General features: G+C 44.1%; 2 protein-coding genes across 4 annotated transcripts; both read left to right on the plus strand.

Moving 5' to 3' along the window:
- Positions 1-23,349: 23,349 nt before the first annotated feature.
- Positions 23,350-93,306, plus strand: ccpg1 (cell cycle progression 1). Its single transcript, XM_072278466.1, has 11 exons — positions 23,350-23,471; positions 29,307-29,382; positions 36,977-37,076; positions 38,779-38,861; positions 40,560-40,770; positions 51,978-52,241; positions 60,592-60,630; positions 64,944-65,065; positions 71,052-71,177; positions 88,914-90,352; positions 92,493-93,306. The coding sequence occupies exons 2-11, from the start codon at positions 29,323-29,325 to the stop codon at positions 92,689-92,691; spliced, it is 2,643 nt and encodes an 880-aa protein (XP_072134567.1). The 5' UTR covers positions 23,350-23,471; positions 29,307-29,322; the 3' UTR covers positions 92,692-93,306.
- A 15,405-nt stretch (positions 93,307-108,711) lies between these two features.
- LOC140209871 (protein PIGBOS1) lies at positions 108,712-191,645 on the plus strand. 3 transcript variants are annotated; one of them, XM_072278467.1, is made up of 2 exons: positions 108,712-108,968; positions 190,754-191,645. In XM_072278467.1, the coding sequence occupies exons 1-2, from the start codon at positions 108,724-108,726 to the stop codon at positions 190,845-190,847; spliced, it is 339 nt and encodes a 112-aa protein (XP_072134568.1). In that variant the 5' UTR covers positions 108,712-108,723; the 3' UTR covers positions 190,848-191,645. The 3 variants fall into 3 exon arrangements, with proteins under 3 accessions (XP_072134568.1, XP_072134569.1, XP_072134570.1); XM_072278468.1 differs by lacking the exon at positions 190,754-191,645 and adding an exon at positions 142,920-144,260; XM_072278469.1 differs by lacking the exon at positions 190,754-191,645 and adding an exon at positions 142,923-144,260.
- The last annotated feature ends 57,119 nt before the right edge of the window (positions 191,646-248,764 follow it).

A 248,764-nucleotide genomic window follows, 5' to 3' on the forward strand; every position in this document is an offset into this window, starting at 1 on the left:
TGTGCGCTTAAACCTATATCATTTCGTCTCCGCTACAAAAGGTTAACAGAGCCCAGATATAATTATTAATCTTGTTCACTGAAATGGGGGTTCCCAACTGGCACTCCACAGACCCCTTGCTTAATGGCATTAGTCCATGGCATAAAAAAGGTGGGAACCCCTGTTCTAGAATAATGTGTGAATCATTTCTTTATACAGGTGAAACTGCTGCTTAGAAATGCAAGTATAAAATGGGAAAAATACATAATACAGTCACAACTGACTTATCTTGAAAAAGTCTAAAATACACAGTCCTGATCTTGTTTCTCTGATGCACCTTTTGTATGCCAAATTCTGGCATATAACTGGGTGGGCGGGGGAATAATTGATTTAATAAATTGGCCTTGGTCCTGTGTGCATGTTCTGTGGTTTTCTGGTCACAATCTGGACAGGATGATTGCAAGTAAAATTTGATCGGGAGCTATTTTCATTAAGCAACCTTTTCCTGTCCTCTGTTTCATAAGTTGCAGGCCATGAGCGGCCTATGTATGCAAAAACTAAAACTTGTGTAGAGTAACAGTGTGTTCTAGATGCTTGGTTTAAAAGTCAATGTTTTACAGAGACAAGGTGGACAGAAAGCTACAATTTAATTTTGGCCCATCTAGATAAGCTAGATAACCTTTGCAATTATGATGGAACAGAATTGTGGAAATTTTTTTTAAAGAGAACAAGGAAATTGTTTCGCCAGGATTCTCCTTGATCCGTACGTGTGTGTTTTAAGAATCCATTTATAAATTTTCTATTAGAGTCGTAGAGGCATAGGAGGGTACAGCACAGAAACATGCCGAAACATTTAAACTGCCTATTCCCATTGACCTGCGTCGGTACTATAGCCGTCCATATCCATGTAGCTATGCAAACTTCTCACCACATGTTCCCCTTAAACTTTTCACCTTTCACCCTTAATTCATAATCTCTAGTTGTAGTCCCTCCCAACATCAGTAAATGCTTGCATTTACCCTATCTATGCCCCGTCATAGTTTTGTATATGTATATCAAATCTTCTTAATCTTCTATATTCCAAGGAATAAAGTCCTATCCCATTCAGTCTTTCCCTATAATCAGGTCCTCCAGACCAGGCAATATCCTCGTAAATTTTTTCAGTACTCTTTTAACTGTATTTTTATCTTTCCTGCAGGTAGGTGACCAAAATGGCACACAATACCCCAAATTAGGCCTCACCGATGTCTTATAAAACTTCAACATAACATTCCATCTTAATACTTTGACTTATAAAGGCCAATGTGCCAAAAGCTTTCTTTATGACCCTATCTACCTGTGGCACCACTTTCAATGGATTGTGGACCGATGGACCAATATTTCCAGAACTCTTTGTTCTTCTGCACTCCTTACTGCCCTAACATATGTTCACTGTGTAAGACCCACCTTGGTTGGTCCTATAGGGTAAGTAAGGAGTGGAAACATATGCGTAATTCACAACCACCACTATTGAGGCTGATATGATTGGTGACATAATGCCATGAAGTTTTTCACCACACTTTATGTTCTGTGTTTGAATTGAACTGAATTGACTTTATTACTTACATCCTTCATATACATGAGGAGTTTAATTTTTTTACATTATGTCTCCATTCAAATGTGCAATTATAGTCATTTATAACAAATATGTACAACAGGATAGTCAATATAACATAGAAATACATTGCATCAGCATGAATTAAGCAGTCTGATGGCCTAGTGCAAGAAGCTGTCCTGGAGCATGTTGGTCCTGGCTATTATGCTATGGTACTGTTTCCCAGTGGTAGCAGCTGGAACAGTTTGTGGTTGGGGCGACTCGGGTCCCCAATGAACCTTCGGGCCTCTTATACACACCTGTCTTTGTAAATGTCCTGAATAGTGGGAATACAGATGTGCTGGCTATCCCCACCACTCTCTGCAGAATCCTGCGATTGAGGGAAATACAGTTCCCATACCAGGTAGTGATGCAGCCATGCAGGATGCTCTCAATCGTGCCCTGATAGAAAGTTCTTAGAATTTTGGAGGGCCATACCAAACTTCTTCAACCGTCTGAGGTGAAAGAGGACAATAAAGTGAATTGTTATGTTTTTCCTTAAATGTACAATGCCTCTGCTGTTTTATTTATGAAAACCTACAAAGGTGACCCTGATACCTAGGACGTTACCAGATTTATTCAACATGTCGGCCAACATGGTCACTTTGAAACTGCTGGAGCTTTGGAAGCAAAATTCCGTCGCTTAGTTTGTACAAGCCGAGGCTCAATTCGCGCTGCGGGAAATCTCCAGATACTACTACATAATAGTGTTGCTCAGTATTTCCACAGCAGTGAGAGTGGTGAGCCCGCTTGAACACCCTCCCGAATGCAAAAAATACGACACAGTGAAGTCACACTTATTGCAGACTTTTGGACTATTGAAATCTGGGGGCACCAAACAGTTGCTCTCCTTGCCCGGCCTGGGGGATGCTAGGCCTTCAGAGCTAACAGACCACATGCTGTTTCTCCTGAGATATCACCATCCTTGTTTTTGTTTTTTAAAGAACTCTTCCTGTAGCAAATGCCTGATCAAGTTTGCATAGACTAATGCACCTATGAAGGACTATAGAGAGCTTGCTAAAATGGCTGACAGTCTGCACTCAGCCAGGCAAAGGTGCATAATTCCTCCTCCTTTCCCTGCCTCAATAAGCCCAGTAGCAGGGCCTCCAACACCAGTGAAAAAGACAACACTGGGTCTGTCTTTTTACCATGTTTGTTTTGGTACGAACACCAGTAAGTGTCAACCACCTTGCAAATTTGACAGTGCCAGTGTATTGAGACATCAAAGGTCTGTGAACACCATGGGTCTTCTACTGTTCATTATGGTCAACCTATGGGGCGGTGCTTCTTGTGCAACCCAGATCAGAAGGCAAAAAGCAGCGAATGCTGCCAACAACAGCAGATTCCAGATTTGCGGGACACAATGGGTGACATTCTGCTTTAGTGGGCAATGTTACACACGGGTCTTTGTCCATGGCTAAAATGGCTAGACCTCTGCTTGGCATAGATTTCCTATGTGCCCAAGCACTGTTGATTGATCTTAAGAACTGCTGGCTTGTGAATGCAAAGGACTTTGGGTCATACCCTGCTCCCCCAGCAATTTCCCCTCAATGACTCTGTCAAACGGATGCATCTCCACACTGCTGGTTGGTTTCCCAAACCTCACTAAGCCCACATTCTCCACTACAGTCGCAAAACATGGAGTTGAACACCACATTCCCACAACTGGCCTGCCGTTCCATGCCTATGCACGTAGACTGGACCCAGAAAAGCTGGCCACCGCGAAGGCTGAGTTTGCCAACATGGAAAGGTTTAGTATTGTACACAGGCTGAATAGCCCCTGGGCTTTTCACCTCCACGAGGTTCCTAAGCCCAATGGTAGTTGCTGCCCGTGTAGCAATTTCTGATGCATTAATGAGGTCACCACCCCTGATTGTTCCACACATCCAAGACTTTTCAGCCCATTTAGCAGGAAAGTTAATATTTTCCAAAGTTAACTTAGTTAGGGGCTACCATCATGTACCTGTGCGCTTGGAGGACATTCCCAAAATGGCTGTGATAACCTTGCTTGGCCTCTTTGAAAATCTGTGCATGCTGTTTCAGCTAAAAAATACAGCAAAGACTTTCCAACGGCTAATGGACTCTGTATTAAAAGACTTAGATTTTCTTTTTGTTTACCTGGATGACATACTTGACTACTAATCCTGCTAAATGCCAGTTTGGGTTGTCATCCATTGACTTTCTCAGCCATCACATCCCTACAGAAGGGGCAAAACCCCTCTCCTCAAAAGTCACTGCTATTATGGATTTCCCACCTCTATTCACAGCCTCTCATATCCTGGCCAGAGGGCCTCCCAGAAACTGGTTGCACTAAAGTTTGCGTGATACGGCCTTAGAAAGGACATGTGTGATTGGAGTACAGCCTGTGTTGAGCGCCATTATGTAGACATTATTGGCACTTTTTGAGATCCCTGAGCAACTGTTTGACCATGTCACTGTGGACCTGGTTGGATCTCTTTCCACCCTCCTGCAGTTTCTTGTCATGGTGTACAGGGATGGTCAAAAGTCATCCCTCTAGCATCAACAATGGCCTGATGTGGCTCGGGCATTCATCAGCACCTGGGTTGCTCAGTTTGGCACTCCATCTGACATTTTCTTTGACTGGCCCATCAAGAGTTGGAGGATTCTGTTGCCATGCCCCTCGCGTCACAACATGACCATGGGTGTGTCTGCACACCTCTGGACGAGCCAGGGGCACCTGATGTTACGTAGAACCTGAGTCATCCTGCATGGGGTGGGGATTTAAACTAGAGTTGCAGGGGGATGAGAACCAGAGCACCAGAGCAGATTAAGGTGTGGCTGTGGAAAAAGATGTTAGGAATTGAAAGGCTGAATCGAAAGGGACTAATGCTCTGAGTTGTGTAGATTTCAATGCAATTCAATTGTAGGAAAGGTGGATGAGCTTGTGGAATTATGGAATTGTAGCCATTAGTGAGACTTGGTTGCAGAAGGGGCAGGACTGACAGCTCAATATTTCAGGGTTCTGTTGTTTTAGATGTGATAGAGCAGGTGAGATTAAAGGGAGAGGGGTGGCATTACTGGTCAGGAAAAATCTCATGGCAGTACTCACACAGGCCATACTGGAGAGTTGTCTACTAAGGTATATAGGTACAACTGAAGAGTAAGAAAGGGATGACCATGTTAATGGGATTATATTATAGACGACAGAACAGTCTGTGGGATTTAGAGGAGCAAATTTGTGGAGATATCACAGACTGTTGCAAGACACGCAAGGTTGTGATAGTAGGTGATTTTAACTTGCCACATATTGACTGGGACTTCCATATTGTAAAAGACCTGGATGGAATTGAGTTTGTCAAATGTGTTCAGGAAAGTTTCCTTAATCAGTACATAGAAGCCCCAACAATACTTGATCTCTTATTAGAGAATGAGACAGGGTTGGTGACAGGAATTTGTGTAGGATCCTGTGTGTATATAGTGATCATAATGTCATTAGTTTCAAGATAATTATGGAGAAGGATAGGTCTGATCCTTGGGTTGAGAGTAAATTGGTAAAAGGCCAATTTTGATGTTATCAGAAAGGAGCTAGCAAGTGTGGATTGGGACAGATTGTTTTCTGGCAAAGGTGTAGGTGGTAAGTGGGAGGCCTTCAAAAGAGGAATTTTGAGAGTAGGGAGATCGTATGTTCCTGTAAGAAGAAAAGGCAAGGATAACGCATTCATGGAACCTTTGTTTTTGAGAGATTGTGAGGCCCTAGTTAAGAAAATAAGGAGGTGCATAGCAAGTATAGGCAGGAAGTAGTAAATGAGGTGCTTGAGGAGAATAATAAATGCAAGAGAACAATTAAGAAGGAAATCAGGAAGGCTAAAAGAAGGTTGCTCTAGCAGACAAGGTAAAGGAGAATCCTAGTGGCTTCTACAGGTTAAGTGCTAAAGGTTAGCAAGGGACAAAATTGGTCCTCTGGAAAATCAGAGTAATCAACTATGCATGAAGTCAAAAGAGATGGGGGTGTTCTTAAATTGAGTTTTGCATCTGTATTTACTCAGGAGATGGACACAGTATCTACAGAAATGAGACAAAGCAGCAGGGAGGTCATGGACCATATACAGATTACAGAGGTGGAAGTGTTTGCTGTTGAGACAAATCAGGGTGGATAGTGTGTACAGGTTCCCTTGGTCCCTGTGGGAGTGCAGAAATTGCAGAGACACAAATCAAAGTATTTAAATTATCCTTAGCCATGGGTGAGAAGCTGGAGGATTGGAGAATAGCTGATGTTCTATTGTTTAAGAAGGCTCCATGAATAAACTGGGAAATTATAGGCTGGTGAAATTGACATCGGTAGTGGGTAGGTTATAGGAACATTTTCTAAGGGACTGAATATATAAGTATTTGGATAGACAGGGACTGATTAGGGGTAGTCAACATGACTGTGCATGGTAGTCATGTCTAACCAATCTTGTAGGGTTTTTTGAGGAAGTTACCAGGAAAGTTAATGAAGGCAAGGCAGTGGATGTTGTCTACATGGACTTTAGCAAGGTCTTGGACAAGGTCCTGCATGGGAGGCTGGTATGAAGGTTCAGTCACTTGTCATTCAAGAGGAGGTAAAAATTGGATTAGACATTGGCTTCATATGAGATGCCAAAGAGTGGCAGTAGATCATTGCCTCCTTGACTGGAGGCATATGACCACAGTGATTGTGATGGTTGTTTTTGTCAATCTATGACAACGATCTGGATGATAATGTGGTAAACTGGATCAGCAAATTTGCGGATGACACCAAGGTTGGCAGTATAGTGGAAAGCAAAGAAGACTATCAAATCTTGTAGTAGCATCTGGACAGCTGGAAAAATGGTAGATGGGATTTAATCCAGACAAGCGTGTGGTGTTCAAACCACAAACAAGAGAATATTTGCAGATGCTGGAAATCCGAGCAACACACACAAAATGCTGGAGGAACTCAGCAGGCCAGGCAGCAGTTTGTGAGGACAAACCAGAGTAGGACTTACAGCGGTAGGGCATTGAAGAGTGTGGTAGAACAAAGAGATCTGGGAATACAGATCCATAATTCCTTAAAAGTGGCATTACAGGTTGATAGGGTTGCAAAGAAAGCTTTTGACATATTGGCCCTCATAAATCAAATACTGTACTAAGTACAGAAGTTGGGATGTTATGCTAAAGTTGTATAAGATGATAATGAAGACTAATTTGGAGTATTGTGTGCAGTTTTGGTCACCCACCTACAGGAAAGATGTAAGTAAGATTGAAAGAGTGCAGAGAAACTTACAAGGATGTTGTCAGGACTGGAGAACCTGAGTTATAGGGAGAGGTTGAATAGGTTCGGACTTTGTTCCCTGGAGTGTAGAAGAATGAGGGGAGATTTGATGGAGGTGTACAAAATTATAAGGGGTTATTTCTTCAGCAGTTTGATCAGGGCACGACTGATCATGGACATCAGCCAGTTAGAACAATGAGAAGATTTTAAAAGGAGACAGCTTTATAGAGCAGACAAGAGAGTAGAGGGAGACAGATAGGAAGGCTTTGGCTCAACAGGGCTTAGGTGATAAGGGGGTCGAGGTGAGGTATATTGCCTGTGTAGAATACAGACAGGAAGTATGTGTGTTAGGTCAGTGTTCTGTACTAGGTGTAAGATGTGGGAAGTCCAGGAGACTCCCAGCCTCCCGGCCGGCCACATCTGCGCCAGGTGCGTCGACCACGTTAGGGAACTGGAAATGCAGCTCAGTGACCTTCATCTGGTCAGGGAAAGTGAGGAGGTGATAGAGAGGAGCTATAGACAGGGAGTCACACTGGGGCCACGGGAGACAGGTAAGTAGGTAACAGTCAGGAGAGGGAAGGGCAGGAGTCAGATACTAGAGAGTACCCCTGTGTAATAATAACAGGGTTGTTGTGGTGGGAGATTTTAATGTGGCAAATGTTCAGTGGATATTTGTATGGAGTTCTGCATAGACAGGGAAAGGATGATAGGGTACAGGAACCGTGGTGTACAAAGGCTATTGTAAAGCTAGTCAAGAAGAAAAGAAGAGCTTATGAAAGGTTCAAAAAACTAGGTAATGATTAAGATCTAGAAGATTATAAGGCTAGCAGGAAGGAGCTTAAGAATAAAATTCGGAGAACCAGAAGGGGCCATGAAAAGGTCTTGGCCAACAGGATTAAGGAAAACCCCAAGGCATTCTACAAGTATATGAAGAGCAAGAGGATAAGACGTGAGAGAATAGGACCAATCAAGTGTGACAGTGGAAGACCGTGTATGGAACCAGAGGAGAAAGCAGAAGTACTTAATGAATACTTTGCTTCAGTATTTACCATGGAAAAGGATCTTGCCAATTGTAGGATGACTTGCAGTGGACTGAAAAGCTTGAGCATGTAGATATTAAGGAAGAGGATGTGCTGGAGCTTTTGGAAAGCATCAAGTTGGATAAGTCACCGGGACCAGACAGGATGTACCCCAGGCTACTGTGGGAGGCAAGGGAGGAAATTGTTGAGCCTCCGGAGATGATGGGAGAAGTTCCAGAGGATTGGAGGGTTGCGGATGTTGTTCCCTTATTCAATAAAGGGAGTAGAGATAGCCCAGGAAATTATAGGCCAGTGAATCTTACTTCAGTGGTTGGTAAGTTGATGGAGAAGATCCTGAGAGGCAGGATTTATGAATATTTGGAGAGGCATAATATAATTAAGAATAGTGAGCTTGGCTTTGTCAAAGGCATGTCGAGCCATACGAGCCTGACTGAATTTTTTGAGGATGTGACTAAACACATTGATGAAGGTAGAGCAGTAGATGTCGTGTATATGGATTTCAGCAAGGCATTTGATAAGGTACCCCATGCAAGGTTTATTCAGAAAGTAAGGAGGCATGGGATCCAAAGGGACATTACTGTGTGGATCCAGAATTGGCTTGCCCATGGAAGGCAAAGTGTGGTTGTAGATGGGTCATATTCTACATGGAAGTCGGTGAACAGTGGTGTGCCTCAGGGATCTGTTCTGGGACCCCATCTCTTTGTGATTTTTATAAATGAACTGGATGAGGTAGTGGAGGGATGGGTTAGTAAATTTCCTGATGACACGAAGGTTGGGGGTGTTGTGGATAGAGTGGAGGGCTGTCAGAGGTTACAGCGGGACATTGATAGGATGCAAAACTAGGCTGAGAAGTGGCAGACGGAGTTCAACCCAGATAAGTGTAAAGTAGTTCATTTTGGTAGGTCAAATATGATGGCAGAATAAAGTATTAATATTAAGACTCTTGGCAGTGTGGAGGATCAGAGGGATCTTGGGGTCTGAAGTCCATAGAACAGGGGTCTCCAACATTTTTTGCACCGTGGACCGGTTTAATATTGACAATATTCTTGTGAACCGGCCGACCGGGTGGGTTGGTGTTCAAGTAGGGTTAAACTCACCTCAACATGTCTTTTACAGTTAGGGTTGCTAACTTTCTCACTCCCAAATAAGGGACAAAAGTAGCAGTCAAATCCTGGGACACTTTACCCCAGGAAAGACTACCATGACCATGAAGCCTTGCGCGGGCACCTGTGTGTGCATGCGTGACGTGTGCATGTGCTGTCCGCATGCGTGTACGTGCTGATTTTTTCCCCCACAAATCGGTTTTGCCTTCATCTTCCCGACTATACTGTACATACGTTATTTCTACTTTATATCGGCTGTGTATCTATCATATCATTGCTGCTTTTACTATATATCAGCGTTATTTATTTTCGGTTTTATGTGTTATTTGGTATGATTTGTTAGGTTATATTTTGGATCTGGGAACGCTCAAAAATTTTTCCCATATAAATTAATGGTAATTGCTTCTTCGCTTCACGCCATTTCGGCACGAAAGGTTTCATAGGAACGCTGTACCTTAGCGGGGGAAATACGGGACAAACCAATTTATCCCGGCTAATACGGGACAGTTGGCAACCCTATGTTCAAGTTCAACAGTGCGTGACAGGGAATGAGGAAAGGTGCAGCTGACTCATATCGTTTCCTCACGACCTGGTAGCACATGCTCTGTGGCCCGGTACTGGTCCGCGGCCCGGTTGTTGGAGACCGCTGCCATAGGACACTCAAAGCTGCTGTGCAGGTTGACTCTGTGGTTAGGAAGGCATACGGTGCTTTGGCCTTCATCAATCGTGGGATTGAGTTTAAGAGCCTAGAGCTAATGTTGCAGCTCTATAAGAACCTGGTCAGACCCCACTTGGAGTACTGTGGTCAGTTCTGGTTGCTTCACTACAGGAAGGATATGGAAACCATAGAAAGTGTGCAGAGGAGATTTACAAGGATGTTGCCTGGATTAGGGAGCATTCCTTATGAGTATAGATTGAGTGTACTCAGCCTTTTCTTCTTGGAGCGACGGAGGATGAGAGGTGACCTGATAGAGGTGTCCAAGATGGTGATAGTCAGAGGCTTTTTCCCAGGGCTAAAATGGCTAGCACGAGAGGGCATTGTTTTAAAGTGCTTGGAAGTAGGTACAGAGGAGATGTCGGGTTAGTTTTTTACGCAGAGAGTGGTGAGTACATGGAGTGGGCTGCTGGCGACGGTGGTGGAGGCGGAAATGATAGGGTCTTTTCAGAGACTCCTGGACAGGTACATGGAGCTCAGAAAAATAGGGGGCTACGGGTAACCATGCAACTTCCAAGGTAAGGACATGTTTGGCACAGCTTTGTGGGCCCAAGAGCCTGTATCGTGCTGTAGGTTTTCTGTGTTTCTAAATAGCATACATCCTACCTCCCCCTGAAGTTCTGGGAATCTCCCTCATATTGACAGTGGCTCCCTGAAGCCCACAAATTATATACAATATCTCAGAAATGATTTTTTTCGAGAGGGAGAGGGAGAGGAAGACGAAGAGCGGGAGTGAGAGGGAGCATCCTGATTGGTCTCTCTTCGTACTAAGTAGACCTATCAATTTTCTCTGTGGGTGGGTTTTACAGTCGACTTCAAAAATAATGATAGTGTTGCTCGCTGCACTGTTTGCAACAGTGATTTTTCAATTGCCCACGGTGGGTTAAAATGTAAAAGGCATGTTGAGGTGAGTTTAACAGGTGTCATTTGCTCATTAGCATAGCTAACGTTATTTAAACTAGCTGGCTAGCTGCTAAGGAGCTACACTATTGATGTCCTATATGATGAGGCCAAACTCCCTGTAGACTTGCTTAAAGCTGTAATAGAATAAAAAAAAACTCCATGATAATATAAGTACATACTTTAATGTCACATTTTCTGCATATACCCAACTTGGTTTACAGATTAAACAAAATCACTAAACAAAGTATTACATACACCCTTGGAGGTTGATGGGGGAGGGGTGGGGGGGGGATATGGGGTTGTGGGGGGGCGGGGGTGCTACCTCCCTGAAATGAGTTTTTGCAGGGTGGGATGTCTGGAAGAGGGTAAATGAAGGTTGGCTTTTATCCACTGAGGTTGGGTGCTACTACAACTAGAGGTCATGGGTTAAGAGTGAAAGGTGAAAAGTTGAAGGGGAACATGAGGAGGAACTTCTTCACTCAGAGGGTGGTGAGAGTGTGGAATGAGCTGCCAATGGAAGTGGTGAATGTGGGTTCGATTTCTACACTTTAGAAAAATTTGGATAGGTGCATGGATAGGGGAGAGTTGTATGGGAACTGAGAGGTACAAAAACGTATAGAATATGCTGCGTCCCTATGTTAGTAAAGCAATATTAAGTTCTATCTGATCATGTGTAATGAATAAGGTCAAAGTTCAATTTATTGTCCTGTGCACAAGTGCATGTATGCACAGGTGCAATGAATACTGATATACTGTATGTTGTTTGTAAAAGTTGGGTGTGTTCCATGTTGCCTATTTCAGGAGTAAACATCTGTTCATATACTATTACTGTATACTTTCAGTACCTCATGTAAGACAAAATGAATGGAAGCTGTTTTTTCATTTGTAGCAGACATTTTGGATACATTGTTTTAATCACCTGCTTTAAACCAAGAAATATAAAGTAACAAACAAGGCCTTAAAATACAAACCAAACACCATTTTTTCAAAACCTCTTGGTGCTTACAACATCAAAAAAGAGCCAGTTCTTAAATAGAACAGAAAATGCTGTCTTATTGCAGAAGATGTGATTCCATTCTATCCCCTTTGGTTCAGTCCCTTCCCATCTACATCCCCGACATTTTTCTTGCTCTCAATCTCCTCCGTAACTTTCAGTTCCCTGGCACAGACCACCTCACCTTCACCATGGATCTTCAATCCCTATACACTTCTATCCCCCATCAAGAAGGCCTCGAAGCTCTCTGCTTCTTTCTTAACTAAAGAACCAACCATTACCACCCTCCTCCATCTGGCAGAACCGGTCCTCACCCTCAACAATATTTTCCTTCAGCTCTTCCCACTTTCTCCAGACTCGAAGGGTAGCCATGGGCACCCGCATGGGCCCCAGCTATGCCTGCCTCTTTGTTGGCTACGTAGAACAGTCCACATTTGTAGCCTTCCCCAGTAATACTCCGCAACTCTTCCTCCACTATATTGATGACTGCATTGGCACTGCTTCTTGCACCCATGCTGAGCCAGTCAATTTTATCGACTCCGCTCCTAACTTCCACCCTAATCTGAAGTTCACTTGCTCCATTTCAGACACCTCCCAGCCTCTTCTCGGTTTCTCTGTCTGCATCTCTGGAGTCAAACTGTCAACTGACATCTTTTATAAACCTACCGGTTCCCAAGGTTATCTTGACTATACCTTTTTTCACCCTATCTCCAGTAAAAATACTATTCACTTTTCTCAGTTCCTTCACCTCTGCTGCATCTGTTCCCAGGATGTGGCCTTTCTTCCCAGGACATCAGAGATGTCCTCCTTCTTCAAAGAATGGGGTTTCTCTTCATCCACCATTGATGCAACCCTCACCGACATCTCCTCCATTTCCATGCAACACACAAAAACTGCTGGTGAACGCAGCAGGCCATAGGAAGAAGCACAGTCGACGTTTCGGGCCGAGACCCTTCGTCAGGACTAACTGAAAGAAGAGATGGTAAGAGATTTGAAAGTGGGAGGGGGAGGGGGAGATCCGAAATGATAGGAGAAGACAGGAGGAGGAGGAGGGATGGAGCTAAGAGATGGAAAGTTGATTGGCAAAAGGGATGCAAGACTGGAGAAGGGAGAGGATCATGAGATGGGAGGACTAGGAAGAAAGAAAGGAGGAGGGGAGCACCAGAGGAAGATGGAGAGCAGGCAAGGAGTTATTGTGAGAGGGACAGAGGGAGAAAAAAAGAGAGAGAAAATAAATAAATAAGGGATGGGGTAAGAACAGGAGGAGAGGCATTAACGGAAGTTAGAGAAGTCGGTATTCATGCCATCAGGTTGGAGCCTACCCAGATGGAATATAAGGTGTTGTTCCTCCAACCTGAGTGTGGCTTCATCTTGACAGTAGAGGAGGCCATGGATTGACATATCAGAATGGGAATGGGACGTGGAATTAAAATGTGTGGCCACTGGGAGATCTTGATTTCTCTGGCGGACAGAGCGTAGGTGTTCAGCAAAACGGTCTCCCAGTCTGCGTTCGGTCTCACCAATATATAGAAGGCCACATCGGGAGCACTGGACGCAGTATATCACACAAGCCGACTCACAGGTGAAGTGTCGCCTCACCTGGAAGGACTGTCTGGGGCCCTGAATGGTAGTGAGGGAGGAAGTGTAAGGGCATGTGTAACACTTGTTCCGCTTACAAGGAAAAGTGCCGGGAGGGAGATTGGTGGGAAGGGATGGGGGACAAATGGTCAAGGGAGTCACGTAGGGAGCGATCCCTGCGGAAAGCAGAAGTGGGGGGAGGGAAAGATGTGCTTGGTGGTGGGATCCCGTTGGAAGTGGCAGAAGTTACGGAGGATTATATGTTGGACCCAGAGGCTGGTGGGGTTGCAGGTGAGGACAAGGGGAATTCTATCCCTAGTGGGGTGGCGGGAGGATGGGGTGAGAGCAGATGTGCGTGAAATGGGAGAGATGGATTTGAGGGCAGAGTTGATGGTGGAGGAAGGGAAGCCCCTTTCTTTAAAAAAGAAGGACATCTTCTTAGTCCTGGAATGAAAAGCCTCATCCTGAGAACAGATGCAGCGGAGATGGAGGAATTGAGAGAAGGGTTGGCATTTTTGCAAGAGACAGGGTGGGAAGAGGAATACTTGGTCCATTTCTGACACCTCCTTCCCTTGATCTTCCTGTTTCTATCTCTGGAGACAGCTTATCTACTGATGTCTACTTTAAGCCTATGGACTCTCACAGCTACGTGGACTATTCCTCTTCCCACCCTGTCTCTTGCAAAAATGCCATCCCCATCTCGCAATTCCCCCATCTCCGCTGCATCTGCTCTCAGGGTGAGGCTTTTCATCCAGGACGAAGGAGATGTCTTCCTTTTTTAAAGAAAGGGGCTTCCCTTTCTCCACCATCAACTCTGCCCTCAAACGCATCTCTCCCATTTCACGCACATTTGCTCTCACCCCATCCTCCCGCCACCCCACTAGGGATAGGGTTCCCCTTGTCCTCACCTACCGACCCACCAGCCTCCGGGTCCAACATATAATTCTACGTAACTTCTGCCACCTCCAACAGGATCCCACCACCAAGCACATCTTTCCCTCCCCCCTTTTTCTGCTTTCCGCAGGGATCGCTCCCTACGCGACTCCCTTGTCCATTCGTTCCCCCCATCCTTTCCCACTGATCTCCCTCCTGGCACTTATCCTTGTAAGTGGAACAAGTGCTACACCTGCCCTTACACTTCCTCCCTCACCACCATTCAGGGCCCCAGACAGTCCTTCCAGGTGAGGTGACACTTCACCTGTGAGTCGGCTTGTGTGATATACTGCGTCCAGTGCTCCCAGTGCGGCCTTCTATATATTGGTGAGACCCGACCCAGACCGGGAGACCGTTTCGCTGAACACCTACACTCTGTCCGCCAGAGAAAGCAGGATCTCCCAGTGGCCACTCATTTTAATTCCACGTCCCATTCCCATTCTGATATGTCAATCCATGGTCTCCTCTACTGTCAAGATGAAGCCACACTCAGGTTGGAGGAACAACACCTTATATTCCATCTGGGTAGCGTCCAACCCGATGGCATGAATACTGACTTCTCTAACTTCTGTTAATGCCTCTCCTCCTGTTCTTACCCCATCCCTTATTTATTATTATTATTTTTCTTCTCTCCCTGTCCTTCTCACAATAACACCTTGCCTGCTCTCCATCCTCCTCTGGCGCTCCCCTTCCCCTTCCTTTCTCCCTTGGCCTCCCGTCCCATGATCCTCTCCCTTCTCCAGTCTTGTATCCCTTTTGCCAATCAACTTCCCAGCTCTTGGCTCCATCCCTCCTCCTCCTGTCTTCTCCTATCATTTCGGATCTCCCCCTCCCCCTCCTACTTTCAAATCTCTTACTATCTCTTCTTTCAGTTAGTCCTGACGAAGGGTCTCGGCCTGAAGTGTCGACTGTGCTTCTTCCTATGGATGCTGTCTGGCCTGCTGCGTTCCTCCAGCATTTTGTGTGTGTTGCTTGAGTTTCCAGCATCTGCAGATTTCTTCGTGTCCTCCATTTCCATGATCACCCCATCTTCCTGCTGCCTTAACAGTGATAAGAGTTCCTATTTTTCTTACCTACCACTCCATGAGCCTCTGCATCTGACACATCATCCTTTGCAATATCTGCCATCTCCAAAGGGATCCTACCACTAAACATGACTTTACCTCTCTCCCTCTCTTGCTTTCTGCAGGGATCACTCCCTCCATGATTCCCATGTTCATCCCTCCCAGCACTAATCCTTGCAAGCAGCCTAGGTGTTACATCTGCCCATTCACCTTCTCCCTCACCTCTATTCAGGCACCAAACAGTCTTTCCAGATGAGGCAACACCTCACCTGCAAATCTGCTGGGATCGTCTATCATGTCCGGTGTTCCCAAAGCCACATCAAGTACATTGGCGAGACCACTTCATCGAGCACCTCCACTCAATCCGTCAAAAGTGGAACTTTGCAGTGGACAAACAATTTAATTCTGGGTCCCATTCTGACATGTTGGTCTATGGCCTCCTCTTGTGACAAGATGAGGCCACCCTTAGGGTGGAGGAAGCACACCTTATATTCCGTCTGGGTAGCCTCCAACGTGAATATCAATTCCTCCTTTCAGTAAATGTTTTTTTCTTTCCCCCTACCCTCTTCTTCTATTCTGTCTTCTCACCTGCCTGTCACTTCCCCCGGGTCCTCTCCTCCTTCCCTTTCTCCTGTGGTCCACTCTCCTCTCCTATCAGATTCCTTCTTCTCCAGCCCTTTACCTTTCCCACCCACTTGGCTTCACCTATCACCCTCAGGCTAGTCTCCTTCCCTTCCCCCCACCTTTGTATTTTGGTTTCTTCCATCTCCTTTTCAGTCCTGAAGAAGGGTCTTGGCCCAAAAGCTCGACTGTTTATTCATTCCCATTGACGCTGTCTGACCTGCTGAGTTGCACCAGCATTTTGTGAGTGTCAGCACCTACAGACTTTCTTGAGTTTATGAATGTCTAATAACAGAGGGCATGTATTAAAGGCGAGAGGGGGTAGGTTCAAGGGAGATGTGAGGGATAAGTTTTTTTTACTCAGAGAGTCATGGATACCCGGAATACACTACCTGGTAAGGTGGTAGAGGCAAATACATTAGTGGCTTTTAGGAGATATTTGGATAGGCACAAGGATGTAAGGAAGGTGGAGAGATATGGATATGGTGTAGGTAGGTGGTACTAGTGTTTGGGTGTTTATTTGCTTTTCAGCTGGTTCGGCAGAACATTGTAGGCTGAATGGCCTGTTTTTGTGTTGTACTATTCTGTGTTCGATGAAATGCTGGAAATAGTAAGTTAGACCTCACTTGTGGAAAAAAGAAATAGAGTTAACATTTCAGATCAAAGATGCTGCATCAGAACTGATACCTACGGTGACCCACTCAGGCAATCTCCTGATCAGTTTGCTCCTGGGCCTGGCCAAGCTGGCCACTCATATTGAGGGCTCAGTTCGAGCTGACAGTCTGCCCCTCTTTCGGGGTTATGTCTGTGCCGGGGTGTCCTTGGAGAAGGAGCACACAGTATCAATGGGCACAATGGGGGATTTGCAGGAACGGTGGTCCCCATAGGAGTTCATATCTGTTGTAGATAATAACAATAATCATACTTTAATGTGAATGCACAGGTTCAAATCCCATCCTTGTCATGCGCTGTTGTATTGGGGGACAGCAATAATGAGTTAGCATGGAATATTCTTTCAGACAGCATTTTCTATGGGATGGTATAGTGGCTAGTATAACGCTTTACAGTACCAATAAACTGGGTTCAATTCCTGCCGTTATCTGTACGTTCTCCCCGTGACCACATGGGTTTGCTCCGGGTGCTCTGGTTTCCTCCCACAGTCCAATAGGTTAATTGGTCATTGTAAACCGTCCCGTGATTAGGTCAGGGTTAAATCGGGGGCATCTCTATAAGTAAATTAAATTGACAAGCCCTGATTATTACACAGTGTTTCACTATTTGAATAAGCATGTTAAAAAGGAACTTGTAAATTTGCTAGGGGTGTGGGTGAGGGGCACGAGGAGGACGGAGGGTAAAAACCATGGGGATGAGCTATAAACAAGATCATCAGGTCAATGAGTGAATGGGAATAGTTTGACAGAGAGAGGTGGGAGGTGTGAAGTCATGTCTTGGTCTCATTCATGGAACACTTTTTGCTGATGTGGCAAAGTTCTTTGTTTTTTGACGCTTGCAGAAGGTAGTTACCAGTCTGAAACAAGAAACTGTAAACCAGACACTGTTGCTGGTTTTTAGCTCAAAGTAAATTTGTAATTAAATATTTCTAATCTTTGGAGAATGCTTGGCAAAATGTGCATCTGCCTAAAACATGAAATTCACATGAGTTCTGCTTGGCTGTTTGTACAACTAACTTTGAACCTACAGCTGTGTAGTCTAGAGGTTTAGAAGCCAAGTACTGGAAATGTGGTCTGGATTTGAACCCTAATTTAGGTTAGGTTACACTTTCAAAACTGATTTTAATACACTGAAACTGTAAACAGATTGTACTCTGATCAAACCACATTACATTATCGGGAACTGTAGGGTGGCATTTGATTTTCTTTTAGAATAAACTCTAGGATTATACACAGAAAAAGCAACAGATTGATATACTGCAGGGTTGCTGCATCCCCACCTATTCTTATGAGGATGCTGGCAGAACTGAAAAATCGAGGTTTGTGGAGAGCTTAGCTAGGCTGAAGCTGATGTTGGGTTGATTCTGTGGCTCAGAGAAAAGCTGACTGCACTTGCTGGCAAATGGCAACTCCTAATTGAGTAAAATGGTAGGGATTAGCTTCACACAGGAGATCACAGGCAGTGGAAGAGTGGCAGGGAGAGTAGAGAGCGGGTAGTGGGAGTAGAAGAGGGAAAATGGTGGGCTAAGGGTGGGATAAAGGATAAGGCAGCAAAATGGCAGTAGTCCAGGAAGTATAGGAGGAAAATGGAAAGTTATTTATTTTGAAAACTAGGGCTAGTCTTTATACTAATGCCATTGATTTCTGCTTGGTATTTTGCCAAGTGAAAGATAGGTGCAAATTGGAGGGGCAAGAACTAAACAAATGGCTGGCAAACAATGAGGCAGAAGAGCAATACATTGTTGAAGAGTCAAGAATTGGGGTTCATAAAATGATAGTGATTGACAGAAGACCCAAGAATCTGGAATATGAGGGGTAGTAGCAGATTCAGTTCCAATTGTGACACATAAAGAAAGTTGGATGAGTACTTGAGAAAAATTAGAATAATTACAAGAAGTGGTGGCAGAGTTAGAGTACACTTATCACAAACAAGAGAAAATTTGCAGATGCTGGAAATCCAAGCAACACACACAAAATGCTGGAAGAAATCAGCAGGCCAGGCAGCACCTATGGGAAAAAAGGACCATCGACTTTTCGGCCTGAAATGTCAACTGCACTTTTTCCATAGATGCTACCTAGCCTGCTGATGTGCCGCGGGGGGCATTCTGACAGGCTGCATCACTTTCTGGTATGGGGGTGGGGGCTACTGCACAGGACAGAAAGAAGCTGCAGAGGGTTGTAGATTTAGTCAGCTCCATCTTGGGTACTAGCCTACAAAGTATCCAGGACATCTTTAGGGAGCAGTGTATCAGAAAGCAGTGTCCATTATTAAAGACATCCAGCACCCAAGGCATGCCCTTTTCTCACTGTTACCATCAGATAGGAGGTACAGAATCCTGAAGGCAAATACACTCAGTGATTCAGGAACAGCTTCTTCCCCTCTGCCATCTGATTCCTAAATGGACATTGAACTCTAGGGCAATACTTCACTTTTTTAAATATATAATATTTCTGTTTTTGCACGATTTTTACTGTAATAGATTTATTTATTTATTATTATATTTTTTTCCTTCTATTATCATCTTTTTTTCAATGTATTGCATTGAACTGCTGCTGCTAAGTTAACAAATTTCATGTCACATGCTGGTGATAATAAACCTGATTCTGAGTTCTAACAGCATTTTGTGTGTGTGTATGATTTGACCAGCTGAAGGGCTTCCTGCTGTACAGAGAAAGAAAGAATCAGGATATGTTATGAAACTTGTTTTGTGGCACGAGTTCTGTGCAAGGCATAAAATGACTGTACGTGACAATGATAACATATAAATAGTGTAAATGAGGAATAGTGAAGAAGTGTTCCTGGACCATTCAGAAGACTGATGCCAGAGAAGGAAAAGCTGCTGCTGAAATGCTGAGTGTAGGACATCTCTGCAGTTCTGGAGTGAGACAACAGATTGTGATGCTGACTGAAAATGGAAGTGTGAATTATAAAGTGGATAGGACACTGGCTGAAACAAGGTTTAGTTCTGACATGCTCAATGCAGAAAGGGAACATCAGACAGCTAAGGGATAGTTTGCTTAAGCAGTCAGACAGGAGCAGCATGGACTACAGCTGGAGCATGAATGAAGCCTCTGCACTAAAGTGACTGACTCATCAAAGGAACACGAAGATTTAAAAGAAATGATACATAGCTGGGAAGCTTTTAAAGTTCACCAGCATGTAAGTTAGCACTCTTTTACAGTTAATAATCCAGAATCCATGGGACTATAGTCTGTCTTTTGATTTTGGTTATACTGTATATATTTATAATTTAGACTTAAATCCAAGATACATGATAGAGGTTTACCGATTGCAGTATTGGATAGTGAGAATGAAAGTTTAAGAATGCAGAAATATAACAATGATCTAGTCATTTGGATAGAAGAGTGGCAAATGGAATTCAATCCAAAGAAATGTGCAATATTTGGGGAAGTTCATCAAGACAAGGGACACAATAAATGGGCCTCAGATACTGATCAATGGATCTTGGAGTATATATACCTAGATTTTTGTAGCAGGACACTTCAATAAAGAGGCTAAAATGTGCCCTGTGTAATTCCCTTTATGAGCTGATGCGTAGACTATAAGGACAAGGAGAACAAGGCATTTTGACCATGTTTATAATCACCCCAGAGAGATATGATTGGACTGAAGGGAGTGCGGACAGTTTTCAAACACATTGCCAGGACTAGAAGATTTTAGCAATGTAGAAATATTGAATAGGGTTGGTTGCTTTGACAAAGGACACCTGCACTCCACGCTCGAAGTGACAAAGGACCTCAGCAATCTAGGTCTCCACTCTGCGATCGAAGGCCAGAGATGGTGGGTCTGGGATCGGATGTCTATGTGAGCCAGAGGCATGAGGACTGGTGAGTTTGAGCCCAGAGTTCAAGGTCCCATCATCAGCTAGTCCAAGGGTTCATTGGTAGTTTGGAAGTCAAAGCCCGATGGCCACAGCCTGAAGGCTGGCAGCTGGGAGGACTGTCCTCGTGTGTGCATGGGAGGGTGGGAGAGAGGAATGGAGCTTGCTTTGCTGTTGTTGCCTTGTTGCTTGTTGTCTTTTGTCTTGGTCTGCCAAGCACTGTAGGCATGCTATGCTGGTGCTGGAATGTGACACTTATGGGCTGTCCTCAGCACATCCTTGGGTGTGTTGGTTGTTAAAGCAAATGACATATTTCACCAGAAGTTATCGTGTACACTTGAACCTGTAGAGCATAGGAGACTGAGATGAAGTTTAATTGAGCTTATAAAGTAATGAAGGGCTGAGACAGAATAAATAGGAAAGAGCTGTTCCCCCTAGACAGAGGATTTTAAAAAGTACATAACTGGTACTGGGACAAGTGAGGAAGTTTTTGTCCTCAAAGATTGATCCTAGTACTGGAAAAGGCAAGAACTTTTATATTTAAATGTCCTTGGATATGTATTTGAAGATTCATGATCTGCGGGGCAAGCTACTAAATGCTATGTAGTGGTACAGGTTGAATCTGAAATTCCAAACTCTCAAATTTTTTGAGCACTAACAAGATGTCTCAAATGGAAAATTCCACAAGGTATTGGGAATGTTCCCAGGCAAAGGTCCCTGTGCACCACAGACGGTTCTGAGAAGTGACCTCATGTATGTAATAAATTGAAATTAATGAAAAATAGAAAAACTCTGCATAAAGTAAAAAATGGAGATCTTAATCATATTGAAAGAGTGAATTCGTCAGTGTTGGAGTGAACATATGCTATTTAATGGTGTGCTGACCATGAAATGTGCAAAAATTCATCACAACAAACTAAAAATTGAAGGTAATTGAGAATATTCAGTGGGCTGATTGCAGAAATATAAAAGAAATACGGCATTAATTTTTTAAAGATTCTAAAAAATTTTAAGTGTCTGCTGATCACAAAGCAACAGAGAAATTAATTGATGAGTGTGAAGATCTTTGCTGATGAAAATCTAACTCCAGAACAAGTCTAGGATGCTGATTGTTCTTTTAATCTTATAAAACCTGAAAGAAGTAAAATGCAAATACAGTGCACTGTAACCCTTCATCTAAACAAGGCATCGTGGCTGGAGTCTGAAAGCCTGCCATTGTTGTTAACAACTGATTCAGATATTCTCCTGAAGCTGTTGTGCTGCCTTTGTTACTCTGCATACATTATATTAACAGTATGTAATTATTTTTACTGTTAAGTCCGTATGTGTGATGAACAAGTGCAAGACAAAGACTGTTTAACGATAGCACATAAATCAAGAATTGGAAATGATGGCGACCTCAAGCTATCTCATTATATATTCCAAAATTTTAAAACTCCAAAATCTGAAACACTTCCAGCCGCAGGAGGACTCAAAATCGGTATTAGGATGAAGAGACGCTGAGTTGAATAGTCTCTTGCATTCTATTCCTTTGCATTTGTGGATGTCAAGTTCAGAGAGAATGCACATGGAAACTAGATGACATGTAGTGCAAGTCTGAACCATTTATATTAAAGGCCGGTATACTGTATATAAACATAGAAAATGACTAAATCATTTGCAAACTACACGCAGGAATTACACACACTTAAACACACGCCATTACAATGTCTGGTAAAATTGATCAAGATGAGCACTTGTCTTCACTATCAAAATATTTTCAAAACATAATTACAAAGTATTTTTTCCGACAGGCCTCAAAATCACATTTGTAGTAAGTCGTGAACTCTCTTCTTATCTAGCCCAGTATTCAGGGAGCGGTTACGATACATCCCAGTAGTGCAGAGCACTTCCGAGAAGGACTGTGACAACGGCTTGAAGACGGAAGGTGCAATGTCACAGGTCGGTTCGTTGGATCCATAGTCGGCAGACGTGGTTCTGTAGAGCGGATTCTGGGGTTTCACGAATGGAGTCGGGGAATGTGGCGACGTCGGGATTTTTTCCATGCAGGAAAACACAGGGTTTCCAGGATTCGCACAGGGAAAACTCTTTCCATCCGCTGCCTTCCGAGTGTTTGCAGGAATGGGATTATCACCTCCCATTTCCCTTTTTCCCTCAATTTTTGGAGCAACGGACTGCGTGTGGCCGTCACTTGTGCTTCGGCATTCGGAGGTTAAATTTAGCTCACGATATATCGAATTCTTAGAATCGAGTGACAAAGCACGAGAAGGGTTGAAATCATCACGTAACTCAGCATCCAAACGAGCCGCTGGAGTAAAACAGCGGTTATCACAGATGTCAGCCACTGGAGCGGGATCGGCACACAGTGAGTTTTTAGTGAGGGATGCATTCATGTTATCACACACGGAACTTCTGGAGCCCGGCTTTGGAGCGATAGATGTAGTGTTAGCATCGCAGCCCGCGCACTTAACTTTAAGATCGGGACTGAAGAGTGAGCCGGGATTCACACCGCATGTGTCTGTAGGCTCTGCCTTTGGAGCGAAAGACCAGACGGGACGGTCAGACCCGGCGTCTCTGAACCGAACCGGGGTTGAATGGCGACTACAGAGTGAGTCAGCGCCAGACCTGGCAACACAGGCTTCACCCTGCGGATCTTCAAACTGGACTCTGCGGGCAGACGGCGGGACATGGTGGTCAGCCATGGTGCCCCTCACCCCCGGAGCACCTGGTGGGCTCTCTGTGATCCTTCTTCAACAAGGCACAGAGCGACGGCTCTCAGAAACCTCGCCCCGGCTCTCAGCCCACCCCTACCACAGACCCTCTTTGCTCCGCTCTTGCTCGTCTCGCCTTGGTTTGTTATGGTAGCGGTGCCTTGGTAACCGTGTCTGATTGGTTAGTTTGTAAGTGACGTCTCCCAATGAGGGCGCAGCTGGCTCGTGTCACGATGCGTTCTGGGGAATGTAGTCCATCTCAGTAGGCATAGAACCTATTTCCAGACCTGGGACTACAACTCCCGCAATGCCGCGCGGCTCCGCTCACGCCCTCGTGGGCTTGTATTTACGCTTCGCTTCGCGGCGTCATCGATCGTCAGTCAAAACATCACAAGGGCCTGGGTGGATGGTGCTTTCAGAGCGGTGGTCATCTCTGGCTGGTGGTAGGCAGGTGAGGCTAGCTGTGGCCGGCTCTGACCCACTGCGATCGGTGGTGGATCGGAGCTGGCGACCGGACTGCAAGGCCGCTGGAGAGCGCTGGGTCGAGCGGGCGAAAGCTGCACCGAGGAGAACAGGGCAGGACGGGTGGGTGAGGGTGGGTAGGAAGCGGTGGGGAGGGCCGAGCGAGGAAGTCCAGGAGCGGCCGGCGGACGGGCGGCTGTTGGTGGTAGGCGCATTGTCCCTGTCTGTCTTCGATATGTGCTTTGCTTCTGTCCTTTCCCAACTCTCCTCCGAGCCCCAGGGAAGGGTGCTTCCTATCGTCCGCCTCGTGTCTCCTCGGTAAAGCTCGCCGCGTTTGCCTGCCGACGTGGGGAGGTGATCGGCACTGGCGGGGACTTGTAAGCCACCGCACTCTCTGTTGACAGAGCGTTTGGCTTTCAACCAATAACGGGGCTTTCGTTGCGCAGATTGAAAAAGGACAAATGTTGATGGATCCAAGGAGATAGGAGGATACTGGCAGAAATCAGGGAATATGAGCAGTATATTACTATACCCGGAGTGTTCCTGTGACACAGCAAGCTATTTACAAATATTGGGCATCTTGTTTTAAATGTAAAGTGCACATAGGAACAATTACCGTATTTCATCACAAACGTAAGACTCTTTATTCTTGTCCATAGATGTTGCTTGACTTGCTGAATTCCTCTTGCACGGCAGTTCATCATCCTTAAAGCTCGGGTTATTAGAACTAAGCTGATCAAGTAGTCTTTCTGTAATCTTCAGCTCTGCAGCCAGTGAAACTCTTTCATTAACTCTTCCACCAGTAGTCTATCAGTAATATTTTCCGTAGTAGCGCAACTGAAATTAATAATTAATAGTGTCAAAGGTTAACTGTGGGAAAATACTCCATGGTGGCGAGGTATTACCTCACTATTTTGGATTTTTTTACTTAGGTTATTTAGATTAGCTCATTTAGCTTGGCAGACCTTCCATTTTCATTGCCTTCAATGCTGCCCACAGATCAGGTTATTTATCCAGAGTAACGCATAGGAAATGCGTGAGGAACTCAGTAGGTCATGTAGCATCTATGAAAAAGAGTTTCGGGACTGAAATGGAAGGGGGGAAACGCCAGAATAAGTGATGGGAGGAGGGGAAGGAATGCAAGCTAGAAGGTGATGGGTGAAGCCAGTTGGATGAGAGAGGGGGCGGATGAAGTGAGAAGCTGAGAGGTGACAGATGGAAAAGTTAAAGGTCTGAAAAAGAAGGAATCTTAAGAGGCGAGTGGACCAGGGAAGAAAGGGAAAGAGGAGGAGGGGGTGTGATAGGTGAAGAGAAGAGGTAAGGGAGAAGCCAGAGTGCAGAAATGAAGAGGGCAAGGGAAATTATTCATATTATTTATCCATATTCGATTTTCTTTTAAACCTATTGTGGACATTTCAATGTTCAAACTAATTAGGCTGATTTAACTGCATGTTTGCAAAGTCCTCATTTTACACCTGCAAAGTGAGAATAAGTTAACAATGCTTAGTTGTTGATTGTGTATATATGCAGGACTAAGACCAGTAGATATTTGGAAACAAGGAAGTGGATTGTGAGGATCAGGCAAAAAAATTGGATGAAGTGGGTCAGGATTTTATTTGTTTATTCAATCATCTCCACACGTATTGCAACATTATAGACTAGTTATCATGGTCTGACTCCGGATTGCGTAAACATCAAGTGACAGATAGCTGTCAAAGCCAATATTGCTTTGTTTATGAATGTTCCCTTTTAGAACACAGAACGGTACAATATTGGACAGGCAATTCAGCCCATGGTGCTATGCAGATTTCAAGGTCAATTTATATTAAATATCCTCTTCTTGCGTATCATCCATATCCCTCCATTCCCTTCAATTTCAACAGTAAAAATGTTTTCTTAGGCTATTTTTGGCTAATATATTTCTCACTTCATAAAAATACAGGGATTAAGGATATAAATGTGTCTGGATCTTTGACTCAAATACTTGCTTTTATTTTCTGTATTCTGTTTTTATTTAAAAAGCAAGGGTTCTCATTGGTGGAATTGGGCTTTAAAAATGGGGTTTGTAACCAGTGAAAAACCAGAAGAATGCTGATTGCTTCATGGATGTGTTAAAATGAAGCCATTTAAAACAGGAAATGAAACTAACATTTAAAATGTAGTCTTAAACAACTTCTTCTTAAAATGTTGACTACTTTGCACTTTCATTAATACGAATTTACTTAGAGATACAGCATAGTAACAGGCCCTTCCGGCCTAACAAGCCAGCCCTTATTGTAACTTGTTTTTTGAATTTGATTTTATTCCATTTTTCCACTTTTTGTGTCATCTTACCTTTTGTAAGTGTGACTACAGGTCTATTTTTTTGAGTCCCAATAGATTAGGAAAGTTAAGCATTTTTCAAATGAATATATTTTGAATCGGAGAAAATGCACATATGGCAAATATTGTGTAGTAAGCACAATTTATTGAATGGAGTGTAATTTCTCTGTCTTTCCCATTGTTGTTGTTTTTGTCTTTCCTATCAGATTGCCAGTCTTGCCTTTTAAAGTCAAATTTTAACCAGCATGTATTTTCACTGAGCTTTGACTCATTGTGCGAGCATAATTCAAGAATTATTTCCTTAAGATTTATAAGGCAAAACAGCTATTTTTCACTGTTTCTATAATGTACATTCCAATTTTGTAATCAGGAAAATAATTTGTAACTCTGCATATCACAACAATATGGCAAATTAATATTCTATTAAATTGTGTAAATGCATTTTGATCATTTGTTGCATTCTTCTGTCATGTACATCGTGACTCAAGAATTTTTCAGGTAGCTATATTGCAATGTGTTTGGCTAGCAGTGGTTCAAAGTAGATGGATTCCAAAGTATAAAGTGATGGCTTTCAAATGGCAACTATTAAAATGCCATTCATTTTTAGTTTAAGTGTTGTAGATTGAACTAGGGTAAACTAGTGAACTGATAAGGGCACATTTATCACGATGAAAGCTCTTAGGATCTTTCTGGAATTATGACATTATGAATAGCAAAATTATGGGTTAGCTAAACTAAGAAGCGGTGTTCAAGAAATTAGACCTGTACACAATTTAATAGGACCTCTGAGTATATTCTGTTGAAGCTACGTAGGGGAAGGCAATAGATAAATGTACCTGCTATTAGCACATTGTTAAAGGTGTATTCCTGTTACTTAAGGCACAGTTCAGGACAGATCTGTTTTGTCACTTAATCTTCTGGTTAGCTGGAATTTGTACTCTTAAGGCTTTTGGAACAGACACCAGTATTGAATATTCTATTCATTACAATGTGCTACAATTGTAAATGTGTAATTCTGCATATTTACTTGACTATATTCCAAAAGTTAAAGTAGGTGATTATAACTGTAGTTATTTATTATCTTTGTGTTGAAGAAGTGTCTGGAGAGTGAGTTTCTATTGGACACTCTCTCTGAAGGTTTGCTACGTGTGAGTAAAGATTTGTATTTCTCAGTTACAGTTTCCGTGTCACCCAGTTTTAGTTCAGTCACAACAGCTCCACCTTCATTTTAAACTGGCATTGTTTGTGAAGAACAGACAAGAGGCAGCTTGTGAAGATGGGTCATGTGGTTGCTAGAATAAAAGCAGCCTGCTTTTGTAGTATGATCTATAATTAAACTAAAGATTCCTGTACTGGAATTTAATTAATTCAAATGCATAAATAAGACAGTTTTAACCAAGGTTGTTTAAGCTTCATTTTTGCACTTGTGCTCAGTGGTTACTGTTATTATTTAAATTTGTCATTTATTTCATTGTAGAACTTAAGATGTTTTAATTGGTTAGAACCAAAGATATAGCAAGAGTAGGCAGGATGGTAGTTAAAGCAGAGGAATGCTCCTGTAAGATGTGGGATTGCAGGGTACCTAACGGTCTCTCTGATGACTACATCTGCAGGAAGTACACCATATTCAGCTCTTGAATGACAAGGTGCTGGAGGTGGATATCAGGGAGGCTGAAAACCTCATAGATGAGACTTTTACTGAGGTAGTCACTCCCAGAATGCAGGCTTCTGATAGTAGGTGGGTGACCACCAGGAGAAGTAAAGGGAGTAAGCAGTTAGTGCAGGATTCCCCTTTGACCATTCCTTTCAGCAACAGGAGAATGTCCTAGTAGAGCATAGCGACAGCAACCAGGCCAGTGGCACTGTAGCTGGTTCTGAGGCTCAGCAGGGAAGGGTAAAGTCAGGTAAAGTGATGGAGGGGGGCATGAAAAAGACATCATGATGGTGTGTTGCCTCGTAAGAGTGGCTGCAGAATATTCTCAGGAGCAAGAGTGAGTAGCCAGAGGCCTTGGTGCACATTGGCACCAATGATATAGGTAGAAAGGGGGAAGAAGCCCTGCTTTGTGAGTATAGGGAGTTAGCGAAGAGTCTCGGAAGAACAGGACCTGCAAGGATTACTCCTAATGCCATGGGCTAGTCGGGGCAGGAATAGGTTAATAATACTGATGAATGAGTGGCGTAGGAAATGGCCCAAGGGTTTTAGAGTTCTGGGTCATTGGAATCTCTTCTGGAGGAAGTACGACCTGTACAAAAAGGGTGGGTTACACCTGAATCCAAGGGCTACCAATATCCTTCCAGCAGGTTTGCTAGAGCTGTTGGAGAGGGTTTAAATAAATTTGGCAGGGGATGGGAACTGGAGTGATAGTGCTGAAGATTGGGTAATTGGTGTACAAATAGATGCAGTGTGTAGTGAGACTATGAAGAAGGACCCGCAGATGATGGGGCAAAATTGAAATTAGTGGGATGAGGTGAAGTGTAACATGGGGCCAAAATCAAAACAGGTGAAAAATACAGGACGGAAGGTGTTAAATTTGAATGTATGCAGTACATGGAATAAGTAGATGATCTGGTAGCGCAGTTAGAGGTTGGCAGGTATGATGTTGTGGGCATCACTGAATCATGGATGGAAGAAGATCATATTTGGGAGCTTAACATCCAAGTATACGTATTGTATCGAAAGGAGGTAGGTAGGCATCGGCATGGGGTTGCTCTGTCTGATTGCTTTTATGCATCAAGTTTCAGCTACATGATTGGCTGATTAGATATTTGCATTAATGAGCAGGTAAACCTAATAAAATGGCCATTGAATGTATTTGAGATTTAGCTACACATTGATAAAATCACCATTTTAGAGGTCCCAGGATTAGTGAAAGTCAGTATAAACATAAATGATAGTCATACCACTAAACTCTGGGTGGTATGATTATTATGCTCAAAGCTTTGCCACAAGTTAAATTTTGATCTCAAAAGTCATAGCACACAAACAAGTCCTTTAGCTCTTCTCATCCTTGTGTCTGTGATGCCCGTCTATGCTAAATCAGTTTGTCTGTTTTGGGCTTGTATTGCATACTTTCCTATCCAAGTACCTTTCCAAATGCCTTTTAAATGTTGCAATGGTATCTGCCACCATTTCCTCCCTTTTGCAGCTCATTCCAAAAAATTATCCCTTAGATCTCCTTTAAATTTCTCCTCTCAAACCAGAGGGGGAAGGGGAGATTCTGATTCTTATAACTTTAAAAACCTGTATAAGTCACTCTTCAGCCTCTGGTGTTCCATTGAGAATAGACCCAGCCTTTCCAATTTCACATTTTAACTACAGTCAACATACTGATGTATCTCTTCTGCACTCTCTCTCTTGTTACCACATCCTTCTTACAATGTGGCAACAAGATGGTATATGGTAGTTTATACGCTATCTGTATAACTGCAACACGATGACTCATCTCCTATTTCCAGTGCTTTTAATTGATCTGTTATTAATATTGAAATATCTGTTTTGCAGTTACCTGAGTTTGAAGATGTCGGAAAATTCCAGCGATAGTGAATCATCCTGTGGTTGGACCATAATTAATCATGAAGTAAACATGTTTTTCTTCTTTTTTTATTTCTTTAACTTTATAAATAGTACTAAAGCATGTGTCAGTTTGTAGAATTGAGTTTTTTTTTAATCAGAAAGTGCATGGATATAAAAAGCATAAAGTTCCCTTGTATACTGGTAATTGGATCATGATTTTGGTCGTTACTAAATAGACATACGTAAGACCATAAGATATAGGAACAGAATTAGGTCATTTGGCCCGTTGAGTTTGCTCCAACTTTTTATCATGGCTGATCCACTTTCCCTCTTAGCCCCAATCTCCTGCCTTGTCCCTATGTCCCTTCATGCATTGATTAAGCAAGAATGTGTCGACCTCTGCCTAGAATATACAAAGGTTTGGCTTCCATAGCCACCTGTGGCAACGAGTTCAACAGATTTGCCACTCTCTGGCTAAGGAAATTCCTTCTCATCTTTGTTCTAAAAAGATACCCTTCTGTTCTGAGATTGTCCTCTAGTCTTGCATACAATAGAAATGGAAAATTTTCAAACTGTCTTTTCTAGTTGTACACCTTTCATTGAATGAGTGCTGATATTATGAACAGGCCAGTATTTAATTGTCTAAACTTAATTGCTATTGAGAAAGAGATTACCTCCTTGGACCTCTGCAGTCAGTGTGAAAAAGGTAGTCCCACGGTGGTGGTAGATATGGATTTTAGAGGTTCTGACTGACAGTAATCAAAGAATGGCAGTATTCACAAGATAAGATGGTGTGGATCATGGTGGTTATTGTTCATATCCGTATCCTAGATGATAGCTTATACCTTGTACATCTTCCGCTCTTAATGTGTAGATTGTTGAGGTTATGAACATTTGACATGTTGCATGAGGTGCCATTACAGTGACTAGGATTTTGTTGAACTTCCAAAGTGTTGTTAGAGATGCAATTATCCAGGCTAGTTGAGAATATTTTGTATACTTTTCTTTTGTCTTGTGGACTATGGAAAGACTGGAGAAGATGATGCAATCATTGCACAACATACAGTCTCAGATATAACTTATAAAAGCCCTCCTTCAGTCACTCTTGCCTCACCTTTTGAATTTGAATACCTTGTCTGTGTTTGGGGCCAAGTGGTTGCTTCTGTCATAGCCAATAGATCTGGCATTCATTTACATATGATGAAATTCTGCCCAATGCCACTTTCAAAGTACCTCATCACAATATTGCTGTATATTTAATGCTAAAAATTGTTGGTTAACTCTCTTGAAATATAAATTCTTTGAAACAAGAATTAATGCTAGCCTGTGTTAATTTTAAGGTGAGCATTCATCTATAAATGCTTGTTAGGTTGAAAAGGAAAGTTAGAGATAATTGTCAATTGAATCATCTGTTTGGTGATCTTTATTTATGACTAACAAGACAAGCTATTCTGAAAATCAGAATTACAGTTGCTAGAAAGCTTACTACTTCTTTGCATCGATTAATATAATATAACCAGGACATAAGATTCCGTATATTGACTGCCCAGTAATAAAACCTAATATTGGGTAAAGCTAAACCTCCATGCTTTTTAGCTTTTTGAAGATGAACTTTATTTAATCGAGAAATTTTATTTTTCCATATATACGAAGTTATAATAGAATCCAAAGAATCAAAAAAGGATTTAGGAATAAAAACAGGTACAGCCTGAAATAAATATAAAAATTTAGGCAAAATATTAACTTTAATAGAATTAATTCAGCCAGTCAATGATAAAAAGAGGGGTGACCAATTTAATAGTGCCTTCTTAACATAATTCAGAAGTGTGAAAAAATTCTCTTCAAAAAGGAATTTATAATACCTAGTAATTGTTACGCCCAAATAAGTAAATTGATTTCTTAACATTTTAAAAGGAAGGTTAGTGTTAACTAATTCTAAATTATTCAAAGGATAAAGTTCACTCTTATGAAAGTTAAGTTTATATACTGAAAACTGACTAAAGCAGGAAAGTAAAGTAAGTATGGAAGGTAAAGAAAACTCCACATTAGAAATGTAGAGTAAAAGGTCATCAGCATAAAGCGACACTTTATGACTAATACCCCTCCTTAAAATACCAGTGATATCATTAGATTCCTGGAAAGCAATATCTACAGGTTCTAAGACCAAATCAAAAAGCAAAGGACTCAAAGGACAACCTTGTCTAGTTCCACGTTGAAGTTTAAATGGTTTAGAATTCGGAGAGTTAGTAAGAACCTGAGCAGAGGGAGACAGATAAATCAGGCCCAAAGTTAAATTTTTCTAAAGTTTTAAATAAATAATTCCATTCAACCCGATCAAAGGCTTTCTCAGCATCTAAGGATATAACACATTCCGATATCTCTTTAGAAGGAGAATAAATAACATTCAATAAACGATGAATATTAAAGTGGGAGTATTGATTTTTGATAAATCCAGTCTGATCATCAGAAATAATAGATGGCAAAATATTTTCAATCCTACGAACCAAAAGTTTAGTTAAAATTTTCGTATCAACATTAAGTAAGGAAATTGGTCTGTAAGAAGAACATTCAGTTGGATCCTCACTCTTTTTAAGAATAAGCGAAATAGAGGCTTCATAAAAAGATTGTGGCAACCTACCTAATTTAAAAGAGTCCAAAAGAACTGAGTATAAGTGAGGTATAAGCAAAGAGGCAAAAGCCTTATATAACTCTCCAGAAAATCCATCAGGACCCAGAGTCTTCCCGAGCGCAAAGGGTGAACAACCTCGGCAATTTTCTCATAAGAAATGGGTTGATCCAGCAATTTTTGATTATCATCAGAAAGTGTAGGAATGTTTAATCAATCTAAGAAATTATTCATTACAGTATTATCTTTAGGAGGATCAGAACTATAAAGTTTAGAATAGAACTCTCTAAAAGTATCATTTATTTCTAAATGATCAGATGTTTTATCACCATTAGCTTTACAAATTTCTTTAATTTGGCATTTAACTATAAAGTTCTTTAATTGGTTAGCCAATAGTTTACCTGTTTTATCTCTATGAACATAAAACTGACTTTTATCTTTTAAAAGTTGAGTTTCAATTGGATAAGTTAAAAGCAGATCGTATTTAGTTGTAATTTCAACACTTTTTTATGTAAAGCAGGATCTGGAGCCAAAGCATATTTTTGGTCTAATTGTTTCAACTGATTGGCTAATTCAATTCACTTCTTATTAGCTTTTTTTCTTAACACTCGCGGTAAAATAAATAATTTGTCCTCTAATGTAAGCCTTAAAAACATCCCATAAAATAAGACTAGAAATCTGTTCTAGCGTATTTTCTTCAAAAAAAAAGAGTAATTTGTCTCTCCAAAAATTTCTTTAAATCCTTATCAGATAACAGAGTTGGATTAAAACGCCAGAACCTGTTTATTCGGGAGACACTCGGAAGATAAAAACACAGGAGCATGATCTGAAACAGCAATTTCTTTATATTCACAGGATCAAACTAATGGAATCAATTGGCTATCAACAAAAAAAAATCAGTCCTGGAATACGTATGATGAACATGAGGAAAAAAATGTGTACTCTTTATCTGTTGGACACAAAAAGCGCCAAACATCAACAATATCACATTTCATTAGAAAAGATTGGATAAAGGAGGCAGATCTACTACATGTCAATCATTTAGAAGAAGAACGATCTAAAACAGGATCTAAACAACAGTTGAAGTCTCCTCCTAAAACCAAAGAGTATAAACTTAAATCAGGTAAAAGCGAAAAAACGCTTTCAAAAAGGCCTGGATCATCTATATTCGGGGAATACAAATTAGCAAAAACCATTGATTTATTATCTAATTTCCCTGAGACTATAACAAAACGCCCATTGGTATCAGACACTACATTATGTTGAACGAAAGAAACTGAATCGTCTATAAGAATCGAAACTTCTCTTGCCCTAGCCTGAAGGGAGGAATGGAAAGATAAACCCTTCCAACGGCTGAAAAGACGTAAATGATCACATTTACGAACATGTGTTTCTTGTAAAAAAAATTGAAACGTTCAATTTCTTAATATAATTAAATATCTTATTACGTTTCATAGGATGGTTTAACATTAAAACTAAGTAAATTAAAAGTATGGTCCATTTTAAATATTGCTTGAAAGAGACGTTTGAATAAAAACTGCTGGAATATATATTAAATCCAAACAATGAGCTTTAAGAAAAAGTAACCAAGCAACAAATGAAGCTAAGAGAACCAAACAGCTGATAGCAAAAAGGAAAACCACCCCCCACCCCTGCCCAAAGAGAGAAAATTGACCAAAGGGCAGTCGACAGCTAAACCTACCATCTCTCCCAAAACAATTTACTGGCTGAGCTCCAAAAAAAAAATTTCAGGGCAAAACTGCATTCCAACAAGACATACCAGAAAAACAGAGCAAAATTAAACATATTTAAAATAACCTCATAAATTATAGTATAAAAATATTAGAAAGAAATATGAAAGTTCAAAACATATTAACTTAGAAAATTTTAACTCAAAGAAAACTTACTAATATTAGTAAGTTTTCTAAACAAGGAAGTAAAAGTACATAAAAATTAGATATGAAAGTATGCCAAAAGTTTAAAAAAAACAATTGTTCACAAAAGAAAGAAATGAACAGTTAGACTGCTGATTCTAAAAAAAAGGATCCATCAGGCAGACGCAACATAAATTTGTGTAAAGAATTATTGAACAGTTAAACTTCTGAAATTGATTCGGCACTCAAGAAATTTTGCACCTCTTCAGTCGAGCGAAACCATCTCTCAGAACCATTTTTCGAAATGATTCTAAGACGAGCGGGGTAAGGAAGAGAGGGTTTAAAACCTTTATTATACAGCTCAGAAATTACTTTTTTTTAAACTTGAAGCGTTCATTCAACACCTCGGGTGAAAATTCTTCCACAATTCTGAACTTCAGTCTTCATAATCAATCATACCTTTCCGACGAGATTCATGAATTAAAAGTTCCTTTGTTTGAAAGTCATGAAGACAAATTATCACTGAACGGGGTTGTCCTCTTGGAGAAGGTCTTGGTGCAGGCGATCTGTGAGCTTGATCTATTTTAGGTGGAGATTTTAAAATATTCGGAAATAAATTAGCCAAAAGGTTTGCACAAAATTCCAAAGGCTGATTGCCTTCCAATAACCCCTTAAAACCCAGAATATGTAGATTATTTTTTCTGTTTCTGTTTTCTAAGTCGATAATCTTCTGTCTTAATATTTCATTAACCTTTAACTGTTTATCACAGATCTGTTCCAGGTTGTCAATCTTTGCGTCAAAAGTCTTCGTTCTCTTTTATCCATTTATCGTGTTCACTTAAAGTTTTTTGAATAGAATCCAATTTTCCATCCATCCATTTAAATTCAGCACTGAGTTGCTGTAACTCCTCCAAAAGTTCATTTTTATGTTGCCGAAGTGTCAGCATAATAGATTCCAAAGTTACCGGAGGGCCCTCTTCTTTTTTAGTAGCTTTAGCACGATTCATCCTAAAGCAATATTGCATTTAAAAGTAAGTTTTCAAAACAAGTTGGAAGCAGTAAATTAAAAAGAGTAGGAGCACCTATAAAAGAGCTGCTACTCCATCAACAGCCAGTAGGATCTCCTCTCAGTATTATTTCTACTGGAGATACTGGATGAGTCACTTTGAAAGCAGCTGATACTGGACAGGAGTTTGATCAGTTCAACATATCAAGGTGTAATCAGTTCCGAGCTATTCTCTGTTTCTCTTTCCATAAATGCTGCCTGATTTGGGTTTTACCAGCATTTTTGTCTTAGAGTTTCAGCATCTGCAATTTTTTTTTGTTTTCGTATCAAAATATTTGTATGTTTTACTTGTTACAATGCAGAAGGAAGCCTTTTGGCCCATTAGGTTCATGCCAGCTCTCAGGAGATCAGTCTCGCTTCCTCTTTCCTATTATCACTGCTACTTGCTCTCTCTTCATTCTCATTGAATCTGTTACCAATGACCTACAGTAAGGGTAATTTGCAGTAGCCAATTGACCTGCTGCCACATCTTTAGAGTTTGGTAGCGAGCTGGGGTAAACCCTCCTGGCCACAAGCTGCACATGGATAGCATGGAGGGTCAGGATTGAGCCAGCTCCTTGGAGTTGTGAGACAGCAGTGCTAACTGTACCATTGCTGTACATTTTCAAAACACTGAAATATGAAAAATATTATCCCAGAGTTGGTAAATTTAAAACACTGGATGTAAATTTACATGGAATCAGAATAGTTTGCATGGCATGTTTTAGAGCTATGTTAATGAGCTAAATGCCAATTCAGAAGGGTGTGAACAATGGCAGTTCCAGTATAGAAATCTTAAACTTCATTAGAAATCTTTGTAGGGTTGTTCTTATGACAATATTGTACCAAGCATTAAATAATCCTGCCACTCTATGGCTATGCAAACTAAAATATTTTGCAGCACAAGTCGACAGGCTAGATGCAGGAAGATTGTTCCCAATGTTGGGGAAGTCCAGAACAAGGGGTCACAGTTTGAGGATAAAGGGGAAGCCTTTAAGGACCGAGATTAGGAAAAACTTCTTCATTCAGAGAGTGGTGAATCTGTGGAATTCTCTGCCACAGGAAGCAGTTGAGGCCAGTACATTGGCTATATTTAAGAGGGAGTTAGATATGGCCCATGTGGCTACGGGGATCAGGGGGTATGGAGGGAACGCTGGGGCGGGGTTCTGAGTTGGATGATCAGCCATGATCATAATAAGTGGCGGTGCAGGCTCGAAGGGCCTAATGACCTACTCCTGCACCTATTTTCTATGTTTCTATGTTTACGGGCACTAATTGGGGTGGTGGTATGCAATGTTGAAGTCTGACCAATCAGTGCTATCCAACATAGCGTGAAGCTGCCATTTTGTCCACAGCAATTACGTTGTATACAATGATTAACTATAACCGTTGCCGCGTGACTTTAATATTCATTGTAAGTCACAAATTGTTTTTGTTTCACTTGGCACATTGTCCTAAATTACTTGTAAGAAGTTGAGTCTGCATTTTGTTACGAATAAAGGTAAATTGTCGCAGAGTATTGATGGTGGGAAATGAGCATTGTTGAACTTTTTTCATTCTATTGATAAGCCCATGTAGGATACAGAAGAAAAGGGATGCACTGGTTTCATTTACACCTTTTTGATAGCTCTCCACTAACCATGGCTTTAATTTGGTCTCTCTAAAAGCATTGTTTGAAAGATTATCAAAAATACTGTCTATAATAATTTTGTTTTTCTTGCCAAATTATTTAAAGGCATATCAGGAGTGTGTCAAAGTATCTAGCATACAGTGGGTGGTAATGTATAGTCTCCTAGCAGAAAACTAGACTTTGTGCAAGTCATTATGAGAACTAAACTGATGTTTTTAATCTAATCATGAAAGAAGGCTCAGAAAGGCATTGTTACTGTTTTGATGTGTTGTTCATATCGAACAAATGTTTTAAAATGCTACTTTGTGCTAAATTCTTTGAGACTGGAGTTTATTGCTGGGCTGTTAGTACATGTATGGAGTGATGAGTATGAACTGTAACACTTCGCCATATAATATGTATACTACTGAGTTAAGAAACTGCAGCATATTTATAAAAAAAATTAAAATGATGCTTGTTAACTGCTGATCTCCTTTTGGTTAGGGATCTGATGTGGAGGTACTCAGTTCAGACAAAGGAGAGGCTAAATGCATTTCACAGACTTTAACAAATCAACCGGTTGATAAACCACTTGAGTCACAAGGTAAGCAAAATAGTCAATTGCTATGCTGTCTACATGGACTTTAGGAAGTCCCTCTTGGGATGATAGTCAAGAAGGTTCAGTCACTGGGCAGTCAGGATGAGGTAGTAAATTGAATTCAACATGACACTATTACAGCTCCTTCTGGACCAGCCTGCCATGTGGGATCTTGTCAAAGGCCTTGCTAAAGTCCATGCAAACAACATCCACTGCCTTTCCTTCAACTTTCCTGGTAACCTGTTTTCTTTTTAAAAAAATCTATAAGATTGGTTACATGTGACTTACCAAGCATAAAGCCATGTTGACTGTCCCTGATCAGGCGCTGTCTATCCAAATGCTTATATATCCTGTCCCTTAGGTTCCCTTCCTATTACTTATCCACTACTGACATCAGGATCACTAGCCTGTAATTCCCCATCTTATTCTGAGAGTCTTTCTTAAACAACAGAAAAACAGTAGTTATCCTCCAATCCTCTGTCACCTCACTCGTGGCTAAAAATGTTTTAAATGTCTTTGTAATTTCTGCACTACCCTTCCACGAGATCCAAGGGGACACCTTGTCAGGCCCTGGGGGTTTCGTGTTTCTGGCTGTTGACATCTCTGAGGATCTATCCTGGGCCCAACATATTGATGCAATTATGAAGAAGGCATGCCAGTGATATATTTCATTAGGAGTTTGAGGAGAATTGTTATGTCACCAAGGACTCTAGCAAATTTCTACAGGTGTTCTGTGGAGAACTTTCTAACTGGTTGCATCACCATCTGGTATGGAGAGATAACAGGATCCGAACAAGCTGCAGAGGTTTGCAAACTCACCTAGCTTCATCATGGGCACTAGCCTCTCCAGCATTGAGGACATCTTCAAAAAGTGGTGCTTCAAAAAAGGTGGTATCCATCATTAAGTGCCCCTGTCACATAGGACATGCTCTCTTCTTATTAGTACCATCAGAGAGGAGGTAGTGGAACCTGAATACCCACATTTTAGGAACAACTTCTTCCTCCTGCCATCAGATTTCTGAATGGACAATGAAACTATGAACACTACCTCACTATTTTTGCTCTCTGTATGCACTACTTATTAACTTAATGTATATATTACAAATTTTCTCTGCCATAATGTAATCTTTAATTTACTGATTCACTTCATATTGTTGCAATATTTTTTGTAAATAAAAATCATGATTTTGGTGTTATTGCATGATTAACTTCTGTGCCTTGTGGATCAGTAAATTAATTTCCTGATACCAGGTGGTCAGAAGTTACCTTTCTTCCCTTTCACTTTATTGCGATTTAGGAATGGGTTGAGAATCAGTGAGTTCCATCTGCAGCCTGTGGTGGAGGATCACCTGATCATTGCCAACAGCTTTGCTGTTTTTGTACTAAATTGCACACATATGCAAAAGGCATGTGTAGCAAGTCAATTGTAGGAGGTAATGCTGTAGGTGTCATTACCATATCAAAATTGAGCCCAGTCAGTTTGGTGCAGGTAGTTTTCATGGATTGTCATTAAATTGAAAAGCTGTTTTGCATTTGCTAGCTTCTATATAGCTCTACAATACTCTATTCCAGAGAAGAAATAAATATTATAGGATATGAAAGTTTACTGTTTCACTGACTTTAACTGTTCAATACGATATAATCTCTTGTGCTTTTTAAACATTTCAAATAGCTTGAAACATTTTAGTTAGTGTAATTTGTTTTGCAGCAAAGGGCACTGAGTGCACAGAGCCAAAAGTGGAAAATCTCGGTGCTTCGGTTATATCTGAGGATAAAGAATCATTGTCCAAGGTGAGATCATGGTGAAATTTCCTTCTATGAATTTGCATGTACATGTTCAAGTAACAGTTTAATACTCTTTTTAAACAATAAGGTTGTAATTGTTGCCAGTATGTAATGTATTGTCAAAGCTCTTAAATATTAAAAAAATGCATGAATGGAATAAAATACACTTGTGTTAGGATAGATATCGTTGTGGATTTGGGTAATTGGGAATCTTCCAGTTTTCTCCCTTGTACAAACTTTTTAAGTTTTTCTGTGTAGCTATGCAATTTTAGTGTAATGTTTCAAGGTATCTTCTTTGATGCTTTTTTTTGTTGTTGGTGTTGGCTTTCAAAATCAAAAGCATAATCAATACAAGTAGGTGTTGATTCTTTTCCTACCTGAACTGAAGGCTTACTTTTAGCTTGGGTGTGTTTTTGAGCACAGGATATTGTTGGAATTCACCTCTTTATGCATCACCTTGAACTATATAAAACGGCAGCCACTGAATGTAGTCTTGGAAATCCACTCACTTGAATTACCTCAGGAGTCTACATTTTCAATGCGATTAAGTTTAAAAGATGACTTTTTAACCAAAGGACAAGGGGATTAACTTACAGAGGTTTCTCTGTTCATGTAAGGTAATCTGTAGTTCTTCCAGTTCATAGAATTTCCATTACAAAATTCTACACTCAGTAGCCACTTTATTATCTGTATACCAGGTTAATACAAATATCTAATCAACCAATCATGTGGCAGCACCTTAATGCATAAAAGCATGCAGACATGGTCAAGAGGTTCAGGTGTTGTTGTTCAGACCAAACATCAAAATGGGGAAGAAATGTGATTAAGTGACGTTGACCATGGAATGAATGATTATTGGTGCCAGATGGGTGGTTTGAGTATCTCAAACTGCTGATCGCCTGGGATTTTCATGCTCAACAGTCTCTAGAGTTTACAGAGAATTGTGTGGAAAAACTAAAAAGAACCTGTAGGTGAAAACACCTTGCTAATGAGAGGGGTCAGAGGAGAATGGCCCGACTCATTCATGCTGACAGGAAGGTGACAGTAACCAGACATTACAACGGTGGGATACAGAAGAACATCTCTGAATGCACAACACATTGAACTTTGAAGTGAATGGGGTACGGCTGTAGAGGACTATGAACAAACACTCAGTGGCTATTTTATTAGGTACCTAATAAAGTGGCCACTGAGTGTATATTTATGACATGCCTTAGTTAACGCATTCAGATGATGTTCTACACTTTGGTCCTAGCTTTTCACTCGGATTGCTCAGTGAAATGTATAAATGGATTTTAATGATGGAAGTTGGAAATGTGGTCAAGATGTCCTGGTGCGTCCAGAGGAAATGAATTATTTCTGTACTCGGATGTAGGCTTGCTATTTGTGTGTCAGGATACCAACTATCTGCTAAGTTTGGGGGAGTCTAATGTGTAGAACAAATACTTGGTAGAGACTGAAGGGGGTTAATAAATATATAAATATATCAGCCAGGTAAATTTTAAGGATAGATAATAAAACCTTGTTGAAAGCCAAAATCTTTATATTAATCTATTTCAAACTTGTGTTGTATATTTCTATGAGAAGTAATTTGCCAGAAGTATGCATTTTAAACATGTGGGTGTAAGTTGCATGTTGTGAAGTTGGTTTACAACAATAAAATGTCACAAACTTACACTTCTGTTTACTTATTACTTTAATCAGTCACCAAATGAAGAATTGGCTGATGACAGTACTGTTGTTGGTGCAGCCAGCGATGATTCAGATATTGTTACCCTTGAGTCGCCGCCAATTGAAGATCTCCAGACTAATCAAGAAGCAACTGAAGAAGCAGAAGCAGAAAACATAAATGATGATGAATTGAACTTGGGTTCGTCCTCCAGCAGCCAGTATACCTTTGCCCCTCCCGAAACTGGTAAGAACAGATCATTTAGAATAGAGCAGTTTCTGTCTGCAGTAACTTAAATCTGTTTGAGTATGTGGATTTTGCGATTTAACATTAGCTCAAGTATGTCAACTATTGGAATGTTATCCTCATCTGCTGAAATTGAAAGATAATTGCCTTATTATAATACAAGATGCTTGTTTTTCAGGCTAATGGTACTTCTGCTTGTGCACATTGAAGACTTTTATGTATTTAATAATTACTTTGCTGGATCGTTGATAAAAACTGAACCTAAGTTTAACAAATGTTTAATTCAAGATTGTTTAATGTTATTTCCAGTACACAAGTGTTAAGGAGAATGAAATAATTGTGACTACGGATGCGATGCAGCACAAAAACAAAACACTAAGATAAAGAACACAATAAATATAACTACATAAGATAGCTTATGTACATTGTATATACTTAAAGTGACACTAGGTACAGGAGAGTCTATAAATGGGATGACTGAATGATAAAATAGTGGTGGTGGGGTGGGTTAGTGGGTGGAATGTTCATCTGCCTTACTGCTCGAGGAAAGTAATTGTTTGAGTTTGGTGGCCCTGGTGTGGATGCTACATAGCCTCCTCCCTGATGGAAGTGGGACAGAGAGTCCATGAGCAGGATGGGTGAGATCTTTCATGATATTTGCTGGACTTGTGGCACCTTTCTGTATATGTCTTTGATGGCGGGTAGGCTGGTGCCAGTGATGTGTTGGGAAGTTTAGACCACCTATTGTAGAGTTTTCCTGTTCGCTGCAGTGTGGTTCCGGTATGCAGTAATGTTATGATGTTCTTCACTATGCATCTACGGAAGATGTAAGTATTGATGTGCATAGTCCAGCTAACTTCAGTCTTGTAGTCATTGATGAAAAGGTTATTTGCCTGGCACCAGGACTTGAGCTTTTCCACCTCCTCTCTGTAGACTGTCTCATCATTGTTGGTGATGAGACCCACTATTGGGGAAGGTGGGTGGTGGGGTAGAGAAAGTTTCAAATCTCTTACTAGCTGTTCTTTCAATTAGTCCTGACGAAGGGTCTCGGCCCGAAATGTCGACTATACCTCTTCCAATAGATGCTGCCTGGCCTGCTGCGTTCACCAGCAACTTTGATGTGTGTTGCTGGGAATGAAAGGGTTAGAATGAGGATCATTTGATGGCTCTGGGCTTGTACATCTTGGAATTTAGAAGAATGAGGGAGTGGGATCTCATTGAACCCTACCAAATATTGAAAGGCCTAGATAAACATGGAGAGGATGTTTTCAATAGCGGGTGAGTCTAGGACCAATGGGCACAGCCTTAGAATAAAAGGACGCCCCTTTATAACAGATGAGGAGGAATTTATTTAGCCAGAGGGTGGTGAATCTGTGGAATTCATTGCCACAGATGGCTGTGTGTCAGCTCATTTGGGTATATTTAAAGTGGTGGTTGATGGTTTCTTGATTGGATGTCAAAGATTACGTTGAGAAGCAGGAGTATGGGATTGAGAGGAAAAATAAATCGCCCATAATGGTGGAGCAGACTCAATGGCCCAGATGGCCTCATTCTGCTCTTGTGTCTTGTGGTCTTGTATTTTCATCAACATACATTTTCTTGCCATTTCTGAGTGCTTATAGAACATTTTCTGAAGAAAACGACATGACCTCTGTCACAGTGCACTCCATAAATGTGAAGTGTAGATGGTGTAACATCAGGACCACTGTCTCAGTGGTTCCCATTCTGAGTTCTTGGCATAAGGATTCCAGTAAGTGATGTTAATATTTCGTATTTCATTGTAACCCAGTAGGAGTCCATTCAGACCATCTTCAATGCTGGCCCATGGAATAATCTAAAAACATTTCAGTCCACAGTATTTTTTTCCCTGCAACTTATTCTAATTACGATCCACAGTTGGAACAATACAGTGCCTCATAACATAACAGCTAGCACATCTGTAGGATGTGGATCTGAAATGAAGTATCCGGGCTAATGATATGATTTCCTAGGAGAATATGCAAGATCTATACAAACAACACCAGAGGTTAGAGCACATAAATCATAGAAGCTGTGAGTAGCTGCACTATATCCAGCACCAGTCTTACCTCAGTTAGAAAGTCCACAGGAAATAAAAGGTACAGAACATGTTGGCTATCCAACTTCTTGGCTACAAGCAGGCCCTGGAAATCCAGCTCCTTAATGAGTGGCCTATGACACCTTTGGATATATTTTTCTGAGTTTAAACAGGTGTGATTTTTTTTATTCAATAGGCTGATTCACTACCGTAAAACCTGCTTTTTTGCCCTTCGGTTCCTTCCATAGAATCTTCATCTTCTTCCTCACCCTACAGGCAAGTGGTAAAGTTTCCTGTTCCTTTGTGTAGTCAAGCACATCAAATAGAGTGACAAGGTACTGGCAGATACAGACATATTCTGTGAGTTTCCTTCCACCCTCAGTGCTTTTACAATCAGCCTTGGTCTTTAAAGCAACAACATACATTTTAAAAATGTTTTAAATGGTGTAGCGGTTTTAGTTTTAAGTAATACAAATATATTATGATGAGCCCATTTCCAACACTATAGAGCACGATTTCTGTTACAAGTATCAGAGTGTGTGTGCTTTGCATTTTAAACGCAGAGCATAAGATCTCAAGGTATTACACAGTATAATAGTGGCAAAGTGCACCTCAGTCATTGTACATTTGCAGAGGTGGTACCAAATGCTTTTCTTACTAAAATGGAGGAAGCTGAAACAAATTGTATTTGTGTGATGTAAATACTCAGCAGGTCAGCAGCATCGATGGATAAAACCAATCATATTTTTGTGCATTTTTTGATGGAAAATCTATAATTGCTGAGCAAGTCTATGAAAGTCACTTTCTTACCTGCAGCTTTTGACAGAATTAACAGAAATTTTTGATTTGTTCAATAGTTCCATTTAATATCAGAGAATATATACAATATACATCCTGAAATTCTCGCTCTTTGCAGACACCCATGAAAACAGCTGAGTGCCCCAAAGAATGAGTGACAGTTAAAATGTTGGTGCAAACGTAACTTTGCTAGATCAAATAACGACAGCACAAAAAGATCGTTACTTATCTTTCCACCCCTTTATTTCTTCGAGCTCAGCTGGCAAGTGAACTTGGACCCGACATCAGGAAAAGAATCTTTCTCATCTCCCCAGCGGTTCTACAAGTTCACTGCCCGGTCAGAATTGTCAGAAGTTATAAGGCCACCAATACAAAAGAACAATCAGTTTGATAACCATTCCGGTCAAGTCAATGGATTATTGATACAGAGAACAATCAGTTTGATAACTATTCCAGTCAAGACAATGGATTATTGATACAAAAGTACAATCAATTTGTTAGACACTCCGGCCACCTTAATTAAAGAAGAGAATGTCCTACCTGGTTTGCTGGAGCCACAACTTAATTACAAAGATAGGAACATCCGTCAAATTTGTGCTTTAATTAAGAAAGGAATGTTCTGTCTAATTTCCATCAGGTACTGCTTTTTGTCAAAATCAAAAGGTGTGAAGAGCCCAGAGACATCTGATGTGGATCTGGGCAAACCTTAATTATCTTGCTCCAAAGAAAGCAGCTGTGAGACATTATTCAAACACACTGCAGTCACAGACATAGTCAGTACTGTATCCATTGTTTACAGGAATCTTGAGAATCCCCCTTTCCCTTAAACTTTATCATGAGTACCCAAAGACCCCCTGTCCCACTGGCCCTTCCCACACATAATCAGCAGCAAAGCAACAACCCTCCCCCACCCACCTGCAAAAAAGCATCAGCATCCTCCACCCACCAAGCAAGCAATAGCAAAGTCCCTAAGGAAGACCAGGATCTGCAGTCGCTCTCTCTTGCGCTCTCTCGGATCCTCAGAATCAAGTTCAATATCTCTGGCATATGTTGTTTTGCCATATTACATAATAATAAACCCTATATTACATTAAGTATATATAAAAATGTAAATTAAATAAGTGGTATTTATTAATAAATAATGAGTCTCAAAAAGAGAGGGGGTAAATACTGAGGTAGTGTTCATGGGTTCATTGTCCATTCAGAAATCTGATGGCAGAGGGGAAGAAGCTGTTCCTGAAACGTTGAGTGTGTGTCTTCAGGCTCCTCTACCATCTCCTTGATGGTGGCAATGAAAAGAGGGCATGTCCTGGGTGATGGATGCCAACTTTTTGAGGTATCACGTTTTGAAGGTGTCCTGAATGCCAGGTAGTCTAGTGCCAATGATGGAACTGACTGAGTTTACAACTTTTCTGCAGCTTTTCCCAATCCTGTGCAGTGGCCCCTCCATACCAGATGGTGATACAACCAGTTAGGATGCTCTCCATGGTACAGCTGTGGAAGTTTGCAAGAAAATACCAATTCTACTCATATTTCCACTGTTGTGCTGCATTTGTAATTGCATCAATATCTTGGACCCAGGATAGATTCTGAGATGTTGACGCCCAGGAATTTGAAATTACTCACCCTTTCCACTTCTGATCTCTCGATGAAGACTGATGTGTGTTTGCACACCTTACCCTTTCTGAGGTCCCCACTCAATTACTTGGCCTTTCTGATGTTGACCGCAAGGTTGTTGCTACAGTACTACTCAACCGGCTGATCTGTCCTCCGCAGCATCTGAAATTCTGCCAACAATAGTTGTCATCAGCAAATTTATAAATGGCATTTGAGCCGTGCCTAACCACAGAGTCATGGTATAGAGAGAATAAGACAGAGGGCTAGGCACACATCTCTGAGGTGCACCAATGTTGATAGTGAGGTGGAGATGTTATTTCTGATCCGCACAGATTATGGTCTTCCGGTTAGGAAGTCGAGGGTCCAGTTGTAGCGGGAGGTACGGAGGCTCAGGGTTTGGAGCTGATATCAGATAGGTGGATTTTATGGATTATTGGATTTTTTTTATTAACATGCAGCATACATATTTTTTTAATGTGTTACATGCTATTTCAGAGGCAATTTGGAAATCAGGAACCTGGTGAGTTTTAGGCATGTATGGGAGTTTGGGAGTTGGTTAGTTTCATGGAGCAGTTGGATTATCTTAGTTCAGATGATACAAACTTGGTTGACTCCATTCCGACATTTGGACACAGAATATGTTGGCTGTTGCTTCGGGTGAATGCCACTGCGTAGCTTGGCTAGAGACATAGCAAGCTGTGGAGTGTCAGTCGTCAGCACTATCTGCAAGGTGTCTCTGTTCCATCCTTTGCTATTTCTGCATATCAAACTGAATCGATTAAAATTTAGTTGGAGAGAATATTGGGAGGGATCTGAAATGGATCAGATTTTTTTTTTATTTTTCACCTGGGCTGAATGTGTGTCAAAGGGGCAGTCACCATAATGCCACATAGATTCTTGGAGCTTTCTAGTATTGGATTTATTGTTCACCTTTCAGAAATAGCAGTGGTATTTTACTACAAAATTGGTATTTAGAGTCATTGGGTCATAAGAGTTGTACAGTGCAGTAACAGGCTCTTTGGCCAACCACAATCGTGCTGACCTTTTTTTTTGCCCATTTACACTAATCCTACTTGTTCATCATATGCTCTGTGTGCCTTTTAAATGTAGTGAGAGTATCAGACTTCAGCACCTCCTCTAGAGAGTGTTCCAGTTAACAACCACTCTTAAGTCCCCTTTAAAACTGCTTCCTCAGACTTGTGCCCTCCAGTTTATTTTTATGCCTCTACTGTGGTAAGAGGTTGGATTGCTGAAATACAGGTTAGTGCCATGCTCTATGTAAAGGAAGATGATTGTTGGAGGCCACTTATCAAAACCTGCAGAACATCTGTGGCCTCTGTGGAAGATTTCCTGGTTCCAGCAATTCTCCATCATCAATAAGCACTTCATCGATAATTTTCACACCGCCATCAGGTGAGAAAGATGTTACAGATTGCATTGTGCAGTTCCACTTGCATTTCTTCAGCTAACAAAGTAATGCATTTTTGTGAAGCAAGATTGGACAATGTTCAAGTGTGAACTTCTGTGCCACATAAGTGTCAGGCAATAACCATTTCTTCACATTCAGCAGCATGACCATCAACGTTCTATGGGTTGCCATTAGCTAGAAAAGATGATAGCCACATTAATACTGTAGCCACACAAGATATTGAGACAGGGTATTATGTATCAAGTGACTTATCTTGAGCCTAAATACACTTCCATTATCTATAACAAATATGTTTGAAATATGTTTGAACACTTTATGCAAAATATTTTTCACAATAACAGTAGCAGTGTAAGAAACTGGCTTATGGTTATCTTATTGATTGAGTGATTGACTGAGCATCTGTCTTGGCTGTCTGATTTTCCAAGGTGGCATGATCAGACTGAACCAGTTGGCTTTGCTTGGCCAGATGAATAGAGATTCTTAAGAGTGATGTTCATGCTTTTAAACTTGGCTAAATACAGCTAATTATTAAGTTCCATCTCCCAACTCATAGCAAACTGAACCACCTAATTGCAAAATCTGTATTCTCAATCCTGAGCTGAGTTTAATAAGACCATAAGACAAAGGAGCAGAATTAGGCCCCTTCCTTTAAATGCTTAATGCTCATTATTAAACTACATCCCCTCCCCCTCCCCCAAACTCCTGTATGTGACTTTGATCCCCAGAATACCTTAGGTTCTATCCAACATAACGTCTAACTTAAGATACCACAATTAGTGTAGGGGGCAGGGTTTCAGATTTCAGGATCATTGGGACCTCTTCTGGGGCAGGTGGGACCTGTACAAGAGAGACGGGTTACACTGAACTACGAGGGGACCAATATCCTTGCAGGGAGGTTTGTTAGTGCTGTTGGGGAGGGTTTTAACTAGATTTGCAGGGGGATGGGAACCAGAGTGCCAGAGCAGATAGTGGAGCGGGGGTGAAAATAAATGATGTTAAAAGTTCATGTAAAGTCACAAGTAGAAGGGTGTGTGTGGTGGTAATAATCTCCTGAGGTGTGTCTATTTCAATGCAAGGAATATTGTGGGGAAGGCTGATGAGCTGAGGGTGTGGATTGACACGTGGAATTACGACATTGTAGCCATTAGTGAAACTTGGCTACAGGAGGGGCAGGACTGACAGCTTAATGTTCCAGGGTTCCGATGTTTCAGACGTGATAGAGGCAGAGGAATGAAGGGCGGGGGGGTGGGGTGGTGGCATTGATAGTCAGGGAAAATGTTACAGCAGTGCTCAGACAGGACAGATTAGAGGGCTTGTCTACCGAGGCCATCTGGTTGGAGCTGAGAAACAGGAAAGGTATGACCACGTTAATGGGGTTGTATTATAGACCACCCAATAGTCAACAAGAATTGGAGGAGCAAATCTGCAGAGAGATAGCAGACAACTGCAAGAAACATAAAGTTGTGATAGTAGGAGATTTTAATTTTCCACATATTGATTGGGACTCCCATACTGTTAAAGGTTTAGGCGGGTTAGAGTTTGTAAAATGTGTTCAGGGAAGTTTTCTAAATCAATATATAGAGGTACCAACTAGAGAGGATGCAATATTAGATCTCCTATTAGGAAACGAGTTAGGACAGGTGACAGAAGTGTGTAGGGGAACACTTTGGTTCCAGTGATCATAACACCATTAGTTTCAACTTGATCATGGATAAAGATAGATCTGGTCCTCAGGTTGAGGTTCTAAACTGGAAAAAGGCCAAATTTGAAGAAACGAGAAACAATCTAAAAAGCGTGGATTGGGACAGGTTGTTCTCTGGCAAGGATGTGATTGGTAAGTGGGAGGCCTTCAAAGGAGAAACTTTGAGAGTGCAGAGTTTGTATGTTCCTGTCAGGATTAAAGGCAAAGTGAATAAGAATAAGGAACCGTGATTCTCAAGGGATATTGGAACTCTGATAAAGAAGAAAAGAGAGATGTATGACAAGTATAGGAAACGGAGCAAATATGCTGCTTGAGGAGTATAAAAAGTGCAAAAAAATACTTAAGAAAGAAATCAAGAGGGCTAAAAGAAGACATGAGGTTGCTTTGGCAGACAAGGTGAAGGATAATCCAAAGAGCTTCTACAGGTATATTAAACGCAAAAGGATAGTAAGGGATAAAATTGGTCCTCTTGAAGATCAGAGTGGTTGGCTATGTATGGAACCAAAGGAAATTGGGGAGATCTTAAATGGGTTGTTTTGCTTCTGTATTTACTAAGGAAACTGGCATGGAGTTGATGGAAATAAGACAAACAAGTAGTGAGGTCATGGAACCTAAACAAATTGAAGAGGAGGAGGTGCTTGCTATCTTGAGGCAAATCAGAGTAGATAAATCCCTAGGACCTGACAGGGTATTCCCTCAGACCTTGAAGGAGACTAGCGTTGAAATTGCAGGAGCCCTGGCAGGTATATTTAAAATGTTGGTATCTACGGGTGAGGTGCCGGAGGATTGGAGGATAGCTCATGTTGTTCTGTTGTTTAAAAAAAGGCTCTAAAAGTAATCCGGGAAATTATAGGCCAGTAAGTTTGACGTCGGTAGTAGGTACATTATTGGAAGGAGTACCAAGAGGTAGGACCTACAAGTATTTGGATAGGGATTTATTAGGGAGAGTCAACATGGCTTTGTGCATGGTAGGTTATGTTTAACCAATCTATTAGAGTTTTTCGAGGAAATTAGCAGGAAAGTGGATGAAGGGAAGGCAGTAGATGTTGTCTACATGAACTTCAGTAAGGCCTTTGACAAGGTCCTGCATGGAAGGTTAGTTAGGAAGATTCAGTCGCTAGGTATACATGGAGAGGTAGTAAATTGTATTAGACATTGGCTCAATGGAAGAAGCCAGAGAGTGGTAGTGGAGGATTGCTTCTCTGAGTGGAGGCCTGTGACTAGTGGTGTGCCACAGGGATCAGTGCTGGGTCCATTGTTATTTGTCATCTATATCAATGATCTGGATAATAATGTGGTAGATTGGATCAGCAAATTTGCTGATGATAGAAAGATTGGAGGTGTAGTGGACAGTGAGGAAGGTTTTCAAAGCTTGCAGAGGGATTTGGACCAGCTGGAAAAATGGGCTGAGAAATGGCAGATGGAGTTTAGTACAGACAAGTGTGAGGTATTGCACTTTGGAAGGACAAACCAAGGTAGAATCATACAAGGTAAATGGTAGGGCACTGAGGAGTGCAGTAGAACAGAGGGATCTGGGAATACAGATACAAAATTCCCTAAAAGTGGCATCACAGGTAGATAGGGTCGTAAAGAGAGCTTTTGGTACATTGGCCTTTATAAATCAAAGTATTGAGTATAAGAGTTGGAATATTATGGTGAGGTTGTATAAGGCATGGGTGAGGCTGAATTTGGAGTATTGTGTGCAGTTTTGGTCACCAAATTACAGGAAGGATATAAATAAGGTTGAAAGAGTGCAGGCAAGGTTTACAAGGATGTTGCTGCGACTTAAGAAACTGAGTTACAGAGAAAGGTTGAATAGGTTAGGACTTTATTCCCTGGAGTGTAGAAGAATGAGGGGAGATTAGATCGAGGTGTATAAAGTTATGATGGGTATAGATAGAGTGAATGCAAGCTGGCTTTTTCCACTGAGGCTAGGGGAGAAAAAAGCCAGAGGACATGGGTTAAGAGTGAAGGGGGAAAAGTTTAAAGGGAACATTAAGGGGGGCTTCTTCACACAGAGAGTGGTGGGAGTGTGGAATGAGCTGCCAGATGAAGTGGTAAATGCGGGCTCACTTTTAACATTTAAGGAAAACTTGGACAAGTACAGGGATGAAAGGTGTATGGAGGGATATGGTCCAGGTGCAGGTCAGTGGGACTAAGCAGAAAAATGGTTTGGCACAGCCAAGAAGGGCCAAAAGGCCTGTTTCTATGCTGTAATGTTCTGTGGTTCTATGGTTCTGACTGTTTGTGTGCTCTGTCCAGTGATGTACGATTTCAGTCTTGTGATTTTCCAACCTCATCTTGTTTTCATCTCTCTGATTCTTCACGCATTTAATTAAATTCCCAATCCTTGCCCTTGTTTACAAGCAGTCTTGATTCATTTGCAACATTATAACTATTGCGCAACACACAAAATGCTGGAGAAACTCAGCAAATCAGGGAGTGCTTAACGATTGACATTTCAGGCTGAACCCCTTCATCACGACTGGAAAGGAAGGAAGTAGAACTCAGAATAAGAAGGTGGGGGCATGCAACCTGATAGAAATTGATGTCCACTCTAATTTATAGATTTATAGTAATTTCTTTCCCTCCCTCCTTCACTTTTTTTCTCATTTCCCATTCTGGTTACATACTCACACCTTCTCTCTTCCCTTGTTCCACTCCTCCTTCCCTTTCTTCGATGGTCCTCTCTTGTTGTTAGATTCCTTCAGCCCTTTGTCTCCTCCATCTAGCTTCTTACTTCATTCTGCCTCGCATCCCCCTTCGCTCCCACTCACCTTCCCATCTTCCCTCCCACATAGTCTCAAGTATCACCTGCCCGCTTTTTTTTCTTTTTCTTCCCCCCCCCCCATCTTATTCAGGCTTCTACCTCCTTCCTTTCCAGTCCTGATGAAGTGTCTCGATTGTTTATTCCTTCTCCACGGATGCTGCCTGACTTGCTGAGTTCCTCCACCATATGTGTGTTGTTCAGGATTTCTGGCATCTGCAGAATCACTTATAGTTGTGATCATAACACTGTTTGATCTAGGATTGCAAAGCCTTTCTGCTGTCTTGTCTTAATCTGTAGAATTTGCTCCAACCTCTCACAGGACAAAGAAAACCACTGAGAGGAAGGAAGTTCCTTACCTCAACTAATGTGTTGCTTTAATAAGTTGCAAATTTGTAGTGCAAAATATAGTGTAAGTGTTATTGTTTGAAATGTTATTGCTCTTGCATTGAAAGGGAAATCAAGAGGTGCTGAATGCACATAATAAGTTAATTGATCTATTTTCTGCAAAGAACTTCAGAAGCAATTTGAAGAGCAATTCTCACTTATTGCAAAATAGATTTATCTTTCTCTGCCAGGCCACTACACTGGTATGCTGCATAGATAAAGTACCCAACGCTCTCTGTTTAATGATGGGCTTTCGTAAACTCTTTTCACAGTGGACTGGAGCAGCAACCTAGTACAACCAGTTTGATTAGGAACTTGAGTAACCTTTCAGGGAGAAGTGTAGGGTGAAGCCTTGTTTTACCTTTTTAGGTTGCTTTTCATGTTTTGTCAGCAGTAGGCATATAATGTTGTGCAAGGTCCTGTATAATATGTACAATCTCTTTTTTTTCAGTATCTGCAATTGAAGGAAGCATTGATGAATCAAGTAGTGATGATACCAGTGGCAAATCCAGCCCTAATCTGAAGAGACGACGTATTCGAAAAAGAACTCTATCTACTGAATCAGAAGAAAAACCAAAGGACGGTGTGACAGATGGTGAGCAGCAGCAGGAGCAGCAGCAGCAGCAGCAGCAACACCGGTTTAATACCACACTGAATAAGTGCATTTTACTTGCACTGGTTGTTGCTTTCAGCATGGGATTTGGGCATTTTTATGGTAAGTTGAGCTTGTCACCTTGTCGCTTTCTCAGAGCAAACATCTCAAGGTGGTTCACAGATAAGAAAATGGAACCAAAGGAAATGGTTTAGATCAAAAATTTGAGGAAACTTATGAAGACAATGAGCAATTGAGAGATGTTTAGAGCAAGCACGACCGAATGCTTTTGTATAGAGTGTGGAGTTGAGAGGGGAGAATGGTGTATTGCTCTGTAACTTTGGTTGGTGTAATCTTGTAGTTACACTACTTTTACTTTTTCTAAGTTCATAGAGTTGAAAACTGAAGTAAAGCAAATACAGGTGCAAGAAAAAAATTGTGAACCCTTTGCAATTACCTGGTTTTCTGCATTAATTACTCATAAAATGTGATCTGATCTTCATCCAAGTTACGATAATAGGCAAACACAATCTGCCTTAACTAATAACACACATAAAGTTGTACTTCTCATTAATAATGAGCACACCAGTTAAACAATCACAGTCTAGGTTCAAAAAAGTTGTGAACCTCTGGGGTAATGCCATCTGCAAAAACTATTTGGACTCAGGTGTTCCAGTCAATGAGATGAGATTGGAGGTATGGGTTGTGGAGGTGCCCTGTCCTATATATTAAAAAAAAGACACTCAAAGTCAGGATACTGACAGCCTGCTCTTCTCAAGAAAGATCAGAATCAGGTTTATTATTACCAGCATGTGTTGTGAAATTTGTTAACTTAGCAGCACCAGTTCAATGCAATGCATAATATAGAAAAAAACAGAATAATAATGTAAATCAATTACAGTGTGCATATATTGAATAGATAAAAAATCGTGCAAAAAACAGAAATAATATCAAAAAAGTGAGGTAGTGTCCAAGGGTTCAATGTCTATTTAGGAATTGGATGGCAGAGGGGAAGAAACTGTTCCTGAATCACTGAGTGTGTAACAGTGAGGTACCCTGATGGTAACAGTGAGGAAAAAGGTGCTGGAGGTCCGTAATAATGGACGCTGCCTTTCTGAGACACCGCTCCTTGAAGATGTCCTCATGTCCTGGGTACTTTGCAGGCTAGTACCCAAGACAGAGCCCCCCGCCCCCCACATACCAGACAGTGATTCAGCCTGGAAGTATAGTCACTGTTTATCTGTTTATGTGCACCATGGCTCAATCAAAACAACTTTCAGATGACCGTAGAAGAAGAAGAATTGTAGAGATTCATGAAAGTGGAAAAAGCTACAAAAGCATTTCTAAAGACCTGAGTGCTCATCAGTCTACAGTAAAAGAAATTGTCTACAAATGGAAGAAATTCAGTACTGTTGCTACTTTCCCTTGGAGAGGGTGTCCTGCAAAAATCACACGAAGTGCACAATGTGTAATAGTGAAGGGGGTGAAAAAGGACCTAAGGGTGACAGCAAAAAACATGCAGAAATTTCTAGAACTTGCTGAAGTCTCTGTTCATGTGTCCACTATAAGAAGAACACTGGACAAGAATGGTCCAGAAAGCTGAACTTTTTGGCAGAAATGTACACCACTATGTTTGGAGGTAAAAGGGCACTGCACACCAACACCAAAACCTCATCTCAACTATGGAGTATGGTGGAAGGAGCATCATGGTTTGGGGCTACTTTGCTACCTCAGGGCATGGACAGCTTTCAATCACTGATGGAACAATGAATTCAAAATTGTATCAAGACATTTTAGAGGAGAATGTCAGGGTGCGGTCCATTGCCTGAAGCTTAATAGAAGTTGGATGATGCAACAGGCTAATGATCCAATACACAAGAGTAAATCAACAACAGAATGGTTGAAGAAGAAAATTTGTGATTTGGAATGGCCAAGTCAGAGTTCAGACTGAGATATTGTGTCATGACCTGAAGAGACCCCAGAAACAGTAATAAACTGGAACAGTTTTGTATGGAGGAATGGTCTAAAATTCCTCCTCACCATTGTGCAAGTCTGATCAGCAGCTACAGGAGATGTTTTGTGGAGGTTCTACCAGTTATTAAATTCAAAATGCATATTTTCCAGCCTGGACTGTGAATGATAAACAACGTATTCAATAAAGACATGATAAGTACAACTATTTGCGCATCATTGGTTTATGTAGATTGTGTTTGTCTATTATTGTGACTTAGATGAAGATCAGACCATATTTTATGAGTAATTAATGCAGAAAACCAGGTAATTACAAAGGGTTCACAAACTTTTTCTTGCTACTGAATATAGTTAGTTTCATGGAAATCTCCCTCCAAGTCTGTCACCATCATGACTTGGAAACATCGCCGTTCCTTCATTGTTGCTGGGTCAAACTCATGGAATCTCCTCACTAACAGCACTGTGGGTGTACCTACACCTCGGACTGCAGCGGTTTTGAAGGCAGCTCATCACCACCTTCTCAAGGGCATCTAGGGATGGACAATAAATGCTGGCTTAGCTAGTGATGCCCACATCCCATAAATGAATAAATTAAAAATGTAGTTTATATTATGATATTGCTACACTGTGTTCAGAGACTGCCATATTCTTTCAGTCAACATAGGAAGCATGAGCTTTATATTGCAATATTAATTTAATAGAACACGAGGTAAAACAATATTGTGGTTTATAAAGGCATCTAGGTGGAGGAATTATTTTTGAATGACTTGTTGGTCAGAGAACAATACTGTATTGTGCTACAGCAGCAAACTACTCCTGTTTCCAGCAACTACAGTCTCCTGTCCATTCTACTGTATCTTTCTTGTTACTGGTTGCCAGAAGGTAGATGATGGAATACTATGTTGTAAGACAACAAATAGATGTAGTTTTAATGGAAATACCCATCTTGAGGATTTTGGAATAGAGGTGAAAATTGGACCTTAAGCTTGTATGCAGCAGATTTTTGTTGTGTTTTGCAATTGGGTTCTTGAAGCTGTTTATTAGTTTATCTTTGTTTTAATCCCTGTTGCAAGGTAAAAATAAAGAGAAGCAAAGCTTTTTATTATGAAAATGAATGGTATCGTCACTATTGCAAAGCATGCTTTCAAAACAAAATATAGCTTTAATTCCTAACACTAAGCAGTAAATTGAACTGCAGAAGGAAGGATAGTCACATGCTCTTTCTTGTGAGTTCGAGGAACTGAGCTTCCGTACTTTCCAGAAATGTGTCTCTTTAAATGTAATACATTGTGACATACAACTTTGTTTTGTATTGTGGCTTATGGTTAGTTTTTTATGTATTTTCAGGTGAATTTGAAGGTAAGGAAGGCAGTGAGTACAGCAACCAAGGCCATAAAGAATTGTGTGGGAATGTTTCAGCAAATTTACATGCAATGGCAACTAGAGACTTGAAACCTTCCTTGATGCTGAAAGTTTTATTGCTCTAAATGCTCTCAGATTAAGTGTGAAAATAGTGTTAGTCTTAAAGGAAAATTCTTTGTTTGCTTCTAACAAAATGAATGTCAATCCATTTCCAGCTATTTAACTGCATGCAGTTCAGAAATTTGTAATTCGATGTCATACAATCCACTAAATTTGCTGTGACCATCAACCTTCACCTGCACTAATCTCAGGCTACGTCCACACTAGACCGTATAAATCCGTAACTGAAGCTTTTTCTCTTCATTTTGACCCTCCGTCCACACTAAAATGGCATTTTCCTCCCCCAAAAATGGAGCTTTTCTAAAACACTCTCCGGAGTGTTTAAACCAGTTGAGCATTGTAGTGTAAACAATAGGAATTCTGCAGATGCTGGAAATTCAAGCAACACACATCAAAGTTGCTGGTGAACGCAGCAGGCCAGGCAGCATCTGTAGGAAGAGGTGCAGTCGACGTTTCAGGCCAAGACCCTTCGTCAGGACTAACTGAAGGAAGAGTGAGTAAGGGATTTGAAAGTTGGAGGGGGAGGGGGAGATCCAAAATGATAGGAGAAGACAGGAGGGGGAGGGATAGAGCCTAGAGCTGGACAGGTGATTGGCAAAAGGGGATACGAGAGGATCATGGGACAGGAGGTCCGGGAAGAAAGACAAGGGGGGGGGACCCAGAGGATGGGCAAGAGGTATATTCAGAGGGACAGAGGGAGAAAAAGGAGAGTGAGAGAAAGAATGTGTGCATAAAAATGAGTAACAGATGGGATACGAGGGGGAGGTGGGGCCTTAGCAGAAGTTAGAGAAGTCGATGTTCATGCCATCAGGTTGGAGGCTACCCAGACGGAATATAAGGTGTTGTTCCTCCAACCTGAGTGTGGCTTCATCTTTACAGTAGAGGAGGCCGTGGATGGACATGTCAGAATGGGAATGGGATGTGGAATTAAAATGTGTGGCCACTGGGAGATCCTGCTTTCTCTGGCGGACAGAGCGTAGATGTTCAGCAAAGCGGTCTCCCTAGATGTTCAGCAAAGCGGTCTCCCTAGATGTTCAGCAAAGCGGTCTCCCAGATGTTCAGCAAAGCGGTCTCCCGATGAGGCTTTTCATTCTAGGACGAGGGAGATGTCTTCCTTTTTTAAAGAAAGGGGCTTCCCTTCCTCCACTATCACCACTCTGCTCCGTCTAGCGGAATTAGTCCTTACTCTTAATAATTTCTCCTTTGGCTCCTCCCACTTCCTCCAAACTAAAGGTGTAGCTATGGGCACCGGTATGGGTCCTAGCTATGCCTGCCTTTTTGTTGAGTTTGTGGAACAATCTATGTTCCGTGCCTATTCTGGTATCTGTCCCCCACTTTTCCTTCGCTACATCGATGACTGCATTGGCGCTGCTTCCTGCACGCATGCAGAACTCGTTGACTTTATTAACTTTGCCTCCAACTTTCACCCTGCCCTCAAGTTTACCTGGTCCATTTCCGACACCTCCCTCCCCTTTCTAGATCTTTCTGTCTCTGTCTCTGGAGACAGCTTATCCACTGATGTCTACTATAAGCCTACTGACTCTCACAGCTACCTGGACTATTCCTCTTCTCACCCTGTCTCTTGCAAAAATGCCATCCCCTTCTCGCAATTCCTCCAGCTCCGCCGCATCTGCTCTCAGGATGAGGCTTTTCATTCTAGGACGAGGGAGATGTCTTCCTTTTTTAAAGAAAGGGGCTTCCCTTCCTCCACTATCAACTCTGCTCTTAGACGCATCTCCCCCATTTCACGTTCTCTCTCTCACTCCATCTTCTCGCCACCCCACTAGGAATAGGGTTCCCCTGGTCCTCACCTACCACCCCACCAGCCTCCGGGTCCAACATATTATTCTCCGTAACTTCCGCCACCTCCAACGGGATCCCACCACTAAGCACATCTTTCCCTCCCCCAGTCTCTCTGCATTCCGCAGGGATTGCTCCCTACACAACTCCCTTGTCCATTCGTCCCCCCCATCCCTCCCCACTGATCTCCCTCCTGGCACTTATCCGTGTAAGCGGAACAAGTGCTACACATGCCCTTACACTTCCTCCCTTACCACCATTCAGGGCCCCAAGCAGTCCTTCCAGGTGAGGCAACACTTCACCTATGAGTCGACTGGGGTGATATACTGCGTCCGGTGCTCCCGATGTGGCCTTTTATATATTGGCGAGACCCGACGCAGACTGGGAGACCGCTTTGCTGAACATCTACGCTCTGTCCGCCAGAGAAAGCAGGATCTCCCAGTGGCCACACATTTTAATTCCACATCCCATTCCCATTCTGACATGTCCATCCACGGCCTCCTCTACTGTAAAGATGAAGCCACACTCAGGTTGGAGGACCAACACCTTATATTCCGTCTGGGTAGCCTCCAACCTAATGGCATGAACATCGGCTTCTCTAACTTCCGCTAAGGCCCCACCTCCCCCTTGTATCCCATCTGTTACTCATTTTTATGCACACATTCTTTCTCTCACTCTCCTTTTTCTCCCTCTGTCCCTCTGAATATACCTCTTGCCCATCCTCTGGGTCCCCCCCCCCTTGTCTTTCTTCCCGGACCTCCTGTCCCATGATCCTCTCGTATCCCCTTTTGCCAATCACCTGTCCAGCTCTTGGCTCCATCCCTCCCCCTCCTGTCTTCTCCTATCATTTTGGATCTCCCCCTCCCCCTCCAACTTTCAAATCCCTTACTCACTCTTCCTTCAGTTAGTCCTGACGAAGGGTCTCGGCCTGAAACGTCGACTGCACCTCTTCCTACAGATGCTGCCTGGCCTGCTGCGTTCACCAGCAACTTTGATGTGTGGGGCATTGTAGTGTGTACGGGGTAACTGAAAGTTTTAAAAAAAACCTGTCCTCCCTTTCATCGGTGAAGAGACTATGGCTGTAGAAAATGTTTCCAGGGTGACTCCTGTGTGGGAGTGGGGAAGGTGTTGGTGGGGCCGGCCGGGGGTCTTTGTGTCCGTATATGTAGCTATTGTAGTGGCTGTGAGGCTGGTATTGTGGCAGTGAAAAGTACTTGGGGGGGGGGCAGGGGGGAGCCATCATATTCCTCATCATTGCAAATCCCTCTGCAACAGAGTTGGTCAGTTTTTCAATGTTTGTCGTCAGCCGGGTCATACTGTCCATGAACTCCCTGTCGATTGCCTCCATACGCTCCCGTATTTGTTATTTTAGTTTTAAGTCCTCCTGCACGAGAGCCAACAGCTGTCCATCGTTTGGCAATTTTCTTTTAAAAATTCTTCTAGTCTGTAACTGGACAAATGCACACCAAGTATACCATTTGCTCTTTGCTTGTTTTCTGTAGATGCATCCTGTGCATGCCCAGTAGGAGGAAATTTGCCCAAATACCCGTTTTAATGTGGATGGAGATATTTTTTAAAACGCCTGGTGTGGACGCCCATCGTTTTTACGCGAAACCAGCGTTTTCAAAATTATCCGGTCTATTGTGGACGTAACCTCACTTTATTCTCACGTTTCCATCAACAACTCTTTCTTTCCCCCCCCCCCCCCCCCCCCCGGATTGTACCACTCACCACAGTTGGTACCTGCTTTGTTTCTCTTGTATGTTTGTGCAAGTATAAGCATGCCAAAAATATTTTGCCCCCCTCCCCAGTTTTTTAGCTGTACCCTTTGCAAGATGGCAGTTTTGTCTTCTACATGGACCAAGTGAAATCAGGTCTGCATCCCGTCCCACCCCATCAGTTCAAAGCATCAGTGTGGTTCGTCAAGTGTATTATAACACCAGATAGTTGACCTTTGTTTCAAGGAATGGCATCTGAACTGGCAATACTGTGTGCAGTTGTAAACATCAGTTTTTCTCTTATAGTGAACAACAGGATTTGTATTGTCAACCTGGAAGCATTCAGAGCATGTAAAATTTTGTTTAATATTGGTTGGCTATTTAGAAAAAAAACCCTAACACTTTTTGTTTTCAAATTCCATTGCTTAAGCATGTACATATTTATTGAAATTAGTTGGTGTAATGTATGAAAAAACATCTTTGATTTCCTGTAGCATGCAAGAAAAGGAACTTTAGATTGCAAATTTGATTTATTTTAAATATGTGCATGAACTTGTGAAAGTGGCGTATAACTACAAAAGGACAATGCATTTGTTGCAATGTTTACAATTTCTATAAATTATTTTCATTCAGTGAAATCTGCACTTAAGCTTAGTGCATGCTCAAAAAGATGTAGGCCAAGAAAAAAATTTGAAGTGACAAAGTGGACCTTTAATATTACCATCTCAACTATTTGAACATATTGTTAGATTTGTCATGGCTTTGAGAATACAAGTCCTGCCCAGCTTAAGAAGCACAAACATAAATTCATATGCAGTCCATAGATATGAGCAACTGTTTGGGAAATCAGTGGGAGGAATTTTCTAGCTGCTGTGAGGCTGCAGATAACTTTTGTCCAGTGGGAACTCAATTTGCAGCTGCATTAACAACTTTGTATAATTAGTTCACAGAAACAGAACCCTGTCATAACTGGAAGATGACCTGTGCTTGCTCTATTTCTTGTATAACACATATCCTCCATGTAATGTATCCAAATACCCACTCACAAGACTAATTTTAAAACTAATAATTTGGTTCTTTTGTTGACAATTACAATTAGTGATGGGTTAAGGCATATTTTGGTATTTATTTTCATGATCAAATGTAGATGCTGTGAAATAGAATGCATGTAAATGAAAGAGCAACACATCCAAGAATAAAATGTTGCAAAAGTACGCAGCAGTAAAGGAATTCCAGTTGGTTTAACACTTTAGAACAATAGGCCATGTTTCACAATATTACACCATCTAGCATTTCTTGTTGCTCTTACATTTTCATTACGAAGGGTTAGAATGTGTGGTGTGATGGTAAATGATACAACACCACTACACTTTAATTTGTGTGCATGATTGATTGTAAACTTGGACAAGTATTTGGTCTTTTTGGTAATTGTATCATCTGTTGAAATATGTGTATATAGGGTTGAGACTAATCTGCAAATTTAATACTTGATCCCTGTTTAGGAGACTTTCAAGATGGCAGCCAGTTGCCTCTGAAGAGGGGTGAGACGAAGCTCATTTGAAATAATAGGGAGTATGAGAAGGCCAGCCTTGCTCTTGATAGCCCCCATTAAACTTCTTCTTTAAAAAAAATGCTTTAAAATGTATATTTTAAGTTTCTACTTGGAATTTTAAAAAGATAGCGTATATCTGGAGATTGTTTATTAGTTGATAGTACTAATTCGGTGCTCTTAAGTGTTTTTTAAGCTTAATATCTCTCTCTGGTGTAGCAATATTTATTTTCTGGTTCTACCCCAGTAATTTGCATTCAATCTCACATTTTTTATATATATTTGCAGACCAGATACTGGTTTGAAATTTGTAGGAGGGACTCTGTCTAGGATTAAAGCCTACATCTAATAAAACAGTCCTCTCCCTGTTTAACTAGATTTCTTTCTCTTTTTTGTAGTTTAATTTATTTGGTAAGAACAATAGTGATTTATTATTCCATTATCTTTGAGCTGTGTTGTTGAATTATTTCTGAGGAGAGGATACTTAAATTGTTTTTAAAAATTGAGACTTTTTAAAGAAAGAGTAGGTGTTAAGTCTGGTCTGAGGCCCCCGTCGGTCAGAGCTGACCATGGATTTTGTGTCCTAGCTGTCCAGATACACAAGTCTGGGCAGTACGATATGGAGGGCAAGCTGTTGGCCATGTAGCAAGGTCTCTGTCTTCACGCTTCTAATGAACCCAAAGGAACGGCAGAGACTGATACAGTTTGGTACCAGAAGTGTCACAAGAGTTGCGAGTCAACATTGAACTCTAGGGCTGCCTTAGGGACTCTAGCTCCGGATTCCTCCCTTGGGGTTTGCTCCTGAAGCCTTCCCCATGGGTGTGTATAGCCGCAAGGCAGCAGGGGGGGTTTGAGATCAGAGTTTTCCTTCCAGATGAGCTGCCAACCATGGCTGACGAGCCCCATTTGCCCGAAGCAACTGGTTTTAAGGTGCCAGTAACCTGCTTTTGCCCCTTTTTCTGTCAGTAGAAACGGTTCAGCTGGGCTTAGTAGCTAAGCCGCATGTGAAGGCCAGGAGCTGGACTTGGTTGTCAGAGGCTATTTGAGGCATACTCCACTGGGAACATCTAATAGGGAGTGGGAGCTTGTCCCCTTTACCACTCCCGGCTATAGCAACCTTAAGGAACCAGGAATTGAGTAAGAAACAAATAAGCCAACATGACCAAAATTCTTTTGTCTCCAATATTCCCAGTTTTTAATGTATATACGCTCAGACCCTGCATAGTACTGATTCGTTACAATGTAGTTATTCAGTTCTTTATTGACATCTTTTAAAATGAAAAATATTCATTCTAAGCAACGCTTAAAACTTCCTGAGCAGCCAGCATTTCAGTAAACATTTAATCAGCCGGTGAGATCTCTTTGCATGCACTCTGAGCCTCTCAAGCCAGTCACACATTAGTTCACGCTCTGCCTCCCCTGCGTGCATAAATGTTCTTGCTCCCTCACCAACTTATTCCATTTTTTTCACCCATAATGTGGAAAACTGCCTGCAACTTCCAGTGAGGAAGAAACATTAGCATGTCTAGGAAAAGCATTAGCATGGATGTGAAGATGCAAGTGGTATGGCGTTTGGAGGCTGATGAGTGTCAGGTTGATGTTGAAGAGTTACTGCATTCTCATGGAGAGAGCCTTAATAATGAGGAGTTCGAAAATTGGCCGAGCAGCGCATCCTGGGTGAATCCGATAACACAGATGGAGAAGAGAAAACACCAGCAAGAAACTTCACCACAAAATTCCTCAGCACTAGCATCACCATGATTACACAAATCATGGACTCTGACTGGGAGTAAAGCAATAAGGCAAAGAGAGGTGTTCTCAACATGATTTCCTGCTACCGAGAGCTGCTTCATGAGGGGAAACTTTAGAAAAGGCAGTCAAATTTCAATGCCTACTTGAAGAAGAGCCAAAGTTAGAGGAGGACCCGCAGCCTGGTCCCTCCCCTAAGATGTAACCACCATCCGCTCCCCTCTGCTGCTGCTGCAAGGTATCGCTGCTCCACTGATGTGCAGGTTAGGCCTATTGCGTGTTCATTACTCCACGTATTATTGATATATAAAATAATATATCATATTTTGGGTTTGATTTTTTTAAAAATCAGGCACACATGTCCTTTTACGTAATGTTATAATGACTGCTCATAGTGTGCCCATTTATGTAATGTTATAATGACCGTGCATAGGGCTGATTTACATAGTGCTCCACCTCTGAGGGACACATCCTCCGTGTTAAATGGGGTCTGAGTGTAATTTACAACTTCACATTTCCTCCTCTGTTTTTTTTTTCCCGTTGTTGTTCAGTGCCGTCAAGTCGTTATCGACTCATGGCGACCCTAGTTGTCCATGGGGTTTTTGTGGCAAGATTGCCAGGCCTTTCGTCCATGTAGCTGATGCCCAGGTTGGGACCTGGCCAGATTCGAACTTGGAACCATCCATCTCAAAAGTCCAGTGCTGATGCCATTACATCATCTACCTTCCAATAATTGTTGTCAGCTCCTTGGTACCTTGATATCTTTTCCAAATCTGACCCTCCCACTGGAATCCAACCTCTGAACTCCTGCTCTCTACAGTTTGTGCTTTATCCAAGCTATTCTTGTTGGTTTAGACAATCAAGATAACTGACCCTCAGTGTTTTGATCCTGAATTGCTAGAATTTAATTTGAATTCATGAATTATTTGTTTAAATTTGCTTGTGGGTTTAATATTTCACTGTTGCAGTTGATGTGCCATCTTTTTAAAAAAAAAAATCAGTTTCGAATTTCAGGATGCTATTTTGAGTTTCAAATGAGTCCTGCTTTTAACCATGTAAAAGTCAAATTAATGAAGCTAACCTGGGTGCCATTAAATGCACTGAAATCCCTACATCACTTTAGAAATGCTCTGCCACTACTCATTAACCATTGTGCATGTCCCCTGAAGCTCTCTTCCTCTACATGCCAAAGTGAGTGACAAATCTGAGGGAAACATAACATCAGTAATTAAATGGAACTGAGGAACTACACGTACACATTATAAAATCAATTGCTCATTAGTAATTCTGCATGTCAGGCCAATTTATTTGAAAATGTCAAGTGATTTAAAGGAAAATGGAGGTTGATGTACAAAGATTCTAATTGCGTTTTACAATGCTATGTTCACATTGCTTCTTAGTGTAAATTACTTCTGAAACTAACTGACTTATTTTCAAATCTTTGAATGTGAACCTCTTTCAATAAAACAGTACTTAAAGGCATAACTGGCTGCATTAATAATCAGAAGTATAATATAACAACAGTGCAAAGAATTAATGCTCAAAGATTTAAGAGCAGGGATGAGAGGTTTGCTCCTGGCTAATTATCACGTATAAAAGTGAGTAAAATAAGTCTAGTTGGTGACTGCCTGGATTGAGGTAGCAGAACCTAAATTCAGGTTGATAGTTCAAGGGAATGCATAATTTACATGGGAGAAATTGTGTAAAGTGTATCTTGTTTAAAACATCAATTGCAATGAATATTTAAAGATTAGGATAAAAAAAAAACAAAATCTTTGTATGGGGAAAAATCATTGGTTCAGGTTAAAATTTCAATTATAGAATAGGGAAGCTTGTGCTGGATGGATTTGACCTGTGCAGGTTAAGACATTATGTATTGTACATATATAGTGTTGTAGCCAACTTTTAAAATAAAAGAGCGAGTAGTCTCAAATGTAATTTTGTTGTACGCAAAATGTGGCAATTCATAGCAAAACAGAAAATGTTGGGAATATTGATTTTAAAATTAGGCCACATCTGTGGAGAGAGATAATTAACTTTTCATCTACTCTATAGATCTGTGCAACTTTGTGTTTGTAGTTCAATATCTGCCTGTTGTGTTTTTTATTGTGATTAATTTACACAGCTGTTATGATCTGGAAAAAGTCAAAAGTTGGAAAGAAATCCCTTTGTTACTGTAAAATCTCTAGTGAACAGTTCATGGAAATAATTATTTGGCAATGTGCAAATTCCAGTTTCCAAATATTTATTTATTTGAAGCTGAAGGGAATAAAGATGAATGTTTTTTGAAATATGAAGTTGTGATGACTGGGCAAGGTTTAGCTAATGAGATACCAACTATTATTTTTACATAAAGGAAATGTTAGCAACATTTATTTATATGTTTGAGATGCATCGCTGTAGTTCAGAAATCATTTCATTGTTTGCATGTGATGCACGTGAATGATATATTTTTCATATTTATCTCGTAACCATTCAGTAAGGCGTTGTAAAGGCAATAGCCAAAGGTCTGTTTTTGATAGTGTGATGGGTATGTTTTGTTTTGGCTAATTGCAGGAACAACTCAAATACAAGAACAGCAGAAGATGGTAAAAAAAATCCATGAGGATGAATTGAATGATGTAAAGGATGATCTCTTTCAGTGTCAAAAGGATCAAGAGGCAAATGCAGACAATAAGGTGAGTAGTAAGTGAATATCAGTATATGAAGCACAGCCATCAGACTCCTTTCTGTGTGATCTTAGCTAAAATGAAATCTTCAGTATAGTTAAAATCTCAATAAAATTGTAAAACATGCTGTTTTACTGGAATACTCAGTAGGTTAAAAATACTGAATACAGATACTTAGTGTACTGATATTGTGTAACTTCTGATACCAAGTCTCAGTGAAACTATAAAGTGAATACTTATTATGGTTTTCTCTAACGATGGTACCAGTGAACAGCACGACCAATGGTGATATCCTGCAGACAGTTCACAAAACGACTTACTACTATTTTCAAACATGATTCTACTAAGCTGTGTGCAATTGGAATCTGTGATTTACATTTTAGAAACATAAAAACATAGAAAACCTACAGCACAGTACAGGCCATTCGGCCCACAAAGTTGTGCCAAACATGTCCCTACCTTAGAAATTACTAGGCTTACCCGTAGCCCTCTATTTTTCTAAGCTTCATGTACCTATCCAAAAGTCTCTGAAAAGACCCTGTCGTATTTGCCTCCACCACTGTTGCCGGCAGCCCATTCCATGCACTCTGTGTGTATAAAAAAAACTTGGCCCTGACATCTCCTCTGTACCTACTCCCCAGCACCTTAAACCTGTGTCCTCTTGTGGCAACCATTTCAGCCCTGAGAAAAAGCCCCTGACTACCCAACATTTTAATTTTGATTGTGTATTTTTGTGCTGATTGAGTGATCTGGTGCAACTTGTCTTCCTCTCCCTCTTGCTAGCTGCTGTTGGAGGAAAGTCCAAGAGTCTTGGGTTCCATGTTGTAGGCGATTATTCGGCGAGGCTGTTGGCTGTGGACTCATTTTGGGGGATTTTGAAATTCACATTGCATGTGTTTCTGGATTATGATTACTCCTTTCTTGTTGTTTTTGAATGGTTTGATCAATGAGGCTTGGGGGTGATTTGGCAAAGACTGACTGTGGCCTGCAGTAAACTAGCAATGCAAAATGAATATTCCTGGTTGAATGTTGATATTCTATGTGTTGTTGGCTGGCTTTTTGCCATTTCTCCAGTTAGTTTTTTTTTGCAGGTTGGGTGTTTGATGTTTTTGTTGAATGGCTCCATGCTGTTTCTTTGTATTGTGGCAGCTTGCAGGAGGATGTATCTCGGTTGTATTCTGTATACACACTTCCATCATCAATGTAATGTACTTTGAATCTTTATAACTTTCAGAATGTCTGTATTTATTGAGGTATAATTGATAAGCAGTCCACCTGGAGAAACTTTAGCTTTTAAATTATCAGGATTCAGAAACATTTTTGCCTTTGGGCAGGTTATGCATTCTTTTCATTATTTTCATTCCCTGTGCATATAACCATATATAACCATATAACAATTACAGCACAGAAACAGGCCATCTCGGCCCTTCTAGTCCGTGCCAAACTCTTACTCTCACCTAGTCCCACTGACCTGCACTCAGCCCATAACCCTCCATTCCTTTCCTGTCCATATATCTATCCAATTTAACTTTAAACAACAACATCGAACCACTTCTGCTGGAAGCTCGTTCCACACAGCTACCACTCTCTGAGTAAAGAAGTTCCCCCTCATGTTACCCCTAAACTTTTGCCTAACTCTCAACTCATGTCCTCTTGTTTGAAACTCCCCCACTCTCAATGGAAAAAGCCTATCCACGTCAACTCTATCTATCCTCCTCATAATTTTAAATACCTCTATCAAGTCCCCCCTTAACCTTCTACGTTCCAAAGAATAAAGACCCAACTTGTTCAACCTTTCTCTGTAACTTAGGTGATGAAACCCAGCTAACATTCTAGTAAATCTTTTCTGTACTGTATCTATTTTGTTGACATCTTTCCTATAATTCGGTGACCAGAACAGTACACAATACTCCAAATTTGGCCTTACCAATGCCTTGTACAATTTTAACATTACATCCCCACTCCTATACTCAGATCTATGCACCATTATTCCTAGATCCCTCTGTTCTACTGTATTCTTCAGTGCCCTACCATTTACCATGTATGTCCTATTTTGAATAGTCCTACCAAAATGTAGCACCTCACGCATTAAACTCCCATTTGCCATCTTTCAGCCCACTCTTCTAACTGCCCTAAATCTCTCTGCAAGCTTTGAAAGCCTACTTCATTATCCACAACGCCACCTATCTTAGTATCATCTGCATACTTACTAATCCAATTTACCACCCCATCATCCAGATCATTAATGTATATGACAAATAACATTGGACCCAATACAGATCCCTGAGGCCCACCGCTACACACCCTCCTCCAATCTGATAACCAGTTATCCACCACTACTCTCTGGCATCTCCCATCCAGCCACTACTGAATCCATTTTACTACTTCAATATTAATACCTAACGATTGAACCTCCCTAACTAACCTTCCGTTTGGAACCTTGTCAAAGGCCTTACTGAAGTCCATATAGACAACATCCACTACTTTACCCTCGTCAACTTTCCTAGCAACCTCTTCAAAAAATTCAATAAGATTTGTCAAACATGACCTTCCACGCACAAATCCATGTTGACTGTTTCTAATCAGATGCTGTTTATCCAGATAATTATATATACAGTCTCTAAGAATACTTTCCATTAATTTACCCACCACTGACGTCAAACTTACAGGCCGATAATTGCTAGGTTTACTCTTAGACCCCTTTTAAAACAATGGAACAACATGAGCAATACTCCAATCCTCTGGCACCATCCCTATTTCTAATGACATTTGAACTATTTCTGTCAGAGCCCCTGCTATTTCGACACTAACCTCCCTCAAGGTCCTAGGGAATATCCTGTCAGGACCCGGAGACTTATCCACTTTTATATTCCTTAAAAGCACTAATACTTCCTCTTCTTTAATCATCATAGTTTCCATAACTTCCCCACCTGTTTCCCTTACCTTACACAATTCAATATCCTTCTCCTTAGTGAGTACCAAAGAAAAGAAATTGTTCAACATCTTCCCCCATCTCTTTTGGCTCCACACATAGCTGTCCACTCTGATTCTCTAAGGGACCAATTTTATCCTTCACTGTCCATTTGCTATTAATATAACTGTAGAAACCCTTTGGATTTATTTTCACCGTACTTGCCAAAGCAACCTCGTATCTTCTTTTAGCTTTTCTAAATTCTTTCTTAAGATTCTTTTTACATTCTTTATATTCCTTGAGCACCTCATGTACTCCATGCTGCCTATATTTATTGTAGATATCTCTCTTTTTCCGAACCAAGTTTCCAATATCCCTTGAAAACCATGGCTCTCTCAAACTTTTAACCTTTCCTTTCAACCTAACAGGAACATAAAGATTCTGTACCCTCAAAATTTCACCTTTAAATGACCTCCATTTCTCTATTACATCCTTTCCATAAAACAATTTGTCCCAATCCACTCCTTCTAAATCCTTTAGTGTCTCCTTAAAGTTAGCTTTTCTGCAATCAAAAATCTCAACCCTGGGTGCAGACCTATCCTTCTCCATAATTATATTGAAACTAATGGCATTATGATCACTGGACCCGAAGTGCTCCCCAACATATACCCCCGTCACCTGACCTATCTCATTCCCTGACAGGAGATCCAACACTGCCTCTTCTCTAGTTGGTACCTCTATGTATTGCTGCAAAAAACTATCCTGCACACATTTTACAAACTCCAAACCATCCAGCCCTTTTACAGTATGGGCTTCCCAGTCTATGTGTGGAAAATTAAAATCTCCCACAATGACAACCTCGTGCTTACTACAAATATCTGCTATCTCTTTACAAATTTAGTCCTCCAATTCTCGCTACCCATTAGGTGGTCTATAATACACCCCTATAAGTGTTACTACACCATTCCCATTCCTCAATTCCACCCAAATAGCCTCCCTAGATGAGCCCTCTAATCTATCTTGCCAGAGCACCGCTGTAATATTTCCTCTGACAAGCAATGCAAAACCTCCCACTCTTGTCCCTCTGATTCTATCACACCTGAAGCAACGAAATCCAGGAATATTTAGTTGCCAATCACATCTCTCCTGCAACCATGTTTCACTAATAGCTGCAGCATCATACTTCGAAGTATCAATCCATGCTCTAAGCTCATCCACCTTTCTTACAATGCTCCTAGCATTAAAATAAATGCATTTAAGAAATTTTCCACCTCTTACTCTCTGTTTATCACTAACGGTGCAAACAACTTTACTATCTCCTTTTTCTTCCTTCTCCCCTACATCTGTTCCTACACTCTGGTTCCCCTCCCCCCTTGTATCTAGTTTAAATCCACTGGAGCCTCTCTAGCAAACCTACCTGCAAGAATATTTGTGCCCCTCCAGTTCAGATGTAAACCGTCCCGCCGAAAGAGGTCCCACCTTCCCTGGAAAACTGCCCAATTATCTATAAATCTGAAGCCCTCCCTCCTGCACGAATTAAATTGTTTTACTGATCCACTTCCCTTCCTAACTTCATCATGCCCATCCACCAACAACTCTTTCATTCTTGTTTATCAAAATACTGTTGACCTTGGTTGACTCTACCGAGTTCTACAGCTATCTTACAAGAATAAAATGTTTTTTTCCATTTCAAGCAGAAAGTTACCTTGGTGCAAGTTTTCCGGTGGTCGCTTCAGGAAAGAGGACGGGAATACTGCAGGGTAGCTAATTTTGTTCCATTTCTCAAGAAGAGAGGCAAGGATAGACCAGACTGGTGAGCCTGACATCAGTAGGGAAGTTACTGGAGGGATTTCTGAGGGACAAAGTCTACCCTCATTTGGATAGGCAAGGTCTGATCAAAATAGTCAGGATGGTTTTGTACATGGGAGGTCATGTCTGACAAATCTTTTGTCTTTTCTAAAGACTTAACTTAGTGTATAGGTGACATTAGGGCAGTGGATGTTCTCTAAATGGGCATTAGTAAGGCCTGCATGGCAGGCTAATCTGGAAGGTTAGATCAAATGGGATTCAGGGGAGCTAAGGAGGTGGATCTAGATTGGCTTGATAATAGGAAGCCAAGGATGATGGTTGAAAGTAGTTTTTCCTACTGGAGGCCTGTGACTAGTGGGATGCCCAGAGGTCAGTGTTGGTCCTCTATTAGTTATGTAAATGATTTGAATATGAATGTCCATGGCACAATTGGCAAGTTTGCTGATGATGCTGAATTATGGGTCTTTTTAAGGTGAAGCAGATTGCACTGAATTGTAAAGAGATTTTAATCAGTTCAGGAGTTGAACTGAGGAAATGGATAAATGTGAGGTGACAGTCAAACCAGGGTATGACCTATACAGTGAATGACAGGATATTGTTGAGTGTTTTGGAACAGAGATCAGGGATTACAAGTGCACAGTTCACTGAAAGTGGCTCAGAAGCAGACAAGGGTAGGGAAAAAGGCATCTAGAATATTGGCTCCATGAGTAGGGACATTACGTTGCAGCTAAATAAGTCACTGTGAGGCAGCACCTGGAGTATTTTATTGTATTGCCCTGTTATAGGAAAAACATTGTCAAGCTGTAGAGGGTACAAGAGATTTACATGGATGTTGTCTGGACTAGAAGACCTGATTTACTGGGAGAGGTTGGCCACACAGGATCTTTATTTCTTGAAGCATAGGAGGACAAGAGGTGACCTTAGAAGTTTATAAAATCATAAGGGTATGGATAAGGCAGTTGACCATAGTCTTTTGTGCAGGGTTGGGGAGTCCAAAACTTAGGCAAAATACAAGAAAGAGGGAAGAATTTTAAGAGACCAGAGAGGTATCTTTTTTACATAGAGGGCAGTGAATATCTGGAATGAGCTGCCCTGGGGAAATGTCTAAGGCAGGTCCAGTTTAAGAGGAATTTTGGTAAGTACTTGGAGGGGAGGAGCTTGGAGGGTTATGGGCTGAGCACGGCAACTGGGACTAGCAGGGAGGATGCTGTGATAGGAATGGAACTGAACATTGTTAGCATTGTACTCATACTCAGCTATCCTGTTACAAATTAGGCTGGAACTGAGGAGCTTTTGGAAGATGAAAAGGAAGATCCTGACATGCTACTTGCACTGACAGAACAGATAGATAATATGAGAAAGGAGAATCAACAGCTGAGAGAAAAACAAGCAGAGCTTCAGGTACTGGCTGCTTTTGGATTCTTTCATTGCTATTTCTCATATGTAGGTAAAATGTTATCAAATACTGTGATTTAAGTACTGGATAGGCCAGTGTGTGTATGTATATACAGTGACATGCAAAAAGTTTTTGCACCCCTGGGCAAAATTTCCAATGCTGTGAGTAGCTAAGCGAGTAAAAGATGACCTGATTTCCAAAAGGTATAAAGTTAAAGATGACACATTTCTTTAATATTTTAAGCAAGATTACTTTTTTATTTCCATTTTTTACAGTTTCAAAATAACAAAAAAGGAAAAGGGCCAGAAGCAAAAGTTTGGACACTCTACATGGTCAGTACTTAGTAACACCCCTTTTGGCAAGTATCACAGCTTGTAAACACTTTCTTTAGCCAGCTAAGAGCCTTTCAATTCTTGTTTGGAGGATTTTGCCAATTCTTCCTTGCAAAAGGCTTCTAGTTCTGTGAGATTCTTGGGCCATCTTGCATGCACTGCTCTTTTGAGGTCTATCCACAGATTTTCGATGATGTTTAGGTCAGGGACTGTGAGGGCCATGGCAAAACCTTCAGCTTGCGCCTCTTGAGGTAGTCCATTGTGGACTTTGAGGTGCGTTTAGGATCATTATCCTGTTGAAGAAGCCATCCCCTTTTCATCTTCAGCTTTTTTTTACGACGGTGTGATGTCTGCTTCCAGAATTTGCTGGTATTTAATTGAATTCATTCTTCACTCTACCAGTTAAATGTTCCCCGTGTCACAGGCTACATCACAAACAAGCCCAAAGCTTGATCGATCCACTCCAGTGCTTAACAGTTGGACAGGTGTGCTTTCCATGAAATTCTGCACCCTTTTTTCTCCAAACATACCTTTGCTCATTGTGGCCAAAGTTCATATAACCATATAACAATTACTGCAGGGAAACAGGCCATCTCGGCCCTTCTAGTCCGTACCGAACGCTTACTCTCACCTAGTCCCACTGACCTGCACTCAGCCCATAACACTCCATTCCTTTCCTGTCCATATACCTATACAATTTTCCTTTAAATGACAATATTGAACCTGCCTCTACCACTTCTACTGGAAGCTCGTTCCACACAGCCACCACTCTGAGTAAAGAAGTTCCCCCTCGTGTTACCCCTAAACTTTTGCCCCCTAACTCTCAACTCATGTCCTCTTGTTTGAATCTCCCCAACTCTCAATGGAAAAAGCCTATCCACGTCAACTCTATCTATCCACCTCATAATTTTAAATACCTCTATCAAGTCCCCCTTCAACCTTCTACGCTCCAAAGAATAAAGACCCAACTTGTTCAACCTTTCTCTGTAATTTAGGTGCTGAAATCCAGGTAACATTCCAGTAAATCTTCTCTGTACTCTCTCTATTTTGTTGACATCTTTCCTATAATTCGGTGACAAGAACAGTGCACAATACTCCAAATTTGGCCTTACCAATGCCTTGTACAATTTTAACATTACATCCCAACTCTCATACTCAATGCTCTGATTTATAAAGGCCAGCATACCAAAAGCTTTCTTCACCACCCTATCCACATGAGATTCCACTTTCAGGGAACTATGCACCATTATTCCTAGATCCCTCTGTTCTACTGCATTCTTCAATGCCCTACCATTTACCATGTATGTCCTATTTTGATTAGTCCTACCAAAATGTAGCACCTCACACTTATCAGCATTAAACTCCATCTGCCGTCTTTCAGCCCACTCTTCTAACTGGCCTAAATCTGTCTGCAAGCTTTGAAAACCTGCTTCATTATCCACAACGCCACCTATCGGCTGTAACAAAACCAAATTTCCCTCGGGATTAATAAAGTATATCTATCTATCTATCTTGGTATCATCTGCATACTTACTACTCCAATCTACCACCCCATCATCCAGATCATTAATATATATGACAAACAACGTTGGACCCAGTACAGGTCCTTGAGGCACACCACTAGTCACCGGCCTCCAATTTGACAAACAGTTATCCACCACTACTCTCTGGCATCTTCCATCCAGCCACTGTTGAATCCAGTTTACTACTTCAATATTAATACCTAACGATTGAACCTTCAAAACTAACCTACCGTGTGGAACCTTGTCAAAAGCCTTACTGAAGTCCATTTAGACAACATCCACTGCTTTACCCTCGTCAACTTTCCTAGTAACCTCTTCAAAAAATTCAATAAGATTTGTCAAACATGACCTTCCACACACAAATCCATGTTGACTGTTCCTAATCAGACCCTGTCTATCCAGATAATTATATATAACATCTTAGTTAAAGATAGTTCTGTTAAAGATGGCGCCGGTAACTGGCGACTTTGTGCGTGCTCTCCCAAGCAAACTGCCCTCTCCACTATCCTATACCCGAGAAACCCTTCTAAACCTCCAATTTAGCAAGATCAAGATCAACAACACCCTACCGAAGCTACTGACCGAGCTGGAGACCACTGCGCCAGAACTGCTCCTTAAACTCCGGACCGCACCTGGACCCGACCAACGAGGTGCACCACGTTCCCGAAGACCTGCGGTCTGCTACGGTGCCGGAGCGCTTGGAGATACGGCCCATTCCAACCAGCAACTCTCCGGAGCAGACGACCACACAGAAGTGACAGCAGAGACCTCAAGGTGCTCCAGACACTTCTCTGGAGCGACCACCGTAAAGTCCCGTTGGTGGCCATACACAACCTCTGGAAGTGAGGCCTCCGCCGTCGACCTTGGAAATCGAGACCGAGGCTCGACTGGAGCGGAGGCCTCCGCAACCATGGCTCGGTTTAAGGACTTGTTTCAGCAAGGAGCCCGGCCATCCGGGATTAAGTGTCGGCTTTGGGGCCCGACCCAATCAACAGCCCGGGCCCCTGGCAGCTGGAAGTGGCAGCGGAGCCTCGCCCGTCACTTGGCCCGACCCGGAGCGCACGACAATGCGACCGGCCGATCGATTCCTGCGGGACGCGTCCACCAACATGAAAGAGCTGACAACAACACACTGTGTCGATGGAGACCTGGAAAGATGCACTACTTACTGAGGAAGCGTGGGAAAAGAGCTGGGCTGCTGGTCAGATTGAAGCTGAGGGGCTTCAGGGTCCCTATGCCCACCATCCTACTAGCTAATGTGCAAGCCATAGAAAACAAGGTGGATGATCTTAAAGGGAGACTCACCAATTGCAGGGAGATGCAGAGCTGCTGTATATTCTGTTTCACCGAGAGCTGGCTCTCCCCTGCCACCCCCGACCTTGCCATCCAACCGGAGGGATTTTCGATCCATCGGATGGACCGCACGGCGTCTTCGGGCAAGCTGAGGAAAGGTGGTGGCTGCCTACTGATCAACACTGGGTGGTGCTCGGACACAGTGGCACTGACAAGCTCCTGCAGCCTGGACCTGGAACACCTGTTGGCGAAGTGTCATCCCTACTATCTGCCACGGGAATTCACCTTGTAAATTAATAAATCCAAGGAAGGCTGCGGGCCCAGATGGCGTCCCGGGACGGGCCTGTGCAAGTGAGCTAGCTGGAGTGTTTGCTGACATCTTCAACTGCTCCTTGCTTCAGTCTAAGATCCCCTTGTGTTTTAAGAAGGCAACGATAATCCCAGCGCCGAAGAAGAACAAGGTGGCATGCCTGAATGACTATCGACCTGTAGCTCTGACACCAATTGCTATGAAGTGCTTTGAGAGATTGGTTATGGCACACATCAACCACAGCCTACCGGTCAACCCCGATGCTTTGCAATTCGCCTACCGGAGCAACAGGTCAATGGCAGATGCCATCTCTCTAGCCCTACATTCCTCTTTGGAACACCTGGAGAATAAAGACGCATACGTAAGGCTCCTTTTCATTGACTACAGCTCTGCCTTTAATACCATAATTCTAAATAAACTGATTCCTAAGCTCCGGAACTTGGGCTTTAGCACTCAGATCTGCAGCTGGATCTTCAACTTCCTCACAGACAGGACCCAGGCTGTAAAAATAGGGGACAAGCTCTCCTCTACAATCACTCTGAGCACCGGTGCCCCACAAGGCTGTGTACTCAGCCCCCTGCTGTACTCACTGTACGCCCATGATTGTGTAGCCAAGTTTCCATCAAACTCAATATATAAGTTTGCTGATGACACAACATTTGTAGACCATATCTCGGGTAATGATGAGTTTGAGTACAGAGAGGAAATTAAGAACCTGGTGGCATGGTGCGAAGACAATAACCTATCCCTCAACGTCAGCAAGACGAAGGAATTGGTTGTTGACTTCGGAAGGAGTAGCGGACCACACGACCCAATTTACTTCAGTGTGGAACAGGTCAAAAGCTTTAAGTTCCTCGGGGTCAATATCACAAATGACCTGACTTGGTCCAACCAAGCAGAGTTCAGTGCCAAGAAGGCCCACCAGCGCCTTTACTTCCTGAGAAAGCTAAAGAAATTTGGCCTGTCCCCTAAAACCCTCACTAATTTTTATAGATGCACCGTAGAAAGCATTCTTCTAGGGTGCATCACAACCTGGGCTGGAAGTTGTCCTGTCCAAGACCGAAAGAAGCTGCAGAAGATCGTGAACACGGCGCAGCACATCACACAAACCAGCCTTCCGTCCGTGGACTCACTTTACACCACACGCTGTCGGAGCAGTGCTGCCAGGATAATCAAGGACACGACCCACCCAGCCAACAGACTTTTCGTCCCTCTTCCCTCCAGGAGAAGGTTCCGGAGCTTGAAGACTCGTACGGCCAGATTTAGGAGCAGCTTCTTTCCAACTGTGATAAGACTGCTGAATGGATCCTGACCCGGATCTGGGCCGTACCCTCCAAATATCCGGACCTGCCTCTTGGTTTTTTTGCACTACCTTACTTCCCATTTTTTCTATTTTCTATTTATGATTTATAATTTAAATTTTTAATATTTACTAATTTTAACTATTTTTAATATTTAATATTTGTAATCCAGGGAGTGTGAAGTGCAGAATCAAGTATCACTGTGATAATTGTATGTTCTAGTACCAATTGTTTGGCGACAATAAAGTATAAAGTATAACATCTCTAAGAATACTTTCCATTAATTTACCCACCACCGATGTCAAACTTACCGGCCGATAATTGCTAGGTTTACTCTTAGAACCCTTTTAAAACAATGGAACAACATGAGCAATACACCAATCCTCTGGCTCCATCCCCGTTTCTAATGACATTTGAAATATGTCTGTCAGAGCCCCTGCTATTTCGACACTAACCTCCCTCAAGGGTCTAGGGAATATCCTGTCAGGACCCAGAGACTTATCCACTTTTATATTCCTTAAAAGCGCCAGTACTTCTTCTTTAATCATCGTAGTTTCCATAACTTCCCTACTTGTTTCCCTTACTGTACACAGTTCAATATCCTTCTCCTTAGTGAATACCGAAGAAAAGAAATTGTTCAAAATCTCCCCCATCTCTTTTGGATCTACACATAACTGTCCACTCTGATTCTCTAAGGGACCAATTTTATCCCTCACTATCCTTTTGCTATTAATATAACTGTAGAAACCCTTTGGATTTTACAAACTCCAAACCATCCAGCCCTTTTACAGTATGGGCTTCCTAGTCTATGTGTGGAAAATTAAAATCTCCCACAATGACAACCTTGTGCTTACTACAAATATCTGGTATCTCCTTACAAATTTGGTCCTCCAATTCTCGCTCATCCTTAGATGGTCTATAATACACTCCTATAAGTGTTACTACACCTTTCCAATTCCTCAATTCCACCCAAATATCCTCCCTAGACAAGCCCTCTAATCTATCCTGCCAGAGCACCGCCGTAGTATTTTCTCTGACAAGCAATGCAAAACCTCCCCCTCTTGTCCCTCCGATTCTATCACACCTGAAGCAACGAAATCCAGGAATATTTAGTTGCCAATCACACCCCTCCTGCAACCATGTTTCACTAATAGCTACAATATCATACTTCGAGGTATCAATCCATGCTCTAAGCTCATCTACCTTTCTTACAATGCTCCTAGCATTAAAATAAATGCATTTAAGAAATTTTCCACCTCTTACTCTCTGTTTTATCACTAACGGTACAAACAACTTTACTATCTCCTTTTTCTTCCTTCTCCTCTACATCTGTTCCTACACTCTGGTTCCCCTCTCCCCTCGTATCTAGTTTAAATCCACTGGAGCCTCTCTAGCAAACCTACCTGCAAGAATATTTGTCCCCCTCCAGTTCAGATGTCTCGCCGGAACAGGTCCCACCTTCCCTGGAAAACTGCCCAATTATCTATAAATCCAAAGCCCTCCTTCCTGTACCATGTATTCAGCCATGTGTTGATCTGCGCTATCTTGCTATTTCTAAACCCCTGCACCTGGCACTGGTAGCAATCCTGAGATTGCTATCCTGGAGGTCTTGTCCTTTAACTTGGCACCTAACTCCCTAAACTCACCTTTCAGGACCTCCTCACTCTTCCTACCCACATCATTGGTCCCTACATGGACCACGATTTTCAGCTGCTCACCCTCCCTCTTGAGAATACTGAGAACTCGATTTGAGATATTGCGGACCTTGGCACCAGGGAAGCAACAGACCATCTGGGATTCTCGATCTCTTCCACAGAACCTCTTATCTGTCTCCCTAACTATCGAATCCCCTATCACTACTGCTCTCCTCTTTTCCCTTCTTCCCCTCTGAGCTGAGGGTCCCGTCTCGGTGCCAGAGAGGCAACCACTGCAACTTGTCCCTGGTAGGTCATCCCCATCAACAGTATCCAAAATGATGTACTTATTATTGGTGGGAACGGCCACAGGGGTGCTCTGCTCATTCTGTCTATTCCCCTTCCCTGTCCTGACAGTCACCCAGCTACCTGTCTCCTGACTCTTAGGGGTGACTATCTCCCTGTAACTCCTGTTTATTTCTGCCTCTGCCTCACGAATGATCTGAAGTTCATCCAGCTCCAGCTCCAGTTCCCGAACTCAGTTTGTCACGAGCTACGGGTGTAGTCATCAGGGACAATTGTGCTTGCCCTGACTTCCCACATACTGCAAATGGAGCACTCAACTGCCCTAACTACTGCCTCCATTACCTACTCCTAAGGTAATTAAATTAATTAGAGGAACTTACCCGGCCTTACCTCACCGGGAGCAAGCTTGTCCTCAGCCTCTGCTCGCCAAAGCCCCTGGAGCCAAAGTCTTCCTACTCTGTCTTCCTCTACTCCGTCGCCTGCTCTGTCAATCTGCTCGCTTTTTAACTCTCCGGCTGCCTCACGGACCGACTTTCACGCGCTTGCGCAGTCGCGTCCCGCTCAACTGCCGAAGAAATGACTGACCCTTCTCAATCTGCACGCTTTTTAACTCTCCCACTGCCTCATGGTCGGACTTCCATGAGCTTATGCAGTCGTGCCCATTCAGCTGTCAGCGTCAGAAGTTTGCAAAGGAACATCTAAACAAGCCTGATGCATTTTGGAAACAAGTCCTGTGGACTGATGAAGTTAAAATAGAACTTTTTGGCCGCAATGAGCTAAGGTATGTTTGGAGAAAAAAGGTTGCAGAATTTCATGAAAAGAACACCTCTCCAACTGTGAAGCACAGGGGTGGATCATTCATGCTTTGGGCTTGTGTTGCAGCCAGTGGCATGGGGAATATTTCACTGGTAGAGGGAAGAATGAATTCAATTAAATACCAGCAAATTCTGGAAGAAGACATTACAGCATCTGTTAAAAAAAAAAGCTGAAGATGAAAAGAGGATAGCTTCTAAACAGGATAATGATCCTAAACACACCTCAAAATCCACAATGGACTACCTCAAGAGGCGCAAGCTAAAGGTTTTGCCATGGCCCTCACAGTCCTCCGACCTAAACATCATCGAGAATCTGTGGATAGACCTCAAAAGAGCAGTGCATTCAAGATGGCCCAAGAATCTCACAGAACTAGAAGCCTTTTGCAAGGAAGAATGGGCAAAATCCTCCAAACAAGAATTGAAAGACCCTTAGCTGGCTACAGAAAGCGTTTACAAGCTGTGATACTTGCCAGAGGGGGTGTTACTAAGTACTGACCATGCAGGGTGCCCGAACTTTTGCTTCTGGCCCTTTTCCTTTTTTGTTATTTTGAAACTGTAAAAAATGGAAATAAAAAAGTAATCTTGCTGAAAATATTAAAGAAATGTGTCATCTTTAACTTTATGCCTTTTGGAAATCAGATCATCTTTTACTCGCTTAGCTATTCACAATAATTGAAATTTTGACCAGGGGTGCCCAAACCTCTGCATGCCACTGTATATATAGGAAGATGGTGGTTGCGATTCAAAAATAAGAGTACTTAGCTTTGTATTGGCTTAGTAGTATTATTTGGTAATTGGAAAGACAACGTACAAAAGTCTTAGGTGTGTATTTATTTATATTAATAGACAAGAAAATATACCTAATGAGTGGACTGATTTTCCTAGACCTTGATTCCTCCAAGTTAGCCAGAATTCTGTTTTATTCTCCCTTTTGAAATTCTTAATTCATCTGTTAACTTTTTAAATAATTGGAGTTAATGCATTTTCACAACAACTTATTCATTCAAGTTAAAGTATTTAGTGTTCAAACTGTATTGAATAGCATTGCATATCTGTACAATGATTTCTTGTTTCGTTTTAGTGAAACGATGTTAACCATATTATTTTGCATTTAGCTTAACTCCTTTTTCATTGGGACTTTATACTGCAAACTTAAAACTTTTTACCCTCACTTTTGTTTTCCTTAACACAGGTTTGTTTCTGAGAGAATTTGAGCACAGGACATCACTAATTCCCAGAAGTGATTTTTCTTATCCATAGCTCACCAAAAGTGGTAACACAAGTGGACAGGATAGCAAAGGATGCATTTGGCATGCTTGCCTTCATAGGAGAAGAGATGTTAGAGCTGTACAAAACATTGGAGTATTGTGTGAAGTTCTGGTGATGGACTACAGTAAGGATGTGGTAGCAGTAGAGAGAGCACAGAAGAGATTTAGCAGGATGTTGTCTCGTATGGAGAACTGTAGTTATAAGGAGAGATGTGATAGTCTGGGTTTTTTCGCCATGGTGTGCAAGGCACTGAGAGGACACTTCCTAGTTTATAAAGAAATATTTATTCCAGGGCAGGGTTCTGGTAAGAATGCACAGTTTTAAGCAGAAGGAAGACATAAAAAGGCAATCTGAGAGGAGTGATGGTTGTTTGGAACCATGCTGGCAGCTAGAGGCAGAAGCAATTACAACATTTTAAAAGACACTTAGACAAATTCTTGAATAGGAAAAACATGGAGAGATCCAGGTCTAATGCAGGTCAATGGGTCTCTTAGTCAGTATAGATGAGGCAGGCTGAAAGAGCCAGTTTCTACCCTATACAAGTCTATAATTCTAGATGAGCACTCAGTTTCTACAAGGTCCACTCTAGATAAGGGTTTATTTATAAAGCTGATTATGCCTGATTGGAACCCGCAACAAGGAACGAAAGTTAGAGGTAAAGCAAAAGAAAATCAACATTTGGCCAAAAGTGCAGACAAAATGTCAGTTTTTTCCCTCACAATAAAATACAAAACAAAACCACCAGAAAGCATGAAAAGCCCCATTAGATAAAAGACCCCTTGCCTTCCAAAGAAAAGTACACACTTGTCCAAAAATAAAAAAATCTATAAGTTTTGGGTAAAGCACTGTCTCCCCACACCTCTTAAAATCTGAATGCCAGATGCTTGATGGCTGGTGAATGCATTTAGAAATCTTTATTGAGAATTTATTTCCACTTATTGTTTTCAATTTCAGTGACAAGGAAACTAGCAAATTTCATTTTAATATTCCTTTACTAGTTTACTACTTCAACTTAACGTAAAAATAAACATGAGTAGCTACATTTATTTGAACAATTTATCCCATTTCACGTGATCAGTAAGTGTTGTCGTTGAAACCTTTCAAGATACTTTCAATGAGATTATGTGGAAATGCTACTCTCTGGTGTCAATCATAATTGTGCAATAACTATCCTATTCGTTAAGATTGCTAATAATTTCTGTGTATAACTAGAGCATCTTGCAAAGTGAAATCAAGCGAAATAAGTGACAACAGGATTTTGCTTGTGGATAAGCTTAATACCTTCTATGCTGGAGGAACTCAGTAGGCCAGGCAGCATCTATGGAAAAGAGTACAGTCGACATTCCGGGCTGGGCTCCTTCATCAGGACCGGAAAGGAAGGGCAGAAGTCAGAATGTGGTTGGGGTGGGGAGGAAGAGGTACAAGGTGGCAGGTGATAGGTTAAACAGAGAGGGGGAGGGATGAAGTAAAGAACTGGGAACTTGATTGGTGAAAGAGATACAGTGGCATGCAAAAGTTTGGGCACCCCGGTCAAAATTTCTGTTACTGTGAATAGCTAAGCGAGTAAAAGATGAACTAATTTCCAAAAGGCATAAAGTTAAAGATGACACACTTCTTTAATATTTTAAGCAAGAAAACTTCTTTATTTCCATCTTTTACAGTTTCAAAATAACAAAAAAAGGAAAAAGGCCTGAAGCAAAAGTTCGGGCACCCTGTATGGTCAGTACTTAGTAACACCCCCTTTGACAAGTATTACAGCTTGTAAACGCTTTTTGTAGCCAGCTAAGAGTCTTTCAATTCTTGTTTGGGGGATTTTCGCCCATTCTTCCTTGCAAAGGGCTTCTAGTTCTGTGAGATTCTTGGGCCGTCTTGCATGCACTGCTCTTTTGAGGTCTATCCACAGATTTTCAATGATGTTTAGGTCAGGGGACTGTGAGGGCCATGGCAAAACCTTCAGCTTGCGCCTCTTAAGGTAGTCCATTGTGGATTTTGAGATGTGTTTAGGTTCATTATCCTGTTGTAGAAGCCATCCTCTTTTCATCTTCGGCTTTTTTACAGACAGTGTGATGTTTGCTTCTAGAATTCAGACATCCCACCTCTCCCGGAAGTTCTGGGAGTCTCCCACATATTAATAGTGGCTCCCTGATGCCCGCAAATTATATACAATATCCCGGAAATCAATTTTTTTTTGAGAGCGAGTAAGTGAGAGAGAGAGAGAGTGTGAGAGCGCGAGAGAGAGAGCAACCATGAGAGAGAGCAAGAGAGCGTGCGAGAGAGAGAGAGCACGACCACAGGAGAGAGAGAGACAGAGGGAGCGCACATGAGAGAGAAAGAGTGAGCGCGCGCCATGGGAGAGTGTTCCAAAAAAAGAAAATATAAAACGTACGTCACGCCAGACTACCCTAAAGTGTACCCCTGCCTAGGGGTCAAAAATAATGACAGTGTTGCTTGCTGCGCTGTTTGCAACAGTGACTTTTCTATTGCCCATGGTAGGTTAAGACTGTAAAAGACATGTTGAGGCGAATTTAACAGGTGTCATTCATTCATTAGCAGAGCTAATGTTATTTAAACTAGCTGGCTAGCTGCTAAGGAGCTACTCTATTGCAGACATCCCACCTCTCCTGGAAGTTCCGGGAGTCTCCCGCAAATTGATGGTGCTACCTCCCTGAAATTAGTTTTTGCAGGATGGGATGTCTGAGAATTTGCTGGTATTTAATTGAATTCATTCTTCCCTCTACCAGTAAATGTTCCCCGTGCCGCTGGCTGCAAAACAAGCCCAAAGCATGATTGATCCATCCCCGTGCTTAACAGTTAGAGAGAGGTTCTTTTCATGAATTTCTGCACCCTTTTTTCTCCAAACGTACCTTTACTCATTGCAGCTAAAAAGTTCTATTCAAAAGGTTCAAAGGAACATCTGAACAAGACTGATGCATTTTGCAAACAAGTTCTGTGAACTGATGAAGTTAAAATAGAACTTTTTGATTGCCATGAGGAAAGGTATGTTTGGAGAAAAGAAGTTGAAGTTGTTCTGAATGTTTGGGAGGCTTGAGCCCTTGATGGAGTTGGCTGAGTTTACAATTTTCTGCAGCTTTTTTTTCCCAATCCTGTGCAGCGACACTCCATATCAGATGGTGATGCAACCAACAGGAATTCTGCAGATGCTGGAAATTCAAGCAACACACATCAAAGTTGCTGGTGAACACAGCAGGCCAGGAGGCAAGGTCAGGACGAAGGGTCTCGGCCTGAAACGTCAACTGCACCTCTTCCTACAGATGCCTCCTGGCCTGCTGCGTTCACCAGCAACTTTGATGTGTGTTGGTGATGCAACCAGATAGAATGCTCTTCACGGTACATCTCTAGAAATTTGTGGGTGTCTTTGGTGATATACCAATTCTCTTCAAACTCCTCATTAAATATAGCTGCTATCATGCCTTCCAGAATCTGCCTCCTGATCTGTTTGTTACTCAGTGTCTCTGTTGCTATTGGGAGTGGGAGATGTCTCTAAAATACACCCAAAAGAGTGAGCACTCCCTTCCTGTTTCTGACTTTCACCCACTCAGACTCAGTAGACAGTCCCTCCACGACTTCCTCCTTTTCTACAGATGTGTTTAGCAATGCCACTCCTCACCTTTTTTTTTTTACTTCCCTCCCTATTCCTTTTGGAACATCTAAACCCTGGAAAAGCAGTCATTCCTGCCCTTATTTCAGTCAAGTTTCTGTAAAGGCCACATCAGTTCCATTTATTGACCCATGCTCCAAGTTCTTGTTTCCTGATACTTGCTTTAAAATACATACTTCAACCCATCCCACTAACTGCAATTTTGCCTTATCAACTTCCTATTCTATCTCAAGACTTTGCATGCTGCATCTACCTCTACACCAATTGCCATATCCTCTGACCTGTCAATCTGGTTCTTATCCACCTGCCAAGCTAATTTAACCTTTCCCAACAGGTCTATCAAATCTGCTTGCAAGGATATTGATTCCTCTCAAGTTCAGGTGTAACCCTGATCTTTTTGTACAGATTTAGCTTCCTTGGAAGGGATTCCAATGATCCAGAAATCTGAAACCCTACCTCACCAATTCCTCAGCCATGCACTCATCTGCCAAATCATCGTATTCTTGTCCTCACTGGAGTGTGACAGAGGCAGCAATCCAGAGACAACTACCCCTGAGGTCCTGCTTTTCAGCTGTCTACCTAGCACCTTGTATTCTCTCTGCAGGGCCTCATCCATTTTCCTACCTGTGTTGTTGGTACCAATATATGTACCACAACCTTAAGCTGTTCACAGACCCCTGTAGAATGCTGTGGACCTGATCCAGAACATCCCTGGACCCCGAACCTTGCACTTGGGAGGCAACATACCCTCTGAGGTTACATCCACACTAGACAGGATAATTTTGAAAATGCCGGTTTCGCGTAAAAACGATAGGCGTCCACACCAGGCGTTTTTGAAAATACCTCCATCCACATTGAAACAGATATTTGGGCGAATCACTTCCTACTGGGCATGTGCAGGACACATCTACAGAAAACAAACAAAGAGTCTTCACCCGCTTCGACGAGTACACGGCCCGACTCTGACAGTTTGGCCAGCAACAGGTGATGGCTGCGACATGTTTGGTGTCGAATCTCACCATGAAAGACTCAGTGCGCGTTTGTCCAGTTACAGTGGGTTTGTACATAACACAGCATCCACACAAACAAGATTACCCAGTTTGGTGGGGCCGAAGGCTGCTCTCCCTAGACAAGCTGAGCGGACCTGAGTGTTACACATGTCCCCTTATTAACCATTTCAGCCCTGGGATAAAGTCTCCGACTGTCAACTCAATCGGTGCCTCTTATCATCGTATACACCTCTAGTCTCTTCACCGATGAAAGGGACGACAGCTACAACTAAATTCAATAAGGCTTGTTACTGGACAAAAGTGAAATTTGCTGACCTCATTTGTTTGCCTTTACTTTTGCCATGTCTTTCTGTATTATTTTGCTGTATTTAACATGTGCAAGAAAATGAGTTATTGGGCAAAAGTGATTTTATTTTTACCTGAGTAAAAGTGAAACTTACAATTTTCCTTTTTTAGCGTTAACATTTTTACGTCTATGCCAAACATAAGCTACTACTTAAAAATGATATTTTGGAAGTAGTGACAATTGCATCTATTGAATGTTTGCACAAGTAATATATTAATAAAGCACCTTGTTAAATGTATAAAACATGTCTGCATCAGTGTTATCTTGTATTTCCATACAATGTTACATTAGGCTGTTTCACATCTATTGTCAGATATTGTTGTTGTGGTGTTGGAGGTTGCATTCAAGAAAACAAAGAAATGCCGCGGTGCCGCCACCATTTGTTCCGGCACATCATGACAGCGTTTACCTCCATTTACCCCGTACACACTACAACAGCCAACCGGCGTTTTCAGATTTAAACACTCTAGAGAGTGTTTTAGAAAAGCTCTGTTTAACGTTGTTTCAGTGTGGACGGAGGAAAACGAAGAGAAAAAGCTTTGGTTATGGATTTATCCGGTCTAGTGTGGACGTAGCCTTAGTATCTCTTCCACGTCCACAGAATCTCCTCTAACTATTGAATCCCCTGTTACCACAGCACTCTTCTCTTTCCCCCTTTCTTTCTGAATCTCAGAGCCAGACTCAATGCAGGAGACTGGCAGTGGCAGCTTTCTCCGGTAGGTTGTCTCCCTCAACAGTATCCAAAGCGATATACTTGTTATTGAGGGCAATGACCACAGAGGTGCTCTGCACTGTCTCCCTATTTCTTTTCACTCTTCTGACAGTCACCCAGCTACCTGCTTCCTGCAAGGTAGTGGTGACTATCTCGCAGCAAATCTCACCTATCTCTTCTTCCTTCTGCTGTACAAACGGTAGGTCATCCAGCTGTGGCTCCAGTTCTCTAGCACAGTCTGTATGGAACTGCAGCTGGATGTGGCTCATGTCAGGGAAACTGGAAGTCTCCCACAATTTCCATATCTGACATGTCCATAAGATATAGAAGTAGAATTAGGCCATTTGGCCCATCGACTATGCTCTTCCATTTTATCATAGCTGATCCATTTCCCTTTCAAACCCATTCTCCTGACTTCTTCCAATAACTTTTGACACCCTCTCTAACAAAGAACTCCACTTTAAATATGCCAGTGACCTGGCCTCCGAGCCATGAAGAACATACCCCTGACCCTGGTCCCAGTCTGACTGCACTAACTATGCACTAATAGACAAAGATATTTACATTAGCCTTCTCTTTTCACTTCTTGAGCTGAAGCCTCAAACACCCTTCCTGACACTGGTTTACTCGCACAATAGCCGCTCCCACATCAGCCACTCCACTTGAACCTAACTTCTTTTGACTGGTCTTTGCCAGTTGCCTTACAAATTGCAATGACTGAAGCCCGCTGAAAAGACCCGAAAGGCCACGCTCACTTTTTAAATATTGTGCTGGCTCAGCAAAACAAGTGACTGCTCAAAATGACTGAAGCCTGCTGAAAACCCTCTGATTCCTGAGGCGTCCACTAGTCACAGACCCCCAGTTTGTGAAAAAGGCGGTTCTTTCTTTAAAAAAAAGGTATTTGCCATGCTTGCCTTCATAGGCCAATAGTACAAGACTTGTTGCGGTGGTATTGCTTAGGCTGCCCGTGCAGTACTGTGTATAATTCTGGGCACAGAGTGCAGAAGAGACTCAATAGACTGTTGTCTGGAATTGAGGGCTGTTGTTATACTGTAGTTATAAGGAGAGATTGGAAAGGCTGGGTTTATTTTCACAGGAATGTATGAAGCTGAGGAGCAACCTTTGGACGGCATTGATGGTCAGAATCTTTTTCCCCATGGCAACTAAGTACTAGAGGGCAAATGTTCAAGATGAGGGGATTTGAGGGATAAGATTTTCTGCTCACATGGTGATGGGTACATGGAACAAGCTGCCAAAGGAAATGGTAAAGGCAGATGCGCATATAAATTTTAAAAGGCATTTGGACATCTACTTGAGATAGGAAAGGCATCAAAGGATATGGGCTTAGTGTAGATAGTGTCACTGTCAGCATGAACAAAGTGAACTGAAAGGGCCAGGTTCTATGCTGTACATTTCTATGATTCTATAGCCATTGAAGGTGTTATTTTATCCATTTGTTGTAACCTGTTCTTCAACCATTTCTCATCTCCATCAATGTCTGTAACATGTACCATGATAGAACCTATCAATCTACCAGTTCCTTTTCTTATAATAACTTGCGATCATCACCATCATCAAACTTTGTCTCTGGTCATGATTTCTTTCCTTTTTTAAATAATCTATCAGTTTGGCCTTGACTACTTTCCTCTTATTTTGGAATGCTTAGACCTATCAAGTCTAAGGGTGTGTGTGTGTGTGTGAGAGAGATTTCTGTATGTTCCAGTGTAGTGAGTGCAGAGAATATTTTAATTTTAAACCATTATTCTGATATGACGACAAGTGCTATTCAGGACAAAAGTCATTTTTATACAGATGTTGTATTGTAAGATTCTTTTGTTCATGCACTACGTAGCATTCTCTGGGTAAATAGATAACTACTTTTATTGTCCATTATACCATAATCCCCTGGTGAATTATTTTTCTCATAAGTCTCTAGAGTCCTGTGTGGTTGTAATTTGCTACCACATATTTTGTATTTTTTTTAATTTATGGGTAGACACTCTTCTTGAGTGCTTTTTCACAATGGATGAGTGTTGCCATGAAAAATGTAAGCAAGTGAAATTGAAATTTCCAGGCATCATATAATGTAAAGCTGCTGTACCTGGTTTGCTATTCTTTTAAAAGGAAATTAATAAAATAAAAGTGAGGTACAATTCCTCATCTGCTTCTGATTTTTATAAATGACTTGGATGAGAAAGCAGAAGGTTGGGTTAGTAAGTTTGCAGGTGACACGAAGGTTGCTAGTATTGTGGATGGTGTAGGAGATTGTTGTAGGTTACAATGGGACATAGACAAGATGCAGAGTTGGGCTGATAAGTGGTAAATGGAGTTCGATCCAGAGAAGTGTGAAGTGATACACTTTGGAAGGTTGAATTTAAAGACAATAGAAAGTTAATGGCAGAATTCATAATGTGTAGGAGGAGAGGAATCGGGGTGCAAGTCCATAGATCCCTCAAAATTGCAGGTGGTTAAGAAGTAGTATGGTGTTGACAGACTGAGTTCAAAAGCTGCGAGGTGATGTTGCAGCTCTGTTAAACAATATGTAGGGTATTGTGTTCAGTTCCGTGCACCTCATTATAGGAAGGATGTGGAAGCTTTGGAGAGGAGATTTACCAGCACGTTTCATGAGGACAGGTTGAACAAGTTAGGGCTTTTCTCTTTGGAGCAAAGGTGCATTGCTGGTGACAAGAGAAGTGTATAAGATTATAAGAGGCATAGATAGAGTGGACAGGCAGTGTTTTTTTTTTCCAAGGTTGGCAATGGCTGAAACCAGAGGACATCCTTTTTAGATGAGTAGAGGGAATTATAGAATTTTGGAAAGATGTCAGAGGTGGTGTGTTTTTTTTTAATGAGTTGTGACTGTCTGGAATGCATTGATTGGGGTGGAGGTAGAGACTGATACATTAGGGACATTAGATAGGTATATGGATGAAAGAAAATTGGAGGGTGATGGGCTGTGTAGATGGAAAGGTTAGATTGATGTTGATGTAGGTTAGCAGGTTAGCAGGTTAGCACAACATTGTGGGTTGAAAGGCCTATACTGTTCCATGTTCTGGGGAGTATGTGTTGTCTTTACTGAAGGGCTACCTGTTAACTTTTTAAACAAATTAGTTAACAGTTTAAAATGTAGCATGTAGTCTAGCTATCAAAAATGGAATTTGGCTCATTTCAGTTTCTTGCTATTTAATATAATTAATAAAGTGTAATTACAAGGCACATCGCCTTTACAACAGGACATTTAACAGTTTGTTTTATCTTTCTGATTATTTAGTCACATGGACAAAACTTGGAAACTCGTTTAAAGCAAACCGTGGATGAGAAACTTTCTGTTGAGTTACAGCAGCAAATGCTTGCCAAAGAAAACCAGCGTATGAAGGAATCTCTGGAACATGAAGAGAAAGCATTGTCTTTGCTGCAGAGTGAGCTTCGGAAGCTGAGGGAACAAATCCGGACATTAGAAGGAAAAGGAACGGATGCTGAAATAATCATCACAGAAAACCAGAAACTAAAGGATCATCTTGAGGAGGAAAAGCAACAGGTATACAGTTTTCTTCAACAGAAGGGGACCCTCGTGACTGAGGCTCAACTGCTGAGGAAGGAATTGGATAAAGAAAGAGAAATAACGGATGCATTGCGTAAGAAACTGGATTCTTTGAGCCACTTTCAAACCTCAGATAATACTGACCAAGATGGTAAAAGTACAGAAGGTTTACAAACAAGACTTGCAGAGCTCCAGAAGAAGCTGGATTTTGAACAGCAACGCTCTGATTTGTGGGAAAGACTTTATATTGAAGCAAAAGAAGAAAAGAAGGACCCTGAATTAAAGAAAACAGCAAAACAAGAGAGAAAAACAAATCAAGAAGTTTATGGAAATAAGAATAAGAAGCGTCAACCTAAAGGTAATTTTATTAGATCATTTAAGAATACTTTTGATGCTGTGAAAAACTCAACTAAAGAGTTTGTGCGTCATCATAAAGAAAAGATTAAACTGGCAAAAGAAGCAGTGAAAGAAAACCTGAGGCGATTCTCTGATTCTGTTAAATCCACATTCCGAACCTTCCAAAACTCTGCAAAAAATTTCTTTCACAAAAATAAGAAATGTGATGAAGCGGGGGATGCAAAAACTGGACATCACAATGAACACCCATACAAAATGAATAGACACAAAAAGCATGGTGCTCACAGAGGCAACGATTACAAACATCAATATAAAACCAGAGAAACAACCCATGAGCGGTTCTATTCTAGCAATTCAAGGAAGCCCCACAGAATGTACACTGAGGAGTCTCGCAAATTTGAGTCGGGTTCAAGTGAACATGATCACTTGGGAAAACATGCACACTACAAGAGCCCCAAGGGTTGCTCTGGTGTTTTTGAGTGTGCCCACCAAGAATCTTTGAGCCTATTTAATAAAGTTCTCGACCCTATCAAGGTAGAAGATTTTCATAAGCTTCTCCATAATTATCTTCAACAAGAGATGGTTGACTTCCAACGCTGGAGTGAACTGGAGAAATTTATCAACCGGTTCTTCCACAATGGACTTTTTATACATGACCAAATGTTATTCTCTGATTTTGTCAATGATGTTGAAGATTATCTTGAAGATATTGCAGAGCATCAAGAAGGAAACAATGACGGTTTTGATGACCTGGATGGATACATTTATCAACACTTATTTGGTGACAATTATCTTAATCATTTTGGACCAAGGTAAGTTTATTATATATTAAAATAGTGTGCCCTTTTGTCTAGTGAAGGATTTAGCAATTTTCTCTGAATTGATTTCAAGTTGGTTGTCATTCAACCATACCATCAAATGAAACAACATTCCTCTGGACCAAGGTAGATATGGTACATAAATAACTCTACAATTAGTGAGATTTATTTATGACACAAGTTAAATAGTAAACAGTAAAACCCTACTGGCGCTTCGTATGTGATGAGACCTGGGTGGTGGCAGGGAGTTCAGTAATTCCACAGCTAAATAATACAATAATATTCACTTGATATTTATAACTTTATTCACCAGGGGAAAGGGGCCAATATAGAACAGGATTCCACATATTACTCTTGAATTGCTTTCTGATTTACTTCAAGATGTGATTCAATTCTAGCCAGTAAGGATGTGAGAAACACAGATACTGAAAATTTTAAATAGAAACTGAAAATGCTGAAAATCCTCAGCAGGTTCTGTAACATCTTTGGAGAGAGAAACTTGAGAATTCAGCTTGATGACTGTTCTTTCCACAGTTCTCTGATGCATCATTCCAACAATGTCAAATCCCACTTCCTTCCTCAGCACCTTCCCACCTCAGCTGCTGGAGATGGAACATCTGCACTTTTAGCCTCTTCTCACATGTGCAGCAGTAATTCAGACATGCTTCTTCCAATTTGAGGCTATTTGTGGTCTCCCCTACATTGAAGAAACTAAATGTAGATTGGTTGACCACTTTGCAGATCACTTCTGTTCACTAACCTGTCAGTGTAATTCTCCATTTCACTCCACACTCTCCCTGGCCTCTACTTCCACAACAAAATTTGAAGAGAACAACATGCAAACTTGGCACATTATGTTTTTAAAAACATTTTTAAAATGATATACTGTGAACGTGATGGTCAACAATTCACCTTGGCTTCTCCACCAACAGCTCCTAAACTTGCAATCTTCATTAGTTTAAAAAAAGTGATTGGGAGTGTGAATATGTTGAATACTGTTTTCTGAATTGATTTAGTGGCCAAAATCTTGGAACTACTTGCGTTGCAAACACTTTGGGAATCCCATTTTCTATAATAGTTTAAGAAGGTTCTTCACCATAACCTCCCAAGGATGGTTGGAGATAAGCATTACATGCCAATTGGAATGCTTTCTGCTGGAGGAAACAAAGTGAACATTCAGCTGAACATCTCATTGTTGTGGCAGTGTGTATAGCCTAAATCATGCTGTACACTCACACATTGTGGACAATAATCGGATAGCACAATTTACTTCTGAAGTACAAATGTGCTCCAAATGCTAGAAATCTGAAATAACAAAAGTGCTGGAAAGGATAGAGTCACACTGGCAGTATCTTTGGAGAGAAAAAAATAATCAGATTAACATTTTAGTTTCACAACTTTTCATCCATTCATTAAACTTATATGGTCTGAATATTTTCAAGCTTTCCAGAGTTTTCTATTATAATTGGAATTCTGTAATATGTGTTTTTTGGGATGGGGAATAGAATAGGGAAAATTCTGAAATGTTAATTTAAAAAGCCTCAAGAAACACAATCTTGTATTTGGTAGACTGCAGGATTTGCAGCAGATTTTTGATTCTTGTCACATTCTGGTCTTCTCATGCTCTTCTGGATATGATTTGCATTTTTTATTCAATATGAAATGTATTAACAGTAGAAATCAAATCCCTTTCAGTTAATCAGGACCGGTCATTTGCACTGAGCACAGAACATCCCATTGCTAGTTTAGACCTGGGTATTTATGCTTTTTGCTTTAGGTGACCATTAACAGCAGGTAGATAAATCATTCCATCTCATTTAGGATCCCTCCTAAAGAATGATTGCACATAACCATGATTGTGCATAAACATTTAAGCATACTGTATGTATAATATTCACTGATATGCCTATAAAATACCTCTTAAAATGTGTCTGGCTATAATCCTTTCTACCCAAGTATCAAAAGAACTATTTTAAATAGAGTCATTTCTTCCTTTACATATATAGCATTATGCTGCTGCTTAAGATATTGTTATAATATTTCTAATTCTATTGCGCAAAAATAATGCAAGTTGGAAATTACAAATTAATTGATTATTTTATTGAAAAGCGATGAATAACTTTTATCTTTGCAGTCCACTATATGGTCCTGATAAGTACAGGAAACATGCATCTAAAAATGCATATGGGTCCAGACCGCAGAGGCCTGAACGGAAGCAGCAGGCTTGCCACCACAGGGAATGCAAATGGAACAAGCCAGGTCGTGGCAATGGAAGACATATGGCAAATGTTGAAATTGAGTTGGGGCCAATGCCTTTTGATCCAAAATATTAAATGGGTGTATTTGCATAAGTATGTGTTTTAAACGTGTTCAAAACACATCTGACTGCTGTTTATGGTACAGGTGTAAGACTAATGAAATATCTTTTCAAACAGTATGCATTTCATTTGACTTTGAATAACAAGACAGTAGATGTAGTTTTGCTAATCATTTTCCATCTGTATTTGAAAAGTGCGAAGTTGTGCAAGTATGTTGTGCTAAACAAAGTTCAGGATTAAGTAAAAGTTAAAAGTTGCTGGATCTCTAGTGTATTTACCAATAATTTGCATTTGCTGATGTATGTGCATGAACTGTGAGTCTCTTGCCTTAGCAAATTTGTAATTTGCTATCATGTGAACGTAAATTTCATACTGTATAAATTATTAAAGTTGATGTGCCGTATTTCTTAATTTTTTGAAGATTATTTTATTCCATGGCAAAAAAAATTGTTCCATTTTATCTTGCCCTGTGGTGAATGCTTTTGCACAGAAATATCTATCTTTATGATTTTGAGGCTGTATTGTTAATTTGAATTCAGTTACATTTCCATTTGACAGTAAACAATTGTAAGCAAACAAAAATGTTGAAACTAATCGATAATAAAAGTTCTGCTTAATTTTTTTATGAAACACCCTTGTGTTGCAAGTTTGTATGTGTCCCCAAGTATTATACATGTTTATAAATATGACTTACTGTGCACTTATGCAAATACAGTACTACAAAAAAAATCTGTAGTTTTTAAACAGATCTTTTCATTAGTTTTAACAACTTGGTTTTATAGCTATCATTTGAGTGACTTGATTCCACAGACCTTTTCAAAGTCAACCTAGTTCTAAAGAGGGAAATTCTTAGTAGCATTCTGTATTTTCCAATCAGTTTTTAAGAAGGTATTGATGGAATAAGGTCTTTCTGAATAGATTCCTTAAATAATATTGCCGTACACAAGCTATTAAAGGACATAGCCATGAAAATCAAGCAATGCACACAAAAGTTGCTGGTGAACGCAGCAGGCCAGGCAGCATCTCTAGGAAGAGGTACAGTCGACGTTTCGGGCCGAGACCCTTCATCAGACTTGAAGTTCCGGCATCTGCAGATTTCCTCGTGTTAGCCATGAAAATGTTATTTTTTGAATATGTTCAGATTTTGACCTAAATTAACTGCTCTTTATGAGTGTGTATGTTTGTGTACCAGTGGTAAAGGGCTTTCTGCTGAAAGAGACAATACTGTGCCATTAATTTTCCAAATGGAGGAGGGTGAGTTAATTCTGGTAAGTGTGTAGCCTGTGAATTGCAGGTCGTACCTCTGCCATGATAAACATTTATAAACTTCATGGTGCTTATGCTTAGGAGTAGGAAAATATTTAATTAGTTTAGATCTACAAAACATCAGTATTCAATTAGTTTGTATGCGCACAAATATCCTTTCTTGATAATAGAAAAAAAATTAGACTAAACTTATTCAACTCCAACACCACTGCTGTATTTCAGATACGCAACTGACGTGGAGCCTGCCCTCACTGGAATGCATGTTGAGCAAATGAGCCTGTGCTGCTTGATTGTTTTCTTGGATCCAATTGAAGGGAGTGAAACCTTCTCTACAATTCACCAACACCTATCGCAATTCCAATAGTAAATTAAGAGATATATAAGGAGATTTCCAGCTTGGGAATATAAATTGGGAGCAGTTGTTCTCGGGGAAATGCACAGCAGAAATGTGGAAAATGTTCAGGGAACAATTGGATGGCATTCTTCATAGGTAAGGAAAGGATGGTAGGGTAAAAGAACCATGATGTATAAAGGATGTAGAAAATCTAGTTAAGAAAAGCTTACGAACGATTCAAGAAACGAAGTACTGTTATAGCTCTAGAAAATTACAAGGGTGCCAGGAAAGAGCTCAAGGATGCAATTAGGAGAGCTAGAAGGGGCCATGAGAAAGCCTTGGTGAGCAGGATTAAGAAAAACCCCAAGGCATTCTACAAGTATGAAGAACAAGAGGATGAACCATGTGAGAATAGGACCAATCAGGTGTGATAGTGGAAACGTGCATGGAGCCGGATGAGGTAGCAGAGGTACTTATGAATACTTTGCTTCACCAGTGAAAAGGGCCTTGGTAATTGTGGGGATGACTTACAGCGGACTGAAACGCTTGAGTGTATAGACTTTAAGAAAGATGCTGTGCTAGAGCTTTTGAAAGGTATTACATAAGTTGCTGGGACTGGATGAAATATACTCCAGGCTACTGTGAGAAGCGAGGGAGGGGATTGCTGAGCCTCTGGCGATGGTCTTTGCACCATCGATAGGGACGGGAGAAGTACCAGAGGATTGAAAAGTTGCAAATGTTCCCTTGTTCAAGAAAGGGAGTAGAGATAACCCAGGAAATCACAGACCAGACGGTCTTACTTCAGTGGTGGGCAAAAGACTTTTTCCTAGGGCTGAAATGGTTAACATGATGGAGCATAGTTTTAAGGTGCCTGGCAGGAACTACAAGGTGGGTGTCAGAGGCAAGTTTTTCCACACTGAGAATGGTGGGTAAGTGGAATACACTGCGGGCTAAGTTAGTAGAGGCGGATACAATAGGGTCTTTTTAAGAGACTCTTAGGTAGGTAAATGGAGCTGGGAAAAATAGAGGACTATGTGCTAGGGAAATTCTAGGCAGTCTCAAGAACAGGTTACATGGTCGGCACAACATTGTGGGCCAAAGGGCCTGTAATGTGCTGTAAATTTCTATGTTCTATATAGAAACCACCTTTGCAAATTAACATTATTTTCTAATTTTAGATTGCAGTTCACATTTCTTAGGATGTATTAACTATTTTAACAGTTTGGGATTTTTTTCTACCCGCTCGTGGTGCTTAGTAGAAGCATTATTCAATATTATTACATCACTCTTTGAATAACTGACTAATACTTATTGGTGTTGTGTATTTGATGGTTTTCCTATGTTTATAAATTGAATAGTGTTGATAAGAGAACATGGTATATTTTCATTTCAGCTAATTTCTGTTTCTTGTATCATATTTTCTGCATATTTTGGTTTATTTGCAATGTTATACAGAAGTATTTGTCTTCTACTAACCACACAGATTTTTATCCAGAGGAGGGCAAGGAAGCCTGTTACTAAAATTTTAAGGAAGGCTAATTTTTGATTCAGAGTATTTAAACAAAAATCGGTGGGGGTGGGTGTGGACAGCAAACAGCAAAATTCTTACAACAGGTTAGAATTGTGGTCCTGATAAAGCACTGTCACATTCTAATACTAAATGCATGTACATTGATGGTTTCAAATTTGCTTGTTCAGGAAGTAGATCCAAGGACCTTCCATGTTACTTATGCATAAACACAAGGGATTCTGTAGACACTGGAAATCCTGAGTAACCTGGTTTCGAGCCTGATGAAGGGTTATAGCCCAAAACATTGACTCTTTATTCCTTTCCATAGATGCTGCCTGACCTGCTGAGTTCTTCCAGCATTTTGTGTATTTCTATATGTTATTTCTAGATATTGCTAAAAAAACACGTTTTGATGTGAAACTTGCATGTGGATATTTCTCCTGCATATATCACAGAAAACATTGTTTATTTTACTACAACATTTCCTGCATCCAGTGTGGGAGCACATAGAACACAGAAAACATACACCACAATACAGACCTTTCGGCCCACAAAGCTGTGCCAAACATGTCCCTACCTTAGAACTGCCTAGGCTTTACCCATAGCCCTCTATTTTTCTAAGCTCCATGTAGCCATCCAGGAGTCTCTTAAAAGACCCTATCGTTTCCGCCTCCACAACTGCCGGCAGCCTATTCCACCACTGCCAGCAGCCCATTCCACGCACGCACCACTCTCTGTGTTTTTAAAAATAAAAACCTTACCCCTGACTTCTTCTCTGTACCTCGTTCAAAGCACTGTAAAACTGTGTCCTCTCATGTTAGCCACTTCAGCCCTGGGAGAAAGCCTCTGACTATCCACACGATCAGTGCCTCTCATTATCTTGTACAACTTTATTAAGTCACCTCTCATCCTCTGATGCTCCAAGGAGAAAAGTCTGAGTTCATTCAACCTATTCTCATAAGGCATGCTCCCCAATCCAGGCAAGATCCTTGTAAGTCTCCTCTGCACCCTTTCCATAGTTTCCACGTCCTTCCTATAACGAGGCGACCTGAATTGAGGATAGTACTGCAAGTGGGGTCCGACCAGGGTCCTATATAGCTGCAACATTACTTCTCAGCTCTTAAACTCAATCCCACAATTGATGAAGGCCAATGCACCGTATGCCTTCTTAACCACAGGGTCAACCTGCGTAGCAGCTTTGAGTGTCCTATGGACTTGGACCCCAAGATCCCTCTGATCTTCCACACTGCCAAGAGTCTTACCATTAATACTATATTCTACCATCATATTTGACCTACCAGAATGAACCACCTCACAATTATCAGGGTTGGACTCCATCTGCCACTTCTCAGCCCAGTTTTGCATCTTATCAATGTCCCGTTGTAACCTCTGACAGCCCTTCACACTAACCATGACACCCCCAATCTTTGTGTCATCAGCAAATTTGCTAGCCCATTCCTCCACTTCTTCATCCAGGCCATTTATAAAAATCACAAAGAGTAGGGGCCCCAGAACAGATCCCTGAAGCGCACCACTTCACCTGCCTCCATGCAGAATATGACCGGACTACAACCACTCTGCCTTCTGTGGGCAAGCCAGTTCTGGATCCACAAAGCAATGTTCCCTTGGATCCTATGCCTCCTTACTTTCTCAATAAGCCTTGCATGGGGTACCTTATCAAATGCCTTGCTGAAATCCATATAGACTACATCTACTGCTCTACCATCATCAATGTGTTTAGTCACATTCTCAAAAAATTCAATCAGGCTCCTAAGGCACGACCTGCCTTTGACAAAGCCATTCTGACTACTGCTCATATTATGCCTCTCCAAATGTTCATAAGTCCTGCCTCTCAGGATCTTCTCCATCAACTTACTAACCACTGAAGTAAGACTCACTGGCCTATAATTTCCTGGGCTATCCCTACTCCCCTTGAATAAGAGAACAACATCCGCAACCCTCTACTCCTCCGGAACCTCTCCTGTCCCCATTGGTGATGCAAAGATCATTGCCAGAGGCTCAGCAATCTCCTCCCTTGCTTTCCACAGTAGCCTGGGATACATCCTGTCCGGTCCCGGTGACTTATCCAACTTGATGCTTTCCAAAAGCTACAGCACATCCTCTTTCTTAATATCTACATTCTGAAGCTTTTCAGTCCACTGCAAGTCATCCCTACAATCGCCAAGATCCTTTTCCGTAGTGAATACCGAAGCAGATTATCCATTAAGTACTTCTGCTATTTCCTCCGGTTCCATACACACTTTTCCACTGTCACAGTTGATTGGTCCTATTCTTTCACGTCTTATCCTCTTGCTCTTCACATACTTGTAGAATGTGTTGGGGTTTTCCTTAATCCTGTCTGCCAAGGCCTTCTCATGGCCCCTTCTGCCTCTCCTAATTTCATTCTTAAACTCCTTCCTGTCAGCCTTATTAATCTTCTAGATTCATATCATTACCTAGTTTTTTCTGAACCTTTCGTAAGCTCTTTTCTTCTTGACTAGATTTACAACAGCCTTTGTGCACCACAGATCTTGTACCCTATCATCCTTAATGTCTCATTGGAATGTAACTACTCAGAACCCTACACCAGTATCCCCTGAACATTTGCCACATTTCTTCCGTACATTTCCCTGAGAACATCTGTTTCCAATTTATGCTTCCAGGTTCCTGCCCAATAGCCTCATAGTTCCCCTTACTCCAATTAAACGTTTTCCTAACTTGTCTGTTCCTATTCCTCTGCAATGCTATGGTAAAGCAGATAGAATTGTGATCACTATCTCCAAAATGCTCTCCCGCTGAGAGACCTGACACCTGACCAGGTTCATTTCCCAATACCAGATCAAGTACAGCCTCTCCTCTTGTAGGCTTATCTACATATTGTGTCAGGAAACCTTCCTGAACACACCTAACAAACTCCATCCCATCAAAACCCCTCACTCTAGGGAGATGCCAATCAATATTTGGGAAATTAAAATCTCCCACCACAACAGCCCTGTTATTATTATTCCTTTCCAGAATCTGTCCCCCTATCTGCTGCTCGATGTCCCTGTTACTATTGGGTGGTCTATAAAAAGCACCCAGTAGAGTTATTGACCCTTTCCTATTCCTAACTTCCACTCACAGAGACGCCATAGACAATCCCTCTAAGGCATCCTCCTTTTCTGCAGCTGTGACACTATCTCTGATCAACAGTGCTGCACTCCTACCTCTTTTGCCTCCCTCCCTGTCCTTTCTGAAACCCCTAAAGCCTAGCACTTGAAGTAGCCATTCCAGTCTAGGGTACAGGGTGTGGAAAGAAGACAGATTCAACACAACCTCCTGGACTGGCTGGAAAAAAAACTTAGAGGCATAAATTTGACAGAAATATAAAGGATATGTATAAATAAATGATAGACTGTTGAAGAATAATAAATGTCTCCTATTGCACCCCTGTTAAACTGGAGCTGCAAGTGTAAAGTATTAAGAAATATTCCAATCTGAGTGTTGCTTGTTGAAGCAACACACACCAAATTTGCTGATGAATGCAGCAGGCCAGGCAGCATCTCTAGGAAGAGGTACAGTCGACGTTTCGGGCCGAGACCCTTTGTCAGGACTAAGGCAAGGTGTCTCCTGTGCCTTAGCGAACCTGTTCTTTTTATCCCCCTGCTGGGGTATCACTTGTCCATCAAACTTCAGACAGTTCAGGTTCAAAGTAACCGGTCTGTCAATAGCTGAATTGTGTTCCTTTTCCGTTAATCTCTCTCTCCTCTCTCATTAGCATTTTGAACGTTTCTCCATTGTCTCTCTTATAGAAACATACAAACAGAAAATAGGTGCAGGAGTAGGCCATTCAGCCCCTCAAGCCTGCACCGCCATTCAGTATGATCATGGCTGATCATCCAACTCAGAACTCTGTACCAGCCTTTCCCCCATACCCCCGATCCCTTTAGCCACAAGGGCCATATCTAACTCCCTCTTAAATATAGCCAATGAACTGGTCTCAACTGTTTCCTGTGGCAGAGAATTCTACAGATTCACCACTCTCTGTGTGAAGACGTTTTTCCTAATCTCGGTCCTAAAAGGCTTCCCCTTTATCCTCAAACTGTGACCCCTTGTTCTGGACTTCCCCAACATTGGGAACAATCTTCCTGCATCTAGCCTGTCCAATCCCTTCAGGATTTTATATGTTTCAATAAGATCCCCCCTCAATCTTCTAAACTCCAACGAGTATAAGCCTAGTCGATCCAGTCTTTCATCATATGAAAGTCCTGCCATCCCAGGAATCAATCTGGTGAACCTTCTTTGTACTCCCTCTATGGCAAGGATGTCTTTCCTCAGATTAGGGGACCAAAACTGCACACAATACTCCAGGTGTGGTCTCACCAAGGCCTTGTACAACTGCAGTAGTACCTCCCTGCTCCTGTACTCGAATCTTCTTGCTATGAATGCCAGCATACCAGTCGCCTTTTTCACTGCCTGCTGTACCTGCATGCCCACTTTCAATGACTGGTGTATAATGACACCCAGGTCTCATTGCACCTCCCCTTTTCCTAATCGGCCACCATTCAGATAATAATCCGTTTTCCTGTTTTTGCCACCAAAGTGGATAACCTCACATTTATCCACATTAAATTGCATCTACCATGAATTTGCCCACTCACCTAACCTATCCAAGTCACCCTGCATTCTCTTAGCATCCTCCTCACAGCTAACACTGCCGCCCAGCTTCGTGTCATCCGCAAACTTGGAGATGCTGCATTTAATTCCCTCATCTAAGTCATTAATATATATTGTAAACAACTGGAGTCCCAGCACTGAGCCTTGCGGTACCCCACTAGTCACTGCCTGCCATTCTGAAAAGGTCCCATTTATTCCAATTCTTTGCTTCCTGTCTGCCAACCAATTCTCTATCCACATCAATACCTTGCCCCCAATACCGTGTGCTTTAAGTTTGCACGCTAATCTCCTGTGTGGGACCTTGTCAAAAGCCTTTTGAAAATCCAAATATACCACATCCACTGGTTCTCCCCTATCCACTCTACTAGTTACATCCTCAAAAAATTCTATGAGGTTCGTCAGACTTGATTTTCCTTTCACAAATCCATGCTGACTTTGTCCGATGATTTCACCGCTTTCCAAATGTGCTGTTATCACACCTTTGATAACTGATTCTAGCATTTTCCCCACCACCGATGTCAGGCTAACTGGTCTATAATTCCCCGGTTTCTCTCCCTCCTTTTTTAAGCCACCCTCCAATCCTCAGGAACTAGTCCAGAATCTAAAGAGTTTTGAAAAATTATCACTCATGCATCCACTATTTCTTCGGCTACTTCCTTAAGCACTCTGGGATGCAGACCCTCTGGCCCTGAGGATTTATCTGCCTTGAATCCCTTCAATTTACCTAACACCACTTCCCTACTAACATGTATTTCCCTCAGTTCCTCCATCTCACTGGACCCTCTGTCCCCTACTATTTCCGGAAGATTATTTATGTCCTCCTTAGTGAAGACAGAACCAAAGTAGTTATTCAATTGGTCTGCCATATCCTTGCTCCCCATAATCAATTCACCTGTTTCTGTCTGTAGGGGACCTACATTTGTCTTAACCAATCTTTTTCTTTTCACATATCTATAAAAGCTTTTACAGTCTGTTTTTATGTTCCCTGCCAGTTTTCTCTCATAATCTTTTTTCCCCTTCCTAATTAAGCCCTTTGTCCTCCTCTGCTGGACTCTGAATTTCTTGCAGTCCTCAGGTGAGCCACTTTTTCTGGCTAATTGGTATGCTTCTTCTTTGGAATTGATACTATCCCTAATTTCCCTTGTCAGCCACGGGTGCGCTACCTTCCTTGATTTATTCTTTTGCCAAACTGGGATGAACAATTGTTGTAGTTCATCCATGTGAACTTTAAATGCTTGCCATTGCATATCCACCGTCAACCCTTTAAGTGTCATTTGCCAGTGTATCTTAGCTAATTCACGTCTCATACCTTCAAAGTGACCCTTCTTTAAGTTCAGAACCTTTGTTTCTGAATTAACTATGTCACTCTCCATCTTAATAAAGAATTCCACCATATGATGGTCACTCTTACCCAAGGGGCTTCTCACGACAAGATTGCTAATTAACCCTTCCTCATTGCTCAATACCCAGTCTAGAATAGCCTGCTCTCTAGTTGGTTCCTCGACATGTTGGTTCAAAAAACCATCCCGCATATATTCCAAGAAATCCTCTTCCTTAGTACCCTTACCAATTTGGTTCACCCAATCTATATGTAGATTGAAGTCACCCATTATAACTGCTGTTCTTTTATTGTACACATTTCTAATTTCCTGTTTAATACCATCCCCAACCTCACTACTACTGTTAGGTGGCCTGTACACAACTCCCATCAGCGTTTTCTGCCCCTTAGTGTTATGCAGCTCTACCCATATCGATTCCACATCCCCCCGGCTAATGTCCTTCCTTTCTATTGCGTTAATCTCCTTTCTAACCAGCAATGCTACCCCACCTCCTTTTCTTTCACGTCTATCCCTCCGGAATATTGAATATCCCTGAATGTTGAGCTCCCATCCCTGGTTACCCTGGAGCCATGTCTCTGTGATCCCAACTATATCATATTCATTAATAACAATCTGCACTTTTAATTCATCCACCTTGTTACGAATGCTCCTTGCATTGACACACAAAGCCTTCAGGCTCGTTTTTACAACACTCTTAGCCCTTATACAATTATGTTGAAAAGTGGCCCTTTTTGATTTTTGCCCTGGATTTGCCTGCCTGCCACTTTTACTTTTCACCTTACTACTTTTTGCTTCTACCCTCATTTTACACCCCTCTGTCTCTCTGCACTTGTTCCCATCCCCCTGTTGTGAACTAACCTCCTCTCTCCTAGTATCTTTAATTTGATTCCCACCCCCCAAACATTCTAGTTTAAAGTCTCCTCAGTAGCCCTCGCAAATCTCCCCGCCAGGATATTGGTCCCCTTAGGATTCAAGTGCAACCCGTCCTTTTTGAACAGGTCATACCTGCGCCAAAAGAGGTCCCAATGATCCAAAAACTTGAATCCCTGGCCCTGCTCCAATCCTTCAGCCACGCATTTATCCTCCACCTCATTGCATTCCTACTCTCACTGTCGCGTGGCACAGGCAGTAATCCCAAGATTACTACCTTTGCGGTCCTTTTTCTCAACTCCCTTCCTAACTCCCTATATTCTCCTTTCAGGTCCTCTCCCCTTTTCCTACCTATGTCATTGGTACCTATATGTACCACGACCTCTGGCTCCTCACCCTCCCACTTCAGGATATCTTGGACGTGATCAGAAATATCCCGGACCCTGGCACCAGGGAGGCAAACCGCCATCCGTGTCACTGGACTGCTTCCACAGAATCGCCTATCTGACCCCCTTGCTATCGAGTCCCTATTACAGTTGCCCTCCTCTTCCTTCCTCTACCCTTCTGAGCTACAGGGCCGGACTCTGTGCCGGAGGCACGGCCACTGTTGCTTCCTCAAGGTAAGCTGTCCCCCCAACAGTACTCAAACAGGAGTACTTATTGTCAAGGGGCACAGCCACCGGGGTGCTCTCTATTACCTGACTCTTCCTCTTTCCCCTCCTAACCGTGACCCACTTGTCTGCCTCCCGTGGCCCTGGTGTGACCACCTGCCTGTAACTCCTCTCTATCAACTCCTCACTCTCCCTGACCAGATGAAAGTCATCGAGCTACAGCTCCAGTTCCCTAATGCGGTCCCTTAGGAGCTGCATCTTGGCACACCTGGTGCAGATGTGGACGTCCGGGAGGCTTGGAGTCTCCAGGGCCTCCCACGTCCGACACCGAGAACAACAAACTGCCCTCACACTCATACTCTCCTCAAATAACAACATCATTAGCATCAATCGTCTGATTACTTGGTTTGGCGACACACCCCTACCCTTCAAAGGATTTTTACCGGGGTAAAAATCATGGGCATGAATGCACATTATTAGATACACACTAATATACAGGGCCATCAGCTATTCGGCTAATACAGAGAACTTTAACTTTCAACACCTTGACAGACAGTCAGCAATCACATTGCTGGACAAATATAACAAAGGTCGTCCCACACAAACTTTGCATTCTTTGGCAAGAGCTTAGTAAGAGGGAGGGTAATATCCGCAAAGTTTTTGCAAAACTTCCAATAGTACCCCACCATCCCCAAGAACCTTCTCAGGGCTCTCTTGTCTGTCGGGATGAGGACTTCAGAGATAACCTGCACCTTAGCCTGCATCGGTGCCAGCTGCCCCTGTCCTACCACAAATCCCAGGTAAGTGACCTTCGCGTGGCCGAGTTCACTTTTTGCGAGGTTCACTGTCAGGTTGGCTTCAGACAGCCATTTAAACAGCTCCTCTACTGCCACAATGTGCTCCTCCCACGTGTCACTCCAGAGCAATAAATCATCAATATACACTTCTGCGTTCTTTAGCCCTTTTGTCACTGAATTAATCATCCTATAGGGGTGTTGCTTACTAGTTACCTGGTGTGACAACAACACCATGTACCGGCTCTTTGCTTCACCTCAGGACATCCGGACATATGTCTGGGTGCCGGTTAATTAGCTTTCTCAGCTGCTTGCTCTGTTCGGGGGTTAAGGGAGAGACCTTATCAGCAAAGTTGGCCAGAACAATAGAGTTCTCCCATCTGGTCGGCACCATACTTATCTTTTCAAAATGGGTTTTCCCCTTATCAGGTGGCACCCTAGCCTCATTAATTTTCGTGATAACACTGACTAGGTGTGCTTGCTTATCGTGGCAAGGTGTTAACATATTAATGGGCTGTAACTGTGTCAGCTCACACCTACAATACTCAATAATATCCTTCCTCATGTTCGGCCAGTAAAACTCTTTCATGATTCTATCGACTGTTTCCCTCACCCCAAAATGTCCACCGAGGGGTACCTTGTGGGCCAAGTTAAAAGTCTCACCCCTATAAATTTTCGGCACTACCACCTGGTGCACCACCCCCCATTCCTCATCTGTGGGCACGGTACTTGGTCTCCATTTCCTCATTAGTACTCCCTCCTTCACATAATAGCCCACTGGCTCCCTTTTTAATTCTGCTTCGGAGAAAGCTGTCTCCGTCAAAACCATTAGCTCCTCGTTTCGTTCCTGTGCCTGTATAAATTCCTTCCTTGCTAATGATAAGTCTACCTCAACTCCCTCACTTCCTTCCGCTCCACTATGCTCCTTCTTCTCACTTTCTAACCCTTCTTGTTTCAAGGCTGGTAAAAATGTCTCAGCTAAATCTACATTCGCTTCGGCAGCCTTTCTGGACATGTGCCGAGTCACTGCGCAAGCGGGATAAACCTGTGAGTCTATGGGTGGGTCTTCAATCCTGGCAGGTTTGCTTGTCAGTTTTACTGCTGGGTACACCTCTCCGCTGGCGAGGTCATTACCGAGCAAGACATCCACGACTTCCATTGGTAGTTCGGGCCTCACCCCTATCGTGACCAGTCCGGAGACCAAGTCGCTTTTTAGGTGTATCTGGTGCAAAGGTACTGTTTCAGTCCCTTTCCCAATGCCTTTTATCACACTGACCTCCCAAGTCTCGGTCTCTGAACTAAAGTCTAAAACACTCCTTAAGATCAGTGACTGACAAGTTCCAGTGTCTCTCCAGATCCGTACTGGAACTGGGTTTGACCCCTCCTTCACCAACACCAATTCGGCCGAAATAAATTTCTCGCGCCCTTCCTGAACTTTATCAGACCTCTTCTCCCCTAGCGGTTTGTTTGCCGGCTCAATACAGCCAGTCGGAGTTGTCGTTTTTCCTTTCCCCGTCTCCTTCTTTGGGGCAAAGCACCTGGACGCAAAGTGACCGACTTTCCCACAATTATAGCATATGACCCCAGGAGACTTCCTACCAAACTGCTTCCTGTCTTCCTTATCCTCCTCACTAGTCCCCGGCTTACTTTTTGGCTTTTCTGGCGGACTCTCTCTGCCCTCTCGACTACCCTTGTGGTAGCTTTTACTCGGGGTAAACTTCGCTTTGTGTGTTAACGTGTACTCATCCGCTAACTTAGCAGTTGCGGCTAAGGTTTCTGCCTCCATCTCATCTAGATAGGGCCTCATACCTTCAGGGACACAATTTTTAAACTGCTCAATCAGTATTAGCTGTAGCAGTCTGTCATAATCCCCACTGACCCCTTTCGAGGCGCACCAAGGCTCACAATATATCTGCATCTCACGGGTAAACTCATGGGCTTCCTCACATTCCGGAACCTCTACCGGTATGCCCCCGGGACCAACTCATAAATCCTGAGTATCACCTCTTTCACCACATCATACCTCTGGGCATCTTCTGCAGACAATGCCGAGTAAGCTTGCTGAGCTTTCCCTTTAAGTACGCTCTGAAGCAAAACAGCCCACTTATTCCTCGGCCAGTCCTGACTTGCAGCGACTTTTTCAAAATGTAGAAAATACCAATCAACATCGGCCTCCTCAAATGGGGGAACCAGCCTAACCTCCTGGGTCGCCCTGAACCCTCCACCTTGGTTTGACATGGGGCCCTGCGCTAGCATCATCCTTAACTTCTCCAGCTCAAATTCCCTTTCCTTCTGCTTCTCTCCCTCTTGTTGCTCTAACTGCCTCTCTCTCTTTTGCTGTTCTAACTGCTTCTCTTCTTGTTCTAGCTGCCTTACCCGGAACTTGTGCTCGAGTCTCAATTTTTTCATCTGCAGCTGCACCGCCTCTCCACCAGGTTTGCCCATAGACACCACCTCCAGCTCCCCTTGGGGAAACACACCTTTTGATACATTATGCTCAATGATAGCTCTGTGCATCTCCGCTCTCCTCATTGTCAACTTCCCCTTAAAAAGATTCAACCGTTTGGCAACAGTCACCAATTCTGATTTCCTTGCATCCTCTAATGCCTCCAAGGTCGGCTCCTTTAGAAATTCCTCAATCTCCATTTCTGCTGTTTGCCTTTTCTTTCTTTCGGGAATTTTAACCCAATCAACTTACCCAGTCCCAAATTTGGCGTTCAAAATCGCGGATGAGATCCCCACTTATGTTATGTACCCCGTAACTGGGTTGCCAAACCAGCAGAAATGGACCACTCGTTGGAATCTGGATTACTAGGAACTAATAAAGTTTTATTAAAGAAATAAGTAACACAGTACTCTAATTGTAAGGATATAAATGCAACAGGTTAGCAATGATAATACACACATGTACACAGAACTAGGGTAATAGGAATCAAACCAAGCTCTATCGCAGTCTAGGGGTAAACTGATCAGTCTTAAGTGACGCAGAGTTCATTTCAGCTTAGTATAGTTTGCAGTAATCGCTGTTGTGCCGTTGGAGGCGGGGGGAATTGCAGTTTGTTTCAGGCAGGCCTTTGATGTCTTCTATCCCGCTGTGGTCATCGACTGTGACCCCTCCATTCTGGATACGCCCATTCTTCTGCGGTGAACCCAGCACCCAGGCAAGGGTGGACACACACACCAGATTCCCATTGATCGTACCCTTACACCCTGTAAGTCTATGGTCGGTTCCCGCGAACCGGACCTCCAAATGCCCACCAACTTGTGGGGGCACACCGCTCTTCCAGGGTCTCGTTATCTCATTATCTCATGGTGTCTCCCGTGCCTTAGCGAACCTGTTCTTTTTATCCCCCTGCTGGGGTATCACTTGTCCATCAAACTTCAGACACTTCAGGTTCAGGTCTGTCAATAGCTGAATTGTGTTTCTTTTCTGTTTATCTCTCTCTCCTCTCTCATTAGCATTTTGAACATTTCTCCATTGTCTCTCTTATCTCTCTCATTAGCATCAATCGTCTGATAGCTTGGTTTGGCGTCACATATTCAAGTTTGCCTTATTGTCGTAGACTGAATCAAATGTTGTGCGGAATCAGTACATAGGAAGGAGAATGAGAATCTGGGTGAGATATGTCATAACAACAACCTTTTACTCTATGTCAGCAAGACCAAGGAGCTGAATATAAGCTTCAGGAGAAGGGAATCAGAGGTCCATGAGCCAGTGCTTGTCAGAGGTAGAGAGGGTTTGCAACTTTAAATTCCTAGGTGTTATTATTCTGGAGGACCTGTCCTGGACCCAGCAAGTAAGTGCAAGTACAAATAAAGCATGGCAGTGCCTCTACTTCCTCAGGAGTTTGTGGAGATTTGGCATGACATCTAAAACTTATAGATGTGCAGTGGAGAGTAAATTTCCTGGCTGCATCACAGCCTGGTATGGAAACATAAATGCCCTTGAACAGTAATCCCTACGAAAGGTAGTGGATATGGCCCAGTTCATCACAGGAAAGGCCCTCTGAACCTTTGAGCACATCCACATGAACTGCTGTTGCAGAAAAGCAGCATCCAATCCATCATCAGTGATCCCCACCACCCAGCACACTCTGCCTTACTGCTGCCATCAGGAATAATGTACCACCAGGTTCACTCAACTTCACTTGCCCCACCATTGAAATGTTCCCACAACCAATGGACACTTTATCTCATGTCTCAATATTTATTGTCTAATTACTTATTTCTTCTTTTCGTATTTGCACTGTTTGTAGTCTCCAGCACTCTGGTTGCATGCCGTAGTTGGGCAGTCTTTTATTGATTGTGTTATGGTTATTATACTATACTTCTTATGCCCACAAGACAGTGAATTGCAGAGTTGTATATAGTGACAAATACTTGGATGATAAAATTATTTTGAATTTTAATGATCGTGAAAATTGCAGGAATTAAAAGCAGAGGAACATAAAAACTGCAGTAATGGAGACGAGCTTGGACTTGGTTGGTGGTTATCTGGCGACATCCTCGACGAAAGTTGGTATACCTATTGTAACAGGCAAGAGTGGGGCATATAAATATTATAGGAACTCTAATCGTAAAAATCCCACTGGATGAAGTCAGGACTGACAAGTTACCGAGTAAAGTTAGAGCGCAGCTGCTGGGCTCAGGGTCACGTGGTCTGCGCATGCGTTCTGGATCAGCTGCTATGGCGCGGGCCCGGTTAACTTTACCTCAGCTGGCGTTGACGGCCGCTCTGGGCATAGCAAGTGGGGTGTACATCTATAAACCCTGGTACGAGCAGCAACGTCATGAGAAGGCCAAGGTGCAGGATGACCCGGAGCGCCAGTGCCCCCACTGCGGCCCAGCACCTCATCCGGAGAGCAGCGCCATCGACCCACACGTCGCGACCACGGACAATCGGCAGCCACGGTAGAGCATCCGTCCCACCGCCGGGGTACAACCCCCCCAAACCGGTACAACATCTATCCCACCACCGGGCTACAACCCCCCCAAACCGGTACAACATCCGTCCCACCGCCGGGATACAACCCCCCCCCCCCCCAAACCGGTACAACATCCATCCCACCGCCGGGGTACAACCCCCCCCCCCAAACCGGTACAACATCCATCCCACCGCCGGGATACAACCCCCCCCCCAAACCGGTACAACATCCATCCCACCGCCGGGATACAACCCCCCCAAACCGGTACAACATCCGTCCCACCGCCGGGGTACAACCCCCCCCCCCCAAACCGGTACAACATCCGTCCCACCGCCGGGATACAACCCCCCCCCCCCAAACCGGTACAACATCCATCCCACCACCGGGGTACAACCCCCCCCCCCAAACCGGTACAACATCCGTCCCACCGCCGGGATACAACCCCCCCCCAAACCGGTACAACATCCATCCCACCGCCGGGGTACAACCCCCCCCCCCCCAAACCGGGACAACATCCATCCCACCGCCGGGATACAACCCCCCCCCCCCAAACCGGTACAACATCCGTCCCACCACCGGGATACAACCCCCCCCCCCCCAAACCGGTACAACATCCATCCCACCGCCGGGATACAACCCCCCCCCCCCCCAAACCGGTACAACATCCATCCCACCACCGGGCTACAACCCCCCCAAACCGGTACAACATCCGTCCCACCGCCGGGATACAACCCCCCCCCCCCCCAAACCGGTACAACATCCATCCCACCGCCGGGATACAACCCCCCCCCCCCCCAAACCGGTACAACATCCATCCCACCGCCGGGGTACAACCCCCCCCCCAAACCGGTACAACATCCATCCCACCGCCGGGGTACAACCCCCCCCCCCCAAACCGGTACAACATCCGTCCCACCGCCGGGATACAAACCCCCCCCCCCAAACCGGTACAACATCCATCCCACCGCCGGGATACAACCCCCCCCCCCCCCCAAACCGGTACAACATCCGTCCCACCGCCGGGGTACAACCCCCCCCCCAAACCGGTACAACATCCATCCCACCGCCGGGGTACAACCCCCCCAAACCGGTACAACATCCGTCCCACCGCCGGGGTACAACCCCCCCCCCCCAAACCGGTACAACATCCGTCCCACCGCCGGGATACAAACCCCCCCCCCCCCAAACCGGTACAACATCCATCCCACCGCCGGGATACAACCCCCCCAAACCGGTACAACATCCATCCCACCGCCGGGGTACAACCCCCCCCCAAACCGGTACAACATCCATCCCACCGCCGGGATACAACCCCCCCCCCCCCCAAACCGGTACAACATCCGTCCCACCGCCGGGATACAACCCCCCCCCCCCCCAAACCGGTACAACATCCATCCCACCGCCGGGGTACAACCCCCCCCCCCAAACCGGTACAACATCCATCCCACCGCCGGGGTACAACCCCCCCCCCCCAAACCGGTACAACATCCATCCCACCGCCGGGATACAACCCCCCCCCCCCAAACCGGTACAACATCCGTCCCACCGCCGGGATACAACCCCCCCCCCCCCAAACCGGTACAACATCCATCCCACCGCCGGGGTACAACCCCCCCCCCAAACCGGTACAACATCCGTCCCACCGCCGGGGTACAACCCCCCCCCCAAACCGGTACAACATCCGTCCCACCGCCGGGATACAACCCCCCCCCCCCGCCAAACCGGTACAACATCCATCCCACCGCCGGGATACAACCCCCCCCCCCCCCAAACCGGTACAACATCCATCCCACCGCCGGGATACAACCCCCCCCCCCAAACCGGTACAACATCCATCCCACCGCCGGGATACAACCCCCCCCCCCAAACCGGTACAACATCCGTCCCACCACCGGGGTACAACCCCCCCCCCCCAAACCGGTACAACATCCATCCCACCGCCGGGGTACAACCCCCCCAAACCGGTACAACATCCATCCCACCGCCGGGGTACAACCCCCCCCCCCCCCAAACCGGTACAACATCCGTCCCACCGCCGGGATACAAACCCCCCCCCCCCAAACCGGTACAACATCCATCCCACCGCCGGGATACAACCCCCCCCCCCCCCAAACCGGTACAACATCCGTCCCACCGCCGGGGTACAACCCCCCCCCCCCAAACCGGTACAACATCCGTCCCACCGCCGGGGTACAACCCCCCCCCCAAACCGGTACAACATCCATCCCACCGCCGGGGTACAACCCCCCCAAACCGGTACAACATCCGTCCCACCGCCGGGATACAACCCCCCCCCCCCAAACCGGTACAACATCCATCCCACCGCCGGGGTACAACCCCCCCCCCCCAAACCGGTACAACATCCATCCCACCGCCGGGATACAACCCCCCCAAACCGGTACAACATCCGTCCCACCGCCGGGATACAACCCCCCCCCCCAAACCGGTACAACATCCATCCCACCGCCGGGATACAACCCCCCCAAACCGGTACAACATCCGTCCCACCGCCGGGGTACAACCCCCCCCCCCCAAACCGGTACAACATCCATCCCACCGCCGGGATACAACCCCCCCCCCCAAACCGGTACAACATCCATCCCACCGCCGGGATACAACCCCCCCAAACCGGTACAACATCCGTCCCACCGCCGGGATACAAACCCCCCCCCCCCAAACCGGTACAACATCCATCCCACCGCCGGGATACAACCCCCCCCCCCCCAAACCGGTACAACATCCGTCCCACCACCGGGATACAACCCCCCCCCCCAAACCGGTACAACATCCATCCCACCGCCGGGATACAACCCCCCCCCCCCCCAAACCGGTACAACATCCATCCCACCGCCGGGATACAACCCCCCCCCCCCCAAACCGGTACAACATCCATCCCACCGCCGGGGTACAACCCCCCCCCAAACCGGTACAACATCCGTCCCACCGCCGGGGTACAACCCCCCCCCCAAACCGGTACAACATCCATCCCACCGCCGGGATACAACCCCCCCCCCCCCCAAACCGGTACAACATCCATCCCACCACCGGGATACAACCCCCCCCCCCCCCCCAAACCGGTACAACATCCGTCCCACCGCCGGGGTACAAACTCCCCCCCCCCCAAACCGGTACAACATCCATCCCACCGCCGGGGTACAACCCCCCCCCCCAAACCGGTACAACATCCATCCCACCGCCGGGGTACAACCCCCCAAACCGGTACAACATCCATCCCACCGCCGGGATACAACCCCCCCCCCCAAACCGGTACAACATCCATCCCACCGCCGGGGTACAACCCCCCCCCAAACCGGTACAACATCCATCCCACCGCCGGGATACAACCCCCCAAACCGGTACAACATCCATCCCACCGCCGGGATACAACCCCCCCAAACCGGTACAACATCCGTCCCACCGCCGGGATACAACCCCCCCCCCCCCCAAACCGGTACAACATCCATCCCACCGCCGGGGTACAACCCCCCCCCAAACCGGTACAACATCCATCCCACCGCCGGGATACAACCCCCCCCCCCCCAAACCGGTACAACATCCATCCCACCGCCGGGGTACAACCCCCCCCCAAACCGGTACAACATCCGTCCCACCACCGGGATACAACCCCCCCCCCCCAAACCGGTACAACATCCGTCCCACCGCCGGGATACAACCCCCCCCCCCCCAAACCGGTACAACATCCATCCCACCACCGGGGTACAACCCCCCCCCAAACCGGTACAACATCCATCCCACCGCCGGGATACAACCCCCCCCCCCCCCCCAAACCGGTACAACATCCATCCCACCGCCGGGATACAACCCCCCCCCCCCAAACCGGTACAACATCCATCCCACCGCCGGGATACAACCCCCCCCCCCAAACCGGTACAACATCCATCCCACCGCCGGGGTACAACCCCCCCCCCCAAACCGGTACAACATCCGTCCCACCGCCGGGATACAACCCCCCCCCCCAAACCGGTACAACATCCATCCCACCGCCGGGATACAACCCCCCCCCCCAAACCGGTACAACATCCATCCCACCGCCGGGATACAAACCCCCCCCCCAAACCGGTACAACATCCATCCCACCACCGGGATACAACCCCCCCCCCCCCAAACCGGTACAACATCCATCCCACCGCCGGGATACAACCCCCCCAAACCGGTACAACATCCGTCCCACCGCCGGGGTACAACCCCCCCCCAAACCGGTACAACATCCATCCCACCGCCGGGATACAACCCCCCCCCCCCAAACCGGTACAACATCCATCCCACCGCCGGGGTACAACCCCCCCCCCCAAACCGGTACAACATCCGTCCCACCGCCGGGGTACAACCCCCCCCCCCCCCAAACCGGTACAACATCCATCCCACCGCCGGGATACAACCCCCCCCAAACCGGTACAACATCCATCCCACCGCCGGGATACAACCCCCCCCCCCCCCAAACCGGTACAACATCCATCCCACCGCCGGGGTACAACCCCCCCCCCCAAACCGGTACAACATCCATCCCACCGCCGGGGTACAACCCCCCCCCCCCCAAACCGGTACAACATCCGTCCCACCGCCGGGGTACAACCCCCCCCCCAAACCGGTACAACATCCATCCCACCGCCGGGGTACAACCCCCCCCCCAAACCGGTACAACATCCGTCCCACCGCCGGGATACAACCCCCCCCCCCCCCAAACCGGTACAACATCCATCCCACCGCCGGGGTACAAACCCCCCCCAAACCGGTACAACATCCATCCCACCGCCGGGATACAACCCCCCCCCCCCAAACCGGTACAACATCCATCCCACCACCGGGATACAACCCCCCCCCCCCCAAACCGGTACAACATCCATCCCACCGCCGGGGTACAACCCCCCCCCCCCAAACCGGTACAACATCCATCCCACCGCCGGGATACAACCCCCCCCCAAACCGGTACAACATCCATCCCACCGCCGGGGTACAACCCCCCCCCCCCCAAACCGGTACAACATCCATCCCACCGCCGGGGTACAACCCCCCCCCCCCCCAAACCGGTACAACATCCATCCCACCGCCGGGGTACAACCCCCCCCCCCCAAACCGGTACAACATCCATCCCACCGCCGGGATACAACCCCCCCCCCAAACCGGTACAACATCCATCCCACCGCCGGGATACAACCCCCCCCCCCCCCCAAACCGGTACAACATCCATCCCACCGCCGGGGTACAACCCCCCCCCCCCCCAAACCGGTACAACATCCATCCCACCGCCGGGATACAACCCCCCCCCCCAAACCGGTACAACATCCATCCCACCGCCGGGGTACAACCCCCCCCCCCAAACCGGTACAACATCCATCCCACCGCCGGGATACAACCCCCCCCCCCAAACCGGTACAACATCCATCCCACCGCCGGGATACAACCCCCCCCCCCCCAAACCGGTACAACATCCATCCCACCGCCGGGATACAACCCCCCCCCCCCCCAAACCGGTACAACATCCGTCCCACCGCCGGGATACAACCCCCCCCCCCCCCAAACCGGTACAACATCCATCCCACCGCCGGGGTACAACCCCCCCCCCCAAACCGGTACAACATCCATCCCACCGCCGGGGTACAACCCCCCCCCCCAAACCGGTACAACATCCATCCCACCGCCGGGGTACAACCCCCCCCCAAACCGGTACAACATCCATCCCACCGCCGGGGTACAACCCCCCCAAACCGGTACAACATCCGTCCCACCGCCGGGATACAACCCCCCCCCCCAAACCGGTACAACATCCATCCCACCGCCGGGATACAACCCCCCCCCCCAAACCGGTACAACATCCATCCCACCGCCGGGATACAACCCCCCCCCCCCCCCAAACCGGTACAACATCCATCCCACCGCCGGGATACAACCCCCCCCCCCAAACCGGTACAACATCCATCCCACCGCCGGGATACAACCCCCCCCCCCCCCAAACCGGTACAACATCCATCCCACCGCCGGGATACAACCCCCCCCCCAAACCGGTACAACATCCATCCCACCGCCGGGGTACAACCCCCCCCCCCCCCAAACCGGTACAACATCCATCCCACCGCCGGGATACAACCCCCCCCAAACCGGTACAACATCCATCCCACCGCCGGGATACAACCCCCCCCCCCAAACCGGTACAACATCCATCCCACCACCGGGGTACAACCCCCCCCCCAAACCGGTACAACATCCATCCCACCGCCGGGGTACAAACCCCCCCAAACCGGTACAACATCCATCCCACCGCCGGGATACAACCCCCCCCCCCCCAAACCGGTACAACATCCATCCCACCGCCGGGATACAACCCCCCCCCCCCAAACCGGTACAACATCCATCCCACCGCCGGGGTACAACCCCCCCCCCCAAACCGGTACAACATCCATCCCACCGCCGGGATACAACCCCCCCCCCCAAACCGGTACAACATCCATCCCACCGCCGGGGTACAACCCCCCCCCCCAAACCGGTACAACATCCGTCCCACCGCCGGGGTACAACCCCCCCCCCCCAAACCGGTACAACATCCGTCCCACCGCCGGGGTGCGAACCCCCCCCCCCCCCAAACCGGTACAACATCCATCCCACCGCCGGGGTACAACCCCCCCCCCAAACCGGTACAACATCCATCCCACCGCCGGGGTACAACCCCCCCCCAAACCAGTACAACATCCGTCCCACCGCCGGGGTACAACCCCCCCCCCCAAACCGGTACAACATCCATCCCACCGCCGGGATACAACCCCCCCCCCCCCAAACCGGTACAACATCCATCCCACCGCCGGGGTACAACCCCCCCCCCCCCAAACCGGTACAACATCCATCCCACCGCCGGGATACAACCCCCCAAACCGGTACAACATCCGTCCCACCGCCGGGGTACAACCCCCCCAAACCGGTACAACATCCATCCCACCGCCGGGATACAACCCCCCCCCCCCCAAACCGGTACAACATCCGTCCCACCGCCGGGGTACAACCACCCCCCCCCCCAAACCGGTACAACATCCATCCCACCGCCGGGATACAACCCCCCCCCAAACCGGTACAACATCCGTCCCACCGCCGGGGTACAAACCCCCCCCCCCCCAAACCGGTACAACATCCATCCCACCGCCGGGATACAACCCCCCCCCCCCCAAACCGGTACAACATCCATCCCACCGCCGGGATACAACCCCCCCCCCCCCCAAACCGGTACAACATCCATCCCACCGCCGGGATACAACCCCCCCCCCCCAAACCGGTACAACATCCGTCCCACCGCCGGGGTACAAACCCCCCCCCCCAAACCGGTACAACATCCGTCCCACCGCCGGGATACAACCCCCCCCCCCAAACCGGTACAACATCCGTCCCACCGCCGGGATACAACCCCCCCCCCCAAACCGGTACAACATCCGTCCCACCGCCGGGGTACAACCCCCCCCCCCAAACCGGTACAACATCCGTCCCACCGCCGGGGTACAACCACCCCCCCCCCAAACCGGTACAACATCCATCCCACCGCCGGGATACAACCCCCCCCCAAACCGGTACAACATCCGTCCCACCGCCGGGGTACAAACCCCCCCCCCCCCAAACCGGTACAACATCCATCCCACCGCCGGGATACAACCCCCCCCCAAACCGGTACAACATCCGTCCCACCGCCGGGGTACAAACCCCCCCCCCCCAAACCGGTACAACATCCATCCCACCGCCGGGATACAACCCCCCCCCCCCCCAAACCGGTACAACATCCATCCCACCGCCGGGGTACAACCCCCCCCCCCAAACCGGTACAACATCCATCCCACCGCCGGGGTACAACCCCCCCCCCCAAACCGGTACAACATCCATCCCACCGCCGGGATACAACCCCCCCCCCCCCAAACCGGTACAACATCCATCCCACCGCCGGGGTACAACCCCCCCCCCCAAACCGGTACAACATCCATCCCACCGCCGGGATACAACCCCCCCCCAAACCGGTACAACATCCATCCCACCGCCGGGATACACCCCCCCCCCCCCAAACCGGTACAACATCCGTCCCACCGCCGGGGTACAACCCCCCCCCCCCAAACCGGTACAACATCCATCCCACCGCCGGGATACAACCCCCCCCCCAAACCGGTACAACATCCATCCCACCGCCGGGGTACAAACCCCCCCAAACCGGTACAACATCCGTCCCACCGCCGGGGTACAACCCCCCCCCAAACCGGTACAACATCCGTCCCACCGCCGGGATACAACCCCCCCCCCCCAAACCGGTACAACATCCGTCCCACCGCCGGGATACAACCCCCCCCCCAAACCGGTACAACATCCATCCCACCGCCGGGATACAACCCCCCCCCCCCCCCAAACCGGTACAACATCCGTCCCACCGCCGGGATACAACCCCCCCCCCCCCCCAAACCGGTACAACATCCGTCCCACCGCCGGGGTACAACCCCCCCCCCCAAACCGGTACAACATCCATCCCACCGCCGGGATACAACCCCCCCCCCCAAACCGGTACAACATCCATCCCACCGCCGGGATACAACCCCCCCCCCCAAACCGGTACAACATCCGTCCCACCGCCGGGATACAACCCCCCCCCCCAAACCGGTACAACATCCATCCCACCGCCGGGGTACAACCCCCCCCCCCAAACCGGTACAACATCCATCCCACCGCCGGGATACAACCCCCCCCCCCAAACCGGTACAACATCCATCCCACCGCCGGGATACAACCCCCCCAAACCGGTACAACATCCGTCCCACCGCCGGGGTACAACCCCCCCCCCCCCAAACCGGTACAACATCCATCCCACCACCGGGGAACAACCCCCCCAAACCGGTACAACATCCATCCCACCGCCGGGATACAACCCCCCCCCCCCAAACCGGTACAACATCCATCCCACCGCCGGGGTACAACCCCCCCCCCCAAACCGGTACAACATCCATCCCACCGCCGGGATACAACCCCCCCCCCCCCCAAACCGGTACAACATCCGTCCCACCGCCGGGATACAACCCCCCCCCCCAAACCGGTACAACATCCATCCCACCGCCGGGATACAACCCCCCCCCCCAAACCGGTACAACATCCATCCCACCGCCGGGATACAACCCCCCCCCCCAAACCGGTACAACATCCGTCCCACCGCCGGGGTACAACCCCCCCCCCCCAAACCGGTACAACATCCGTCCCACCGCCGGGGTACAACCCCCCCAAACCGGTACAACATCCGTCCCACCGCCGGGATACAACCCCCCCCCCCAAACCAGTACAACATCCATCCCACCACCGGGATACAACCCCCCCCCCCCCAAACCGGTACAACATCCGTCCCACCGCCGGGATACAACCCCCCCCCCCAAACCGGTACAACATCCATCCCACCGCCGGGATACAACCCCCCCCCCCCAAACCGGTACAACATCCGTCCCACCGCCGGGGTACAACCCCCCCCCCCCCCCAAACCGGTACAACATCCATCCCACCGCCGGGATACAACCCCCCCAAACCGGTACAACATCCATCCCACCGCCGGGATACAACCCCCCCCCCCAAACCGGTACAACATCCGTCCCACCGCCGGGATACAACCCCCCCCCCCCAAACCGGTACAACATCCATCCCACCGCCGGGATACAACCCCCCCCCCCAAACCAGTACAACATCCATCCCACCGCCGGGATACAACCCCCCAAACCGGTACAACATCCATCCCACCGCCGGGATACAACCCCCCCCCCCAAACCGGTACAACATCCGTCCCACCGCCGGGATACAACCCCCCCCCCCAAACCGGTACAACATCCATCCCACCGCCGGGATACAACCCCCCCCCCCCCCAAACCTGTACAACATCCATCCCACCGCCGGGATACAACCCCCCCCCCCCAAACCGGTACAACATCCGTCCCACCGCCGGGGTACAACCCCCCCCCCCCAAACCGGTACAACATCCATCCCACCGCCGGGATACAACCCCCCCCCCCCCAAACCGGTACAACATCCGTCCCACCGCCGGGATACAACCCCCCCCCCCCAAACCGGTACAACATCCATCCCACCGCTGGGATACAACCCCCCAAACCGGGACAACATCCGTCCCACCGCCGGGGTACAACCCCCCCCCCCAAACCGGTACAACATCCATCCCACCGCCGGGGTACAACCCCCCCAAACCGGTACAACATCCGTCCCACCGCCGGGATACAACCCCCCCCCCCCAAACCGGTACAACATCCGTCCCACCGCCGGGGTACAACCCCCCCCCCCCAAACCGGTACAACATCCATCCCACCGCCGGGATACAACCCCCCCCCCCCAAACCGGTACAACATCCATCCCACCGCCGGGATACAACCCCCCCCCCCCCCAAACCGGTACAACATCCATCCCACCGCCGGGGTACAACCCCCCCCCCCAAACCGGTACAACATCCGTCCCACCGCCGGGATACAACCCCCCCCCCCAAACCGGTACAACATCCATCCCACCGCCGGGGTACAACCCCCCCCCCCAAACCGGTACAACATCCATCCCACCGCCGGGGTACAACCCCCCCCCCCAAACCGGTACAACATCCGTCCCACCGCCGGGGTACAACCCCCCCCCCCCAAACCGGTACAACATCCGTCCCACCGCCGGGGTACAACCCCCCCCAAACCGGTACAACATCCATCCCACCGCCGGGGTACAACCCCCCCCCCCCAAACCGGTACAACATCCGTCCCACCGCCGGGGTACAACCCCCCCCCCCCAAACCGGTACAACATCCGTCCCACCGCCGGGGTACAACCCCCCCCCCCAAACCGGTACAACATCCATCCCACCGCCGGGATACAACCCCCCCCCAAACCGGTACAACATCCGTCCCACCGCCGGGGTACAACCCCCCCCCCCCCCCAAACCGGTACAACATCCATCCCACCGCCGGGATACAACCCCCCCCCCCAAACCGGTACAACATCCATCCCACCGCCGGGATACAACCCCCCCCCCCCCCAAACCGGTACAACATCCATCCCACCACCGGGATACAACCCCCCAAACCGGTACAACATCCGTCCCACCGCCGGGGTACAACCCCCCCCCCAAACCGGTACAACATCCATCCCACCGCCGGGGTACAACCCCCCCCCAAACCGGTACAACATCCATCCCACCGCCGGGATACAAACCCCCCCCCCCCAAACCGGTACAACATCCATCCCACCGCCGGGATACAACCCCCCCCCCCAAACCGGTACAACATCCATCCCACCGCCGGGGTACAACCCCCCCCCCCCAAACCGGTACAACATCCGTCCCACCGCCGGGATACAACCCCCCCCCCCAAACCGGTACAACATCCATCCCACCGCCGGGGTACAACCCCCCCCCCCAAACCGGTACAACATCCATCCCACCGCCGGGGTACAACCCCCCCAAACCGGTACAACATCCGTCCCACCGCCGGGATACAACCCCCCCCCCCCAAACCGGTACAACATCCGTCCCACCGCCGGGGTACAACCCCCCCCCCCCCCAAACCGGTACAACATCCATCCCACCGCCGGGGTACAACCCCCCCCCCCAAACCGGTACAACATCCATCCCACCGCCGGGATACAACCCCCCCCCCAAACCGGTACAACATCCATCCCACCGCCGGGATACAACCCCCCCCCCCAAACCGGTACAACATCCATCCCACCGCCGGGGTACAACCCCCCCCCCCCCCAAACCGGTACAACATCCATCCCACCGCCGGGATACAACCCCCCCCCAAACCGGTACAACATCCATCCCACCGCCGGGATACAACCCCCCCCCCCAAACCGGTACAACATCCATCCCACCGCCGGGGTACAACCCCCCCCCCCCCCCAAACCGGTACAACATCCATCCCACCGCCGGGATACAACCCCCCCCCCCAAACCGGTACAACATCCGTCCCACCGCCGGGGTACAACCCCCCCCCCCAAACCGGTACAACATCCGTCCCACCGCCGGGATACAACCCCCCCCCCCAAACCGGTACAACATCCATCCCACCGCCGGGGTACAACCCCCCCCCCCCAAACCGGTACAACATCCGTCCCACCGCCGGGATACAACCCCCCCCCCCCCCAAACCGGTACAACATCCGTCCCACCGCCGGGATACAACCCCCCCCCCCAAACCGGTACAACATCCATCCCACCGCCGGGGTACAACCCCCCCCCCCCCCAAACCGGTACAACATCGGTCCCACCGCCGGGGTACAACCCCCCCCCCCCCAAACCGGTACAACATCCATCCCACCGCCGGGATACAACCCCCCCCCCCCAAACCGGTACAACATCTGTCCCACCGCCGGGATACAACCCCCCCCCCCAAACCGGTACAACATCCGTCCCACCGCCGGGATACAACCCCCCCCCCCAAACCGGTACAACATCCATCCCACCGCCGGGGTACAACCCCCCCCCCCAAACCGGTACAACATCCATCCCACCGCCGGGGTACAACCCCCCCCCCCAAACCGGTACAACATCCGTCCCACCGCCGGGGTACAACCCCCCCAAACCGGTACAACATCCATCCCACCACCGGGATACAACCCCCCCCCCCCCAAACCGGTACAACATCCATCCCACCGCCGGGGTACAACCCCCCCCCCCCAAACCGGTACAACATCCATCCCACCGCCGGGATACAACCCCCCCCCCCCCAAACCGGTACAACATCCATCCCACCGCCGGGGTACAACCCCCCCCCCCCCAAACCGGTACAACATCCGTCCCACCGCCGGGATACAACCCCCCCCCCCCCCCAAACCGGTACAACATCCATCCCACCACCGGGATACAACCCCCCCCCCCCCAAACCAGTACAACATCCATCCCACCGCCGGGATACAACCCCCCCCCCCCCAAACCGGTACAACATCCATCCCACCGCCGGGATACAACCCCCCCCCCCCAAACCGGTACAACATCCATCCCACCGCCGGGGTACAACCCCCCCCCCCAAACCGGTACAACATCCATCCCACCACCGGGGTACAACCCCCCCCCCCAAACCGGTACAACATCCATCCCACCGCCGGGATACAACCCCCCCCCCCCCCAAACCGGTACAACATCCGTCCCACCGCCGGGGTACAACCCCCCCCCCAAACCGGTACAACATCCGTCCCACCGCCGGGATACAACCCCCCCCCCCAAACCGGTACAACATCCATCCCACCGCCGGGGTACAACCCCCCCCCCCAAACCGGTACAACATCCATCCCACCGCCGGGGTACAACCCCCCCCCCCAAACCGGTACAACATCCATCCCACCGCCGGGATACAACCCCCCCCCCCAAACCGGTACAACATCCGTCCCACCGCCGGGGTACAAACCCCCCCCCCCCCAAACCGGTACAACATCCGTCCCACCGCCGGGGTACAACCCCCCCCCCCAAACCGGTACAACATCCGTCCCACCGCCGGGATACAACCCCCCCCCCCCCAAACCGGTACAACATCCATCCCACCGCCGGGATACAACCCCCCCCCCCCAAACCGGTACAACATCCATCCCACCGCCGGGGTACAACCCCCCCCCCCCAAACCGGTACAACATCCGTCCCACCGCCGGGATACAACCCCCCCCCCCCCAAACCGGTACAACATCCATCCCACCGCCGGGATACAACCCCCCCCCCCAAACCGGTACAACATCCGTCCGACCGCCGGGGTACAACCCCCCCCCCCCAAACCGGTACAACATCCATCCCACCGCCGGGATACAACCCCCCCCCCCCCAAACCGGTACAACATCCATCCCACCGCCGGGATACAACCCCCCCCCCCCAAACCGGTACAACATCCGTCCCACCGCCGGGGTACAACCCCCCCCCCCCAAACCGGTACAACATCCGTCCCACCGCCGGGGTGCGAACCCCCCAAACCGGGACAATCTCCCCCAAACCGGTACAACATCTGTCCCACTGCTGGGGTACAACCCCCCCCCCCCAAACTGGTACAACATCCGTCCCAACACCAGGGTACAACCCCCCCCCCCCCAAACCGGTACAACATCCATCCCACCGCCGGGATACAACCCCCCCCCCCCAAACCGGTACAACATCCATCCCACCGCCGGGGTACAAACTCTCTCCCCTCCAACCTCCACAATCTGGTATAGGATCTGTCCCAGCACGTGGGAGACTACCAGAAGCTCCTGTTCCTAACTACGTAGCTCAATTTGTGAGGCAGCATCACGCCATTGCCTACAACATCCTCAGCAGGTGGGGTTGTGCTGGTTCAGGTCCCAGTTGTAAATAATATAGCTGACATACGAAAAGTAGCAAGCTTCTGCTGTCCTCACCAATATTTAGTACTTTTATATTTAATAGTAGTTTAATAACTCCTTAAGTAGAGTCTCAACATTGCTCCATACTCTTAAGGTCAAGCAAATAAAATAAAAGTAAAGTACATAGCTAAATGTTTGACAGAGGGTAGATAAAAAGGGGAAGAATTTGGAGAACAATTTCTCGTCTTTTGGTTGTAAGGAAATGAAAAGCAGGGACAATGAAAGGCCCGAATTAGAGGAATACGGATCTCTTAGATTGTTGAGCTGAAGAGATTTATGATTGAGTGTCTGACATTGCAGGATTTGAACATAAAGAGCAAAAGGGTATTGTTTAGTCAGGAAATAACATGGGTCACAGAACCCTTGGTACCTGGCAGCAAGACCTGATGCAGGTTACGATATAGGCAACAATTTTAAATGGTCTTAAGCAAAAACAAACTGCTGGATGAATTCAGCAGACTGGCAACAACTGTGGAGACAGAGAGATTGAGAATGTGCAACAGGAACTTAAGTTATTTTAAAATTTGGAGGAGTACAAGACTAATAAAAAGGTATGTTGGAATAATCAGGTGTGCAGGTAATCTAAGTATGAATGATGTTTTCATCAGCAGGTGAGTACATTAGCAAAGTCAAATGTTCTCTGTGAACGTAGAAATAGCCAATCTTTGTGATAGGCAGTTATGTTGTTGGCAGTTCATGTCAGGGTTACATTCAATTGCAATCTAGGACTACTCATTTGGGGTGTTTTAATAGGAGTGGAACATTTGGCCAGAAATTCAAAAACTCATGTGATAGAGTTGTACAGCACAGAAATGGCCCTTCAACCCATTGGGTGACCTTTTTGACCATCTATATTAATCCCACATGCCTGGAATAAAACCATACACTTCAATGTCTATTTAAGTGCCTGTTTAACGCATCTTAAATATAGTAATTGTTCTGACTCCACTATCTCTGGCATTGGAAATGTCAACCATTCTCTTTGGAAAGGAACAAAAACTTGTCATTGTCATAGTCATACTTTATTGAACCCGAGGGAAATTGGTCTCGTTACAGTTGCACCATAAATAATTAAATAGTAATAAAACCATAAGTAATTAAATAGTAATATGTAAATTATGCCAGGAAATAAGTCCAGGACCAGCCTATTGGCTCAGGGTGTCTAACCCTCCAACGGAGGAGTTGTAAAGTTTGATGGCCACAGGCAGGAATGACTTCCTATGATGCTCAGTGTTGCATCTTGGTGGAATGAGGCTCTGGCTGAATGTACTCCTGTGCCCAACCAGTCCATTATGTAGTGGATGGGAGACATTGTCCAAGATGGCATGCAACTTGGACAACATCATCTTTTCAGACACCACCATCTGTCCAGTTCCATCCCCACAACATCACTGGCCTTACAAATAAGTTTGTTGATTCTTTTGGTGTCTGCTATCCTCAGCCTGCTGCCCCAGCGCACAACAGCAAACATGATAGCACTGGCCACCACAGACTCATAGAACATCCCCAGCATCGTCCGACAGATGTTAAAGGACCTCAGTCTCCTCAGGAAATAAGAGATGGCTCTGACCCTTCTTGTAGACAGTTTGAGTGTTCTTTGACCAGTCCAGTTTATTGTCCATTCGTATCCCCAGGTATTTGTAATCCTCCACCATGTCCACACTGACCCCCTGGATGGAAACAGGGGGTTCCTCAGATTCTCTTTAAAACTTCTCATATTCTCCTTAAACCGAAGTTGGATGGGTGCCACCGTAGCATAGCAGTGAGTGCGATGCTATTACAGCTCAGTACTCCAGGGTTCAGAGTTCAATTTCGGCACCATTCTGTCAGGAGTCTCTGTACATCCTCCCTGTGGAATACGTGGGTGAGTTGCTCTGGTTTCCTCCCACAGTCCAAAAATGTACTGAGTAGGTTAATTTGGACATTGTAAATTGTCCCTTGATTACATTAGGGTTAGTCGGGGTTGTGGGGTTGCTGGTGCAGCGTGGCTCAAAGGGCCTACTCCTTAAGACCATAAAACCATAAGACATAGGAGCAGAATATCCAGCGGGCAGTGTTCAGAGTGGGTAGCAGAGTGATAGGGCTTTGGCTCAAACGGGCTTAGGCGGTAACGGGACGAGGCGAGTTAGGTTTACCGGTGTTATTTGCAGAAAGGAGGAAGTATGTGCATGAGGCCCGTGTTCTGTGCTTGGTGTCAGATGTGGGAGGTCCTGGAGTCTCCCAGCCTCCCAGACGGCCATATCTGCACCAGGTGTGTTGAGCTGCAGATCCTAAGGGACCGATTTAGGGAACTGGAGATGCAGCTCGATGACCTTCGCCCGGTCAGGGAGAGCGAGGAAGTGATAGAAAGGAGTTATAGGCTGGTGGTCACATCGGGGCCATGGGAGACAGACAAGTGGATCACAGTCAGGAAGGGGAAGAGTCAGGTACTAGAGAGTACCCCTTGACAATAAGTACTCCTGTTTGAGTACTGTTGGGGGGTACAGCCTACCTGGGGGAAGTGACAGTGTCTGGCCCTGTGGCTCAGAAGGGTAGGGAAAGGAAGAGGAAGGCAGTTGTGATAGGGGACTCTATAGTTAGGGGGTCAGACAAGCAATTCTGTGGATGCAGGAAAGAAACTCGGATGGTAGTTTGCCTCCCAGATACCAGGGTCCAGGATGTTTCTGATCGCGTCCAAGATATCCTGCAGTGGGAGGGAGAACAGCCATTGGTACATATTGGTACCAATGACATAGGTAGGAAAAGGGAAGAGGTCCTGAAAAAAGACTACAGGGAGTTAGGAAGGAAGTTGAGAAGCAGGACCACCAAGGTAGTAATCTCGGGATTACTGCCTTTACCACGCGACAGTGAGAATAGGAATGGAATGAGGTGGATGATAAATGCATTGCTGAGAGATTGGAGCAGGGGGCAGGGATTCAGATTTCTGCATCATTGGGACCTCTTTGGCGCAGGTATGACCTGTACAAAAAGGATGTGTTGCAGTTGAATCCCAGGGGGACCAATATCCTGGCAGGGAGGTTTGCTAAGGCTACTGGGGAGAGTTTAAACTAGAATTATTGGGGGGTGGGAACCGAACTGAAGAGACTGGGGAAGAGGAGGTTGGCTCACAAATAGAGAAAGCTTGTAGGTAGTGCGAGAGGGAGGATAGGCAGGTGATAGAGAAGGGACGCGCTCAGACTGAAGGTTTGAGATGCGTCTATTTTAATGCAAGGAGTGTTGTGACCAAAGCGGATGAGCTTAGAGTGTGGATCAGTACATGGAGATATGATATGGCCATTACAGAGACTTGAATGGCTCAGGGACAGGAATGGTTACTTCAAGTGCCAGGTTTTAGATATTTCAGAAAGGACAGGGAGGGTGGCAAAAGAGGTGGGGGCGTGGCACTGTTGATCAGAGTCACGGCTGCAGAAAAGGTGGACGTCTTGGAGGGATTGTCTACGGAGTCCCTGTGGGTGGAGGTTAGGAACAGGAAGGGGTCAATAACTTTACTGGGTGCTTTTTTACAGGCGGCCCAATAGTAACAGGGATATCGAGGAACAGGTAGGGAAACAGATCCTGGAAAGGTGTAATAATAACAGAGTTGTCGTGATGGGAGATTTTAATTTCCCAAATATTGATTGGCATTTCCCTAGAGCAATGGGTTTAGATGGGGTGGAGTTTGTCAGGTGTGTTCAGGAAGGTTTCCTAACACAATATGTAGATAAGCCTACAAGAGGAGAGGCTGTACTTGATTTGGTATTGGGAAATGAACCTGGTCAGGTGTCAGATCTCACAGTGGGAGAGCATTTTGGAGATAGTGATCATAATTCTATCTCCTTGACAATAGCATTGGAGAGACACACATCAAAGTTGCTGGTGAACGCAGCAGGCCAGGCAGCATCTCTAGGAAGAGGTACAGTCGACGTTTCAGGCCGAGACCCTTTGTCAGGATTAACTGAAGGAAGAGTTAGTAAGAGATTTGAAAGTGAGAGGGGGAGGGGGAGATCCAAAATGATAGGAGAAGACAGGAGGGGGAGGGATAGAGCCAAGAGCTGGACAGGTGATTGGCAAAGGGGATATGAGAGGATCATGGGACAGGAGGTCCGGGGAGAAAGACAAGCAGGGGGGGGGGGACCCAGAGGATGGGCAAGGGGTATAGTGAGAGGGACAGAGGGAGAAAAAGGAGAGTGAGAGAAAGAATGTGTGTATAAAAATAAATAACGGATGGGGTACGAGGGGGAGGTGGGGCATTAGCGGAAGTTAGAGAAGTCGATGTTCATGCCATCAGGTTGGAGGCTACCCAGGCGGAATATAAGGTGTTGTTCCTCCAACCTGAGTGTGGCTTCATCTTTACGGTAGAGGAGGCCGTGGATAGACATGTCAGAATGGGAATGGGATGTGGAATTAAAATGTGTGGCCACTGGGAGATCCTGCTTTCTCTGGCGGACAGAGTGTAGGTGTTCAGCAAAGCGGTCTCCCAGTCTGCGTCGGGTCTCGCCAATATATAGAAGGCCACATTGGGAGCACCGGACGCAGTACATCACCCCAGCCGACTCACAGGTGAAGTGTCGCCTCACCTGGAAGGACTGTCTCGGGCCCTGAATGGTAGTGAGGGAGGAAGTGTGTTCAGTGAAACGATCTTCCAGTCTGCGTCGGGTCTTGCAAGGCTTATACTTATAAGGGACCCCTTGCAAGGCTTATAGAGAAAGTAGGGAGGCATGGGATCCAAGGGGACATTCCTTTGTGGATCCAGAACTGGTTTGCCTACAGAAGGCAAAGAGTGGTTGTAGATGGGTTAGTAAGTTTGCTGATGATACAAAGGTTGGAGGTGTTGTGGAGGGCTGTCAGAGATTACAGTGGGACATTGATAGGATGCAAAACTGGGCTGAGAAGTGGCAGATGTAGTTCAACCCAGATAAGCGTGAAGTGGTTCATTTTGGTAGGTCAAATATAATGGCAGAATACAGTATTAATGGTAAGACTCTTGGCAGTGTGGAGGTTCAGAGGGATCTTGGGGTCTGAGTCCATAGGACGCTCAAAGCATCTGCACAGGTTGACTCTGGTTAAGAAGGTGTATGGTGTTTTGGCCTTCATCAATCATGGAATTGAATTTAGGAGCTGAGAGGTAATGTTGCAGCTAGGACCCTGGTCAGACCCCTCTTCGAGTACTGGGCTCAGTTCTGGTCACCTCACTGCAGGAAGGATATGGAAAGGGTGCAGAGAGATTTACAAGGATGTTGCTTGGATTGGGGAGCATGCTTTATGAGAACAGGTTTTCTCAGAGAGTTGTGAGTGCGTGGAATGGGCTGCCGGTAATGGTGGTGGAGGCGGATACAATAGGGTCTTTTAAGAGACTTTTGGATAGGTATATGGAGCTTAGAAAAACAGAGGGCTATAGGTAAGCCTAGTAATTTCTAAGGTAGGGACATGTTCGGCACAACTTCGTGGGCCGAAGGGCCTGTATTGTGCTGTAGGTTTTCTATGAAATTTGGCCATTTCTCCCATCGAGCCTGTTCTGCCATTTCATGATGGTTGATCCATTTCTCCTCTCAGCCCTAATGTCCTGCCTCCTTCCCCCCCCCCCCAGTATCCTTTCCTGCCCTGACCAATCAAGAATCTATCATCCCCTGCCTTAAATATACCCAATGACTTTGCCTCCATAGCTGCCTGTGGCAACAAATTCCACTGATTCATCACTCTTTGGCTGAAGGTATTTCTCCTCATCTCCATTCTAAAAGGACACCACGCTATTCTGAGGCTGTGACCTCTGGTCCTAGACTCTCCCACAAAGGAAACATTCTCTCCACATCCACTCTTATCAGGGCCTTTTAACATTGGATAAGTTCTAGTGAATACAGGCCCAGGGCCATTAAATGCTCTTCATATGACAAGCTGTTCAAACCTGGAATCATTTTTGTGAACCTCCTTTGAACTCTCTCCCGTTTCAGCACATCCTTTCTAAGATAAGGGGCCCAAAACTGCTCACAATACTCCAAGTGAGACCTCACCAGTGCTTTATAAAGTCTCAACATTGCATTCTAGTCATCTTGAAATCAATGCTAGCATTGCATTTGCTTTCGTCACCACAGACTCAACCTGCAAATTAACTTTTAGGGAATCCTGCACAGGGATTCCCAAGTCTCTTTGCGCCTCAGATTTTTTATATTTTCTCTCCATCTATAAAATAGTTAACCCTTTAATTTCTTCTACTAAAGTGCATGACCATATACTTCCCAACACTGTACTCCATTTGCCACTTCTTTGCCCATTCTCCTAATCTCTTGAGTCCTTCTGTAGGTTCTGTACTTCCTTAAAACTATCTGCCCCTTCACCTGTCTTAGTATCATCTGCAAACTTTGCAACAGAGCTATCAATTCCATCATCCAAATCATTGACATGTAATGTAAAAAAAATTGGGCCCAACACAGACCCCTGTGGAGCATCCCTAGTCACCGGCAACCAACCAGAAAAGGCTCCCTTTAATCCCGTTCTTTGCCTCCTGCCAATCAGCCACTGTGCTACCTATGCTAGAATCTTTTCTGTAATACCATGGGCTCGTAGCTTGTTAAGCAGCCTTATGTGTGGCACCTTGTCAAATGCCATCTGAAAATCCAAGTACACAACATCAGCTGATTCTCCTTTGTCTATCCTACTTGTTATTTCTTCAAAGATTTCCAACAGATTTGTCCTTTGAGGAAACCACGCTACATACAGCCTATTTTATTGTGTGCCTCCAAGTACACCTAGAGCTTCCACCATACTGCTAGTGTCTTTCACAGTGAAGACTGATGCAAAATACTATTCAGTTGATTTTCTTGTCCCCCACACCTACCTCTCCAGCATCGTTTTGCAGTGGTCCGATATCCACTCTTGCCCTTCTTTTACACTATATGTATCTGAAAAAATTTTTGGTATCCTCTTTAATATTATTTAAGCTTACTTTTGTATACCATCTGTACCTTAATGACTATTAGTTGTCTTCTGTTGGTTTTTAAAAGCATCCCAATCCTGTTAACTTCCAACTAATTTTTTGTTCTATTATACACCCTCTCTTTGGCTTTTATGCTGGCGTTGACTTCTCTCATCAGCCATGGTTGTGTCATCTTGCCTTTAGTATACTTCTTCCTCTTTGGGATGTATATACCCTGTGCTTTCTGAATTGCTTCCAGAAATTCCAGCCATTGCTGTTCTGCAGTCATTCCTGCCAGTGTTCTTTTTCAATCAATTCTGGCCGGCTCCTCTCTCATACCTCTGTAATTCCATTTACTCCACTGTAATACTAATACTTTAATACTTTAGCTTCTCCTTCTCAAATTTCAGGGTGAATGCAATCATACTATGATCACTTTCCCCAAGGGTTCTTTTACTTTAGCTCTCTAATCAATTCTGGTTCATTGCACAACACTGAATCCAGAATAGTTTATCTCCTGGTGGGCTCAAACACGAGCTGTTCTAAAAAGCCATCTCATAGGCATTCTAGAAATTCCCCCTCTTGGAATCTAGCAACAACCTGATTTTTCCAATCTACCTGCATATTGAAATCCCCAATTTTGTAACACGGTATTTTTGGTACGCTTTTTCTATTTCCTGATGTAATTTATAGACCACATCCTTACTACTGTTTGGGGGTCTGAATATAACTCCCATCATTGTCTTTTTACTCTTGCAGTCTTAGCTCTATCCACAATGATTCAACACTTTCTGACCCTATGTCCCCTCTTTCTAATGATTTGATTTCACATTTTACCAACAGAGCAACACCATCCCATCTGTCTTTCTGCCTGTCCTTTGGATACAATGTGTATCCTTGGATATTAAGCTCCCAGCTACAATCTCCATTCAGCCATGATAGAGTGATGCTTACAACATCAAACATGCCAATCTGTAACTTTGTTAGAATTCATCAACCTTATTTGTATTTTGCGTGCATTCAAATATAACACCTTCAGTCCTGTATTCACCCTTTTTGATTTTGTCCCCCTTTTACGTTGCAACTCATCCTGTTGACTGCAATTTTACCCTATCATCATAGCCTCTCCTTGCTAGGAGCCTCACCACACATTGCCTCCATTTGTAAACCAACTACCTCATCTTCAACACTACCACTTCAGTTCCCATCCCTCTGCCAAATTAGTTTAAGCCCACCAGACAAATCTAGCCAATCTGCCTGCAAGGATGTTGGACCCCATCGGGTTCAGGTGTAACCTGTCCCTTTTGTAGAGGTCATAGCTTCCCCAGAAGAGATCCCAATGATTCATAAATCTGAACCCCTGTCCCCTGCACCAGTTTTTCAGCCACACATTCACCTGCCAAATTATCCTATTCCCACCCTCGCTGGCGTGTGGCATGGGCAGCAATCCAGGGATTATGAACCTGGAAGTCCTGTTTCTCAGCTAAAATCTCTCCAGGACCTCTTCACTTAGTCTACCTATGTCATTGGTGCCAATATGTACCAAAACTTCTGGCTGCTCACACTCTCCCTTGAGAATGCCATAAACCCGATCCAAAACATTCTGAGATCCTGGCATCGGAGAGACAACATAAACAACAGGAATTCTGCAGATGCTGGAAATTCAAGCAACACACATCAAAGTTGCTGGTGAACGCAGCAGGCCAGGCAGCATCTGTAGGAAGCGGTGCAGTCGACGTTTCAGGCCGAGACCTGACGAAGGGTCTCGGCCTGAAACGTCGACTGCACCTCTTCCTACAGAGAGACAACATACCATCTTGGTGTCTCTTTTGTGCCCACAGAACCTACTCTGCACTGTATCACTAAATAAATAAATTGAGTAATAAGTGAGGAAACAAATTTGTGCAGAAGGGGTTGAGGTTAAACTGGGTTGTTCAGTGCATGTGCTTTGACTGATGTCACACAGGAACAAAGTGCTGTGACAAATAGGAAGAAGTGTGCTAATATTGTAGGAACAGAAACCCTGCAAAAGCAGTTGATTCTGTAGCTATAAGAGAATAAATAAAAGTGAAAATAGTTCTAACCAGCTGGACAATGATAAGAGTTTCTTGTCAGCATATTAGTGTGAAGAGAAATTGCCGTGCCTCAGTGTTTCCCATATAATAATGATAATTTAAAAAATATTTTCACTATTTTGGCTCCAATCTTCTTAGGAATGTCTTGAGGTTTGAAAATCATTTTAGATTCAATTTGTTATTTTTTAAAGGCCTCTGTAAGTGATAGATTGAGTTGTTGAATAAACTCTTCCCAGGCTTCCAGCCGGGTATGGGTATCAGTTATAACCAATGACAATCTATGCCATCTTCATCAGGGATGATTGATACCTGTATCTGGCTAGAAGCCCAAGAAGAGTTTATTCGTCATATATTCTGGGAAAGCACTAGATCCTTTTTCAGATTAAGTTCTGTTTTCCTTATGTCTACAGTGAGGCAATTCACCTTCCTTTGTGAGAATATTGAGGAAGGTTTATGTCAAGCATAAAGTCAGGGAGAGCCCTAGATTGATACAAATTTTCATCTAGCATCATTCAAACATGCATGGATGGTAATGAATATGTTTAGATATGACCAGCTAGAATAAAATTCATTTGGCCTTGCAATGACTGGCATAGGACCAATGTCTGAGGCAGGATATCCAATATACAGAGATTGATAGAAAAATTGCTAAACTTCAGGTTTAAGGTCTTTTTATTTATGTGCCCATATAAGGGAAGAGGAAGAGTGCGTGAAGTGAGTTATTGCCATCATTAAATCCAGAAAGCTGATGTAAGTTAATTACTAGGCAGTGTTCTTGAAGTTTTCAACATATCTCTTGCTATGGAATATTTGGATGTATTCATCTAATTAAGAAATATTAGGAATTCTACTTTGTGAGGAAAAGATTTTTTAAAATCTAGGATAAATTAGCTTCTATAGAATGCAGTTTTATTGATTTACTGCTTTTGTTAAATTAATGGAATATCAGTGGTGACCTCCATGCAGCTCTAAGGTTTGCTTCGTCATAGAGGCAGTCATGTTTGGATTTAGTGTGTTATCTAATATTAAGTGATTTAGGGAGAGATTAAGCCATCTGAGTTTAGAATGAGAGAAGATCTCATTAAAACAAAAAAAACAGAGCTTGATGGGATGGATGTGAAGTTGGCTCATTTGTGTAGAAATTGGGCTAGTTGTTGGCCATTTAGGACATATATTTCCTCGAATCATATAAAAATGCAGCATGGATAAAGGCCCTTTGGCCTTTGAAATGAACAGCAACCATGGTGCCCACTCAGCTAATCCCCATTTCCCTTTAAACCTTGCTCCTCCATGTGCTTTTTAAGGGATTTTATTGTACCTGCCTCAGCAAGACTTCACTTCCAAAAAGGCTTGGATTCTCAGATATATTGAAGAGAGTTATCAATAGATTTTTAAATAATAAGTGAATCGATGGATATGGAGTTAGACCAAGAAGGTGGTGCTGAAGTAAAAGATCAACTAAAATGTGGTTTAATGTTGGAATAGGCTTGACAGGCAGATTAGCCTACTGCTCATTCTCTATGTTAATTAATGCTAAAATTTGTTTTGTTTTAGAATTATATTCAATTAGTCTCTATAATTATTTAACTTTTCCACAAGTTTTATTGTACAGATTAGATTCTGGAGCAGTGGAAAACAAAATTGCTTCAGTGGCTTTGAGGAAGAGGATCGGTATGTTCTCAGGGCTGGGCTTTATCCTAAAAGGGAGAGTAAGCATCAGAACGCCTGCTCTTTACCTAATGAATCCTGCTCAAATATCTGATTTCTTTTTTGTTGCAGCTTCTATTTGCCCCAATGCCTTAATTACATGGGATGTGATAATTTGATTAGAGGAGCTATTGTAAGTTACCTCTTAAAATGTTGCTGCAAGTAAACAGTGATTTTGATTTTTGTGGCACTTATACTTTTCCCCAATTTTCCCCATTGAGAAACTGAATGCCATATTTCCTGTCATGATGACTCTAGGATAGGAAGGAATGTAAGTTGTGAAGAGGGTGTAAAGGGCCTGCTAAGGTTAACTGTAAGTGAAATATAGTGTGGCAAAATGTGCTCATCTCCAGAGCAGAGAATTGAATACAACAGTACAGAATTATTGGCTAGTTTTGACACTAGATTACGCAGTAAGGCATGCATTACTGGTGTCCTCCTATAAAGAAGGATGCTAGTATGATGGAAGTAGTTCAGAAAATGTTTACATGAGGAAATCTGCAGATGCTGGAATTTCAAGCAACACACACAAAAAATGCTGGTGAACGCAGCAGACGAGGCAGCATCTATAGGAAGAGGTACAGTCGATGGTATGGGCCGAGACCCTTCGTCAGGACTAACTCCAGTTAGTCCTGAGGAAGGGTCTTGGCCCAAAACGTTGACTGTACCTCTTCCTATAGATGCTGTCTGGCCTGCTGCATTCATCAGAAAATGTTTATTGAAGTAATATATGGAATGGTTGGTGTGTCTTCTGAGAAAAGGTTGGACAGGCTAGACTTGCATCCACTGGAGTTTACCAAAGCGAGAGGCTTAATTGAAATGTGTTAGATCCTCTGGAGCTATATGTAGAGGATGTTTCAGAATCAGTGTTAGGTTTAATATCACCAACATATGTTGTGAAATTTGTTAACTTGATAGCAGCACTACAATGCAATATATTATAAAATAAGGGGAAAAAACTGAATTACAGCAGATATATATGAAAGACAACAATTGGGCTGCAAGATGAAGACAGGAGGTGTATCTGGGATGCCAGGTAGCACTGTTGAGCCCCCTGGAGACGTTGTGGGCTTATCAATGAAACATGAAAGAGGGAGGGTGCCCACCTGATGACCCCGATGACGTACCTACCCTCCTTCCTTGCCACCACTTCAAGCCCACTGCCAACTTTGAGAGTGCCGACTTACCATAGGGATTTAAACATCAAGTCCTAGTAGCTCTACTACTATGTCAAATAGTTAAATTAAATAAGTAGTGCAAAAACAGAAATAAAATGTGATGAAGTAGTGTTCAGGGTTTCAATGTCCATTCAGAAGTCGGATGGCAGAGGGAATAAAGCTGTTCCTGAGTTGCAGAGTGTGTGCCTTCAGGCTTCTGTAGCTCATTCCTGATGGTAACCATCTGAGATTCTGCCAACAGTGGTTCCTTCCTTGGGAGAATCTAGAACTAGGGGTTTCTGTTCGTACTAAGTGTCGCTATTTTAGAAAGAATTTAGTTGGAAGTAGTTCTTTTGGAGGTTTTTTCGAAATCTCTTCCTCGAAGTATAGCGGAAAGAGTATAAATGTCAATTTTTGCAATGTTCCATTCTGTGATTACTGCTTCTGTGATGCTATTTTCTGCTTAACTATAATTAAGGATAACTGTCTTGGCAGCTCTTTCATTAAATTATGTTTAAATGGATTAGCATGTACAGATTAAGGTAGTGTACTTCAGAGATGATTATTTTAAATTGGTGCACTACATATTTGTCAGTCCCCCAGTTATAAAAGGGTTTTATAGACAATAGACAATAGGTGCAGGAGTAGGCCATTCGGCCCTTCGAGCCAGCACCGCCATTCACTGTGATCCTGGCTGATCATCCACAATCAGTATCCAGTTCCTGCCTTATCCCCATAACCTTTGATTCTGCTATCTTTAAGAGCTCTATCCATCTCTTTTTGAAAGCATACAGAGACTTGGCCTCCATAGCCTTCTGCGGCGGAGCATTCCATATATCCACCACTCTCTGGGTGAAAAAGTTTTTCCTCAACTCCGTTCTAAATGGCCTACCCCTAAATGTTAAACTGTGGCCTCTGGTCCTGGACTCACCCATCAGCAGGAACATGCTTCCTGCCTCCAGCGTGTCCAATCCCTTAATAATCTTATATGTTTCAATAAGATCCCCTCTCAGCCTTCTAAATTCCAGAGTATACAAGCCCAGTCGCTCCAATCTTTCAGCATATGACAGTCCCTCCATCCCGGGAATTAACCTTGTGAACCTACGCTGCACTCCCTCAATAGCAAGAATGTCCTTCCTCAAATTTGGAGACCAAAACTGCACACAGTACTCCAGGTGTGGTCTCACCAGGGCCCTGTACAGCTGCAGAAGGACCTCTTTGCTCTTATACTCAATTCCCCTTGTTATGAAGGCCAGCATGCCATTAGCTTTCTTCACTGCCTGCTGTACTTGCATGCTTGCTTTCAGTGACTGATGTACAAGAACTCCTAGATCTCGTTGTGCTTCCCCTTTTCCTAACTTGACTCCATTTAGATAATAATCTGCCTTCCCGTTCTTACCACCAAAGTGGATAACCTCACATTTATCCACATTAAATGCATCTGCCATGCATCTGCCCACTCACCCAGCCTGTCCAAGTCACCCTGCGTTCTCATAACATCCTCCTCACATTTCACACTGCCACCCAGCTTTGTGTCATCGGCAAATTTGCTAATGTTACTTTTAATTCCCTCATCTAAATCATTAATGTATATTGTAAACAGCTGCGGACCCAGCACTGAACCCTGCGGTACCCCACTGGTCACCGCCTGCCATTCCGAAAGGGACCCGTTAATCGCTACTCTTTGTTTTCTGTCAGCCAGCCAATTTTCAATCCATGTCAGTACTCTGCCCCCAATACCATGTGCCCTGATTTTCCCCACTAATCTCCTATTGGGACTTTATCAAAGGCTTTCTGGAAGTCCAGGTACACTACATCCACTGGCTCTCCCTTGTCCATTTTCATAGTTACATCCTCAAAAAATTCCAGAAGATTAGTCAAGCACTATTTCCCCTTCGTAAATCCATGCTGACTCGGACCAAACCTGTTAGTGCTATCCAGATGTGTCGTAATTTCATCTTTTATAATTGACTCCAGCATCTTTCCCACCACCGACGTCAGGCTAACTGGTCTATAATTCCCTATTTTCTCTCTTCATCCCTTCTTGAAGAGAGGAACAACATTAGCCACCCTCCAATCCACAGGAACTGATCCTGAATCTATAGAACATTGGAACTCAAACTGTTGATAAATCAAAAATGAACAATAACAGTAAGTGGGAGAAGTTTAAAGAAATGGCTGTGACAAGTGAGTGAGCAGTTGTGGGAAGAGCAGCTGTCAGTTGGCCTCATGGATTCAGAGTGAATGACCCTGCCACTTTCCCAAACACTTGTCCATATGTATGGGGTGTCCATAAAGTGAGGAGCTGGAGAAACAATCAGATCAGACATGATTCCATTTGACAGGATGAGTCAAAAAGTAGGACATAAACAGTATGGATTGGGATAATAACCAGTCCTGCTGAAGGGTCTTAGCCTGAAACATCGACTAAACTCTTCCACAGATGCTGCTTGGCCTGCTGAGTTTGTCCAGCATTTTCTGTGTGTTACTTGGATTTACAGCATCTGCATATTTCTCTTGTTGGTGATGGAATCATATTTTGTTCTTTTGAAGAAAAGCCCTTATTTGGTTCTTGATTGTTTGTTTTGTTTGTTTTCTGTTAAGTTTCTTTATCTGCATGATCTTTTTATAGTCTTTTCTGAAGGATCCTGAACAATCAGGATGTGCCCTTTTGTGCAAAAGCTGACCTTCAGCCTGTTAACTAGTCAAATATTGATGCTTCGTAGAGCAAGTGACTAAAGGAATTTATTATACCAGTTCACTTACAGAGCAATTTCAGAGTTCAAAAGAATGAATGTAGTTTTACGGATCTGTAAATCAAACTACTGGTGTGACAATGTTCAGGTTTTGACATACAAAGCTATAGGGTCTAAACTATTTCATTAAAATTGAGTATAATTTTCTTCGCTTTCAAAAAAGTTCATCTTTTAGTTTTGCTGAATTAGATGTTTCTAATGACCTGCTTAATGTTCTAGAACAAGGATTTTTTTTGTAATAGTAAGCAACTCTGAACCAAATACTGAGGCAGAGAAAAATGCCATTGAAATCTATGCAGAATGTTGGTTCTTCACTGATGATTTGGTTAGATGACACAAGATAATGAGGAATACCTCATTCTACACCCTAAAATGTGTAGAGCATTCTTCTGCTTATTAATTGATTCTGAGCTTGTGTCTAGGAATTTTCTGCCCTTCCATCTTTTTAATTTCCTTCAGCAGAAACTGGTTCACTTAGTAAAAAAATACAGCATGTCTTTAAACAAAATATTCTGCAGATGTTAGAAATCTTGAGGAACACACTCAAAAGTGTTGGAGCCACTTAGGAGGTTAGGCAGTATCTATGAAGAGGAACAAACAGTCAATGTTTAGGTCTGAGTCCCTTCATCAGGACTAGAGAGGAAAGGGAAAGACACCACAATAAGGGTGTGTGAGGAGGGGTAAGAGTACAAGCTGGAAGATAATACAGGAAATCAGGTGAGGGGGAAGTTGGGTGGGTGGGGGCAGGGGTGGAATGAAGTAGGAAGCTGGGAGATGATCGGTAACCAATTTCCCCTGGGATCAATAAAGTATGTCTATGACTATGACTATGAAGAGGTAAAGGGCTGAAGGAGAAATCTGATAAGAGAGGACAGTGGACCATGGATAATGGGAAGGAAGGGCACCAGTGATGGGCAGGTGAGGAGAAGAGGAAGGGGTAAGAGGGGAATCGGAATGGGGGATAGAAAAAAACAGAAGGGTGTGGGAGGAAATATTATTGGAAGTTAGAGAAATTGATGTTTTAAGACTGCTTTCAAACCTAATCTTCATTTTACTAAAGTAAATTTTAAAAGTATGTATAAAATAAGTAAAACTTTGATATTGAGGGGCGCTACCAATGTGGTATTTAGTAATTTTGATAGTTAATGGATGGAATTCATCCTCTACATAGTAAGCATAATAACGGTTTCTCCTGATGTAGCCTGATTTCCAATGTTTCTGGCACAAATTTCCTCCAGTTAAATAATTGGACAAATAGACATTTTGGGGGGTCCACATTAGAAACAAACAGGTTGATTTACCCAGTTAGTATTTGAGGCCGGAGCAGCACATTTATAGTTACTGTAAATGTTTTCCAATCCACGTCCACTAGCAAGATTGTTCAACTTTGCTTCATATAAATGCCCATCTGCTTCTGCTTTTTTGGGTTATTTTATGAAATCCGTCTTCATTTGTTATCCATAAACTGAGCTGTTTCACTACCTTGTATTTTTCAGTTGCATCTTGTACCTTCTGATAATCAAGCTCAAACAAAATTTTACAGTTTATATCCCAGGTCACAATGAGGCCCTGTTACTATAATCCTCTACTGGATACTCTTCAGTGATCTAGGATTTTCAGAATTGTGCCATTTTCTGTTAGCAGACACCTCTACCCTCCTCTGGTTCTGGCCTTTTATACATATTATTTTAGCAATCGGAGTTTAAATTCAGAAAGATTTTCCTTACATTGTTCCTGTTTTAAGACACTTTACATCATTCTCTTTGGATAATTTGGTAAGTTGCTTAGAGACAAATTTCATTTGATAATTATTTGATGATTTACTTTAATGCATCTACAATTGCAAGAAAAAGTCTGTGAACCCTTTGCAATTACCTGTTTTCTGCATTAATTATTCATAAAATGTAGTCTAATCTTCATCTAAGTCACAATAATTGTCAAACACAACCTACCTAAACTAATAACACACAAACAATTGTGCTTCTTCTTGTCAATATTGAACACACCATTTAAACAATCGCAGTCTAGGTTCAAAAAGTGTGTGAACTTCTGGAGTAATGCCTTCTACAAAAGCTATTTGGAGTCAGATGTTCCAATCAATGAGGTGAAATTGGAGGTGTGGGTTGTAGAGGTGTCCTGGCCTATAAAGACATAAAAAGTCGGGTTACTGACAGAGCCTGTTCTACTCAAGAAAATTTCTTTTTATGTGCATTATGCCTCAATCAAAACAACTTTCAGAGGACCTTAGAGAAAAATTGTAGACACGCATGAAACTGAAAAAGGCTACAAAAGCAATTCAGTACTGTTGCTACTCTTCCTAGGGGTGGGCATCCTGCAAAGATCACACCAAGAACACAGTGTGCAATGATGAAAAGGTGAAAAAGAACACAAAGGTAACAACAAAAGGCTTGTAGATACCTCTAGAACTTGCTAAAGTCCCTGTTCATGTGTCCGCCTCTTGTCAAGATGGCGCCAATGTACAACGCTGCCTCGGTCGACATCTTCCAGATAGCAAACGCAAATGGCTTTTTTCCTACTTTTACATCTGTTTTTCAGCTTAAATGTGTTTCTGGGACTGTTAGAGCCTGTGATTTACAGTTTAGAGATCATTTGATCCAGTGTTTGACTGACTCTGGAAGGTTTCGGCAAGCAAGTGTATACTTGGAAGGCCTAGATGCGAAGAAACTTCAAGACGGGGCAGAAGCAGATGTTTGACTCCATTTTGCTGCTTAAAGTATCCATTAATCACCAATTAAAGCATCCAGGAAGACAGACATCGATGTAAATGCAGAAGGTGAGCGGGAGTTTCAGTGCCAACTGCCTTCCTTTTGATCGCTACCGGAGAAGGGGTCTGAGTGGCCTGTCACTGCGTGGCTCACTGTAGCAGGTGGGTAGGCCTCTCTGTCTCATGTAGTGTCCCTCCCTATCAATGAATGTCAATGATATTTGTAAGATTGTATTGTGGTTCTACGTTGATGGACATGGTTTTTTTTATTGCCCGTTTTGCATTTTGTGCAAGTGGAGTGTGTTTGGGGGTTGATGTTCTGTTAGTTTTTTTTATGCAGGGGAGAGTTTTCTTTTTTTTAGATTATGAAGACACGTAGTCCTCTTTTGTTGTCATTTAGTAATGCATGCATTAAGAAGTGATACATTATTTCCTCTGGTGTGATATCACAAAACACAGGACAGACCAAGACTGAAAAAACTGACAAAACCACATAATTATAACATATAGTTACAACAGTGCAACAATACCATAACTTGATGAAGAAGTCCACGAGCACAGTAAAGTTCAAAGTCCCTCAAATGTCCCACATCTCACGCAGACGGGAGAAGGAAGAAAAACTCTCCCTGCCATGCCGACCACAATCCGACTCTGAGTTATCCGAAAACTTTGAGCTCTGATCAGCTCTCCGACACAGAGTACTGAGCGCCATCTCTGTCCGAACGATTCGACCTCCTTCTCGGTCGCCAAAAGCAGGCAAAGCTGGGGATTTTGAGGCCTACCCTCCGAAGGATTCCTGACCACGCAGTAACGACAGCAGCAAACGAGCATTTCAGAAATTTCTCCAGATGTTCCTCTGTGCTTTCACGTCCATTCTCCATCAAATCAGAATTGTCCACTACGATATAATTTTTCACCAGAGGGCTGCGCATGCACAGGCACGCCGCCATCTTCTCCTCCCGCCTTTTACAGTCGATGTTCCAGTTCTGTTCTGTGTGGAGGGAGGGGGATTTTGGGAGATTGATGATCGGGATGCTGTTCCTTTTGTATGGGGGGTGTATGTGATGTTTCTGTCTGAACAAATTTCATGTTCTTTGTTTTGTGGCTATCTGGAGAAATACAAATCTCAGAGTTGTATATGGATACATGCTTTGATAATGAATAAACCTTCTACTTTTGACCAATATAAGAAAAGCACTGAACATGGAAGGAAGGACACCATGGAAGAAACTACTGCTCTCCAAAAAAATCTTTGCTGCATTTCAAATTTGCAAAAGATCGCCTGGATGTTTTACAATACTTCTGGGACAATGTTCTATGGATAGATGAGACAATAGTGGAACTTTTGGCAGAAATGCACACTGCCATGTTTGAAGGAAAAAGGGCACAGCACAACAATGCCAAAACCTCATCCCGACTGTGAAGCATGGTGGAAGGAATATCATGGTTTGGGCTGATTTGCTGAGTCAGGGCTTGGACAGCTTGCAGTCACTGAGGGAACAATGAATTCAAATTTTCTCAAGGTATTTTACAGGAAGATGTCAGGGTAGCTGTCCGTTCACCTGAAGCTGAATAGAAGTTGGATGATGCAACAAGAATGACCTGAAACACAAGAGTAAATCAACAGCAAAATGGTTTGAAAAGAAGAAAATTTGTGTTTTGGAATGGCCAAGTCAGAGTCCAGACATTAACCCAACTGAGATGCTGTGGCATGACCTGAAGAGGCTGTTCATGAAAGGTATCCCAAAAATACTGATGAACTGAAACAGTTTTGTATGGAGGAATGGTTTAAAATTCCTCCTCACCGTTGTGCAAGCCTGCTCAGCAGCTACTGGAGATATTTTGTGGAGGTTATTGCTGCTAAAGGAGGTTCTACCATTTATTAAATACAAGGGTTCACATAGTTTTTCCCGCCTGTGAATAATTAAACGGTGTCTTCAATAAAACCATGAAAAGTACAATTGTTTGTGTTATTCGTTTGGCAGTGTTTGTCTATTATTGTGACTTAGATGAAGATCAGATCACATTTTATGAGTAATTAATGCAGGGAACCATGTAATTGCAAAGGGGTCACAAACTTTTTCTTGCAACTATATTTTGCTGTTGTTACAGGTGCCATATAAAAATATGTAAAAATGCACATTTCATAAAGGAAACACCTTGGGTAACTGTTATACCATAATTGGTGTTCAAGTAGTTACAACAGTATAAACTGAAGATTTACCAAGCACTGCTGGGTTCATTGAGAAGACTGTAAACTGTTTTTCCATTCCAGCAGAAGCTGAAGTCGCTGAATGATAAATGGATGATTACGGCCGGAGGACAACTTTGCACTGCTAAGCCATTGCTGAAGGAATTATTCTATAGTCCCAGAACACTGCAGCACAGAAACAGGCCCTTTGGCCCATCTAATCCATGCTGAACCATTATGCTGCCTACTCCCATCAACTTGCACCCAGAACGTAGCCTTCCAAAGCCCCCCCCACCCCATCCATGTACCTGTCAAAATTTCTCTTAAATGTTGAAATCGACCCCGTATCCACCGCTTGTGCTGGTGGCTTTTTCCACACTCTTACCACCCTCTGAGTGAAGAAGTTTCCTCTCATGTTCCTTTAAACATTTCACCTTTCACCCTTAACCCACAACCTCTGGTTGTAGCCTCATCCAACCCAATGGAAAAAGCCTGTTCTGTTTACTCTTATCTATACCCCACATAATTTTGTATATCTCTATCAAATCTCCCCTCAATCTTCTATGGTCTAGGGAATGAAGTCCGAACCTATTCAACCTCTCCCTATAACTCAGGTCTTCAAGTCCCAGCAACATCCTTGTAAGTTTTCTCTGCATCCTTTCAATCTTACTTTCATCTTTCCTGTAGGTAGGTGACCAAAATTGCACACAGAACTCCAAATTAGGCCCCACCACTGTCTTATTTAATTTCAACATAACATCTCATCTCCTGTACTCAATACATTGATTTATAAGACCAATGTGGGAAAAGCTTTCTTCATGATCCTATCTACTGTACCAGAGATGCCACTTCCAAGGAATTACGGATCTGAATCCCACATCCCTCTGTTCTACCACACTCATCAGTGCCCTACTGAAGCCTGTGCACTGTTGGACCTGCTGTAGTTGGTCCTCCCAAAGTGCAACACCTCATACTTGTCTGCATTAAATTCCATTTGCCATTTTTGTAGCTGGTCCAGATCCCACTGAAAATGTTGATAAGTGTTCCTCGCTGTCCACTACACCTCCCAATTTTGGTGTCATCGGCAAATTTTATAATCCTTGTTACGAAATTGTCATAGACTGTTGACATAGAAGACAAGCGACAACGTACGCAGCACCAATCCCTGCAGTACACCACAAATTGAGAGGCAATCATCTACTACCACTCTTGCTTCTCCCATGAAACCAATGTCTAATCCAGTGTACTACCTTGTCTTGAATGCTGAGCAACTGGACTTTCTTGACCAACCTCCCATAATTACTGTTCCAGGAGAAAGATGACCATTTTCTTAAAGCTTTTGTTTAAAGATAAACAAAATATTACTGTCACCCATACCATGAGACATGAGAACAAATAATAAAATATTGTCTTACAAAAATACAATTTTTTTGCATTATTACCCTTTATGTTTACATAATGTAAACTGGCCACTCTTAAATGAGTACTGTCTAGTTGTTAGGGTGGATGAAGTTGGGTGAAGATCAGACATTGAGTATTAAGGGGTTCAACGAAGTAGAAGTGAGAATAAGTTGTGCATTTGTCAGAATCATATTTATTATCAGCGGCATACGTCGTGAAATCTGTTAATTTTATGGCAGCAGTACAATGAAATACATAAATATAGGAACAATCTGAGTTACATTAAGTATATACATGTCTATTAAATAGTTATGTTAAAATAAGTAGTGTAAAAAATAACAAATAAGTAAATAGTGAACTAGTGTTCATGGGTTCAATGTCCATTTAGAAATCAGATGGCAGAGAGGAAGAAGCTGTTCCTGAATTGCTGATTGTGTGCCTTCAGGCTTCTTTACCTCCTTCCTGACAGTGACAGTGAGATCAGGGCAGGTCCTGGATGGTGGTGATCTTTAATGATGGACAAAGGCTCTGTTCCTTGAAGATGTCTTGAATACTAAAGAGGCTGGTACCAATGATAGAGCTGACTAAATTGTGTGGAGCAATATGTCTTTCATAATCCATTTTAGTTGATAGTTATTCAATTGATCTTTCTTCTCTTGGAGGGAAAGGGGGAGACCTGCTCAGCTTATTGTGTAGTCCATAGGTTCCCTCTCTGTACAAACTATGGTATTTTTATATATGTTTAAACACAAGGTAAAGCATCTCCATTGTTACAGGTATTCAGCTATCACTTGTTGACTAATTCAATATGACAAGGTATGAGATCACTTGCTTCTGACATCCCCTTTCCTGCTTGATCATCTGCTTACAGCCCCCTGGTGTTCTCATGCATCTGATATTCCTTTATTTGAGGTCCTGGTTATCTATTATCTCATTCTGCGCAAAGGCTGCTACAAAAGACCAGGTCAAACTTTGAATAGAATACACCTTGTCAAACACTGCTCTTATAATGTGCATATTAGCCCTTAAAACTCAGTACGTGTTTCTGCACTTTAAGCATGTGAACCTTTTCTGCTTTTCAATTAGCTCTTAGCCAACTCTGTGCTATTGGGTCACTTTCCCATTTGATTCAAATATTTCTTCATTCTCTTAGGTGGTAATATCTGGATTACTATCTGAGCCACGTGCAAATTGGCACAGGGTTAAGAAAATTAGAGAGTTAAATGTGTGGTTCAAGGATTGCTGTGGGAGAAGTGGTTTTGAATTCATGGGAAACTGGCACCATTATTGGGGAAAGAGGGAGATGTTCTATTGGAAAGGGATCCACCTGAACTGTGATGGGCAAACGCAAGGAATTCTGCAGATGCTGCTCCCCATCTGTAATTTCTTCGGCTGTTCAACTTTTCGACCACATTTTGACTCCGACTCGCTATCACAGCCATATATCCTTTCTTGGAACATGCCTCCATCGCCAACAGAGGGATGGGAACAAGTGCAGAGAGACAGAGGGGTGTAAAATGAGGGTAGAAGCAAAAAGTAGTAAGGTGAAAAGTAAAAGTGGCAGGCAGGCAAATCCAGGGCAAAAATCAAAAAGAGCCACTTTTCAACATAATTGTATAAGGGCTAAGAGTGTTGTAAAAGCGAGCCTGAAGGCCTTGTGGTGTCAATGCAAGGAGCATTTGTAACAAGGTGGATGAATTAAAAGTGCAGATTGTTATTAATGAATATGATATAGTTGGGATCACAGAGACATGGCTCCAGGGTGACCAGGGATGGGAGCTCAACGTTCAGGGATATTCAATATTCAGGAAGGATAGACATGAAAGAAAAGGAGGTGGGGTAGCATTGCTGGTTAGAGAGGAGATTAACGCAATAGAAAGGAAGGACATTAGCCGGGAGGATGTGGAATCGATATAGGTAGAGCTGCATAACACTAAGGGGCAGGAAACGCTGATGGGAGTTGTGTACAGGCCACCTAACAGTAGTAGTGAGGTTGGGGATGGTATTAAACAGGAAATTAGAAATGTGTGCAATAAAGGAACAGCAGTTATAATGGGTGACTTCAATCTACATACAGCTTGGGTGAACCAAGTTGATAAAGGTGCTGAGGAAGAGGATTTCTTGGAATGTATGCGGGATGGTTTTTTGAACCAACATGTCAAGGAACCAACTAGAGAGCAGGCTGTTCTAGACTGGGTATTGAGCAATGAGGAAGGGTTAATTAGCAATCTTGTCGTGAGAGGCCCCTTGGGTAAGAGTGACCATAATACGGTGGAATTCTTTATTAAGATGGAGAGTGACATAGTTAATTCAGAAACAAAGATTCTGAACTTAAAGAAGGGTAACTTTGAAGGTATGAGACGTGAATTAGCTAAGATGCACTGGCAAATGACACTTAAAGGGTTGACGGTGGATATGCAATGGCAAGCATTTAAAGATTGCGTGGATGAACTACAACAATTGTTCATCCCAGTCTGGCAAAAGAATAAATCAAGGAAGGTAGTGCACCCGTGGCTGACAAGGGAAATAAGGGATAGTATCAATTCCAAAGAAGGAGCATACAAATTAGCCAGAAAAAGTGGCTCACCTGAGGACTGGGAGAAATTCGGAGTCCAGCAGAGGAGGACAAAGGGCTTAATTAGGAAGGGGAAAAAAGATTATGAGAGAAAACTGGCAGGGAACATAAAAACTGACTGTAAAAGCTTTTATAGATATGTGAAAAGAAAAAGATTGGTTAAGACAAATGTAGGTCCCCTACAGACAGAAACAGGTGAATTGATTATGGGAAGCAAGGACATGGCAGACCAATTGAATAACTACTTTGGTTCTGTCTTCAGTTAGGAGGACATCGATAATCTTCCGGAAATAGTAGGGGACAGAGGGTCTAGTGAGATGGAGGAACTGAGGGAAATACGTGTTAGTAGGGAAGTGGTGTTAGGTAAGTGGAAGGGATTAAAGGCAGATAAATCCCCAGGGCCAGATAGTCTACATCCCAGAGTGCTTAAGGAAGTAGCCCAAGAAATAGTGGATGCATTAGTGATAATTTTTCAAAACTCCTTAGATTCAGGACTAGTTCCTGAGGATTGGAGGGTGGCTAATGTAACCCCACTTCTTATAAAAGGAGGGAGCGAGAAACTGGGGAATTATAGATCGGTAAGCCTGACATCGGTGGTGTGGAAAATGCTAGAATCAGTTATCAAAGGTGTGATAACAGCACATTTGGAAAGCGGTGAAATGATCGGACAAAGTCAGCATGGATTTGTGAAAGCAAAATCATGTCTTGACGAATCTCATAGAATTTTTTGAGGATGTAACTAGTAGAGTGGATAGGGGAGATCCAGTGGATGTGGTATATTTGGGTTTTCAAAAGGCTTTTGACAAGGTCCCACACAGGAGATTAGCGTGCAAACTTAAAGCACATGGTATTGGGGGTAAGGTATTGATGTGGATAGAGAACTGGTTGGCAGACAGGAAGCAAAGAGTGTGAATAAACGGGACCTTTTCAGAATGGCAGGCAGTGACTAGTGGGGTACCGCAAGGCTCAGTGCTGGGACCCTAGTCGTTTACAATATATATTAATGACTTGGATGAGGGAATTAAATGCAGCATCTCCAAGTTTGCGGATGACACGAAGCTGGGTGGCAGTGTTAGCTGTGAGGAGGATGCAGGGTGACTTGGATAGGTTGGGTGAGTGGGCAAATTCATGGCAGATGCAATTTAATGTGGATAAATGTGAGGTTATCCACTTTGGTGGCAAAAACGGGAAAACAGATTATTATCTGAATGGTGACCCGATGGAAAAGAGGAGGTGCAACGAGACCTGGGTGTCATCATACACCAGTCATTGAAAGTGGGCATGCAGGTACAGCAGGCAGTGAAAAAGGCAAATGGTATGCTGGCATTCATAGCAAGAGGATTTGAGTACAGGAGCAGGGAGGTACTACTGCAGTTGTACAAAGCCTTGGTGAGACTACGCCTGGAGTATTGTGTGCAGTTTTGGTCCCCTAATCTGAGGAAAGACATCCTTGCCATATAGGGAGTACAAAGGAAGTTCACCAGATTGATTCCTGGGATGGCAGGACTTTCATATGATGAAAGACTGGATCGACTAGGCTTATACTCGTTGGAATTTAGAAGATTGTGGGGGGATTTTATTGAAACATCAAAATCCTAAAAGGATTGGACAGGCTAGATGAGGGAAGATTGTTCCTGATGTTGGGGAAGTCCAGAACGAGGGGTCACAGTTTGAGGATAAAGGGGAAGCCTTTTAGGACTGAGATTAGGAAAAACTTCTTCATGCAGAGAGTGGTGAATCTGTGGAATTCTCTGCCACAGGAAACAGTTGAGGCCAGTTCATTGGCTATATTTAAGAGGGAGCTAGATATGGCCCTTGTGGCTAAAGGGATCGGGGTATTGGGGGAAGGCTGGTACAGGGTTCTGAGTTGGATGATCAGCCATGATCATACTGAATGGCGGTGCAGGCTCGAAGGGCCGAATGGCCTACTCCTGCACCTATTTTCTATGTTTCTATGTAACTTACTCCAGTTGGCTTTAGGATTCGTTTCCGAGCCTCTCAATTTGGACCTTCTGAGGATCCCAGGTACTCACATTTTATTGACTCTGCCTCTCGTCACTTCTCCCGTCAAGCTCTGAAGGCGACCCTCTCCGCCATGAGGAGGTATTTGGTGTCCCTATCCCAGACCCTTCCACACCTTTGTGACACTTTCTTCGCCGTCTGTAATGGTCCTACCCGTTATTTCATCCTCCGTCGGATCCATGCCTGCAATCGCCGTTTTTTTGACTTTGTCATGTTAGGCAAAGATCCCAAGATCCTACATCTGCAGAGCCCAGAGCCTGCTGGCCCGGAAGCTTGCAGGCATGAATTTCAGATTGCGGCTTCTGCCTTTGATTTCGCCGGCTCCAACACCCCAGGGCATATTCAAAACCTGGACTCCAGCAACGACCATGGACACCTTCAAAGCGATTGCGCAACCACCAACTACGACTCCAGCCTTGAACTCCAGGCCGGGTCTTCATATGCTGCTATTGTGACTTTCGTCTCCCCTATCCCCACCAATACTCTGCAACCCCGTCTCCCTCAGATCCCATCGTCAGCTCCTGGGCCCTCAGAAGCTCCATCTTCCTCTCACCCCAACCCTCCCATCTCCACTGACACCCCCAGCCTCCCCCCTCCCCCCTCTGATCCCAGCTGTCATCCGTGTCAGGTCTTTACCATCCTCTTCCGACCTTCAACTGTCTGAGGCAGAACGCTCTGTCCTCAGTAAGGGCCTCAACTTTGTCCCCCTTCGCCCACACCTCAGCGAGTTCCGCGTTCGCCATGACGCGGAACTGTTCTTCTGCCGTCTCCGAGCCTACTTCTTCGGCAAGGACTCTTCCACCCCCGCCGATGACCCCTTCTCCTGTCTTCAATCCTCCTCCTCTTCATGGACACCCCGCTCTGGTCTTCTGCTTGCCCTGCATCTCTTTATTGCTAACTGCCGACGGGACATCAACCGTCTCGACTTCACCGCACCTTGTTCCCATTCCAACCCCACTCCTTCCAAATGCTCTGCTCTCCACTCCCTCCACACTAATCCTAACCTATTAAACCCGCCGATAAGGGGGGTGCTGTTGTAGTCTAGCGCACTGACCTCTACCTTGCCGAGGCACAGCGACAACTTGCAGATACCTCTTATTTACACCTCGATCGTGACCCCACTAAGGAGCACCAGGCCATTGTCTCCCACACCATCACTGACTTTAGCCGCTCAGGGGATCTCCCATCCATTGCTACCAACCTTATAGTTCCCACACCTCGCACTTCCCGTTTCTACCTCCTACCCAAGATCCACAAACCTGCCTGTCCTGGCAGACCTATTGCCTCAGCTTGCTCCTGCCCCACCGAACTCGTTTCTGCATACCTCGACACGGTTTTATCCCCCCTTGTTCAATCCCTTCCTACCCATGTTCGTGACACTTTTCACGCTCTTAAACTTTTCAATGATTTTAAGTTCCCTGGCCCCCACCGCTTTATTTTCACCATGGATGTCCAGTCCCTATATACTTCCATCCCCCATCAGGAAGGTCTCAAAGCTCTCCGCTTCTTTTTGGATTCCAGACCTACTCAGTTCCCTTCTACCACCACTCTGCTCCATCTAACGGAATTAGTTCTTACTCTTAATAATTTCTTCTTTGGCTCCTCCCACTTCCTCCAAACTAAAGGTGTAGCTATGGATAGCTGCATGGGTCCGAGCTATGCCTGCCTTTTTGTTGGCTTTGTGGACCAATCTATGTTCTGTACCAATTCCGGTATCTGTCCCCTACTTTTCCTTTGCTACATCGACGACTGCATTGGCGCTGCTTCCTGCACGCATGCTGAGCTCGTTGACTTTATTAACTTTGCCTCCAACTTTCACCCTGCCCTCAAGTTTACCTGGTCCATTTCCGATACCTCCCTCCCCTTTCTAGATCTTTCTGTCTCTATCTCTGGAGACAGCTTATGTACTGATGTCTACTATAAGCCTACTGACTCTCACAGCTATCTGGACTATTCCTCTTCTCACCCTGCCTCTTGCAAAAATGCCATCCCCTTCTCGCAATTCCTCTGTCTCCGCCGCATCTGCTCTCAGGATGAGGCTTTTCATTCCAGGACGAGGGAGATGTCCTCTTTTTTTAAAGAAAGGGGCTTCCCCTCCTCCACCATCAACTCTACTCTCAAACGCATCTCCCCCATTTCACGCACATCTGCTCTCACTCCATCCTCCTGCCACCCCACTAGGAATAGGGTTCCCCTGGTTCTCGCCTACCACCCCACCAGCCTCCGGGTGCAACATATAATTCTCCGTAACTTCCGCCACCTCCAACGGGATCCCACCACTAAGCACATCTTTCCCTCCCCCCGTCTCTCTGCATTCCGCAGGGATTGCTCCCTACGCAACTCCCTTGTCCATTCATCCCCCCCATCTCTCCCCACTGATCTCCCTCCTGGCACTTATCCGTGTAAGCGGAATAAGTGCTACACATGCCCTTACACGTCCTCCCTTACCACCATTCAGGGCCCCAGACAGTCCTTCCAGGTGAGGTGACACTTCACCTGTGAGTCGGCTGGGGTGATATACTGCGTTTGGTGCTCCTGATGTGGCCTTTTATATATTGGTGAGACCCGATGCAGACTGGGAGATCGTTTTGCTGAACACCTACGCTCTGTCCGCCAGAGAAAGCAGGATCTCTCAGTGGCCACACATTTTAATTCCACATCCCATTCCCATTCTGACATGTCTATCCACGGCCTCCTCTACTGTAAAGATGAAGCCACACTCAGGTTGGAGGAACAACACCTTATATTCCGTCTGGGTAGCCTCCAACCTGATGGCATGAACATTGACTTCTCTGACACCCGCTATTGCCCCACCTCCCCCTCGTACCCCATCCGTTATTTATATACACACATTCTTTCTCTCACTCTCCTTTTTCTCCCTCTGTCCCCCTCACTATACCCCTTGCCCATCCTCTGGGCTTCCCCCCTCCCCCTTTCTTTCTCCCTAGGCCTCCTGTCCCATGATCCTCTCATATCCCTTTTGCCAATCAACTGTGCAGCTCTTAGCTCCATCCCTCCCCCTCCTTTCTTCTCCTATCATTTTGGATCTCCCCCTCCCCCTCCCACTTTCAAATCCCTTACTAACTCTTCCTTCAGTTAGTCCTGACGAAGGGTCTCGACCTGAAACGTCGACTGCACCTCTTCCTAGAGATGCTGCCTGGCCTGCTGCGTTCACCAGCAACTTTGAACTGTGATGGGACCTGGATCCTGGCGAAATGCGTAACTAGGGTTGTGGATAGGGCTTTAAACTAAATAGTATGAGGGAGGGGGCGGGTGTTCAACAGATTGCAGAAGTATGGATAAAGTAAAAGAGAAAAGTGGACTAAGATTAAAAAGTTAAAAAAGAGAAAAGTAAAGGTGGAGTGCAGAAAAGTCAAGTGCAAAAGAGACAAAGATGACTAGATTTTAAAGGCACAATGAGTGTAAGGGCACTTTATCTGAATGCCCGTGGTATTTATAACAAGGTCAATGAACTTGTGGCACAAATCAGTACAAAGGGGAATGATTTAGTGGTCATTACAGAAACGTGATTGCATGGTGGAGAGGATTGGGAATTAAATATCCAAAGACATCAGGTAATATAGAAGGATAGGCAGGAAGGTAAGGGAGGTGGGGTAGCTCTTTTAATTAAGGATGTGATAGAGATGAAATAAAATAGCAGAATATTGAATTTGGGTAGAGATTAGGGATAGTAAAGGCGGGAAAAAAAATCACTGGTGGGAGTTGTCCATTGGTCACTGACTAATTACATTACAGTGGCACAGACAATAAACCGAGAAATATTTGAGGCATGAAAGAATGGAATAGCAATTATGGGGAACTTTAACTTGCACGTAGATTGGATGAATCAAGTTGGTCAAGGCAGTCTTGAGACATCATAGAATGCATTTGTGATAACTTTCTTAAACAGCATGTTACTGAACCTGCAAGGAACATGCTACCTTGGATCTGGTCCTATGCAACCAGACAGGTAAAATTAATGATCTTGTAGTTGGGGATCCTCTTGGAAAGAGTGATCATGGTACGACTGAGTTTCTCATACAAATAGAGGGTGCAATAGCTTGATTTAAAACCAGTGTATTACGCATAAACAAGGGAAACTACAACGGGATGAGGGAGGGGTTGGATAGGGTAGACTGGGAACAATGGAAGACTTTAAAATAAATTTTTCACGGTGCTCAACAAAATTATATTCCACTTAAAATCAAGGATAGTAAGGGTGGGGAGAGCCAGCCATTGATAACTAAGGAAGTAAAGGAAGGCGTCAAATTAAAATCTTGTGCATACAAAGTTGCCAAGAGTAGTGGGAAACCGGAGGATTGGGAAAACTTTAAAAAGCAACAAACAACCACTAAGCAAGCAATAAAGAAAGGGAAGCTAGATTATGAAAATAAACTAGCACAAGGTATAAAAATGGATAGCCAAAATTTTTATAATTGTATAGAGTGGAAAGGATGGCCAAAGTGAACCTAGATTCCTTCGAGGATGAGAAGGGGGAATTGATAATGGGTAATGAGGAAATGGCAGATGCTTTGAATGACTTTTGTATCAGTCTTCATGGTGGAGGACATGTCTAACATGCCAAAGAGAGATTATATGGATACGATGGGAAGTGAGGACCTAGATAAAGTAGCTATCACTAAAGAGGTAATGCTGACTGAGCAAAATTGTGGGCCTAAAGATACACAAATCCCCTGGTCCCGACAGAGGTTATGGTTGAGGCTTTGGTGATAATTTACCAAAATTCTCTGGACTCTGGCGGATTGGAAGGTGGCGAATGTCATGCCACTGTTCAAAAAAAGGATGTAGGCAAAAGGCAGGTGACTATAGGTCAGTTATTTTAACATCTGTAGTTGGGAAAATGCTTGAAGCTATCATTAAAGAAGAAATACCGAGGCATCTGGAAAGAAATGGATCCATTGTGCAGATGCAGCGTGGATTCAGCAAAGGCAGGTCCTGTTTGACAAACTTACTGGAGTTCTTTGAGGACAGCAGGGAACAGCTGGGTGTTATTTACTTGGATTTCCAGAAGGCATTCAGTAAGGTGCTACATAAAAGACTTATCCACAAGATGAGGATGTATGGAGTTGAGGGTGATGTATTAGCATGGATAGGGGATTGGTTAACCAATAGAAAACAGTGAGTTGGGATTCATGGGTGTTTCTCTGGTTTGCAATCAGTGAGTGGTGTGCACAGAGGTTGGTGCTGGTCCTGCAACTATTCACAATATACATTGATGATCTGGTAGATGGACTGAGTGTAGTGTGTCTTTGTTTACTGATGACACTAAATTGAGTGGAAAAGTAAATTGTGCGGAGAGTCTGCAGAAAGATATATATAGATAGGTTAAGTGAGTGAGCAAGGGTCTGGCAGATGCAGTACAATGTCGGTAAGTGCAAGGTGATCCATTTTGGAAGGCAAAATGGAAGATCAGATTATTATTTAAATGGTAAAAGATTGCAACATGCTGCTGTGCAGAAGGACTTGGGAGTGCTTGTGCATGAATTGCAAAAGATTGGTTTGCAGATGCAGCAGGCTATCAAGAAGGCCTTCATTGCTAGAGGGATTGAATTTAAGAGCAGGGAGGTTATGCTGCAACTGTATAGTTGGACGGATAAGAGGTTCTGTGGGAGAGATCGAGAATCCCGGATGGTCTGTTGCCTCCCTGGTGCCAGGGTTGGCGATAACTTGGATCGAGTTCTCAGTATTCTCAGGAGAGAGGGTGAGCAGCCAGATGTCATGGTCCACGTGGGGACCAATGACATAGATAGGAGTAGGGATGAGGTCCTGAAGAATATAGGGAGTTAGGAAAGAAGTTAAAAAGCAGGACCTCAAGGGTGGTAATCTCAGGATTGCTGCCTGTGCCACAAGACAGAGAGGGTAGGAACGGGAAGTTATGGCAGATGAATGCGTGGCTGAAGAGTTGGTGCAGGGGGCAGGGGTTCAGATTTCTGGATCATTGGGATCTCTTCTGGGGAAGATCTGACCTGCACAAAAAGGACAGGCTGCACCTGAACTAGAAAGGGACCAATATCCTGGCAGGCAGGTTTGCTAGAGCTGTTGGGGAGGGTTTAAACTAGTTTGGCAGGGGGGTGGGAATCAGAATGCGAGTGCAGAGATTAGGGTAGAAGGACAAGAGCATGATGCTATGTGCTCTGAGTTGGTGAGGAAGGACAGGCAGGGGACAGAACATGAACGTAGCCAGTTAAAGGGGTTGAAATGTGTCTATTTCAATGCTAGGAGTATCAGGAATAAAGAGGATGAACTTAGAGCATGGATCAATACATGGAACTACGATGTTGTAGCCGTTACTGAAACTTGGCTGGAGGAAGGACAGGATTGGCTGATGCAGGTACCGGGGTTTAGGTGTTTTAAAAGGAATAGGATGGGAGGTAGAAAGCCGGGGGGGAGAAGTAGCATTACTGGTCAGGGACAGTATCATGGCTATAGAAAGGGAGGACGCTGCAGAGGGAGTGTCCACTGAGTTGGTGTGGGTGGGAGTCAGAAATAGGAAGGGATCAATCACTGTGCTGGGAGTAGTCCATAGGCCCCCAAATAGCCCTCAGGACACCAAGGAGCAGATAAGCAGGCAGATTTTAGAATGGTGCAGGAAATACATGGTTGTAGTTATGGGTGATTTCAACTTCCCTCATATTGACTGGCACCTCCTGATTGCAAGGGGGATAGATAGGGCTGAATTTGTCAGGTGTGTTCAAGAACGATTCCTGACACAGTATGTGGACTGGCTCTCGAGAGGAGAGACCATACTGGATCTAGTTCTGGATAATGAACCTGGACAGGTGGCAGACTTCTTGGTGGGGGAGCATTTTGGTGAGATTGACCACTACTGCCTTAGTTTCAGCATTGGTATGGAAAAGGATAAAAACAGACCAAATGGGAAAGTGCTTATCTGGGGAAGGGCTAACTATGAAGGGATGAGGCAGGAACTAGCAAGAGTAAATTGGAAACAGATGTTCGAGGGTGAAAGCACAGAAGTAATGTTGAGGAAGTGTAGGGACCACTTGTGCTGGGTTCAGGATAGGTTTGTCTTACTGAGACAAGGGAAAAATGGTAGGAAAGGGAACCGTGGCTGACGAAACGTGAGGCAATTCGTCAAGAGGAAGAAGGAAGCATATGTTAGATATAAGAAGCAGGAAGCAAGAGGGGCTCATGAGAAATATAGGGTAGCCAGGAAGGAGCTTAAGAAAGGATTTAGGAGAGCTCAAAGGGGGCATGTGAAGGCCTTAGCATGTAGGATTAAGGAGAACCCCAATGCGTTCTATGCGTATGTGAAGAACAGAAGGAAGAGAAGAATGAAAGTGAGGCTGCCAAAGGATAAAGAAGGCAACATGTGCCTGGAGGCAGAGGAGGTTGGAGAGGTCCTAAGTGAATACTTTGCTTCAGTATTCACAAGTGAAAAGGACCTTGATCAGGGTGGGATCAAAATAGAACAGGTCTGTGTGCTGCACAATGTGGAGATTAAGGAAGAAGAAGTGTTGAGTCTTCTTGAAAACATCAAGATTGATAAGTCCCCAGGACCGGATGTGATATACCCCAGGTTGCTGTGGGAAGTGAGGGAAGAGATCGCTGGAGCAGTAGCTATGATCTTTGAATCCTCTTTGGCTGCAGGGGAGGTGCCAGAGGATTGGAGAATGGCAAATGTAGTTCTCTTGTTTAAAAAAGGTAATGGGGAGAATCCTGGGAACTATAGACCAGTGAGTATTATGTCGGTGGTCTGCAAACTATTGGAAAGGATTCTTAAGAATAGGATCTACGAGCACTTGGAGTCTATTCAAGGATAATCAACATGGCTTTGTGAAGAGAAGGTCGTGCTTCACGAGCCTAATTGAGTTTTTTGAAGAGTTAACAAAAGAAATTGATGAGGGTGGGGTGGTAGATGTGGTCTACATGGATTTTAGCAAGACATTTGACATGGTCCCCCACGAGAGACTTATCCAGAAAGTCATGAGGCATGGGATTAGTGGAACCTTGGCTGTTTGGATAAAAAATTGGCTTAAAGGAAGAAAGCAGAGGGTAGTAGTGGAAGGAAATTATTCTGCCTGGAGGTCCGTGACTAGTGGAGTGCTGCAAGGATCTGTCCTGGGACCCCGGCTCTTTGTGATTTTTAAAAAATGACCTGGATGAAGAGGCAGAAGGATGGGTGAGTAAGTTTGCGGATGACACGAAGATTGGAGGAGTTGTGGATGGAGCTGTAGGTTGTCGAAGGTTACAAGATATAGACAGGATGCAGAGTTGAGCAGAAAAGTGGCAGATGGAGTTCAATCCGGATAAGTATGAGGTGATGCATTTTGGAAGGACAAACCAGAAGGCTGAGTATAGGGTTGATGGTCGGTTACTTAAGAGTGTGGTCGGTTGGTCGGTTACTTAAGAGGGACCTTGGGGCTCAAATCCATACATCCCTCAAGGTTGCTGCACAGGTTGATAAGATAGTTAAGAAGGCCTATGGGATGCTAGGCTTTATTTATAGGGAGATTGAGTTCAAGAGTAGAGAGATCATGTTGCAACTCTACAAATCTCTGGTGAGACCACACTTAGAGTATTGTGTTCAATTCTGGTCACCTCATTATAGGAAGAAAGTGGAAGCTATGGAGAGGATGCAGAGGAGATTTACCAGGATGTTGCCTGGATTGGAAAACAAGTCTTATGAGGCAAGGTTAGCAGAGCTGGGACTTTTCTCTTTGCAGCATAGAAGGATGATAGGGGACTTGATAGAAGTCTACAAGATTATGAGAGGCATAGATAGGGTGGATAGCCAGTACCTGTTTCCCAGGGCACGAATAGCAAACACCAGAGGGCATATGTACAAAGTTAAGGGAGGGACGTTTCGGGGAGACATCAGGGGTAAGTTTTTACACAGAGGGTTGTGGGTGCCTGGAATGACTTGCCAGGGATGGTGGCGGAGGCTAAAACAATAGGAGTATTTAAGAGCCTCTTGGACAGGCACATGGATGAAAGAAAAATAGAGGGTTATGGGGCAGTGTGGGTTTAGTACTTTTTTAAAGGAATGTATGGGTCGGCACAATATCGAGGGCCGAAGGGCCTGTACTGTGCTGCAGTATTCTAGTGTTTAGTGTCTAGTACTGTATACAGTTCTGGTCTCCTCACTTGAGGGATATACTGGCTTTGGAGGAGGTGCAGAGGAGGTTCGCTAGGTTGATTCCAGAGATGAGGGGGTTAGACTATGAGGAGAGATTGAGTCGCCTGGGACTGTACTCACTGGAATTCCGAAGAATGAGAGGAGTTCTTATAGAAACATATAAAATTATGAAAGGGATAGATATGAAAGGGATAGATAAGATAGAGGCAGGAAAGTTGGTTCCACTGGTAGGTGAGACTAGAACTGGGGGACATAGCCTCAAGATTCAGGGGAGTAAATTTAGGATGGAGATGAGGAGGAACTGCTTTTCCCAGAGAGTGGTGAATCTGTGGAATTCTCTGCCCAATGAAGCTGTGGAGTCTACCTCAGTAAATGTACTTCAGCCAAGGTTGGATAGATTTTTGCATAGCAGGGTAATTAAGGGCTATGGGGAAAAGGCAGGTAGGTGGAGATGAGTCCATTGCCAGATCAGCCATGATCTTATCGAATGGGGGAGCAGGCTCGATGGGCCAGATGGCCGACTCCTGCTCCTGTTTCTTATGTTAATACTTTAGTATGGCCATTTGGGGTAGAAAATTGCAAATGTTACAAATATTAAGCCTAAATTATAGGGCAGCTTAAAAATAAATACTTTATTGTTGCCAAACAATTGATACCAGAGCGTACGATCATCACAGCGATATTTGATTCTGCACTTTGCGCTCCCTGGAGTACAAATCAATAGTAAATAGGAAAAATTTAAATTATAAATCATAAATAGAAAAGGGAAAGTAAGGTAGTGCAAAAAAACGAGAGGCTGGTCCGGATATTTGGAGGGTAAGGCCCAGATGTGGGTCAGGATCCACTCAGCAGTCTTATCACAGTTGGAAAGAAGCTGTTCCCAAATCTGGCCATACGAGTCTTCAAGCTCCTGAGCCTTCTCCCGGAGGGAAGAGGGGCGAAAAGTGTGTTGGCTGGGTGGGTCGTGTCCTTGATTATCCTGGCAGCACTGTTCCAACAGCGTGCGGTGTAAAGTGAGTCCAAGGATGGAAGATTGGTTTATGTGATGTGCTGGGGTGTATTCACGATCTTCTGCAGCTTCTTCCAGTCTTGGACAGGACAACTTCCATACCAGGTTGTGATACACCCTAGGAGAATGCTTTCTACAGTGCATCTATAAAAATTAGTGAGGGTTTTAGGGGACAGGCCAAATTTCTTTAGCTTTCTCAGGAAGTAAAGGCGCTGGTGGGCCTTCTTGGCAGTGGACTCTGCTTGGCTGGACCAAGTCAGGTCATTTGTGATATTGACCTTGAGGAACTTAAAGCTTTTGACCTGTTCCATTTGCGCACCACCGATGTAAGGGGGGGGGGGTTCGTGCAGTCCGCTACTCCTTCTGAAACCAACAACCAATTCCTTTGTCTTGCTAACGTTGAGGGATAGGTTATTGTCTTTGCACCATGCCACCAGGTTCTTAATTTCCTCCCTGTACTCAAACTCATCATTAGCCGAGATATGGCCTACAATTGTGGTGTCACCAGCAAACATATATTGAGTTTGATGGAAACTTGGCTACACAATCATGGGTGTACAGTGAGTACAGCAGAGGGCTGAGTACACAGCCTTGTGGGGCACCGGTGCTCAGAGTGATTGTAGAGGAGAGCTTGTCCCCTATTTTTACAGCCTGGATCCTGTCTGTGAGGAAGTTGAAGATCCAGCTGCAGATCTGAGTGCTAAGGCCCAGGTTCCGGAGCTTAGGAATCAGTTTATATGGAATGATGGTATTAAAGGCAGAGCTGTAGTCAATGAAAAGGAGCCTTACGTATGTGTCTTTATTCTCCAGGTGTTCTAAGGAGGAATGTAGGGCCAGAGAGAATAAATAAAAGAGCCAGAACTTTTTTAGTGAATTTAAAGAATAGCAGGTTTGAAAGTCTTATGTAAATGTTTGTTTATACTAGGTGAGTTGTTAAACTTCAAATCCCAGATTAATTTTTACTAATCTAACTGGGATTAAGGGGCAAATTTTTCGCAAATCAGTTGCAGATTAGCCTGTTCTCACAGAATGATGTACTGTGCTTCAGGATGTAATGGCCTATTAGGTTTGGGAACATTTATAAACCTTGGTAACAAGTTACAACTGCATCTGGAACCTAATTCTGGAAGTATTGAGCGTTTAAGAGCTTTATAGCCTAACTCGTTCATGCCAACAACCTGTATTTCTGGCAGCTCATTCCAAATATGCACCACCTTTTTTGTGGAGCAGCTGCCCCTGATGTCCCTTTTAAGTGTCCCACCTCTGATCTTAAACCCATGTTCTTCTGTTTCCAGCACCCGCTCTCTGGGGAAAAAGTCTGCATGCTTTAACCCTGTCGATGCTGCTGGTGATCTTGTATACCTCCATCAAGTCACTCAATCTCCTACATTCCAGACAGTAAAGTCTTAGCAACCTGCAGACTTGCACTCAGTGATTTCCAAACAGCTCCTTTCCCCCGACATCAGATTTCTGAATGGTCCATGACTACTACCTCATTCTTTTTAGTGGTACTTATTTATTGTAATGTATAATAATTTTATGTATTTGCACTGTACTGCTGCTGCAAAACAACAAATTTCATGCCAATTAAGACGGTGATACTAAGCCAGCGTGTGATTCTGACTTCCCCTTATAGCTCAGACCCCTAAATCCAGGCAAAATCCTTTCTATATTCTTTCTAGTTTAATAACATTTTTTGCAAAAATAGGGTGACACAAACTGTACACAGTACTCCTGAGTGTGACTTCATAACTTTCTAACAACCATATTCAGTGTGCTGACTGATGAGGCCAGCAGGCTGAGCACCTTATTCACCACCCTATCTACCTGTGACGCTGCTTTCAGCAAAATATGCATTTCTACTTCTAGGTCTTTCTGTTCCACAACACTCAGCAGGGCCCTACCATACACTGTAAAAGATCCACCAAGATGCAATACCTCATAGTTATCAGTATTGGAAGCCATTTGCCAATCCTCAGACCACATGCCTAGCTGATCAAGACCCTCCTGGAATTTTTCATAACCATCTACTTTGGTATCATCCACAAACTTACATTCACATTCAAATTGTGCATATACATTACAAACAAAGGTCCCAGTACTGACCCCTGTGGTACACCACCAGACGTGGGCCTCAAATATGAGAAGCAGTTCTCATCCATCACTCTCTGCTTCCTACCACCGAACCAATCATGAATCCAATCCATAATCTCCCCCTGGATGTAACATTCCAGAGAGCCTGTCATAAGAGATCTTGCTAACGTACATATAAACAACATCTATTGCTCGACCCCCATCTAATCTCAAAGTCTAAAGAGATTTGACAGACACAACTTCCATCAGTCCAAGTCAAAGCCATGCTGACTAATAGTTAGCCCTATTATGTTTCCAACTAACTTCAGTCTCTCTACATATCTGTTCCTACAATTCCCTCTGACAGTTGGGGAACCTATAATACAATTCTGTCAGAATAACCACCCATTTTCTATTTCTAAGTTCTTCCTGTATGGCCTCACTGGGTTATCCCCCCAAAATATCTTCTGTAATGACATAAATAACTTACTATCCAGTTACTTAACAAAAGTCTTAAATTGTGATGCTTTTAGTAAAGAAATTCCATGCTTTAAAATGTTAGGAATCTTTTTCAAATCTAATTTAGGTACAAATAAAACTCTGGTTGGGCCTCATCTGGAGTACTGCATTTATTTATGGTTGCCCCATAACAGGACGGATGTGGAGGCTTTGGAGAGGGTGCAGAAGAGGTTTACCAGGATGCCACCTGGATTAGATGGCATGTGCTACAGAAGTTGGACAAACTTTGCTTGTTTATTCTGGAGCAGCAGAGGCTGGGGAAGACCTAACAGAAGTTTATAAGATAATGAAAGGCATAGGTAGAGTAGACAGATTTTATCTTTTTTCAGAGCGTGCATTTAAGGTGAGAGGGGATTTTGTCCCCCTCCCCCCTACCCCCCACATAGATTGACTGACTGGCAAAAGGAATCAAGAGGGCCTTGTCTGGTTGGCTGCCAGGGGTTAGTGGTGAGTTGGTCTTCACAATTTTTCTTCCATTTGTTAGTGATCTGAATAATGGAATTGATGGCTTCGTGCCAAGTTTGTGGATGATCTTTGTATCAAAGTGGAGGAGCAGATAGTGTTGAGGAAGCAGGGAGTCTACAGGAGGACCTGGGTAGGTGGAAGAATGGCAGAAAGAATACTGCATAGGAAAGTATATGTATTTGTATAGCAGGAATAAAGACATTGGCTGTTTCCTAAATATGGTGAGAATTCGGAAATCAGAAGTGCAAACCGACTTGGGAGTCCTAATGCAAGATTCCCTAAAGGCTGACTTGCAAGCTGAGTTGGTAGTAAGGAAGGCAAATGCAATTTTGACATTCATTTAAAGAGGATTAGAATATGAAAGCAGAAACTAATGCTGAGGCTTTATAAGATATTAGTCCTCATTTGGAGCATTGTGAATAGTTTTTGGCCTTATTTCTAAGTTGTATTGGAGTTGAACAGGGTCCAGAGGAGAGGATGTTTCCAGTAGTGAGAGAGCCTAGGACCAGAGGATACAGCCTCAGAGTAAAATAATGTCCCTTTAGAACAGAGAAGAAGAGGAATTTCTATAGGCAGAAGATGAAGTTAATTGCAAAAAATGGTTGTGGAGGCCAAGCCATAGCCTATTTCTATGTCTTGTGGTCCTAAATAATGTGATTTTATTATCATAGGCAATTGAAAATATATTAGTATTTGAGACTGTAATTACCTCTGTTTCAGAGAGATGCCAGTAGAGAACGTCTGTAAAACTTAGGCTCAAAAATTTAGCATTTAGTTTTGACCAGCATATAAGACTATAAGATATGGGGACAGAATTAGTACATTTGTCCCATAGAGTCTGTTCCTCCATTTCATCATGGCTGACCATTTTCTCTCTTAGCCCCAATCTCCTGCCTTCTCCCCATATATCTTCATGCTGGGACTAATGAAGAATCTATCAATCTCTGCCTTAAATAGACCCAATGACTTGGCCTCCATACTTGCCTATGGCAATGAATGCTAACCGCATTTGCCTTCCTCACCACCAACTCAACTTGGAAATTAACCTTTAGGGAATCTTGCACAAGGACTCCCATGTCCCTTTACAACTCAGATGTTTGAATTTTTCTCTATTTAGAAAATAATCTACGCTTTTATTTCTTCTACCAAAGTGCAAGACTATACACTTCCTGATACTGTATTTCATCTGCTATTTCTTTGCCCATTCTCCTTATCTCTCTAAGTCCTTCTGTAGCGTCTCTGCTTCCTCAAAATTAACTGTGCCTCCACCCACCTTCATTTTGTCCAGAAATTTGGCCACAAAGCCATCAATTCCGTCATTCAAATCATTGACGTATAACGAAAAACGAAGTAATAATTCGGCCCCAACACAGAACCCTGTGGAACACCACTAGTCACTGGTAGCTAACCAGAAAAGGCCCCCTTTATTCCCACTCTTTGCATCCTGCCAATCAGCCCATGCTCTATCCATGCTAGTTACTTTCCTAAAATACCATGGGCCCTTGTCAAGCAGACTCATATGAGGCACCTTGTCAGAGGGATTCTGAAAATCCAAATACACCACATCCACTGATTCTCCTTTGTCTATTCTCCTTGTTATTTCTTCAAAGAATTCCAACAGATGTGTCAGGCAAGATTTTCCCTTGAGTAAACCACGGCCTATTATACTTCTACTTTATACTTTATTGTCGCTAAACAATTGGTACTAGAACGTACAATCATCACAGTGATATTTGATTCTGCACTTCACACTCCCTGGATTACAAATATTAAATATTAAAAATAGTAAAAATTAGTAAATATTAAAAATTTAAATTATAAATCATAAATAGAAAAATAGGAAGTATGGTAGTGCAAAAAAACCGAGATGCAGGTCTGGACATTTGGAGGGTACAGCCCAGATGTGGGTCAGGATCGGTTCAGCAGTCTTATCACAGTTGGAAAGAAGCTGTTCCCAAATCTGGCCGTATGAGTCTTCAAGCTCCTGAACCTTCTCCCGGAGGGAAGAGGGATGAAAAGTCTGTTGGCTGGGTGGGTTGTGTCCTTGATTATCCTGGCAGCACTGCTCCAACAGCGTGTGGTGTAAAGTGAGTGCACGGACGGAAGATTGGTTTGTGTGATGTGCTGCGCCGTGTTCACGATCTTCTGCAGCTTCTTTCGGTCTTGGACAGGACAACTTCCATACCAGGTTGTGACGCACCCTATAAGAATACTTTCTACGGTGCATCTATAAAAATTAGTGAGGGTTTTAGGGGACAGGCCAAATTTCTTTAGTTTTCTCAGGAAGTAAAGGCGCTGGTGGGCCTTCTTGGCAGTGAACCCTGCTTGGTTGGACCAAGTCAGGTCATTTGTGATATTGACCCCGAGGAACTTAAAGCTTTTGACCTGTTCCACTTGCGCACCACCCATGTAAATTGGGTTGTGCGGTCCGCTACTCTTTCTGAAGTCAACAACCAATTCCTTCATCTTGCTGATGTTGAGGGAAAGGTTATTGTCTTTGCACCATGCCACCAGGTTCTTAATTTTCTCTCTGTACTCAAACTCATCATTACCCAAGATACGGCCTACAATTGTTGTGTCATCAGCAAATTATGTGCCTCTAAGTACCCCATAACCACATCCTTAATAATCGACTCCAATATCTTCCCAACCACTAAGGTCAGACTAACTGGCCTATAGTTTCCTTTCTTCTGCTTCTCTCCCTTCTCGAAGAGTGAAGTGACGTTTACAATTTTCCATTCATAGAAACATATAAAACCTACAGCACAATACAGGCCCTTCGGCCCACAAAGCTGTGCCGAGCATGTCCTTATCTTAGAAATTACCTAGGGCTATGCATAGTCCATAGGACACTCAAAGCTGCTGCGCAGGTTGACTCTGTGGTTAAGAAGGCATATGGTGCATTGGCCTTCATCAATTGTGGGATTGAGTTTAGGAGCCTAGAGGTAATGTTGCACCTATATAGGACCCTGGTCAGACCCCACTTGGAGTACTGTGCTCAGTTCTGATCACCTCACTACAGGAAGGGTGTGGAAATCATAGAAAGGGTGCAGAGGAGATTTACAAGGATGTTGCCTGGATTGGGGAGCATGCCTTATGAGAATAGGTTGAGTGAACTTGGCCTTTTTTCCTTGGAGCGATGGAGGATGGGAGGTGACCTGATAGAGGTATATAAGATGATGAGAGGCATTGATTATGTGGATAGTCAGAGGCTTTTTCCCAGGGCTGAAATGACTAGCATGAGATGGCATGGTTTTAAAGTGCTTGGAAGTAGGTACAGAGGAGATATCAGGGGCTATGTTCCCTCTAAGCTGTGCGTGTGTGTGCGCGCACACGTTTTTGAACCAGCACACTAAGGAAATTAATGTGCGCACAAAAGGTTAGTTACCTAAAATAATGTAGTAATTAATAATTATACTTATTGAAAATAATCTTTTAGTTAAATGTTTCTGTTAACTAGTTAGTCGGTTTTTCAAATACCACAATGCATGTCACTAATTTACGTCACCTCACCTTTCCTGTTCCGGTTTGTCGAGCTGCATCACAGCGGCAGCCATCTTTGGCAGTCTGTGTTCATATCGTAAAGTTTACAAAGATCTGTTTCAAATCCTGTAGATAGCTTACTAAGTTTTTATTGAAAAAAATATTGATTCACAATGTCGAATTCAAAAGAAACGAAGGGCTGTTAGTTCTATTAGTCTAGGTAGAGTTTACAAAGAATGGGTAAATACCAAAGACAGGAGAGAGAAAAATAACTGAGTGACATATGTATGTTATTTTGTTGTTATTCTGTGCAATTTTATGTCAAATATTTTGTAAACCTACATAAACTGTGCCATGTGTGCATTCAGTGTGCACATACTTTTGTCACAGGAAAAAAAATTTGCACAACATAAGATTTTTGTGCTCACTGACTACTAAAAATTAGAGGGAACATTGGTCAGGGGTAAGTTTTTTCTTACTTAGAGTGGTAAGTGCGTGGAATGGTCTGCCAGCAGTGGTGGTGGAGGTGGATACGATAGAGTATTAAGAGACTCCTGGATAGGTACATGAAGCTTGGAGAAATAAAGGGTTATGGGTAACCCTAGGTAATTTCTGAGGTTAGGACATGTTTGTCACAGCTTTGTAGGCCGAGGGGCCTGTATTGTGCTACACACACAAAATGCTGGTGGAATGCAGCAGGCCAGACAACATCCACAGGAAGAAGCACAGTCAACGTTTTGGCTGAGACCCTTCATCAGGACTAACTGAAAGAAGAGATAGTAAGAGATTTGAAAGTGGGAGGGGGAGGGGGAGATCCGAAATGATAGGAGAAGACAGGAGGAGGGGGAGGGATGGAGCTAAGAGCTGGAAAATTGATTGGCAAAAGGGATACAAGGCTGGAGAAGGGAGAGGATCATGGGACGGGAGGCCTAGGGAGAAAGAAAGGGAGAGGGGAGCGCCAGTGGAAGATGGAGAGCAGGCAAGGAGATATCGTGAGAGGGACAGAGAGAGAGAGAAAAAAGGAAAAAGTAAAAAATAATAAATAAATAAGGGATGGGGTAAGAACGGGAGGAGGGGCATTAACGGAAGTTAGAGAAGTCAATGTTCATGCCATCAGGTTGGAGGCTACCCAGACAGAATATAAGGTATTGTTCTTCCAACCTGAGTGTGGCTGAGTGTGAGTATTGTGCTGTAGATTTTCTATGTTTCTATACTCTGCATTCAAATACAACACCTTCAAGCCTGTATTCACCCTTTTTGATTTTGTCCACCTTTTACGTTGCAACGCATCCTGTTTGCAATTTTGCTCTATCATCAGCACCTTGCTAGCAGTCTCACTACTTACTGCCTCTGTTGTTAACCAGCTACCCCATCCCTAGCACTATTCCTCCAGTTCCCATACCCCTGGCATATTAGTTTAAACCCTTCCAAACAGCTCTAGCAAGATAGATAGATAGATACTTTATTGATCCCAAAGGAAATTAACAGTGTCACAGTGGCATTCCAAGTGCACAGATACACAAATGTACAAATATCAGAAGAGAAGTAAGAAAGAATAAAAAAAAGTTACCTCAAACAATCTAACTGGAGGGTGGTCTTCACTTCCCTGACTATAGGTTGACTCATTATAGAGGGCAAAAATGACCTCATATAGCGCTCTTTGGAACAGCACAGTTGTCTTAGTCTGTTACTGTCCAGAATTGCCAGGATATTCCATAGGGTCCTCTGTTCTACCACAGCCTCCAGTGTGTCCAGTTTGACTCCGATAACAGAGCCAGCCTTTCTAATCAGTTTATTGAGCCTGTTGGCATCACCCATGTTGATGTCACTGACCCAGCACACCATCATATAGAAGATTGTAGTGGTGGCAACAGACTGGTAGAACATGTGAAGAAGAGGCATGTATACTGCAAAAGACCTCAGTCTCCTCAGGAAGTAGAAATGTCTCTGGCCCTTCTTGTATACAGCCTCTGTGTTGGTGCTCCACTCAAGTCTGTCATCCAGGTGTATCCCCAGATACTTGTAGGTCCTCACCACAACCATGTCCTCACCATCAGTAGTAACAGGGAGCAGTGCAGGCTTAGTCTTCCTAACTCCATTACCATCTCCCTTGTCTTACTGATGTTGAGATGCAGATGATTCAGCTTGTACCATTTGACAAAGTCCTCCAACAGGTCCCTGTATTCATCTTCCCACCCTCCCTTTATATACCCTCTTTGCTGAGTCAGAGAATTTCTGCAGACGATATGACTCAGTGTTGTATTTAAAATCTGAGGTGTACCGTACAGGGTAAACAGGAAGGGAGCCAATGCAGTCCCCTGTGGGGCCCCCGTGCTGCTTAAGGCCATGTCTGAAACACAGCTGTGAAGCTGCACAAACTGTGGTCTGCCAGTGAGGTAGTCCATTATCCAGGATACAATGGAAGTGCTTTGAACAGAGCTCTCCCCCAGCAATGAGGGAAAACCTGCCTGCAAGGAAATTAGTGCCCTTCAGGTTCAGATGTAATCCATCCCATTTGTACAGGTTGTACCTTCCCCAGAAAATAGCCAGTTGACCCATGTATCTGAACCCCTGCCCCCACACTAGTTCCTCAGCCACACAAACTATTCTTTCTTTCACTGACACGTTGCACGGGCAGCAATTCAGAGATTACTACCCTAGAAGTCCTTTTTTTCAGTTTTCTACCTAGCTCCCCAAAACCTCTCTTCAGGACCTCCTCACCTTTCCTACTTTTTTCATTGATGTCAGTATGTACCAAGACCTCTGGCTGCTCACCCTCCCCCTATAAAATGCTGTGGACTCGATCTGAGAAATCCCTGACCCTGACACCTGGGAGGCAATATACCATCTGGATGTTTTATCACACCCACAGAATCCCTCCTCATTTCCTCTGACTATGGAATCTCCTACCATCAGATACAATGCCAGGGACCCAGTCACTATGGTTTTTACAGTCTTGTACACCAAATATTGTTCAGCTGGAGGACTGATTTATAAAGAAAGACTGAATAAGTTGGAACTTTCTCTCTAGAACATAGAATTAGAATTATTTATATCTTACCTCCATCCCACAACATGGGGAGTAAAAATCTTTGTGTTATGACTCCGTCGCAATGTACAGACATGTGAATTTAAAAGTTTAGTGGCTTGTAGAAAGCTGTTCTGTAGCCTGTTGGTCCTGGCTTTAATGCTGCAGGAGAGTTTGCCAGACGAAAGCAGCTGAAACAATTTATGGTTGGGGTGACTGGTGCCCCCGATAATCTTCCAGGCCTTCTTTCTGCACCTGCTGCTATAAATGTCCTCAATGGAGAGAAGTTCACATCCACAGATACGCTGGGCTGTCTGTACCACTCTCTGCAGTGCCCAGCGATCAAGGCTGGTGCAGTTTCCATACCAGGCGGTGATACAGCCAGTCAGGATACTCTCAATGGTGCCCCTGTGGAAGTTCCTGAGGATTTGGGAGTCCATGCCGAACTTCTTCAGTCGCCTGAGGTGGAAGAGACGCTGTTGTGCTTTTTTTTTGGCCACAAAACCAGTGTGTACAGTCCAGGTGAGCTAATCAGTGATGTGTATACTGAGGAACTTGAAACTACTCACCCTCTCAACTGCAGAACCATTGTTGCTGATCGGCCGAGCCTGTCTCCGTTTCTCCTGTAATACACAATCAGCTCTTTTGTTTTTTGGACATTGAGGGAGAGATTGTTATCCAGGCACTTCTGTGTTAGGGTATCAACCTCCCCTCTGTAGGCTGTTTCATTACCGCTAGAAATAAGGCTGGTCAAAGTCGTGTCATCTGTGAATTTGATCGGCAGATTGGAGCTGTGTGTGGCAGCACAGTCATGGGTGTAAAGGAGTAGAGAAGGGGACTCAGGACACACCCCTGGGGGGCACCTGTGTTGAGAGTCAGAGGTGAGGGAGCCCATCCTTACCACCTGTCAACAATGTGATAGGAAGTCTAGGATCCAGCTGCACAAGGTGGGATGCAGGCTGAGGTTTCTGAGCTTCCTGTCAAGTCTGGAGGGAATTGTGCTGTTGAATGCTGAACTGTAGTCCAGGAACAGCATTCTAATGTATGCATCCCTCTTTTCCAGGTGAGTGAGGATGGTGTGTAGTGCTGTGGCTATGGCGTCATCGGTAGACCGGTTCTGTTGGTAGGCAAATTGTAGGGGGTCCAGCGTGGGTGGTAGCATGGTGCAGATGTAGTCTTTAATCAGCCTCACAAAGCATTTGCTTATAATTGAGGTGATTGCGATAGGGCACCAATTGTTCAGACATGCTACCTTGGTTTTCCTAGGTACAGGGACAATGATGGACAATTTGAAACTGGAGGGGACTACACACCGGGAGAGCGAGAGATTAAAAATGTCCATAAACACAGCAGCCAGTTGGGATGTCATCCAGCCCACTGTCCTGCGGCTGTTGACACGTTGGAATATTCTACATACCTCAGCTTTCGAGATGACCAAGCTGCAGGTCTTGTCGGCAACTCTCCTCGGGGGTTGATAGGACCGAACCTCGAATCGAGTGTAAAAAATATTTAGCTCATCCGGGAGTGAGGCAGCAGTGTTGGCTGTACTGCTGCGTTTCCTCTTGAAGTCTGCTGTGTTGTGCAGTTGTTGCCATATGTTGCGTGTGTCACTGTCGCAGAGTTGTGGCTGAATTTTGTCTGTGCTGCTGTTTTGTCACCTTGATGGCTCTACGTAAATCATAGTGGCATCTCTTGAGCTCCTGTTGGTCTCCAGAGGCAAAGGCTTTATTCCTTGCACTGAGAGCAACACACACTGAACTATTTATCCAAGGCTTCTGGTTTGGGTGGACCCAGACTGATTTTGGGGGAACAAATGTTCAATGTACTTCCGAATGAAGCTTGTGACCACCTCTGTGTATTCAGAGATGTTCTCAGCTCGAAATACCTCCCAGGTGACTTTGAGGGGAAATTTGATAGAGGTACACAAGATTATAGAGGAAGACCTCGGCTTATGTACATCAAAAGCATAGCCAGGTGGCTACACATAGAGGAAATGGAAGTCATCCAAAAAGCGAAGGAGAGATATACTTGGAAAACCATGATCACCAAAGTCCGCATTGGATATGGTACCTAGACAGACAGACATACAAGATTATGAGGGGTATAGATAGGGTATATGCAAGAAGGCTTTTTCCACTGAGGCAACACACACAAAAAGCTGGAGGAACTCAGCAGGCCTGGCAGAATCTATGGAAAAGAGTAAACAGTACATTTCCGGCTGAGACCCTTCATCAGGACTGGAAATAAAGAGGAGGTCAGAGTAAGGAGGTGGGGGGAGGAGAGGAAGTACAAGGTGGTAGGTGATAGGAGAAACCAGGAGACGGGGAGGGGGTGAAGTAAAGAACTGGAAAGTTGATTGGTGTAAGAGATAAAGGATTGGAGAAGGAGGAATCTGATGGAAGAGGAAAGTCAAAATTCAAAGTAAAATTTATTATCAGAGTACATACGTGTCACCACATACAATCCTGATATTCTTTTTCTGTGGGAATACTTAGCAAATCTAAAGAACACCAACTGTAGACAGGATTAATGGACCACAAACGGTGCAAATGCAGATAATGAACATGAACTAACAAGATTTTTTAAATCCTTAAATGAATGTAGTTAGCCCCTTTTGTTCAAGAGCCTGATGTTTGAGGGGTAGTAACAGTTCTCAAACCTGGTGATGTGAGTCCCGATGCACTTTTGGATAGAAGACCATGGGAGAAAGGGAAAGAGGGGGAGCACCAGAGGGACATGGTTGGCAGGTAAGGAGATAAGGTGAGAGAGAGGGAAATAGGAATGGGGAATGGTGAAGGAGGGGGTGGGGAAGTTTGGGAAATCGATGTTCATGTCACCATGTTGGAAGCTACCCAGACAGAATACAAGGTCCTGCTCCTCCAACCTGAGTGTGGCCTCATGACAGTAGGGGAGGTCATGGACTGACATGTCCGAATGGGAAGTACAATAGAAATGGATGGCCACCAGGAGATCCTGCTTTTTGTGGTGTATGGACCTCAGCGAAGCAGTCTCTCAATGTATGTTTGGTCTCACTGATATGCAGGAGGCCACACTGGGAGCACCAGACACAGTATATGACCCCAACAGACTTGCAGATGAAGGGTCGCCTCACTGAAAGGACTGTTCGGGGCCCTGAATGGTAGTGAGGGAGGAGGTGTAGCACTTGTTCCGCTTGCAAGGATAAGTGCCAGGAGGAAGGTCAGTAGGGAAAGTTGAATGGACAAGGAAGTCGCGTAGGGAGTGATCCCTGCGGAAGGCAGAGAGTGGGGAATGAAAAGATGGCTTGCTGGTGGGATCCAGTTGGAGATGGTGGAGGTTTCAGAGAGTTATGCACAAAATGAAAGAGATGCAGGTGAGGGCAGCGTTGATGATAAAGGAAAGGATGCCCCTTTCTTTGAAGAAGGAGGATATCTCATTAGTTCTGGAATGAAAAGCCTTATCCCGAGAGCAGATGCAATGGAGACGGCGGAACTGAGTGAAAGGGGCGGCATTTTTACAAGTGACAGCGTGGGATGAGGTATAGTCCAGGTAATTGTGAGAATTAGTGGATTTATAAAAGATATCAGTAGATAAGTTGTCTCCAGAGACAGATCAAGAAAGGGAAGGGAGGTGTCAGAAATGGACCAGGTAAATTTGAGGGCAGGGTGGAAGTTGGAGGCAAAGTTGATGAAGTTGACGAGCTCAGAATGGGTGCAGGAAGCAGCACCAATGCAGTTGTTAATGTAGTGTAGGAAGAGTTGGGGCGTGATACCGATGTAGGCTTGGAACAGAGACGGTTCCACATAGCCAACAAAAAGGCAGACACAGCTGGGACCCATGCAAGTACCCTGGCTACATGTTTGAAGGAAGTGGGAGGAGCCAAAGGAGGAATTTTTGATGGGGTGAGGACCAGTTCCATCTGATGGAGGAGAGTGGTGATGGAGGGGAACTGGTTTGGTCTGTTGTCCAGGAGTTATTTTTTTTTTACGGAGATTGGGCAAGACTACAACTAGAGGCCATGGGTTAAGGGTAAAAGGTGAAATGTTGAAAAGGAACATAAGGGGACACTTCTTCACTCAGAGTGTAGTGAGAGTGTGGAATGAACTGCCAGCGCAGGTGGTGGATTCAATTATTATTTCAACACTTAAGATAAATTTGGATAGGTAAGTGTATTGTAGGGGTATGGAGGCTATGGTCTGGGTGCAGGTTGATGGGACTGGGCAGTTTAAGTGGTTTGGCACAGACTAGATGGGCCAAAGGGCTCTGTTTCTGTGCTGTAGTTTCTATGATTCTATAAATACATAGGGTGAATGCACACTATCTTTTCCCCAGTTTTGGGAAATGACGGTACAGATTTAAGTGAGGGGGAGAGATAGTTAGGAACTCGAGGGTCAACATTTTTTTTCAAAGGATAATATGCATGTGGAATGAGCTGCCAGAGGAAGTGCTTGAGACAAGTAAACAGACTGGGACAGATAAATAGAAAGGAAAGATTCAGAGGGATATGGGCCATAACACTGGCAAATGGGACTAGCTTGGATGGGGCATTGTGCTTAGTGTGGATCAGTTGGGCTGAGGGGCCTATTTTCATGTTGTATAACTTTATGAATTTCAGATAATGGGCTGCTGCTCTCTGTAAATCTCTGCTGAGTCTGGCAAACATTTTCTGTCTTGTATATTCTTGCTCACCATTTATTTCCTGTGTCAATAGCACTCTTGCACCTGCTGCCTTATCCTCGTTATCCGTTTTCCTCTCCCAATCTGATCCTGTAATGGGCCTCTTTGTCTTTTGCTTCCACTAGTCCTATTATGATAGTCATAAAAGTCAATCTGAACTGTTCCTCCGGTGTTGTAAAATCATATACAAAGTTGTGATACATGAGGTTATTTGGACCATTGAGAATGTGTGCTCAAAGTTCAATGTAAATCTATTGTCGGAGTACATATATGCCACCATATATTACTCCGTGATTCATTTTTAGAAGAGCTACCTGATCTTATCCCACCTTCCAACCTGTATTCCTGCGAGTAGCCATTTTTCAAATAGAATTCAAATGCTTCCAAGTGTGATGAGTGTTTCTGCCTTTACCACTTTCTCAAGCAGTTAGCTCTAGACCCCAATTCATCCACTGGGTGAAAGACTTCTTCATCTTTCCTCTAATCTTACTATCAGACCTACTGGTTTTTGATCTGTCTGCTAAGGAAAATAGTTTCTTCCTAATTACCTAGTTCCTCCAAGATTGTGTGTGTGTTGCTTATAACTACAATTTTCCAGTAAGTACATGCCTCTAAATCTTTGCATCCTCCCAAGCAAAATTAGGCCTTTCCTGTTATCTGGTGAGTAGCACTGAGCTTTGCTTGAACTGTAGCTGTTGAGCCAGAGGAGATCAAATATATTGTTAGTAGCTAAACTTATGAATTCTTTAATAAATGCTGAATTCCACCAACAGAAATGCTCACAGAGGAGTGATACTGCTCAGAATCAGGACTTCTGGCCCAACATGTCCATGCTAATCAACAGATATCCAACTATACCAATCTTGCCTAATAACATTAGTTTATAGTCTTCTACCTTGGCAATTGGTGTTTTCCTGTAGCTCAGTGGTATGTAGTCCCCGTTTCAACCTCCTCAGGCCGTGCTTTCCTCATTCCAACCAACTCCACTGTACAAGTTCTTCCTCACGCTCCTTTTAAACATTTTACCCTTACCTAAAGCTGCACCCTCTAGTTTTAGTTACCTTTGCTATGGGGAGAAGTTCCTCATTATCTACCCTTTCTATGCATCTCATAATCTTGTGCACGTAGCAGTCTCCTCTACTCCAAGAAAACAAACCAGTCGTCCTTGTAATAGAAATGCTTAATCCCAGACAACATCTTGGTGAATCTCCTCCCCAGAGCAGTCTCATCTTTTCTATGGTGTGGTAACCTGCATTGTATGGAATGCTTCAGCTCCAGTCTAATAAAAGTTAGAAAATATTTCAGCTCTTGTATTCTGTTCTGGCTCGTGAATACAACTATATTCGATGACCTTGGTCTGGTCAGGCAAAGTGAGAAGATGATAGAGAGGAGCTATGGGCAAGTAGTCACACTGGGGCCTCAGGAGACAGATAAGTGGGTAACAGGAGAAGGAAGGGCAGGAGTCAGATACTCGAGAGTACCCCATGCTGTCCCTTAACAGTAAGTTCTCCTGTTTGAGTACTGTTGCGGGGGACGGCCTACCTGGGGGAAGCAACAGTGGCCGTGCCTCTGGCTCAGAGTCTGGCCCTGTGGCTCCGAAGGTAGGGAAAGGAAGAGGATGGCAGCAGTGAAAGGGGACTCTGTAGTTAGGGGGTCAGACAGGTGATTCTGTAGACGCAGGAAAGAAACACGGATGGTAGTTCAGATCGCGTCCATGATATCCTGAAGTGGTAAGGTGAACAGCCAGAGGTCGTGGTACATGTTAGTACCAATGAAATAGGTAGGAAAAGGGAGGAGGTCCTGAAAACAGACTACAGGGAGTTAGGAAGGAAGTTGAGAAGCAGGAACTCAAAGGTAGTAATCTCAGGATTACCGCCTGTGCCACACGACAGTGAGAATAGGAATAGAATGAGGTGGAGGATAAATGTGTTACTGAGGGATTGGAGCAGGGGGCAGGGATTCAGATTACTGGATCATTGGGACCTCTTTTGGGACAGGCGTGACCTGTACAAAAAGAACAGGTTGCACTTGAATCCGAGGGGTACTAATATCCTGGCAGGGAGGTTTGCTAAGGCTATTGGGAGAGTTTAAATTAGAATTGCTGGGGGGTGGGAACCGAACTGAAGAGATGGAGGGAGGGGTGGTTGGCTCACATATAGAGAAAGCTTGGAGACAGTGTGAGAGGGATGATAGGCAAGTGATAGAGAAGGGATACGCTTAGACAAGGGGTCCCCAACCTTTTTTGCACTGTGGACCAGTTTAATATTGACAATATTTTTGCGGACCGGCCGACCAGGGGTGGGGCGGGGTGGGGGGGGAGTAGGGTTGCCAATGGACAAGAGTAGCAGTAAATATGTTGGGTTTACCCAAAGAAAGACTACAATGACCATGAAGCCTTGCACAGGCACCAGTGCACATGCGTGTACGTGCCAATTTTTTTCTACAAATCGTTTTTGGCGATTCTGTTCGGTGAGGTGGGTTAATCTCGACTGGAATATAGGTGATAAGTGGCTAATACACTCAATTTCGTTTCTAAAAAGGTTTATCTAACAAATTTAATATTAAACACACAGCGCATATTTTCCTCGCATGAATACAGTCAATTATCAGGGGAGGACAGGGGAGCTTGAATTAAGTGTTGAACGAACTTCCAGTAGAAGTGGTAGAGGCAGGTTCGATATTATCATTTAAAGAAAAATTGGATAGGTATATGGACAGGAAAGAAATGGAGGGTTATGGGCTGAGTGGAGTTCAGTGGGACTAGGTGAGAGTAGCGTTCAGCACAGACTAGAAGGGCAGAGATGGCCTGTTTCCGTGCTGTAATTGTTATATGGTTATATAAGTCAATAGCATCATAACATTTTAAGTAACGTTTGGATATTAAACACACAGCACTTATTTTTCCGTATGAACATATAAAATCATTGCAACACACCAATATCGCTGAATCAGTGGGAGCCCTGGGCTTGTTTTCCTGCAAGAAGACAGTCCTATCGAGGGGTGATGGGAGACAGCGATACTCGAAGGGGGTTCCTTATGTCCAGTCTATTCCGCAATTTAGCTTCCGTTGCATTCATTGCAGAGATATGATGTTGGAAATGGAAGCAACGTTTTTGGTGCTTTCGTGGCTACCTCAGGATATTTAGCCTTGACTTTGATCCAGAATGCTGGCAGAGATGTTATGTCAAACATACTTTTCAGCCCACTGTCACTTGCAAGCTCGAGGAGTTGATCTCTTTCCCTCTCTGACATGGATGACGCGCGGGTAATGACCTCGCGTGCGCTCAAGCTCAACAGTGCGTGACAGGGAATGAGGAAAGGTGCAGCTGATTCATATTGCCAAATCATATCGTTTCCTCGCGGCCTGGTAGCACTGGTCTGCGGCCCGGTGGTTGGGGACCACTGGCTTAGACCGATGGTTTGAGATTTGTCTATTTTAATGCAAGAAGCATCATGAACAAAGGAGATGAGCTTAGGGCGTGGATCATTACTTGGAGCTATGGTGATGTGGCCATTACAGACACTTGGATGGTTCAGGGGCAGGAATGGTTACTGAGTGCCAGGCTTTAGATGTTTCAGAAAGGACAGGAAGGGAGGCAAAAGAGGTGGGGGTTTGGCACTGGTGATCAGGGATAGTGTCATGGCTGCAGAAAAGGAGGAAGTCATGGAGAGATTGTCAACTGAGTCTCTGTGGGTGGAAGTTAGAAACAGAAAAGGGGTCAATAACTCTACTGGTTTTGTTTTATAGACCACCCAATAGGAACAGGGACATCGAGGAGCAGATAGGGAGACAGATTCTGGAATGGTGTAATAATAACAGGGTTGTCGTGTTGGGAGATTTTAATTTCCCAAATATTGATTGGCATCTCCCTAGAGCAAGGGATGTAGATGGGGTGGAGTTTGTTAGGTGTGTTCAGGAAGGGTTCCATAAGACCATAAGAAAAAGGAGCAGAAGTCAACCATTCGGCCCATTGAGTCTGCTCCGCCATTTCATCATGAGCTGATCCATTCTCCCATTTAGTCCCACTCCCCCACCTTCTCACCATAACCTTTGATGCCCTGGCTACTCAGATACCTATCAATCTCTGCCTTAAATACAACCAAATGGCTTGGCCTCCATTGCTGCCCGTGGCAACAAATTCCATAGATTCACCACCCTCTGGCTAAAAAAATTTCTTCACATCTCTGTTCTGAATGGGCGCCCTTCAATTCTTAAGTCATGCGCTCTCGTACTAGACTCCCCCAACATGGGAAACAACTTTGCCACATCCACTCTGTCCATGCTTTTCAACATTCAAAATATTTCTATGAGGTCCCCCCTCATTCTTCTAAACTCCAAGGAATACAGTCCAAGAGCGGACAAACGTTCCTCATATGTTAACCCTCTCATTCCCTGAATCATTCTAGTGAATCTTCTCTGTACCCTCTCCAAGTCAGCACATCCTTTCATAGTCATAGTCATAGTCATACTTTATTGATCCCTGGAGAAATTGGTTTTTGTTACAGTTGCACCATAAATAATTAAATAGTAATAAAACCATAAATAGTTAAATAGTAATCTGTAAGTTATGCCAGGAAATAAGTCCAGGACCAGCCTATTGGCACAGGGTGTCTGACCCTCCAAGGGAGGAGTTGTAAAGTTTGATGGCCACAGGCAGGAATGACTTCCTGTGACGCTCAGTGTTGCATCTCGGTGGAATGAGGCTCTGGCTGAATGTACTCCTGTGCTCAACCAGTACATTATGTAGTGGATGGGAGACATTGTCCAAGATGGCATGCAACTTGGACAGCATCTTCTTTTCAGACACCACCGTCAGAGAGTCCAGTTCCATCCCCACAACATCACTGGCCTTACGAATGAGTTTGTTGATTCTTTTGGTGTCTGCTACCCTCAGCCTGCTGCCCCAGCACACAACAGCAAGCATGAACGCACTGGCCACCACAGACTCGTAGAACATCCTCAGCATCATCCGGCAGATATTAAAGGACCTCAGTCTCCTCAGGAAATAGAGACGGCTCTGACCCTTCTTGTAGACAGCCTCAGTGTTCTTTGTTTCTTATTTCTTAAACAAGGAGCCCAAAACTGCCCACAGTACTCCCAAGTGAGGTCTTACCAGCGCCTTTTAGAGCCTCAACATCACATCCCTGCTCCTATACTCTATTCCTCTAGAAATGAATGCCAACATTGCATTCGCCTTCTTCACCACTGACTCAACCTGGAGGTTAACCTTAAGGGTATCCTGCATGAGGACTCCCAAGTCCCATTGCATCTCAGAACTTTGAATTCTTTCCCCATTTAAATAATCTGCCCGTTTATTTCTTCTGCCAAAGTGCATAACCATACACTTTCCAACATTATGTTTCATTTGCCACTTCTTTGCCCATTCTTCCAATCCATCCAAGTCTCTCTGCAGACTCTCTGTTTCCTCAGCACTACCAGCCCCTCCACCTACCTTCGTATCATCAGCAAACTTAGCCACAAAGCCATCTATTCCATAATCCACATTGTTGATGTACAACGTAAAAAGAAGCGGCCCCAACACGGACCCCTGTGGAACACCACTGGTAACCGGCAGCCAACCAGAATAGGATCCCTTTATTCCCACTTTCTGTTTCCTGCCAATCAGCCAACGCATTATGCACATATGTAACTTCCCCGTAATTCCATAGGGTCTTATTTTGTTAAGTAGCCTCATGTGTGACACCTTATCAAAGGCCTTCTGAAAATCCAAATATACAACATCCACTGCATCTCCCTTGTCTAGCCTACTTGTAATTTCCTCAAAAAGTTGTAATAGGTTTGTCAGGCAGGATTTTCCTTTAAGGAAACCATGCTGAGTTTTGCCTACCTTGTCATATGCCTCCAGGTACTCCGTAACCTCATCCTTGATAGTCGATTCCAACAACTTCCCAACCACCGATGTAAAGCTAACAGGTCTATAATTTCCTTTTTGCTTCCTTGCCCCCTTCTTAAATAGCGGAGTGACATTTGCAATCTTCCAGTCCTCCGGAACCAGGCCAGAATCTATCGATTTTTTTTTCTTTTTCAATCTTTTTATTGATTTCAAAATATAGAAACAAAACATAGCAATAATACAAATAGTAGGAGATATATTGTTACACTTAAGAAAAGTAATTGTAAAATCGAATAGTGTAAATTAACAAAGCTCCCAATCATGTAGAACTAACAACGGATAATACAAAGCAAAAAAAAAACTGGAAAAAAAAATCATGAAAAAGAAAAAAATCAAAACAAAAAAAAAAGCAAACCCCATCCCCAAAGTAAAACAAAATTAATCAACTAAACTAAAAAACTTGGGCAAAACTAACAACTTAAAAATGGAAAAGAAAAAAACCTTAGTGTCGACGACTCCATTCCTCTCCAACAACAGTACAGAGAGGTAACACAAGTTTGGAAATGATCAAATTACATCAAATGAAAATGCTGAATGAATGGCCTCCAAGTTTTTTCAAACTTAATAGAAGGGTCATAAACTGCACTTCTAATTTTCTCCAAATTCAAACACACCATAGTTTGTGAAAACCAATGAAATACATTAATCTCTTTCCAATTCAACAAAGTGGACCTTCTAGCCATTAAAGTAAGAAATGCAATCATCCTTCGTGATGAAGAGGTTAAATTATTTAAGTCTATCACTGGTAGTCCAAAGATAGCAGTAATTGGATGGGGTTGTAAGTCTATATTTAGGATCATTGAAATAATATCAAAAATATCTTTCCAATATTTCTCCAACAAGGGACATGACCAAAACATGTGGGTTAAAGAAGCTATCTCGGAATGACATCTGTCACATATTGGATTAATAGAAGAGTAATAACGAGATAGTTTATCTTTAGACATATGAGCCCTGTGTACTACTTTAAACTGTATCAACCTATGCTTAGCACATACAGAGGATGAATTCACCAACTGAAGAATGTTTTCCCATTTTTCAGTCGGTATATTAATCTCAAGTTCTCTTTCCCAGTCAGCTTTAATTTTATTAGAAGCATCAGGACATAAATTCATAATTATATTATATATAATTGCTACTACACTTTTCTGAGAGAGATTTAAATCTAAGATTTTTTCCAAAGTGTCCATTGGATATGGGTATGGAAAGTTAGGGGAGACAGTAATTAAAAAGTTTCTGATCTGTAGATATCTAAAAAAGTGAGATCTGGGTAAGTTATATTTATTAGAGAGTTGATCGAAAGACCTAACACAATTATCCAAAAATAAATCGCGAAAATATATTATACCTTTGGTTTTCCAATCAAAGTAAGCTTGATCCATGGTGGAAGGTTGAAAAAGAAAATTTGATATAATGGGACTTGCTAGAATAAATTGATTAAACCCAAAAAATCTTCGGAATTGAAACCATATACGTAAAGTATGTTTAACTATTGGGTTGTTCATTTGTTTATATGATTTAAAAGAAGTAAAAGGAAGTAAAGTTCCTAAAACCGAACCCAAGGAAAGCCCTTGTAATGAATTAGATTCAAGATTTACCCAATGAGGGTTTAAAGATACGTCCAAATCTCGTAACCAAAATTTTAAATATCGAATATTAATTGCCCAGTAATAGAATCTAAAATTCGGGAGGACGAGCCCCCCCTCCTTTTTAGATTTCTGTAGATACCTTTTACCTAACCTAGGATTTTTATTCTGCCAAATATATGAGGAAATTTTTGAATCTACGTTATCAAAAAAAGATTTTGGGATAAAAATTGGAACCGATTGGAATATATACAAAAATTTGGGCAAAATGATCATCTTAATAGCATTAATCCGGCCAGTCAAAGACAAAGAGATTGGCGACCATTTGGTAAATAAAAGTTTAATCTGATCAATTAAAGGTAAAAAATTAGCTTTAAATAAATCTTTATATTTTTTCGTAATTGTTATCCCTAAATATATAAATGAATCAGTAACCAATTTAAATGGTAAATGTCCATAAATAGGTACATGCTTATTTAAAGGGAATAATTCACTCTTATTAAGATTCAATTTGTAACCAGAGAAGTTACTAAATTGAGCCAACAGACCTAGAATAGCAGGAATTGACTTCTCCGGGTTAGAGATGTATAACAACAAATCATCTGCATATAATGATAATTTATGTATTTCGTTTCCACGGATAATACCAACAATATTTGGTGAGTCACGAATAGCAATTGCTAAAGGTTCAAGAGCAATATTGAATAGTAAAGGACTAAGAGGGCAACTTTGCCTAGTACCACGAAAAAGACGAAAAAAAGGAGATCTATAATTATTTGTACAAACCGAGGCTACCGGGGAGTAATATAACAATTTAATCCAAGATATAAATGTCAAATTAAAATTAAACTTCTCAAGAACATTAAATAAATAAGGCCATTCAACTCTGTCAAAGGCTTTCTCTGCATCTAATGAGATAATACATTCCGGGGTAGTAAGTGAGGGGGTAGAAACAATATTCATTAACCTCCTAATATTAAAGGATGAATAACGATTTTTAATAAATCCGGTTTGATCCATGGAAATAATTTGAGGTAGCACCTTCTCCAACCTAGTTACTAGAATTTTTGAAAAAATTTTAGAGTCTACATTCAGAAGAGATATTCGGTCTGTATGATGCACAATCAGTAGGATCTTTATTCTTTTTAAGAATTAAAGAAATAGAGGCTTCATAAAACGATTGTGGTAATTTACCTAAACTGATTGCTTCCTTGAATATTCTAGACAACTTAGAAGAAAGAATGGAGGAAAAAAATTTTTAAAATTCCACTGTAAACCCATCTGGACCGGGTGCTTTACCGGAATTCAATGATGAGATTGTAGTTATTATTTCTTCCTCTGAAATGGAAGTTTCTAATGATAAGCAATCTTCTGGCGATAGTCTCGGAAAACTCAATTTACTTAAAAAATCATGCATGAAATTAGAATCATGAGGAAAATCAGAGTGATATAAAGAGGTATAAAATTCTTGAAAGGTTTGGTTTATCCCAGCATGATCAACTGTGAAAGTATCATCCTGTTTGCGAATCTTAGTAATTTGACGTTTAACCGAATCAAATTTCAATTGGTTAGCCAGTAATTTACCCAATTTATCTCCATGAATATAAAAATCACTTCTAGTTCTCATTAATTGATTTTCGATCGAGGATGTTAATAATAAGCTATGTTCCAATTGGAGTTCAACTCTGTGTTTGTACAGCTCCTTACTGGGAGAAATAGCATATTTTTTATCGACTTCTTTAATTTTATCAACCAACAGAAGTATTTAATTGTTAACACGTCTTTTCAAACCAGCTGAATAGGAAATAATCTGACCACGGATATAAGCTTTAAAGGCATCCCAAACAGTTCCATTGGAAACTTCTTCCGTAGTATTAGTTGAAAAGAAGAAATCAATCTGCTCCTTTATAAATTTGACAAAGTCCTGATCTTGAAGCAAAATAGGGTTAAATCGCCATTGTCTGCTAGTACAAGAGGTGTCCATTAACTTGATGGAAAGTTTCATTGGAGCATGATCTGAAATAGCAATAATGTCATAATTACAATCAACTACATATGGAATCAAACGAGAGTCAATCAAGAAATAATCAATTCGGGAAAAAGAACGATGAACATGTGAAAAAAAGGAGAATTCCTTATCATTTGGATTTGAAATCTCCAAATTTCTGAAATCCCAGAATCCAACATAAAAGAGTTAATAATAGTAGCCGACTTATTCGGTAAAGCCGGACTACCTATGGATCTGTCCAACATGGGATTCAAACATAAATTAAAATCACTGCCCATTATCAACATATACTCGTTTAATTTAGGAAAGGAAGTGAATAAGTGTTTAAAAAATTCAGGATAATCCACATTCGGAGCGTAAACATTAACCATAGCGACCTTTTTATTAAAAAGTAGCCCATTAATTAACAAAAATCTGCCGTTAGGATCTGAAATAATGTCTTGATGAATAAATGTAATTGAGGGATCAATAAAAATTGAAATGCCTTTAATTTTGGCTTGAGCATTTGAATGGTATTTTTGTCTTTTCCAAAACTTAAAGAAGCGTTGATTGTCCTCTTTCCTTACATGAGTCTCTTGTGCAAAAATAATATGAGCATTCAGTCTTTGGAACACTTTGAAAATCTTTTTCTGTTTTATTGGATGATTTAAACCATTTGTATTCCAAGAGACAAAATTAATAGTATGAGCCATAATTGAAAATTAACCCTTTGGTGAGTAAGGGGTTAACCATAATGTGAGCTCATGAAATCGGAAGAGGAATACATGATTAAAGAGGAACCGGAAATCTCGACACTGCGGACATCTTTGTAGTTCTGAATCAGCCCAACAGAAAAAATTAGAAAAGAAAAAGACTACCCCATCCCCCAACCCCAAGAACCCCGAACTAAGCCAAAGAAGGCTGAAGAAAGCACTAACTAAAACTAAGTCTAACCCCATTTCCGCAGGGGGCAACTCCAAAAATATATGTTAAATAGGTGACCTCCCAGAGACTAATATATGTAAAAAATAAACAGTATAGTAAATTAGTCAATCGATTTTTGAAAGATCATTGCTAATGCCTCCGCAATCTCCACAGCTATTTCCTTCAGAACACGAGGGTGCATTCCATCTGGTCTGGGAGATTTATCTACCCTTAGACTATTCAGCTTCCTGAGTACTTTCTCTGTCGTAATTGTGACTGCGCACACTTCTCTTTCCTGCCACCCTTGAGTGTCCAGTATACTGCTGATGTCTTCCTCAGTGAAGACTGATGCAAAATACTCGTTCAGTTCTTTCGCCATCTCCTTATCTCCCATTACAATTTCTCTAGCATCATTTTCTATCGGTCCTATATCTACTCTCACCTGTCTTTTACTCTTTATATACTTGAAAAAGCTTTTAGTATCCTCTTTGATATTATTTGCTAGCTTCCTTTCATAGTTAATCTTTTCCCTCTTAATGACCTTCTTAGTTTCCTTTTGTAAGCTTTTAAAAACTTCCCAATCCTCTGTCTTCCCACTAATTTTTGTTTCCTTGTATGCCCTCTCCTTTGCTTGGCTCTGACTTCTCTTGTCAGCCACGGTTGCATCCTTTTTCCATTCGAAAATTTCTTCTTTTTTGGAATATATCTGTCTTGCACCTTCCTCAATTCTTGCATAAACTCTAGCCACTGCTGCTCTGCCGTCTTTCCCGTAGTTTCCAGTCAACTTTGGCCAGTTCCTCTCTCATGCCACTGTAATTTCTTTACTCCACTGAAATACCGACACATCGGATTTTGGCTTCTCTTTTTCAAATTTCACAGTGAACTCATTCACACGTTATTCACATTTGAAATTTCACATGTTATGATCACTTTCTCCTAAGGGTTCCTTCACCTCAATCTCTCTAATCACCTCCTGTTCATTACACAATACCCAATCCAGTACAGTCGATCCCCTAGTGGGCTCAACAACAAGCTGCTCTAAACAGCCATCTCACAAACATTCTACAAATTCTCTCTCTTGAGATCCAGTGCCGACCTGATTTTCCCAATCCACTCGCATGTTAAAGTCCCCCATAATTATCATAACACTGCCCTTCTGACAAGCCTTATCTTTTTCCTGTTGTAATTTGTAGTCCACATTACTGCAGCTGTTTGGAGGCCTATAAATAACTGCCATCAGGGTCCTTTTACCCCTGCGATTTCTTAGCTCAACCCATAAAGATTCTGCACCTTCTGATCCTATGTCACCTCTTTCTAATGATTTGATATCATTTCTTACCAATAAAGCCATGCCACTCCCTCTGCCTACCTTCTATCCTTCCGATACACCGTGTATCCTTGGACGTTCAGCTCCCAGAGACATGCATCCTTTAGCCACGTCTCAGTGATGGCCACAATATCATACCTGCCAATCTGTAGCTGTACGACAAGATCATCCACCTTATTCCTTACGCTGCGTGCATTTAAGTATAACACCTTAAGACCAGTATTTGGTAGTTTTTGCTTTGATTGCCCTGCAACTTTATTGCATGCAACTCATCCCAATGGCTGCAAATTTGCCCCATCACCTGCCTGTCTTTCCTGACTTCTTTACTGCTCACTATCTTAGATTTATTCCTGTTTTCCCCTTCCTCCGCTCTATCATTCCGGTTCCCATCCCCCTGCCAAATTAGTTTAAACCCTTCCTAACAGCTCTATTAAATCTTCCTGCCAGGATATTGGTCCCCTTCAGGTTCAGGTGTAACCCGTCCATTTTGAACAGGTCATATTTCTCCCATTTGAGATCCCAATGATCCAAGAACCTGAAGCCCTGCCCCCTGCACCAGTCTCTCAGCCACGCATTCACCTGCCTGATCCTACTATTCTTGCCCTCGCTAGAACGTGGCACAGGTAGCAATCCCGAGATTACTACCCTGGAGGTCCTGCTTCTCAGCTTCCTTCCTAACTCCCGGAAATCTCTCTTCAGGGCCTCCTCCCTTCTATGTCATTGGTACCAACATGTACCAAGACAACTGGCTGCTCACCCTCTCCCTTAAGAATATTCTGGACCCGATCCGAGACATGCCGTACCCTGGCACCTGGGAGGCAACACACCATGCCGGGTACCTCTATCAGGCTCACAGAATCTCCTGTCTGTTCCTCTGACTATGGAATCCCCTATGACTACCGTATTCCTCTTCTCCCTTCTTCCCTCCTGCACAACAGTGTCTGACACAATATGTAGATAAGCCTACAAGGGGAGAGGCTCTGCTTGATCTGGTATGGGAAATGAACCTGGTGAGGTGTCAGGTCTCTTAGTGGGAGAGCATTTTGGAGATGGTGATCACAATTCTATCTCCTTTACCATAGCATTGGAGAGGGATAGGAACAGGCAAGTCAGGAAAGCATTTAATTGGAGTAAGGAGAAATATGAAGCTATCAGGGAAGAACTTGGAAGCATAAATTGGAAACATATGTTCTCAGGGAAACATATGGAAGAAATGTGGCAAATGTTCAGAGGATATTTGCGTGGGGTTCTGTTCCAATGAGACAGGGAAAGGATGGTAGAGTACAGGAACCGTGGTGTACAAAGGCTGTTGAAAATCTAGTCAATTAGAAAAGAAAAACTTATGAAAGGTAATGATAGCGATCTGGAAGATTATAAGGCTAGCAGGAAGGAGCTTAAGAATGAAATTAGGAGAGCCAGAAGGGGCCATGAGAAGGCCTTGGCGAGCAGGATTAAAGAAAATCCCAAGGCATTCCACAAGTATGTGAAGAGCAAGAGGATAAGATATGAGAGATGAATCATGTGAGGGGGAAGATAGGTGGGTGGGGGCAAGGGTGGATTGAAGTAAGAAGTTAGGAGATGATCGGTGGAAGAGGTAAAGGGCTGAAGAAGAAATCTGATGGGAGAGGACAGTGGACCATGGATAATGGGAAGGAGGGGCACCAGAAGGAAGTGATGGGCAGGTGAGGAGAAGAGGAAGGGGTGAGAGGGGAATCAGAATGGGGAATAGGAAAAAACAGAAGGGAGTGGGAGGAAACATTACTGGAAGTTAGAGAAATTGATGTTTTAAGACTGCTTTCAAACCTAGTCTTCATTTTACTAAAGCAAATTTTTAAAATGTGTATAAAATAAGTAAAGCTTTCTTTGATATTGAGGGGCGCTACCAATGTTGTATTTAGTAATTTTGATAGTTAATGGATGGAATTCATCCTCTACATAGTAAGAATAATAGCAGTTTCCCATGCTTCCAGTTTCTCCTGATCTAGCCTGGTTTCCAGTGTTTCTGGCACAAATTTTCTCTAGTTAAATAATAGGACAAATAATCATTTTGGGAGGTCCACACTAGAAACGAACAGGTCGATTTACCCAATTAGTATTTGAGGCCAAATATGGAAAAGGAATTTTAGGGCTATGTATGGAACCAAAATAAATGGGGGAGATGCTAAGTGTTTTTTTTGCATCTGTATTTACGAAAGAAACTGGCATGGAGTCGATGGAAATAAGGCAAACAAGTAGATCATGGAACCCATACAAATTGAAGAGGAGGAGGTGCTTGTTATCTTGAGGTAAATCAGAGTAGATAAATCCCCAGGACCTGACAGGGTATTCCCTCGAACCTTGAAGGAGACTAGTGTTGAAATTGCAGGGGCCCTGGCGGATATATTTAAAATGTCGCTGTCTACAGGTGAGGTGCCGGAGGATTGGAGAGTGGCTCATGTTGTTCCGTTGTTTAAAAAAGGCTCTAAAAGTAATCCGGGAATTTATAGGCCGGTAAGTTTGACATCGGTAGTAGGTAAATTATTGGAAGGAGTACTGAGAGATAGGATCTACAAGTATTTGGATAGACAGGGACTTATTAGGGAGAGTCAACATAGCTTTGTGTGTGGTAGGTCATGTTTAACAAATCTATTAGAGTTTTTCGAGGAGGTTACTAGGAAAGTGGATGAAGGGAAGGCAGTGGATGTTGTCTACATGGACTTCAGTAAGGCCTTTGACAAGGTCCCGCATGGGAGGTTAGTTAGGAAGATTCAGTCGCTAGGTATACATGGAGAGGTGGTAAATTGGATTAGACATTGGCTCGATGGAAGAAGCCAGAGAGTGGTAGTGGAGGATTGCTTCTCTGAATGGAGGCCTGTGACTAGTGGTGTGCCACAGGGATCAGTGCTGGGTCCATTGTTATTTGTCATCTGTATCAATGATCTGGATGATAATGTGGTAAATTGGATCAGCAAATTTGCTGATGATACAAAGATTGGAGGTGTAGTGGACAGTGAGGAAGGTTTTCAAAGCTTGCAGAGGGATTTGGACCAGCTGGAAAAATGGGCTGAAAATGGCAGATGGAGTTTAATACAGACAAGTGTGAGGTATTGGACTTTGGAAGGACAAACCAAGGTAGAACATACCAGGTAAATGGTAGGGCACTGAGGAGTGCAGTAGAACAGAGGGATCTGGGAATACAGATACAAAATTCCCTAAAAGCGGCATCACAGGTTGATAGGGTCGTAAAGAGAGCTTTTGGTACATTGGCCTTTATAAATCAAAGTATTGAGTATAAAAGTTGGAATGTTATGGTGAGGTTGTATAAGGCTGAATTTGGAGTATTGTGTGCAGTTTTGGTCACCAAATTACAGGAAGAATATTAATAAGGTTGAAAGAGTGCAGAGAAGGTTTACAAGGATGTTGCCAGGACTTGAGAAACTGAGTTACAGAGAAAGGTTGAATAGGTTAGGACTTTATTCCCTGGAGTGTAGAAGAATGAGGGGAGATTTGATAGAGGTATATAAAATTATGATGGGTATAGATAGAGTGAATGTAAGCAGGCTTTTTCCATTGAGGCTAGGGGAGAAAAAAACCAGAGGACATGGGTTAAGGGTGAAGGTGGAAAAGTTTAAAGGGAACATTGGGGGGGGGCTTCTTCACACAGAGAGTGGTGGGAGTGTGGAATGAGCTGCCAGATGAAGTGGTAAATGCGGGCTCACTTTTAACATTTAAGAAAAGCTTGGACAGGTACATGGATGAGAGGTGTATTGAGGGATATGGTCCAGGTGCAGGTCAGTGGGACTAAGCTGAAAAATGGTTTGGCACAGCCAAGAAGGGCCAAAAGGCCTGTTTCTGTGCTGTAATGTTCTATGGTTCTATGGATGATTTACAGTGGATTGATAAGCTTGAGCGTATAGACATGAAGAAAGAGGGTGTGCTGCAGCTTTTGGAAAACATCAAGTTGGATAAGTCTCTGGGACCAGACGAGATGTAACCTAGGCTACTGAAGTGAGGGCGAAGATTGCTGAGCCTCTGGCGATGATCTTTGCATTATCAATGGGGACGGGAGAGGTCCTGGAGGATTGGAGGGTTGTGGATGTTGCTCCCTTATTCAAAAAGGGAGTAGAGATAGCCCAGGAAATTGTAGACCAGTGAGTCTTACTTCAGTGGCTGGTAAGTTGATGGAAAAACTCTTGAGAGGCAGGATTTATGAACACTTGGAAAGGCATAATATGATTAGGAATAGTCAGCATGGCTTTGTCAAAGGTAGTTGTGCCTTACGAGCCTGATTGAATTTTTTGAGGATGTGCCTAAACACGTTGATTAAGGTAGAGCAGTAGATGTAGTGTATATGGATTTCAGCAAGGCACTTGATAAGGTACCCAGTGCCAGGCTTATTGAGAAAATAAGGAGGCATGGGATCCAAGGGGACCTTGCTTTGTGGATTAAGAATTGGCTTGCCCACAGAAGGCAAAGAGTGGTTGTAGACGGGTCATATTCTGCATGGAGGTCGGTGACCAGAGGTGCGCCTCAGGGATCTGTTCTGGGACCCCTTCTCTTCGTGATTTTTATAAATGACCTGGATGAGGAAGTGGACGGAAGGGTTAGTAAATTTGCTGATGACACGAAGATTGGAGGTGTTATGGATAGTCAGAAGTTACAGCGGGACATTGATAGGATGCAAAACCGGACTGAGAAGTGGCAGATGGAGTTCAACCCAGATAAGTGTGAGGTCGTTCATTTTGGTAGTTCAAACTTGATGGCAGAATATAGTATTAATGGGAAGACTCTTGGCAGTGTGGAGGATCAGAGGGATCTTGAGGTCCGAGTCCATAGGCCGCTCAAAGCAGCTGCGCAGGTTGACTCTGTAGTTAAGAAGGCATATGGTGCATTGGCCTTCATCAACCATGGGATTGAGTTCAAGAGCCAAGAGGTAATGTTACAGCTATATAGGACCCTGGTCAGACCCCACTTAGAGTACTGTGCTCAGTTCTGGTCACAAGAAAGATGTGGAAACTATAGAAAGGGTGCAGAGGAGATTTACAATAATGTTGCCTGGATTAGGGAGCATGCCTTATGTGAATAGGTTGAGTGAACTTGGCCTTTTCCCCTTGGAGCAACAGAGGATGAGAGGTGACCTCATAGAGGTGTACAGGATGATGAGAGGCATTGATTGTGTGGATAGTAAGAGGCTTTTTCCCAGGGCTGAAATGGCTAGCACGAGAGGGCATATTTTTAAGGTGCTTGGAAGTAGGTACAGAGGAGATGTCGGATAAGTTTTTTTTTAAATCGCAGAGAGTGGTGAGAGCGTGGAATGGGCTGCCAGCAATGGTGGTGGGGACGGATACAATAGGGTCTTTTAAGAGACTCCTGCATAGGTACATGGAGCTTAGAAAAATAGAGGGCTATGGACAACCCGTGGTAATTTCTAAAGTAAGTACATGTTCGGCACAGCATTGTGGGCCGAATGGCCTGTATTGTGTTGTAGGTTGTCTATGTTTCTATATCTACCTGTGCTGTCACTATTGGGGATCTTTGTACACCAAAGTCCCTCTCTGTCCCCCAATAATCCTTAGAGCCCTAACATTCATAACATATGCCTTAGCTTTACTAATTCTGAAATAATAATGAGGCAGCCCACAGAGAAGAAGTTATCACCCTGACACTGTGGTGTCAAGAAAACAACCTCTCCCTCAATATCGTAAAAACAAAGGAGCTGGTTGTGGACTGCAGGAGGAATGGAGACAGTCTCACCCTATTGAAATCAATGGATCTTGGTTTGAGTGGGTGAACATTTTCAAGTTCCTCAGTATACACATCACCAAGGATCTCACTTTATCTGTACATACAGGATGTGTGGTGAAAAAAGAACAACAGTGCCTCTTTCACCTCAGATGGTTGAAGAAGTTCGGCATGAGTCCCCAGATCCTAAGAACTTCCTGTAGTGGCATGATTGAGAACATGCTGACTGGCTGCAACACTGCCTGGTATGGGAACTGTACTTCCCTCAATCGCAGGACTCTACAGAGAGTGGTGTGGACTGCCCAGCGCATCTGTAGATGTGAACTTCCCACTATTCAGGATATTTACAGTGACAGTTGCATAAAAAGGTCCCGAAAGATCATTGGGGATCTGAGTCACCCCAACCACAAACTGTTCCAGCTGCTACCATCTGGGAAATGGTACCGCAGCATAAAAGCCAGGACCAGCAGGACCGGGACAGCTTCTTCCACCAGGCCATCAGACTGATTAAATCATGCTGACACACTGCATTTCTATGTTGTATTGATTGTTCTGTTGTACATCTTACTGTACATACTATTACAAATGACTGTAATTTGCACATTGAACATTCAGATGGAGATTTAATGTAAAGATTTTTACTCCTCATATATGTGAAGGATGTAAGAAATGTAAGAAGGATGTAAGAAGGATGTAAGTCAATTCAATTCCTTCCACAATGCCTCACTTCACACTTAATCCATCTGCCATTGCTCACTTCAATTTAACAACTGGTTAATATATTGCCATGTAATAATCACATGTACTAGCGATCTTTAACATTTCTCACTTCATCACACCTCATCACTTTACATCAGCAATGTTTTTCAATTGTGTCATGTCTGACACCAGTCTACTGCACGTCACGTCGTTTGCCTTAGCTCTGTTGCAGACTCGCCCCAAGCATGCTACCAACTACTCACACGTACTAGTCACACTTCCATCTCAGAATCATGATTAGATTTATTATCACTGATGTGAAATTTGTTGTTTTGCAGCAGCACTACAGTGCAAAGCATAAAATTGCTGTAGATTACAAAATAATTACAGCACCATTATGCAATTAAATGCATGATATTTAATCAAAGTTAATTTCTTGTTTCTCCAAATTCCTACATGATACAAGTAATCTGAAATTACATTTGTGTTCAGCTTAAACAAAACTTATTTCTGAGGAAGCAACATTTTTGTAAAGTGTAATTAGTGCAAAACACAAGGAATGAGGTGGTGTTCATGAACCATTGAGAAATCTACTGACAGAGGGGAAGAAGCTGATCTTCAATCACTGAATATGGGCATAAGTCTCCTGTACCTGCTCTCTGATGGGGCATCAGTCTCCTGTACCTGCTCTCTGATGGGGCATCAATCTCCTGTATCTGCTCTCTGATGGGGCATCAGTCAGCTCTGCCTGCTGTCTGATGGGACATGAATCTCTTGTGCCTGCTCTCTGATGGGGCATCAGTCTCCCGTACGTCCTCTCTGAGGGGGCATCAGTCTCCTGTACCCGCTCTCTGATGGGGCATCAGTCTTCTGTACATCCTCTCTGATGAAACATCGATCTCCTGTACCTGCTCTCTAATGAGGCATCAGTCGACCTGTTCCTGCTGTCTGACGGGGCAAGAGTCTCCTGTACCTGCTCCCTGATGGGGCATCAGTTTCCTGTACCTGCTCCTTGATGGGGCATCAGTCTCCTGTACCTGCTCCCTGATGGGGCATCAGTGTCCTGTACCTGCTCCCTGATGGGGCATCAATCTCCCTGATGGGGCATCAGTCTCTCTGTTGGGGCATCAGTCATCCTGTACCCACTCTCTGATGGGGCATCAGTCTCCTGTACCTGCTCTCCGATGGTGCAACGGTCTCCTGTACCTCCTCTGATGGGGCATCAGTCATCCTGTACATCCTCTCTGATGGGGCATCAGTTGTCCTGTACCTGCTCTCTAATGAGGCAACAGTCTCCTGTACCTGCTCCCTGGTGGGGCATCAGTCATCCTGTACATCCTCTCTGATGGGGCATCAGTTGTCCTGTACCTGCTCTCTAATGAGGCAACAGTCTCCTGTACCTGCTCTTGGTGGGGCATCGGTCTCTCCGATGGGGCATCAGTCTCCTGTACCTGCACTGATGGGGCATCAGTCATCCTGTACGTCCTCTCTGACGGGGCATCAGTCGTCCTGTACCTGCTCTCTGATGAGGCATCAGTCTCTGATGGTAGAAATGAGAAGAGGGCATGTCACAAATGCTGAGAGTCTTCAGTGATGGATTTCTTTGATGAAGGATGGTGGGAGATGGTTGTGGCTGTGATGGAACTGACTGTATCTACAACCCTTGTAATCCTGTGCTCCACACAGCATAACATGATGCACAAGAAGGTTGCAAGAACTACCTGTAGGAAATTGACAGGGAACATAGTGCTACTGCCTTCTCAGCAATCAACCATTTAACTACTCACTTCTGCCACTCTGACAGCATCCTAACTCTTGTCTAGCAAACCAGAGCACTGTCACTTTTGCCAAGAAGGTACAGCGTGCTACTGGCTTTCTTGGGCAAGAATTCTATAAGCTCGCCTGCATTCTACATTAACAAAATACAGTCACTAATTCGCATCACTTGTAAGCAGTTAGTTAGGCAAGGCATGCAAGGGGCATGTACTTCACAGGATCACAGATTGGTTACAGTATAAAAGGAGGTGATTTGTCCCATCAAGTATGTACTGGCTGTATAGATGTTTCACCTGGCTGTGGGGTGAACCAGGAGTCACTGGCACAAGATGGGGGCATGATATGACGATGAGAGATTTCTTCACCTTGAGGATGGTGAACCTGTGGAATTCCATATTATAAATGGCTGTGGAGGCCAAGCCATTGAATAGATTTAGGAAAGATTTCTGGAACAAAAGGAATTCAGCAGTATGGGAAAGGAGTGGGAAAATGTCACTCAGGTAGTAGATCAACCACAATCCTGTTGAATGTCTATGTATTGTGTCCATATTATTCATGACTTTCCATCCCTTTATCAGATCGCCAAGCAAACACATCTGCTTCACAGAGAACACCATCTCCACCAGTTTATTCTGGAATTTTTCATTCTTCACTTTCCTTCAAAGCCTTCATGCGTTTCCCGGTGTAGTGCCCAGAACTAGACACAATAGTGAACCAGTGATTTATAAACATTTATCATTGGGGCACCATGGTAGGGTAGTGGTTAGAACGATGCTACAAAGCTTGGGGCACTGGGGTTTGGAGTTTGATTCCCTCATCCTCCTCCGGGGGCTCTGGTTTCCTCCCACGGTCCAAAGACTTACCGGTTACTAGGTTAATTGCTCATGTAAATTCTCCCATGATCAGACTAGGGCTAAATCAGTGGGTTGCTGGGTGGTGCAGCTTAAAGGGTCTGTTTGTGCTGTATCTCTAAAATAAAATAATCGTGACTTCCTTGCTGTTGTACTCAATGACCCTATACAAAACACCCAAATCCTGCAGGACTTTAACCATTTTCTCAACATTCCGTGTCACTTTCAACAAGCAATGCAAATATAGCATGGGACAGAGTGTCATAGAGAAGTACAGCACAGAACCAGGGCCTTTGGGCTATCTAGTCCGAACCTAGTAACCATTTAAACTGGTCGTAGTCCTACCAAACCAAAGTGGAAAAAGCCTGCTTGCATTTACCCTATCTATACCTCTCATAATTTTGTATACTTCTATCAAATCTCCAATTAAACTTCTATGTTCTAAAGAATACAATCCAAACCCAATCTACACTTGTTATCCTTACCTTTTATTCTGACAGGCATATTCAAGCTTTGTACTCTCAAAATTTCGTTTTTGAAGGTCTCCCATTTCCCAAGTACACCTTTGCCAGAAAACAGCCTGTTCCAATCCACACTTGCCAGATCATTTCTGATAGGATCAAAATTGGTCTTTCTCCAACTTAGAATCTCAACCTACAGACCAGACCTAGCCTTTTGCATATTTACTTTGAAACTAATGCATTGTGGTCACTTGATGCAAAGTGTTCCCTACACAAACTTCTGTCATGTGCCATGTCTCATTCCTGAATAGCAGATGCAGTATTACACGGTCTGTCTTTGGGACTTCTACATACCGACGAAGGAAACTTTTGAACACATTTGACAAACTCTATCCCATCTAGTCCTTTTACAGTGTGGGATTCCCTGTCAATATGTGGAAAGTTAAAAATCACCTACTATAACGACCTTATGTTTCTCTTTACAGAGCTCCCATGTACCCCTTTTAAAATGCTGCTTGCCAGTTCATGTTGCTTCTACTCATCTGTCCACCACTTGAATTTCTCAGCATTAAGTTTCATATCCTGGTGTAGTTCTGATGAAGGGTCTCAACCCAAAATGTTGACTGTTTATTTCCCTCCACAATGCTATCGCACTTTGCCTCCTCCTTCACTTCCTTAAATGACAGTATGTCCTGTAGATCTTGTGCTTGCACCATGGAATCATGAGCTATTCTACAACTATGCAGATTGCTGTTGTCACCCAGTCATCACAATCTTTGGTTATTCCTGTCTTTCAACCGCAAATGTAATGAATTGAAAGCATGATGAAAATTGTCTATGATCTACATGACGCTCACACACCAGTCGGTTGCCAAGGGAATCAACTCTCACTATGTTACAGTATATGACTAATTTAGCTTACATTACTCAAAATACCCATGATCAATATTAGCAAACCAATGTTTTCCCTTGCAGGATAGTTTCTGACAAGATAGAATGAGATGCAATTAACCCAGAGAACAGAGAGCCTCATTTTTCTACCTGATGCAAAAGTAAATGAGAACTTGCAAGATGTTGTAACAACATCCAATTTTAGCTTGGAAGGAGTCAGGTACGTAACATTTCATTTATACAGTCACCTTGACAACTGCTGCAATGTGTTCCTGAGCTTAAAGTTGGTAGCCCAAAGATGAGAAAATCTGCAGATGCTGGAAATCCAAGCAACACACACACACAAAATGTTGGAGGAACTCAGCAGGCCAGGCAGCATCGATGGAAAAGAGTAAACAGATGACATTTCAGGCTGAGACCCAATGAAGGTGGCTTATGTACTCCTCCGGCGTCCAAATGGATATTGATTAAATGTTGTGATTTGGTTAGCTGGTTCAAAACACTGAACAGGTTAGCAGTAGAAAATTCTGACTGGCTAGCTTTGAGGAAGGTCCGTTGGCAGTGTTTGCTTCACTGTCCGGATCCTGTGATAACTGATGATTCTTTGATTGTTGATGTCTTTGTTTCTCTTTTCTCCATAAGGTTTCATATACCGGATCTATGCCAATGTGTTTCTTGATTGATCCTTCTGTAGAGAACCATGCTTTGAAAAATTCTTGTTCTTGCTTAAGTCAAGGCTCTGGCTGTCATCCAGTTGAAACAGTGTCCTTTTTCATCTTCATGAGCTGATACTAGTGAGAGTGGGTTATGCCTTCTCGCTAGCTGATGCTCATGTAGCCTGGTTGATAGATTTCTTCCTGCTTGACCAATGTAGTATTTGTCACAGTTGCGACGCTGGATTTTGTGGATAATATTTGTTCTATCAGTTGTCACCAGTTCTATATGTTGTTGTGCTTTGAGTTGTGATAGGTTCCTCCTCAAAGTTGAAGTTAATGTGTGAGCAACTATGATGTGTTGTTGAAGCAGTCTTGCTCTCATTTCCAATTCATTCTTTATGTAGGGCAATACAATTTGCTTTTTGGGGTTTTTGACCTTGAGGCACCTTTGGATGAAGCTTCTTGGATATCTGTTCTGTTGAAAGGTCTTGAAGAGGTGCTTTTCTTCTTTCAGTTTTGTGTCTGTGGTGGGACTCAATCCTCTGAATAAAGTCTTCAGCCAGCTTTGTTAGTGACACTTTGGCTGATTGCTATTGAAGTTCAGAACTTGATCAGTGTGTGTTGCTTTCTTGTAGACCAAAGTCTCTAATTGACCAGCAGTAGGTCTCTTGATAAGAACATCCAAGCACGCAAGCTGGCTTTCCTTTTCAATTTCAGCATGAGTAACTTTAAGTTCCTGGGCATCAACATCTCAGAGGACCTATCCTGGGCCCGACTCATTGATGAAAAAAAAAGACATGACAGTGGCTCGTTAAGAGTTTGAGGAGATTTGGTATGTCACCAAAGAGTCTAGCAAATTTCTACAGATGTACAGAGGAGAGCATTCTGACTAGTCGCAACATTGAGGGTTCAACAATACTGGATTACAAGACCCAGCAGAATGTTGTAGATTCAGCTAGCTTCATCACAGACACAAGCTTCCCCCACCATCGAGGACATCTTCAAAAGATCTCAGGAAAGCAGTATCCATCACTAGGAAGCCTCACCATTTGGGACATGTCCTCTTCTCATTATTACAATCAGGAAAGAGTCCGAAAACCCTCACTCAATTTTACGAACAGTTTCTTCCCCTCTGCCATCAGATTTGATGAATGCATGAATACAACCTTGAAATTAGGTAGATTTACTTGTAGCTCAGTTAGAGATTGGCAGGAATGATGTCGGGGGCATTACCAAGTCATGATTGAAAGAAGATCATAGCTGGGAGCTTAACATCCAAGGATATCTATAATATTGAAAGGGTGTCGGCCTGAAAACGCTAACTGTTTGCTCTTTTCCATAGGTGCTGCCTGGCCTGCTGAGTTCCTCCAGCATTCTGTCTGTGTTGCTTATACTTGGCAGTGGTGGCTGCAGTCAGTGGAATATTTCAGTGAGATTATCCTTTTGAGGAACAGTCACCTCACATGTTCCTTCTGCCACTGACACCAGTGATGATGGTAGAATTTCACATGCTGACTTGGAAGCATACGGGAGTGAGATAGATTGGCTGGTTAAGTGGGTAGAGGGGGTAGGTGACTGTTGGTTGAAAATGGAATTAAATCCTTAGAAAGAATAGGATCAGAAGATGTAGAATTCTTGTTAGTGGAGCTTAGAAACTGTAAGGGTAAAAAGACACTGATGGGAGGTACATACAGGTCTCCAAACTGTAGCCAGGATATGGGGTGCAAATTACAATGTGAGTTAGAAAAGGCAATGTAATGGTCCTGATGGTCCTGGGGGATTTCAATATGCAGGTGGATCAGAAAAATCAGGTTGGTGATGGATCCCAAGAGAAGGAATTTATAGAATCCAGATGACATGAATTCTCATCTAGGTGGGAGGAGAAGATGGTGGCGTGCCGCGCGTGCGCAGCCCTCCCGTGAAAAATGATATTGTATCTGTTAAATATGGGCCATGGACAATTCTGATTTGATGGAGAATGGACGTGAAAGCACAGAGGAACATCTGGAGCAATTTCTGAAACGCCCGTTTGCTGCTGTCGTTACTGTGTGGTCGTGAATCTTTCAGAGGCTAGGTCTCAAAATCCCTGGCCTTGCCTGCTTTTGACGACCGAGAAGAAGGTCGAATCGTTCGGACAGAGATCCCGCTCGGTACTCGGTGTCGGAGAGCTGATCAGAGCTTGAAGTTTTCGGATGACTCAGAGTTGGATTGTGGTCGGCATGGCAGGGAGAGTTTTTCTTCCTTCTCCAGTCTGCGTGAGATGTGGGACATTTGAGAAACTTTGAACTTTACTGTGCTCACTGACTTCTTCATCAAGTTATGATATTGTTACACTGTAACTGTATGTTATAATTATGTGGTTTTGTCAGTTTTTTCAGTCTTGGTTTGTCCTGTGTTTTGTGGTATCACACCGGAGGAAATAATGTTTCATTTCTTAATGCATGCATTACTGAATGACAATAAGAGAGGACTACATGTCTTCATAATCATCATAATCATAAAGATGGCTTTTCCAAGCAGCTTGTCATGGACCCTACTAAGCAAAAGGCAATTCTGGATTTGGTGTTGTGTAACAAACTAGATTTGTCTAGGGAGCTTAAGATAAAGGAACCCTTAGGAGGTAGTAGTAATAATATGATAGAATGCACCCAGCAGTTTGAGAGGGAAAAGCTAAAATCAGATGTATCAGTATTACAGTGGAATAAAGGGAACTACAGAGGCATGGGAGAGGAGCTGGCCAAAGTTGATTAAAAGGGGACACTAGCAGGGATGATGGCAGAACAGCAATGACTAGAGTTTCTGAGAGTTACTTGGAAGATAGTCATAGTCATACTTTATTGATCCCGAGGGAAATTGGTTTTCGTGCAGGATTGCAGGATTGCAGGATTGGTTCATCCCAAAGAAGCAGTAGCATTCTAAAGGGAGGATGAGACACCATGGCTGACAAGGGAAATCAAAGACAGCATAAAAGCAAAAGAGAAGGCATACAATATAGCAAAAATTAGTGGGAAGATTGAGGATTAGGAAACTTTTAAAAACCAACATAAGGTAACTGAAAAAGCAATAAGGAGAGAAAAGATGAAATATGAAGGTAATATAAAAGGATACCAAACTCTTTTTTCAGATATATAAAGTGTAAAACAGAGGCGAGAGTGGATATCACACCTCTGGAAAATTATGCTGGAGAGGTAGTAATGAGGGACAAAGAAATGGCAGACAAACTTAATAAGTGTAGTCTTCTCTGTGGAAGACACTATCAGCATGCTAGAAATTCAAGTGTCAGGAAGCGGAAGTGAGTGTATATTACTGTTATTATCTGATTATCATAGTTCAAACGTATATTCTTTAAAGTTTAATGCTGGAATGTATTAATGTGAAACATCGACTGCACTATAAATGCCATAAATTTCCATAAATGCTGCCTGGCCTGCTGAGTACCTCCAGCATTTTGTGTGTGTTGCTTGGATTTCCAGCATCTTCAGATTTTCTCTTGTTTGTGGTTTTATTAATGTGAAACTTACTTTTGAGGCAAAATATTAGGAAACAGCTGACACATAGCAGACTTCTCCAGACAGTAGACATCACCTTCAGTTTTAATTGGGTTTTTGAACCCCAGTAACAGTGAACATTACTGCAAAACCTTTGGATTGATATAAAAACCAAACTGGCCTATTAAGGCTCATCAGGGAATGATGCCTGCTGTTCTTCTCTGGTTTAGCCTACAAATGGCACAAGTTCCCTCTCATTTGCTCTCTGATATGGCCCCAGAGGCACTTTGCTCATACAGAAGACTTTGTGAACATATTCATGGGCTTCTAGGGAGTGGGGCTTTTTCAACATCATTTGAATTCAAAGAAAAAGGAGCAAAGTACTATCACAATGCAACTACCCCAAGATGAAAAATATTTTCTTTGAAAATGCTATTTAGAGAAGATGATCACATTCCTACATGATGAATGCTCTCTTGCCTTGCTCCGAGCGTCTCAGCTGTCAACACAACATAATGACAGAGCTCAGCTTTAAATCACAACTGTGTGGACAAATGAGATAATTATGGGCCTTGTTCTTTCATCCCCTGCAAAAATCAGTACATGTGAAACATCCTTTAAAAAAGACATGAAAATAGAAAATGACCAAAGGTCAAAAAAACTTATTTTATTTTGAAAATATTTTCAGACAACGAGAACTCATGGAAGGCGCTTTATGAGATCAGTAAGGATAGATTGTTTGTTCTGTTTACATTTGTGTTAAGTAATTTGCAACTCTGTTTCAAAAAATATATATCTAATTTTTTGCAATCGTCATCTTCAACACTAAAGTTGCTCCCCTTCTCCTGCTGAAAGGTCTCGGCCTGAAATGTCGACTGTACTTTTCTCCTCCATAGATGCTGCCTGGCCTGCTGAGTTTCTCCAGCATTTTCTGTGTGTTGCTTGGATTTACAGCATCTGCAGATTTTCTCTTGTTTGCCCCTTCTCAAATGTCATTTGAATGAATTTTTAAAAATTTGTTTTTATAGGTTTTAGTTGAACAAAATACATTAAATATAACTTACTGAAATGCAGTTCTGCATCCAGCTGTCACTGTCCATAAAGACCCTGGTTTATTGCACCATTTATTTTTGGAAGCTAAATTACCTGTGTTGAAAAATATACTGCAGATATTAATCAGTTTATCATGGGCTCCACCAATGATAAACTATTACTCTTTAATTTACACCAAGTTATTATGTTGAACTATTTGTTTCTTCATGGTTATTTATTGTTCAGTTATTGCTGCCCTAACATGGTCCTGTTTGAGTGTTGGTTCCCCTCAAAACTGAAGCCTGTGATGTTAACCATGTTTGGTGAAGGATAAACTGATTGGGATTCTTTGGAAAGAACAAGCAAGACGGACAAAGGAGATTAGCTGGATGCTGTGTACTTGGATTTTCAAAAGACCTTTGACAAGGCACCACACAGGCACCACCACAGAGGCTGCTTAGCAAGACTCCATGATATTACAGGATAGATTCTAGCATGGATAGAGTTTTGGCTAATTGGCAGGAGATAAAGTGTGGGAATAAAGGGAACTGTTTCTGATTGGCTGCTGGTGATTAGTGGTGTACTGCAGGGAACACACATAAAAGTTGCTGGTGAATGCAGCAGGCCAGGCAGCATCTCTAGGAAGAGGTACAGTCGGCGTTTTGGGCCGAGCCCCTTTTTCAGGGCTAACTGAAAGAAGAGCTAGTAAGAGATTTGAAAGTGGGAGGGGGAGGGGGAGATCTGAAATGATAGGAGAAGACAGGAGGGGGAGGGATGAAGCCAAGAGCTGGACAGTTGATTGGCAAAAGGGATATGAGAAGATCATGGAGGCCCAGGGAGAAGGAAAGGGGGGAGGGGGGAAGCCCAGAGGATGGGCAAGGGGTATAGTGAGAGGAGCAGAGGGCGAAAAAGGAGAAAGAGAAAAAGAATGTGTGTATATATATAAATAAATAAATAAACCTGATGTCTGGGTAGCCTCCAACCTGATGGCATGAACATTGACTTCTCAAACTTCCGCTAATGCCCCACCTCCCCCTGTATCCCATCTGTTATTTATTTATTTATGTACACGCACATACTTTTTCTCTCTCTCCTTTTTCTCCCTCTGTCCCTCTCACTATACCCCCTGCCCATCCTCTGGGCTCCCCCCCTCCCCCTTTTCTTTTTCCCTAGGCCTCCTGTCCCATGATCCCCTCGTATCCCTTTTGCCAATCAATTGTCCAGCTCTTGGCTCCATCCCTCCCCCTCCTGTCTTCTCCTATCATTTCAGATCTCCCCCTCCCCCTCCCACTTTCAAATCTCTTACTAGCTCTTCTTTCAGTTAGTCCTGACGAAGGGTCTCGGCCCGAAACGTCGACTGTACCTCTTCCTATAGATGCTGCCTGGCCTGTTGCGTTCACCAGCAACTTTTATGTGTGTTGCTTGAAATTCCAGCATCTGCAGATTTCCTCGTGTGTACTGCATGGGTCTGTTTTGGGACCGATTCTTTTTATATTGAGGTGCAATCTGAGGTGCAGAGAGACTTGGAAGTCTGCATGCAGCATTCCCTAAAGGTTAATGCAGGTTTAGTCAGTGGTGAGGAAGGCAAATGCAATGTCAGCATTCATTTCAAGAGGACTAGAATATAAAAACAAGGATGTAATGTTGAGACTTTATAAAAGCCCTGGTGAAGCCTCACTTGGAGAAGTTTGAGCAGTTTTAGCCCCTTTATCTTAGAAAGGATGTGCAGATATTGGAGATGTTTCAATGGAGGTTCACAAAAATGATTCCAGAATTGAAAGGCTTATCATATGAGGAGCATTTGATGGTGCTGGGCCTGTACTCACTGGAATTTAGAAGAACGAGGGAGATCTCATTAAAACCCATCGAATGTTGAAAAGCTTGGATAGAGTGGATGTGGAGATGTTTCCTTTAGTGTGGGAGTCTAGAATCAGAAGACACAGTCTCAGAACAGAGGGATGTCCATTTAGAATGGAGACGAGGAGGAACTTCTTTCACCAGCGGGTGATGAATCTGTGGAATTCGTTGCCACAGGCAGCTGTGGAGGCCAGGTTATTGTGTATTTAAGGTGGAGATTGATAGATTCTTATATATCAGGGCATGAAAGGTTACGGGGAGAAGGCAGGAGAAAGAGGTTGAAAGGGAAATGGATCTGCCATGATCAAATAGCAGAGCAGCTTCAATGGGCTGAATGGCCTAATTCTTCTGCTCTAATGTCTTATAGTCTTAAGAGAAAATGGATGCTGTAATTCAGTTTCTTTTTTTTGGTCCAAACGGCATAATTACCAACTCTGTAAGTACAGTCCTTTCTGAAAAAGAAAGAAAGGTTTCACTTGTGTGTGGTAGGTCATGTTTGACCAATCTATTGGAGTTTTTCAAGGAGGTTACCAGGAAAGTGGATGAAGGGAAGGCAGTGGATATTGTCTACATGGACTTCAGTAAGGCCTTTGACAAGGTCCCGCATGGGAGGTTAGTTAGGAAAATTCAGTCGCTAGGTATACATGGAGAGGTGGTAAATTGGATTAGACATTGGCTCAGTGGAAGAAGCCAAAGAGTGGTGGTAGAGAATTGCTTCTCTGAGTGGAGGCCTGTGACCAGTGGTGTGCCACAGGGATCAGTGCTGGGTCCATTGTTATTTGTCATCTATATCAATGATCTGGATGATAATGTGGTAAACTGAATCAGCAAATTTGCTGATGATACAAAGATTGGAGGTGTAGTAGACAGTGAGGAAGGTTTTCAGAGCCTGCAGAGGGACTTGGACCAGCTGGAAAAATGGGCTGAAAAATGGCAGATGGAGTTTAATACTGACAAGTGTGAGGTATTGCACGTTGGAAGGACAAACCAACGTAGAACATACAGGGTTAATGGTAAGGCACTGAGGAGTGCAGTGGAACAGAGGGATCTGAGAATACAGATACAAAATTCCCTAAAAGTGGCGTCACAGGTAGATAGGGTCGTAAAGAGAGCTTTTGGTACATTGACCTTTATTAATCAAAGTATTGAGTATAAGAGCTGGAATGTTATGATGAGGTTGTATAAGGCATTGGTGAGGCCGAATCTGGAGTATTGTGTTCAGTTTTGGTCACCAAATTACAGGAAGGATATAAATAAGGTTGAAAGAGTGCAGAGAAGGTTTACAAGGATGTTGCCGGGACTTGAGAAACTCAGTTACAGAGAAAGGTTGAATAGGTTAGGACTTTATTCCCTGGAGCGTAGAAGAATGAGGGGAGATTTGATAGAGGTATATAAAATTATGATGGGTATAGATAGAGTGAATACAAGCAGGCTTTTTCCACTGAGGCTAGGGGAGAAAAAAGCCAGAGGACATGGGTTAAGGGTGAAGGGGGAAAAGTTTAAAGGGAACATTGGGGGGGGGGCTTCTTCACACAGAGAGTGGTGGGAGTGTGGAATGAGCTGCCAGACGAGGTGGTAAATGCGGGTTCTTTTTTAACATTTAAGAATAAATTGGACAGATACATGGATGGGAGGTGTATGGAGGGATATGGTCCGTGTGCAGGTCAGTGGGACTAGGCAGAAAATGGTTCGGCACAGCCAAGAAGGGCCAAAAGGCCTGTTTCTGTGCTGTAGTTTCTATGGTTTCTATGGTTGTGCTTTGGGCAATATAAAGCTTGTGTAGTTGAAGGCTAAGTATGCAATCTGACCACAGGCACATGCTTATTGGTGTTCTGGAGTTGCACAGTATGTTTACTGCTAGACGTTTTCAGCAAACTGCAGAGTTTTGGACACAGCTCAGCACATCACAGGAACTAACCTCCTCTCACCGCCTCAGTTGTGCAGCCAACGTAATCAATTTCTCTACAGACCTCAGACATTCTCTGTTCTCCTCCCTCCCACTGAGCCCGAAAGCACGTCCCACCAGGCTGAAAGTCAGTTTGATAGGGTGGACCTTTAACCTCCAGTGATCTTTATTTTTATTTGTTTTTGTGTAGATATACAGCACAGTAGCGGATTCTTCAGCGCGGCCTGTGCCGTCCAATTACACCGGTGTGATCAATTAACCTAGTAACTCATACTGTACACGTTAACCTACTAACTCGTACTGGACACATTAACTGATTAACTCATACTGTACACATTAATCACATTCCTGTGAAATGAGACAGTTTGATTTAGAAGATCTTCAAAGTTCTCCCTCCATCTAAAATTGATGTCAGCATTGCTCTTCAGGATGGTTGAACTATATTTGCTTTTGAGAGGGGCTTGACCAGGCGTGGGTGGGCCAAAAATAGCTTTAGTTGCTTTGAAAATGCCTCAGTGTCGTTGGCGTCTGCTAGTTGTTGGATTTCCTGAGCTTTCTTCCTCCACCATTGACTTTTCAGGTTTTGGGTGCTCTTCTGGACTGCAGCCTTGCATTCCTGATAGTATTTCCCTTTGGTAGCCGATTGTTGGTCATTTTGTAAGGTAATGAAAGCTTTTCTCTTTTCATCGATGAGATGTTGGAGTAGTTTGTTGTTATCATCGAACCAATCCTGATGTTTTTTCATCTTGAACCCAATTGTTTCTGTGCAGGAGGTGATAATAGCATTCTTCAATTCATTCCAGTGTTCTTCAACAGATGGTGGGATTTTGTTGAGGCAGTTGTTCTTGAAGATTTTGTTGGAACTCCTGTACATGGCTGATGTCTTGAAGGATGTCAACATTAAATTTCTCAATAGTGTTCTGATTTTGGTGTTTCATTTTGTGCCGAATCTTCATTCTCATGGTGGACGAGATGAGTTGATGGTCTGTCCAGCGCTCATCAGCACCAGTAACAGCTCTTGTTATCGTACATCTTGTTGGTCCCGAGACTGTATGACGATGTAGTCAATGAGGTGCCAGTAAACAACAGGAATTCTGCAGATGCTGGAAATTCAAGCAACACACATAAAAGTTGCTGGTGAACGCAGCAGGCCAGGCAGCATCTCTAGGAAGAGGTGCAGTCGACGTTTCAGGCCGAGACCCTTCGTCAGGACATCTGAAGGAAGAGTGAGTAAGGGATTTGAAAGTGGGAGGGGGAGGGGGAGATCCAAAATGATAGGAGAAGACAGGAGGGGGAGGGATGGAGCCAAGAGCTGGACAGGTGATAGGCAAAAGGGATACGAGAGGATCATGGGACAGGAGGTCCGGGGAAGAAAGACGGGGGGGGGGGACCCAGAGGATGGGCAAGAGGTATATTCAGAGGAACAGAGGGAGAAAAAGGAGAGTGAGAGAAAGAATGTGTGTATAAAAATAAATAACAGATGGGGTACGAGGGAGAGGTGGGGCATTAGCGGAAGTTAGAGAAGTCGATGTTCATGCCATCAGGTTGGAGGCTACCCAGACAAAATATAAGGTGTTGTTCCTCCAACCTGAGCGTGGCTTCAACTTTACAGTAGAGGAGGCCGTGGATAGACGTGTCAGACTGGGAATGGGATGTGGAATTAAAATGTGTGGCCACTGGGAGATCCTGCTTTCTCTGGCAGACAGAGCGTAGGTGTTCAGCAAAGCAGTCTCCCAGTCTGCGTCGGGTCTCGCCAATATATAAAAGGCCACATCGGGAGCACCGGACGCAGTATATCACCCCATGATATACTGAGGTGCCAATGTTTGGAGCGTGGATGCTGCCAGGAGACTTTGTGCCTGTTTTCTGGTGAAATAGGGTGTTTGTAATCACCAGGTTGTGTTCAGCACATTTGGTGAGCAGGAATGTTCCATTGGTGTTGACCTTGCCAACTCCTTCCTTGCTTATTATTCCAGTCTAGAGCCTATGATCTTTCCTGACTCTGGCATTGAAGTCTCCCAAGAGAATGATCTTGTTGTTGTTGGGAACAAAGTGGTAATCCCAACAGTCCTGTATGCATCAGAAACCTGGACAACATACTGATGACAGCTGAAGGCACTTGAAAATTTCCATCAACGCTGTCTTTGAAACATCTTAAATATCAGCTGGGAAGTTAGAAGAACCAACGTCAATGTGGTAAACCATATATATATGTTGTGACTGGGTTAACTGTCTGGACACGCCCCTCTGTTGACTGCCTCTGTGGCTCCTCCTACAGAGTCCTGTATAAAGGTGTTTCGCCTTGCCCCTCCCCCTCAGTCCGGGGGCAGACTCACCGTGGAGGTCGTGGAGGTTGTATTGTACAGCGAATAAAAGCCTTTCAGTATTTTACCAAACCTCAGTCTTTTTGAGTTTTCGAAGGTGCTTCAGTCAGTGTGATGAATGAAGCAAAAACAACAAGCATTGAAGCCTACGTCATCAAGAACCAACTAAGATGAAGCGGTCATGTTGTTCGGATGAAAGACGAACGTCTGCCGAAACAAATCTTCTACTTCCGGCTTAAAGAAGGCAAACATAAAAAAAGGCGGACAACAGAAGAGATTCAAAGACATCTTAAAAGCCAACATGAAAAACATAGAAAACATAGAAAATAGGTGCAGGAGTAGGCCATTCGGCCCTTCGAGCCTGCACCGCCATTTATTATGATCATGGCTGATCATCCAACTCAGAACCCTGCACCAGCCTTCCCTCCATACCCTCTGATCCCCCTAGCCACAAGAGCCATATCTAACTCCCTCTTAAATATAGCCAAGGAACAGGCCTCAACTGTTTCCTGTGGCAGAGAATTCCACAGATTCACCACTCTCTGTGTGAAGAAGTTTTTCCTAATCTCAGTCCTAAAAGGCTTCGCCTTTATCCTCAAACTGTGACCCCTCGTTCTGGACTTCCCCAACATCGGGAACAATCTTCCTGCATCTAGCCTGTCCAATCCCTTTAGGATCTTATACGTTTCAATCAGATCCCCCCTCAATCTTCTAAATTCCAACGAGTACAAGCCTAGTGCATCCAGTCTTTCTTCATATGAAAGTCCTGCCATCCCAGGAATCAATCTGGTGAACCTTCTTTGTACTCCCTCTATGGCAAGGATGTCTTTCTTCAGATTAGGGGACCAAAACTGCACACAATACTCCAGGTGTGGTCTCACCAAGGCCTTGTACAACTGCAGTAGTACCTCCCTGCTCCTGTACTCGAATCCTCTCGCTATGAATGCCAGCGTACCATTCACCTTTTTCACCGCCTGCTGTACCTGCATGCCCACTTTCAATGACTGGTGTATAATGACACCCAGGTCTCGTTGCACCTCCCCTTTTCCTAATCGGCCACCATTCAGATAATAATCTGTTTTCCTATTTTTGTCACCAAAGTGGATAACTTCACATTTATCCACATTAAATTGCATCTGCCATGAATTTGCCCACTCACCCAACCTATCCAAGTCACCCTGCATCCTCTTAGCATCCTCCTCACAGCTAACACTGCCGCCCAGCTTTGTGTCATCCGCAAACTTGGAGATGCTGCATTTAATTCCCTCATCCAAGTCATTAATATATATTGTAAACAACTGGGTCCCAGCACTGAGCCTTGCGGTACCCCACCAGTCACTGCCTGCCATTCTGAAAAGGTCCCGTTTATTCCCACTCTTTGCTTCCTGTCTACCAACCAATTCTCTATCCACATCAATACCTTACCCCCAATACCGTGTGCTTTAAGTTTGCACACTAATCTCCTGTGTGGAACCTTATCAAAAGCCTTTTGAAAATCCAAATATACCACATCCACTGGTTCTCCCCTATCCACTCTGCTAGTTACATCCTCAAAAAATTCTATGAGATTCGTCAGACATGATTTTGCTTTCACAAATCCATGCTGACTTTGTCCGATGATTTCACCACTTTCCAAAGGTGCTGTTATCACATCTTTGATAACTGACTCCAGCAGTTTCCCCACCACCGACGTTAGGCTAACTGGTCTATAATTCCCCGGTTTCTCTCTCCCTCCTTTTTTAAAAAGTGGGGTTACATTAGCCACCCTCCAATCCTCAGGAACTAGTCCAGAATCTAACGAGTTTTGAAGAATTATCACTAATGCATCCACTATTTCTTGGGCTACTTCCTTAAGCACTCTGGGATGCAGCCCATCTGGCCCTGGGGATTTATCTGCCTTTAATCTCTTCAATTTACCTAACACCACTTCCCTACTAACATGTATTTCGCTCAGTTCCTCCATCTCACTGGACCCTCTGTTTCTACTATTTCTGGAAGATTATTTATGTCCTCCTTAGTGAAGACAGAACCAAAGTAATTATTCAATTGGTCTGCCATGTCCTTGCTCCCCATAATCAATTCACCTGTTTCTGTCTGTAGGGGACCTACATTTGTCTTTACCAGTCTTTTCCTTTTTACATATCTATAAAAGCTTTTACAGTCAGTTTTTATGTTCCCTGCCAGTTTTCTCTCATAATCTTTTTTCCCCTTCCTAATTAAGCCCTTTGTCCTTCTCTGCTGAACTCTGAATTTCTCCCAGTCCTCAGGTGAGCCACTTTCTCTGGCTAATTTGTATGCTTCTTCTTTGGAATTGATACTATCCCTAATTTCATGAAGAAATGTAGCATCGACATCAACAATTGGGAAACTAATGCCAAGGACAGGAAACTCTGGCAAGCCATCATCTGAGAAGGAACAGCAACTTTTGAAGCCAACAGATGTGGAGAATTAGAAGAAGAGAAGAAAATGGAAAGAGAGGCAGCAACAACCAAAGCCCGATCTGCCATCTGGAACTACCTGTCCTGAATGTGGAAGAACTTTCAAAGCCAAGATTGGACTCATAAGCCACTTGAGAACCTATGAGTAGATCAACAGAATGAAGACCACCATCCTCGACCTCGAAAGGATAGCCATGACGACACATAACCTAACTCATCCTGTACACATTAACCAAACTCGTACTGTACACATTAACCTACTAACTCATACATATTTGGGATCTGGGGGGAAACCAGAGGAATCGCAGGCAGTTACAGGCAGAATGTACAAACCCTTACAGACAGCGGCAGAACTAAATCTGCATCACATTAAACTAACCAGTACGCTATTGAGCTGCCCATACTGTTTACCTGCACTGCACTTTCTGTGAAATGTTACACTTTATTCTGTATTCTGTTGTTGTTTTATCTTGATCTACTTCCATACACTGTAACGATTTGATCTGTATGACTGGTATGCAAAACAAACTTTTCACTGTGTCTTGGTATAGGTGACTATAGAATCTAATCCAAAGGGTAAGGTTGAAGTAGCGGTGGATTGTACATATCTTATTGCAAGAAGGTTTTCTACATGTTACTTACCATTTACTATTTAATTTACAGAAGTAAAAGATGATCAGCTGAGCAGAGCATCAGCAGCTTTGAATTTCTGGGACGACCTGTCCTGAGCCCAGCACATAGATGTAATCACAAGGAAGGCATGCCATCATCTTAGATGGTTAAGGAAGCTTGACTTGTCACCAAACATTCTAACAAACTTCTACAGAGATACTATTGAAGGTATGCTGACTGGCTGTATCATAGTCTGGTATAGCAATACAGAGGAACATAAGAAACTGAAGAGAGTAGTAGGGTCTGCCCAATACAACATGGACACAACCCTCTCCACCATCCATAACATCTACCGAAGGCAAAATCCATAATTCCAAAGATCTCCACCATCTAGGCAAAGCCATCTTCTTGTAGCTACCATCAGAAGGATGTGCGCAAGCCTGAAGTCCCACACCATCAGAGTAAAGCTACTTCCCTTCAACCAATTGGTTCTTGAAACAACCTGCACAATCTTATTCACTGGCTCAATATAGCAACATTATAGCCATTTTGAATTCTTTGCATTAAAATGTGCTTTTTTGTTATGCAGTGGATTCCGGTTCATTGGGCCATCGGTTAATTGGGGCAGCCACTTATTTGTGACAATTCTTAAAGAACAAAAATTAATGGAGAAAATAGCCAGGAATCCCTTAATTTATTTGGTATGCAATGCCCCTCAATTGGGGCAGTAGACTGTTGCTGAACAGTTTCTAATTAGCAACAGAAGTGTGCACTTATGTGGCTATTAGACACCTCATCATGTTTAAAGTGAACAGTTTTTAAATAGCGTCAGTGATGTGCATTCTGTTCAAAAAAGCAGTGATTTTTGTCACTGATAGTTGGCGAGAAATAAATAGTAAGGCAGTTCAGAAATGTTTTTAAAAACACAAACACGAAGAATTCTGCAGATGCTGGAAATTCAAGCAACACACATCAAAGTTGCTGGTGAACGCAGCAGGCCAGGCAGCATCTCTAGGAAGAAGTACAGTCAACGTTTCGGGCCGAGACCTTTCGTCAGGACTAACTGAAAGAAGAGCTAGTAAGAGATTTGAAAGTGGGAGGGGGAGGGGGAGATCCAAAATGATAGGAGAAGACAGGAGGGGGAGGGATGGAGCCAAGAGCTGGACAGGTGATAGGCAAAAGGGATACGAGAAGATCATGGGACAGGAGGTCTGGGAAGAAAGACAAGGGGGGGGGAACCAGAGAATGGGCAAGGGGTATAGTCAGAGGGACAGAGGGAGAAAAAGAGAGAGAGAAAGAATGTGTGTATACAAATAAATAAAGGATCGAGTACGAGGGGGAGGTGGGGCATTAGCAGAAGTTTGAGAAGTCAGTGTTCATGCCATCAGGTTGGAGGCTACCCAGTCGGAATATAAGGTGTTCCTCCAACCTGAGTGTGGATTCATCTTTACAATAGAGGAGGCTGTAGATAGATGTATCAGATGGGATGTGGAATTAAAATGTGTGGCCACTAGGAGATCCTGCTTTCTCTGGCAGACAGAGCGTAGGTGTTCAGCGAAACGATCTCCCAGACTGCAACGGGTCTCACCAATATATAGAAGGCCGCATTGGGAGCACCGGACGCAGTATATCACCCCAGCCGACTCACAGGTGAAGTGTCGCCTCACCTGGAAGGACCATCTGGGGCCCTGAATGGTAGTGAGGGAGGAACCTCTTCCTAGAGATGCTGCCTGGCCTGCTGCATTTACCAGCAACTTTGATGTGTGTTGTTCAGAAATGTTTTGCTCACCGCAGCTTCAAGCATTTAGGATTGATATGCCAGTAATGGCCAGGAGTGAAAATGAAGCGATTTCACTACTTCAACAAATTAAAAAATACACAGTATTTGAAGATGTTGACAATCATCTTGAATGTTAAAGTGAAAATGAAGATTTGGAGGATGCAATTATCAATAGTATACTTATACTTTATACTTTATTGTCACCAAACAATTGATACTAAAACGTACAATCATCACAGCGATATTTGATTCTGCGCTTTCTGCTCCCTGGATTACAAATATTAAATATTAAAAATAGTAAAAATTAGTAAATATAAAAAAATTAAATTATAAATCATAAATAGAAAATAGAAAAATGGAAAGTAAGCTAGTGCAAAAAAACCGAGAGGCAGGTCCGGATATTTGGAGGGTACGGCCCAGATCCGGGTCAGGATCCGTTCAGCAGTCTTATCACAGTTGGAAAGAAGCTGTTCCCAAATCTGGCCATATGAGTCTTCAAGCTCCTGAGCCTTCTCCCAGAGGGAAGAGGGACGAAAAGTGTGTTGGCTGGGTAGGTCGTGTCCTTGATTATCCTGGCAGCACTGCTCCGACAGCGTGCGGTGTAAAGTGAGTCCACGGACGGAAGATTGGTTTGTGTGATGTGCTGCGCCGTGTTCACGATCTTCTGCAGCTTCTTTTGGTCTTGGACAGGACAACTTCCATACCAGGTTGTGTTGCACCCTAAAAGAATACTTTCTATGGTGCATGTATAAAAATTAGTGAGGGTTTTAGGGGACAGGCCAAATTTCTTTAGATTTCTCGGGAAGTAAAGGCGCTGGTGGGCCTTCTTGGCACTGAACTCTGCTTGGTTGGACCATGTCAGGTCATTTGTGATATTGACCCCGAGGAACTTAAAGCTTTTGACCTGTTCCGTTTGCGCACCACCGATGTAAGGGGGGGTCGCGCAGTCCACTACTCCTTCTGAAGCCAACAACCAATTCCTTTGTCTTGCTGACATTGAGGGATAGGTTATTGTCTTCGCACCATGCCACCAGGTTCTTAATTTTCTCTCTGTTCTCAAACTCGTCATTACCCGAGATATAGCCTACAATTGTTGTGTTATCAGCAAACTTATATATTGAGTTTGATGGAAACTTGGCTACACAATCATGGGTGTACAGTGAGTACAGCAGGGGGCTGAGTACACTGCCTTGTGGGGCACCGGTGCTCAGAGTGATTGTAGAGGAGAGCTTGTCCCCTATTTTTACAGCCTGAGTCCTGTCTGTGAGGAAGTTGAAGATCCAGCTGCAGATCTGAGTGCTAAGGCTCAGGTTCCAGACCTTAGGAATCAGTTTATTTAGAATTATGGTATTAAAGGCAGAGCTGTAGTCAATGAAAAGGAGCCTTACGTATGTGTCTTTATTCTCCAGGTGTTCTAAGGAGGAATGTAGGGCCAGAGAGATGGCATCTGCTGTTGACCTGTTGCTCCAGTAGGCAAATTGCAAAATGTCGAGTTGACCGGTGGGCTGTGGTTGATGTGTGCCATAACCAGTCTCTCGAAGCACTTCATAGCAATTGATGTCAGAGCCACAGGTCGATAGTCATTCAGGCATGCCACCTTGCTCTTCTTTGGCACTGGGATTATCGTTGTCTTCTTAAAACACGAGGGGATCTTAGACTAAAGCAAGGAGCAGTTGAAGATGTAAGCAAACACTCCAGCTAGCTCGCTCGCACAAGCTCGGAGCACCCATCCCGGGACGCCATCTGGGCTCGTCGCCTTCCTTGGATTTATCTTCAGGAAGGCCCTTCTAATGTCCTCCGCGGTGACGATGAATCTCAATGCCACCAGGTCCGGTTCATCTGGAGGGAGCGGGATGAAGTATTGTACGATAGTACTGTACGAAGGCAGTCTATTATCTATACTAGGTGTGTGTGCTAATTTTGTTCATTTACAATCAATCAAAACAACACAGCAGCATAGTCTGGATGAATTCCCCTGTAGATAACTATCAGGAACTAGTACACAGTTTTACAATCCTGTAGTAGTATTGGTAGTGTTCTAATTTGTTTTCCATTTTATTTAAATACATAATTTGTTACTCAGTTACACAGTAGTTTTAACTATTTCCAGGAAAATTTGGCTAATTGGGCCCAAAATGTACTGGTCCTGATGTGTCCCAATTAACCGAAATCCACTTTAATTGTTTTCTATCTGGGACGCCAGGTAGCACCATTGAGCCCTCTGGAAACGTCATGGGCTTATCAATGAAATGTCAAAGAAGGAGAGTGCCCACCTGATGACCCCGATAACGTACCTACCTTCCTTGTCAACACTCCATGCCCACTGCCAACATCGAAAATGCCGATTTACCATGGGGATTGAAACATAAAGTCCTTGCAGTCCTACTACTTTCTTGTAACAAAGTTAGCATAATTTATGCTTTTCTTGTGAATTCTCCTTACGTGATGCTATGTGCCTGTGATTTTGCCACAAGTTTTCCATTTCACTTGTGCATTCATGTGTGCATGACAATAAAATCAACTTTGAAGTATTTACATTGATAAGCGAGATATAAATAATGGCTACTCTGCTTTTAGTAACTTGTGGAAAGTTTGCTCCTTGGAGAAAACCAAAAGCTTGCACCATCTCCTAGAGCACTAACTTGCTATCAGTTCAGTTTAGAAAAGCTAAGCACTGAAAATTTCCCGTACTTTGTAGTTTTAATAAGATAGAAGTACATTTTTTGAAGATCTTTTAGCAGAATTTGAACATTCTAACAACTAACTTGATAATTATATTTCCCACTACAATGTTCAATCACTTCAGCCAGATTGCTTCCATACATCTTATTCGGAAATCAATAAGATCAATGTATGGAAATGTTAGGAGGAGAATTTATTGTGCTATTTAATCTGAACATGATTGATTTCTTCTTTACAGGTGCTTTTATAATTAGATAGAAGAAAATTGATTTGCGGAAGTTGACACCAGTAACAAAATTGCATGAAATATATTCCTATAATGACACAAGCATTAATCAAGAAAAGTGAATAAAAAGCTGTATACATTGTAAATCTAAAATAAAAACAGGAAATACTCAGCAATATATGTGGAGATAAACAGAGTTAGTGTTTCAGGTTCATGTTTCACCAGCACCAGGAAAGGTTAGAAATAAACTGGAATTGTTACTGTTTTATTATTGTCACATGTGCCAAGATACAGTGAAAAGTTTGTCGTGTATAACGTTCATACAGATCAGAACATCCTGACTGGCTGTATCACCACCTGGTATGGGAACTGTACCAACCTTGATCACCAGAGTGGTATGGACAGCCCAGCACATCTGCGGTCGTGATCTTCCCTACATTGAGGATATTTATAGCACCAGGTGCAGAAAGAAGGCCTGGAAGATCATCAGGGACACCAGTCACCCCAAACATAAACTGCTTCAGCAGCTTCAGTCTGGCAAATGGTACTGCAGCATTAAAGCCAGGACCAACAGGCTATGGGACAGCTTCTTTTTACAAGCCATTAAGACTTATAAATTCACATGTCTGTACATTACAACGTAGTCATAACGCAAAGATTTTCACTCCCTCGTGTTGTGGGATGGATGTAAAATTTAAATAAATTCAATTCAAACTCAGTTCAATTCATTACACGAAGTGATGAGGTAGAGCAAGATAAAACAATAACAAAATGCAGGAAAAAGTGTTACAGACAGAGAAAGTGCAGTTCAGGTAAACAATAAATGTAAGATCATAATGCGGAAGATCGTTGTACTAGGGAACCATTTAATGGTTTTATAACAACGGGTGTAGCGGCAAAACAAAACCATTGCCGATGGCCCTGTGACTGCTACTGATTTGTATACTTGCATGATGTGCCATCAGCTCTGTTGATTGCTCCAAAAGTCGAATTGTTTATTTGATCCTGTATTAGCAATTAGCAAATATACAATCTTGAAGTAACGAAACTTAGTGAAGCTAAGTGCTATTCAGCGTTATTGAGTGGTCAGCAAAAGATATAACCTCCGCTGGTCCCAAGCTACAAACTGCTAAGAAGTAAGAATATATAACTTATACCCTTTCACATTTACCACACCCCATTCATATTGCTAGTTAACATAATAAACACACAGAATACAAAGCAGACAAAGACAGATACACGGCTCCTACGGAGTTCAAAATAATTTATTGTCAAAAGATGTATATAGTGCCTACAAGAGGTATTCACCCCCTTCACCACCCACCACCTCCTGGAAGTTTCATGTTTTACAACATTGAATCACAATGGATTTAATTTGGCATTTTTGACACTGATCAACAGAAATGACTTGGGTCGAAATGAAAACAAGTGTCTACGAAATGGTCTAAATTTATGACAATTATTAAGCACAAAATAATTATATAATTACTCACACCCTTCAAGTCAGTATTTAGTAGATGAACTTTTAGCAGCAATTACAGCCTTGAGTCTGTACAGATAGGTCTCTATCAGCTTTGCACATCTGGATACAGCAATTTTTCTCCATTCTTCTTTAAAAAAATTGCTCAAGCTCTGTCAGATTGCATGGGGATTGGGAGTGAACAGCCTTTTCAAGTCCAGCCACAAATTCTCAATTGGATAGAGGTCTGGACTCTGACTCGGCCACTCCAGGACATTAACTTTGTTGTTTTTAAGCCATCCCTGTATATCTTTAAAAACGCAGACAGAGGAAATCTGCAGATGCTGGAAATTCAAACAACACACGCAAAAAGTGCTGGTGAATGCAGCAGGCCAGGCAGCATCTATAGGAAGAGGTACGGTCGACATTTCGGGCCGGGACGAAGGGTTCCAGCCCGAAACGTCAACTGTACCTCTTCCTATAGGTGCTGCCTGGCCTGCTGCGTTCACCTGTATATCTTCGGCTTTATGCTTGGGGTTATTGTCTTGCTGGAAAACAAATCTTCTCCCAAGTCACAGTTCTCTTGTGGACCGCATCAGGTTTTCCTCCAGGACTTCCCTGTATTTTGCTGCTTTCATTTTACCCTCTATCTTCACAAGCCTCCCACGGCCTGCTGCAGTGAAGCATTCCACAGCATGATGCAGCCACCACTATGCTTCATGGTAGGAATGGAGTGTTTTTGATGATGTGCAGGATAGCGTTCAGTCTGATGACCAAAAAGCTCAGTTTTGGTTTCATCAGACAATAGAACCTTCTTCCAGCCGACTTCAGAGTCTCCCACAAACTCTAGCCAAGATTTCATGAGAGTTTTTTGAATAGTGGCTTTCTTTTTGCCACTTTCCCATAAAGCTGTGACTGGTGAAGCACCCAGGCAATAGTTGTTGTATGTGCAGTCTGTCCCATCTTAGACACTGAAACTTGTAACTCCTCCAAAGTTCTCATAGGTCTCTTGGTGACCTCCCTCACAAGTCCTGTTCTTGCACGGTCACTCAGTTTTTGAGGGCAGCCTACGCTAGGCAGACTTACCGCTGTGTCATATTCTTTCCGTTTCTTGATGATTGACTTAACTATACTCCAAGGGGTATTCAGTGCCTTGGAAATTTTCTTGTATCCATCTCCTGATTTGTGTTTTTCAATAACCTTTTCACAGAGTTGATTGGAGTGTTCTTTTGTCTTCATGGTATAGTTTTTGCCTGGAAACTGACTCACCAGCAGTTGGGCCTTCCAGACACAGGTGTATTTTCACTGCAACCTATTGAAACACCTTGACTACACACAGGTGATCTCCATTTGACTTATTATGTGACTTCTAAAACCAATTAGCTGCACCAGTGATGATTTAGTGTGTCATATTAAAGGAGGTGAATACCTATGTAATCAATTATTTTGTGTTTTATGTTTGTAATTAATTTAGATCTGCTTTCACTTTGACACGAGTCTTTTTCTGCTGATCACTGTCAAAAAAAAAGCCAAATTAAATCCACTGTGATTCATTGTCGTAAAACAATAAAACAGGAAAACTTCCGGGGTGGGGTGAGTTGAATACTTTTTATAGGCAGTGTACATATTCAACCTTGAGAGTTGTCTCCTAACAGGCAGTGAAGAAACAAAGAAATCCAAAAGAACCCATAATAAAAGACTGCAAAACACCCCAACCTGCAGTGAAAGGAGATAAAAACAAATCAAACCATGCAAACGATAATCACTGGCAAATAACGTTCTGAACTGAAGTGTACAAGAACAGTTTGAGATGCCTAGAGCCGAGTATACGTCACGGAGAAGCAAGATGAACTAACGGAGTACGTAGGAACTCAGAACCAATCAGGCAGCTCCGGTGTCGAGATGAAGCAATAGCCCCCAAAGACAAAAACTACAAAGCACGACATTGAAAATCCCATGCTAATTTCATCACCCCAAATTGAATAAAAGTGATAAGTGCAAAGAAAGTTGAAGAATCCCCATGCTCCCAAACGAGACACCTGCAGGCAAACTGAACTGAAAAACCAGAGCATGTCTAAAGTCCAACAATTAGACATGAAAGGTAAATATTCGAAGGAATGCTGCATACCCACAAGGTTACACCAAGAAAATTCAACCCACATCCTCACTGAAAAAAACCTTTTTTTAAGAAATGACCCCTGGTTGTGGCAGTCCCAGTTTTTCAAACCAGTATTGAGTACGTTCACTGTGTTAGTGGTGGGCAGGTCAGTGTTTTCTGGAGCCTGATCAGTACCAGCTTCCCCTTTTGCTGCCTGCACATTGGAGCTGGGACATTTTGGGCAGACTTTGTGCAGGTGGCACACTCCTTAGCAGAGGTTGCAGCGTTTGCTCTCCTGGTTGGTGGCATTCCTACTTGCAGTTCCTGCAGATCTCTGCATTGCATTGGGTTGCAACATGTCCTGGCTTGTTACAGTTACATCATAGCCTGGGTTGGCTTGCATACAGCATGTAACCGTGATCCCACCCACGGGAAAAACTGATGGAGCATGGATATTGGAGTCATTGGAACCCATCCTCAGCTTGACTTTGACCTGGCACTTGGTTGTCCGGATCCTGAACATGTCCTTCGTGTCCACACAGTTTCCTGTGCCCGAGATGTAACAGGCAAGAAGGGTGAGGATAGTAGGGAAGCGGTGTTAGGTAAATTGAAGGGATTAAAGGCAGATAAATCCCCAGGGCCAGATGGTCTGCATCCCAGAGTGCTTAAGGAAGTAGCCCAAGAAATAGTGGATGCATTAGTGATAATTTTTCAAAACTCTTTAGATTCTGGACTGGTTCCTGAGGATTAAAGGGTGGCTAATGTAACCCCACTTTTTAAAAAAGGAGGGAGAGAGAAACCGGGGAATTATAGACCGGTTAGCCTGACAACGGTGGTGGGGAAAATGCTAGAGTCAGTTATCAAAGATGTGATAACAGCACATTTGGAAAGTGGTGAAATCATCGGACAAAGTCAGCATGGATTTGTGAAAGCAAAATCATGTCTGACGAATCTCATAGAACTTTTTGAAGATGTAACTAGTAGAGTGGATAGGGGAGAACCAGTGGATGTGGTATATTTGGATTTTCAAAAGGCTTTTGACAATGTCCCACATAGGAGATTAGTGTGCAAACTTAAAGCACACGGTATTGGGGGTAAGGTATTGATGTGGATAGAGAATTGGTTGGCAGACAGGGAGCAAAGAGTGTGAATAAACGGGACCTTTTCAGAATGGCAGGCAGTGACTAGTGGGGTACCGCAAGGCTCAGTGCTGGGACCCCAGTTGTTTACAATATATATTAATGACTTGGATGAGGGAATTAAATGCAGCATCTCCAAGTTTGCGAGCGACACGAAGCTGGGCAGCAGTGTTAGCTGTGAGGAGGATGCTAAGAGGATGCAGGGTGACTTGGATAGGTTGGGTGAGTGGGCAAATTCATGGCAGATGCAAATTAATGTGGATAAATGTGAGGTTATCCACTTTGGTGGCAAAAACAGGAAAACAGATTATTATCTGAATGGTGGCCAATTAGGAAAAGGGGAGGTGCAACGAGACCTGGGTGTCATTATACACCAGTCATTGAAAGTGGGCATGCAGGTACAGCAGGTGGTGAAAAAGGCGAATGGTATGCTGGCATTCATAGCAAGAGGATTCGAGTACAGGAGCAGGGAGGTACTACTGCAGTTGTACAAGGCCTTGGTGAGACCACACCTGGAGTATTGTGTGCTTTTTTGGTCCCCTAATCTGAGGAAAGACATCCTTGCCATAGAGGGAGTACAAAGAAGGTTCACCAGATTGATTCCTAGGATGGCAGGACTTTCATATGTTGAAAGACTGGATCGACTAGGCTTATACTTGTTGGAATTTAGAAGATTGTGGGGGGATCTTATTGAAACATATAAAATCCTAAAGAGATTGGACAGGTTAGATGCACTAAGATCGTTCCTGATGTTGGGGAAGTCCAGAACGAGGGGTCACAGTTTGAGGATAAAGGGGAAGCCTTTTAGGACCGAGATTAGGAAAAACTTCTTCACACAGAGAGTGGTGAATCTGTGGAATTCTTTGCCACAGGAAACAGTTGAGGCCAGTGCATTGGCTATATTTAAGAGGGAGTTAGATATGGCACTTGTGGCTACGGGGATCAGGGGGTATTGGGGGAAGGCTGGTACAGGGTTCTGAGTTGGATGATCAGCCATGATCATACTGAATGGCGGTGCAGGCTCGAAGGGCCAAATGGCCTACTCCTGCACCTATTTTGTATGTTTCTATGTTAACCATATATAACCATATAACAATTACAGCATGGAAACAGGCCATCTTTCAAATAACTGGCAGCTGTCACTACGGTGTAATTGAACCTGATAGCTCTAACACCGTCACCAGCCTGCCTACTCAAACTTTTAACCAATCCCTGTCACTCTCCCTCAACCGAGCACTGCCACTCATTTAACAACTGAGAGATCCGCTTCGCCCACATCTTGCATGCCTCCACCCCTCTTGGGTGGGCAATATCCCAAACGCAATGTGGAACCTGCCAGAGCTGGAACATTTACTCACAGACATTACCGTCGAATCAGACCACTCTTTCCTCTCTCTCCCAACAGCATGGACAGCCCCAAGTCCCACCACCAACTCGTCAACGCTAGTCTGAACTCAAACAAAGACCTCACCCACCACACATGCAGCAATAACCAGCACATAACCCACAGAGACACACATTACTGATTTAAACAGGGCAATCACACAGCATACCAGTAGATCCAATCCCAGATGAGCCCCCACAATGTAGCCCCCCTGGCCAACCTCAGGGTCGCTCGGCTCGCTGTCATCTAGGGAAACAGCCCTCGGCCCCGCCAAACTGGGTAATAGTTTGTGTGGATGCTGTGTGATGTACCCCACCCCGCCCAAATAACAAACAATACACCAGATATGATTAAATGATTTACAGTTTATAGATATTACTGGAACTATATAATTAATAACTGATAACAGAGTGATCAGCAGCACTGAGGCTCCACAGAGGACTGTCTTGTCTCCCTTTCTCCTCACCATTTACACCTCAGACATCAACTACTGCACAGAGTCTTGTCATCTTCAGAAGTTTTCAGATGTCTCTGCCATAGTTGGATGCATTAGCAAGGGAGATGAGGCTGAGTACAGGGCTATGGTAGGAAACTTTGTCACATGGTGTGAGCAGAATTATCTGCAGCTTAATGTGAAAAAGACTAAGGAGCTGGTGGTAGACCTGAGGAGAGCTAAGGTACCCGTGACTCCTGTTTCCATCCAGGGGGTCAGTGTGGACATGGTGGAGGATTATAAATACCTGGGGATACGAATTAACAATAAACTGGACTGGTCAAAGAACGCTGACTATTTCTCCTCAGGAAATAGAGACGGCTCTGACCCTTCTTGCTATCTACAAGGGTCAGAGCCGTCCCTATTTCCTGAAGAGACTGAGGTGCTTTAACATCTGTCGGACGATGCTGAGGCTGTTCTACGAGTCTGTGGTGGCCAGTGCTATCATGTTTGCTGTTGTGTGCTGGGGCAGCAGGCTGAGGGTAACAGACACCAACAGAATCAACAAACTCATCCGTAAGGCCAGTGATGTTGTGGGGATGGAACTGGACTCTCTCATGGTGGTGTCTGAAAAGAGGATGCTGTCTAAGTTGCATGCCATCTTGGTCAATGTTTCCCATCCACTACATAATGTACTGGGTGGGCACAGGAGTACATTCAGCCAGAGACTCATTCCACCGAGATGCAGCACAGAGCGTCATAGGAAGTCATTCCTGCCTGTGGCCATCAAACTTTACAACTCCTCCCTTGGGGGGGTCAGACACCCCAAGCCAATAGGCTGGTCCTGTACTTATTTCATAATTTACTGGCATAATTTACATATTACTATTTAACTATTATGGTTCTATTACTATTTATTATTTATGGTGCAAGTGTAACGAAAACCAATTTCCCCCGGGATCAATAAAGTATGACTATGACTATGACTATGACTAATAGAGAATAAAATAAAAAAGGAAAATAAAAGGCGCCACACTTATCAAAGTTCAATCTCTTCGTGCACAAACAGTTGGAGCTCAGGACCCTCCTTCTTCACCCGGCGACCCCTCGGACCAGCTCGACCTGCCACCTGGGACCAACAACGGTGGTCGACCGGACGCTCCACACGAGTCTGTCTCCGTCTCCTCTCCTCACCGATCACCCTGGACCTCGGACTCCTGCTTGGGGTCCAACCCTGTTAGCGGACTCACAGCACCTGGTCCATCCTCTGACTCTCTCTCCCGCCTTCTGCACAAAAACCCACGCATCACACTAACTTACAGACACACAGAAAGAACAACATCTATCCCAATTGGTTTGTTCACCCTCCTATCAGTAACATGATCCAAACAAACTGCTAGTGGGAGGGCTTTCTCAGCAGTTAACATAACAAAGAAGCCATTTCAATTATGACATAACAAAGAAGCCATTTTAATTAGACTACGCAGTAACATAAAAGAAGAAACGCCTTACACTAGTTTATGTTTGGAGTCATTTTTAAAGAGCAGAACAATATTGTCTATTCTCCAATTCTCTGGTACCTCTCCTGTTGCTAAGGATGTTTGAAATATCTCTGCTAGGGCCCTGGCAATTTCTGTACTTGCCTTCCATAGGGTCCGAGGGAACACCTTGTCAGGCCCTGGGGATTTGTCCACCCTGATTTGCCTCAGGGTAGCAAACAACTCGTACTCTGTAAACTGTACAGGGTCCATGAAGTTGATGTGCTTTGCCTCACTTCTGTAGACTCTGTATCTGCCTCCCGAGTAAATACAGATGCAAATAACGCATTTACAATCTCCCCAATCTGTTTTGGCTCCACACATTGTCTTCCTTTCATTCTTAACATACCTGTAGAATCCCTTAGGATTCTCCTTCGCCAACTTTGTGTCCTCTTTTAGCCCTCCTGATTTCTATCTTGAGTGTTCTTTTGCATTTCTTGTACTCCATAAGCACCTCATTTGTTCCTACTTGCCTATACCTGCTATGCACCTCCTTTTTTCTCTTAACCAAGGCCTCAATATTCCCTACACTTGTTATCTTCATCTTTTATTCTGACAGGCACATACAAGTTTTGTACTCTCAAAATTTCATTTTTGAAGGCCTTCCACTTACCAAGTACATTTTTCTCAGAAAACAGCCTGTCCCAATCCACACTTGCCAGATCATTTCTGATACCATCAAAACTGGGCTTTCTCCAATTTAGAATCTCAACCCGCAGACCAGACCAATCTTTTTGCATATTTATTTTGAAACTAATGCATTGTGGTCACTTGATGCAAAGTGTTCTCCAACACAAACTTCTGTCACCTGCCCTGTCTTATTCCGTAATAGCAGATCCTGTATTGTACGCTTTCTCATTGGGACTTCTGCATACTGTTGAAGGAAACCTTTCTGAACAAGCTCTATCCCATCTAATCCTTTCACAGTATGGGATTCCCAGTAAATATGTGGAAAATTAAGATCAGCTACTATAACAACCTTATGTTTCTTGCAACAGTCTGCGATCTCTTTAAAAATTTGTTCCTCTGACTCTCTAGGGTGGTCTGTAATATAACTCTATTAATGTGGTCACACCTTTCATATTTGTCAGTGCTCACGAGTCGACTTTTCCAGCCTGTCCTGATGAAGCACTGCTGTGAGATTCTCTCTGACTAGTAACACCACCCCTCCTCCATTAATCCCTCCCGCTCTGTCACCCCTAAATGAATGGAACCCTGGAATACTGAGCTGCCAGTCCTGCCCTTCATGCTACAATTTCATAATTTCATAAATGTTGATCCATGCCCTGAGTTCATCCACATTTCCATAAGACCATAAGATATAGAAGCAGAAGTAGGCCATTCGGCCCATTGAGTCTGCTCTGCCATTCAATCATGGGCTGATCCAATTCTTCCAGCCATCCCCATTCCCCTGCTTTCACCCCATACCCTTTGATGCCCTGGCTAACAATACTTCTTGCATTGAAATATACACAGCTCAGAACGATAGTCACACCATGCTTAACCTTTTGATTCCTGACTTTGTTTGAGGTCTTACCAACATCTGTCTTCACAACCTCTCCACTATCTGCTTAGGCACTCTGATTCCCATCCCCCTGCAACTCTAGTTTAAACCCCACTATGTATCATTAACAAACCTGTTGTTCAGGTGTAAACTGTCCCTTCTGTGCAGGTCCCACCTTCTCTGGAAGGCAGTCCACTGAGCCAAAAATATTATGCACTCCCTCATACACCAACTCCTTAGCCACATATTAAACAACATAATCTTCCTCATTCTGGCCTCACTAGCACGTGTCACGGGTAGCAATCCTGAGGACACAACCCCGGTGGCTCTACCCTTTAACTTAGCACCTAACTACCCAAACTCCCAATGCAGAACCATATCACTCATCCCACCCATGTCATTGGACCACGACCTCAGGCTGTCACCCTCTTGCTTAAGAATGCTGAGGACTTGATCCGAGATGTCCTGGGTCCTGGCACCTGGGAGACAACATAGCATCTGGGAATCTCGTTCTCACCCACAGAACCTCCTGTCTGTTCCCCTAACTAATGAATCACCAATAACTACAGTGTTGCCTCTTCTCCCCACTTTGCCTCTGAGTCACCGAGCCAGAATCAGTGCCAGAGACCAGCCACTGTGACTTTCCTCTATTAGGTCAATCTCTACACCACCCCCTACCCCCCAACAGTATCCAAAGTGATAAACCTGTTGTTGAGGGGGATGGCCATAGGGATACTCTGCACTGTTTCTTTAATCCTTCTGCACTTCCTGACTGTCGCCCAGTTTCCTGTGTCCTGCACCTTGAGTATAACTACCTCTCTATACATCCTATCTATCACCCCCTCAGCCTCCTGAATGATCTGGATTTCATACAGTCCCAGCTCCAACTCCTTAATGTGGATTGTAAGAGGTTGCAGCCGGATGCACTTCTCACAGTAGCAGTCGTCAGGGACATTGGTGGCTCCCCTGCTGTTGACTGCTCGTCCACAGAACTAGGCTAGGAAACACTACACAACTCATAATTAATGGAAGCGCACACTTTATTGTCTTTGCACAAACACTACGTTGACCCGGGCCAACAGCTTCGAACATGAATCCTGCTGATCTCTCCTTACCAATGCTCACTCAGACCACTTTTCCCATTTATAACACTGAAATAGGGGATCTCCACTGGCCAGATGATTGATCCTTTCTTCTCCCAGCCCCTGGCATGGGGGTTCTTCCTTGCAATGGTGGGTCCTGAGAGAGTTATTGCTGATTGCACACTCGAACTGTGTGCAACTGTCTGCAAAACGAATTTATATTTGTTCCTTGCCAATTCAAATATTGCATTCTAGTGTCATTGGCTGTGGGTTATGTTACTTTAACACCTTTTTATTGGCTCTGCTTCAGGCCAGCATCCATTTATTGCCCTCTTCCCAGCAAGTGAAAGTCAGTAATTTATGGCTCTTTGTTCTCCTTAGTAACTAGCTTGAATCACTTCAGGCAGGCACAGACACCAACATTCACAAGCCTGCATGTTATATTATATCAAGACACCTCACAACTAACTTCTTATTTGGAAATTATCTCTAGTCTAGCAGATTACCTAAAGTAACATTGTGTTGACTTTAAAACACAGAAAGCAAAGCAATTTCATCTCACAAAATGGAGGATGTAAAACAATTCCACAAAATGGCAGCCTCCATCTCCAAGCACATGACAGGAACAAAGACAATTGATCTTTCTGCTTCCACTGTCTTTGAACCATTCAAGTCCACCATGTTCTTCCATATTTTAAATCCACCATGGTTAACACTGACTTCCCACATCCCATAAGAGGAGCATTCCACTATCCTGCCTGCCATCTTTACTGTCCTAACTGAGCAGATATAAAGAAGGGAAGGAAAAAAAATCTTACCCTAGAGCTTTTCTTTCCTTTGATTTCTCTGACTGAAGCCTTTCTTCGCTGAAGCCCCAAAGAGCTAAAGCCTTATGATCACCAGTCTGACTCAGTCCACTCACAATATGGCTGCTGCGCTTGCCCCTGCCTTCCTTTAAATTGATTTTGTTAATCAATCCCAAACGCGGTTGCTGCTCAAAGCTCTATTACACTGTCACGACCCGCTGCTGCTGTCTTTTTCTACTCAGCAGTGGACCTGATTGAAATCCCCTCCTCTCAATCTTCCAATGTCTGGATTTGTCACTGCTCGAAACTCTATTACCCCTGGTGAGGCCTAATTAGGAGTACTGTGTACAGTTTTGGTCACCTACCTACAGGAAAGATGTAAATGAGATTAAAAGAGTGCAAGAGAAAATTTATAAGGATGTTGGCAGAACTTGAGGACACCTTCTGCTTGCACCACTGGCTAGCGGTCTTGTGAAAAGGAGAGATGAATGTGCAAGTCTCTCCCTGCTAGTGCATAGCCTCATGTGGTACCTCCTTCCTGGCAGAACACAGAAATTTAACTCCTTTCAGACTCAGGCTGAACTACAGAGGACGGGGAGGAGGCCTGGCCCATGTACGTGTAGCACGCAGGTCCACCAGTATGTGGACACGCCCTGGTGCTCGTGAACCAGATCCCCAGCTATAGTCAAGTAGCCACACTACTTTTTGGGCAGCCTCGAGGAGACAAAGGCTCTAGGAGTAAACCAGACAGCAAATCCGGAGTGGAACCCCTAAGGCGGCTGGACATCATTGAACATCCTTCCTTCAGCTCCTGCAGCCAAGCTGGTGCCAAACATATTGCTTCATAAGCTTTCCTTTCCACTACACTACTGAGGCCGATAGGGGAATCTTGACAACTAGGCATCTCAGGATCTCCATACCTTCCACCCAGGCTTGTGATGATGATCGTCATCACCCATTGTCCTTCGAGACAGACAGATCCCAAACATCTGTCCTTCAAGGGACACAAAGTGAACCTAGACAAGACACAGTTGCAAGCAGAGGAAGTAATTTACTTGGGAGAGAAAATTTCCCAAGGTAAACGGGGAGTCACTGAGGATTGTGCAAATGCCACTAAGTCAGCAAAACCACCCACAACAGTCCAGCAACTCTGGTCATTTCCGGGTTTGTATCACTCAACAACCTGCTGAGGGGCTGCAAGTGTTCAGACAACCTAATGCCTTTTAGTGAAGAACAACTGAAATTGTTCTAAACTTTAAGGGTGGCACTGTGTACTGTACCTGCGTTAAGAATCCCTGATAGAGCAGGACAATTCACTTTGTATGTCAACGACAAACACGAAATAGCAGATTTAATTCAAGAACATAACATAGTGGTAATTACCACTGGATCAGTAATCCAGAGACCCAGTTATACGCTGGGGACATGAGTTTGAATCCCACCATGGCAGATGGTGAATTTAAATTCAATAAAAATATTTGATGACCATGAAACCATGCCAATTTTTGTAAAAACCCACCTGGTTCACTAATGTCCTTTAGGGGAGGAATCCTGCCGTTCTTACCTGGTCAGGCCTGTATGTGACTCCAGACCCACAGCAATGTGCTTGACTCTTAATGCCTTCTGAAATGGCCTAGCAATCCACTCAGTTGTATCCAACCACTAAAAAAATAATAAGGCATGAACCCAGATGGACAACCTGGCGTCGACCTAGGCACTGGAAATGACAATGGCAAAACTAGTCCTGTCAACTCTGCAAATTCCTCCTTACTAACATCTGGGGACATGCCAGAGTTGGGAGAGCTGTCTCAGCCTAGTCAAGCAACAGCCTAACTTATTTGTACTGACAGAATCAGACCTTACAGTTACCATTCCGGACTCCACCATCACTGTTCCTGGGTATGGACTGTCTCACCGGCAGGACAGACCAGCAGAGGAGGTGGCACAGTGGTTTACAGTAGAGAGGGAGTTGCCCTGGCAGCTCTCAACATCGACTCTGGACCCCATGAAGTCACAGGGCACCAGATTAAACATGGGCAAGGAAATCTCCTGCTGATTACCAGGTCCCATCCTCCCTCAGCTGATGAATCAGTGCTTCTCCATGTTGAGCAGCACTTGGAGGAGGCACTGAGGGTGGTAAGGACACAGAATGTACTCTGGGTGGGGATTTCAATGTCCATCACCTTGAGTGGCTCGGTCGTACCACCACAGACCGAGCTGGTTGGGTCCTACTGGACATTGCTACTAGACTGGGACTACAGCAAGCGGTGAGGGAACCAACAAGAGGGAAAACACACTTGACCTCATTCTCACCAATCTGCCTGCCGTGGAAGCATCTGTCCATGACGACATTGGTAGAAGTGACCACCGCACAGTATTTGTGGAGACTAAATCCCGTCTCCACATTGAAGAAACCCTCCACTGGGTTGTGTGGCACTACCAGCGTGCTAAATGGGATAGACTGTGAACTGAACTAGCAGCTCAAGGCTGGGCATCCATGAGGCGCTGTGGGCTATTAGCAGCAGCAGAATTGTACTCAACCACAATCTGTAACTTCATGGCCTGGCATATCCCCCACTCTAACATTACCACCAGGCCAGAGGATCACCCCTGGTTCAATGAAGAGTGCAGGAGGGCTTGCCGAGAACAACGCCAGGCATACATCAATATGAGGCGTCAGCTGGTGAAGCCACAATGCAGGACTACTTGCATGTCAAACACCATAAGCAGCAAGTAATAGACAGGGCTAAGTGGTCCCACAACCAATGGATCAGGTCTAGGCTCTGTAGTCTTGCCACATCCATCCGTGAATGGTGGTGGACAACCAAACAACTCACTGGAGGAGGAGGTTCCGCAAATCTCCCCATCCTCACTGATAGAGGAGCCCAGCACACCTGTGCAAAAGGTAAGGCTGGGGCATTTGCAACAATCTTCAGTCAGAAACACCGAGTAGATGATCCAGCTCAGCCTCCTCCAGCAGTCCCCAGCATCCCAGATGTCAGTGTGCAGCCAATCCGATTCACTCCACGTGAAACGGTTGAAAGTGCTGGATACTGCGAAAGTTATGGGCCCAGACAAAATCCTGGCAATAATCCTGAAGACTTGTTCTCCAGATCTTTCCACACCACTAGCCAAGCTGTTCCAGTACAGCTACAACACTGGCATCTACCCGGCAATGTGGAAAATTGCCCAGGTATGTCCTGTACACAAGAAACAGGACAAGCCCAACCCAGCCAATTACAGTCCTATCAGCCTACTCTCAATCATCTGCAAAGTAATGGAAGGGGTCATCAACTATCAACATCTTGGGGGTTACCATTGACAAGAAACTGAACTGGTCTAGCCATATAAACACCGTGGCTACCAGAGCAGGTCAAAGGCTAGGAATCCTGTGGCATGTAACTCACCTCCTGACTCCCCAAAGCCTGTCCACCAACTGCAAGGCTCAGGTCAGGGGTGTAGTGGAGTATTCGCCACTCATCTGGATGAGTGCAGCTCCATCAACACTCATGAAGCTCGACACCATCTAATACAAGACAGCCCACTTGATTGGCACCCCTTCCACACGCACCCAATCTTTCCACCATCGCAGAATAGTTGCAGCAGTGTGTACTATCTACAAGATGCACTGGAACAACACACCAAAGTTCCTAAGGCAGCACCTTCCAAACCCATGACCACTACCATCTAGAGGGCCAAGAACAGCAGATACCTGAGAACACCACCACTTGGAAATCCCCTTCCACATGACTCACCATCCTGACTTGGAAACATAGCACTGTTCCTTCATTGTTGCTGGATCAAAATCATGGAATCCCTTCCTAACTGCACTATGGGTGTACCTAAACCACAGGGACTGCAGCGGTTAAGAAGGCAGCCATCACCACCTTTACAAGGGCAACTAGGGATGGGCACAAATGCTGGCTTAGCTGGCGATGCCGACATCCCGTAAATGAATAATAAAAAAATGGAGGTCGACAGTGTCCTATTGATTGTTACTCTGCCAAGGGTCTGATCCTGTACGCTGATGGCACCTCAACAATTGAGAGAAGAATTCAAATAGCCTTGTCACAGTGACTCTGGACCAAGGAACACATTTCACTGGCAGTATTTGTCAGGAATTATGTCAACTGATGAATACTGAATGGTCTTGTTGTTGTCCACCTCACCCAGAGTCATCAGGACAAGGTGAATGAATGAATGGAACCAGCAAAAAATGACTAGGTATCCTGAAGCAGGCGTACCATGGCTTACTGATCTTTCTATGTTTTATTTTAGCATCAAAACAACCCCAAACAAGAAAAGTAAACCAAGTCCATTTGAGTTGATAACAGAGCCAGGAGCCCTCGAGTTCAGAGAGGCTGTTAAAGACATTATGGCAGACAGTTTAGTTAACTATTGTGTGAAACTACTCAAAATATACAGTCTGCTTCTCAACAGGTTTCTGCTGGTTGAAGTGATCCAACAGAAGGAGGATACACCCTGATCCCTGATTAAGAAACCACATAGGAGGCCACTGGGAGCTCAGTGGGAAGCTCCTTATCAAGTGCTGTTACTTACCAATTTGACGGTGAAAGAAGGTAAAGGTAAGTGGATACACACCAGTCCCTGGAAGTGAGCTCAAGTGGTATCTGACGAGGATGATGGCACTATGGTTAATGTGCCAGTACCCTCTGACACAGCCGCAACTCCTTCAGCAACTCAAAGCCCTCTTCACATCTTGCATCCCATCTTGCTTCAAAAGGCTCCGAAAGGCTAAGATAATCTTTACCATCCTCTCCTTTTGTCTTCCTCCCTTTCTTCCCCAAGGGAGGGTAGCCACACAGAAGCTGATTTAAAGGGTGACTCACTTTAGAGTAGCCCTTCACGAACCTCCGATAGTACCTACAGAACCCAAGGAACTTAGCCATGTGATCACTGCCTCTGTCTTAGACGGATCGGTAGCTACTCCATTCAGTGAGACTATGTGCCCAACGTAGTTGACAGACGTCTTGCAGAAATGGCACTTGTCCAGGGAAAGTTTTAACCCTTCAGCATTCAGGCAGTCCAACACCTTCAGTAGCCTCGCTTCATGTTCGTCCAAGGTGGACCAAACACTATGAGATCATTCAAGTATACCGACACCTCAAGCAAGTTCATATCCCCCACTGTTTTCTCCATGACACACTAAAAAGTCACCAGGGCTCCTGATATGCCCTGGGGCATCCTTTCAGACTGGAAGTGGACATATGAATGCTATCTCTTCTTTGTCAGCCTCATTTATAGGGGAAGTTATAATACTCACTCCTCAAGTCCAGCACACTGAACCACTTCACCCCACTCAGATATGCGTCCTCAATTCTCAGGACTGTATACTGGCCGGGGAAGGTACGCCTGTTCAGAGTCCGATAGTCCACACACATCCATACCTTCCCATTCTTCTTCCTGGCCACTATTGGAGACACATAGGGGCTTCTGGACTCAGTGATGATCCCAGCTTCCGCAGTTGCTGCTGAATGTCTTCCACCTCTGCAGGTGCCAGTCGCCGTGTCTGTTCTTAGAATGGGGTGTCCTCTGTCACCTGAATGGTGTGGTGAGTGCTCTTGGAAAAACCCACTTCAAACTCGTCAGTAAAAAGACATCTTCCAGCTTCAATATCTTCTCTATCAACCTCCTCTTCCAACCTCCAGGTACCAGGGAGTCCCTAAAGTTGAATGACCTGGTAGTCAACTCTGCCTTTTTTGCAGAGTTTCACCTCAGCTTGTCTCACAGGGACACTAGACATTACCATCACTGGAAAGATGTGCGCCATTGGCATCCCCTGTCAAATGGTGACCTCCCTCTCCGGAGTGTTCCTGACAATTGCCTTCATCCTGTTCACCCGTACAACCCAGGGCTTCTGCAGTTCAGGCCTCACTAGTACCCCAGCGGGTAAGCATGACTCCTCTTCGCTCTTCGTGGTCTTCTGGAGCAACCACCAAGAGGGCCTCTGCACAGGCATTCTGGGAGATTTGGCGTCTCCTGTCACTCTAGCTACTTCCTCAGGCCATAACACGACTGGTTTGGACTGGGTGTACCTCACAGTCCCTCGTTTATGCTCTTTGTCCAGCCCAGTCCAACCACGCACGTCCTGAAAAGCAGCTTGGAACACAGGGCGAATGGACAATGTTTTCAGAAAGCTCTCTCCAATTTTCTCCTTGCAGGCTCCTCACAATTTGTCCCCACAAGAATTGAAGTTTCCACCTTCTCAACTGCGACTGGACAAACCAGTATTAATGTATCAGGGACCTCAGCTACTCCCACACCTGCCTCTGAAAACTCCCGCTTCAACAAGTATCCATCATACGGATAGTACTAAGACCCCAGATCTCTATCACATCGAGTGGCGTCAATGGTAACCGTGTCAAATACCAGTTGTAAAATGAATGGTACAGCAGAGTAACCTGCGAGCCTGTGTCAGGCATGGCTCTAGCATAAATACCCTCAATGCTAACCCTAATGCCAGCAACCCTAATACTGGGAACATATTCCCCTTGAGATGCCAGATTGTTCCCTCACTGGGTCTCCTCTATGTCTTCCTGACATCTGTCTCCGCTTAGGTACCCGAGGTCTCACTCTCCGAGGGTGTTCCCGTCCTTCACACTCCCGCCTGGTGTCCCTCTCACCACAATTACAACAGACAACACAGACAATACCCCCTTCTCGTGGGACCCCGTTCACTGACAGCCCCCCGCTTAGTGCGTCCCCTTGGGGGGGCCAACACCCTGTTGCCTTTGTCATGCAGGGTGGCTGCACCTGCCGATAGCAACCAGGATATCTCCGTCCTAGACTCTGCCACGAGCTCCTTCACCACTCCCTGGGGTGGGGTTATTCCTGGTCACTACCACTCCCCGGGTGGGTTATCACTGGTCACTTCACCACTCCCCGGGTGGGGTTATCACTGGACACTACCACTCCCCGGGTGGGGTTATCACTGGTCACTTCACCACTCCCCGGGTGGGGTTATCACTGGACACTACCACTCCCCGGGTGGGGTTATCACTGGTCACTTCACCACTCCCCAGGGTGGGATATCACTAGTCACTACCACTCCCCGGGGTGGGGTTATCACTGGTCACTACCACTCCCCGGGGTGGAGTTATCACTGGTCACTTCACCACTCCCCGGGGTGGGGTTATCACTGGACACTACCACTCCCCAGGTGGGGTTATCACTGGTCACTTCACTACTCCCCGGGGTGAGGTTATCACTGGTCACTTCACCACTCCCCGGGGTGGGGTTATCACTGGACACTACCACTCCCCGGGTGGGGTTATCACTGGTCACTTCACCACTCCCCGGGGTGGGGTTATCACTGGTCACTTCACTACTCCCCGGGGTGAGGTTATCACTGGTCACTTCACCACTCCCCGGGGTGGGGTTATCACTGGACACTACCACTCCTCGGGTGGGGTTATCACTGGTCACTTCACCACTCCCCGGGGTGGGGTTATCACTGGTCACTACCACTCCCCGGTGTGGGGTTATCACTGGTCACTACCACTCCCCGGGGTGGGGTTATCACTGGTAACTACCACTCCACGGGGTGGAGTTATCACTGGTTACTTCACCAATCCCCGGTGTGGGTTATCACTGGTCACTTCACCACTCCCTGGGGTGGGGTTATCACTGGACACTACCACTCCCCGGGTGGGGTTATCACTGGTCACTTCACCACTCCCCGGGGTGGGGTTATCACTGGTCACTACCACTCCCCGGGGTGGGTTATCACTGGACACTACCACTCCCCGGGTGGGGTTATCACTGGTCACTTCACTGCTCCCCGGGGTGAGGTTATCACTGGTCACTTCACCACTCCCCGGTGTGGGGTTATCACTGGTCACTACCACTCCCCGGGGTGGGTTATCACTGGACACTACCACTCCCCGGGGTGGGTTATCACTGGTAACTACCACTCCCCGGGGTGGAGTTATCACTGGTTACTTCACCAATCCCCGGTGTGGGTTATCACTGGTCACTTTAGCCAAGGTGACTACTACTGAGGACTGTACCCTGCTGACAGAGTCCTCCCGCGTCTCCATCACATTCTCCTCCTCACATACTTCTCTGATCAGCTAGCCTTACATCAGTGAGAGCCTGAACAAAATCAAAGTCTTTTTCTGCCATTTTGTCAAACCTCCAGTCCATGATCGTAACTGTTCCTAATGCTTTAATGGTACTTAAAGTCTGAATTAACAATTCATTGGGGATACGAATGTCTACCCCACTCAATACACACACATTTGTTACCGGGAACCTTGAGGATTCGCATCACCGCTCAACCGCTGCACCATCCACAACATTGTATCTTAATCACTTTACTGGACAATTGTTTAACACAAGTTTAAACACACAACTCACTGGATCAATGCTCAGGGCAATCACACAGCATCCAACGAAATCGATCTGGGATGATACACCACTGATTTCCTTGGTTTCCTAAGTCTAGGGAATACACACTCTGGCCCCACCAAACCTGTGAGATCGAGACGGCTCTCCCACCCCAAACCCCAGTGTGGGTGCTGTGTAATATGCTACCCTGTCACAACTCAGTGCCAAGAGACATCAGACAGCACACTGATTAAAGGAATCATATTTATGAATCGTAACTAAAGCGTTAGTAGAGAAAAGAATAAAAAAAACAAAAAAAAGGCCATTATAATTAAACAGTCAAATGTGCACAAGTTGGAGCTCAACTCTTGCAAAATTCATATTCACCGATCCTCAGTCGACCCCAGCACCTTGTTCCATCGAATTACGGTCCCCCACCGGGTCAAATCCTACGACTGGTTCTATCCAGCATCTTCTCTCTTCATCTCCCGTCGAACAACAAAAAAATCCAGACCAACCTTAGTGTCCCTCACAAAACCTCCCAGTTCCACCATCCTAACTGGATGACACACATTCCTCGCATACCTTAGCTTCAACAATAACATGAACAGGCTAAAAGCAGAACAGACTGCTCTTCCAGAACTGCTAAGGTGAAAATCCGAGAGCGTAGCAGTAAAGGTGTGAGACAAGGTGTTCCATACTCACAGAGCAACACAGCTGCAGCCCTATCGATCCATGCCTACCACAGTGCCCACCCAACTAGTCCCGATTCTTTGTGTTTGGCCCGTATACCTCCTGGTATCTATCTATCTAGATGCTTCTGAAATGATCAGATTGTATCTGCTTCAACCACTCTCTCTGCTCCATGTACTCACTACCCTCTCTGTGAAAACATTGCCCTTCAGGATCCATTTAAACCCTTCTCCTCTCACCATATACATATGTCCACTGGCTTTGGTCCTCCACGCAGGGGAAAAGACTGTTACCATCCACCCTATCTATGTTTCTTGTAATTTTAAGCACTTCGATGAGAGGGAACTTCTTCACTCAGAGGGTGGTGAGAGTGTGGAACGAGTTGCCAGCGGAAGTGGTGGATGCAGGTTCGATTTCTACATTTAAGAGAGATATGGTTCGGCACATGGACCTACATGAGAGGGGCATGGAGGGCTACGGTCTGGGTGAAAGTCAACGGGACTAGGCAGATTATGAGTTTGGCATGGACTAGACTTAACTCCCTGAACTCAGTTTGCAGGACCTCTTCACCCCTCCAACCAAGTTGCTGGTACAGATGTGGACCATGACCTCTGGTTGCTCACCCTCCCACTTAAGAATGCTGTGGACTCAATCCAAGATGTCACTACAGCTTGCCTCTTCCCCCTTCCTTTCTGAGTCACAAAGTCAGACTCAGAGCCCAAAACCTGACCAGTGTGTCTTTCCTCTGCTAGGTAATTCCCCCCAACAGAATGCAAAGCAGTTGAGGGAACAGTCAGAGGGGCACTCTGCACTGGCTGTCTAACCCCTTCCCTCTTCCTCCTCCTGGCAGTCACCTAGTTACCGGTGTCCTGCACCTTGGGTGTAACAACCTCCCCGTATGTCTCTCTATCAACCCCTCAGCCTCCCAAATGATCTGGAGTTCTTTAATGTAGTCTGTTAGAAGCTGCATCTGGATGCACTTCTTGCAGGTGTAGTCGTCAGGACTCCAAACTTCCCCACATGCAAGAGGAGCATTCTACTATTCTGCCTGGCATCCCCACTGCTCTAAATGTGCAATAAGAAATAAGGAATAAAGATACAAAAATTAATGAAAAAAATCTTCTTATGGCTTAGCCTCTTCTCACTAAAGCCTCGATGAGCCAAAGCACCAACTCTCTATTCCAACACTGGTCCACTCACACAATGGCTGATCCACTTAAATCTAACTTCTTCTGATTGGACCTGACCAAATGCCTAATTATATGCAATCCAATTGCGGGACTGTCATGTGCAAAATGTGCTGACGGTCTCACTTGCTTCTTTTAAACTCTCCCTCCCTCCAAGCATTCCAGTGTCTCCTAGGGACTGTAGTGTGCAAAATGTTCTCTATAGTCAGTACCCTGGGAGGTCACCATTAAGCCAAAACGCAACTAGACCAGCACATAAGCACAGTGGCTTCAAGATCAAGTCAGTCTGGGCAAATGCCTCGCCTTCTGCCAACTTCTCACCATCCACAAGGTACAAATTGCAGTCATGATAGAGTATTTTCCGCTTGCTTGGATGAGTGCAGGTCCAACACTGGAGGTGCTCAACACCGTCAAGACTAATCAGCTGTCTTGATTGGTATCACAGCCATCCCTCTCCCCGTTCATTCTCCACACCACCTGTGCACGGTGTCTCCATCACCAAATGCACTGCAGACAACACGGGCAGCACCTCCGAACCTGTGACTTAGTCTAGCATGTGGGCCAGGAACACTGGGAATGTCGGAACACCACCACCTGCAGGCTCCCTCTCCAAATTGCACATGATCCTGGTTAATTTGCAAGTTGAGTCTGTGGGTGAGGAAGACAAATGTGATGTTAGCATTAATTTTAAGGACACTAGAATATAAAAGCAAGGATCTAATGTTGAGACTTTATAAAAGTACTGGTGAGGCCTCAATTGGAATATTGTGTGTAGTTTTGGGCCCAGTAACTTAGAAAGGATGTGCTGAAATAGGAGAGGGTTCGAAGGTGGTTTATGAAAATGATTCCAGGATTCCAGGAAAATGGCTTGTCAGATGGCTCTGGGCCTGTATTCACTGGAATTTAGAAAAATGAGGGGTGACCTCATTGAAATCTATCAGATGCTGAAAGGCCTTGATAGAGTGGATGTGGAGAGGATATTTCCTATGGTAGGAGGGTCTAAGATCAGAGGACACAGCCTCAAAATAGAGGATGTCCTTTTAGAATGGAGATGAGAAGGACTTTCTTTAGCCAGAGAGTGGTGAATCTGTGGAATTCATTGCCACAGACAGCTGCGAAGGCCAAGTTTTTATGTGTATTTAAGGCAGAGATTGATAGATTCCTGGTTAGTCTGGGCATGAAGGGATACAGGGGGAAGGCAGGAGATTGGGGCTGAGAAGAAAAATGGATCAGCCATGAGGAAATGGTACAGCAGGCCCAATGGGCCAAATGGCCTAATGTTGCTCCTATATCTTCTGGAAGTCTACCCTGCTGGTCCTTAGCTGCTAGGTCTAAATTCTGGAATCCCTCACTAGCCGTTCTGTGGGCTCAACAGCAGTGCTTCAGAAAAGAGACTTAACACCACTCACCATTTCTGGGGCTATGGGGGATGGGCAATAAAGGCCGTCTTTCTCACCAACGATCAGATCTTGAAAAGTGTTAATAAAATCCATTGTTTTGTTGCTTTTGTTTGGAATGTGTACAAAGTCCAGTGTATTAAATAAAATAGATGAATTAAAAATGCTAAATATTATCTAAACATGAATATTTGAAACACAGGGGGAAATTATTTTTATTGTGACCCTGCCTTGTGTCTGTCCTCTTGCATTAAGATCAAAGGCTGGGTGATATTTCCCAAACTCTCCTCCACCATTGCTTCACTTCCCCATGTGTTCATGACCACAAGCTCCCTCTCACTCGAGTGTTCAGACAGTGTGCCACCTAGTAACTCTTTCTATTGTGGAGGACCACAGTTTAGGTGGAAGACTTGTCCCCTTCATTTGTTCTAGCAGGAATGAACATCTATCTCTGTCACCTTAGAGAGTGTTCTTGTTTCTGTGTCTGGGACTACCTCATCTTTCCGCAGGGAACGGTCTCTGCTCTGCTCTGCAGTACTGTTGAGGTTCCAGGTGCATCTTGTAAGGAGAATCAAATATTTGAGCTGAGGCTTTTTTTTAGCGTGTTGCACCAGTCAGCCATTCTTGTCTGACACGTGGTGTCAGGATTGGTCTCCTTTCAGATTAACCGGGTCACGATATGAACGTTCCTGACTCAACCCTTTTTTTTTATGAGGCTGAGTGGCTAGCTGGACGCTCAACTTGGCACGGACGGAAAGCGTGCTCGGGGGGTGGCCCAACTTGGATTCGAACTCCGGAGCCTTCGCTCTGGAGTCCGGCGCTGATGCCATTGCGCCACCAGCCGACCAGCCCAGGCTCATTCAGGAATTATGGATGGAGCAAGAACAGAGTCCAAGAAAATAATTCCCTGAGATGTGTGGCTAGGAAGAGGCAATGGGTTTTGAAATGTGAATGTGACTGCAGTATTTCACTGCATGGTGGCCGTGTGCTGAACCTGATTCTGAAACATCTCCCAGTTTGAATAACATGCAGCTTGCAGCCAGTGATTCAGAGATAATGGACAGTTAGTTTCCTAGTCATGAACTAAATGAATCTTCTAACCTTCCCGTCACTCTGGTGTAATCATTTCAAAAGGATCGTCAGGCTTGCACAACAGAGTGAGGAAGGAATGTAACACATCTTGCCTAAACATCATGACTAGCACAATACTGCTCTTTTCCCATGTACCCACAACCTGACAGAATTACTTCAATACATTCTGAACATATACAAGACTGGCAGTAAATCCACTTGAGTAGATTCTGTGTGACTTCGTCAAAGAAACTTGATTAGATTTTGACTCAGTATAAAACCTGCTATGGAGAAAGCACCAAATTTTAAATCCTTTCTACTCAAAGGGGTTAAGTGCCCATTGGTGATAAAAAACAAAGGGGATTTGGGGAAGCAAGGTGCAGGGACATGGGGAAGAAGCCAATATCTTTCTCATCAACCCTTCCCCTCCTACCTCCCTGAGTGTTGTCTCCCAAAGATCCAGCTTTCCATTGTGCCTGCATCTTCCCAGAGCCTGCATTCCTGTAAACTGGTCATTGATGTGATAACATCAGAAGCTGGGCCTAATCGCTAAACCTGCCTGGCCAATCCCAGTACAGATAGTGTTCATTACACCAACCCTTTCTCTCTCCATCACCCCTTGTCTGTTCCTGGTCAGAGTGGAGAAAAAAAACAAGGTGACATAAACTGCCCTTTGTTGTTTACCTGTCTGCCCTTCTCTGCACACTGAGGTTCAGGGAGAGATCCTGGAGACAGGTCACTTTCCATACCTCAGGCACCAGCTCTGAACAAATGCCACTGTCAATAACAAAATCTGGAACAGCCTTCTGCCAACTGAAGGGAAAGACTAAGACGTCAGACCCAGCACTAAACTTGTGATCTGTTATGCTACAGCAATCTCTGATCTCCTATGCGATTCGATAGTGGGAACTACCTGTAATAGATCCCTCAAGCACCGGGGAAGAACCTCCACAAACTCCTCCCAATTAATTTCAGCAGTAATGTGACCATTTTCTCCTGATCCAAACACACACTACTTGGAGCTCTATTGTGGCATGAGATTCCTCAGAAAGCTGAGTATTCTGGAAGTCTCTTGGGATGAGGGGGCAGAACTAGGAACATTCTCAATATCTAATAGGCATCCTTGGACCACAGCTGTTCTAGGTGGATAAAAACACCCAGGAAAGTATTAAGTACCTTGGGTCTCCACATTGGGAGCATGCAGAAGCCATGAATGAACATGAAAAAGAATGGTTGATCTCCCAAATATCCAGCCTTTCCAAGTACCCACTTTTGATTACCTCCATAATCCCTCACTAGGACTGCTTGTCCAGGAGTGAAGTGTCAAACGTCCCTGTTTGAGAAGCCCTCCATTTGTCTCAGTTGTTTTATCCTGCATATTCCTTCTGAGATTGAGTTTGAGAGGATCCAAGTGTGAACACAAGGGATGATTCAGGAATGGCATAGCTGGTGAGTTGCTGGCTGTACAGTGTGCTGCATTGCGATATACAAGGAGAAAATGTTCAGTGTCAGTGTAGTGTGGTTCTCTGACATTGCTTGTAGTGTGTTCTTTAAGCACTGGATAAACTCTTCCACCAAACCATTTGTAGCTGGATGGTACAGTGCGGATGTGTTGAAACTGTTTTGCAACAAACTGTGCTCCATTGTGTTCTGGAACACCAATCCTTGGGAAGAGGCTTCTCAACACATCAACAGTGTGTCAGGCTGTAGTGGAGGCTATTGGGAACACTTCTGGCTACTTTGTAGCTGCATCCACTAATACCACGAAATTTGTGCCCATGAATGCTCTGGCAAAATCTACATCAATCTTCTGCCAGGGCAAGGCGGGCCATTCCCAAGGATGGAGAGGTGCTGCTCTTGGCATCTTCTAGATGTGCTGGCATTGCCAACGGTACATGGCAAGCTGCTCGATCTGCTGATCTATCCCAGGATGTCAGACAAACCTCTGAGCCAATGCTTTCATTTTGACCACAAAATGAAAGACCAGCATGTAGCTCCTCCAACACTTTAGCACTCAGCTTGGATGGTATAATTACTCTCAATCCCCACATAAGGTAGGTGTCAAGGGAAGTTCTTCCCGGCCCTGGTAAAAAGGAGGGAACTGGAGTTTCTGCTGCAGATTCCAGCCATTTTGGCCTGTCACGCAGTGTGGGGTCTTCTCTGGTTTTCCTTTGGATAATCTCTGGATAGGGAGGCTACCAAATTGCATTTCAGAGAATATGTAGAGGAGTGTCTGCTTTTGTAATTTTTTTCAGTTATTTCTTTTTCCAAGGTTAAAGGGGACAATCCAGCAGCATTTCCACAATTAGTCGTCCTCTTGAATTCGATGTTATAATGGTGTCCTCCAAGAAACAGAGCCCATCTCTGCACCTGTTAGTGCTGCTGCTGTCAGTGGAACACTCTTCTGTGGATTAGAGATGAACATCAGTGTTTGATGATCAGTAATGAGGGCAATACAGTTACTGGTTGAAACATTTTACACTCCAAACCAAACTCAAGGCCACTCGGTCAATCTGTTTGTAGACATTCTCTGCAGTGATAAGGGAACTTGATGCAAGGATTGTTCACTTCCATCACTCATAACATATGATTTAACTGCAACTATACCATAAGATGAAGTGTCACAGGCAAGCTTCACTGGATGATGTGAATCAGAATGTGTGAGTACCATGTCTGACCTCACCATATCCTTTTGGAAAGCCACTTCACACTGCTTTGTCCATTGCCATTTCTTCCCAGTCTGTCATAATGAGTGGAGCACAGTAGCCAGGTTTGGCGGGAACCTGTTATACGAAATGACAGTTCCAAAAAAGGACTACAACTTTGGCCTTGAGGCATTCATCATTGCTTGAATATTCTCAGCATAGTTATGTAACCTTGTTTGTCAATAGTGGACCACAGTAAGTGACGCATAGTTTAAAGAATTCACACTTGTTGCATTGTGCTCTGAGCCCATAATCTTCTCATCCTTTAAACACAGTCTTGAGATTTTGCAGATGTTCCTTGTCATTCTTACTGCTAACAATGATGTCATCCAGGTAACACTGCGAGCCTGGGAAGCCTTGTAACACCTTGTCCATAGCTTTCTGCCAGAATGCAGGTGCAGTTGCGACTCCAGAAATAAGCCTATTACAATGATAACATCCTCTGTGAGTGTTTATGTTGAGAAACACTTTGGACTCTTCTTCCATCTCTATCTGTATGCCTCAGCTAAGTCCACTTTGCTGAAGTGTTTTTCTCCAGATAGGCTTGCAAAGATATCCACTATCCTGGGCAGAGGATATTGATCTATTTTCAGTACAGAGTTGATGGTGATCATAAAATCACCACAGATCCTGACAGACCCATTCTCATAGTCATAGTCATAGTCATAGTCATACTTCATTGATCCTGGGGGAAATTGGTTTTCATTACAGTTGGCACCATAAATAATTAAATAGTAATAAAACCATAAATAGTTAAATAGTAATATGTAAATTATGCCAGGAAATAAGTCCAGGACCAGCCTATTGGCTCAGGGTGTCTGACCCTCCAAGGGAGGAGTTGTAAAGTTTGATGGCCACAGGCAGGAATGACCTCCTATGACGCTCTGTGTTGCATCTCGGTGGAATGAGTCTCTGGCTGGATGTACTCCTGTGCCCAACCAGTACAATATGTAGTGGATGGGAGACATTGTCCAAGATGGCATGCAACTTGGACAGCATCCCCTTTTCAGACACCACCATCAGAGAGTCCAGTTCCATCCCCACAACATCACTGGCCTTATGAATGAGTTTGTTGATTCTGTTGGTGTCTGCTACCCTCAGCCTGCTGCCCCAGCACGCAACAGTAAACATGAGCACTGGCCACCACAGACTCGTAGGACATCCTCAGCATCATCCAGCAGATGTTAAAGGACCTCAGTCTCCTCAGGAAATAGAGACAGCTCTGATCCTTCTTGTAGACAGCCTCAGTGTTCTTTGACCAGTCCAGTTTATTGTCAATTCGTATCCCCAGGCATTTGTAATCCTCCACCATGTCCACACTGACCCCCTGGATGGAAACAGGGGTCACCGGTACCTTAGCTCTCCTCAGGTCTACCACTAGCTCCTTAGTCTTTTTCACATTAAGCTACAGATAATTCTGCTCACACCATGTGACAAAGTTTCCTACCATAACCCTGTACTCAGCCTCATCTACCTTGCTGATGCATCCAACTATGGTAGAGTCATCAGAAAACTTATGAAGATGACAAGACCCTGTGCAGTAGTTGAAGTCCGAGGTGTAAATGGTGAAGAGAAAGGGAGACAAGACAGTCCCCTGTCAAGCCCCAGTGCTGCTGATCACTTTGTCCGACACACAGTGTTGCAAGCACACGTACTGTGGTCTGCCAGTCAGGTAATCAAGAATCCATGACACTAGGAAAGCATCCACCTGCATCTCCTTGACCACTGGGACCACAAGTGATGCCCATGGGCTCCCCTCAATTTTGGAAAGAATTCCTCAGCCTCCTTATGATCTAGCTCGCTGGTTACTTTATCATGGATGGTCTAAGGAACTTGATGGGCTTTGTAAAACTTGAGTGTGGCATTTCCATTTAATACTATTTTAACCTTGATATGTTTGAGTTTTCCAATGCCATCCTTGAACATTGCTGTGAATTAAGTACCTTTCTTAATTCACTTTCAATTGACTCTGTTGCAGGGGATATGCATAAAATGATGAACAGATCTCCAATCAAGTTGTAGTTGTCTCAGCCAATCATGGCCCACAATGTGGGTCCTCCTATTTTTGCCACACTTAAACCCAATGTGGCTCCTTGGTTGCTGTTTTTAACAGTTATGAGTATCATTCCCTCAGGACTTATTTTTCTCCAGTGTAAACTCTTAAGCTGGATATCTGCAGGCTTCCATTTAGTATCTTTGAAATGCTGTTCAAACTCATTTTGTGAAACGACTGAAATAGCTGAGTCAGTGTCCAATTGGATTTTAATTAATTTTCCGTTCACTTCTGGTGCAAGCCATATTGCTTGTCTAAGATGGTGATGAGTCTCAGAATCTCAGATGGTGATGGGAGGGCGTACAGGAGCGAGATATGTCAATTAGTGGAGTGGTGTCATAGCAACAACCTGGCACTCAGCGTTAGTAAGACGAAAGAGCTGATTGTGAATTTCAGGAAGGGTAAGACAAAGGAACACATACTAATCCTCATAGAGGGATCAGAAGTGGAGAGAGTGAGCAGTTTCAAGTTCCTGAGTGTCAAGATCTCTGAGGACCTAACCTGGTCCCAACATATCGATGTAATTATAAAGAAGGCAAGACAGCGACTATACTTCATTAGGAGTTTGAAGAGATTTGGTATGTCAACAAATACACTCAAAAACTTCTATAGTTGTACCATGGAGAGCATTCTGACAGGCTGCAGCACAGTCTGGTATGGAGGGGCTACTGTGCAGGACCAAAAGAAGCTGCAGAGGGTTGTAAATCTAGTCAGTTCCATCTTGGGTACTAGCCTACAAAGTACCCAGGACACCTTCAAGGAGTAGTGTCTCAGAAAGGCAGCGTCCATTATTAAGGACCTCCAGCACCCAGAGCATGTCCTTTTCTCACTGTTACCATCAGGTAGGAGGTACAGAAGCCTGAAGGCACACATTCAGCGATTCAGGAACAGCTTCTTCCCCTCTGCCATCCAATTGCTAAATGGACATTGAACCCATGAACGCTGCCTCACTTTTTAATACATATTATTTCTGTTTTGTTACATGATTTTTAATCAATTCAATATATGTATACTGTAATTTATTTACTTATTTATTATCATTATTTCTTTTTCTTCTATATGATGTATTGCATTGAACTACTGTTGCTAAGTTTTAACAAATATCACAACACGTGCCGGTGATAATAAACCTGATTCTGATTCTGATATTGTTAGTTTCAAATTGTAAATCTCAAGGCTACTCAGTACTGTGCCACTATCATCATGATCACATTTTTCATCAACAGCGTGCAGATTAGTGCTGTGTTTGAAACTGCAACTTGACTTTTTATCACTTTCTCTGACTTGTGCAGTCCATTTATTTTTGTCTGCTCGATATGCTCTTTGTATCTGTCCTACTTTTTTATTTTTTGTTAGTTTCTCCTTTAAACCTGCATTGATCTGGTGTATATGACACAATTGTAACACAATTAGTTCAGTCAAGCAGGCTTCTGTTTAGGTGTTGCAATTTTATTCATGCTCATTTTCATTCCTGACTACAACTCAATTACTTCATTGATACGGTGATACAGTGATTCATTGATCCATTGATACAGTGATTTCAACTGCTCTTTTAAATATGAGATGTGTTTAGATTCCACAAATTAAACAATCTCTCAATGCATCATTAAGCCCATTACCGAACTGACAATGCTCAGATAATCTCTCCAATTCAGCCATGTATGCTGAAATAGACTCCACTTATGACCCCTAAAGTGTTCTTCAGTCAACTATGGTTTTAGTTCTAAATGTTCCACATTACTTTCACAATATAAGCAACACTCATTTTGGCTGGTTTAGTTGAAGCAGTCAAACTTTTAAGCAAACTGTATGCCTTTCCACCCAATGCACTCAGCAAAACTGGCACTCACATTTCCTTGGCATTTCATTTGCTTCAAATTACAGCTCAATTCACTCAGTATACAATATCCAGTTATCTCTTGTGCAATCAAATGTGTCTATCTTTCCGACCCAGCCATCTCTGCTTTTTTAAAAAAATTATGATTACCATCACCTGATTCTCATTGTTTATGGACTCATGAATTTAATCTATTCTCTGCCTTTTTTTAGTCTACCTGCTCTGTCCCTTCCTGAAGAAACAAGTGCTGTGCTTTTATTTTAACTCAACACGTAGGTACTCAGCTGGCGCTGGGCCAGGTGTTGGTGCCTCAGGTGAGGGACAGGCCAATTCTCATCACTGCTCCATGATTTGGCTCTGTGCTGATCTATGATGAACTTCCAGCCAGGATTGACTAAACGTTCCCTACGGAGGAACATGGTATCCCTAGACTCTTGGTTTCACACTGTTTAAACCCCCCACTTGCCAGTCATTCCTTTCCCTTCAAACAGGCTCACCCAATTGAACTCTGCTGGAACCTGCCCAATTCCCTCAAAATTCCCCGCTCCAGTTTCGTGTCCTATACTTTCCATCACTATCATAATACTGTTGGGTGTAGAGCCAAAATACTTCCTGACTGTTAGCTTGTTACCTGCTGCGCCTTGTTCCCTAAGAGGAGTTGCAGTTTTGTACCTTCCTGAGTAGGGGCCTCTGTATATTGACTCAGGAAACTTTGTTGGATATATTTAAGACCATAAGACCATAAGATACAGGAGTACAATTAGGACATTTAGCCCATCGAACTTGCTCCACCAGTTCATCACGGCTGATCCACTTTTCCTCTTTGTCCATATCTCCTGTCTCCCCCCACAACCCACCCCACCCCACCCAGTATCCCTTCATGCACTGACCAATCAAGAAACTATCAACTTCTGCCTTAAATATACCCAGAGGCTTGGCCTCCACAGCTGCCTGTGGGAAAGAATTCCACAGATTCACTACTCTCTGGCTAAAGACATCTCTCCTCATCTTTGTTCTAAAAGGACACCCCTCTATTCTGAGGCTGTGTCCTCTGGTCCTAGACTCTCTCACCATAGAAAACATCTCGTCCACATCCACTCTGTCAAGACCTTTCACCATTTGATAGGTTTCAATGAGGTCACCCCTTATTCTTCTGGTTTGCGGTCCAGAGCCATCAAACAGTTTTCATGTGACAAATGTTTAATCCTGGAATCATTTTCATGATCGTCCTTTCAAATGTCTCCAGTTTCAGCACGTCCTCTCTAAGATAAGGGGCTCAAAATTGCTCACAATACTCCAAGTGAGGTCTTACCAGTGCGTCATAAAGTCTCAACATTACATCCTTGCTTTTATATTCTAGTCCTTTTGAAATGAATGCTAACATTGCATTTACCTTCCTCAACACAGATTCAACAAATTAACCTTTAGCAAATCCTGTGCAAGGACTCACAGATCTCTTTGTGCTTCAGTTTTTTTTTGTATCTTCTCTCCATTTATAAAATAGTCAGCCATTTCACTCTTCTACCAAGGTGCATGACCATACACTTACCGGCAGTATTCCATCTGTCACTTCTTTGCCCATTCTCCTAATCTGTCTAAGTCCTTCTGTAGCCTTTCTATTTACTCAAAACAACCTGCCCCTCCACCTACCATCATATTGTCTGCAAATTTTGCAACAAGGTCATCAATTCCATCATCCAAATCATTGACATATAACATATAAAAAGAATCAGTCCCAACACCGACCCCTGCAGAACACCACGAGTCACCAGCAACCAACCAGAAATAACTTCCTTTATTTCTGCTCTTTGCTTCTGCCAGTCAGCCACTTCTTTATCTATGCTAGAATCTTTCCTGTATTACCATGGGCTTGTAGCTTGTTAAGCAACCTCATGTGTAGCACCTTGTCAAAGGCCTTCTGAAAATCTATGTACACAACATCAACTGAATCTACTTTGTCTATCCTGCTTGTTATTTCTCCAAAGAATTCCAATAAATTTGTTAGGCAAGATTTTCCCTTGAGGAAACCATGCTGACTACAGCCTATTTTATCAAGTTCCTCCAAGTACCCAGAGACCTTATCCATAATAATCGACTCCAGCATGTTCTCAGCTACTGAGGTCAGACTAACTGGCCTATAGTTTCCTTTCTTCTGATTCTCTGCCTTCTTGAAGAGTGGAGTGCAATTTCTAGTTCTCCTGAACCATTCCAGTCTCTAGTGATTCTTGAAAGGTCATCGCTCACGCCGCCACAATCTTTTTCAGAATCCTGAGGTGTACACCATCCGGTCCAGCTCACTTATCTACCTTCAGACCATTCAATTCTCAAGAACTTTCTTCTTAGTAATGGTAACTTCTCACACTTCATGACTGCCAACACCTGGAACTTTCACCATACTGCTAATATCTTCCACAGTGAAGACATCCAAAATACTTAATTAGTTCATCCGCCATTTCCTTGCCCCCATTCCTTCCTCTCCAGCGTTGTTTTCCATTGGTCTGATATCCACTGTCGCCTCTCTTTTATACTTTATGCAAATGAAGAAACTTTTGGTATCCTCTTTAATATTAATTTGCTTTCATATTCTATCTTTATGTCCTTAATAGATTTTTAGTTACCTTCTGTTGGTATTTAAAAGCATCCCAATCCTCTAACTTTCCACTAATTTTTGTTCTATATGCCCTCTCTGTCTTTTATGTTGACTTTGACTTCTCTTGTCAGCCATGGTTGTGCCATCTTGCCTTTAGAATACTTCTTTCTCTTTAGAATGTATATATCCTGTGCCTTCCAAATTGCTTCCAGAAATTCCAGCCATTGCTGCTCTGCTATCATCCCTGCCAGTGTATTAATTCTGGCCAGCTCCTCTGTAATTCCCTTTACTCCACTGTAATACTAATGCATCTGACTTTGGCATCTCCTGCTCCAATTTCAGGGTGAATTTGGACATATTATAATCATTTTCCCCAAGGGTTCTTTCACTTCAACTCTCTGATGAATTCTGGTTCATTGCACAACACCCAGTCCAGAATAGCTGATCCCCTAGTGGGCTCAGCCATCTCATAGGAATTCTAGAAACTCCACCTTTTGGAATCCAGCACCAGCCTGATTTTCCCAATCTACCTGCATATCGAAATACCCCATGACTATTGTAACATTCCCCTTTTGACATGCATTTTCTATTTCCCATTGTAACTTGTAGACCACATCCTTACTACTGTTTGGGGGTCTGTATATAACTCCAGTCAGGATCTTTTTACCCTTGCAGTTCCTTAGCTCTATCCACAATGATTCAACACCCTCTGACCCTACGTCATCTCTTTCTAATGATTTAATTTTATATTATCAACAGAGCTAGGCCACCCCATCTGTCTACCTGCCTATCTTTGCGATACAATGTGTATCCTTGTACGTTAAGTTCCCAGTTATAATATTCTTTCAGCCACGATTGAGTGATGCCTACAACATCATACTTGCTGATCTATAACTGTTACAATTTCATTGACCTTATTCCATATACTGCACACAGGTAAATATAACACCTTTAGTCCTCTATTAACCCTTTTCGATTTTGTCTGCATTTTACATTGCAACTCATCCTGTTGACTGCAATTCTGTCCTATCATCAGCCTTCCTTGCTAGGAGTCTTACTACACATTGCCTCTGTTTGTAAAGCAACTACCTCATCTTCAGCACCATCACTCAGATT

This window comes from Mobula birostris, chromosome 14 (genome assembly GCF_030028105.1).
Source record: "Mobula birostris isolate sMobBir1 chromosome 14, sMobBir1.hap1, whole genome shotgun sequence".
Lineage (NCBI taxonomy): Eukaryota > Metazoa > Chordata > Chondrichthyes > Myliobatiformes > Myliobatidae > Mobula > Mobula birostris.

Bases quoted from the DNA above. Each gene is read 5' to 3' on its own strand.
- ccpg1 (XM_072278466.1), top strand. From the start codon at position 29,323: ATGTCGGAAAATTCCAGCGATAGTGAATCATCCTGTGGTTGGACCATA. The intron at 29,383-36,976 runs GTAAACATGTTT...CCTTTTGGTTAG, and splicing joins GGACCATAATTAATCATGAA to GGATCTGATGTGGAGGTACT. The intron at 37,077-38,778 runs GTAAGCAAAATA...TTTGTTTTGCAG, and splicing joins TAAACCACTTGAGTCACAAG to CAAAGGGCACTGAGTGCACA.
- LOC140209871 (XM_072278467.1), top strand. From the start codon at position 108,724: ATGCGTTCTGGATCAGCTGCTATGGCGCGGGCCCGGTTAACTTTACCT. The intron at 108,969-190,753 runs GTAGAGCATCCG...CTGTACATACAG, and splicing joins ACGGACAATCGGCAGCCACG to GATGTGTGGTGAAAAAAGAA.